The sequence below is a fragment of the Oncorhynchus kisutch genome, linkage group LG28 (genome assembly GCF_002021735.2).
Source record: "Oncorhynchus kisutch isolate 150728-3 linkage group LG28, Okis_V2, whole genome shotgun sequence".
Classification (NCBI taxonomy): Eukaryota; Metazoa; Chordata; class Actinopteri; order Salmoniformes; family Salmonidae; genus Oncorhynchus; species Oncorhynchus kisutch.
The window spans coordinates 15,412,203-15,645,551 of record NC_034201.2 but is presented as its reverse complement, the minus strand read 5'-3'; the positions used below and the strand labels follow the sequence as shown (position 1 = coordinate 15,645,551).

Below are 233,349 nucleotides of genomic sequence, written 5' to 3'. Positions count from 1 at the left end.
GGAATGCCCCCCCCCCCCCCCCCCCCCCACGGACACTACGTACATTGACATTTTCAAAATGTTGTTTCTTCAGTCCAGCCAGAGTCCGTCAAAGAACAAGAAGTTACCAAACCAACGAGAAATATGCAAAGATGTGGTTTTCGGTGATGGCTTTATAGGATAGCTAGCAACTTGTAAACAGTTACCCATTCCCAAACGAGTACTATTTTAATAGTAATGTTAAATAATACACATTGGCTGTTAAGCCAATTATGTTATGACTGTTGGCTCCCGTTTTAAGGTTATTGGGATAGTTATGTTTGTTTTTGATGATAATTATTATGTGGAGGTTGCTAGCTACAGTGGCATCTTCAACCAAAGCTAGTTTTACTTGCTATAGAGTTAGAGGAAAAAGTAACTAAACAAAACCTGTTTTATTATCACCTGAAATAATATATTTATCCTGTCTTGAATGAAAAGTTAATATTTTGCAATCTCTGATGAGAGACAGGCTGTCTTCTATCTTGCGTTGGGGCAGGACTCAGTGAAGATGTTGTACTGCAATGTGTACAGCACATAAGTCTGACTGCGTAGGAAATGTACGCCTTTTCTAAGTCTGAATTGGGCCCATAGTGAGTAGTGGCTACATAAGCAATAGAGGATTTCTTTTTCATCATGGATAGTTTGGTAGTGAACACTGAGTTTACTGTAGCTAAACCTTATGCCAGATTACCATATAATTTAGGTCCACATATGTGGATCTTTCTGAGAATTTCTACCTCATCTCCAGTAGGCTACTTGGATATTTAAAGATACCACCACCTCACTTGTATCTGGCTCGGCTTGTTCCTCATGCATACTAGGAGGTTTGGAATTCCATCCTCTTTGAAGTGCAACATGAACTTGTTGACTCTTGGCTGGCTGAGAGGGCGGTGAGTAATGTCTACATCCTCCCTAATCCTAATGAGAGATGGTTGTAATGAGATCTACAGGACAGATATCCTCCCTGTTACCCTGACACCAGGTCACTACTCTCCCTCCATACCTCAGCCACCGCACTCAACCTGGACTCAGGGGTAGATGTAGTATAGTAAATGTAAACCGGGACACTCCAATTAGTGTAATATTTAACGTTTTGTATGTTATGTATTAATTTGTGGATGTTCATCATTCATTTTGTATATGTTACAATTTACAGTTTGTATGATGTTACGAATTGCAATTCGTACAATATGATAATTTGCTAAATGACAATTTATGGCTAACGTTAGCTAGGTGGCTAACGTTAGCTAGACTATGGGGTAAGGTTAAAAGAGTTAGGTTAGGGGAAGGGTTAGTTAACATGCTATGTAGTCGCAAAGGAGCAAAATAAAAGTAAGTAGTTGAAAAGTTGCTAATTAGATACAATTGTCATTGATGACCTTTTGGTTGCTAGACGTTCGTGTTATAATCCCATCCACCCTGACCAACCACCCTACTTTCATTTTTGCCCTTAAGTAACCTTCTGTTTTATGTAACCATACCAAACGTAACAAATCATACTAATTTGAGTGTCCAGGATTTACATGTACTACATTACGTCTAGTCTATGAGACCAGGCTGTCACACTACACCGTTCAACAGTAGACATGGATGATTAATCTCCTTACTGATCGCACAACGTCTAGTCTGGCAGCACCTTACCCAATCACTGCTCACCTTTTGAGAGGGTTCTTGTGTATTGTTACAAATCAAATAATCATAATGCTCAATTTTCTGTAATTTCAGAGCTGTAATTTCTGTAATTTCTATTAAGCTTTTGACACCATAACACTCAAGATGCAGTCAATATGATTTACAGCAATCAATATGATTTACAGCAATCAATATGATTTACAGCAATCAAGATTTGCAATTGATGTCATCCTTCATCATGCAGTTCAATTCTGGACTGGCCTCTTTTAGGGAAATCAAATAAGCAGCACATGGGGTGTTGTAGGTTGAGGAGAACATCTCTAACTGTTCTTCTATATAATGTGTGAGATTTTCACCGTCCACTCTGCACCCCCAGTAAGATTCTCTGGAACTCTGATAGAAGAGTATTGGACTGAGCCTGTGTATGAAGTGCTAATCCAAACTAAAACCATGTCATGGGATTTATAGGGGCAATCTGCAGTTCGAACAATAACAAAGTAGGCACTCCACCACTGATTTGATAAACAGCTGAGGCATGGGGCTGGAGAAATGTAACCACTCCCAAAGTCACGGACAGAGCTATGGATAGAAGGACTGACCATCCATGATATCAAAAGTATAGTTTTATTCATGATTTGAGGCTGTACAGTGTTTGTTTACATTTACATTGTTTGCAAACGTAAAACAAGTTTATTTTAGGTTCTGATTGAGTACGACAGTGGAGCTAAGCTCATAAGTTATATTCTTCAAGAATCAATGGGTCTATATCATTAATTTAGAAGTCGAAATATTGATGTTTTAACTGCAGATTGTCCCTTTAAGTGCCCCTGTACTATGTCTCTAGACGTCAGATTGTTTTTATGAGGGGAGCGGGACATAGAGGAGTGACGAATGCCTGGCCTGGCCCATAATGCTGGCATGTGGTCAAGTTCCTCTTTCATAGACATGGATGACTCCCTATGGGCCAGTGAGGATATAAAAACCACAGAACCAAGTCTTCATACAGCCAGTGTTCAGGCAAACACATCACGGGACTAACTTTCACTGAACAGGAGAAGATATAAGGTAAATTGACTTCGTGTGAATGTTATAGTGGCTTTGAGATGTTTAAATAGTCATTGTTATGTTATCTTGGAAGAAAGTTTTATATCTCAGGGATTCATTCAGATTGTACATTCTAATTGTATTGCAGAGGAAAATTGTATGTAACCAATATTCAAAATAATGCTCTCTATTATACTTTAAGTCTCTTATTAGCCTCATTATTAGTGCAGAGTATTTTAAAATAACTCTACAGAGAATATTTGAGTGTTTTTCTCAATTTCAAGAGCTGAACTCTGTTAAGAACTCATTTCACAGGTTTAAAAGTTTAACATATTGATAGAACGTTTTGTCGCACTAAAGTTGATACAATAGAACTGTGATATTACTTATATAACATCCATAAATGGTTTTCAATATGTAAAAACGGATGATACATAACACACCGAAGGTATTCGATTTTCTATACCCAATGTGACAAATGATTTATATTTGGTCATAAATTGAGTGCCTCAAGAACTGCAACGCTGCTGGGTTTTTCCACTCTCAACAGTTTCACGTTTGTGTCAAGAACGGTCCATCACACAAAGGACATCCAGCCAACTTGACACAACTGTGGGAATCATTGGAGTCAATAACTCAATAATAGGAAGGTGTTCCTAATGTTTTGTACACTCAGTGTATTACATATGTAATAAATATTGAGATATAAATGTAAATATATTACATACATGTAAAATACTTTCAACTAGAATAAAGGTATCCAAATCACCTTATCATTAATGTTGCTCTACTTTCATCACACTTTCAAATAGAATAAAGGTATCCAAATCACCTTATCATTAATGTTGCTCTACTTTTATCACACTTTCAAATAGAATAAAGGTATCCAAATCACCTTATCATTAATGTTGCTCTACTTTTATCACACTTTCAAATAGAATAAAGGTATCCAAATCACCTTATCATTAATGTTGCTCTACTTTCATCACACTTTCAAATAGAATAAAGGTATCCAAATCACCTTATCATTAATGTTGCTCTACTTTCATCACACTTTCAAATAGAATAAAGGTATCCAAATCACCTTATCATTAATGTTGCTCTACTTTTATCACACTTTCAAATAGAATAAAGGTATCCAAATCACCTTATCATTAATGTTGCTCTACTTTCATCACACTTTCAAATAGAATAAAGGTATCCAAATCACCTTATCATTAATGTTGCTCTACTTTCATCACACTTTCAAATAGAATAAAGGTATCCAAATCACCTTATCATTAATGTTGCTCTACTTTTATCACACTTTCAAATAGAATAAAGGTATCCAAATCACCTTATCATTAATGTTGCTCTACTTTTATCACACTTTCAAATAGAATAAAGGTATCCAAATCACCTTATCATTAATGTTGCTCTACTTTCATCACACTTTCAAATAGAATAAAGGTATCCAAATCACCTTATCATTAATGTTGCTCTACTTTCATCACACTTTAAAATAGAATAAAGGTATCCAAATCACCTTATCATTAATGTTGCTCTACTTTTATCACACTTTCAAATACAAATTATATATATTTTTGATAATAGGTAAGATCTTAAAAGATCTCCCGAGGAACACAGCAGCAAGCCAGTCACCATGCTATGCAACATGCATTACTTTTCTATACTGCATGTGCTGCTTGTTGCTTAAACCAGGGGTTCCTAAACTTTTTCACTTGGGGACCCCCTTCCAGCATTGGGGAACATCCCGCGTACCCTCTGCGTGTGTGCGCCACGTCTATTTCTATGGGCACAAGCACTGTTTATGACACAAACTGTTCACCCCCCTCTTGTTGGTGGACAGAATTTGGCAGGATTAAAGCTTATTTCCTGCAATTCTACACATTTTGTAATGGGGTGCAAAGAAAATTGAGTAGTTTTAATGCAAATTCTCTTGCAATTCTATACATTTTGCCATGTCCAATGTGTATTCATGTGTTAGAGTGACCAAAAAATTACAACAAAATCTATGGGCTAAAAAACCTAAATAAAGAAACGTTAGCTGACATGGGCTAGTTGATCTGGACATTTGACAAGTTATAAATAGCTCTATAAGGTATGCAATGACTGACATGACAAGAGGAACTGATGATTCACTACCTCATTTCGAAATTGGACCTTGTGCATTCTACTAATACAACTTTCAAGAGTGATTTTAAAGTCGGACTGGGTTCCTCACAGTTTGGGAACCATTGGCATAGACTACTGCATGTAGGGGAGTTTCTCATGCAAAGGGACACTGGAGAGGGGATTATGTCCAACCCCAGAACCCCCAGAGCCCTCTAAAACAACCAACCACATGTTCCTTCTGTCTCCTCCTATATAACACTATCCAGATGGACTCCAGCCTGCACAGAGGAGGACTATCCAATACATATTCGCAAAACAACACCATCCAAATAGCAAGTCCCAAATGGGCTGTACAAATGTATTTCTTTTTCCGTTAGGTTCAGGACAAATGAAAAGGGTTTGGGGATTCTTACATCTGCTGTTAGAGGGGCTAGAAAAATACAGGATAACACCCTATAATACGATTATTTTACATACGGCTATTATCACAAAAATATTTGGCTGTCATCAGAATGTAATATATTCAGTCTTGGCTGAGAACACCTAATTCTTCAGTTGGCCCACCCTGTATGTGTCTACTAACATTGAGCAATTTCTTACCATGCTTGCCAAAACTGTCTCCTTGTGTTTTAGTTACTGACTTATTGCAACTAGTGCATGTATTTTAGGTTACAGATATTTGATTTTGTTAGGAGACTTTGTTTCTCTAATTTAGAATGTTGCTGATTTTCTGTTATCTTACAGGCCTTAGTGGGAGTTGGCTGTAAAAGCAATCACGGACACAGAGTACCCATTGCATCGACACACTCTAACCTCTCAATGGCCACCAACTCGTCAGAAGATCTAATGATCAATTCTTCCTCATGTGATTCCATCTCCCCCTCTCTGCATCAGAACAAGCTGATCCCCACCATCTACAGTGTCATCTTTGTCCTTGGTTTCGTGGGCAATATCTTGGTGGTGTTCGTGTTATGTCAAAAGTCCAACCGTAAAACAGTGGCCAACACTTACATTGTAAACTTGGCCCTCTCAGATCTGTTGTTCCTGATCAGCCTGCCTTTCTGGGCAATCTACTACTCCTTTGACTACAACTGGATGTTTGGTGGGCTGATGTGTAAGCTATGTGGCTGCCTCCTCTCCCTGAACGTCTACGCCAGCATCTACTTCATCACCTGTATGAGTGTGGACCGATACAGAGCCATTGTCTATCCCCTCCAGTCTCAGTGCAGCAGGAACCTGTGTCGGGCACAAGTGGTCAGCGGTGTGATCTGGACCATCGCCGGCCTCATGACCATCCCCACCATGGCCTTCCGAGACACCTACCACCTGAAGGAGCTGGGGGTCACGGCCTGCGTCCTCATCTACCCACCTACCCAGCCCTACTGGTTCCCAGGCCTGGCCCTGACCAAGAACATCCTGGCCTTCTTGGTGCCCTTCACAGTCATCGCCAGCTGCTACTGCCGCATCGGGAAGCACCTCCTGGGGGGACAGCCCAGCCTGGACAAGAGTTCCAGCAACCTGGACCGCGTAATGAAGATGGTGGTGGCTGTGGTGCTGGCCTTCTTCGTCTGCTGGTTCCCCTTCCACGTGCTGACCTTCCTGGATGCCCTGAGCACCCTGGGGGTGATGCACAGCTGTTGGGTGCGCCAGGCCATCATTACCCTGATGCCCTTCACCCTCTGCCTGGGCTTCTCCAACAGCGCCATCAACCCTTTCCTCTACTGCTTTGTGGGGAACCACTTCCGGGAGCAGCTGTGGCGGCTGTACGAGGAGAAGGCTCCCAGGCTGTCCCAAAAGAGAGACTCCATCAGCACCAGGCTCAGCTCCTTCTCCAGGAAGCTCAGTGACCTCAAGGACACAGGGCCACTGGAGACTCTGGACCAACACAGTAGGGGCCCCTAGTCTAGGGAGGTTACATGGCAGGACTATGAGAGGCCTGTCTGTCAGATGTGTAACAGTTGACACCGGGGATCCTGAATAACCCCCAGGCCTAGTCTCCAGGGGACGTTAACCCCCCTATCTACTCCTAATTAGGGACAACCTGCAGGCTGGACAGAGGGAATATAAACATAGATTTAAATGTCAGTTTAACATCCCATGCCACCAAGCTCATGTTAGGGGGAAGGGATATTATATCACCAAATCTACAGTATATGTGCTGGGTAAACCTGTCATGTTTTCTGAGATACACAGGCCAGTGTGATAATAAGTGTGTGAAATATACAACTACAGTGTATGTGCCTTTGTACTAGTTACAATAATGTGGTATGTGTATGTTGTTTTTATTGTATATAAGTAACAAAAATATGTCAATGAACACAGAGCCTTATAAACGGCAAGAAAAGGTCCATGCAAACATCTACTGTGAACTGTATAATTTGTGTCTCTTGAACCATAATTAACATTGTATTGTGTCAAATGTACATATGAATTATATGTTTTCCAGTCACTCTTCATTTGATATAACAGAACAATGAAAGCCAGACAGTAATGGCAGTCTTCTTGGTGTGAAAACAAAACATATATTCAGTTAAGGCCATGATCAAGTTGAACATGGGAAAGCCAGGAGTTGAGTTTGCATCACATTGTAGCAATTTGAAGATGCATTTGATTGTATGACAAACAATCACAACCTGCTGTTTTCTTTTCTCCTGACATTTCTGTTTGCAACAGTAATGGAGACAAGGACATAGACTGAGTAACAAGCATTGATATAGGCAGTTTTACTGCCGCTCTGTGGCTGGGTTTGATAACTGCAGGTGCAAAGGAATTCTCTCTGATTGATAATTGTGTCGTTTTTACTTCAAATTGTAGTTTTAGTTATTAAAACCCTTCCAGACCCATCATATTATCAACTAATATGGTCTGAACATTACAATGAACAGAATAGGGAAAAACAAATCAAGGTGACGTACATGTAAATACAGGTACTGTACTTCAATACTGTTTCCTGATGTGTTTTCCTAATGACCAGAGAGTACAGATGTAGGATCTTAATTGGATCACCGTGTTGCATGAGAATGTATAGTGTATTGGACATATTTGAGGTTTAAGAAGGCTTCTGAAGTTTGTAATTTCCACTTTGAAATTTCAGATTGATTTTACCTTTCGAAAAATGTGTCAACCCCTGCAATCTTCTTTTCCTGAATTAGAATTCACATTTCCTGTTGCTGCAGGATTATTTTCCTGCTGTAGCAAACTGGCTCAAATTAAGATCCTACATCTGTAAGCCTATGTGTGATCTTTTCTTTCCTCTTAGGATATGATATGATTTCCTGTTGATGCTACCGTACTGTAAATACTACCATACCGATTGTGTGTCAGTGCTATTCATTCATAGTGATGGCAAGCTTCAGTGTGATAGAGCATGTGTCCGTTTACCATGGAGCTATCAGCAAGGCCACTACTGAGAGGATCCTGGGTGCAGTGGGGAGAGATGGGAGCCATCTACTCCGAGACAGTGAGAGTGAGGCCAATACCTACCGCCTATGTGTTCTGTGAGTACTTGAACAGTATTGTTGATCCATCGTAGGTTTAGTTATTACCATTTTGATTGACTTTAGCTATAAATTCACATTTGCATCAATGCTGTTGTGACGAAAACTCATCATTTCTCAGCAAGGCGGTGGATAACAACTTTACAGAATGAAAACAACAGATGGATGATATGACATGCCTTTTTGCATGACAAATACGCACCTGTGTTTCTATCTTTCTGATTCATGCTCATACAGACGGGTTGTTCCATTTAATTTGAGTCCAATTTACACAGACTACCGAATACCATAAATATTGGACTGTAATGTACTGTACAGTACGATTACACTTAATCACTTTTCATTGAATTGCTGTTATCATATTTTTCAGCTATTTTCACTGAAAGATGCAAAGATGTCTATACCTACAGTATTCCAAATCAAGGAGGGGCCCTGGAAAGTTAAGATAAATAATAAACATGATATCAATATCCATTGGTTAGCAGGAGATTACCACATGGGAACACATGAATTACAACAATATACTGTACATTCATACACATGTTCTTACATTCCAATTATAGAAAGCACATCCCTTAGGAGGTATGGCCTCAAAACGCTACAGAACATACAATATTATAACACCTTAATGTGGTATTAGTGACAAAACCTCAGTTATTTTGGAAATAGCTAATTATCCTGACTTGACCTGAATGAACAGATAAGGCGTTTCTGTGTTTCAGACGGAGGGTAGAGTACAGACACGATTATTCAGGACGATAAGGAATCTGATAGCTGCCTTTGGAAATCCATCTGACGATGCCCCTCCTCTACCCTGTGGAAAACCAACACACTAACACTGACCAGCAGTACCTATGAGATGATGGCTCCTCTTCAAAGATACACACTTTGACAACAATATATATATATATATATATATATATATATAAAACAGTGAAACGATTCAATTTAAACTATTTCTGTTTGATTATTTTCATGGACCAGCTAACAATTTAAACCACTGAATACACTCATATTATTTCATAATACAATGAAAGAAACAACATCAAAACATATGGATAAAGAATTTGCACATTTATTTATTAAAAGTCAAACCTTCAAAGTACCTTGTTTTTAATATGAACTTTCCACACCCAATATATTAACTTCTCATTATTTACACCCACTTCCTGGAGCACTTGCAGAAAATACATGCCTCTTGGTCAAAGCCCAGAGTAGAAAATGCAATCAAGCGATATCAGTGTTTTCATACCATACAAATGTATCTTGGCAATCACACTGTCTTCGTTCTCGGAGTTACCCAACTGAGACAGTATCATCAATATGAACACCAATGGGCAGAGCATTATTAATTATATGGAGTACTATCAATTCATTTACACAAAATATGTTATATAGTATACCATATAGCCTATATTTTGTACAATTCATTTTTGCAATACACCCCAATGACAATTAAAGTAAAAAACAACATAAGGTTGCACAGAATTATATTCTTGACGAACTGGACTGTATTAAAGTGAGAATCATCAGAATATAGGGTGTTTTGTCTTTGTACTCCATGCTTTTGGTTCAGCCTTTTCCACAGTGTTAATGTTTCATTTCTGTATGAGAAGCATGGAAAACAAATGTCAGTACACAAACCATACACATCCCCATTATAACAAATCCTTAACAATACAACCAAATTGTGGATCTGGGATAACTGGACAACCGTTGACTTTTTAAATCCCTCTTCTCCAGCTCCAAACATGTCATACTCTGAGCCCCAAATTAATACACAATAAATAGTTCAATATCATCCCAGACTTGAAAGTTTGTCTTTGGAAATAAGAAATAATGAGGATTCTTAGATGTTTCAAAAGGACTGAGTAAATGATTGCCGAACTAAGGCTTGTTTAATTGGGGCTGCATTCAAAATATTTCAGCTGTTGTGAAGATGGTGTAATGTTATGCACATCTAATTTCCTCAAATGTTTGGTGGAATACTAGACGCCGAGGCACACGGCATAAAGTACTTTTTACAGAAGAATGACATGCTGAAACACAATGTGACTTTGTTGTAGTAAATGAAGCACAGACCAAATACATGTTGAGTAAATATTTAAAAAATGGATGTTTCCAGACTTTTTTTATCTGTTTTAAACAGCTACTCAATGTGTGCATTTCGCTTTGAAAAATTCTCCTCCACATTCACTACATTTGACCCGTAACTAGTACAGTCAGTAGTAAGCCACCCACTGTGAATGTGTTCTATTTTCATTCTGCTTTTCACCCTGTTCTGATATGTAAAGTCTATACGACCCACTTGATAACTGTAAGTGGGCCTTCTCCTACATGTATGGACATTTTTTACAAACTTATTATCGTTTCAGTACAATTCTTACACGACTAATTTGTGACGTTTGGATTTCACATTGGCGGCAGAGACTTATCTACTGCACTGTCTGCCAATTGACTTACTAGCTCAGATATAACTGATCGGGACTGGGAAGGAGTGCCTTGTAATGGCATCAGAATAATTAAGGTACAATGAATGTAATATCTGTGAATTACAATATGAGGTTTTCTGTAACATTTACACTATGATTTAGCACTTTGCACAGGGCACTATAGTCTGCCCTGCAAGCGCCACTCCATAAGGAATCTAGTCCAGTACATAAATAATAACACTTTTCATGGTATGGAAGGAGATGTTTTGATTAAATTGTCATCCTTCAATGTTTTTTTAAGAGCAGAAAGGCACAAGCTCCACCCAGATAATACATTATATTTTACAATAAGCAATTTGTAAAAAAGTAAACTGTACTGTACAGGTTTTCAGCATGAATACTTTTTCCTGTTGCTCTGTGTAACTCCAGTGATCAATTCTATTGATAGGATTAACGATTAATAATCAGTAACAACACATTATTAAGTTAAGCACTTGTATCTCGCTAAAGCACTTGCTATATACAATGTCATGTGTCTAAACCCACACAATCTACTCCATTGTACCACCAGAACTTTAAATACACAGAAAGCAGCAAAATTCCAGATGCCAGTGAGTCTCATAGTCACAAGAAGACAGTAGCTGTCACTGCCATTTCTCAAGAGATCGCAGACAGATATGCACTGTATAAACTGAAATGACAGCAATTCACTACACTGTTATAGATACAGTATGTATAAAGATTAATTATATGGTAATGAACTTGATACGGAGTCTGTCATCTCAGATTCAGCATATCTAACAGCTTACAAAGTAGGTCAAATTACATAAGCTAGCCAAGTAACTCCAAAATGATAGACAGTCAAGAGTTTCAAATGATCAATTCATTCTCAGAAGAAACAAAACAATCAGAACACAGGTGAAACAAAATACCATCATTTGTCACTTAAAGGCAGTTGTCTTTTTTTTGTATATTTATCGTCATCATTCTAGAAAAAACGGTACAACAAATCATTGTATGTCTAAAAACAGACTGTCTTTGGTGAAGGGGAACCCACGGCAGTAGTGAAGCACGATGCCGCTGTTACCTCCTCCCTATTTCACTTTGCCTCATGAAGTGAATGTTGTTGGCACTGTCAGAGAGCTCCAGGTACTGCTCCACGGGGAGCACGAAGTAGCCGTCATAGCCGGGAACCTGTCCAGTGGTGAGCAGCTGCTGCCTCTCTCCTTCTGTCCAGAGCCTGGAGCCCTCCTCTCCTTCCTCCAGCCTCCTCTGCTCGATGACCCAGGCCTGCTCCACCGCCCTCTGCCGGGCCACCTCCAGCACATGCTCCCTCTCCTCTTCCTCTGTGGCCCCGTAGCGGATGTTGAAGCACAGAGTCCCGTGCTGCATCTGGATGTCAGCGAAGCGCCTAGTCCTCCCATCCACCGCCGTCGTCATCTGGGACACGGTCACGTTGACGCCGTTCTCCAGGACGCGACCCGCTCCGTTGTGGCCAACCACTCCCAGGTCCCCCTCCAGCAGGCCAGGCTTGACAAAGTAGTGAGTGTCCAGACCGTTCACCGTGAAGTGCAGGCCGGATAGGTAGAGCGCGTGGTTTAGGACTGCTGCCACACGCCGGCTGTCCTCGCTTGCAACCCCAATGATTTCGGTGGTGACAACATTATCTCTGATGGCGAACTTGACACCCTTTCCAAAGATGGAGGAGATGGCAGAGAAGCGGGGCCTCCGGCCATGCCATGCCCCCAGCTGACCAGTCATCTTACTCATAGGCAGTCGGTCCAGAGAGATGAAGTTCTTTAGGTGTTTCTGCAGCTCGCACTGGATACCCAACAGAACCTGGCAGACAAACACACATGGGATGGTTATCTAATGATAATAAGGATTTTTAGGTCATCTAATATCTAACTAAGGACCATACATGGCTGGAGATTAGGCTCTGTTACACTAGGCCTAGTCTAGGTTTAGCTCACCTTGCTAGGGTCCCAGTCTTGTGTCTTGGTTTGAGTCTTCATCATTTCGTAGGTTTGCTCCATGCTCTCCACCTCCGGCTTGGGGTAACCAGGGACAACGTTGTGGAGCTGGAACCCAAACAGTTGCAACCAACTGCTGATGTCTGAAGACAGAAAGTATCGAGGAGTCAATGACAGGGCATTGGATTTGAGCTTTTGTCATGCAACCCAATTGAAACCATCCTGTCTAATTATCTGTCTACACTGCGTGAACAATTATTAGAAAAGTGAGTATTCTGTTCTTACCATTATTTCTATTCACATTTTCCAACTCCAAACCACATAAACTTGAATGCTTATGGGATGTAATCATTTTCAGGTGATATGTATTTGTGTAATGAGGGACGGTGTGGTGAAAGTGAATAACACCTTATATCAAGGTGTGCATAACTATTAGGAGATTTAACTGAAACTGAAAAGTCAAATGGTAAAATGCCTTTCAGAGGGATGCAACACTCTTCAAATAGCTCAACTATTGAGGCGTGACCACCGGACAATCAAACGTTTTGTTGCGAATAGTCAACTGGGGGCGTAAAGAACGCACGGAGAAGAAAAGACTCAAATGAACTGCAAAAGACTTAAACGTCAAGCTACCAGGAACCCATTATCCTCGAGTGCCACCATATTCCAGAACTGAGAATAATTAAATGTCAAGCTACCAGGAACCCATTATCCTCCAGTGGCACCATATTCCAGAACTGAGAAGAATTAAATGTCAAGCTACCAGGAACCCATTATACTCGAGTGCCACCATATTCCAGAACTGAGAAGAATTAAACGTCAAGCTACCAGGAACCCATTATCCTCCAGTGGCACCATATTCCAGAACTGAGAAGAATTAAACGTCAAGCTACCAGGAACCCATTATCCTCCAGTGGCACCATATTCCAGAACTACAACCTACCTGGAGTGTCCAGAAGTACAAGGTGTCAAGTGTTCAGAGACATGGCCATGGTCAAGAAGGCTGAAACACGACCAACACTGAATAAGATTCACAAGTATGGGCAAAGAAATACCTGAAGACAGATTTTCTCAAAGGTTTTATGGACAGATGAAATGAGTGACTCTTGATGGACCAGATGGATGGGCCCATGGCTGGATCAGTAATGGACACAGGGCACCACTTTGAGTCAGGTGCCAGCAAGGTGGAGGAGGGGTACTGGTATGGGCTGCTATCATTAAGAATGAGGTAGTTGGACCTTTTCAGGTTGAAGATGGGACTGAAACTCAACTCCCAAACCTACTGCCAGTTTCTGGAACATTCTTTCTTCAATCAGTGGTACAGGAAGAAGTTCTCAGCATTCAGGACTGACTTAAATCCTATTGAGAACTTATGGGCCCTTCTCAAACGTGAGATTTACAGTAAGGGAGGCTGTGGTTACTGCTTCAGCGAAAGTTGATCGTGAACAGATCAGGAAACTGACAGACTCCATAGATGGAATGCTCATGGCAGTTTTTGAAAAGAAGGGAGGCTACATTGGTCACTGAATATTTTTGAAAGGCCAAAAGTTGTATTTAATTGTCATTTTGTGTTACTTATTTGTTACACTTTCTCAAAAAAATTGAGAATTAACAAGTGAGTTGGGAGAATTTATTTTTGTAATTTAGTTGCCTAATAATTGTGCACACTTATATATTCCCCAGAGAAAGACAAAACTTTTCCTTTGTTAAACATTCAGGTTTGAGGTTCAATAACATTTTGGATTGACTGAGAGCATTGTGTTTGTTCAACAATAAAATTAATCCTGAGGAATATAATTTGCCTAAATTGTGCACGCAGTGTATATCTCCTAAGGAATATATAGTGGATCTCATCAACATTAGTCTTACCTGTAGTGAACTTGGTGACATCCTGTAACTCTGCAACAGGGTAGTTGTTTTTGAAGGAGTAGAGGTTGAAAGGCTTGGGGTTGATACTGAGCTCCGTCCACAGGTTATGGTTGGGAGTGGTCCACCTCCCAGCCACCACATCATAGTCCCTCCTCCCCAGGTGGACCAGCTTGGTCAGTGCATCATAGAGACCGCCCTGGAACCCGATGATCAGCAGAAAGGAAGGGTTTGAGTCTTGGTAGATGTCTCCGTAAGGGGTGTAGAGCATCTCCTTGACTATGTGTCCTTGGCTGCTGAAAATGGCCAGTGGCGTGCCAGAGTTATCACAGGCTACGTAGTACTCCTCCCCGCTGCTCAGCTCCATGGCGATGAGGTGTCCCTGCAGGTCGTAATAGAGCGAGGTGATCTCAGAGCTGGAGTGGTTGTACATGTGGGTCACCCTGGTGGGTTTGGTCAGGTCGGCATAGAAGTACTGCAGCTGCTGGCCGTCACTGGTCCTGCTGGCCACCCGCCTGCCCAGGCCGTCGTAGCGGTAGTGAACACTCCTCTCTGACACTTTGTCAAACGCTTTGGCAAGCAGCCCGTTGGAGTTGTAATCAAACATGACATTGCCCCGCAGGCGAAGAAAGCCATCTTCATCCATTTTGTACTGAATTTCTCCGAGCCGTGTTATGCGGTCTCGTAAGTCGTAGCGCAGCGGCGTTAGTCTGGCACTGTTGCCATGACTCAGTAAATTAATGTTGCCGTTGAGGTCGTAACTATAGCGCCACTGTGGCCTATCATTCACCGACACAGCCTGGAGCTGACTATCAGCATCATACTCGTATGAGTAGCGTGTTATATTGTTATCCACACCAATCCTGATGTCACAGATAGTGATGCGGCCCATGTTGTCATACTGCACTGTCATCCAGTATGCAATAGACTTCAGGATCTCGTACTGGACCTCGATCACTTGTCCGTTGGCATTAAATATCTTAGTGTGCTTCATGATGTGTGTAGTGATCACTTGATTGAGGTCATAGTTTATGACACTGAATTTCCCAAACTGTTCAATTCTTCCTGACACATCAACATAACGGTAAAGGTCAATGGGAAGAGGGGTTTCATTAATCATGGCCTGCATGCTGGTGACCCGGAAGTTATTATAGCTGTAGTCAAATCTGGCATTCACCAGGCCCTCCACACTAAACCTGTAGATCTGTCTCCCAACCAGAGGACCTGTGGGGAGAATAATCACCATTAAATTATCTGTTAAAAAACAATGAAACGTCATATCTGAGTAATTATAAAATGTATGTTCATGACTCTAGCAGCTCTTTAAAGTTTGAAGCCATCCATATCATCAATAGCAGAGCAGAGATGCCTGAAGACTACCAATACTAATTCAGGTTATCAAACTGCTTTGTTCACACCCATATGGGTTGCACATAGTATTGCTTAGACTGAACTAACTAAAGCAGAATGAAAGACATTTTAATTACTTCTGTCCTTAGGAGATGAATATTACATGGTGATAGTATTATGTGACTGCAAATTAAGTTGGAGGCTGTTGACCTGTCATGCTTGAAATTGCAGATTGAATGACAAAGCAATTGAATGGCAGTTAATTAATGTGGGCTTATTCATTCTCCCAGTCAGCTCTGTAAAGGCCTCTAACAACATGCTCAATACCTTCACTTGGATCTCAAAGCTGCTCAGGAACTCACAGAGCAACAAAAAAAGGCCTAAAGTCTGATACTTAGTGTAGGTGTGCACAAGGTTAATTAATTGTTATCTACACTATTGAAGTGATAAAGTGTGTAATATATATATATATATATATATATATATATATATATAACATCAAAGTAGGTGAAATATAAGTAATTAGTTTTAATGAAGGTATACAGTACATACAACTACATTATCAAAAGTATGTGGACACTGGCTCGTCAAACATCTCACTCCAAAATCATGGGCAATAATATGGAGTTGGTCCCCCCTTTGCTGCTATAACAGCCTCCACTCTTCTGGGAAGGCTTTCAACTAGATGTTGGAAAATTGCTGCAGGGACTTGCTTCCATTCAGACACAAGAGCATTAATGAGGTCGGGCACTGACATTGGGTGATTAGGCCTGGCTCTCAGTCAGTGTTCCAATTCATCCCAAAGGTGTTCAATGGGGTTGAGGTCAGGGCTCTGTGCAGGCCAGTCAAGTTCTTCCACACCGATCTCGACGAACCATTTCTGTATGGACCTCGCTTTGTGCACGGGGGCATTGTCATGCTGAAACAAGAAGGGCCTTCCCCAAACTGTTGCCACGTAGTTGGAAGCACAGAATCGTCTATAATGTCACTGTATGCTGTAGCGTTAAGATTTTCCTTCACTGGAACTAAGGTGCCTAGCTCGAACCATGAAAAACAGCCCCAGACCATTATTCCTCCACCAAACTTTACAGTTGCCACTATGCATTGTTGCAGGTAGCGTTCTCCTGGCATCTGCCAAACCTAGATTTGTACATAGTATTGCCAGATGGTGAAGGGTGATTCAAAGCGTTTCTACTGCTCCAGAGTCCAATGGCAGCGAGCTTTACACTGACGTTGCTTGCTGACTGACGTTGCTTCCAGAGGCAGTTTGGAACTCGGTAGTGAGTGTTGCAACCGACAGACAATTTTTACTCGCTAAGTGCTTCAGCACGCGGCGTTCACGTTCTGTGAGCTTGTGTGGCCTACCACTTCGCGGCTGAGTCATTGTTGCTCCTAGACATTTCCACTTCACAATTACATCGCTTACAGCTGACTGGGGGCAGCTCTAACAGGGCACAAATTTGATGAACTGACTTGTTGGAAAGGTGTGATCCTACGAAGGTGCCACGTTGAAAGTCACTGAGCTCTTCAGTACAGACAATTCTACTGCCAATGTCCGCCTATGGAGATTGCACGGCTGTCTGCTCGATTTTATACACCTGTCAGCAACAGGTGTGGCTGAAATAGCCGAATCCACAAATTTGAAGGGGTGTCCACCTACTTTTGGCAATCAATGTACACCATATCAAAACCAGCATGTAAAAGTCCATAATTGAGCCAGCCAAATCAACCAGCCAGGCTATATATTCTCAAAAATTCTCATTCATGCTCTCGTCTACCATCATCCCTCTCTCTCTGCTGTCCCTGATTGCTTATTTCAGCTTCAAATCAGACTTATTGTGGCCAGCCAGTGGAGGACCTGGGATGCTATTAAGAACACGTTCATTTCAATTCGTTAGAAGGAAATGGAGGTGGATTTGTGCAGGGGGCCTAGCATGGAGACTGGGAGAGACTGGCAGAGTCTGGTGACCCCCAACAGCGAGACATGTACGTCTAAAAAAAGGACAGAATAGAAGTCTGTAAAGCTGAGGAAATTGCTCATCAGTGCACAGCAGCACTCCCAATCTCCATCTCTTCAGAATGGGTTCTGATTTGGTGCCCTATATAATCAGTGTGCCATTCCACATTGGCTTTATAGGGATTTCAAATCCCTACTGAGTTCTGGAGACATTCATGGATTTTGCTCCCAAAAATAGATTTAAACTCAGCAGACTGAATAGGATATATCATTCTCATGGGTTAATTATTGGGGCCATATGCCAGAGGATATATTTCAAGAGGTGCTAATAGTGTATTTCATGGTGGTATACTCAATCTCTCAAAGCAGACTTATATGTCAAACTTTAAGTCTATTCTGACATAAAGCATTATCAGAATTGCTTATAGTGATTAGAGCTCACAATGAAGGATCATCTTCAGCTATGCCTAAAGGCCTCCTCATCTAATATAGCTTATATGGCTTATTGTCTTAAACTCCTGCAGAGGCACAACCATTTGTGGTTTTATTTCTTACATTAACCTGTCATAATACATTCCTTTATTAAAATCAATAAGCTCCGTTATGGCGTCCCAATCATTTAGAATCCATCTTATCTTCTTTTTGTTATGTGAGGATCATACTTTATTACTGAGGTTTAACCGGCTTGTCCTCGTTTGTATAGTCATTACATGCTATTCCCCATCCAGTTAGCTAGAAGGTTGGTCTGTATTGCGGTACCTGTCTGTCTGTAGCGGATGGTGCACATGAAGCCCTGGTTCATGAGGTGGATGGTCTTCACCCCACCGGAGGTCTCCTCGTAGGTGTAGGTGACCAGGGTGGTGTCGTACAGGATCTCTGCCAGGCGGGACTGGCGGGTGTAGCGGTAGAGGATACGGCGGCCAGTGCCCAGGTACAGAGTCTGGAGCAGACGGCCATCATGGCTGTAGTCGTGGATCACAGAGGCTCCGCTGCTGTCTGGTGGGCTGTAGGTGTTCCTGTAGTAGCCCACTGACAGCATAGACTGCAGGCTGTGACGCACCATACTGGGCATGGTCACAGACATCAGGTAGTCCGTGTGGTCATACTCAAAGGTGTACCGCCGCTGGCTGTGCAACAGCAGCATGACCGACTGCAGAACACACAAACAGAAGTGGATTAATGCTCTGAGCTACAGACTGCCACTTCATTCATATCCATACAGAGAACAAACTAAAACAATATTTGTTCCGGATAAATCACATCTAGCAAATAACTGAATACCTTCTCCAGAAAAGTGTAGCTCCATATCTTCCCATTGGTCCATGTCCTGGAGACCACCCTCCCATTCTCATATTCCAGTTTCTCTGACCAGTTGCCCCTCTGGATGCTGGTCACCAGGCCCGCTGGAGAGTAGGTCACATTCACCTCATTGTACTTGCTGCTGGGAGACCAGACGATGGGACGCCCCATCTGGTCATAGAGGATCCGCAGGGTGAACTTGCGGTGGTCGTCATAGATCTTGCCTACTCGTGTGGCTTGGTTAAAGTCTATGGACAGCACGTTTCTGTTGTGAGCCTGGGGATGGTGAGAGACAAGAATGATAGGTGAGTGAGTGGTACAGTCGTTCCTCCAAGTAACAAAACTAGATCTGTTGACTGGAAAACGGTTCTATCCCCGGAGATAAGAGCGATACAATCTATGTTATGTTTAAAAAACAGATCTGTGATGCTAATTCGACACAGAGCTTTTAAAGACTTTAGTGTGATGGTAAATGAGTGTTTTCACCATCACTAGAAATAGCGATTAAGACAGGCAGTAATGGAGCTGAATGTTCCCTCTCTGCCTCAGCTCAACTAGAAATGGGCCCTAAATGCTTTTATTTCATTTCATCCTAATTGGTAGGAGGAAGAAGTTAAACATTCTGCACAGTCTTTCCCTCATTATCCTCCTTTCTCTGACATTCATCATAGTATCTCCCTCTGTGCATGTTCTATGAAGTCTGGGATACAATTGATTTCCCAATTTCACTGTCTGAATCTAAAAATATTCCACAGAAAAGTTCTAGGGATCCATAATATTTATGTCTATACAGTTGAAGTCAGAAGTTTACATACACCTGAGCCAAATACATTTAAACTCAGTTTTCACAATTCCTGACATTTAATCTTAGTTAAAATTCCCTGTTTTAGGTCAGTTAGGATCACCACTTTATTTTAAGAATGTGAAATGTCAGAATAATAGTAGAAAGAATGATTTATTTCAGCTTTTATTTCTTTCATCACATTCCCAGTGGGTCAGAAGTTTACGTACACTCAATTAGTATTTGGTAGCATTGCTTTAAATTGTTTAAATTAACTAGGGTCATATGTTTTGGGTAGCCTTCCACAAGCTTCCCAAAATAAGTTGGGTGAATTTTGGCCCATTCTTCCTGACATGGTTTAGAAAGGAGGATAACGAGGGAAAGACTGTGCAGAATGTTTGACTTCCTCCTACCAATCAGGTTTGTAGGCCTCTTTGCTCGCACACGCATTTTCAGTTCTGCCCACAAATTTTCTATAGGATTGAGGTCAGGGCTTTGTGATGGCCACTCCAATACCTTGATTTTGTTGTCCTTAAGCCATTTTGCCACAAATGTTGAAGTATGCTTGGGGTCATTGTCCATTTGGAAGACCCATTTGCGACCAAGCTTCCTGACTGATGTCTTGAGATGTAGCTTTAATATATAAACATAATTTTCTCCATCATGATGCCATCTATTTTGTGAAGTGCACCAGTCCCTCCTGCAGCAAAGCACCTCTACAACATGATGCTGCCACCCCCGTGCTTCACGGTTGGAATGGTGTTCTTCGGCTTGCAAGGCTCCCCCTTTTTCCTCCAAACATAACGATGGTCATTATAGCCAAACAGTTCTATTTTTGTTTCATTAGACCAGAGGACATTTCTCCAAAAAGTACAATCTTTGTCCCCATGTGCAGTTGCAAACCGTAGTCTGGCATTTTTATGTCGGTTTTGGAGCAGTGGCTTCTTCTTTCCTGAGCGGCCTTTCATGTTATGTCGATATAGGACTCGTTTTTACTGTGGATAAGGATACTTTTTTGTTGTGAATTTTCCCCCCTTTTTCCCCCAATTTCGTGGTATCCAATTGTTAGTAGTTACTATCTTTCGCACCAAAATACATTCATATCTAGTCTCCTCTAGAACTAGTCTCCTTCCTGAGCAGTGTGACGACTGCATTCCCATGGTGTTTATACTATACAAACACTATTGTATATTTATACAAACACTATTGTTTGTACAGATGAACGTGCAAATATTTACAAAAATGTGTTTTCACTTCGTCATTGTGTGTAGATGGGTGAGAAAAAAAAGGGGTATGAATGCTTTTTGAAGGCACTGTATATCTTCCATTTACCATGACCTGTAGTGTTATGGAAGAGTCATCAAAGTCCCGTAGGGAGACGATCGGTCTGCTGCACTGTACGTAACACCTTCAGCACACTGTTGTATTGTACCACATGGAGACATTCCTCCCACACAACACATATGGTGAGGGGTATTGTGCTCACACAGTCTGTTCTGTCTCTTCCTTACCCTGAGCCTGCGTTCGTAGGCTGTGTAGTTCCCTTTCGCCTGGTCTCTTCTCTGCCTCCACTCGATGACACTGTGAGCATTCTCGCCCGGAAGGGTGATGTTACACTTGCCCACCGTGGGGTTGACCACGCCCGCCGAGATGTGGGGTTCTGTGTTCAGGGTCACCTCCATGCCGCTGGCGAACGTCACCCACAGAGAGCCGTCCGAACTCACACGGTACGTGTTTTGAGCATGCTCTGTGTGGGGACATGTGACAGAGTAACAGAGAGTGAGTGGGAGAGAGAGAGAGAGGTCAACTCATGTACTCAGTACTACAACAGGGACAGCCAACTCATACTGCCACTGTAGCCTACATACCCTAAATGGCAGCAGTCAGGGGGAAGAGTATTATAATTAAACTGACTGTTGAATATGCATATTTCAGTAATACCACTGTGTTATCTCTTCAATAAAAGACATGAATAATATTATTCACCACTTTTATTGAAGAGATAACAGAATGGTATATTATTGCACGTGCCATGTGACATTTCATTGGTATCTCCTTGAGTCACTATATTTCTACAAACCACTTGTGTGTCTATGTGAGAACAGAGGTGTGACCGTGCGAAAGGAGATTGTGAGACATGGAATAAACTCCGCTCTCAGCAGCTCTCTCACTTCTCCCTCACTTCTCTCTCACTTCTCTCTCACTTCTCTCTCACTTCTCTCTTCTTTGCTGTTTGTAGGAAAGTCCGTGTTTACTTCCTCACCAACTCTTCACACCTTTGTCAGACCTGTCATCTCATTTTTATTTGAATGCTCTATTAAATAGCTGTTGGGCCGTCATTAAAACGGTTAACCTTGTAAAGGCATGCATGTGAACAATGCGTTAAGGAGACCGAAATAACTTAAGATATAGAAAGGAATGCATTTGCTTCATCATTGCTGGTGACATGCCTGACTTCACATGGCCTCTCCCCAGTGACAGTGCGGCATGATAATGAAAAAAAAAAAAAAAACGAGAGATGAGAAACTGACACGAAACCTTACTACTACCTTGGCGTAATGTATAGATAGTGCTGGCAGCAGAGAAGTTTGTGGCTGTGATGAATTTCTCCCGATTTGAAGTGTCTGCTTCCACCCGCACTGATTTCTCCATATTGCCGTAGAAACTGCTGACCTCTCCCGTTGGCAAGGTGACATTGATGAGATGACCATCAGAATTATACCTGGTCAAGGACACACCCAGTCATATGACATCCTAACAAGGGCTGAAATCTGGGTCTTAAAATATTGTGACAACCTTGTATAGTAAAACGGAAACATTTACTGTGGATTCCAGAATATTCAAATTTTGGAAGGAGCTGAGCGCCTTCCTGTAGTTCCATAGTTTCACCACTGGGTGACAGTATAACAATGCTGCTGGAACAAAGGAGCCAATGAGGTTTGACCTCCAACAGCAGTCACTGCAGGACACTGAGGACAGTATTAGAATGGAGTTTGAGTGGATTTCGGCTTTTTCACAGGGACACAATAAAGGGGAGGTTGTATTGCCGATCAAACTAAATTAAAGGGAGGAAAATAAAGAGGCAGTGAAAAGGATTCTTTGCCCCTGACATCCGAACAGATTTTAAACCCAATGCGCCCCTGAACAAATCCCTCAAAATGCCTACGCAAACATTTTATATAATCACACTATTCCCACTTCTCTTTCAGGCTTTGATTCACCAACAAAAAGAAGACAATTTCCGCAGGCCAGCCTGTGGAATTGCCCCAATTAGAGAGAAACATAATTTAGGAAATAATCTTCTATTAGAAAATCCGTTTATATTTCCTTTTTTTTATATTTATATACCTTTCAAATTTCACATATTCCAAACTCTCTGAAAAACTGCAATACTGCAGCAAAATGTTACTGTATAATGGGAGTGTAGGTGGTGAAGCTCTTAAAGCTTCACATAGAGGCAGACAGGAACAAGACTTTGGCTGTGATATGCAGGATGCTAATAGAGTATATTCTTAAGCATAATTGTCATTGACGTCAATAGACAGACGGGAAGGAGTGCTGCGGAATACTCACTGATAGACCGTTGTCCAGGCAATCTCATTGCTCATGGTTGCCAGGAGACCTGAGTTGCCATGGTAGCTGATCTGCGCTAGGTCATGCGCCAGGGCGGAGACCTTCTTGAGGACGCCCCCATTGCTGATAGTGAGCCAATAGACCTGACCCCCGGGCACCAGCAGCCAGAGGGGCACGCCATTGGCATCACGGCGCACGTGGACCGCGGTGTCGTCGCTGGAGACCACGGCGCTCACGTCGCCCTCTCCTGAGTAGGTAAAGTTATAGACGTAGTCTCCGGTGACCAGGCTGCGGGTGTGGAGGTGGGTGCCGTTCACGCTGAACAGATAGAGCTCCTGGTCCACCACAGAGGTGATCTCATACATGCTGTTCTGGTTGAGTTGGGGCCTGTTGGGGGACAGGGCCCTGATACGGATGTTCCCCAGGTCTGAGATGTACAGAGTCCCGTTAGGGGAAACAGCCAGGGAAGAGGGAGCCTTTAGCTTGGCATCACGGGCATATCCACCATCGCCTGTGGAAAAAGGACAATGCAGAGATTGAGCACTCAACCAGCTAAGGTAGAATACATTGAAAAACTATTAATGTATTTATACTTATAATAATGTGGTGTTTGACAAGTTGCGATGTCAAATAAAATGTATATGAATAATGCATCATAGACAAGTTGCAGTTCATCCCAGCCCTCTACTGAGATATTTCACATGTTAAAGTATCTTTGTTTTGTCAAGCTAGACTGATGCCACCATAACCATCATGCGGACGGGTTACAATAGTTCCAAATCATTGCATGTCCATCCAGAGAGCCTCTCCACAGGTCTCTGATAGACTGCTGAAGTTAGTCTGAGGCATAATGGTGTTCACAACAGGGGACCCACCAGAGAAGCAGTCACAGTTGGGGTCGATCTTGCAGTCACACTCAGTGGGCGCCCCGGCCACCACAGAGATCTCCCCGTTGGTGGTGACCTGCTGGATGCGGTTGATCTTCCTCTCGTCCGTCTCAGCGATGTAGAGAGTGCCCTGGTGGGAAACTGCGATGGCTTTGGCTGCCTCCAGGGTGGAGTGGACGGCTGCCTTGCTGACCAGGTAGTGGTCGATCCCAGGGACCTGGCAGTGGATGGGCCGGCCCGCCACGATCCTCACCTGGCTGCTCTCTGACACCTGGATCACTATGTTGTTGTCCAAGATGTACAGGGAGTTGTCCATGGGGTTGACAGCCAGGTAGGTGGGCCATTCTAGACGAACCTAGAGCAGGGAAACAGTTTAACAAGTGTACATAGATGGGTGCCGCAAAGTTTCTCCTGAAACATTTCCTTTACAGTTTTTCTACTGTCTTTGATGATCTAAATTGAATCATATTGTAATGAATATTATGCAATGTTATGTAAAAGAAGTAGTCAGAATTGCACAAGACAGTGCCTTCAGAAAGTATTCACACCCCTTGACTTTTTCCAGATTTTGTTGTGCTACAAAGTGGGATTAAAATTGATTTGTCCGTTTTTTTTAACGATCTACACAAAATAATCTGTAATGTCAAAGTGGAAGAAAAAATAAATATTCTAACATTTGTCAAATATTTATAAAAAATACTGATTAGATAAGTATTCAACCCCCTGATTCAATACATTCTAGAATCACCTTTGGCAGAGATTACAGCTGTGAGTTTTTCTGAGTAAGTCTCTAAGAGCTTTCCACACCTAAATTGTGCAACATTTGCCCATTATTCTTTTCAAAATTCTTCTACTGTCAAATTGGTTGTTGATTATTGCTATACAACCATTTTCAGGTCTTGCCAAAGCTTTTTAAGCAGATTTAAGTCAAAACTGTAACTCGGCCATTCAGAAACATTCACTGTCTTCTTGGTAACTCCAGTGTAGAATTAGCCTTGTGTTTAAGGTTATTGTCCTGCTGAAAGGTGAATTCATCTCCCAGTGTCTGGTGTAAAGTTGACTGAATCTGTGGTTGAAATTCCCTGCTCGACTGAGGGACCTTACAGATAATTGTATGTGTGGGACACAGAGATGAGTTAGTCGTTCAACAATCATGTTAAACACTAGAATTGCACACAGTGAGCATGTGACTTGTTAAGCACATTTTTACTCCTGAACTTATTTAGGTTTGCCATAACTAAGGGGTTGAATACTTATTGACTCAAGACATTTCAGCTTTTCATTTTTTATTCATTTGTAAACAATGCGAAAAGCATAATTCCACTTTGACATTATGCGGTATTGTGTGTAGGCCAGTGACACATCTTTTTCCAATTGAATCCATTTTAAATATGGAAAAAGTCTAGGGGTGTGAATCATTTCTGAAGGCACTGTACGCTGTGTAGACTTCATGGGCAAAGTCTGTCAGTGTCATACATTCAGCAATATTAGGTAGGCCATTTCAAATAGAGGACATATTGTGAAAGCCGTATAATAGCATGTGACTATTGTAAAATTGTACAAGTGGTAATGTAGCTAAGGTCATTTTTGTACGTGTGCTCACACTGTGTTCCCCTGAGACTCAGCTAAGGACACACATTTGAAATAAAAAGCTCCAAAGTACAGTTCACTAAGCGTGAGTGGGATACTTAAGGGTGCTGGACAGTCCTAATAAAGAAATGTGCCCATATAATCACCCCTGTGTTTAATCGGATCATGAAAAACCATTCTTCCACCACAAATAATGGGTGCAAAGTGTTCCTGCACAATAGGGGTGAATGATTCAGATTGGTGGAGGATAAAATTAGTTGCCATCTCACCTTCAAGCACTCTGAGATGATCTGATGAAAGGGACTGTATAAATGCAAGTAAATTGTGCATGAATGAAAGGGATCTGTTCAGGAATAATTTGACACTTCTCTACACTGGTAACAAAATATACTGACAGTATAGTGTCCACGCATTCAAATTGGAGGTGAGTTTTCCCAGTGCAGCCATTGTTTCAAAGCACATCTGTGTTGTGAGAGAAGCCTGGCAGCTCCCCCCCCCCAAAAACAACGCTAATTGACATCATGCGTTTTTCTCTCCTGCGATTGAAAAAACAAAATCAGTGCAACCTGCTCCACCTAAAAGCTGTCATATGCTTGCATTTTGTTTGCATGAAAATCTGGAATAGTGTGATAGGCTCTGTCACATATAATACACTATCACTGAACTTTTCCATGATTTCAATTCACTCTGTACCCACACAATGCTAATCTGTTTGCAGTGACTCAATACAACTCTCTCCCAACCCTTATAAATAAAGTGCTTTATTATTCACTTGCAGGGGTCTCATTTGCTAGGGGAGGGGAACCAGAGAGTTATGCCTTATTGCACTGTAAAAGCCCGGAGTGGTGGATTGAATGGAGTATTGGACTCCCTTTGTTTCTTAGATCTCTTCAGCCTTCTATTGTTTTCAGAATGGCTTGGGGGAGAAACACATTGCTCTTGAGATGAGACAGTGTTTATCTTCCAGTGTGATTCAACAACTAAATAACTCTCATTTGCCTCCTGCACAGAAATCAGCTTTGTTCCAATCTGGGGTCACAGTTTAAAGTATTTGTTGGGCTGTGCATGCTGAGAGGCCTTAGGCCTTGCACACACCAACAAATATGCATGGAGAATTCTGGAGAAAAGGGAATACCATTGCCAAACCTATATATAAACCACCACCACACATCATATTAAAAATGGCCAACTCACTGCAATACTGGCCATTACTGTGATTCGAGGCTGTGGTCTGATAGTTTGGATATCTGATTGTATCACAGTAGAACATCAAGCTTTGCATGTGAGATACCTGAGGAGGAGGGAGAGCGCCAACTTGCAAGTTAGCATCTTGAGGATGAAGTTGTTTGAAATCACTCCACTGCATAATACATCCGTGGAAAAGGGCTCATTTAGAAAACCAACAAAAGGAATTGTCAGAAAATGAAAGCCAGGAACGCAAAGCCTGAAACACGGACAGTAAAAAGAATAGCTGTATGCAAGATATCATCTGAATTTCAAGCATTTAATTTAATGCTTCGTCATGCTGCTTCTCAAATGTCAAATGTCTATGGGAATAATAGGGAGTGTCAATGATCGGATTATTGTGATGCAAAATAGGCTTTCGTTCTCACAAGCATACAGTATCCTCCTATATACAGGTTTAATTGAGACGGTACAGTATGCAATGTCCCTGTTGCCTCTCTCTACAGCATCACAATCTCAGACTCAGATCATGTGAATGCTCTGGAGGAAACCCACACCCATTATGATCTAATATAGTTTTGTCGCTTTTCATGAGTGCTTTGATGGGTTCATCGGCACGTGATCCAGCCCAGTGATGCGCATGGATAATCATTCTACAGGAGTAGCATTCTACAGGAGTAGCATTCTACAGGAGTAGCATTCTACAGGAGTAGCAGTCTACAGGAGTAGCAGTCTACAGGAGTAGCAGTCTACAGGAGTAGCATTCTACAGGAGTAAATCTGGGCATACGAGGAGAATTGTGCGCTCCTTATGTGATAAGCCCTTATGGGGGGCACAGCAGTTAATTTCCCTGTTCCCTATTCAGAGCTGTGCAACCCACTCAGATGTGGGTCAATGTGCTGTGTTGCTGTGAAGAAGAGAGAGAGAGATAAAAGGGTAGAGAGAGAGAGAGATAAAAGGGTAGAGAGAGAGAGAGAGTGGTACACACTTAGAAAAAAAGGTGCTATCTAGAACCTAAAAGGGTTCTTTGGCTGTCCCCATTGGAGAACCCTTTGAAGACCTTGTTTTTGTTCTAAGTAGAACCCTTTTGGTTCCAGGTAGAACCATTTCAGATTCATGTAGAACCCTTTCTACAGAGGGTTCTACATGAAACCCAAAAGGGATTTACCTGGAAACAAAAAGGGTTCTCCTATGGGGACAGCTGAAGAACCCTTTTTTCTAAGAGTGTCGAGGAAGAGGGGTAGAGAGAGAAAGAGAGAGAGAGTCTGTAGAGAGAGTGTGACTATAGGGCATATATCTGCAGCCCTCTCTGAAGGTTAGCCAGCCTCAGCATTTTTACAACTTTTGGTGAGAACTTAATAAGGTGGTTTCCTATGGCAAGGTCCGGGGGGCTGAGAATAATTGCTCTCTGAGTCAGGGTGCATCCCGTGCTGGTCTGGGCCTCAGCTGCCCGTGAGAGCAGAGACAGAAGCCAGAATATAATTCACCATTGAGAGGGAGCATTCAGGGGCTGAGGCCAGTTAATCATGACGGGAACGTCTCAAAGGAAATGTCCTCTATCAGGCCTCTCCATTTTTATAGGTCAGATAGATATATAAGATCTGTCTATTTTTTTCTTTCTTTTTTTATAAACCTCTTGGACATTAAAGTCTAATTGCTGATCACTAATATCAGTTTTAATGCTTCGATGACTGATTGACGACTTAAACTCTGTTACTTATAGATGACTGCATATAGGTTCAAATGGAATTGTTGCATGATTAGATCCTTGGAACTAAAGGAGGATATACATACAGTATTAGATAAGGGGTATAGAATAGCTTTTGAAATACCATTCTGTCTGTTTAGTCTACCAGTACTGCTCTAAGTAAACGTCGGACTTGGAAATCCTGACATTCCTAGCTGTGTGTGTGTGTCTGTGTGTGTGTGTGTGTGTGTGTGTGTGCGTGCGTGTATTAGCCGTCTAGCCATCTCACCTGTGAAATATCCATGCGGGCGTCACAGCTTAACGGTTGAGTGGACATCAAGCCGTTGGAACCAATGACAGTTGATATCATTCCTTTCCCATTGATCTTGCGAATCATGGTTCCATCAACAAAGTAGACAAATCCTTGCTTGTCCACTGCAATCCCTGTCGGAGGGGAAGGAGAGACAATTCATTACTGCACAGCTCAGGCAGCAGTAACAGCAGTAAAACGTTGTTTGAATGTTCAGTTGGATGTCTAAACAGGGTTGTCACAGAGTAGATGTGATTATAATTACAATATTAGAAGTTTGATATTACATTGACGGTCAAGAGACCAGTCAGGTGACTCAGGCTGTTTATGACAATCATTAAGGTATATTATTACTGAACTCCCTTTAAAGGAAGATGATGAAATACTGTATGTCATCTTAACACTCTCATTCATTCCTTATTGGACAATACACATATACACATTACACCAGGGCTTCCCAAACCTTTTGCCCTGGCACTATACAGCTGTTTCAAATAATCAAAGCTTGATGATGAGTTGGTTATTTGAATCAGTTATGTAATGCTAAGGTAAAAACCAAAAGGTGCACCCAGGGGGGGCCCCGGGACTGAGTTTGGGAAACCCTTCATTAGACAACAGTGAGTCTGAAGCATGTTTGTTCAAAGAGTGATCCTTCATGGTAGACTGAGGAGCATGTGACTACTTTTATCCCCGTCATCAGCCCCCTTCTCCCCACAGAGATGTGTGCTGCATGATAATATAGCCAATTCATTTAATCAAGTGTCTGGGTATTATCTGATGAGATTTGCACTGCAAGTTGGGAGCCTCTAGAGTTCACAAAGCAATGCAGATTCCAGATCGCATGCTGCTGGCTTCTCTACCGTTCTCCGATCCCAATGAATGAAGCAGCTTTAATCGTCTTAGAGGAGCTTACATCCTTAAAACCAATTCTAACATTTCAGTTTGAAAGAGGTTCAAGGCAACGATTTGGCTAGTTGCAATATGCATGGAGCAGCATCTTCTTATTGTGTTCATTGAAAAAGATGACAAAATAGTCAACACAGCAACAGTGGGTGATAACCCTTCTCTGCGAATGAAAAGATGTGGTCTGAGTAAAATGTGAATAGATAGAAGTATATGCTTTTGAGGTTTCAACGGGTGTTATGAAGCTAACATTTTTAACACACTGACCAGTGCCAAAAAAAGAAAATGTATGTAATAAATAATACACTTCAATATGGTTTCATTCTTTGCCATAACTACTGCCTGATTACACTACCGGTCAAAGGTTTTAGAACACCTACTCATTCAAGGGCTTTTCTTAATTTTTTAAAACTATTTTCTGCATTGTAGAATAATAGGGACGACATCAAAACTACGAAATAACACATGGACTCATGTAGTAACCAAAAAAGTGTTCAACAAAATAAAATATATTTTATATTTGAGATTCTTCAAATAGCCACCCTCTGCCTTGATGACAGCTTTGCACACTCTACATATACACTATACCTACTGTGTAGGTTTTCAACTAAGACCGTCAACGTAGGCTTGGGAGCTGAAAAGAACAGCCGTGTGACATGCAACTGTGGAATTACACAACAACACAATGTTTGTGCATTTCATGTTTAATCGGGAATGGACAATTCTGAGGTGCAGTGCAGTAAATGGATTGCCATGGAGAGGCCTACAGTGCCGTAAATGGATTGCCATGGAGAGGCCTACAGTGCAGTAAATGGATTGCCATGGAGAGGCCTACAGTGCAGTAAATGAATTGCCATGGAGAGGCCTACAGTGCAGTAAATGGATTGCCATGGAGAGGCCTACAGTGCAGTAAATGGATTGCCATGGAGAGGCCTACAGTGCAGTAAATGGATTGCCATGGAGAGGCCTACAGTGCAGTAAATGGATTGCCATGGAGAGGCCTACAGTGCAGTAAATGAATTGCCATGGAGAGGCCTACAGTGCAGTAAATGGATTGCCATGGAGAGGCCTACAGTGCAGTAAATATATTGCCATAGAGAGGCCTACAGTGCAGTAAATGGATTGCCATAGAGAGGCCTACAGTGCAGTAAATGGATTGCCATGGAGAGGCCTACAGTGCAGTAAATATATTGCCATAGAGAGGCCTACAGTGCAGTAAATGGATTGCCATGGAGAGGCCTACAGTGCAGTAAATGGATTGCCATGGAGAGGCCTACAGTGCAGTAAATGGATTGCCATGGAGAGGCCTACAGTGCAGTAAATGGATTGCCATGGAGAGGCCTACAGTGCAGTAAATGGATTGCCATGGAGAGGCCTACAGTGCAGTAAATTGATTGCCATGGAGAGGCCTACAGTGCCGTAAATGGATTGCCATAGAGAGGCCTACAGTGCAGTAAATGGATTGCCATGGAGAGGCCTACAGTGCAGTAAATGGATTGCCATGGAGAGGCCTACAGTGCAGTAAATGGATTGCCATGGAGAGGCCTACAGTGCAGTAAATGGATTGCCATGGAGAGGCCTACAGTGCCGTAAATGGATTGCCATAGAGAGGCCTACAGTGCAGTAAATGGATTGCCATGGAGAGGCCTACAGTGCAGTAAATGGATTGCCATGGAGAGGCCTACAGTGCCGTAAATGGATTGCCATGGAGAGGCCTACAGTGCCGTAAATAGATTGCCATGGAGAGGCCTACAGTGCAGTAAATGGATTGCCATGGAGAGGCCTACAGTGCAGTAAATGGATTGCCATGGAGAGGCCTACAGTGCAGTAAATGGATTGCCATGGAGAGGCCTACAGTGCAGTAAATGGATTGCCATGGAGAGGCCTACAGTGCAGTAAATGGATTGCCATGGAGAGGCCTACAGTGCAGTAAATGTATTGCCATGGAGAGGCCTACAGTGCAGTAAATGGATTGCCATGGAGAGGCCTACAGTGCAATAAATGGATTGCCATGGAGAGGCCTACAGTGCAGTAAATGGATTGCCATGGAGAGGCCTACAGTGCCGTAAATGGATTGCCATGGAGAGGCCTACAGTGCAGTAAATGGATTGCCATGGAGAGGCCTACAGTGCAGTAAATGGATTGCCATGGAGAGGCCTACAGTGCCGTAAATGGATTGCCATAGAGAGGCCTACAGTGCAGTAAATGGATTGCCATGGAGAGGCCTACAGTGCAGTAAATGGATTGCCATGGAGAGGCCTACAGTGCCGTAAATGGATTGCCATGGAGAGGCCTACAGTGCCGTAAATAGATTGCCATGGAGAGGCCTACAGTGCAGTAAATGGATTGCCATGGAGAGGCCTACAGTGCAGTAAATGGATTGCCATGGAGAGGCCTACAGTGCAGTAAATGGATTGCCATGGAGAGGCCTACAGTGCAGTAAATGGATTGCCATGGAGAGGCCTACAGTGCAGTAAATGGATTGCCATGGAGAGGCCTACAGTGCAGTAAATGGATTGCCATGGAGAGGCCTACAGTGCAATAAATGGATTGCCATGGAGAGGCCTACAGTGCAGTAAATGGATTGCCATGGAGAGGCCTACAGTGCCGTAAATGGATTGCCATGGAGAGGCCTACAGTGCAGTAAATGGATTGCCATAGAGAGGCCTACAGTGCAGTAAATGGATTGCCATGGAGAGGCCTACAGTGCCGTAAATGGATTGCCATGGAGAGGCCTACAGTGCCGTAAATGGATTGCCATAGAGAGGCCTACAGTGCAGTAAATGGATTGCCATAGAGAGGCCTACAGTGCAGTAAATGGATTGCCATGGAGAGGCTTACAGTGCAGTAAATGGATTGCCATGGAGAGGCCTACAGTGCCGTAAATGGAATTGCCATGGAGAGGCCTACAGTGCAGTAAATGGATTGCCATGGAGAGGCCTACAGTGCCGTACATGGATTGCCATGGAGAGGCCTACAGTGCCGTAAATGGATTGCCATGGAGAGGCCTACAGTGCAGTAAATGGATTGCCATAGAGAGGCCTACAGTGCAGTAAATGGATTGCCATGGAGAGGCCTACAGTGCCGTAAATGGATTGCCATGGAGAGGCCTACAGTGCCGTAAATGGATTGCCATAGAGAGGCCTACAGTGCAGTAAATGGATTGCCATAGAGAGGCCTACAGTGCAGTAAATGGATTGCCATGGAGAGGCCTACAGTGCCGTAAATGGATTGCCATGGAGAGGCCTACAGTGCCGTAAATGGATTGCCATGGAGAGGCCTACAGTGCAGTAAATGGACTGCCATGGAGAGGCCTACAGTGCCGTAAATAGATTGCCATGGAGAGGCCTACAGTGCAGTAAATGGATTGCCATGGAGAGGCCTACAGTGCAGTAAATGGATTGCCATGGAGAGGCCTACAGTGCAGTAAATGGATTGCCATGGAGAGGCCTACAGTGCAGTAAATGGATTGCCATGGAGAGGCCTACAGTGCAGTAAATGGATTGCCATGGAGAGGCCTTGGAAATCCTATAGAATGGACTTCTTTACTTTGTCCGTGTGAACAATCAGACAACACAAATTCTGCCATTGATCCTTGCGCCCCTGGGTACAACTTTCACTAGGGACATGTCCCCCCCACAATCTGAAAGTGATAAAAAAACGAGGCAACGGTGTGCTTTAGGACCATGTGAACGCTTCCGAGCCGTCGGGTAAGTTTGTTTGAGTGTTTATCTGACTGGATCAAATCAAATTTAAAATAATGCCCCCCCCCCCCACACACACACACTTCTAAACCAAAGTTGCGCCTCTGATTGTACCACTCAAGGTCAGGTTCAAATATCCTGTCGAGTCAGACACTTAGTAAGCCTAGTGGGCTGAATGGCATCAAGTTGGCTGCTTCTGTGGGACTAGCCTTGGACCTATTGGCTTTGTGTCCATGTCCACACAGTGTTTACATCAGGGCTGGCCAGCCAACTCGTCTAGGGGAGCTGTATGTCTGTATGCTGCCAGTTATCTCTCATTCAGCCACTGGTCAGGGCCAGAGAAACCAGGAGAGTAGACTCACTCCTCTGACCAATCAATGATGAAACCAATCAATTAATAGTAATTCATTTCAACATTGTGTACATGAGATGATACTGAGATCCTACAGATACCGTGTGTGGTTAAGCTTTCCTGGAAAATCTTAATAATCTATTCGAGCAGTCTGAACAAACTCTGCACATGACAACATTATATCCTCAAATATGCAATGATTGGTAGGCTAATTTCGTTTAAGACACAGAGATACTGAGGAATATATTTTTAACTGATTGCCAGACATGTGCCCATGAATAATAGAAATCCAAATGCATAATTCCATTTTTTCTAAAATATTTTTCAACCAAAATACTCACAAGTTCGCACAACATCGGTGTCAATACTGCTTGTTTACAGACATACCTCATCATTCCAGCTTAATTGCATGACATATCACCCTCATCATTTAGTTAATTATGCATGATGTGGGATGATAAGTGTTCCCCTCACACCCTTCAGAGTGTCCCAAATAACAGAGATAGTACTGAAATAGAGACCAGAGCAGAATCCCCCCCATGGTAAGCAAAACACTCCTAAATTAATAAGATGAAAAACATGTTTCAACTTATTCGTTTGGTCTAATTAAAATTCCAAAATACAAAACAGCTCAATGTAAATATCTGTAACCTTGGGGGTGAAGCTGTTAATGCGCTGGGCAACATGTTTACTTCTTGGATCTGAGGATTAGTTCCAGTCTTACAGGCAGGAACGCTGGGTTGAAGCAGATCTAATCACGTCTTTTAATTTGAGGGATACTGTTGATGGAATTATTGACCAATACTACCTTAGACTGCGGTCTTCTCCATTTCCCACATATTGAGAGAAACGCGAGGATTACACTAGTCTGAGGATTTCTACTGTGTCCAACATGTCAAGCTCTCCTATACTGTAGTAGTTGTTAGGTTTATAATAGAGTCATAATGAAATACATTCAAAATATCATTTGAAATGCAAATATACATTTTCTATGGTACTTACAGTATATGATACCTATGTATATGAGAGGTCTAAAAGTAGCACTAAATAGATGAATTGTCCAGAGATGATTGATTAAGCCCTCTGTAAATTAATCATGTCTAGGTTACCTCATTGAATCCCCCAACCCCCAAACACTGGCCTGGTGAGGTACAGTCACTGCTGAATGAGAGAGACCAAATAATTGATGGCACAGACAAAATAATACTACTTCAGATGCCAGTAGTACAAAGCTATTACCCTGGGTATCATGTAAAATTTCACAGCACAAGCTTAGGTGGATGCCCTGGGGAAAAGGTGGGAAATGAGATGATAAATTGACCAGTCACCAGGTCTGACCCAGCATTAATACCTTGCCCAATGTATTTAATAAAATAAAGAAGGTAAAACATTCATTTTGAGGAGAAGCTCTTGACCCTTATCCATCCCTGGTCCCTGCCACAGGGGCGAGGAGATGCATATCCAGGGCAGCCTAGTCTGGGCAGTACTAGGTGGGGGAAGCCGCCTGCTTGGGATGATTGGGTGCCTGGTGTCGCTCCTTGGCTTCCACAGCCAGTTGCTCCACATCAGAGAGACTGATCTGTGGGTTCTGCCTGATCGTACATGTGTTTACAGATGACTGCTCCTGCCACTTTCACGCACGCCTCCTCATTAAAGAGGCACTGGCGGCCTCTATGCCGTCTCACACTGATAACGGCAAGTGTACACGGCCTATGAAATGATTGCCCATCAGCTCCTGTTCTCTCTGGAGAGGACTTTTGTGTGTGGCAAGATTGATTCCTGCACCACACGTGCGGTCGATAATTGGCCATGTATGTTTGAGCTGAGAACTGCCACAAACTGTGGCTGAAAATGGTTTAGATTTTCTTTGAAACACTGCCACATTGAAACGAAACCACGGGACCTGTGTATCTGGTATAGCAAGCGCCCACCTTCATCATTGAACAATTTTGAAATCCAGTGTGGGTACAAAAAGGGTGTGGATCTTTTTTGGGGGGGCTGCATAAGGCCGGGGGATAAATTGAGGGGTGTTCTGAGATTGGGAGGGGAGATACAGTACATTGATATATCACCTGAAACACTACTACTACCGCCACTGCTATTGTACCAAGGAAAACAAAGAGGGTGCATTATTTATACTAATTTGTTTACAGTACATTGTGTCCCACTTGAAGCAACGTGTTGGCAGATACTCGATGGAACCTAGTGGTTGACCTACTTCTGGGAGACCTTTTTATGGTTAATCAAAAAGCTAACGCTTCAACATTCATTTCAAGGCCAAGCACTCTCTCCTACTAAGTCGTGAAAATACTTAATCAATGTGTTGCTTTTATTTTTGGTTTATAATCGATTCTTCGCCATATTTCCAGTCAATATGAATCGACTGAAAGTTTGTTCAACCACATTACAGCTACTGCTTGATACACTGTTAAAATCAGATAGATTTCTAGCTGACATTATAGATCCTCTACACTGCATCTAGCTGATATTACAGTAAGTACACAAGCCAGTAGACCTGGGATTTCAACAATTATCTTTAACATGGTGATATCCTCCTGTAACAGTCGGTTAAAAGCAATTATAAATGGATGCTGATGGTCTGAAACAGAAAGTCAGCCACGTGTACATGTAAGGGATCATCAACGAGGTGCTCTGCGTTCTATAGAAAAATAATGAACGACGTGGAAGGTGTGTTCAACTATGCGCTAGCAGAGCGGATCTAACCTTCCATGGAGTTGCATTATTTTCCAGAGAACGCATAGAGCCCCGAGTTGATTATCCCTTTTATACCAACGCTGTAATTTAACCCATTTGCCACTAGAAATGTGTTCATTTGCCTGTAGAACAGCTGTTCAACATCCACTGAATTAGCAAGTTTACCAGGTAGCTACAGTAGTGGCCTTGTTAGCCAAACAAGCAGACTTGCTAGCTTGCTATTATGAAAATTGAATTCAACAATGCCAATGTTTTTCAATTTGACTTTTGCTTTTTAAAAGCAGGTCAAACATAATACATGTAAGAATACATTTCATAGCCATTCAATTATACTGTGCATTATAGAGAAATAATGCACACTCCAGAATGCCCTTCAAGCCAATAAGGAACCTCGGGGGTTTGTGGTGTATGGCCAATATACCAGACCCCCTGGGCCTTATTGCTTAGTGATATAATATAGAAATGTCTGGATATAATGCTATTTGGTACTTTGTTGTGTGCTACAGTATTTTATGATAAGAATTTAGAGTGAAAAAACAACAACCCCTCAGATTTCCGTGGGGTGAGGATTATTGACTGCTCTTAGGTCAGGTGTGTATTGATTGAAAATGTATTTGTGTGCCACATTTTGTTTGGGCAAGACTTTCTAAAAGCACATTTTTGTTCTGAGTAGACTATTAGAAAGCATGTGGACCTGGTGTCAGGTTATCACACATTTGAATCAGTCTGCCAATGCTCTTATCTTTCCTTAAAAGCATATTTTCATCCTTAAGAGCCCTAGTCTGTGAAATTTCAAGCTGTGAAATTGTTGGAATAATCCACTTATTCTGCCTTCTCCTTACTAAGATGCATCAAGCGACAGCTTTCGTACCTAGACTTGGTATCATTGGATAGGCATTATCTAATGGATAGACTTGAACTGTTTAAGAAGTAGCCTTAAAGTGCTACGTATCTATGTTCAAGTTCCAACCACAACAGTCAGCCGCTACCTCATCCTTATTCAGTCTGTTGGCTTCCTGTTTGTGAATCTCAGTTGACTTGCACTTTAATATGTACCACTAACCAACACCCTCAGAACTTTTAACCCATGTTTAAATGACTCCTAACTGTTGCTGTTCATGCCCTCTAGAGTTTTGTCTAAAAACAGCAGGTCAGATGCTCTCTTGGTTTCAAGAGCTTTTTGCACTTCCTTCCTTTCACACCTGGGCTCAGACTTGTTCGATTAGAAACATCAACTGATAAAAGTTGTTTCAGGGTCACAACATTTTGAAAACCCTGAAGGAAGATTTGGTAATGGAACAGGCACATATTTAATGGAACAGGCACATATTTAATGGAACAGGCACATATTTAATGGAACAGGCACATATTTAATGGAACAGGCACATATTTAAACAACATTTCAATCTCATAAAAAAAATGATGTACACAAGACCACAAGGCACATGCATATTACTAATCAGACCTGGGTTAAAAACTATTTTGGGTATTTCAATTACTTTCAAATACATTTGGAAGTATGCATTTTTATGTGTTTTATTTGAAATGACAAGTAGTTGAATATTGGAATATACACTGCCATGCATTTAACAGGTATTTGAAAATAGTAAGTATTTAAGTATTTCTGAATAATTTAAAATACTTCAAACAGAAGTAGTTGATTCGGGCCTCCTTATTTGAAAATACTCAAATGCATAGAAAATATGTACGTATTTGAACCCAGATCTGTTACTAATACATGCATAAAGAAATAACATAAACCCATATACTAATTAGAAAACAAAAGTCTCTGTGTGTGTCAAACTGAAGCATGAAGGGAGAGAGAATTCAAAGGCATCTGCCTACATTATTCACATACTCTTCTGTCAATCAGAAAGGCTGACAAGCTGATGAAAGAAGACTCACAATCTGTGTGACAGTGACAGAGCATCAGCTAAAGACCCGCCAACACACCTAATTGATTCACTGCTGGATTTAGCAAAAAGTGCGCCGATGTCATCTTTCATCATCAAGCTTCTCCCTCAGGCTGCCTTAAGGAGCTAAAAAAAACTCTCCCTTCACAAGTGCTGGGCTAAAGGTCAGGGTTACCTTAAAGCATTGTTCCAAATAATAAGAATATAGCCCTACTGTGTGAAGTGCTCTGGTAAAGTGTGTTTAATAGATCAACATGAGAACAGATCTGTCATACAGTCACAACAACCCTGTCAACCATCACCAACAAAAGCATACAAATGACTAATCACAAAATCCACATATGAATACAGTGTATTTCCATACAACTCATACCTATACTGAACAAATTCAGGCCAAGTGGACCATTAGCTGGTACAGTACACAGTCGCTTGCAGGTGGAACAATGTAGTATTTGCAGTTACCGTAACAACATGGGAATCAATCCACCAGGGGAAATGGATTGATCTCAATTTCACTGTTGTTATGAGCGAAAGACTATCTAATCCATCCCTGTCTGGAGTGTCACCATGTCTGAGCCATCTATCAGCCTCACGTTACTATATTAAAACAAACCCTTACTGTATGGCATCATGCAATAATGTGGCGTAGTCTGTAAAACACCTCTTTCAAAGAACCACCTGGTGCTAGCCTATTACAACCCTTGTTTTTGCACATTGTAATTGACTTCACAGTTTCCCTGATTTGATCATGCCCGTACAAATTGTTCTCACTGATGTAATCACACCTTTACATCTTGTCCTCAAAGCTGGATCAATAAAACAAGACCCCTATGAATATGACATATTAGGGATTGTTAAACCCCCAAAAAACCAACACAATTTGCTAAGTGCAATCCTGTCTCTTAATAATATAGAAGCCTAGTTAAGAGCACAGTTCGCAGAAAAACACATGATCCAAAGCCTTTCTCTTGGCATCCTATTTATGCAACACAACAGAATGCAGCAGGAACCACAAAATGAGGATAAATCCAAAGCTGGCTGAGGTGACAGTGATGAACTGATGTTGTGGTTTCCTGGTTCAGGGAGCTATTATAATTAATAGTTGTAATGCGTTATGTGCTGCTGGGGACACTTAAAAAAAAACGTGGGACTGAGGAGAGTGTCAATACAACATCAATATCAATGAAGGCCCAAACAGTAGTGCGCGTATGGACTGCAGTTGCTTCACAAAGACTGCATCTGCATCTGTGACAGCCAGTAATACTCATTATTCCTGAAGGTTAACGCTACGTCGTGGAGTACGACAGCCTCTCCTCCTCTTGCCCTCCTTTGCAGATCTGTCAGCCACACTTAAATCCTGTTAGCAATACACTATCCTGCTCCCTCCCGGCCTGGGCTCCCTGATTTAGGAACAGTTTCATCACTAGTCATGGTTTTACAGTAGCATCTTGATTGTGATTTGGCTGCCATCTTTACTCCTGACTGGGCTGGGTGGATCAACTGGCTGCATTGGACCATGTCACATGTTGCTGCAGCAGCCCTATAAAGGCCTGTCCTGTGAAGGGGAGAGTCAGTTATTGGGACTGTGTGTGAAGGACTGATGCAGCGACTGTGTGTTATCACCTGATAAAGGCATTACTCTGGCGCCTACGGGGCCATGGGATCCCTGGTATTGTGTGTTGGAGGAGCAGCGAAATTCATTTCCATTGCTGCCATACTGTGCTGTGTGGTCTAACTAAGCTGCTCCCAACCCATTCGATAAGGCTGAAGGGGAGGCTGAGGGAGACCGGGAGGAGGAGAGAGGAGGGGGGGGGGGGCACATAGCTGGAATTAATAGCGTCTCAGCGCTGGATCCGGAACATCATGCCCGGGATGCAGCCAGTCTAAATGATGTGCCCACATTGCTCTGACCCTCATTTGGCTCCTACACATATTAGCCGTAGAGGGGAGACAGGAATTTTCAACCCTGGCAAGAAGGAGCAAAACTCTGTTTGAACTTCAAAGCCGCTGCTGTTTGAGAACAGAAAATGAATGGGATCATCATTGGTGGACAAAGCCTCACCTTCAACCAATTTCAAGGATTTTCTATTGACAAGACAGAAGCACATTTAACCTCTGCTAATAATACATGTCAATATTCAGACCCATAATACTTCTCAGGTTCAGGAAAGGGACTGGTCTCTGCATACACACTTAGACAAAAAGGTGCTATCTAGAAAATAAAAGGGTTCTTCAGATGTCTGCATAGGAGAACCCTTTTAAGAACCATTTTTGGTTCCAGGTAGAACCCTTTTAGTAGAGCCCTTTTGGGTTACATGTAGATCCCTTTCTACAGAGGGTTCTACATGTAACCAAAAGGGTTTTCCCTGGAACCAAAAACGGTTCTCCTATGGGGACAGCCGAAGAACCCTTTTGAAAGCCTTTTTTCCAAGAGCGTATAAATATCTGTGTCCTTTTAAATGTCTCCCTTCACACTAGATGGATTAATTCTGTAATTTCTGATTAAAAGCAATAAGGTAGCCCTTTACTATTTTCAGGGTTATAGACTAATCGCCATATTAAGGTAGTGATGATGCTGTACCTCTGGGGTTGTTGAGGGAGGCATCGATGGCTTTGCCCCCGTCTCCACAGTGGCCTTGATCGAAGGGGGTGCACTGGTCCCCCGTCCCTGCCACCACCTCCATGTTTTTGGCCAGGTCCTTGGGCTCTGTGAGGGTCCTGAGTCTGTAGACCCTCCTGCTGCTGGTGTCAGACAAGTAGAGGGCCTCCCTTACTGGGTCCATGGCCAAGTAGTACTTATGGGCTGGGCTGGAGCTGCAAAGAAAAGACCCTATCACTTAGGTCTACACTACAAAAAACATAAACAATGTACTGTTTGTATAAACAGGGATGGGCGACCCTTTTGTAGGCTCGTGGACCAATAAAAAAAAAGAATGATACATATATATATTTTTTTTGCGGGGGAACACAGTCGGGGTCTTAAATTACTGCTGAGAGTTAGAATAATAGACTACACAAGGTTTCGAAATGTGGTTGTGCATCAGCAGTCGCTCAATTAGCCCATGTCAGCTACATTAGATCGGTAAGTTAGTCTAGCAGCCAGCTATCTAAACTTGTAGTAAGCATGGTCAAATTACCGACCAGCGTGGGGCCAACTGACCATCAGTGACCATATAAAAATCTGCAAACATTTGCCTCCACTCTATGGCAACATTTTATGAATTGGGTAAGCAGACCCACGAGGCACTGCGGCCCTGATGATGATATCCGTTTTTTTGCGGCCCCCACCCTCATCAAAGTTGCCCATCCCTGGTACTGTATATATGAAATACACATTTAGAGGTCAATCCCCAAAGAGCTGGCTTTTATCACTTAACACCAGTTCAGTTTCCTTCAGTCTTTCATCTTAAATGGTTGCTCAAGAGGAACCACGTCATACTGTAGGTTCCGAGATTAACATCTCACTAACGTGAAACAAACATCTGCCAACCACAGACAAAATCATTCTTTTCACCAGAAGATATGATTAAAATCCATACAGCTCTAACTCTGACAGCTGTATCATCTTTACAGTAATTGCACTGCAACTGAACGGTGACTGAAATCATGACAAAAATATCCGTGGTGTAAAGTACTTAAGTATAAAGTACTTTAAAGTACAAATTAATAAGTTGTTTTTTGGGGGTATTTGTACTTTATTTTACTATTTATATTTTTGACAACTTTTACTTTTACTCCACTACATACCTAAAGAAAAGAATGTACTTTTTACTCACATACATTTTCCCTGACACCCAAAAGTACTCGTGTCATTTAGAATGCTCAGGCAGGACAGAATTATTGTCCAATTCATGCACCTATCAATTTAACACATTTACATTCCCACTGCTTCTGATCTGGCGGACTGACTAAACAAATACTACAAATACTGCGTTTGTAAATGATGTCAGAGTGTTGGATAGTGCCCCTGGCTATCAGTAAAAGAATAAATAAATAAAAACACTGTGCCACCTGGTTTGCTTAATATAAGGAATTTGATGTAAAGCATTTACTTTTACTGAAGTATGACAATTGTGTACTTTTTCCACCACTGTACCGAAGTACATTTAAAATCAGATACTTTTAGACTTCTAGACAAGTAATATTTTACTGGGTGACTTTCACTTTCACTTGAGTCATTTTCTATTAAGGTACCTTTACTTTTACTCAAGTATAACAATTGAGTACTTTTTCCACCACTGAAAATGATGGAGGCAACCTAAGGGCCTGTGTAATGACATCCCTAACAGAGAGTCAGAGCTACTGTATGTGTGAAGACGTGCATCCCAGTGAACGATGCCATCTACTACCATCACCAGGAAACCCTCTCTGTAAACATTAGGCTGTTCGCAGAGGAAAATGACTAATCTCAGGCTTTAGTTGGGTGTGCCATGTCATACATGCAGTGAGGGGAAAAAGCAAAGCTAGTTCAGCGAGATTTTTTCAACAGGCTTTGATTGAGAAATAATCAATTGCGAACATGACGGCTGCATGAAAAGATGAATCATATCTCTGGGAGACATGAGAGCCTGTTTGTTTGGGGGAGAGAGTATGAGAAGCCCCTCCCAACACAACAGTGTTAAACTGGCCTTTCCAGTGGGGCGCTCCCCCATCTAAGCACACATGAAAGGCTGGGGCTTGTCTACGATAAGAGGAACCCTTTAAAGACCTCGTCTGTATTTCTCTCCAAAGATAGCCCATTTCTAATCCTTGCTCCCTTTAAATCAGGGCTGTTAAATTCTAGTCCTGGAGGGCCAAAACACTTCTGGTTTTTGTTTCTACCTGGTAGTTAATAGCACTAATCTAGTGTGCCAGGTCTGAATTAGTCCCTTATTAGACAGAGAGGATGAAAACCTGAAAAGTATTTTGGCCCTCCAGGACCGACATTGAACTGCTTTAAATCCAGGTCAATACACTTCCATATTGACTGACTGTCTCCTCACTTCAAATCCTGTATTCTGTAACCAAATAAGAATATCATCCATGAAAGGTAGGCTGGCGGTGTTGCAACTGAAGCACTGCTCTTTTCATGCTGCAGTGTCATAAAAAAACTGTTTTCAGGAAAATACATTATGTTCTGAGTCTGACTGAGTACGGTATTGAAAACGTACCTGTGCCTGAGATCTCGATTCCTAGCAGCGTTGTATTAAAGAGAGAGAAAGAGTATTAGTTCTTATCCTTGGAGAAATATCTTCTCTTCGATCCATGATTATACTTATGAAAGCATTTCAATGAAACTTCTCAGTTCAATTCGTTCATGTGCTGTGTACACAATAGATGACAAATTTTCCCATCTTTTTCCATTTCACATTAAAAATGTAACAATCATAGCAACAGCAGCAATAGCAAAATAGCTTGGCAAACTAGCACTACAACAACTTTCATTGCAGTATATATTTTGAATGCTTCAACCTCAGTCCTTGAGATAATGTACAAATATATAATCACACAAAAACACTGAAAAGCATCTTTAACTACTGCTCGGGAGTGTCACCTCAATTCTAAAACGCTGATGACGAATCCATTGGGAAGAATCCTTCTGATGAAGTTGAAGTCGCCAACATAGATGCTGCCGTCAGAGCCACAGGTGATAGCGACAGGAGCGTAGAGCTTTCTACCCAGGGCAGGGCCGTTACAGTTGGGGCAGGGGATTGTGCGCAAGTACCCCGTCCCCATCACTGTGTAAATGACTGGCGGTTGCTGGGAGATGAAGATGTTCTCTCCATTCCCTTTGTGTAGAACACCTGGAGTTGAAGGACAACTAGCAATTACAATCATATCCAGAGGAATGACTAGTCTAGTCCTTCCTGGAATCTTCAAAGTTCAACAAGGTCAAGAGGGATGCATTAAACTAGCTCTCTCAAAAGCTTATCTCAAACTGACGCAATTTAGCACTATAGAACAGAACTCTCTGATATAATACAGTAATAATGATATGTATGTATGTCTCTGTCTGTCTGTCTGTCTGTCTGTCTGTCTGTCTGTCTGTCTGTCTGTCTGTCTGTCTGTCTGTCTGTCTGTCTCTGTCTGTCTGTCTGTCTGTCTGTCTGTCTGTCTGTCTGTCTGTCTGTCTGTCTGTCTGTCTGTCTGTCTGTCTGTCTGTCTGTCTGTCTGTCTGTCTGTCTGTCTGTCTGTCTGTCCGTCCGTCCGTGTCTGTCTGTCTGTCTGTCTGTCTGTCTGTCTGTCTGTCTGTCTGTCTGTCTGTCTGTCTGTCTGTATCAAGTCATTTGAAATGGTGGTTAAAACAATAATAGTTTGGCAAGAATGTCTTCACAAAATTCCTACTGGATAACCAGGTATGAAATAGTGTCAGGTTAGGTGGGCTGAGGGTACAGTACTGCTGAATGGAAGTGGGACACAGAGGAACAGGCAGAGCCCTCACCGCTTTGTAGGTTAAGGATGTGGTGCTTGTCCAGGGACCATCCCCCCAGGTTGGAGGCAATCATCTCAAAGCCCTGCAGCTGAGCCATCCTTCTCTCCCACACAATGTAGTCAGCACATGACTCATACTCATAGCCTACAGAGACTGGAACAAAAGGGACCACTGGGCCGTTAATGGGACGCCGCCAATTGTCATGCATTCATTACCCTGTTGTTATTGCAATTACAATGAGACACACCTGGAAAACAACAACCCCTAATGCTTTTGTGATGGTGTGCCTAGCTCCTGCACAGTGTACAATTGCAGTGAACCTAGAGTTGCCGTGGTCCAGGCAGAGGCTGGAACGAGGCATTATGTTGGTTATAGAGCAGCCTGGGTGTGTGCTAACAGTCTGCGATTCTCCCGAGACTTTTTAATGCATCACTGATACCATCATGCTCTGCTGCATCCACCCAGTATGTGCGCACGCTCACCCTATTTCCTTGCTCCGGCTCACCGTCTCTCTTTCCCTCTCTCAAACACACACACACACACACACACACACACACACACACACACACACACACACACACACACACACACACACACACACACACACACACACACACACACACACACACACACACACACACACACACACACACACACACACACACACACACACACACACACACACACACACACACACACACACAAGCAGGACATAGTCAGTTACACACAGAGTAGCTACAGGCTCCTGCTTGTGTCACCATGATAGATCAGCCTGTTACTATCGGCAACGAAGAGAGAGAGGGTGAGTAAGGAGGAGAGAGAGTGGATGAGGTTTGAGGTTGAGCTCAATTCCCACTGGTACATAAAGATAAATGAATAAATTAGAGCCTTTTTCATCTCCTTATCTCTTCCTCGGGTTTATTTAGTGTGGAGGAAAATATGTTTGCACCATAACAAAATGTGTTTTGAATTTCAATTTAGTTTGGATGTCGTTTCTAATTGTGCCATGTGTTCGATGTTATTTATAGATAAACGGGCCATAACATCTCCAGGACTTCCTATTTATATCACAGACTATTAACCACAGTGCCTCATATCCACCATCAAGGAGCTGGATACGCACAGATTAAACTGTGTATTCAGTGAGAAAGGATTCCAACACATGCACACCAGCTAGGCAATCAAGAAACACTCTGCTATCTGACAGTAATACAAGGCATGGAGAGCAATCCAGAGAGACATCCTCATAGTGTGTGAAAGAGATAAGAGTGGCCCCTGCTTTCTGTTGCAGTTAGATTTGTAACACTCTCTCCATTAAGACAAATTGCAACAATGCATCAGAGCTGTAGTTCCCAATAGGCAGCCAGCACACTAAATCAACCACTGATAAAAAACAAAGCTTATATGTGGCCCTTGAAAAATCTGTCAGTCTTTCATACTACTGACCATTAACACACCGACAATGTCTTTAGAGCTCTGTGTGATTGTATTATCTAACGATAAAGTAGAACAAAAGTAGCATGCTGTTCTGCTGTTGCACTGCTGAATGTAATACTGTCTTTATAGATTTGTATTTTCCATTAGCTACAGATTGTCTCTCCTAGTTACCCATGGAGCATGTTGCTTGCTGTCATCCCTTGGGTGAAAATTGTCAAAGGAGTGAAATACAGCAGATTATATTTGTTCTACAGGGAATCTGAATGTACGTGACAGGACATGATTGAAATGCTGCATATAATCTTACCCAGAGCTTGGGCCAGGCCCACCACTTTCTGCCCATAGACATCAGTCTTGTTCCAGGCCAGGACGTAGACCAGGTTTGGGGCGGCAGGGAACCACTTCTGAAAGAGTCGTCCCTCGATGGCGGTGGACACATGCACCTTAGCCAGGCCAGTGGGGATGATGGAGTGAGTTAAGATGATGCGGAACAGAGCCTTGTAGCCAGGGGAGCGGGTGCTCAGGTAGCTGAGCTTTAAGAAACTGCCAGGGATGGTGATCTCCTCTTGGACAGCCTGAGGAGGAGGAGAAAGCATTTTGGCTGCTGTTATTATGTACTATTGGTTACCAGGAGTTGGAAAAACTTCTAAAGCCGGAGGATACAAACTATGTATAAAAACATCTTACAAGTCTTTCAGTAAAGTATCTTTGATCACCTGGTGCTTGTACTCGTTCCAAGATATACTAGCTAGTACTATACAGTGGGGCAAAAAAGTATTTAGTCAGCCACCAATTGTGCAAGTTCTCCCACTTAAAAAGATGAGAGAGGTACACTTCATAGTTGAAGTGTTGATGAAAATTACAGGCCTCTCTCATCTTTTTAAGTGGGAGAACTTGCACAATTGGTGGCTGACTAAATACTTTTTTGCCCCACTGTATGTCACTTTCTTAAAATCCAATCAAAATAACACTATATAGTTTTTTATACTTTTTGAACATTATTCTATATACACGATGCCCCTGGAATACCAAATGACATCTATATTCTATATCATTAACAGCGTACAGGAGGACATTTTAATTACTGCTGACGATCTAACCCCCACTCCCACCCTTCATTGCTCACAGCTTCAATCACTCTGAACTGGGTCCTCATTAAAATCACTATCAGTTTCATTATCGCTCACAACAAACTAGGATGTCTACCATCTGCAAAACACACTTCCAAAGCTGAGGTAGGAATATCAGTGGGATCGGGGGAGAAGATAGCGAGCAGCTCTGGGAATAAAGCGCCCCGGCAACTGATTAGTGTGAGATTCTAAGATGATTTCACAGGTACAATATGAGCCAGGTGAAAATTACACAGGATCCAGAATAAAGAAAAATGCAGGAATTGGAATAAAAACAACCATTTATAATATACACCTGGAAGTCATAAAATGATATTATGATTAGAGATGTAAGCATTATGGAAATGGTTTAGTATGGGTGGTAATTGAAAGCTGAGTGAGCATCCCTGGGACTGTATATATTATGTATATTACTGACTGGTGAGTGGACCAGCTACTGTACCTGCAGCTCAGGGATGGCTGGGCCTCGCTCCTCGCAGGTTCTGGCAAAGCGGATGAGAGGGGAGGGAAGGACGATGGGGTACGGACTGACCAGGTTCTTCAGGTTACACACAGGGGGGCGAGACTCAACCCTCGCCATGGTGACCTTCTCTACAACCACAAACTGGTTCCACGGTAACCAGATGGTGCGTTTCTGCATGAGGAAGGGAGCCCTCTGGAAAATCAGGGAGACTGAGATGCCCCCTGCAGCCACCAGGTCAAAACTACAGGAACAGAATCCACACAAACACACAATCAGTAGCGGCAAAGCATCATATTAAGCCAATTTACTATCGTATCTACAATACAATACTAGACCACTGTCTACCCACCTGCCATCCTGGCGACTGACAGAGAAGCCAAATTCAGGGTACTGCTGGAAGCTGATGTTCACTCCCACCAGTGGGGTCCCGTCTAGTGCCACCACCTGCCCCCGGATCACTGAGGCTCGGCTAGGAGAGAGCAGCGTTTTAGTTCACTGGGTATTTTAATTATACTATAACAAGTTACAATGTTTTCCAGTTCAGTTGACAAAGGCAAATGTGCTATATCCATACAGAGTACTGTGGTAGCCTACAAATAGCTGTGTATAAAAGGACCTGTACTTCAGTGGCAATTATATTTCTACAGTATATAACAAGCTATTCCTGTTCATTCATGCGGTACCAGAGGTAAATAGTATCGGCTATATTATCTATTCTACCTGCTGTCGAATGGGATGTCTCCAGGGAAGACATGGGTGCTGTCCTTTCCAACCAGGAAACGTACGCGGTCATAGAAGAGGCGTGAGAGGAGCGAGGCGTAGGGGGTCTGGTTCTGCTGGATCAGGTCCAGGGGGTCTGGGGAGCCCTGGCACAGAGGCCCACTGTGACAGCTAGGCTGCTGGCAGCAGTCTGGGTCCACACAGTCCGTCAGGCCATCTGCAACAACACAATAACACAACATCATCACAGCTAAGTCTACACTGTACAGTATCTCAGGCTCCCAATGTTACACCGGTGGGAGAGATGAATAACATTCAAATCACAGAGGGCCTTGTGAAATTGAGATGACATCTCTCAAGTGGTTTGAAACTATAAATCAAATTTACAAATGATATAGAATAAATCGATAATGTTTCTCCTAAGTGGGACTACATCCACCCTATCCTTTAATGAAGATCAGTTAGACATGGCTTAGCTGTGATGATTTAAACTTGAACAATGTGGAGAAGCTGATGGTTAACAATATATCTAGTTCATGCCCGACAAGGAGCAAAATGCCTCTGATTTATACAGTCTTAACACTGTACTTACTTGCCGCTCTATAATTGCAGTACAGTGCCTTCTTAATTATGTTCTCTTCAATGTCTAAAATGTGTGGGTCTGAGCAACGTTGGGTCCATTAAGTCCATAGACTCCTCTCAGGCAGACACTTTCAATAGTGCTGAAGTGAATGCTGACATTCGTCAAGATTGCTGGCATTGAATGCCACACAACAGCGAAAGTACTTAAAAGTACTTACTTGGTAATTAAAAGCAGAATAATGTCTCCTGGTCTTTAGTACACGCCATCCGCAACGCTTTCTCATAACACGTTTTAAAAGTTTTAAAACTATGCTTACTTATACCAACAGATGGAAAATATGTGCAATGTGGAATTCATTCAGAATAGAATTGTAAGTATGGTAACAGAAAATAATAAGGTGTAATTATATACAGTAGGTGCCAAAGAAAATGTATTCAGTAAACGACTGACCAACACAACAGAATAACTACTGGGCCAAGAGCCATAACATCCCCATTCAGTGCTGGGCTGCCAAAGTAAAGGAGGCATGGTGCCCAGCTATAAGCTGGTTGGCTCTAACTCCATCGGTCATGACCACAATGCATTCATTTTGCTGGTTACCATACTGTATAGAACATCTCACTAAAATAATGTATCTGACAACAACGACAGCTGTACTGTACCTGCCATTGCCACCATATTTACATAATCAACAAACAATGCAATAAAATAATGAAGAAAACAAGTATTTGGGGGAGAATTGCTATCCATGTTTGTGAACTAATGTTGCACAATTAATATACTCCAAAACTGCAAATGTAAAACAAAGCACTGGATGGTCAATTGTGTGATTATAGTGACTCATTTACAGCTGGTTGGAAAAGTCATGATCTTTTTCAGGTGATCATTTGCCATTAGGTTTTTCCAACCAATGCCTTTGACGAGGCCTCATTTAGAATATAAATGGCATTTCTAATGGAGTTGAGATGAGATGAAAATAGGAACATGTTCTGGGATTCTGACGTATATATATTGGCTTTGGAAACTAACTGACATGGGGTGATTATTTCCTCCCGTCCTTTGTTGGAGTGTCGGGCCAATTTGAGCCTCCTACAATTTCCCTCTACATTAAAGAAGGACCAAAATGACTGTACATCATCCAAGATACTCATCAGTCATAAGAAGTCACACACAATGCGGAGGTCACATCTTTGAAGGGAGAGACATAGCAGCCGTGAGTAAACTAAATGAGGTTGTAGAATAATAGAGGGAAGGTTTACTGCCCAGGCTGTCGGCACATTACTGAACTGAATTGTGAATTTGTTTTCTATTGTATTGGGTTAGAAAAGAAAATACAGTGAATTATTTATGATCTACAAATAAATAAAGATACACGAACACATTATCACACAAACACGGCTAGAGCAACTGGGAAAATGATCAGCGAAGGAAGACTTGTAAAAGTGAAGCAGCTGGCAGAGGTTTACTGGGATAAAGAACCTGATTAAGAACTCTGAAGGTAAGAGATAATGGTGTTTCTTTTAAGTGCTGTCAGCCAGAGCAGAGAAAACATGTGGAGTGGGTGAGGTAAAGAGTTCATGCTCCAAACACATCTCTAGACTAACAGACGGTACACAATATTATGCTCTTACCTTCTCAACCACTTCTGTCTGCACATACAAAGGAACCAAACACGGTCTAATGTAGCTAATTAGCACCCTATGCAAAGAAGTTTATTTTAAAGCTGCAATATGTACATTTTGGTCTACCTGACCGAATTCACATAACAAATGTTGTTATAGATCTGTCATTCTCATTGAAAGAAAGTCTAAGAAGCGGTAGATCTATTTTATGTGCGCTATTTCTATACTTCCTGTTCTTAAGTTGTATTTTTGCTCTATTCCTTTTGGTTTTGTACACCAGCTTCAAACAGCTCAAAATACAATATTTTTGGCTAATGAACATTACATTTCACATTTCACAGCAGTTTAGATGGTAAAATGATTCTCTGTTTTGTCACATAAACTGATATTAGGTGAACTATTTGAATTTGAACTACCAGGGAATGGTGGAGAGATTTCTGCATATTGCACCTTTAAAACATCTGACTCATGTAGAGGAATTGGATGAGACATAGTACTCACACAGATTCAGTACATTTTGTAGCCTGTCACTTTAAATTAATTTACGGTATTCATAATTACTCTTACTTTCTTCATATTACATCTCACATTGCATAATTTTTTTTAGGTAAAGAAGAACACGGAGCGTTCCAAACCACATCCCTTTTTCCAGATGGTAGCTTGACTATACAGTACACAGAATGATGTTTTTATCTCCTTTGCCACACTGTCACACCCTGACCTTGGTGTTCTTTGTTTTCCAAGTTATTTTGGTTAGGTCAGGGTGTGACATGGGTGATGTATGTGTTTTTTGTCTTGTCTAGGGGTTTTGTATGTTTATGGGGCTCTTTCCTTTCTTTGTATGTCTATGGTTGCCTAGATTGGTTACCAATTAGAGGCAGCTGTCTATCGTTGTCTCTGATTGGGAACCATATTTAGGCAGCCATATTCTGTGGGTACTTGGTGGGTGATTATCTATGTCTATGTTAGTTGCTTCTGTCAGCATAGTTTTCTTATTATAGCTTCACATTCGTTTATTGTTTCGGTTCAGTTTACTTCATGTTCTTTCTTCAATAAAGAAGAATAACCACGCTGCGTTTTGGTCCTCACCTTCTACTCCATACGACGATCGTGACACACACACACAAAGGAAATGTACACCTCATATAAAATACACGTTGACATTAAGAAGCTAACTCATGCACTAGATGAGAAGATACATGGTGCACATACAGAAGCAGTATGTTTTCTAACCTGTCAATCATAGTTAATGTATCACACTAAACTACAGTAACTACGACATTACATGTATTACACTTCACATTACGTCATTGTAAACTTTTTAAACTTTGAAACATCAAAAACATGTGATGTAAGTCAGTGCACAAATGGCTTCTACTGTAGGGTATCTTTCCCCTCAAAGACATGGGCATTGAACCTTAGCTCTAAAGCCTCATGTCTGGTTCCCTGTTCACTGGAACACCAGGTCTGGTTCTCTGTTCACTGGAACACCAGGTCTGGTTCTCTGTTCACTGGAACACCAGGTCTGGTTCTCTGTTCACTGGAACACCAGGTATGGTTCTCTGTTCACTGGAAAACCAGGTCTGGTTCTCTGTTCACTGGAACACCAGGTATGGTTCTCTGTTCACTGGAACACCAGGTCTGGTTCTCTGTTCACTGGAACACCAGGTCTGGTTCTCTGTTCACTTGAAAACCAGGTCTGGTTCTCTGTTCACTGGAACACCAGGTCTGGTTCTCTGTTCACTGGAACACCAGGTCTGGTTCTCTGTTCACTGGAACACCAGGTCTGGTTCTCTGTTCACTGGAACACCAGGTCTGGTTCTCTGTTCACTGGAACACCAGGGGCTACACTCAAGCATAAATGTTTTAGAGGAGCCAAGCAGCAGGTAGAATACCACCAGCTAATTACCTAGAGGTCTCCTTGGTCTGAGAGCCACGTCGACTGGTGTAGTGAGCCACGTCGACTGCTGTAGTGAGCCATGTCGACTGCTGTAGTGAGCCATGTCGACTGCTGTAGTGAGCCATGTCGACTGCTGTAGTGAGCCACGTCGACTGCTGTAGTGAGCCACGTCGACTGCTGTAGTGAGCCACGTCGACTGCTGTAGTGAGCCACGTCGACTGCTGTAGTGAGCCATGTCGACTGCTGTAGTGAGCCATGTCGACTGCTGTAGTGAGCCATGTCGACTGCTGTAGTGAGATTTAACAAAAGGAAAATGAAAAGGAAGAGAGCGGGAAATGCTTGTTGGCTCAGATGTCGGGAAGGAGAAGTGGAGTTCTAAATATTTCCTCCTCCTGACCTTCACCTGCGATGGAGGTCAAGTCATTAATCATTATTGAGCCACAGACAGACCACAGTCCACAGGGACCTTACCTCCATCGTTGTCAGCGTTGTCATCACACTCTGTCTCCATGACGACATTGCATCCCATGCCGCTCCAGCTCGCCTGGCACACACAGTGCCACCCGCTCTGTTCCAGGGTGCATCGACCGTGGCCATTGCACAGGCCTGGACAGCCGTCTGGATGGAGAGAGAGAGGAGAAGACAGACAGGCTGTGTATCAGAAAACTGCCAGTCATTCCTCATGATTAAGGAGATGGGGACAGATGCTGCTACGCTTTTCATTTACGTGAAATCCAGATGTCTGGCCATTCGAAAACATTTGTTACATATTTTGTTATATTCCATCTCACATTAAATTGAATATGGTGAATGATCTGCCATTGGTTTTGGGCATCATACTTTCTCCTCAAAATTAATTAACATTTCAATGAATGTGCTTTGGTCGTAGGAATACCATTCAAAAGTCCCTGCTGCTTTGAAACAATTCCATCCTAGAGAATGAGAAGGCATCTTACCTTTAACAACGAGATCCAGGTAATGCGCTATATACCATAGGAAGATAAAAGGAAGGAAGAAAAAAAGTGTGTGAGATTAGATTACTGAGCCTCAGAGATAATATGCTAGCACCAAGGCACATGAAGAGATAATTACAGCCTATTAATGTGCCAGGAGCTAAGCTTTATGATTTGATTCACACATCCACAGAGACACAGAGCCCATCTCCAATTCCGCATCTCTAAAGGCAAGTGAAACGATTTCACAGGATTGTTATCTTGCATTTCTGAAGTGAAAAAAATATATTCTGGTTCTTTTATAAAATGTACTTGGCAGTTCCCAATTCTGTTCGTCCCAGATGACAAACTGTAGTGTTCTATCAAGGTGTAGCCACATTAATTGAGTGCGTTCGAACTTGGTGAGCAAATTATTCAGTTGCAAGAAACTAAAAATGCCTCCACTCTAGGGAAGAGGCCATGGCTGATGGAAAATTAGCCTGGCGGCAACCAACAGTTTCATTGTTACTCTGAGTTTTCATTCTCAAATAACAGCAATGAAGTGGATAAATTGTACAACAGACAGGCAGGGCACTGACATCACTGAACCCCAGCCAGTGTCTCTAAGACACGTGGTAACATGTTACCCTCTTAAACACCCTGCCTCGGTCCCTCAAAATACCTAGCAAGGTTTGGTACCTGTTTTCTTTTAGCAGATGAATTGAAAAACCGGGCAAGAATGACTGTGTTCCATCTGACAACTGTGTGTCTAAATGACACAGCAGATGGATGATTCACTGGGATAGCTAATGGTCTGCTAAACTGCTGCACTATTTACAATGTGTGGTGCTAGAAAATATGCACTCAAATGAATTACATATTCATTGATGTGTATCTGCAAAGATCTGTGGTTCACACACATTAGTGCATTAGTGGTCACAGATTTAAGACATGCTAAAACACCATCAGGTCTTAGTAAAGTAAATCAGCCCCATGGTTTCTAAACAGAGCAATCGGTACTAGAGTCACGTTACACGGTCTGTTTGTTAACCTCCTGTGGTAGGGTAGTGTTGGTCCTCAGAGGGGTGTGGAGGGGGGGGGGGGGGGGGGGGGGGGGCGACTCACCGATGCTGCAGTGTTCTCCCTCCCAGCCAGGGTGGCACTCACACTGTCCGTTCTTACACTGGCCGTGCTCCTTGCAGCGGGGGTGGCAGTCCTGCAGGTCACAGCCTGGCCCGTCCCAGCCCTCCTCACACTGGCACTTCCCACCCACACACACACTGTGGGCACTGCAGGGCACCGGACACACCTCTGCACACGGACACAGAGAGAGACAGGCAGGGGTCTTACTGCTTTGGGCCACAGACAGTACACCTCTACACAGGCCAGATGGACATGTCAAAGGCCAGCTGCATCATTGCTCCCAAAATACACGTGATAATTTCCGATGAATTAATTCAGGATCCTAGACACTAATCTTGTCTTGCAAGTCTTGCAAGTTCATCTAATAGACCTAAAAAAAAAAAGATTTTTGAAAAAGAATATTATAAAACCCATTTTTATTCTTATTCTTATCTCTACCTACCTACTCATGACATAAAACTCAAATGTTGTTTGTTATAATACTTTCTAACTATGTCGAGTGCTGCAGGTGCAGTTATAAAACATTCAATGCTTAAAAGTTTTAGAGGTTTAATGATATTCAATGAATAATTTCTATGGAATATGGAGAGTACATCCTATCAGCAAGTAGCCAATCAGCAGAGAGAAGAAAGAGCTGCGGGCGCAGAAAGGCCACTTATCCCCACACATGGAAAAGGCATTCACATTTAAATATCCATCATATTTAATCATGCCATAACCACTTCATTTGCATTTTATTAATCTCGATTTTTCTACCATTAAGTATATGACATTTCTATTCATTTTGTCTCTGCATCTGCTTGCAATGGAATTCAACATGCTTGCTGTCTAACACAATTTTATAGTAACGGTTGAATGTTGCCATTATCCTCGATGCGCTTGGATTTCTATGTAAAAAAAAAAAATCACACACAACACATAGGCTACTTTAGTGTGTTACAATCAGGTTACAGTAGGTTTACTCCATGGCAATGATATAGGCAGTACAGCCACACACAGTCAACGTTACAAGTCATTCTGCATACACTTGAGTGAACACAAAATCAATTTCCACTTTTGGGTCGAAATACTGAACTTTGCTTTGGAAGGCTCGAAAAAAAGTGTGGGTTGAGTGAATGCACATTTCTTTCATGGTTATGGAAGCCGAGGCACCACACTGCTCCAAGATTCAATTCATTGGAAAGCGAAATAACCTCCACACGTGCCGTTTTCCCTTTTGGCCATCAAAAGTAATGAAGAAAGAGGGACTACTTTTCCTTTTGAGAAATGTCTTAATATGCAGCCCACCTCTCAGGGTTTCACCCAACCTAAATACAGGACTCTAGGAACAGAAACATTAATAATATGAAGATGAGCAGAAATGGATGACAGGCAGGCTTTATTCTAAAGGGTGGAGGCTTCCATAATATTTTGTTGGCACTGTGTTTTCATTCTTCTCCATATATATAACAAGCAGTGACATCAGCAGTAGGGTGTATTAGTGTGTTGTTGTGTGGCAGCTAGCAGCAGGCAGCTAATCTGTAGACCTGTCCCTGGGCTACTGGGGAACCTGATATCCTTCTTGATCTGGCTGATACATGAGTAGGGTTGGCACAAGTACCGATGGTTATCGATGAAGACCGTCATGAAAATAAAATAACAGTCATAACTGTTAAAAATAAGAATAATTTAAAAAAATTGTGTGGAACAAACAGCTGACTGAAGACGGGATGGTCGGACATTCGTGCAGTTGAGTCTGTTTTGGACGTAACATGGACTCTTAAACGCCCACACTATTAGAAATCCACTTTCTCGAGCTGAAAGACCATGGCCAGTAATAAAGAATCGTTTAAGTCAAAGTATGATATATGTGGGGTTGAAGTGACAAAACCAAACTGCCCGCTTTGTGCAAACTAGTGCCAATTACATGTTTTTTCCCATGAAATGATGTGTAAATATTTTTTTACTTATGTTTTGTTTCAGGGCTTGGTTTTATTTTGATGGTTTGTCTATTAATCAGAAACACCTGCAAATTTTGCGAGTCGCAACTGAGCTGAGCAATATAATTCAGCATCTTCAGTTATTAGGTAGCCTACCTAATTTGCTAACTGAAGGACTGCAAGCGCCATTTGAGCCGCGATTTGCTCTACCGAAACAGGTGCGTCTTTCTCATCAATATCACAGATTTTTTTTTCATATTGCTAAAATTGTTCCCTTTTTAGACAACCACATTTTGCAGGTGTTTTCTTTTTGCCCTGTGTTTGATTTGCTTAAAGGAAAACTCTACTCAAAAACTATCTTTTGGCATTTTCCATTTGTCCATTGTTGATAGTCCCAAAATCCTTTCCATGTCAGCAATCAAGTTTTCAAGATATATAACTTTCAAAATACAGCCAATATGATGCATTTTACATCATTTATTTTTTACACAAAGTGGATTTCTGTTTTCTCACTGAAAAGTGTTTCATGTACTCATGGCCTTAACTAAATACTAAACCATCTTTGATTTCTGAATGTGTCGGCACCGGGGACTCGGGATGTGGCTGCATTATTGATGTCGTGTTATTAATCAGGCCTTTTGATTTGAACAGATTGTTTTGGTTTTGTAGGCTAGGCTAGGCTAGGCTAGGCTACCTATTTACTGATTGAATTCATGGATAAGGCCTTAGCATTCTGAGCTCGTTCCCAATGATCAGTGCTTTAGTTGATTATGTTGCTGTCCAGCCCACCGTGGTCAGCACCCCCAACTCCAAACATCTTGCCGCGGTTATGGCACACATAGATACAGAATGACTAAAACGAGCTTGACCTGGCAATTTGACTGGTAAACTCATGGGTACACTCGCAATGGATGCGTGTAATGTAGACTGTTCATTCGAATGATGTTAACTGTTATGGCTCATGCAATGGAATGCATTTTTTGTAATATCAGTTGAGTCGAATCAACAAATCAGAGCACATATTTTACTTCCTGCTTTGCTCCTATAGGTACACTCGCAAAGGCTGCCAGTCCATCCATTATGCCATCATTGACTTGAATGGTGATGTCCGTTCTATTCATTCTATTTCTATGGCAGCACATGCAGTCAGGAGCGAAGGAGGAAATGTGCTACCAAAAAAACATTGACCGTCACAGCCCAATAATGAGATCTTTTGTATCACAGGCTGAACAAAAACCAAAACAACAACTTTTAGACAAAGATGACAAACAACACAGAGGAATATCCAGCATCATCTCCTACAGCCTCAGTCACAACAGCTTCCCTGAGATGTTTCTACAACCACTGTGTCAACACTGTCTGTTATCAGTAAGAACCATACAGTCATTGGTGGCAACTCTTGTTATCAACGTCCTCTGACTAAAATAAATGAACGAATCATTTCAGTAAGAGACAGTCGTTCACCATGAATAAATATGAACAAATTCCCACGTCAAATGAAGTGCAGACTTTTCATGTGGAGGCAGACAGTCAAAATAAATGCATTATACTTTTTCTACTTTTTCAAGTGTAGCAGTGAAGTGAATGTTAATCGAATGCAATGATTTTTTGATTTTTGATTTGTTCTGTACAAACAGACAGAAAGGTGACCTAAATTCAAATACAAAAATCAGAGGAACAGATAATGCCTATGCTAAAAATAACAGATTTAAATTGTACAAAGGAGCATATCTCGGGATGAATCCTAACCATGGCATTATTGTTCCCTGGAGGAGGCATATTAAAAAATGAATAGTTTTAAAACAATTATTAGTATGCAACAATGCATATGCATATATTGATAAAGAAACAAGAAGTGTATTTGGCTGAATTGGGAGCCATGGAGCGCAGTCCAATTTACACACAGCGTGTCAGAGAAATGATTGCTAATTTGTCTGATAGGCTGCTGGGTGTGTGAAGGTCTCCTTCTGCTAGGAGCTGGCAGATCATTACAAGCAGAAAAACACATTGCCAGGGTCTGTGTTACTCAGTCAGAGGTAAGACCAAAAGTTAGAGTCATGTACAGCAGATGCAATCTAGTCATTTAAATCACAGCCAGACAGAAAGGAGTGGGGGCCTGACTACACGTAAACCTTTTATTGGAGGTTAAGGACGTGATTGAACTCCAAAGGCTCCCCTCTAAGTGTCTGGGAGTGGACATTCCGACTCCGAATGTGAGGTAATGGTTTAAGTGAGGTAACAGTCTGAAAGCACCTTAAATCGAGTGTGTGTCTGTATGTAGGAAAAAACCTACCATTTGGAGATAGAGACATGTTTTTCTCTATATATGGCTCTGCATATACGTAGGTTGTATGTACGTCATGGTTCTTGTACTCACCGGTGGAGCAGTCAGAGCCAGTCCAGCTGGAATCACAGGTACAGCTGCCAGAGTCTGGAAGGTATTTCCCATGGCCTGAACACTGCTCCTGGCATGCTGGCAGGGGGCTCTCGCAGTCTGGGCCTCCCCACCCCGTTGAACACAAGCACTCCCCCTTCACACACACACCATGGCCAGAACACTGAGGGTCCAGGCAGTCCACTGGCCATGCAGAACCAGGGAGGTGAGAGGGGGGCGGGGGGGGGGGGGGGGGGGGGGGGGGGGGGGGGGGCGAGACAGTGAGAAAGAGAGTGTGAGCGAGAAAGTGTCAGAGTAAATACTTCGTGCCCCTCCCTGACCATCTGTATATTGTTTGAATCATCTCAGCTTCTGAATTTTCTTTCCTCTAGGTACTGACACAAAACACCTCCATCACATCTTTCTTCTATGGGTAGGTACTGACACAAAACACCTCCATCACATCTTTCCTCTATGGGTAGGTACTGACACAAAACACCTCCATCACATCTTTCCTCTATGGGTAGGTACTGACACAAAACACCTCCATCACATCTTTCCTCTATGGGTAGGTACTGACACAAAACACCTCCATCACATCTTTCCTCTATGGGTAGGTACTGACACAAAACACCTCCATCACATCTTTCCTCTATAGGTAGGTACTGACACAAAACACCTCCATCACATCTTTCCTCTATGGGTAGGTACTGACACAAAACACCTCCATCACATCTTTCCTCTATGGGTAGGTACTGACACAAAACACCTCCATCACATCTTTCCTCTATTGGTAGGTACTGACACAAAACACCTCCATCACATCTTTCCTCTATTGGTAGGTACTGACACAAAACACCTCCATCACATCTTTCCTCTATGGGTAGGTACTGACACAAAACACCTCCATCACATCTTTCCTCTATGGGTAGGTACTGACACAAACCACCTCCATCACATCTTTCCTCTATGGGTAGGTACTGACACAAAACACCTCCATCACACCTTGCTGATTCATCACATTGTCTGTGTACTTCAGTGGTGTTCATTCTAACAGTGTCACTGTAACCTTGCAAGAACAGCGTGTCCTAGCAGTGAATGGTTTATTACTGAGAACGCGTTGCACCATGAGGAAAACATGGCCATCTACAACAAGAACATGGAAACGTCTGCAGCTTTTACACAAGATTCTCATAAAGAATTAACAATAAACAGCTTCAATCCATGTCTGGAGCTAATTGATCACATTTAGTCGTGATACACTTCAGAACAACCCCACCCACCCAACTAATGCACACTACAAAAAAGAAAAAAGAAAAATCTATGCAGTGTTAACCACAGTAATTACCACAAGGCTTGCAGGCTGGATCCTAGTCACAGGCTCATTGGCTCAAGGTTATTCTCTAGCACGGATATCTCAGACAAAGCCAATAATTACCCCACTGGATACAACTACCTAAGGACAATCAATTGATTTGGCTGTTTCATCCTAAGCATTCTTCATGACGTGCATGAAAAGCGGGGAACGGCTGTTTGTGTGTGTGTATGTGTGTGTAGAGGATAATCTATTGGGTCAATCTGATTTTGCACACAAAAACTCTCTCCATAATTAAAATGATGTGAAAGGAGGATGCTGGATTTATTGTTGCTGTGGTTAAATAGTAGGCCTAATCAGACAGTCTATAAAACACTTTGGTGTGTGTCCTTGTGCAAAACCCAATAACAAACAGAACACTGGTTAGGCTAGTGGTTAGAGCCCTGAACTAACAACTAGTGGCTTTTCTGCATGCCTCTGTTATTGCACTTTGTGATAAGGGACGCACCAAACCAAAGCTCTTTGGCTAGGCTAAATGCAACTGTATCCTATCCCTATGCCTGTGTCAACAGCGATAATGATTATTATTAGGACAGGATCCTTGCCTTGTTCACAGTTGTTGCCCTTGTAGGCGGGGCTGCACATACAGATGCCGTTGACACAGGTGCCATGGTTGGAGCAGGTGGGATCGATGCACTGGTCCTCCTGAATGTCACACTCTGGGCCCTTCCAGCCCGGGTGACACTGGCAGTAACCTTTCTCATAATCTCCATTCCCACTGCACAGGACAGGACAGGAGTCTGCAAGGGAAGCACATGAAGACAGTAGCCCTCAAGAAATACTGTGGTGTAAAGAAAATACATCTAATACTGTACTGTATGCATTAGTGCATTGACGTGTTCACATTCAAAACCTTCACTCAAAACAGGTTGCTGTCTAAGATGTGAATTATAAAGCTTTGTGTCATTCCAGCACAGGCAGGTACTAGTTAGTGCTCACCCTGAAACCCCAGTGGTGATCTCCCCACGAGCCATATACAGGTTTCACCCATCACCAATATCTTACTAATAAGCATGCAGCTGAATTCACCTAATCCTCTCCCCCTGATGATAGTGCTGTAAGTACTCTCCCATCGGCTGGGCACAGGCCACGCACCCCCACTCAGACCCTCTTCCTGTGAAATCCACCTAATCTCTCAAGCACTTCAATTTTGCTCAAGTGGCACCTGAGTCAAACTCCAGTAGCTGCTGTGTGGCGCTGCAGCGGCGGTGTCTCCCTCCAACACCCCCCTCTATTTCCCAAGGCCCCTCCATCCACCACTTGGTGCCTTAGCATGAAAATTGATATTTACAAAACGAGGAAGAAGCTTAGAGCTCAGAGGCTGAAGCATGGAGACACATGGTAAACACCAGAGCAGTACGTACTGTGCTGTATAAATAGATTCAATAGAGATCTTTGCTCACATGCCATTAACCCTTTGGGGTGTAGTCTAAACACAACTCATATCACTAACATATTGCATTTGCACATTGTCTTTCATTCCTATGCTACATGTACTGTATAGACACTCATAGTGAACCATTCTCCAATGTCTTTAAAACCTATGTGAGAGAACATGACTCCAGTCTCCTCCTCTCCTCTCCTCTCCTCTCCTCTCCTCTCCTCTCCTCTCCTCTCCTCTCCTCTCCTCTCCTCTCCTCTCCTCTCCTCTCCTCTCCTCTCCTCTCCTCTCCTCTCCTCTCCTCTCCTCTCCTCTCCTCTCCTCTCCTCTCCTCTCCTCTCCTCTCCTCTCCTCTCCTCTCCTCTGATCTCTCATGCCTCCAGTCTGTCTGTCTGTTTATGTACTGTTGCAGTGTGGAAGTTATGCCTTACAGACCCTGGCCTGTCCATTAGTCTCCATAATATGTCACAGTTCCACACCGGGAACAGTAATAGACACATTATGCTCGCTACAGTGGCTCCCTGACCACAGATTTAGGCAGAGACAGATTAAGGCTTTCGACCAGAGCAGGTCGGCCTGGGCCAAGAGAGACCACTTTGACCACAAAGTGGATCTGAAATTACCACTTGCTTTCCTCAATTAATGCAAAGATTGTAAATAATCCTTAGAGACAATCAAAATACTCTCATTCAGAATGGCTTTTAGCGTTGATAATATTGGCAGAATGCATTATGAAGCACCAGGCTTAATAAAAGAGTACCCACACAGAAAAAAACACATGAATTTCATGTAATCACATGTGATCTTATGTCAAGTTAATGTGATAACATGTGACAACATGTGAAAGCAACATGTGATAACATGAAACTGCACATGTGAAAACATGTGAGATACAGATTTTAAGTAGTGTTAATTTGAGGTCGGTTCGGTTTCGGTTAGATTATTAAAACATGATCAGTTTTCATTTTCGGTTTTGTTCATTTATTTGTGCGCCTGAGTGGCACAGCGGTCTATGGCACTCCATCTAGAGGTGTCACTACAGGCCCTGGTTCGATTCCAGGCTGAATGACAAACCAGCCGTGATTGGTAGTCCCATAGGGCGGTGCACAATTGGCTCAGTGTCGTCCGGGTTTGGCTTGGGTAGGCCGTCATTGTAAATAAGAATTTGTTCTTAACTGACTTGCTTAGTTGAATAAATACATGAAATGTACTATGTATTATGTGGGTTGAATGCTGTAACAGAGAATAAAACAATGAATAAAAGTCCCATGATGGTAGTGACTGCCCATTGCTGCTTATCACTTATTAACCATCATTTATCCATAAAATATTTCAGTTATTGTGTTATTTAATTCCAGGTCATCATCTCACCTCTATAGAGCTGCTGCCTATGCTGTCTGACAAAATCACTATTTTAGGAGTTCTTCAAAATAAATAAAGCAAACTTTTATGACTACTAAATACCAACTATCAATCACTTATTTTCAGGTAGAAATACCTTGCGAAGCAACTGCTCTCTAAGAGACTGGACAAGTAGGTGCACAATGGATTACGGTCATTGTAGTTCATTACCATGTTACCACCTGCCCTAAACAATGTAGAATATTGGCCTGTTCAAAACTACAACTCCCTACTTACATCCCACAGTTTAGGCTTGACTTGATTTATATCTAGAGAAACTGTGCAATGTGTGCATTGAGCTCACAGAAAAAAAAAGAACTAAATGGAATTCAAATAATTGAACAGCCTTTGGTGAATTAGTTGTTTAAAAAACAAAAACGAACTGGCATTTCGGGTAATTGCTCAGCACTTATTTTAACATGTGAACGTTTTTCACTTGAAAATGCAATGACATGGGGTTTTACAGTAAGTGGTACACTGTACAGCTGAAATACAAAAGAAGAATCTTTAATCAGTGACATTTGCGGTACGCTGACCTTTCTGCTGCACCACAAAGTGTGTAGCATTCCCCCATATAACACATCACTGCCATCTGCACTGCTATTTTAGTTATCAGTTAATATGACTATTGTCTCATCAATGATTTAATTACTTATTTCAGCAATTTGAGGGTTTTCTGTAATGTTGGTGTGGCATATTATTCTATTTATGGGTGATCAGTTGTGTCATCGGGAAACTTGATGATGGTGTTGGAGTCGTGCCTGGCCAGGCAGTCATGAGTGAACAGGTAGTACAGGAGGGGACTGAACACGCACCCCTGAGGGGCCCCCCGTGTTGAGGATCAGCGTGGCAGATGTGTTGTTACCTACCCTTACCACCTGGGGGTGACCCGTCAGGATGTCCAGGATTCAGTTGCAGAGGGAGGTGTTTAGTCCCAGGGTCCTTAGCTTAGTGATGAGCTTTGAGGGCACTATGGTGTTGAACACTGAGCTGTAGTCAATGAATAGCATTCTCACATAGGTGTTCCTTTTGTCCAGATGGGAAAGGGCAGTGTGGAGTGCAATAGAGATTGCATCATCTGTGGATCTGTTAGGGCGGTATGCAAATTGGAAATGGGTCTAGGGTTTCTGGGATGATGGTGTTGATGTGAGCCATGACCAGCCTTTCAAAGCACTTCATGGCTACAGACATGAGTGCTACGGGTCGGTAGTCATTGAGGCAGGTTACCTTAGTGTTCTTGGGCACAGGGACTATGGTGGTCTGCTTGAAACATGTTGGTATTATATACTCAGTCAGAGACAGGTTGAAAACGTCAGTGAAGACACTTGCCAGTTGGTCAGCGCATGCTCAGAGTACACGTCCTGGTAATCCATCTGGCCTGTGGCCTTGTGTACGTTGACCTGTTTAAAGGTCTTACTCACATCGGCTACAGAGAGCATTTTATATGTTACGAATTTGTAAGTGCTTAAGATCCTGTTCAATCTCTGTAATATACCTTTTGAGCAGTCTGGTCCCAGAAAGCCGGTGAAGCAGTGGCAGTGGCCTGCTACACATTCACCGTTCCCCTTACAGTTGGTGGAGCAGCCGTCCATGGTTTCTACAGACACAGAGAAAGTAGTAAACAACACAACACATGGGCTAGGCAGAAACACAAAGGAGAAGAATGGTGCCAACTCATGGTATAATGAAGACTATTACTTACTTTGTGCATCCGTTGAGACATTTATTAATACACATACATCATTTCAATCCCACAAATGATCTGACGAAGATCCTGGTTGGTATCCAAACGTGTGTTTATTAATAAAGGAACTTTTTGGGGGCCCTGATCCAACTAAAGGCTTTGTGTTTGACTACACTTGACGCCATATTATAATCTAACATGCTGAATGATTGACAATAAGGTAACAGATGAAGAGTTTCATTCCAAAACACTATATATCCATTTTCAAAAATGTTTGTAAATGAGCTTTTATTGTTTAAAGAAATGATTAAAAAGATTGGTGTGTTTTTTCACTATCTAACTTTGACATGGGGTTGTTCAATGACAGAAATGTAATTGTTTAAAATCTATTACTTGATGGTTTCATTTCAGAGAGAAAAATAATCAAGTTTTTTGCTATTACAGTGCATTTGGAAATTATTCAGACATTTTCCACATTATGTTACGTTACAGCCTTATTCTAAAATGATTGAAATTGTTTTTTCCCTCCTCATCAATCTACACACACCCCATAAAGACAAAGCAAAAACAGGTTTTTAGAAATGTATGCCAATTTATCGCAAATAAAAAAACTGAAATTGACATTTTCTTAAGTATTCAGACCCTTTAATCAGGACTTTGTTGGAGCACCATTGGCAGCGATTACAGCCTTGAGACTTCTTGGGTATGACGCTACAAGCTTGGCACACCTGTAGTTATGGATTCTCCCATTCTTCTCTGCAGATCCTCTCAAGCTCTGTCAGGTTGGATGGGAAGCGTTGCTGCACAGCTATTTTCAGGTCTCTCCAGAGATGTTCGTTCGGGTTCAAGTCTGAGCTCTGGCTGGGCCACTCAAAGACATTCAGAGACTTGTCCCAAAGACACTCCTGCATTGTCTTGGCTGTGTGCTTAGGGTCCTGGGCGCCCAGTCTGAGGTCCTGGTTTTTATCAAGGATCTCTCTGTACTTTGCTCCGTTCATATTTCCCTCGATCCCGACTAGTCTCCCAGTCCCTGCCGCTGAAAAATATCCCCACAGCATGATGCTGCCACCACCATGCTTCACTGTAGGGATGGTGCCAGGTTTCCTCCAGACATGACACTTGGCATTCAGGCCAAAGAGTTCAATCTTGATTTCATCAGATCAGAGCATCTTGTTTCTCATGGTCTGAGAGTCCTTTAGGTGGCTTTTGGCAAACTCCAAGCGGGCTGTCATGTGCCTTTTACTGAGAAGTGGCTTCCGTCTGGCCAATCTACCATAAAGGCCTGATTGGTGGAGTGCTGCAGAGATGGTTGTCCTTCTGGAACGTACTCTCATGTCCAAAGAGGAACTCTAGATCTCTGTCAGAGGGACCATCGGGTTTTTGGTCACTTCCCTGACCAAGGCCCTTCTCCCCCGATTGCTCAGTTTGGTCGGGCAGTCAGCTCTAGGAAGAGTCTTGGTGGTTTCAAACTTCTTTCATTTAAGAATGATGGAGGCCACTGTGTTCTTGGGGACCTTCAATGCTGCAGACATTTTTTGGTACCCTTCCCCAGATCTGTGCCTCGACACAGCCCTGTCTCGGAGCTCCACGGACAATTCCTTCAACCTCATGGCTTGGTTTTTGCTCTGACATGCACTGTCAACTTTGGGACCTATATAGACAGGTGGGTGCCTTTCAAAATCATGTCCAATCAATTGAATTTACCACAGGTGGACAATCAAGTTGTAGAAACATCTCATGGCTGATCAATGGAAACAGGATGCACCTGAGCTCAATTTCAAGTCTCATAGTAAAGATCTGAATACTTATGTAAATAAGGTATTTCTGTTTTTATTTTCAATAAATGAGCAAAAATCTCTAAAAATCTGGTTTCCCTTTGTCATTATGGGGTATCGTGTGTAGATTGATGAGAAAAATACATAATTTAATCAATTTTAGAATAAGGCTGTAACGTAACAAAATGTTTAAAAAGTCAAGGGGTCTGAATACTTTCTGAATGCACTATATATCCTATAAATGCTATATATAAATGCTATATATCCGCCTCACTCTCAAAGAAATACAACCCTGTAAGTAGTACTGCTAGGTTTCACACAGTCAAATGTAACAAATAACTATGCTTTTTATAAAGAAATTTACAAATTATAAATCTGTGACAAAATTAACTCAATAAATAATATGAGATACAGTATGTACTGTACGTAAAGTATTTGCATTTTAGTCATTTAGCAGATGCTCTTATGCAGAGTAACTTACAGTAAGTGCATTCATCTTAAGAAGGCTATGGGGGGATTAACCACATATCACAGTCATATATACAGGATACAGAAACATTCCTATTATGCTAAACAATAGATGTCGTGTTTTTTGCAAAACGCAAGATTTTTCAAAGACCTCTAAAATTGATGAATAAAAATGTACACACACATGAAGGTACCCATAAGCAATCATTTCTGATGAAAAAACACAAATGTGAAATATTGGTGGATATAGCGTTTGGGAAAAAACTCTTCAGATATTCTACATAATTATGAAGAAAATGGAAACGGACATTTCCAGAAATACACTGCAGTACCATTCTTGAACTACCTTTTAAACAATGCGTTTTAAAAGACAGCAAAAGCATTTTCAGGAGAGGCTGGTGGAGAGAGCATTAGGAGGAATGCATTGTCTCGTCTCTCAGCAGAGGCTTACAGACGCTTGACAAAAGGTCAATCAATTAAGGCTGACAGACTGCAGCTCCTTGCAATGAGCAACAGAACTCAACCCTTTTGATGTTAAAATGGCAGCTTGTTTCGCAAACCTTTTTCCTGGAAATAATGTCACATGCTCTGTATTTTTCTGTACATCTGCAGTAATTATAAGACTTCATTACTGCTCCCAAACATGATTGCATGGCGATGCAATTTTCATTAGTGTCTGACAATGTGGAGAACCTATTCTACTTTTTACATAACGAGAAGCCAATTACCGATGGCAGTGCTCAGAACAAAAACTTGTTCCATTTTCTTTCCGTCGTTGTAGAAAGCCAGGTACCAGGTTCCAGCGTCCATGTACTCTATGAAGCCCGTCTCCTGGAGGGAGGAGAGGATCAGGTTCCTGGGAGACGCGTTGGAATCCTCCGCTACCATCTGAACCTCCTGTTTGATCAGCTGCTTCCCGTCCAGGAGCTTGACAAAGTCAAACTGCAGGAGGAAGAGAAAACATCAGATTAAATATGTAGCCATGGTTTGAGAGTCAAAAATTGGGACATCATAAGTTCCTGGTTGGGCAAATCAAATCCAATTTTATTTGTCACATACACATGGTTAGCAGATGCTAATGCGAGTGTAGCGAAATGCTTGTGCATAGTTTCCTAGGAACGCGAAGCGAGGCGGCCATCTCTGTCGGCATACTGACGTGCCCTGACTGACAGGGTGTGAGGGTTCCTCCAACATCACAGCACACATGCCTATCTCTGGGAACGGGCCAAAACCAGAAATCATAATGTGCTGTATCGTATCCTGTCATCCATCTTAAAATAACTGGAACTTAACCATATGCAAAAGCTCCCGAGCCACCTTTTGACTTTGCCCTTAATGAGCGTAATAAAGAGACAGGCCCCCATGCTGTATTACCAGATGAGTAGGATATGACAGTAGCCTGGAGCGGGACACAGTGCCTTAGCTGCGCCAGAGTCACTCATGTTTGTGTGTGCTCTTGGAGATAAGCAGGGGCCAGGGCTGGTATTACACTGCAGTCGGCTGGTGAATGCATGCAGCAAAGCCTTTCCGCCTGCTGGGCTCAGAGGGAGGTCTGTCTTCACTCCTCCACCCTTCCTAAATAATAAACCCAGGGCTTGGTGAGGCCAGGTCCGTAACTCCAATGACATGCCCCTAGGCCTCAGAATCACTCTATGACTCAGGTTCTCTTATGAGAGACAAATGCTCCCCTACGGAACAAAAGGAAAACGATGTTTGTAATTCAGTAGAACCGCTGGGGCACCATAGCCATCGGGCCCCTGCATTTCAACTCATCAGTGACGCAAAGCAGCAGAAGAGGAGGTAGAAGAGGCGATCGCAGTCCCTCCATTATTCACTTTCAGCTGGGGATCGGCAAATGATGTCACACTGAAGCGGAAATGGCCAATAGTGACAAAATCTCCTTGAAAGAAAAGTCTGAACTGTGCGTGCCGCCAAGGGGACTGACTCAGATTAATGACTAAAAACATCCTATTAGGATTCATCATGCGGAAGCCTGCTGGGTTTGCTGAGGCCGCTGAAACAGCCTTGTGACAGATGAGTCGCTTGTGTGGCGGTCTCGCTGTGACCCTGAGTGCTCAGCCCCATGACCTGCTGGGTATTCTATCAGCAGATGTAATGAGGGATGGTCCGAGGCAACATATGTGTGACTGCGTGCAGGGGCAAAAAACTGAACTGGGATCAGCCGAATCAGCCGACCTGGCTGACAGAGACATCTAATGATGGTGTGGGATTAGCCAGCCCCACTGAGACAGGACTTTGTGTTTATTATGGATCCCCATTTGCTGCTGCCAAAGGCAAAGGGTGGCTATTTTGAAGAATCTCAAATAAAAAATATATTTTGATTTGTTTCACACTTTTTTGGCCACTACATGATTCCATGTGTTATTTCATAGTTTTGATGTCTTCACTGTTATTCTAGAATGTAGAAAATAGTCCAAATAAAGAAAAATCCTGGAATGAGTAGGTGTGTTCAAACGTTTGACTGGTACTGTGTGTGTGATTACTATAATGAGTATGAGCATCCTCACAGAACAAAAAGGACATCTGGGTTTGAAAGGAAACTTTCAATTATCATTCATTAATTGTCTGTATCCATGCACCTACATATGCAAATTAGTATACAAATGAGCCATAAATAAGGAGTATTTAATTGAATTACGACAGATCACAATTTCTTGAATGATTGGAACTGTTAATCTTAGATAATATCTTTGGTAACACGCAGTGATTGGGGAGTTTAGGCATTTTACTGACATCACATTAGTTCCACTAGATATTTCCTTAATTGCATTCATTCCATAACAATAAACTACATACATTGAAGCTCATTATGAATTTGACAAAAGTACTGGTACTGTATGTAGCCAACAGTACTGTAGCTAATTCACTGATTGGTGAAGTATCTGCCTGGTCCAGATTTTTATCGTGGGTTTCGATGTGGGTGAAGAGTGAGACGGAAGGCTGACAGAGGGATGCAGGAAAGGTAGTTGTGTGTAGGGACTGGGGTACTCTCATTAGCATCGAGGTTGGTGTGTATCTGTGCATGTGTGGGTGTGTATCTGTGCATGTGTGGGTGTGTATCTGTGCATGTGTGGGTGTGTATCTGTGCATGTGTGGGTGTGTATCTGTGCATGTGTGGGTGTGTATCTGTGCATGTGTGGGTGTGTATCTGTGCATGTGTGGGTGTGTATCTGTGCTTGTGTGTAGATGAACCAGGTGTTTATTTAGTTACTTGAGTGTGTATTGGGGTGTTTCAGTCATTGCAGGAGTGGGAATACATAAGAGTCTACAGTATGACTGTTTATCATGGGAGTGGGTGTAGTGCTCTTGTGTGTACGAGGTAGGTAGGGGGTACAGTACCTGTGTGTGTGTAGGGGGGATGTTCCTACGCCCATAGATCCCCAAGAGGGCGTCCCGTGCCAGGGAGACGTTGAACTTGACATACTCTGGGTGGTGGATGGTGATGTGGAAACGCCAGAACAGACCTGGGGGAATGACCTGCATCACCTGGGTACCAATGTCCACCTCCCCTCGGTCTATCGCTTTCCCCCTGTGGAATAGCTCCTTATCTATATGGTGTAAACACACACACACACACACACACACACACACACACACACACACACACACACACACACACACACAATTTGCACCAAATGAAAATAAATGCACAAATGGGTATAAACACAAATGAGAACAACGTTTGTTGCTGCACCTAGATATTGGCTCTCCCTCTGCCTCTATCAGATAATGAGAGAAAATACAGGCAGACTTTAATCCGTTTCATTTCATTGCCTCGACTAATAAATCCTCCTCGGTCCTTTTAGGAAACGTTCTATCCTCATTGTCAGATGAAACCCTGCATCTGTTCAAACTGGTGCTACACAACTGTAAACAGAAAGGAAAAACAACCATATCTAATATGGTGTTATACTATGGTGAGGAAGGAGAAGACCAGCGAGCTACCGGATGCTTGAGCAAACACCTTCCACAACCAGGCGTGATCTAATTACTCTGTGCTGGTAACCCCTGGTGTCTGCTCTCTGGCAGGTATGCCAACATACCAGGGTGTCACATTATTGATTCTCTCTCTCCTGGCAGGTAACATGAGATCAGTTCAGCTCTACTGTACACATTAAGCTCTTAGAAAAAAGGTGCTATCTAGAACTTTAAAGAGTTATTCGGCTGTCCCCATAGGAGAACCCTTTGAAGAACCCTTTTGGTTCCAGGTAGAACTCCATTTTTCTACATGTAACCAAAAAGGGTTCTACCTGGAACCAAAAAGGGTTGTACCTGGAACCAAAAAGGGTTCTCCTATGGGGACAGCTGAAGAACCCTTTGGAACCCTTTGTTCTAAGAGTGTAATTTTATCTGTTTGGTGTCTTCTTATCTTCACATAACTCAATGTACAGAGCTCTGGAAACCACATGTTTTTAAATGTGTTTTTACTTCATCTAAATGTTTTTAAAAACCATCTAAATACACATACATGTCTAGACATCGATCACATGGATTGGTCACACATTAGTCTTGACAACCTTGTGAAAAAGATTGGTTTGGTTATCATAGAAACGGAGACCATTTTTTGTCAAGAAAACACCACCAGACTGGAGCAGGTGGACAAGGTAATGGCAGAGTTACTTTGTGCTACCAGAATGCATTTACTAACTCAATAACTGTGTATAGCTGTGTTACGCGGTTTAGGAGAGGTGGTGTTTGGTCTGTGCCACTGCCACCACAGAACTCATTACAGGGTAATGAAGGCATATCTAGCTGGTGCCTCTCCTGCAGGCCATCTCACCTGTCACTTAAACTGGGTTCAGAGGGTGGGGGGTGGGGGTAGGGAGGTAAATTAGAAAAGCGTTTCAAAATAGTCTGGCATACAAGCAAATGAATTCTCATAGCCTAAGGGTTACCCTGATAAAACAATTATTCCAGTAATCTATTTACAATGAAATGAAACCGTCTTTTCAATGAGTTATAATTTTCCCTCACAATTGGACAGCTGAATAGAACAAAATTTTAACACTTGGATCTGTCTGTTGATTGAGACTATTCTATTCCCTTTCATCCATCACATCTATGCTGATAATAATATATATATATATTTTTTAACCTTTATTTAACTAGGCAAGCCAGTTAAGAACAAATTCTTATTTACAATGACAGCCTACCAAAAAGCAAAAGGCCTCCTGAGGGGACGGGGGCTGGGATACATTTTAAATAAAAAGTTTAATAAAAATACAAATCTGATTGCTATTCTAAAGAAAATGTACATACTTAGACCAAATACAGAGGCTCAATTATAGGGACTGGTCCAACACATCATCCTATGGGAAGGTCCAATAAAAAAAAGTCTGAAGCTCTAAGAAAATTCCCAGATCTACAAGTGAGAAATGCCAATGAAAGATAAGTACGACAAAAAATATACATAATAATTCTGTAATTCTGTATACTAAGGTAAAGGTCTAAAGTGGATCAAATGCCACGTCATTCTAATTTGTTTCGTAGAACAGGGAGGTTCAGAAGTGGAGCTTGCTGGAGGACCTCTGGTCTGAAAGAGTTAAAGATGACGCTGTGGGCGGTAGCCTGCTAGGGGATTAATCCACACTCTCTTACTTTAATTAACTGCACATGAAGCTCCTCATGATTACTTCATAGTCAATGCATGCTAATGTAACCCAGCACAGCTGCGCTACATTGTACTAGCCACAGAGTGTACACAGCCTTATATACTGTCTCAACCTAGCAGTACTACCTGTAGTTTCCTATTCCTCCCCTTTGAGGAGAAAGGATGGATGTGTCAGAGGCCTATGATATGGGAATATTGAAACTCAGACACCAAGCTTTTACTGAGATCCATTATGTGCTTATGCAGGGGCAATCCAATATTTTCATAACTGATTTGATTTTAATCTACTCTTCAACATTGCCCTAGTTGCAGAGAACATTTTCTGGTTCACGCGCTTATAGAAATGAGATTGAATTATGTGGAATGGAACTGAATTATTTCACTCATTGCCGCAATGGAATTGTACGTCTGCGGTATTTGGGACCCCAGGGTTGGTCTGGTGTTATTGGCATAATGCTATATCTCTATCTCGCTGATTCTAGGAGTTTATTTTTTATTTTTCGGAAGTGGGAAATGTATATAATCAGATCTTTATCGTGCTAATGGAGGCAATGCCCTGTGAACACATGAGGCGTTTTAACTCGAAGATGCCTTGTGAACACATGAGGCGTTTTAACTGGAGGATGCCCTGTGAACACATGAGGCGTTTTAACTGTAGGATGACCTGTGAACCCCTGAGGCGTTTTAACTGGAGGATGACCTGTGAACACATGAGGCGTTTTAACTGGAGGATGACCTGTGAACACATGAGGCGTTTTAACTCAAGGATGACCTGTGAACACATGAGGCGTTTTAACTGGAGGATGACCTGTGAACACATGAGGCGTTTTAACTCAAGGATGACCTGTGAACACATGAGGCGTTTTAACTGGAGGATGACCTGTGAACACATGAGGCGTTTTAACTGGAGGATGACCTGTGAACACATGAGGCGTTTTAACTGGAGGATGACCTGTGAACACATGAGGCGTTTTAACTCAAGGATGACCTGTGAACACATGAGGCGTTTTAACTGGAGGATGACCTGTGAACACATGAGGCGTTTTAACTCAAGGATGACCTGTGAACACATGAGGCGTTTTAACTGGAGGATGACCTGTGAACACATGAGGCGTTTTAACTGGAGGATGACCTGTGAACACATGAGGCGTTTTAACTGGAGGATGACCTGTGCGTCACCCACCCACCTTCCTACCGGCTCTTTTATCTGACCCACAATAAGCATCGCACAAGAAGGAAATCATTCTCCTTGCCGAAACATATTGCATCCAACACGCTGGTTATGAAACAACAGGTTTCTTATGTAAACACAGAGGAAGACAAATAGGAGGAGAGAGCCCTTGGATCGCCCCTTGCTCTAGCTTTTGTTGTATGGTCTGACAATGTGAATCAAAACCTGGAGGCTTCATAACATCAATCTTTACCCACCACCGCTTACCTTTGTTGGTGTTGTTGAGGCCGGGCAGACCGAAGGGTGTGAAGGTTATGTCTATGCTCTCTGAGTCTCTGTCCAGTTTGCTGAGTCCATTCTCATAGAGCTGCCCATCTGCTGGCTGCAGGTGCCAGGTCAGCCCAAACAAGTGCACTGCTGTAGGGGAGAGCCATGTTTTAGCATGGGGTGGGAGGATTAGTGCTAGAAAGAGAAACCCAGGGCATTAATCAATCAACACCTAAGAGTAAGACATCTGATTAAACCTGTCTGCAGCAAACAGTAAGTAACTACAGTGTGGATGTGCTACAAGGTTCCTGCACTTTGGCTATATATTACAAGTGTAGTTATTTGACAGAGGACTAGTCATTAGTGCTAGGAGAGAGACACACTAACATACTGTTTGTAAGACATCCTGCTGCTCCTATGCTTATTACAACACCGTAAAGCAACTTTTCTCCTGTCATTCATGACAACTTCGCTGACATTTCATCTACTACATGCCAATGTAAGTAAACAAATAAACAAGTAGACTTTTTTTACTAGATATAAGACTGGTAGGTTACAGTATGAGGTTCATGAAATCTATTTAATGGAATATTGATAAGTAGCTGTCTAATCTCCAAAGAAAGGTAGGATAAAGTATGTGACTTTCTAAGTAATGGATTAAAGAAAACCAATATGGTCAAAATTAAATATTTATTTAATGTGAGACTACGGAATGGAATTAATTGAGAAAGATTCTGAAAATCTAATTCCACTGCCACAATGTTTGGCTCCTCGTTTCCAAGAGGGGGCATGAGTCAAAACAGAGATTCATTACTTTATGTAGTTCCTTTCCCAGTAATCCATACAGCATTTCTAAGAATGGCAGAGCCAGTTACCCACTGGCAGGATAAGCATTCAAATCTATTAGGGAAAATATTTTCTGAGATAATTTGAAAGCTATTTAAATATTTAAAAAAAGATCCAGAACATTGTGTACTTGACAAACACATCACACCTCTCATGGTTTCTCAATCTGCAACAGGCAAATCACTGCATTACGATGCACAACAACACAATGCCCCATAACAACGTAGGAATGGTTAAACAAAGGTGAACAAAGGCAAAACACAGACAGAGATATGCACTAACACTAATTTCAGAGGAAAACAAAAACACCTAACAACCAAAAGGAGGGAGGAGAGCAGGATAAGCAGCAGTTTAACTACTATGTATACCACCTGACTCATGAGCCTTAACCAATCCCAAACCCAGCAGGACTCCTCTGCACTGATTAGACATGGTGGAGATAGACATTGTATTTGAGAAAGGTGCTGCTCTGCATAACAGCCGTCCCCTCACTAGCGCAGCATTTAGATACTCAGATCAATGTAATTCACCCCAGATCACTTCAAAGTGTTTTCTTATTCATCTGCCTTTAAACCGCAGCTAGGGCAGTCATATTGGGGGACGGTCTTAAAGAATGCCTGTTGAAATGTTTTTTTTTGTTTTTGCAGACAGCTGAGTGGGAAAGCCTAATTAGAGTGAAAGTAGTTCACACGAATTTGCATCTGCTTTACATAGTCAGTGGAGGAATAATTGATGCTATCTGCTTTTAAAATGTATAATGCATATTCTGATTATGCAGTTTAGAGGGAAGAATTAGATTAAACCCTTGTCCTCTACTTGGGTAGACCCAAGAAACAGACAGCTGTAAAGTTGTAATGAAATTGAGAGAGAAACATATCGCCTCAGTAACAGATAAGAGTTTTGTTTGGGGTTTACCAATAATGAGGAAGGGAAGATTTGATTAGATGTTCTCTCTAAATAAGAAAGGGAGGGAATGTTTGGCTCAGGAGGCAACTGCAGTGTCCTCCTTATTAAGCCACATTGAACTATTGACTTGTAACTTGTTAATTGATTCAGGCCAAACTGTATAATCACATTATGATCATCTTGTTGCTAATAAAAATAAATAATAATCCCCATACAATTGTTTTTGCTCTACAGGAAAAATAAATGGAAATCAGAATTATGAATCAACAAAGTTACCCTGTATTCTCAACAACATGATCCAAAACGATTAGGTCTGGAGTAAAACATGCACATTTTAGAGCTCAAGTCAGTATTCCCCACGAAGACATGATAGTATGGGATGTGCCCTTTAATGGACCACAGACCTAAATAGCTACTTACACCTTCAGGCCTTTATGCCACACATTTATAATGAGTCTAATTCCAATTTAGAGGCACAAAGTAAATTACGTTTTATCCATAGCTGTTATCATTTGACAGGCAACCAGCAAAACAATTGCTACACGGACTATCTGAGTTGACACTTGTATTTGTTTTGCACCTTTTCTATGCACACTCACAGGACTCTACACACTCACAGGACTCTACACACGCACAGGACTCTACACACTCACAGGACTCTACACACTCACAGGACTCTACACACTCACAGGACTCTACACACTCACAGGACTCTACACACTCACAGGACTCTACACACTCACAGGACTCTACACACTCACAGGACTCTACACACTCACAGGACTCTACACACTCACAGGACTCTACACACTCACAGGACTCTACACACTCACAGGACTCTACACACTCACAGGACTCTACATACTCACAGGACTCTACACACTCACAGGACTCTACACACTCACAGGACTCTACACGCTCACAGGACTCTACACACTCACAGGACTCTACACACTCACAGGACTCTACACACTCACGACCACTGACACTCCAACACACGCACAAGCATGCACACAAGCACACGGCATTTGCTCACACACACACACACACACACACACACACACACACACACACACACACACACACACACACACACACACACACACACACACACACACACACACACACACACACACACACACACACACACGCACACACACACATGCACACACACGGCAATTATATAAGCTGCTGCTCTGTTTATCATATATTCTGATGCCTAGTCACCATACCCCTATACATATCTACCTTTATTGATTCAGTAAAACATTGTAAATATGGTATTGGAACTGAACCCGTTTAGCTTACTTACTTTCTCGTGTTCTTCTTCGCTCACAGGACTCTACACACTCACAGGACTCTACACACTCGTGTGTTTTTATTCTACCTTATGTTATTTTTAGTACTACATTGTTACTGATTACTGCATTGTTGGGTTTAGAGCTTGCATTTTAGTGTACTTGTGCACGTGACCTTAAAACTTGAAATGGAAACAGATAGGGCTCTATCCCTATCTGTGCAGAGCACATGCCAGTCCGTTGGTTGCACCTGCTGATCTGTCCTGTACGGAGATTGCGTGCCTCCGGTATCCAAACATACATGGCTTGAGAGATGCGGTCACCGGTCGAGTGTGTGTTGCTAGCTACTTCGTTTAAATATCAACAGTACTGCCACAGCAGCATACCATTGAATTAATACTTAAGAACCCTTGACATAGCCTACATCATCAATATTCGGGCTTGTTGGCTAAGCGCACCAGAGAGAGGCAGAAAGACAGAGTAAAAGACATTGAGCTAGCAAACTAGAGATTTACATCAAACCTCAACATCAATGATCGGCTGATAGCCCACCCTCTTTTCCCAATGTCAATCATGTCTTTAGGAGGCACTGTAACTAGCTTGCTTACCATTTGTGATGATGAGTGAGCGTGTTGTTGCAGAAATAAATAGGCCTATGCTAATAAAAATGTTTGGGAAAAAAGTTGTACATTTTGAGCACCTGCCCCCTGGAAGGCCCTCCAGGCAACGCTGTAAACTAGTCAGTGAATGTGCCCAGAAATAACTAAATCACAACACATGAACTGAGTGTTTGGAGGGCAAAATTCCACAGTTGACCTACAACACTAGGCCCCCGCCTAGTTAAAGTAGCTACAAATCAGGGCTTTATCCATGTGATAGTGAGATTACTGGGGGCATCAGTTTGCATTACTATGTATTGGTGCCCTGCAGAGTTCTGTGGGAAGACTTTGGGGAGGGGTAATGAAGAGCAAGCACTGGATTGGATTCTCAGCAGGTGGCTGGATGTGTAGGATCCCAACACCACTCTTGTTTCCACAGGTCGGGAATCCAAGGAGGATTTTCCTAAATGCAGTTCAGTTCACAGACTGAAAGCATTGCACCACATGGAACTGTCTGCCTCCCACATCATATTAGCTCGCAAGTTAATAGTAGTACTACTAGTAGTGGTACTACTGAGCAGTAGTAATAGTTCAACTACCATCTTACAAAGTATCAATCAATATTCATACTAATGATACAGAAATACTGTTGTGACGGCACAGTGCCTTCAGAAAGTGTTCACACCCCTTGACTTTCTCCACGTTTTGTTGTGTTACAGTCTGAATTTAAAATGGATTTACATTTACATTTTGTGTCACTGACCTATACACAATACCCCATAACGTCAAAGTGGAATTATGTTCTTAGCAATCTTTACAAATGAATTTAAAATGTAAAAAAATGAAAAGCTGAAATGTCTTGAGTCAATAAGTATTCAACCCTTTTGTTATGGCAAACCTAAATAAGTTCTGGAGTAAAAATGTGCTTAACAAGTCACATAATGAGTTGCATGGGCTCACTATGTGTGTCCAAGATGACATTTAATGTTCCTGAGTGGCCTAGTTACAGTTTTATTTATTTTTATTTTAGCTTTATTTAACTAGGCAAATCAGTTAAGAACAAATTCTTATTTTAAATGACGGCCTAGGAACAGTGGGTTAACTGCCTTGTTCAGGCGCAGAACAACAGTTTTGACTTAAATCAGCTTGAAAAGCTATGGCAAGACTAGAAAATGGCTGTCTAGCAATAATCAACAACCAACTTGACGGATTGTGAATAATCTTTTAAAGAATAATGGGAAAATATTGTACAATCCTGGTGTGCAAAGCTCTTGGAGACTGACCCAGAAAGATTCACAGCTATAATCTGTGGTGTGGGGGCTGTGCTTTGGCAAAGTGGGTGGGGTTATATCCTTCCTGTTTGGCCCTGTCCGGGGGTGTCCTCGGATGGGGCCACAGTGTCTCCTGACCCCTCCTGTCTCAGCCTCCAGTATTTATGCTGCAGTAGTTTATGTGTCGGGGGGCTAGGGTCAGTTTGTTATATCTGGAGTACTTCTCCTGTCCTATTCGGTGTCCTGTGTGAATTTAAGTGTGCTCTCTCTAATTCTCTCTTTCTTTCTCTCTCTCGGAGGACCTGAGCTCTAGGACCATGCCTCAGGACTACCTGACATGATGACTCCTTGCTGTCCCCAGTCCACCTGGCCGTGCTGCTGCTCCAGTTTCAACTGTTCTGCCTTATTATTATTGGACCATGCTGGTCATTTATGAACATTTGAACATCTTGGCCATGTTCTGTTATAATCTCCACCCGGCACAGCCAGAAGAGGACTGGCCACCCCACATAGCCTGGTTCCTCTCTAGGTTTCTTCCTAGGTTTTGGCCTTTCTAGGGAGTTTTTCCTAGCCACCGTGCTTCTACACCTGCATTGCTTGCTGTTTGGGGTTTTAGGCTGGGTTTCTGTACAGCACTTTGAGATATCAGCTGATGTACGAAGGGCTATATTAATACATTTGATTTGATTTGATTTTGATTTGATAATCACTGCCAAATGTGATTCTAACATGTATTGACTTTGGGGGTTGAATACTTATCTAATCAATATTTATTAGTGTTTTATTTTCCATCATTTTTGTATTTAGTATTTAGTGTAGATTGTTAACAAAAAATTAAAATAATAACACTTTGTAACACAACAAAGTGTGGAAAACGTCAAGGGGTGTGAATACTTTCTGAAGGCACCAGAACCGAAAATGTTTCTGCCCCCATAATTTAAACGATGGAATATTGCAATAGAGTTGCATTAAAGATGTGGGACACAGTCACCTACTGTAACACTAGCAGCAAGTCATCTGAAAGTAAAGGCCTGCTTAGTCAGGTGAGACCTTACATTGGCACAGTGGCACCAGAGGACAAAACATGAAAGGTAAGTCATACTTGGCTCTTTGTCAAAATGGCTGCCAGTATGCAAACGGGTGACACTTTGTACTGTTAAAAAGGTGTTCTCTAAGGGACTGAAACAGAGCCAATCAGCTCTTTAAGAATAGAAGAGGCACTAGAGAAAGAGAGACAGAGAGAGTAAGAGAGAGAGAGAGAGAGATGGCGGGCATTGTGGCAAAAACACACTCTAAAGGTTATTCTTACCACACTATCATGGCAGATTGATTATTATGTTGATCATTACCAGAGCATGTTTCAGTATGACACATAGCCTCTGCCTACCTTACGCTCTCTATTGTTGGCCAATAACGGGAATAGGTTCATTAACCATGGTTGAGTAGGGGGAAAAAATACTTCCTAATACCAGTGCTTTTGGTATTAGTCCCACAGCTACTATGCTCAAAGTCCATTCTGAGCTCAGGAGAGGTGTCAGTTCCAGTAGAGATTGGCACTTGATCTAAACTTCCCTGTACTGGGTGAAATAATTCACTGCCTGCCCCCTGCACCCCAGCCTACGCTCTCTTCAAAAAGGGCATTGTTTGGTTTATAGAGCCACGACCAGAATACTAATGAGAGACTGAAGAGAAAATGGATCGATCAATACGATCACAATGAGGCATGAAAGGTCTGCTACCTTCAAGGCAAGTCGCCTGGAATCATAAATTCCTTGGCTGCCCGGTTCCCTTTCACAGAGACTCTGACTCGGACACTTTGACATTACTCAGTCTTATTGATCCTAACACTTTTCCGTCTGTTAAACCAATACCACAGCTGACAGGTATCCTTTACAGTGCCCTAATGAACTGAAAAAATCAAAACATTTAATTTTCTCCAAGGAATATTGTTCTCCTCACTGAGTCACAGCCTTTCAATACACATTGGAGAGAGATATCTAAACTTCATTAAGGCTTTTCTTTTACTCAATACCAAAAAAACTCCTCAAAAGGTAGAGGAGTTTTATTGCTTATAAGTTATTGCACTAATAAACATAATTGGAAAAGTAATTAATTGGCAGTCATTTTGCAGGTGAAGTGTTGCAGTTGAAAGAACCGCTGTGGGACTACTCAATCACAGAGATGGAGGAGGAGAAAGAAAGGGGTGAAGGAGGTGGTGGAGGTGGCAGGGGAGACATTGTTCCTTCCTGTGTTGACAGCGTTCTGACTTTGAAAACAGGCAACTGTAACTTCCTGTTCAGCTTATATCACCTCTGGGTATGTGGGTGACATTTTGGAGCATTTTAATTAGCACCAGGTTGTCCCCTTAGTGAATGAAGAGTGTTTCTGAGGAGAATGGAGTAGTTGGTACTTACTCCCAGTCGGAGTCAGACAGTGTGGCTTACCGTGCTATATCAGCAGTATGCCTGCATGTTCTTCTATTTCTGCCTCTCCATAACATTTTCATCATTCATTCATCGCCCTGGGGCTTGTGCGCCTCCTCTAAGTATGACACAATGACATGTCACCGTTGTCTTTGAGGCATTTCTCTTCTTGTGTTGTGTGGAGTCAAAATAGCTGTATGGTGGGGGGTCTACAAAGTGTCAAACGCAGATTGTCCTTACATCTTAACCTTTCACTGGCCCCACCACCTCCTGGAGTTTCAAGGATGCTCTACACAAACAGTGCAATGCATTCTCATCGGAAAAGTTTGTTTAGTTATTTGAAAGAGAACTTCCGCAAGTGGAGAATAAAATGGAATGTGCCCTTCCCATGCACCAGTGTGTTTCCTTTGTTGTTGTGCTACAATTGGAACACATCACAACGATTTGCAAATCAGTTACACAGTATGATACATTCTACTTCTGATCTGGCTAAATGTGCATACATGTGCTTTTGATGGAGTCTTACGAAGACAAATACTATCCATTTAAAACATGTTTGAAGAGATGGATCCATGCACAGCAAATCGCTGCAATGCAAATGTTACAACTAGCTGCTCCAGCCCAGGCCCTGTGGTCCTGCTGCAACTACAGCAAACAAATGCCATGGCAATGTCTATTCTGGGGTCCAGACTAGCATGAACCAGAACAGATAAGAGTAAATACAGTAGATACATAAATAGCAGGGTTGATCACACCAATGGTGACATCAAGCAAAGCCATAAAGGGCTGTGTCAAGGCACAGAGAGAGCCTTGACACAAATCTGTGATTTGTGATGACTGCTTCCTTCCATGTTCATTGAGATTTGTGATGTGTCACCCCCGAGGAGGGGGGACTTGTGGATAATAGATTTTCCACCTGTGTTATTTGTTTGACAGTTTTATTTACAATACCAACATTATTTGTGATGACAGTACATCTGTTCATTTACGATTTGGCCTGAGTGCCTAATAACTAGATGGAATTAACATTTAGCTGCTAATTTCAAAGCTGTTTGCAACTGTATTTCAAACTCAGGAATGTAATCAGCATTTTATTAATGTAGCCTACTACCGTAGCCATATAGATTTTTTGGTCAATTCAAAATTGGTAATGTAGCATTTATAGTAGACAAATGAATAATAAAGCAGAGAGCTGTTAAAAGATGCAGTCAACGTTTGTTAGACAGCGGAGGATTTACAATCCCTATCCCTCGCCTGCACACAACGGGCTGATGGCTACCTTTGAAATGGCCTTATTAAAGGGGTGTTCATGCACGGTCATGCAGTTTAGTAAATTGCAGGTCTGAGGATCAAAATTGGAGGTCTGAAGTCTTCCATCTTGCTCTGTGTTGCATTTCCTAAGATCTTTATCGATCTAGTGTTGGAAGCTTAAGGGCATCATCTCAATTAGGAAAAACACACAGACGTCTCTGGGTCAGAGCCATCCATAGCGATGGCACATGAAGGTTACAATGCTCTCATATTAATATCAGTCAGTCCTAGAGACAACGCTATGCCAGACTGAAAGACAATGCCTTAGACATCATACTCATGGCTACGGACCTTAAACGATCAATCTGTTGTTGCTCTCTGATCACTAGGTTTATTGATAATCTTAGTGAAAATAGTAGGCAATATGACCTCATTGATTTCTGAATCTAAAATGGATACTGATGAAAACAAGGTTGCAACAAAGTAACACTTTCTCTTAATTAAGTACTTTCAATATGTATCTATAATTGACATTATAGAGGCCATATAGATGTACTACCAGTGTAATATCATATGTACAGTATCATATGTACAGCAACTACATCGTACTTAATGTACACTAGTCCATGTAGTTATGGAGTATGCCTACTTGCATTACCACTTTGGCACGGACCTGTTTTTGTATTTTCTTCTTCTAGGAAACAGTGGGAAGTATAAATAACTGTCTCTACTGGAGCACCTACCTGCTACGTGACATCCTTTCATACTGTAGAATAAAGGCTGAACAATAGCTACCTAATGTAACGTGTTATGCAACAGTCTACCTGTCCTTTTCTGTATGTCTCTTGTCCAAATACTGTTGTTTACAGTTATAAAGGACAAGAACACAACCAATATGACAGTTACAATACCAAAATGACATGGTGATACAAATCCAACGACCAGTACATGTTCAATGGGTTTAAAAACCGTGGAAATAATTACCCTCAGATAGAACTTAAGGCAGGTTTGCTTCCTGTATCTTACAGACTCACAAACAACTTTTGGATGGATTTTCAACTAAACTATCCATTCATCCTAGTGCATGAAATAAAATAAGAATGACACTGGGAAATAGTTGGAGAATGAGACAATAAAGAAAGTAAATACAAGTGGAAATATAGAGCGATTTCAGTGCCAACAGTATCTGTACATGCATTCAATATTTTTGAATTTGTATTAAGATATTGAATTTAAATTCTATATTTTGGCATTTGTAATGGTCAAATTGAATCACATGTTCTAAAATTCTATTTCAATTTAATTGAATATTAAAATTCTATATTTATTTATTCATTGTCAATATGGTAGATATTGCATTCATTGTCTTTGTTTTCAAATTACAATTTCAAGTTTAACAAAGTTTCATATATTCAACTTCTCAGATGTATTCAGATTCAGTTTTCAAATGTGGTTCTCTAAATTCAGATTCAAAACCAGAGACAAAATCCAGGTACTTTGCCAGCAAGGAATGGTAGAGGAGAACCGATAGATTCAAACGCTCTCCATGTTAATCAGGTTTCTGCCGGTTTCTGAAACCAATGTGGCATGTAGAATTCATTTTCTTCCTATGAATTTTTGCGTTTGAGCCGTTTGGGCTCTAAGCTATTATGACCCCATTCCTGAAAGCTAAGACTCTCTGGAACATTAGACACATTAGAAGGGAGTGTGACAAAAAACACAATTTGGCCCCCATAAGAATATAGTTAAATAGCCCTGCCATAGCCCTTCCAAGGATAGCTTTTCCACTCCCTATTTAATCTTTCTCTTATGACTGACTGGGTTTGAACCGGATCTATTGCATGTTACAAGACTGTATTAGAGCCCACTTAGCTGAAGCCCATAGGGATGAGTTCAGGAAGCTAACAAAAGTCTTCAAGTCTCTAGCAAGGTTACTCATCAAAAGAGCGTGGACCTTAGTTATATTTCACCCCCTTTTGACCTCATACATGCGACCTTGCCTGAGATCTGAAGACGTGTTATTTTGACTGATCGATCGGGTTCTAACCCAGGCCTCCAGTGCACTAGGTCTCTGACAAGTTACTCATCATGTACTGTAAGCGTGTTCCCCTAACCACCTGTGTTACACTTCAACCAACTTTGACCTCCTCCTCGAGACCCAATCAAGTAACAGAACTTAGGCTTTAGCTCAGAAGCTAACAACGTCTTAACCCAGTCAGTCACCCTTATAATGAGAACCCTTGCAGGAGGCTTGAAACGAATACATGTCTAACACAAACCAAAACATGTCAAACTAACACGTCTTCAGGTCTCCTGTGCGTCCTGTGAGCATCATATAGGGGAACAGAAAGCATGACCATGTTCCAGAGGGTCTTAGCTTTTGGGAATGGGGTCATAATAGCTCAAACGGTTCAAATGCAACAGCCAAATTCATGAGAAGAAAATAAATTCAACATGCCACATTGGCTTCAGAAACCACTAGAAACCTGATTAACACATAGGGCATTTGATTCTATCTGTTCTCTTGGCACCCGAGTGGCGCAGCGGTCTAAGGCACTGCATCTAAGTGCAAGAGGCGTCACTACAGTCCCTGGTTTGAATCCAGGCTGCATCACATCTGGCCGTGTTTGGAAGTCCCGTAAGGGCATCGCACAATTGGCCCAGCGTTGTCCAGGTTTGGACGGGGTAGGCCGTCATTGTAAATAAGAAGTTGTTCTTAACTGACTTGCCTAGTTAAATAAAATAAAATAATCTTCTACCATTCCTTGCTGGAAAAGTACCAGGATGTCTCTGGTTTTTCATCTGAATTTAGAGAACTGAATTTTAAAACTGAATCTGAATGCATTTGAGAAGTTAAATATATGAAACTTTGGTCAACTTTAAATTATAGTTTGTAAACTTGATACACAGACAATTAATGCAATATGCACCATATTTAAACTGAATAAATAAATATTGAATTAGAATATTCACTTAAATTTACATTTAATTTAAAAACTGAATGCAATATTAATTTAATTAAGTTTCAAATGATGAAATACAAGTTCAATTTACTAATTCAAATATTACATTTGTGCATTACACACTCCAAAATATTGAATTCAAAATCTAAAATACATATTCAAAAATGGTACAGTTTCTGTTGGCACTGAACTCACTCCATATGGAAATGTTATGCTTTTGTACTGAATTGTTCAATAAATATAGATAACATAGATAGGGAGAAATACCCGACTTACCAATGACGTATGTGAGCAAAAGAGCGAGGGTTACGGTGATAGCGGTGGCGCTTAAGGCAGTGCATTTCCAGTTGCAGCACTTGTAGGGCTTGTTGAAGGTGAACATGGGTCTGGAGAAGGTGCTCCTGGGTAGGGGCCGTGGGGGTGGGGAGTACACTGTGTTAGATGTCAGAGGGTAGTTCTGACTGGCAGCGCTGAACAGGGCAGAGGAGCCTGAGCCATGTTTGAACAGGAAATGCCTGCAACACACCAACAGAAGAGGTTGACATTAATGAGAATATACACAACATAGCACATTACCATACATTACTATTTCATTGTTAAACACTTATGTGTGACCATTTACACCTTTGTGCACCAATACAAAATGGTGTAGATATGACATGAATAAATGCATAGATTAATACCCTTTCCATCTGCGTAGTACTTAAATAGAATACAAACCAGAAAATACTTCTGTTAGTTACTTGTGTACTTCTAAGTTATTGGTAAACTGCTAGAAATGCACATCATTAAAATCAAATCTCAAAATGCAATCCCATTTCCCTCCCTGGCCAAATGATATACATCCTAAATCTAATTAATGAATGCTCCCAACAGGCAAACTGCCTTAACGTGTACACTCCTGAGAGAGAGAGAGAGAGGGGGGGGGGGGGGGGGGGGGGGGGAAGATAGAGCAAGAGAGAGAGAGGGAGAGAGAGAGAGAGTCTAAGACATTTATTATTAAATTCTTACAGCTGACAGTGATGCTGAATGCTGTGCTTACATTGATTTATGCTAATGCTGAAGGGTGGCCAATTCCTCCTCACTGTGAACTTGACCTTGGAACCACTGCCTTTATCTAACAAGCTGTAGGCGGCAGTGTTTAGGGAGGGAATAGACCGACCAGCGGAACAGACGAACACAAGGGGGAAAAAATAACCCTCATTGCTCAGGTCCTTAATTAGAAAAGGTTTTAATACCATTAGCCGCTATCTTTAATGTGCCCAATTAAAGATGGGAGAGTACAAAGGTCAGTCTTATAGAAGATTATATCACAGGGCTTAATTGCTGGGCCAATTTTCGTAGACAGCGTAATTAAGTTTAAGTATGGTTCACAAAGGGATAAAGTTATCTGAGACATGTTTGTTTTTGTTGTCCAAGCCACTGTAAACGCAGCATCCCGTGGTGTTGGGTAATCCTCCTCACGGTCTGCGGGAAACACTCATGAAAACGGACTGAATTGTATGGTTCAGTCATGGACAGCGGACATCCAGTTTGGATCAGGACAGCACTGAGCTCAAGACTGTCTGGGATACTGTTCTGTTGTAGTGCTGTAGCTGACACTTGAAAAATGCATTATTAAGAGCAAAAAAACAGTCCATAGAGGAGCAATCAATTCCTGTCTTTGTGTAATTGAAAGAAATTAGGAAGAATATGCTTGTGGTCTTGAATATGGTCATTATGCTGATGTGACAGAAATCTGGAATTGCATTGATGTTGTGTCAGTGCCATATCATCATTGTCTTTGTGTTCTCAACAGTGCATCGACTCGGCTGATGTCATTTAGACAAACGAAATGAACTGCTTTCATCCCATAGTTTTTGATGCTTTGAGGAAGGTGTTCAGGAGGAGGAACTAAGAAATTGGATCATTAAAATACTTGTTTCCCCCTCAAGACGTCTGTAATGATGATCTGAGGATCACTATTGATCACTGATCTTTACAATCGATTACTTTTCTTCTGTTGTCTATATTTTCTATTGACGAGGTAGAATCTTATGTTAAACCGCCATTTTGTGAAGGTGCAGTATGTTGCTATGTGCGTTGGCCAGATGTCACAGGGAGCGTTTCTTCATCATATCAATCTGAAGGTGTTTGTGGAGGTGGGTGATACAGAGCACCTAATTTCTAGTCATTTTAGCAGTCTGAAAAACACTTGATGCTACAGTATACAGTGTTAATTGGAAGGCAGCTATGCATAATTGGTAACGTCTGCCGGTGAGAATTGACAACACAGAAATCTGAAATCAACAAGAATATGATAAATATTCAGTATTTGGGTTTATTTGGGTGAAGGCAAGAGCAAAGTGTTACAACTATGTCAACAGCACATCACCCAGCCTGTAGAGCGAATGTGAAGTAATACCAGTTGTTACAATTTTCTAAATGTAAAAGGCAAAATATCAAATGTGGTGGTGTTATTGATATCTGGCCATCACATCAAACTTTCAATCTCATTACAATTGACAATGATGAGATAAACAAGGCCAAGAGGAGGTATTGGATAGCAATCTGCTGATCTACATGAATGCTGGCATTGTATTAGGTTGAATATCGACCACAGGTTAATCAACAAGTTTCATTTAGGTGAGAACAGAAAGTCAGCACATAGCCACATCAGGCATGGTGACTTTCTCATCTTCTATGCAGAGTGGGTGACCTCTACATAAGTTTGGGGCCTAAATGAGCACAGTCAATGCGATCTACCATAAGGGAGGGAGGATCTACTTACTCCATCAAATTTAAGATGTTCAAGTACCCCTACCCCTCCTGCAAACCTAATTGTGTTCATTTGTAATTATTGTCACTGTTGTACATTACATACACCTATAAGATGTTATGGATGTTTTGAGCACAAAGCGTGGGGGAGAAAACATGCCTAAGGTAGGCCCTTGTTTTCTAGTCTCTTACTAACACCCTCTCATGCCAACTGAGTAATGGCTTCCTTGAGGAGGTATTATCAACCATGGAGCTCCTGCATCCATTCATTTGATTGCTTCAGTCCAGTGAATCTATCCACAATGGCTGGGAAACTCAATTAAAGGAGAAGCTTTCCTTTTTTCCCCAACCAAATATATTGTTTTATGTAAATAACATGTTACACCTTTTTGGTGATTTCATTTCTTTTTGGAAAACATACCCCAAACATCAAATCCTTTAACTTGTGAATTCAGGTAGCTCTATGATGTAGTGTTCTCCCTACTGATGCTGTTACCCCATGCTTCATTATTTTTCTCAAGACGACATGTCAACTTATTTTAGTCAACAGAAAGAAGTTGTTTACCTCTGATAGGATTGCTTATTTTCAATTTACAAGACATTTATGAACCACCAAGCACTGTTGGGTTTACCAAACAAATGGGAAATAGAAAAATAGGCCAGCGACTCATTTCACATTTCACAGACAACCCTTTAAATAAAAAACAATCTCAAAAAGCAGACAGCATAATTGTCAATCTTGACAAAGGCTCTCTACTTCATATGATTCATTTACTTTTTCATAGTTTTCCTGTCATAGTGGTCTCTCTTTGCATGTTAAAACCCTTTCCTCCATACAAAGCCAAATAAAGCTTGTCATTAATAACAAGCGGGAAATTCTTTGATTGGTTTTGTGTTCCACATCAAATGAAGAGGGGAAGATTTACCTGGTTGCTTGTGGTGTACAGTAATTGAATTTGCCATTTTCTAAGCATGAAAATGAAAGATGCATATAGAGAGCTCAACTCATTTTAAGTTAATAATAGAGTTTTTCAACCTCTGAACTACCCACAATGACTTTCTCCATTACAGTAAATCTAATGGATTGAAATGTTGTATTTCTGTATTTTCACCTTTGATCTGACAGCTGTTGGTAGCCATCGTTTCTTCCTATCAATTAGGAGTGTAGCCAGAGAGGAAGAGGCGAAGCGAGAGGTTTTACTCAGCTCAAGAAAATAAGGCCACAAAGTGAGGAATTTTTGTATGGAGGTCAATGAGAGGGTCGCATTTGGTCATCAAAAATGTAATTGCTAACTGCTACGCGAGGCTTATTTGATCAAATAGAAGTTCCATAATGGTTAGGTTGTTACGAATCCACTGATATAAGTGTGTATGTAGAATTTCATCAATGACTTTATATCAGCGTTCTGCCTGTGGTCATAGAGATAGATAGAGGACTCATCATGGATATAGCTTGTTTTACCCCTGGACATTACCATTGAGGGCTTCCACCATTTTAAAGTACTCAATTGGGTGGGGATTCCTATGAGTTGGAAGCAATTAGCCAATGAAGAAGAAGAAAATGTACTACTTTTAAATGGAGATAGCCCCAACGGCACTGCCAATGCCGTCACAGATGCTATAATGGCACAGACACAAAAATCAGTCCTCGATCTATCTCTCTGGCTTGTTCACATGCGTATCTGCCCTCTCATTGGCTAGAATGTTCCCACCTGATCTTGCCACCTCATCTTGTCTCTCCCCTCTAGTTTTAATGAAGGACAAAGATAATTCTTACCCTAAAAGGGATAAAGGTCACATTTTGGAAGCTTGGAATTCACACAAATGATCTAGCCCGGCAGAGACAGGTACAGTTAAAAATTCTGGGGAAGTGATCACAAGAAGACAAGCCCGTTCATAAAGGGTGACCGCTTGAAGTGGTTTTCTCTTTGGATGTCCGTTTAAAAATTAAAAACCCTATTTGGGATGAATGGATACACTTCCAAAAAAGTTGTTGTTTCATAAATTGTCACGTGTGGCTATGCAAACACCTAGTCAGTTGTAGACAACCTTTCTTTTACAACTACAGCAGTTTTATATTTACATCTGATACATTTCTTTAAAGGCTTTTGCTGTGAAAAGGATTGGAAAGGCCTTGATCTTGAATATGTTCAGTTAACAATGCATCTATTTATGTTCTTTGGATTTGTACACCCCTTCACTTCTCAAAAGCATTAGCCCTGAATCTCATCAAAGCAATGTGATTTAGTTATGCACCACCAACCCCTCATTATAAATGTACACCATGATTCATCTCTATCAAGTGTGAATCATTAAAGAAGTCTGAGAGGTCTGTGACTGAAGTCACAGGGGTCTTCTCTGTAACACTTAACTCAGGCCAACAACATATCCATTCAATCGACTTTTCTCAAAGCTAGCGCTATTTTGTGGATCCAAGTTACGGGTACTGCAGTGTCACGGTGATTAAGAACACAGAGGGAAAGAGACCAAGAGACCTGTATGACTCAATACTGGGGAAAGTATGGCCACAGAGCTGTTATGGTGTCTGCCACACTGCACTGACCTCATTACTAGGCAGGTGAGAGTGGTGGTGCCGAGGCCTACCTGGTCTCCAGGGGGATGTTGCTGTTGAGGGCCCAGCTGTTGTGGAGCTGGCCTCTGTCTCTGTCGGCCGGCTGAGTGGGATCTCCGTCCATCGCCTGGCTCCGAGCCGGCAGGGTGTTCCTCTGCAGTGCCTCAGAAATGTGAGCGTGAGGGGCTGGGCGGGCACATGTGCACGCGTGGGGAGGGGGTGGAGGTGGAGGGAGGGGTCTGAAGGTGAACTGAGCTGGTGGACTGCTGGGGAGCTCTGTGGGGAGAAAAGGAGAGAGAAAGCTTGAGAAAAAGCGAGAGAGAAAGTGAGAGAGAAAGCGAGAGAGAGTTGAGTCTTTTCTGAGTGGCTTGATAAGTGTCTGAGAGTTTTGTGACATTCCGAAAGCACTTAACATTCACTTTTCATCAATTTGGAGAGAGCCTGGGGGATTTTTTCAGTTTAATTAGCACATGTAACAAGGTTATCATTCCAAAGTACAATTTTGAAAAAAATCTAATTTTGCAATAAGATCAACCAATAAACATAAAATCAAATCAAGAATACAAGAATAAATCTATATACAAGGAGTACCCAAATCCAATCAAAGCTTTCTTAATGAAATTAAAAGAGAGCCACGATTGCATTAAATCAATATACATTTCTAAAGCCAATGAAATGCTTGCCCCACTATTGCTTGTGTGATGGAACGGTTTTAGTAAAAATGTCCAAAGTAACAGAATTTCCAAATCTTGGAGGATGCAGGTGTCTCATCAGGACTTGTTCTAGATTAGAAGATGCATGGCTATCCTTCTCATGATGTCTGGAGTGGTTTCAAAGTCAAACTAGAATCAATGGATCCATACTATACTATCAAAAATGGATGGAATCATTTGATAAAACAACGAGGTAAAATATATTAAAATGGATTAAATGACTAAATGTAAAAAATGATATTTAATGCCATAAAAAAATCATTTGTATGTTTTAAAGTGAGTTACAAAACCATCCAGACCTATTCCTGTATAACTACACTTCATGGTAACACAAGAACTTCACACCTTGCTTCATATGGCATTATAGAGCCTGTTTACGATGCCCTAGCACTGCACAGCTGATTCAAATAACCAACTCATCATCAACTTTTGTTTATTTGAAGCCGCTGTGTAGTGAACAGGGGAAACCAAAAGTTGCATCTGGGTGGGCTCTAGGACTGAGTTAGGGAAACCCTGCTCTACTCTATAGTTATGTGAGTAGTTATTAGTGTCTATGTAGAGGGTACCTTTGCAGAGTGTATTCATAAGTGTTACCAACTTTGTTATCATGATTGAGTTTCCCCCCAATTAGAGAGACAAGTCTGCATTAACTCTTCTCAGTTGTGTACGAAGAGACTAATGACAGAGTCCTGCGTTTGGCCTAAGAGGTTGAATTGAATTGTATTGATTTTGTTTGTCTGTGTGATACGTTTTACTCCTGCTTATTATACATCAGCGTTTAGATGCCAAGGATCACTTCTAAAGCATTATAGAATAATGCAGATTGGAGTCTGGACCTGCAGTAATCTGATAAGAGCACTCCTCTCCATTGATCTAATGGCCATTCATTCAGTTTAATTGTTCAATTCTTCCATCATTTCCCTTTTCAGAGTATTGATATTTACCAGGTAACATCTAACATAATTCTGCAGGTTGAACTCCATCAGATAAGGGGAAATGATTATTGTAGATGTATGAAGGGTACGTTGTTTGGGAGGGTAGTTTTCCCACTAAAGAATCCAAGGCTCAAATGGCTAATTATTAAAAAGATCAAATAACATTTTATCAATCTTAATCCTAAAACATAATACACTGCTCAAAAAAATAAAGGGAACACTAAAATAACACATCCTAGATCTGAATGAATTAAATATTTTTATTAAATACTTTTTTCTTTACATAGTTGAATGTGCTGACAACAAAATCACACAACAATTATCAATGGAAATCAAATTTATCAACCCATGGAGGTCTGGATTTGAAGTCACACTCAAAATTAAAGTGGAAAACCACACTACAGGCTGATCCAACTTTGATGTAATGTCCTTAAAACAAGTCAAAATTAGGCTCAGTAGTGTGTGTGGGCTCCACGTGCCTGAATGACCTCCCTACAACGCCTGGGCATGCTCCTGATGAGGTGGCGGATGGTCTCCTGAGGGATCTCCTCCCAGACCTGGACTAAAGCATCTGCCAACTCCTGGACAGTCTGTGGTGCAACTGTGGTGGATAGAGCGAGACATGATGTCCCAGATGTGCTCAATTGGATTCAGGTCTGGGGAACGGGCGGGCCAGTCCATAGCATCAATGCCTTCCTCTTGCAGGAACTGCTGACACACTCCAGCCACATGAGGTCTAGCATTGTCTTGCATTAGGAGGAACCCAGGACCAACCGCACCAGCATATGGTCTCACAAGGGGTCTGAGGATCTCATCTCGGTACCTAATGGCAGTCAGGCTACCTCTGGCGAGCACATGGAGGGCTGTGCGGCCCCCCAAAGAAATGCCACCCCACACCATGACTGACCCACCGCCACACCGGTCATGCTGGAGGATGTTGCAGGCAGCAGAATGTTCTCCACGGTGTCTCCAGATTGTCACATCTGTCACATGTGCTCAGTGTGAACCTGCTTTCATCTGTGAAGAGCACAGGGCGCCAGTGGCAAATTTTCCAATCTTGGTGTTCTCTGGCAAATGCCAAACGTCCTGCACGGTGTTGGGCTGTAAGCACAACCCCCACCTGTGGACGTCGGGCCATCATACCACCCTCATGGAGTCTGTTTCTGACCGTTTGAGCAGACACATGCACATTTGTGGCCTGCTGGAGGTCATTTTGCAGGGCTCTGGCAGTGCTCCTCCTGCTCCTCCTTGCACAAAGGCGGAGGTAGCGGTCCTGCTGCTGGGTTGTTGCCCTCCTACGGCCTCTTCCATGTCTCCTGATGTACTGGCCTGTCTCCTGGTAGCGCCTCCATGCTCTGGACACTACGCTGACAGACACAGCAAACCTTCTTGCCACAGCTCGCATTGATGTTCCATCCTGGATGAGCTGCACTACCTGAGCCACTTGTGTGGGTTGTAGACTCCGTCTCATGCTACCACTAGAGTGAAAGCGCCGCCAGCATTCAAAAGTGACCAAAACATCAGCCAGGAAGCATAGGAACTGAGAAGTGGTCTGGTCACCACCTGCAGAACCACTCCTTTATTAGGGGTGTCTTGCTAATTGCCTATAATTTCCACCTGTTGTCTATTCCATTTGCACAACAGCATGTGAAATGTATTGTCAATCAGTGTTGCTTCCTAAGTGGACAGTTTGATTTCACAGAAGTGTGATTGACTTGGAGTTACATTGTGTTGTTTAAGTGTTCCCTTTATTTTTTTGAGCAGTGCATGTTGTGATCTATGATCTGAAGAATGCTTTGTAGACCACACACATGACCAGGAAAAATATGACTGAATGCTATGAGAAGATTAAGAACCACATCTATGCTTCTAACCCTGTAAGGGGCTAACATGGAGAACATCATAGTTTCCAGAATGTATGCCAAAATCTAAACAGACTCAAACAAATAGAAAATAGTTTGAAATACAATATTTGTCTCCAACGTTACCCTAAAAACCCCATGCACATGTTTCCAAAGCATTATGTTCAATGTCTCTTGTTTGGCGCTACCACTTACTTGTTCTTTTCACGCTTGTTACAGAAATCCAAGCCTTTGAGGTGTAAACATGAGCCTTCAAGTACTCAGAGGAACAGTACGTACACTTCTTGAAAGGTTCTTCAGAAAAAGCCTTCATTTTGAGATTGCTCTCTAATCATCCAGTATGTTCCAAAGCCAGGCCATAACATGGCCTCAATTTACCACAAGTGGCTTAAACTCCATTTCCAGGGATTTCCTTCAGAGCACATGCTTCAAGACAAAACCCCTGGCGGGATTGAAACTGTCTTAAAAGTACACCTGACCTCCTGCAGACATGCTTTATCCTTGAAAAATGTAAATATACTGGGTACACACTTACACGTGCATTATTAAGACTAGGTCATTCACTGATCCTCTCTTAGATAAGCTAGCTGCTATAAGTGCTGGCTGACTGCAGCCACTCAGAGTCTGACAACAATGCAACACAAAAAGAGGCACATTAGAAATACACTTCCGCTCCTTTGACTCCGACAGCCTGCTTGGAAGTTGACATAGTTTGACTTTTTACAGACGCCCCTTCCTTATAAGTTGTTTATGATAACCCCATGACAGGCTGTCGATTCAGAGAAGAGGTGGCACAACGTAATACATTACAACATTATGGTACCATAAAGAAGCCGCTGCAGTGTCTTGAAAAGAGGCCACATTCAATCACAACCGCACTGCAGGATTTACACAGCAGCATAAACATCTTTCATGTCAGTCAAATAATATAGTTGATGGTTTAGATTGAATAACAACTATGTGCAGTTAAGAGTGCCAGATTGAAGGTGAACGAACTGGCTGCATGAACAAGATCGCTGCATTAAAACACTACATCAGGTTAGATTAAATCAGGCCAGCAGGACGTTGGGCAACAGATCTGAGTGGAGATGCATCTTGTCTGCGGTGTCAGGGACACTGAGGTGTGAGGCTGACCCACTTAGGCCCTGGTCCAGGCAAGGGAGCAGTTTATTGATGACCTTGGCTCCAGAGCATGTGTCTACAAGTGTTATTGCCAGCCTGATTCCTCTCACAGCAATGAGATGCACAAACACACAAAAAGCCAATGGGAACTCTTTTCCCTTTCATTTTGTCAATACAAAACATGATCACGTCGACTTGCAATGTCAATGGATCACTGTTTATTTTTAACAACACAAATGCTTCTGATTTCAAAAAATGGAAAATGCGTGCAAAGAGCCCTGACTGTGTTATATCCATTCTATTTCTAAAAGGGAGCCTGAGTTGAGAGGGGAAGCACATTAGCTTCACCTGGAGAGGGGAGAGAGCATGGCTCAGTGTCTCACTAGACATGGGAGAGTACAGAACAAAGGGGCTGGCCCTGCAGTCCCCCTCACCCCGCTGCTTTCAAGTGCTGGACATGGTGCATTATGCATGTCTTCAGTACTATTGACATTTCTACTTTGAAACTCACATTCCTTTTGCATATGGATAGAGATGGGAATGGAGCTGCAGTATATAATATAAGCATAAGTAATGCTGGCATTTTCAGCAGACAAATCATTCCTCTCTGTCTGAGCGTGTGTTGGTGTGAGGGTCGGTGTGTGAGGTTTGGCAGTGCACCTGACATTTCATAGAAATGCCTCTAAACACATGACCGATCAGAAAGTTTTTAGATTCAGAGAAAGGCCTTAAATGAAAATAGATTATGTGGAGTGCAAAAACTGGACTAGCCAGCTGGAGCTAGAGAGAGAGTGTACATTTCCGTGGTGTAGTTTATGTCATCTCCCTACATAAAGCAAGCACCGACTTTGGGCAATTTGAAGATTCAATTTAGTGTGTCCTGGTTTTGCATGGCTACAGATGAGTACTGTAGTATCATCCACAATCTAGGAGGATAATACTGTATATTTCATTCATCACCTTTCGTTTGATGTCGATGCTTATGTCACACCAGACAAAAAGGCACCGTTCTAAAAAGATCATAGCAGTATCAAGACAAAGTTGATAGAAAAGCCAAACGTAATTCAATTGAATATAAAAAACCTTTGTTTTATTGCGAAACAACATAAATGTGGACTTTTGCCCGTCTCCTCACCCTACACATTGTAAGTCTCTGTTATGGCTTTACGATAGCTACAGTCATTATTGACAACAGTTATCTTTTCCGGGGGTTTTTAGCTGCCGAAACACTTGTAAAAATAGAGCGTTAAGTAAAAATGTGAATTGAAGTGATTCAACAATGGTGCACAACAAACCTGCTGGCACCAGCCACATAAACGTAACACTGGAGCTTAAGGGATGTTCAGCTAGCACATATACGGTATCAGACTGGGACTTTGCAAAACACATGAGAAAGCTCTTAATGCCAAAGGCTTTAACACAATTTCTTTCACAGCAGGACCTTCTATTATTGAAATTGCTCTCAGCATATAGAAAGGTATATCAGCCAGCCACAATGAAAATGCCTGGTGTTGAGTAACACCGCCGAGGCTAAACACACACAGCACTCAGGCACTCTAGAAGAGCGGCTCCCATTCCCCTACCCCTCAGAGGCTACTGCAATAATCTCTGGAAATAAAATCCCATGTACAAAGTACTACCGCAATTACTTCCAAAGGTGGAGGATTTGGAGTAAACTATTCATCTCACACATCAACTATTTTTGCTTCCGGCAACAGTTGTACCACACAGTACCCCTTGCACAATGACAACGTTCCTCATTAACGCTTGTGAGGAACATTTTCTTCTGCACAGTCCTTCCCCATGGCTTGGCTCCCTTCAGAAAACAATGCACCTGAAGGGATACACTGTGACGTATTCAATCTCTTCATTAATACATGTTTATTTACAGCAGCTGTCCTTCACAGCTCATAAACCTAAACTTCCACTCCGAGATATGATGAACCACCGTATAGACACTGTGGATGAGGACTTGTATGCATTGTATGGGAACCATATGGTAAAGCGGAGTCTTACCACTCAGATTGTTGACTGTGGATTGGAGGTCAAGTGAATGAATGTAACTCATGCCTTGCCTGGGTGAGACACAAGACATGGGAAAGGAAAAGACCTTCTGTATTTTACAGACCGGGCAGGTTTGTACAGTATGTTTAAACTGAGCAGCAGATTGACAAGAGCACAGTTGGCCTGTTTTATACATAAAATAACTGAAATGTTGGTCCACATACTTGTGTAATCTCTCAGTTGACAGCACGTATTTGCCAACAGGGTCCTTATACGACACTCTCAAGCACCTCTGCCAAGAAAATAGGACTATCCACTTCAGGCATAAATATATTTATTCTCTGGCATAGTTATTCATGGTGGATAATACACAAGAGGAAGAGAGGCAAATACTATTTTATTCCCCCAATTTGACCTTGTCTCTTCTAGCTTGGGCTTGAAAATGCATTTGTTGTAGCCTGGTGCGTGAATGGAATCTTTAAGCGCTTTAATATGGTCCCATTGTAGAAAGCGCTACATAATTTTACACGCTACACAAGGGTAATGGCATTCCATGAGATTAAACAGATGACCCATCTTCTTGAATCAACCTCGGGCACTTCAATCTAACGAGACAACATGGCAACTTAACATTCTGGGGCTGAACTCCAAAAAGGATGTTTTGTGATATTTGAATCATTCTGAACCATGACTTCAGTCAACAATATGGGGCTATCACATGGAATCACTGAAAGCACTGTGTCCAATGCAATTCATATCGGAAGAAATGCAGTTGTAGAAAAGTCATATTTTCATTATGATTAAATAAGTATTTATTTGAATTTAAAACCTGACTGTTTGTTTTAAGCGTACACCACTGAGGACCAGTAGTAATTTGCTGAAGGCCTGTGAGCACCATGACATGGTTTATTGCTTTATGGTGCAACATGTCAAAAGATAACCCGTTATTGGAGGGAAATGGACAATAATTACTTAAATCATCATGTTTCACATATAGTAGCTTTTTCAAATGAGTATGCCACGATATCTGGCTAGTTCACTGACCAGACGCACACTGTGATTCTATTTGGAGCTATGACAGGGATATTCACAGATTATCTGTGATTGTGAATGATAGGACCCAGCACATACCCATAAATCTTACAGCAAACTAACATCAGATCTTTTACAACCAGGAGGCCGTCATTCAGCTTCATCGTGGCTCACATAATCTCTTTACATCAGGGACTTATTCCTAATGCAATAAAGGCAATACAGAACAGAGCCAACGTTGAAATAGTCCCCGGTTATTGTCTATGGATCCGATTGTAGACACGGTTGTAATAATTCAGGTGAGAAAAATGTGTTTCGTACCAGATGGTGCAATGGTGATAAAGTGTCAACGCTGGCGGCTCGGGTATTGATCCTCTTTTATAAAACGATATACAAAGGTCAGAGGAAGTCTATCCATTTACCCTTAGCACGGATAGATTGGCAGACACAGAGGCCATTGTGTGGAAGCCCATTTGACATGAATTGGTGTACCATGTTGTTGTGTGGCCAGTAAATTCTCCTTTCTTAGATTCATAGCCTCGTTTTATGGGCAACCCTTTCTGTATACTTATCTGATCTGACATGCATTACTTACTGAGCCAGCTTATCTGGGCGGTACACACGCACGAACCCTGCACTTTTCACACGTTAAAGAAAAGCACGACTAGGAGGGATCCTAAAATCAGTCAACTGCAATGACACAAACCCTAACAAACCCTATCAAACCCTAACAAACCCTATCAAATCCTAACAAACGCTAACAAACCCTATCAAATCCTAACAAACCCTATCAACCCCTATCAAACCCTAACCAACCCTATCAAACCCTAACAAACCATATCAAACGCTACCAAACCCTATCAAATCCTAACAAACCCTATCAAATCCTATCAAACCCTATCAAACTCTATCAAACCCTATCAAATCCTAACAAACCCTAACAAACCCTATCAAATCCTAACAAACCCTATCAAACCCTATCAAATCCTAACAAACCCTATCAAACTCTATCAACCTCGATCAAACCCTATAAAACCTTATCAAACCCTATCAAACCCTATCAAACCCGAACAAACCCTATCAAACCCTATCAAACTCTATCAAAGACCAATCTGAGTAATCAACAGGAATCATTCAAATGTCATAAGATTGATTCATACATCTCTTCTGAGGAGCATTTGGGTGAAACAGCCAGGTTAACCTTGACTACTAGATCCAATGTCATTACCGAACATGAGCATTTGCAAAATGGATGGAGAAGAAATGGAAGGAAATACTTCATTGAACTATCAACAAATGTCAGTCTCTCTCTCTCTCTATCGCTAAGATAGTTAAAAATGCAAAGTGCTTGCCAGGAGAATGTCACTGTGGTTCTTACACCTAATGAGATATTCAAGATACAAACACATTACCAGTCTTACATTTGGTTACTTTTGAGGTTAGCGAGCTAGCCATGCAGCTAATTAAAGGACTCACTTGGGAAGGAATGACTTGAGATAGATACTGTTTTGAGACAGAAGTGCACGCTCCACAAGCTTGCATCCCAGATTAGCATTTGAGATTTTGATTAGACACTCATGGCTCCCATCTCTCAAATGCCAGTCAGGAAGAGTCTGAAGGTTATGTGTCCACACGGGTGGCTGCGGCTTTATTTGTAGAAGGAGTACAATAGAGAGAAAGTGCACTGTACAAACTACACCACAGCCTGGTAATTAATTCAATTTTCTCCATACCTTAGCCTCATCGTTAATTCAAGAAGGAACACTGCACTAGAGAGCTTCAAAACCCCCCGGCAATACAACAGCTTCTGACAGTTTCTGGCTGTTACCAACATGTACACAGCTGTTGTTTCCACAGGGTCTGTCATCTCAACACCTATTTATTTCCTCAGTTTATTGGACTTCATATAATCAGCTCATACATTTTCTTCTCTGTGTATTCAGAAGGTTTCTGAATAGCCCCCTGTGAGAACGGGGACACACTCTACTATCCCTTTGCTCTGTGGGAATAGGAAAACGTTGTGAGAAAGCAACCAAAATACGTGGTCCATTGTCCATCAGTAGCTTTGGTCTGCCCATGAGGTAGCGTGTACAGTAGGACAAAAATAGAACTTCTTCTTCGTCACATCCTTGATGTCTCTTCAAAAAACAAGGAGAGATAACAAGAAGGGAAAAAAAGAGCCTGTGATTCAGGCAATTAAAAGCGGTATTGATCGGTGTTGCCTGCCCTGTAGTGGTCTGCCTAACTGTGTGTGTACCAAGTGTCCCTGACAGGGCAGACTCAATTGGTCTCCTCTCTGTCCGATGGGATTGGCAGGCCTCACGGCACGCCTGACAGAAGTTGACACCATATATTACTTTATCAAACCATTATTCACCCTCCATTAAAAGAGAGAACTTAACTGACTTCCCACGAGGCCCCTACAGAAGTGACAGCCATCCATGGCGAGAGATGACAACCTTGCTGTTGAAGGGCAGAGCTGTCAGCAGCTGAAACTATGCCACATCTCTCTTAGGGCTTATGGCCCTCCATGCTTCTTAAAGGAGAGTGGACAGCAGAACAGATAGGATATATACAGTAGTAGGGATCATGCATGCTTTTCGTAGGGGAATAGACAGCAGGACAGATGTGTAGCAGAGGATAATGAGTCGGACTCCCAATGGACACATGCTTCCTGGCATGACACCATGCGACAGGGAGGCCATCCCCAGTGTAAGCACAGTTTAAGGGTGCATGGGGATCGTAGAACAGCTGTTAGACTGGCTACACATGATCTAGGTCCCAATATATGAACCTGGGGTATTGTATAAGCCTTATGGTGGGGTCCAAATTCAGTTTCATCAAAATGAGGTGACATAACAATGGGGATGTTACAAGATTGAGAATCTGCATGTGCCAGCATGCATTCATTATCACAATACTAACAAAGGGTCAGCACAGTTCAGCCGGTACATTTACATACTCAGTCTAACCACGTCACCTGTGATTTGCTGGTTTAAAATAGTGTGTGTTGCCAGGAGATGGTTGTTGCACAATCTTTTCAATAAACAGTTTCCCAATAATGTACATTAACTGAATCTCTACAGATGTCAACAATCAAATGAAAGAGACTGATGATAATTATGTAAAGAGCCTTATGAAAGACAATTGTGAAAAACACAATTCAAAAACAAGGCTTACTTCCTGTCATTTTCATGGTGAGCAATTATCTGAAAGTGCATTTCAAAACAATTTGCGGCTGAACTGCATTCCGCCTGTTGTCATCTAGAATAGAAAGCTTTCCTCTTATAGGTTCCCTACTGGGAACATGTCTCAGTTTTTTTTAAAGTCTTAGATTAAAGTGCTTGGTGACAAACAAACTGCAAGAAGTGCAACACAAATGTAACAGGTTGTTTGATTGATTGAGACAATGCACTGTGTTGTCTGTTTTAACACATTCTGGATCAGAGAGCCACCGAGCGATCGGTCGGGGCTGTCACCCAGGGACCTTACTGACACAGAGTGCTAAGTGTTTTCTTCTGGTGATGCTCTGTTGAGAATGGAGACACAACCATGGAACAATCTGGGATATCTTTGATATTACTGAGGACAGTTTCCCTTAGAATTCCAGCAAGGGTAGCTGCAGTGATGGCCACTAGAGAGAAATATGGAAGACAATAAGGGGCCTCTTCAGACTAGAAATATCTGCTCACCTCACCTGTGAAGTGCTATTCCAAATACACACTTATTCAGATGATTAAAGAGCTCCATTTAGAGATGGCAGAATTTGTCCGTTTTTCAGTTCAAGAGTCCAGGAAAAGTTCAAGTAGTTCCATGAAAAAGTGTGTGCCTTTGTTTCTATCAGTTGGATTTGGTTTGGGTAAGGTAGCCAGAGATATCTGTAATGCCAGAGAGATCATAACATTTAAATACTCATGCTGCTCATTTTATTGTGGCCTTTGCAATACATATCAACGTTTCCTTGACTTGATCGATTCAGGTAAAGAAGTGCATTTTCCTATGTTTTGATTGGCCGGTATTTTAGGGGTAATAGGGGGTGTTTCCATGAAACACCAATACAGTTTACATTAATCTAACATTGAAACAAAACTCTCTGAAAACAATTGTTGGCCATCAGTAGGAAAATATTAAAAGAGAGGAAATATTTTTTTCCTTCCAGATTCAATGCTCAATTTACAATTGGCCCTGCCATATCTGAATATGAAGTATCAAACAATAAACTTAATACAATAAACAAACATCTCAATTTGAGAAACAATTCCCTGAAACATTCAGTGGCTTTTTTTGAAAATGCTTGAACATATCAAACCTATCTCTGGTTTCCATACTTCCTTTTAACCTGCAGCTTTCTAGTGTTGCTGAGCTACATTTCCTGTCTACCCAAATCCGTCTTATCTGAAATGATGTCCCCATGGGGCCGCGGTTTAGCAACTGTGTTGGTATCCCACTGAAGAAGGCATCAAGTTGTGCAGAACTTCTTTTCCCTTCAATATCAAATGTGTCACATAAGACAGGAAAGTTATCGGGACAAGCACTGAGTGATTCCACAGCATGTGCTAAATACATATTTTTGACATGACACAAGGGAGTTGTTCTGCTGATACCTTCAGAGACCAGCAACACCTTTTCATGCCATGTAGAAGATGGATTCTGGAAGCAGATTCTTCCAGATTGTACTGTGCGAGCACATTTTGAGCAGTAAACAATGCAAACCTTTTGTGATTCTCAATGTGGCAATTTATTAGAGATAATGAATGCAGAATGTGGATGGTAGTAGAACACTGGTAGCCAGAGGACAACGAGTTGGAAGTGATGCAGCAAGTCAGCTAACTATTGTTGTGCAGTAGCTTACACCAGTCATAAGAGCATGTGGGTGTGAGCCTTATCCATGTACTGGACAGGAGAACTGATCAATTGAACAATAACAGGTCATCTGTGGTATTATGTTCATGACAGTTTATTCTAAATAGGGTTTGTTGTATGCTCTGCTGAATTAAATCTACGCAGGTGTTCCAGACACTGCTTTGGTTCATTGTGCTTCAGAATAACCCAGCAGTATTTTTTTCCTGACTATTTCAAAAAGGTGTTTTTTGCTGAGTTTGATGGAGTGATCCAGTCCTAACGGAGTCTTATTCAGCACATTTAGTTATTACTTGCTTTTCTAAAGTCTACCAACCTTGCCAGTAGGCATGCCAGCTAAGATAGTTGGACAAGACAGATACTCTAACTTGGTTGCTAGTTATGAGGTTGGGAGACTGGGAACCTATCTGGGCTAGCTAAAGTCAACTTCATCAAACAGATAAGTGGCTAGTAGTATTACAGAGAAACAACAACAAAACATTTTATACTGAACAAAAATGTAAACGCAACATGTAAAGTGTTGGTCCCATATTTCATGAGCTGAAATAAAAGATCCCAGAAATGTTCCCATATGCAAAAAAAAAGAAAAAAAGCTTATTTCTCTTAAAATGTGTTCACATCTCTGTTAGTGAGCATTTCTACTTTTCCAAGATAATCCATCCACCTGACAGGTGTGGCATATGAAGAAGTTGATTAAACAGCATGATCATTACACAGGTGCACCTTGTGCTGGGGACTATAAAAGGCCACTCTAAAATGTGCAGTTATGTCACACAACACAATAATACCACAGATGTCTCAAGTTTTGAGGGAGTATGCAATTGGCATGTTGACTGCAGGAATGTCCACCAGAGCTGTTGCCAGAGAATTTAATGTTCAATTCTCTACAATAAACTGCCTCCAACGCCGTTTTAGAGAGTTTGGCAGTACGTCAGCCCAGGACCTCCACAACTCGACTTCTTCACCTGAGGGATCGTCTGAGACCAGCCACCCGGACAGCTGATGAAACGGAGGAGTATTTCTGTCTGTAATAAAGCCCTTTTGTGGGGAAAAACTCATTCTGATTGGCTGGGCCTGGCTCCCAGTGGGCTGCGCCCCTACCCAGTCATGTGAAATCCATAGATAAGGGTCTAATGAATTTCAATTGACTGATTTCCTTATGAACTGTAACTCAGCAAAATCTTGAAACTGTTGCATTTATAATTTTAAGTACAAATAAAATAAAATAAATAAAACTGAGGGGGCACGTGCCCCTGTGCCCCCTGTGGGCATGACGCCCTTGGGGGTGTCTGTGTCTTAAAGAAACGCATCAAACGTATCCCAATTTGGATAACCTTTCCAGTATTAAAGTCTCAGAAATCAGTGGGAGATGGAGTAGAAACAAGAGACGAAAACATTTCTCCATATCTCATGCCATTTTCAAAGCTATATTTACTTCCACACAAAATAATATTTGTCTATGCAGTAATAGCTGGAGACACTGTTGTCTTCACAGTATTCAATAAATCACTTAGAGGAAGACCTACCTACATTTTCACTATATGAGAAAAATGTATAAGATATAATGTGGATGTCTTGTTGTACATATAGAAGAAGAGATTTAATATAAGCGCAATTCCACTCGATAAAATAACATCTGGATGGAAGTGACAGAATACCAAACAGCATCATTTGTAGTCAGAGCGTGAAACACAGCAGACCATGAGGACACAACACCAAGACTCAATGGGCTGCATTCCACCTTCAGACACACTACATGGTATGCATATGTGAATTCTGATGTGACCTCCACTCTCTAACATCCAATACATCAAATTAGAAGAGCGGTTGTTGACCTTTGGAACGACTTAAGAAACAGAGTGAAAATGAAGTTCCTGGTTAGAACACAGAGAATGGTGGACCCAACCCTTGAGTGGAGACAGGAGAGAACCCTTTGGATGCAGAAGACAGAGAGGAACAGGTTCATAGATTAAGTCTAAAAGAAGAGATCTATCATGCCCCCCCAGGAGGTCATCCGGAGGCCCCTACCTATCAGGCCTAATTGCTGGGAGCGATTCCTCTTTGCGGGGAGGAAGGCTGGGCTGTACCCCTGGTCAGGAAGCCGTGTGCTGGGGCAGGATTAATGGACTGGGAGTCATGGCTTCGTCACGGCGCAGGGTAATAAGCAAATCTCACATCCGTCAGTCGAGGGAGCCCCCCAGTCCCCGAGCCCCGCTGTGCTAAGCTTTTACAAAGCTCCTAGGAGTCCTTGGGCTGGGGCGAAAACGCATTAGTGTGTACTCGCCTCACAGTCACACTCTTCACAGCAGTCGATTGGATTTTCATGAGATGACCGCGCTCGCGCTCAAGTCCCCCAAATGTTTACTTTGATTTTAAAGTCTTACACCATTTGATGGTAACATCCATTCTACATGGGGAAATGGGTTATGGTAATCTAGGATGAAGACTATTGCTCTCATCATAGTGTGAAACCACAGTGGTTTCTGCGACTGCACTTTGTCTCAGTGACTGCAGTTTAAAAACCAACAACTATGACAGCATCCCTCTCAGCAAACACCATGTGTGCCATGTAAAAACGTTTGAGATGCCGTCAGTATACCAATTAAACTACTGTAGCACTGTCACCTTAAATCTAAAAGTACATTAAGGTATAACAGCACAAAAAGTGTTTTTCTTCAAAATAATCATCTGTTTACTATGACTTCACACTGGAAATACATTGATACAAAATATCTAATCAAGGATATTAGAAAGTAATACTTTTTTTAGGTTGTCGTGCTTATGTAAATACTAATCTCATGAAATACCAAATGGGGTACAATGGGTTGAGTCAACATTGTTTCGTTGTTATTTCTCCACACCTTTTCATGTTTACAATTTCTCTCTCAATTCAATCCAAAAATAGACAAGGTTTCATGGATGCTAGATTTGAATCTAATTCATGTTTGTTGACAGCTCAATCAAAAAATCTAACAAAACTGGATGTTGATCATTCTTTATGTCTTTGCCTGGTGGGAAGGGGGAGGAGAATACAGGTAGGGAGAGGATAATATAAAGAGAGCCATGTCAAGGAATACAATCAACCACTCAATCTGTATCAGTACTGCTAGATGTTTGCAATGACAGCCAACAGAATTACACTACGGAAGCTAAATTGATCAGGACAGTAGAATCATGGAGCTTGTAGTCCGACCTGGCCCATACATCAAGATGGAATTTATAATTTATACTTCTTCTACCACTAGACACTTCTGTTGCGAAAGGCCACGAAAGGTATTTGTGATTCAACTCCTGTATTAAAAAAAGTCAATATAAAACAACACACTTGGATCTCACAGTCAACTCAGATCCTGGTATATGTTGTGATTGGTGTGCACTGGCTGGATTATGGGAGGACGCGCAACATGGTGTGTAAATCCGCAGCAGGTTTGGGGCTCAGCTCAGAGCGCTGATTATTATAACACCTGCTGCCCTGACTCCCATTCTCATTAAGGGCTCCATAACAAGATTACCCACATCATGCAATCTCTCTTCACAGTTTACCAGGCAGCTCTGGCTCTGATCGGAGGGGATGCCCTAATCGGAGCTGTTGTTGTTTTTGAACAAGTTTAATCTCTGTACTGTAGAAGTAGGCCATTTAAAATGCTCTATACAAAATAATTCGCAATTCAGAGGTGCTTGACATGGAAATGAAAAGAAAAACACATGAAAATGACTCTAGGTCTATAAAATAGTATGTATACAGATTTTGGTTTACAAAACAACTGTAGACAGGTGCTTCTACACCTGCATTGCTTGCTGTTTGGGGTTTTAGGCTGGGTTTCTGTACAGCACTTTGAGATATCAGCTGATGTACGAAGGGCTATATAAATAAATTTGATTTGATTTGATTTGATTTAGAAATGGTTTAAATAAATAGAGATAGGAAATGCATTTTGTTCAAGGGTTTAGTTATGACTGCACACACTCCCACCCAAAAAGGGCACTATTCGACTTTTTAGACACACCTGTGCCCAATCATATCGCTTCAAGAGAAGTACATTTAGCCATAAGCATACATCATGGCAAGAGCAGTACATTTAGCCATAAGCATACATCCTGGCAAGAGAGACAGTCTTTATTTAGATGGGTCGCCATTCGTATTCCTGACACAATAGTGGGTGAGGAAGGCTAATTCCCAGGGTGGTTAGTGTGCACTCTGCGATAAGCTTTACTCGCAGCAAAGGTAAAAGCACCCATTATGTGGATTTTCAATTCAACTCCTCAGAACTGCCTGCTGCCTGTGACACGGCTGTGTGTTTGCTCAGAGCAGCGACACATATCCCTTTCTGGGGGCCTGCATGAAGGGTGGAAAGGTCTCTGCTAGTGTCAATATTTCAGATGTTGCTCCTGTGCCATTCCAATGTGTTATTTCATGTAGCAGACACATACGGTATAGGAATGGACTATATTGTCTGAGTGAGGACACTCTTGGAATCTTCTACTACTTGGAATGCTCTTTCAGGTCAGCGAGGGTTTTTGAGTAACCACAGCAGTGATTACTGCTATCTCAGACATTGCAAATGTGTTTTTCGAAAATGTGTTTGGACAAGGTATTAGGAAAATATAAAAAATGTGCATTCCTCTTCTGCAAACCTGAGAGTTCTACCAGCCTAATGATAACACCAATGATGCATTCCTTTTTCTGGGTCTCAAGAGAAGCTCTGAAAACCTACCGCCATCAACAGGAGAAAGCCATGATAGCTCGAGGGCTCGTTCTGTCAGAAAATCGTTAACATAATCAATTAATCATGAGTTCAATCAATTAAGACAATTAGTAGGCCTGCGGTGAGGGTTTATGTCAATTAACATGAATATGGAGCCACACGTTTCTCCTCAACCTTTTTCAGATATGCGCATATCAAACATTTCATGAAGTATCAAAGAGGATATCAGCTTATCAGTGTGATTAGCGTATGTAAACGTTCAGCAGGTGAAATCTCATCATGTCAAATGATTATGAGTACTGAAATTGGAATCTAATAGGGGAGGACCGGAGATGACCATGTTGCGTCTGCATGTTACGACGATCACCATTAACCTGAACTGTTATGAAACACAACCAAAACAATCAGCAAATGCATCTAACAAGTTTGCAAAGTCATTGCGTCCTAGGAATACGGTACAAAATACTAAACTTTTGACTACTTTGATACACATTAGTGAATTACAGTCGCCATCCTGCTACTTTTGGTCCCCTAAAATGGGTGGACTATGTACAAAAAGTGCTGTAATTTCTAAACGGTTCACCTGACATGGATGAAAATCTATGATGAAATAACCTCAAATTAAAGCATTTAAACCTCATAGTCATTGTATCATTTGAAATCCAAAGTGCTAGAGTACAGACCTCAAACATTTGTCACAGTCCCAATACTTTTGGAGCTCCACTGTATGTTCATGTAGATTTAGTTACTGTAATGTTTAATTCAATTTTAATGGCACAGTTATGACACAGCAGTTGCAATCCTGCTACTGTATAAAGCCATACAAATCCATGAACAGCGACTAAACACTTGCTTCCTCTGTTTAATTTGAGGCGTTTTTTATAGAAGGTCTGGGTCTACGATTATAGGATAGTGCGGAGGCCCTTTAATGGTTTTACGTTTCCATAAAACAAACATCAACATGGACCTGGACACTGCATTCACGTACGCAGGATGAATACCAAAGGGATCCAGTGTTATATGTATCAGCTTTCTGTGGTCTTAGCATTCCATCCGCCTAGCTCTACATCCCAGGGGACCAGTACAGATGTTCCTGTCTGAATCAGATGCTGTTTAATACCACCACCATGCCATTCATGAAGTCATTACACCAAAACACTGAATATGTGCACCCACGGACACATAACAAGAGCGAGCACAAACAAATAACCGAGCATATATTTCATAAGAGGACTAGAGGTGATTCAACCGATTCATTTTTCAATTAAATTCCGCAATCAGCCGACTACAAATGACTGATAATTAACATTGTATGAACTGTTTAAGTCCGTTTCTACCAAACCTGTTATTATCATTTTCTATCACATGACACATGTAATTTGCATTTAGAGAGCCATAGAAGCTCAAACCCCCCATGCTTTGCACAGCTATAGAGGAGAGACAATGCAGGCATAAGACTGGTATGTGTGTATGTGTGTGTGTATATATATATATATATATACATATACAGTGGGGCAAAAAAGTATTTAGTCAGCCACCAATTGTGCAAGTTCTCCCACCTAAAAAAAATTAGAGAGGTCATTTCATCATAGATACACTTCAACTATGACAGAGAAAATGAGAAGAAAAAAATCCAGAAAATTACATTGTAGGATGTTTAATGAATTTATTTGCAAATTATGGTGGAAAATAAGTATTTGGTCAATAACAAAAGTTATATAACAAAAGTTATACCGTTTGTTGGCAATGACAGAGGTTAAACGTTTTCTGTAAGTCTTCCCAAGGTTTTCACACACTGTTGCTGGTATTTTGGCCCATTCCTCCATGCAGATCTCCTCTAGAGCAGTGATGTTTTGGGGCTGTTGCTGGGCAACACGGACTTTCATCTCCCTTCAAAGATTTTCTATGGGGTTGAGATCTGGAGACTGGCTAGGCCACTCCAGGACCTTGAAATGCTTCTTACGAAGCCACTCCTTCGTTGCCCCGGCAGTGTGTTTGGAATCCTTGTCATGCTGAAAGACCCAGCCATGTTTCATCTTCAATGCCCTTGCTGATGGAAGGAGGTTTTCACTCAAAATCCCACGATACATGGCGCCATTCGTTCTTTCCTTTACACGGATCAGTCGTCCTGGTCCCTTTGCAGAAAAACAGCCCCAAAGCATGATGTTTCCACCCCCATGCTTCACAGTAGGTATGGTGTTCTTTGGATGCAACTCAGCATTCTTTGTCCTCCAAACACGACGAGTTGAGTTTTTACCAAAAAGTTATATTTTGGTTTCATCTGACCATATGACATTCTCCCAATCTTCTTCTGGATCATCCAAATGCTCTCTAGCAAACTTCAGACAGGCCTGGACATGTACTGGCTTAAGCAGGGGGACACGTCTGGCAATGCAGGATATGAGTCCCTGGTGGCGTAGTGTGTTACTGATGGTAGGCTTTGTTACTTTGGTCCCAGCTCTCTGCAGGTCATTCACTAGGTCCCCCCGTGTGGTTCTGGGATTTTTGCTCACCGTTCTTCATTTTGACCCCACGGGGTGAGATCTTGCGTGGAGCACCAGATCGAGGGAGATTATCAGTGGTCTTGTATGTCTTCCATTTCCTAATAATTGCTCCCACAGTTGATTTCTTCAAACCAAGCTGCTTACCAATTGCAGATTCAGTCTTCCCAGCCTGGTGCAGGTCTACAATTTTGTTTCTGGTGTCCTTTGACAGCTCTTTGGTCTTGGCAATAGTGGAGTTTGGAGTGTGACTGTTTGAGGTTGTGGACAGCTGTATTTTATACTGATAACAAGTTCAAACAGGTGCCATTAATACAGGTAATGAGTGGAGGACAGAGGAGCCTCTTAAAGAAGAAGTTACCGGTCTGTGAGAGCCAGAAATCTTGCTTGTTGGTAGGTGACCAAATACTTATTTTCCACCATAATTGGAAAATTTATAATTTGCAAATAAATTCAATAAAAATCCTACAATGTGATTTTCTGGATATTTTTTTTCTCATTTTGTCTGTCATAGTTGAAGTGTACCTATGATGAAAATTACAGGCCTCTCTCATCTTTTTAAGTGGGAGAACTTGCACAATTGTGGCTGACTAAATACTTTTTTGCCCCACTGTACATATATATATTATATATTATGTGTATAACGTGTATGTGTGCGGTGTGTGAAAACAGCAAGACCCAGGCCCAGTTTCCCAGCATTACACATTCTGTCAGAGGTCAATCCATTATCATTCCTGACTTTTTCAAACAGATAAAAGCCCACCGCTGCCATTCTGTTACTGAAATCATGATGGAATTTGGGGACATTGCAAATAAATGTTTGACTTTGGCGGATTAAGACAGAAAGTTCCATAAGAAAATGTTATCAAAGGGCTGTTGACCAAACAAATGAAACAGGTGTTGTTCTGTGTTTTCCAGGGCAGACCATAGCAATGAGCATCTGCAGGGGAGGGGAACATTTTCAGAATTTGGGCCACACACACACACACACACACACACACACACACACACACACACACACACACACACACACACACACACACACACACACACACACACACACACACACACACACACACACACACACACACACACACAATGTATCTATCACTGTTGTCAAGGTTCTCATTGAAGTACAAAGAAATCTCCTAGAAGGACCTAGTTCTAAGTGGCAGCAAACAAAAGCTGATCATTTTGAGTGTCTATCCGTTATGCTTTCCCCCCCGACTGCAATGGAACCAGTAGAGGAGAGTGGCATGGATCTAATACGCAATTTACATAAACCATTTAAAACATGGAATATGTTGAATCCATTTTCTGTGTTTCTGGAGGAGATTTTTGCTGCTCCTGAGACTGTTTGAGTGTTGAAAGTTAACCTCACTAATTACACAAACAAGCAGCAAAATGAAAGTCTCCTGTGGAGCCGGGAGAGACAGATGTGTCAGTCTTTTAGAAAAGATGTCCGTTCCCTGGAGTGATGCCTCCATTTACAATGTGTCTAAAGCCTTATGCTTTCTTCCTAAAGCGAGCCACATTATTGCCTGCTCTTGCAGACGCTTACTGGGAGAGTTGTGCTGTGGCTCTGTGCGGCAGCAGCATCATCATCTAGCCTTATGAGTAGGAGGGAGGAAGGCATAAAGCCTGTCAACCAAGCTGAAGATAAACTACTGCCACAGATGCAGCTATGCACGGAACAAAAAGTCATTGTGATGATTGATTATAACTCTGACTATAAATAATGATTATAAATCTATCTATTCTAAGAGAACCCAGGAGAAGACGACCTCAGTCCAACAAATGAGCAGAGAGAAGCTGGAAGAGACATAAAAGTGTAGCAAATCCTCTTCAATAAGATTGCAACTGAAGAGGGTAGGAATTTTTGTGAAAGGTTCATTTTCACCCCAAAACTTAGTTTAAAAACTCCACACTTAATTTATTTGTCTCACTGCATTTCCTGAGTACTGTATGATGAGAATCAAAACAATGATCATTGTGATTTGGTGGGGCTGACACCCCTGGAAAGATCTATGAATATAAAGTTGGTGCAGCTCATAAAAGTAGATCTTGGTGGTGTCGGATTGAGATGAAAAATATTATACATTTCATAATTACATTTTGAAAAGCACTGTGCAAGCTAGGGAGTCAGAAAATACCAACCATATCTATTTAATGAGGGTCAATAGAGCTGCCATTTTCATGTTGTATGGATGACCCAGAAAAAGAGAATAGGCTATTGCTTATTATGGTCATTAAGCTGACTTTCCAATTTGAGTTCCAACTCCTGAATGAAAAACCCTGCTTAGACGTGTAACTGCTCTAAGAGCCATATGAGGTCTGTTAACTTGGTCTGATCATCACTAATTTATGTTCCTTTTGAGTCCTTTTCATATTTCATAGTGTGAGAGGGAGTGAAGCAGGAATATAGATAGAGGTGGCTTTAAGCCAAAAAGAACAGCTCTTGAGAAAACAACAGAGGGATGAGAAGGGAGGAAGCAATGGTGAGAGGGGGGTCCAGGAGGGGAGGGTCAGTATGAGATTTACTGGGGAAGGGTGAGCATGTTTGGAGCGGTGGATGACTGATGAAAGAGGAGTAATAAGAATAAGTCCATGACTGCCAGGAATTTGGGGAGTGTGGGGGTTGGCCAGAGTCATCATCTAGGAGTAATGATGGCAAAGAAGTGGCAAGAGGGAATTTCTGAGTGAAAAGACACAGGCAGGGCAGGCATTGTTAACAAGCATACCCAGTGACAGATTGCAGATGGAGGAGCTTTCTGTGGAGGAGAATGATATGGACAAGATTGGGAGCTCTAAGATGCAGCTTGATATGTCGGTCTGGATCTCTTCCATTGTGTCTGTCTGCAAGCTGTTTCCTGCTTAAGCCGGGTGTACACCACACCATTTTGGCCCCGATTTAGCTGTCCCAGACAAGTTTTTGATTTAGAAGACAAAATCCCTATTTTGTTGCTTATTCAACCGGCCGTCACTGATGCTCATTTAACATGAGCGGGTTCAAGAGGCAATCTGAAGGCTCCCAATCCCGTATTTCAGCCGTCCCAGATGTCCCGATAATTTCAAACGTGTTCAGCAATAGCCAATGAGAGATCACCAGAGAAGAAGCCAGTGACATGTTGACGTTGTTTCATGTCACCCAGAATATGTAGACTCAATGACTATTACTACTAGTTTGTACTTGCCTTTAACCAAAGCCAGTGACAAATCATTAAATCTCTGAAGTTCACAAGCAATGTTATTCAATTCAAAATGTATTGGCTAGATATTTCAACTCTGTATGGCAGTGGTCACCAACCTTATCTGAGTCAAGATCACTTTTGCAGTCAAAAAGCAAGCCAAAAACCTAACGCTCAGATAAAAAAAATATATATCTTTAAACATTTAACATGAACCTAATAAAAACAGTTGTGTAGGAATAAGGTTTGTGCATTAGGCCTAATACATTATCACAGCATATTGGCTGTGGGCCTGGCCTGCCTACAGTGTTCTTCTCAGACCATATTAGATTTCAAAACATGAGTTTTGATAAGAAAATAGATCAGTTGGTGTATGACTTACGATGCATAAATGGAAATAATTTGCAAATAATTTGTTTTTTTATTTTATTGGACTGATGGTACCTGCATCTGTCTCAGCAGAGGAAGGGAGAGAGCAGCAGAGGGTCCGCCTCTTCAAATCAAATCAAAGCTTATTTGTCACGTGCGCCGAATACAACAACATTACAGTGAAATGCTTACTTACAGGCTCCAACCAATGGTGCGAAAAAGGTGTTAGTACAATAGGTAAGTAAAGAAATAAAACAACTGTAAAAGACAGGCTATATACAGTAGTGAGGCTATGACAGTAGAGAGGCTACATACAGACACCTGTAAATCAGGCTGATTGAGGTAGTATGTACATGTAGATATGGTAAAAGTGACTATGCATATATGATGAACAGAGAGTAGCAGTAGCGTAAAAGAGGGGTTGGCAGGTGGTGGGGGGGCACACAATGCAAATAGTACGGGTAGCCATTTGATTACCTGTTCAGGAGTCTTATGGCTTGGGGATAAAAACTGTAGAGAAGCCTTTTTGTCCTAGACTTGGCACTCTGGTACTGCTTGCCATGCGGTAGTAGAGAGAACGGTCAATGACTGGGGTGGCTGGGGTCTTTGACAATTTTTAGGGCCTTCCTCTGACACCACCTGGTGTAGAGGTCCTGGATGGCAGGCAGCTTTGCCCCAGTGATGTACTGGGACGTACGCTCTACCCTCTGTAGCGACCTGCGGTTAGAGGCCGAGCAATTGCCGTATCAGGCAGTGATGCAACCATTCAGGATGCTCTCGATGTTGCAGCTGTAGAACCTGTTGAGGATCTCAGGACCCATGCCAAATCTTTTTAGTCTCCTGAGGAGGAATAGGCTTTGTCCTGCCCTCTTCACGACTGTATTGGTGTGTTTGGACCATTCTCGTTTGTTGTTGATGTGGACACCGAGGAACTTGAAGCTCTCAACCTGCTCCACTACAGCCCCGTCGATGAGAATGGGGACGTGCTCGGTCCTCCTTTTCCTGTAGTCCACAATCATCTCCTTAGTCTTGGCTACGTTGAGGGATAGGTTGTTATTCTGGCACCACACGGCCAGGTCTCTGACCTCCTCCCTATAGGCTGTCTCCTCTTTGTCTGTGATCAGGCCTACCACTGTTGTGTCGTCTGCAAACTTAATGATGGTGTTGGAGTCGTGCCTGGCTATGCAGTCGTGGGTGAAAAGGGAGTACAGGAGGGGACTGAGCATGCACCCCTGTGGAGCTCCAGTGTTGAGGCAGATGTGGCAGATGTGTTGCTACCTACCCTCACCACCTGGGGGCGGCCCGTCAGGAAGTCCAGGATCCAGTTGCAGAGGGAGGTGTTTAGTCCCAGGATCCTTAGCTTAGTGATGAGCTTTGAGGGTACTATCGTGTTGAACGCTGAGCTGTAGTCAATGAAGAGCATTCTCACATAAGTGTTCCGTTGTCCAAGTGGGAAAGGGAAGTGCAATAGAGATTGCATCATCTGTGAATCTGTTTGGGCGGTATGCAAATTGGAGTGGGTCTAGGGTTTCTGGGATAATGGTGTTGATGTGAGCCATTACCAACCTTTCAAAGCACTTTATGGCTACGGACGTGAGTGCTACGGGTATGTAGTCATTTAGGCAGGTTGCCTTTGTGTTCTTGGGCACAGGGACTATGCTGTCTGCTTGAAACATGTTGGTATTACAGACTCAATCAGGGACATGTTGAAAATGTCAGTGAAGACACCTGCCAGTTGGTCAGCACATGCCCGGAGAACACACGTCCTGGTAATCAGTCTTGCCCCGCAGCCTTGTGTATGTTGACCTGTTTAAAGGTCTTACTCACGTCGGCTACGGAGAACGTGATCACACAGTCGTCCGGAACAGCTGATGCTTTCATGCATGCCTCAGTGTTGCTTGCCTCGAAGCGAGCATAGAAGTGGTTTAGCGCGTCTGGTAGGCTCGTGTCACTGGGCAGCTCGCAGCTGTGCTTCCCTTTGTAGTCTGTAATAGTTTGCAAGCCCTGCCACATAAGATGAGCGTCAGTGTCCACATTTCTCCAGTGAGACTGACCAGAGAGAGGGGACAAAGTCTTCCACCTGATAGCGAAACTCAAGTCGCACCGAATCCACATCTGCCTCATGGACAAATTCATCTTGTTCCTATGACCAGAGAAAGTGAAATAATCCTCGATATTAAAATAGACATGAGGAGCTGCTAATGATGTAGCCTAGTGGTTAGAGTGTTGGACTAGGCATGTAGCCTAGTGGTTAGTGCGGACTAGTAACCAAAAGGTTGCAAGATCAAATCCCCGAGCTGACAAGGTCAAGATATTTTGTTCTGCCCCTGAACAAGGCAGTTGACCCACTGTTCCTAGGCCGTCATTGAAAATAAGAATTTGTTCTTAACTGACTTGCCTAGTTTAACAAAGGTAAAATAAATTATAACAATTCAGGGCTATTGATACACTTGGTTACTCATTCAGTGCAGTGGAAGTAGGAAGAAGCACATTTTTTGTTTTACAAAGTGGTGAATAAAAACAGTGTTGACTGTGCTGAATAAAAACTTCAACATGAACTCACTTATAAAAACAGCAGCTCTTTGCTGTATTCTTTGACAGTCTCTCTTTGGTTATGGTTTTAAAAGTTAGGAATCTCACCTAGGCTAGTATCAAACTTCGCTGTGGGGTTGTGGAAGCTGTAGGCACAGTGAGTTGAGCTATCCAATTGGCCAGCCACAGCTCTCGTTGTCCCCCGAGTAGGCCAGGTTTGTCCTTTCAGACAAATGAAATGGTTCAAAATAGCAACACTTTGCCTACCTGGGAAGACTTTATCATTGGTTTTCCCACAGAAATGTTTGGTGATCGACTAGGAATGCCTTGAAGACCGCCCGGTTGGTGACCCCTGCTGTATGGCAAGCGTGAATGTCTGACTGAAAACTTTTATGAGGCTACTTGGAGCCACATCTCGTTCTAGCTGTTTACCAATCTCATCACATCATTGTTTTCGCAAGACAGCGTGGTATTGAGAATCCTCACGACCAAGTAAATCATCTTTGGTGTGACCCCCCCCCCCCCCCCAGCCATGTTAGGATTGTCATAGTGTTGGAGAGAAGGACATTTGGAGTGGTAGAAAGGGCACAGTTGTGATGGGTGACTCTTCAAAAGAGGAAGACGATTTCAGAGTGAAATGCTAAAAAAAAGAGCAGTTTCAGAAGGAAGAGGGCCATATAAGTGAGCAGGAACAGCCGACTGTCATTTCTCAGCTTGGCATTGAGTGGGAAGACTGCCTTTTAGTTCAAACTTGCAATACAAGACCATATTCCAGTATATTCTTAAAATCAAGGGAAACCATAGCAGCTCCTACATATGGCTTTAGCATGTTCTTCCGACAACCATCCATTGCATAAATGGGAGAAAAAAAAGTATTTCCTCAAGGCTCACAACGCTCAATCCCAAGTCATTTGCTCAAATGAATAACATTGACCAACCCAGGGTGGTGTAATGAAAACCCGGGAATATGTACACTATATCAATGTCTGCGATTCCAGCTAATTGGTTGGCCTTAGCCAATCAGATGTACTAATGAGTGTCTAATTGATACTCAGTTGGAGATAAATCCAGCGTGCACAATGTGTCTCTATGAAGATCAACGTAGAACACTGTAGTAAAGGACTTCATCCTCTCTCCCCAGCCTGGTGGCCTGTACTGGCAGGCGGATGACCTCCTCATGTCTGTTCAGCAGGACACTGATAGTGCCGCAGTCAGCACACATGTCAATTTTCAGCAAACAAACAAACTAGCTACTGTTAGAGCTGGGCCTTTGCGGTTGGAAAACTGCACTAGCTAGCACATTTCACCCATTTTTTTCATTTGAACCATTTCCTCCAATTTTAAGGCAGATGTTGTAATGATGGCACTTATCTTAAATAGACCCTCATTTCCTGTTCTCTGGCTTATTTGGATTAGGGTTTAGATATTGAAAATGAAATATTAATACCGGAATGTATTAAGAATTCATTAAAAAGGAGTAGGCAAATGATGTTTTACAATAATAAAATAGCAAAAGGGCACTATAAAATTGACACATTTTCATCCATTCATCATCTATTTTTATCTATCCATCTGTCTTTTCTCCCCAATGAAGGATATTCAGGATAAATTGGATCTACAGATCAATTGCACTCAACAGTGTATCAGTCATAGTCAGGACAGACCGGCTGCTCTAGGTCACAGAGGAAACGTCAGGCAGCAGACGTAGAAACCTCAGCTTTGACATGCAGGCTGTTCCAGCAGTCAGACAGCAGAGGCAGATGAGGGATCTCTCTTTGTTGTTACCTTTAGCATTCATCAGACTCACCATCACTGGAGCTGCCTGCTCTGATGTCTCTAATCTGGGGCGAACAAAGTCGGGTCTGATTCAACAAGAATGACATGGTAATTCTGCAGAATAATAAACCATTTGTTTCATTTCTGCACGGGGGGTTGAAGGCAGAAGGGTTTCGGATTCCAAAGAGAAAACAATAAGAGGGAATCAGTCAAAGAACCCGTTCCGCTGAATAAAATATAAAAATTGCAATAATACAATTCAAACCACAACCGGAAATATCCTAAATCCAGATGATAAGGTCCACAATGCATAAGAATGATGTCACTTTGATGCAGGCAGGCAGACAGACAGTGTTGACTTGAGCATAGCCCAATCAGATATACTGTTTACTCTAAATACAGACATACGCCCCAAAACATCAAAGCCCACATCTGTCAGAGAGCTAGACAACGTTGTCTCTTTAAATAATGACCCCTATCATCAGACTACATATTCAGCCAGCCCTGTCGTGACAGTGGGTATCTTCACTGATCATTAAAACCATCATTATTATGGCCAAAAAAAACATTAAGGAAAAGTAAAAGAACACAAGCTAATATCTAATGATCAACAACAAGCTAGCAACCTAAGAGGAATATGTGTAATGCTCTTAATTCCTCTCATATTTAATAGTTTGGATTAATCCTTCCCTTTGATGTTTTCCTGGTGAAATGATTCAAGCTCGTCTGCTTTATTTAGACTGATATGGCTCGTACGTTTCAATAAAGGAGTCTCAGTCCATCGTTAGTAGGGTATTTGATATGTCCGTCCTCCGAGGGTTTGTGTGTCTCACAGCCCCCAATCATCTTGTCTCAGAGTAGGCAGAGGGAGAGGAGGATGGCTCTGATGTCGACACTTTAAATTAAACTGATGAAATTAATTCAAAGATGTGAATCCATCACACAATATCAGTCCTGGCATATGGGGTGCCTTAAAATATTAATAATTAATAGAATCATGTTATTGAACCACTGCAGAGCTCAGGTTATAATTTTCTCATTTTCACTCCTGCCAATTTCCCGGCATGAAATGGAAGGGGGAGAAAACAAATTGAACAAATAATACCTTTTTGCTATGAATTTTAGATTAAGGCTTGTCACCTATTATACTTATATTAAATTACATGATGGAAAGTTTGGGAGATAACTTTTTTATCACCACAGCTTGAATACACATTTTATAGAGCATAATTCATATAAATGAGATATCTTTGACAAGGCAGTGGGATGAAACCCAGACGTGTGTGGATTCTTTATTATGCTTTAGAAGAAAGACGTATGGCCATATTTGTATGCTTCCGGAAATCCGATCCAAGTGTAAATAATAATATTATATAAGGCAGTTAAAGTCACATTTGAAACATGAAAGAGTCCCTGTATTTACTTTCTTTTGCACAGGGCAAACATAGTAACCAGCACATGACTACTTATGGTTGTTTCTGGAGCCCTTCAGACACACAGACAAATGTGGTCCTGATCGCTGCCTTATATTTCTATTGAATTGCCTAGGGACATGTTGTAGTACCAGATCAGCTAAAGACCCTCTGAGGTGATGAATGAAATGGTCGATAATTCACCAGAGGCTGGACTTCAAGAGCTAAAAGCCAAAAGACATCCAGGGGACCGCAGTACACGGCCTAATCTCACATCAAATCCCCCAAGACCACTCCTGGAACAGATCCACACCTGTTTGTTATGTGGCATTCGACTAGGAGAGGAAACAAACTTTATTGGTCGTGTGCAGTATAGTACTTACTCTGTACACATTGGCATGAACAACGTGTACATGAATTAAAGAAATAGATTTTGCATCAATGTGTATCAAAACAGGGGAGCAAGAGATTGTGTAACCCTGCGTTATTTGTGTACATCATAGTGGAGTTGATAATACCACTAAAGCACTATAGTAAAATTGTGCGCTGCCCCATTATGGAGCGGTCTCCCTCCATTTGTACGTACGTTAGTCACACATGACATCTCAGACACCACAGACCCGATTTTGACGAAATTTGGGTGAATGATGCGTCTTGCCATGTAGATCCAAAATGTAAAAAATGACACAAATTGGCCTGAGGGGCACTAAAGTAATCAACTTCAAACTTCAAACAAGCATTACTCCTGTCCCACTCGAGCTACAGCCATTACATTTTGTACATACAGTAACAGTCAAAAGTTTGGACACACCTACTCCCTCAAGAGATTTTCTTTCATTTGACTATTTTCAACACTGTAGAATAATAGCGAAGAAAACAAAACTATGAAAAATAAACATATGGAATCATGTACTAATCAAACAAGTGTTAAACAAATCTATATATATTTGAGAGTCTTCAAAGTAGCCACCCTTTGCCTTGATGACAAGTTTGCCCACTCTTGGCATTCTCTCAACCAGCTTCATAAGGTAGTCACCTGGAATGCATTTCAATTAACAGGTGTGCTTTGTTAAAAGCTCATTTGTGGAATTTCTTTCCTTTTTAATGCGTTTCAGCCAATCAGTTGTGTTGTGACAAGGTTGGGTCCTATACAGAAGATAGACCTATTTGGTAAAAGACCAAGTCCATATTATGACAAAAAAAACACCTCAAATAAGTAAAGAGAAACGACACTCCATCATTACTTTAAGACATGAAGGTCAGTTAATGCAGAACATTTCAAGAAGAAAGTTTCAAATGCAGTCGCATAAACCATCAAGCGCTATGAGGAGGACCGCCACAGGAAAGGAAGACCCAGAGTTACCTCTGCTGCAGAGGATACATGTAAGTTCATCAGAGTTAACTGCACCTCAGATTACAGCCCAAATAAATGCTTCACGGAGTTCAATTAACAGACACATCTCAACATCAACTGTTCAGAGGAAACTGCGTGAATCAGGCCTTCATGCTCGAATTGCTGCAAAGAAAACACTACTAAAGGACACCAATAATAAGAAGAGACTTGCTTGGGCCAAGAAACACGAAAAATGGACATTAGACCAGTGGAAATCTGTCTTTTGGTCTGACGAGTCCAAATTTGAGACTTCTGGTCCCAACCGCTGTGTCTTTGTGAGACGTAGAGTAGGTGAATAGATGATGGTGTGATGGTGCTTTGCTGGTGACACTGTCAGTGATTTATTTAGAATTCTGCAGCGATACGCCATCCCATCTGGTTTGCGCTTAGTGGGACTATCATTTGTTTTTCAACAGGACAATGACCCAGAACACACCTCCAGGCTGTTTAAGGGAGATTTGATGAAGGAGAGTGATGGAGTGCTGCATCAGATGACCTGGCCTCCACAATCACCCGACCTCAACCCAAATAAGATGGTTTGGGATGAGTTGGACCGCAGAGTGATGGAAAAGCAGCCAACAAGTGCTCAGCGTATGTGGGCTTCTTCAAGATGGTTGGAAAAGCATTCTTCGTGAATCTGGTCGAGAGAATGCCAAGAGTGTGCAAAGCTGTCATCAAGGCAAAGGGTGGCTACTTTGAAGAGTCTCAAATATAAAATATATTTTGATTTGTTTAACACTTTTTTGGTTACTACATGATTCCATATGTGTTGTTTCATTGTTTTGATGTCTTCACTATTATTCTACAATGCAGAAAATAGTCTAAATAAAGACAAACCCTTGAATGAGTAGGTGTGTCCACATTTTTGACTGGTACTATACATGCAGCCGCTCATGAGCAACGTGTTTCCCATAAGGACCTATAAGCTCTGCACATCAAATTTTCAGCAAAATAAACTTTTTTTCTGCCAACAAAGTTTGAACAAGAATAGCTTATTTTCAATGAATTAAATATGCATTCTCAAACTTTTGTATAATATCAGCCAGTAGTTTTGAATGTGGTGCTCATGAACCAAAGTTGGTACCTGTTTTATGTGTACTACTTCATCCAATTTTGTACTATGTGATCCATTTCAGGTGATATGTTTTGAAACTTGTATTTTGCAATTTGTATGTTATCATACAAATTTTGAAATTAATGTGATATGTAACGAATCCAATTTGTGCAATATGTTACGAATTTGGATCCCAGAGTGCATCTTTGATTTCAAATCACACTTCTTTTCATTGTTGACTCAGAAACATTGGTTAATGGTTAAAAAGACTGACCGATGTAATGGCTAGCGTGAAGCAAATTAACATAAATGGGCAGGCATTAGATATTCTCAAGTTAAGCTACATGACCAAAAGTATATGGACACCTGCTCGTCAAACATCTCATTCCAAAATCATGGGCATTAATATGGAGTTGGTGCCCCTGCTTGCTGCTATAACATCCTCCACTCTTCTTTGAAGGCTTTTCACTAGATGTTGGAACATTGCTGTGGGGACTTCCATTCAGCCACAAGAGCATTGGTGAAGTTGGGCACTGATGATGGGCGATTAGGCCTGGCTCGCATTCAATGTTCCAATTCATCCCAAAGGTGTTTGATGGGATTGAGGTCAGGGCTCTGTGCATGATGAACCATAAAGACAGCCCCAGACCCGTATCCCTTCTCCACCAAACTTTACAGTTGGCACTATGCATTGGGGCAGGTAGTGGGTTCCTAGCATCCACCAAACCCAGATTTGTCCGTCGTACTGCCAGATGGTGAAGCGTAATTTATCACTCCAGAGAACGCGTTTCCATTGAGTCCAATGGCGGATTTTACCGACGCTTGGCATTTCACATGTTTATCTTAGGCTTGTGTGAGGCTTCTAGGCCATGGAAACTCATTTCATGAAGCTGCCGACAAACAGATTGTGTTGCTTTCCAGAGGCAGTTTGGAACTCGGTAGTGAATGTTGCAACCGAGGACAAGCATTTTTTACTCGGCTGTCCTGTTCTGTGAGCTTGTGTGGCCAGCCACTTCGCGGCTGAGCCATTGTTGCTCCTAGTTCAGAAATGTGACAAACTGACTTGTTGGTAAGGTGACATCCTATGACGGTGCCACGTTGAAAGTCACTGAGCTCTTCAGTAAGGCCATTCTACTGCCAATGTTTGTCTTTGGAGATTCCATGGCTCTGTGCTCAATTTTATACACCAATCAGCAACGGGTGTGGATGAAATAGCCAAATCCACTCATTTGAAGGGGTTTCCACATACTTTGTATATATAGTGTAGTTTTTTTTGTGTTTGGAGCTACTGTTTTAGTCAAATGGAACTGTTAATAGGTGAATTGTGGACACCTGCACATCGTTCGCCATTTCTGTTGCTACAAGGAAGTCCTCACGTGATTAGCGAAGAATCAGACATTGTGCACAAAGTGGTACCACTTAGAGGGGGTTTAATTTCCTATGGCCATAGGTTTCGTTCTGAGTGGTTGTATTCAAATGCAGTGGTATTCAATTGTTTACATGAGATACCTTGGGATTACTGAATTATTGAAAAGAATAACGATTTAGCAGTAATACATTTGTCTCTGAAAATAATGTTACATATTAATTTTTGGATAAGCACCCAGGTATATTTGATTATATACACACACACATATATGGTTACAATTGCTCCAGTTCTGATAAAGTATTTCACTAAATAAAACATAAAGTCAATAAAATGATTCCAACTTTAAATGGCAAAACAGCTCTGAGCTACATTTGCAGTATCGGTGTAAGATAAATACAATATACTGCATTACTTGGATTGGAATAGAGCCAAGTTTCCTCAACATAAGACATTTATGATATCGACCAACTCTACAACAGTTTGTCTTGTAAAGAATATTGCTCCACCTACCGTCAACATCTATAGGCCTCATCCAGCAAATGAAGTATACAGTTGAAGTCAGAAGATTCCATAAACTTAGGTTGTGTATGTAATTAAACGAGTCATTAAAACTCGTTTTTCAACCACTCCACAAATTTCTTGTTAACAAACTATAGTTTTGGCAAGTCGGTTCGGACATTTACTTATGTCATTTTTACAACAATTGTTTACAGACAGATTATTTCACTTATAATTCAATGTATCACAATTCCAGTGGGTCAGAAGTTTACATACACTAAGTAGACTGTGCATTTAAACAGCTTGGAAAATTCCAGATAATGGTATCATGGCGTTAGAAGCTTCTGCTAGGCTAATTGACATAATTTCAGTCAATTAGAGGTGTACCTGTGGATTTATTTCAAGGCCTACCATTAAACTCAGTGCCTCTTTGCTTGACATCATGGGAAAATCAACAGAAATCAGCCAAGACCTCGGAAGAAATATTGTAGACCTCCACAAGTCTGGTTCATCCTTGGGAGCAATTTCCAAATGCCTGAAGGTACCACATTTATCTGTACAAACAATAGTACGCTAGTACACTGCTCCAAAAAAATTAGGGGAACACTAAAATAACACATCCTAGATCTGAATGAATGAAATATTCTTATTAAATACTTTTTTCTTTACATAGTTGAATGTGCTGACAACAAAATCACACAACAATTATCAATGGAAATCAAATTTATCAACCCATGGAGGTCTGGATTTGGAGTCACACTCAAAATTAAAGTGGAAAACCACACTACAGGCTGATCCAACTTTGATGTAATGTCCTTAAAACAATTCCAAATGAGGCTCAGTAGTGTGTGTGGCCTCCACGTGCCTGTATGACCTCCCTACAACGCCTGGGCATGCTCCTGATGAGGTGGCGGATGGTCTCCTGAGGGATCTCCTCCCAGACCTGGACAAAAGCATCCGCCAACTCCTGGACAGTCTGTGGTGCAACGTGGCGTTGGTGGATGGAGCGAGACATGATGTCCCAGATGTGCTCCATTGGATTCAGGTCTGGGGAACGGGCGGGCCAGTCCATAGCATCAATGCCTTCCTCTTGCAGGAACTGCTGACACACTCCAGCCACATGAGGTCTAGCATTGTCTTGCATTAGGAGGAATCCAGGGCCAATCACACCAGCATATGGTCTCACAAGGGGTCTGAGGATCTCATCCCAGTACCTAATGGCAGTCAGGCTACCTCTGGCGAGCACATGGAGGGCTGTGCGGCCCCCCAAAGAAATGCCACCCCACACCATGACTGACCCACCGCCAAACCGGTCATGCTGGAGGATGTTGCAGGCAGCAGAACGTTCTCCACGGCGTCTCCAGACTGTCACGTCTGTCACATGTGCTCAGTGTGAACCTGCTTTCATCTGTGAAGAGCACAGGGCGCCAGTGGCGAATTTTCCAATCTTGGTGTTCTCTGGCAAATGCCAAACGTCCTGCACGGTGTTGGGCTGTAAGCACAACCCCCACCTGTGGATGTCGGGCCCTCATACCACCCTCATGGAGTCTGTTTCTGACCGTTTGAGCAGACACATGCACATTTGTGGCCTGCTGGAGGTCATTTTGCAGGGCTCTGGCAGTGCTCCTCCTTGCACAAAGGCGGAGGTAGCGGTCCTGCTGCTGGGTTGTTGCCCTCCTACGGCCTCCTCCACGTCTCCTGATATACTGGCCTGTCTCCTGGTAGCGCCTCCATGCTCTGGACACTACGCTGACAGACACAGCAAACCTTCTTACCACATCTCGCATTGATGTGCCATCCTGGATGAGCTGCACTACCTGAGCCAGTTGTGTGGGTTGTAGACTCCGTCTCATGCTACCACTAGAGTGAAAGCACCGCCAGCATTCAAAAGTGACCAAAACATCATCCAGGAAGCATAGGAACTGAGAAGTGGTCTATGGTCCCCACCTGCAGAACCACTCCTTTATTGGGGGTGTCTTGCTAAATGCCTATAATTTCCACCTGTTGTCTATTCCATTTGCACAACAGCATGTGAAATGTATTGTCAATCAGTGTAGCTTCCTAAGTGGACAGTTTGATTTCACAGAAGTGTGATTGACTTGGAGTTACATTGTGTTGTTTAAGTGTTCCCTTTATTTTTTTGAGCAGTGTATAAACACCATGGGTCCGCGAAGCCGTCATACCGCTCAGGAAGGAGACGCGTTCTGTCTCCTAGAGATGAACATACTTTCGTGCGAAAAGTGAAAATCAATCCCAGAACAACAGCAAAGGACCTCGTGAAGATGCTGGTGGAAACAGGTACAAAAGTATCTATATCCACAGTAAAACAAGTCCTATATTGACAAAACCTGAAAGGCTGCTCAGCAAGTAAGAAGCCACTGCTCCAAAACCGCCATAAAAAAGCCAGACTACGGTTTGCAACTGCACATGGGGACAAAGATTGTACTTTTGGAGAAATGTCCTCTGGTCTGATGAAACAAAAATAGAACTGTTTGGCCATAATGACCATCGTTATGTTTGGAGGAAAAAGGGGGAGGCTTGCAAGTCGTGGAACATAATCCCAACCGTGAAGCAAGGGGGTGGCATCATGTTGTGGGGGTGCTTTGCTGCAGGAGGGACTGGTGCACTTCACAAAATAGATGGCATCATGAGGGAGGAAAATTATGTGGATATATTGAAGCAACATCTCAAGACATCTGTCAGGAAGTTAAAGCTTGGTCGCAAATGGGTCTTCCAAACGCACAATGACCCCAAGCATACTTCCAAAGTTGTGGCAAAATGGCTTAAGGACAACTAAATCAGGGTATTGGAGTGGCCATCACAAAGCCCTGACCTCAATCCTATAGAGAATTTGTGGGCAGAACTGAAAAAGCGTGGGCGAGCAAGGAGGCCTACAAACCTGACTCAGTTACACCAGCTCTGTCAGGTAGGAATGGGCCAAAATTCCCCCAACTTATTGTGGGAAGCTTGTGGAAGGCTACCCGAAACGTTTGACAATGCTACCAAATACTAATTGAGTGTATGTAAACTTCTGACCCACTGGGAATGTGATGAAAGAAATAAAAGCTGAAAAAAATCACTCTACTATTCTGACATTTCACATTCTTAAAATAAAGTGGTGATCCTAACTGACCTAAGACAGGGAATTTTTACTAGGATTAAATGTCAGGAATTGTGAAAAACTGAATTGAAATGTATTTGGCTAAGGTGTATGTAAACTTCCGACTTCAACTGTACATGTGCATCATCCTTTAACGGGTGATGGTTTTACAATATTTATACTGTCTGTTACCCTCCAGCTATTTAACCAATCACATCGAAACATTCAGTGAACATGAATAAACATAAGTAGTTATAATGCATGAACTGTATTGATAAAAGAGGAATACATGAATAGATAAGTACAAAAATATACATATAAGGCCAGAGTATAAAACTTGAACTTTTGAAACATGGGGTAAAATTGTTGTTGGAAAATCATTCCTTTTCAATCCATGAATGACTGAGTGAGTTTTGCTACTGGGAGCTGAATCCAGGAGATGCATTAACGTGTAATCTGTCACAAAGTCTCACTTTCCAAACAAGGAGATATTGATCGGATGGGAACCTTTTCTTTCACTAATTCTGTTTGCACAGAGTTTTGGCTTCAGCTCTGAATTTTCCAGAAACTTAAAAAATACTAAACACTATGGTAGTTCATGGGACAGGGAGAGCATATAGATTGGTGTGACTGCTATGACTGACATCTGTGGAAATCTGGGTTCATGCAAGGTAATAGATACACAGTGAATATGACTCAAGATGGACTTTTTGTACAGCTATTTTAGTTGCTTCACATTCTCAATATTTCATAGGGTCTGCCTGTCATGTAGTTAGCCATCCATCAGAGAGTCATACTGTTCATAACATGAAAGTGTCAATATACTACTACTTCTCCATTACTAAGGTATGTTCTAATTTCTAACACTGCTGGCCATGTTCTCCAGGGTATAACCTCAACATAAGGAGAGGACAACCTCACACAGGCATGTGACAGCCACAATGTGGCCTCATCCATCAATGGCTGACGTTAGATATTGTTTTGGTTTTTTTTCTGAAGGGGAACAGAAGCCTAGAACGAAGGGGAGGTTTTATGGCAATCAACCAAAGGTGCTGTATGATACATGACCGGAATATGCAAATACATTGTGTAGCCTGACCATAGCAGATTTTCAAATCTCACTTCCAAACCCTGAAGGAACTGGGCAAAGCACTACTAGCAAATAAACACTAGGGGCACATTTCATGTAACAATAATCTAATTGACAGACCTTTATGTGAGGCCATATAAACATGCGGTTATAGAATGACACTTTTACGACCTGTACTGTATAGTGGAGATGTTCCATAATTATTTAGGACTTTCTACACAATGAAAATGCCTCCCTATATTAATTCACTCCATCCCAAATCAAAGAAAAACAAGAAGCCTTGTCATTCAGTTGCAATAACAATCATCCTTAGCCTTCATGCTTGTCTATGGTACAAACTGTAGCATCAATTTCTACACTCATCCACAGTGGTTTTACATCCATGGTAATCCTTTAGAGAACAATAGTCGTTTTTACATAAACTGTGAAATACCAGGAGAGAACAGAGTACTGTGACAGCAAGTAGCCAAAATATAACAAGAGCAATTGGTTTCTTCCAAGGGAGTATTGTGGTCAGTTCAGTTCAGAGTAAACTGATAAATACTGCATTAAGAAATAGTGATTATGTTTTCTACATGGGGAGGAATAGCATAAGATACTTTAATAGTGAGGAGCCAAGATATTTACTGAGGGAGGGAGGGAGGTAAACTGCTTCTGAACTTCCCTCTGCGCTGATGCTCATTAAAATTGCAGATCACATCCCTCATCAGCGCCATGCCAGTTCAAAACACCAGCCTGCTCTTCCTTTCCATTGGACTGTCAGTCTTAACAGATCAGCAGGAGACAGGGACGGTAAGAGAGAGACAAGGCCCACCATTTTCCCGCTACAAACACAGCCATCTCACAGCAATTGTATTCCCCAGAGTGATAATCCTTCTGGCAGAGAATAAATAAATGCTGAGGGACATTCTTCCACAGATAAAGGTAATAAGGCAACAACAATGACAACATTGTCTCCAAACGACCTCTGAGATTAATGTGGTCATGCCTCCCAACAGATATATAATATTCACAAATGCACATTTCCAGCAGGATAAATAGTTAATATAAAGGTTGAGGAGTAAATATGAATGGCAGTAACATTGCATCACAGGGGACAGTAACCTCCCGTCCAAAGCTCGCACCCTCAAACAAAAAATCTCCACCAGCTTTTTAATAATGTTCTCTGGTGATGCTCTATTTCATCAAATGTTCCCACAAAATGACATACTGCACGAATCTCATACAAGAGCAATTTTAGACAAACCTTCAACATAACAAGATGATAGAAATCATATCATTAAATTGATGTGTGCTCTCATCCAAATAGGTAGATTTCGTTTTCACAGATATTGAAGCCCTGAAATGGGTAACTAACGCTGCTGTCTCATTTGGTATTCTGAATAGACCTCAACAAGAAAAACGAGGCTGCTACAGACTCACCCCTTTTTCTCTCATTAGACTTGACCCTGGAAAAGGTGCCTCACACAAACAACAAACTTAATTTCACACTAACTGTATGCCTCTCACTGAAGAGTGTGCATACTGAATTAAGAGCGTGACATCCCTGATACAAATATCCCTTCTCTTGACGATCAATAGACTGAGCCTGCTCTTTGCTTGCTTTTATTACCCACTGAATGAATCCCTGGGTCTCCTAGATAAATACATACCCCCAAAATCATTCTATTCCTCTTGTTGCCAAGGGGCATGCAATGATCAGGAGTAATAATGTTTTCTCAGAATAACAACCTTTTCTGTGATGATGTGAATAAAGCACAGACTGCAGTACACACTGTCATACTGTGGTAGTGTAGATCCCAATGCCTTAAGGACCTTGCAAAAGGTTACACCTAACACCTGCAATAGTGGTCACTATGGAGTTCTTGGGTTGGCATCATGGACCGATTTGGTGGACAACATACCATTTGGCTGAAAGTGTTTAGCTTTACTTCAGCTGGAACCATTTTCATTATTTTCATGGCAAAGTGATGGAAATTAGTCTGATTTATAGGTACCTATTGAGCAAAGCTCAATACTATGTACAGTACAGCATAGAACTTGTCATAAACAAAAAACAAGCTACTTGTCTAAGACATTTTGATTAAATGGTAAGAACACACAGACAGTGGCGTATGCAGGTAGGTGATGTATAACCCCTTGTTGTTGCATTCCCCAGACTGGGTGGTCTTACCGTTCTCTCCATCTGACTTCCTCTCCTGCTCAGTGTCGGTGAGCGACAGGACAGAGTTGGCTCTGCTGGACAGACAGGAGCTGTGCTCTGATTTGATCTCCTGCATCCACAGTCTGAGGGCGTGGTCGGGCGAGGGCCCACCCTCCGTCTCTGTTTCCACATCAGAGCCCATGCCCAGCGGGTAGCCGTGCTGGGGGGCAGAGCGCAGTTCCGCCTGGTAACTAGGCCGTGCTAGCTGGTCCAGGTCTAGGACAGATGAAGGAAATAAAAAAATCAAGTCACATACTGTAATAGCTATATTTACTTATTTATTTTCATATCACTGTGAGTGTTTTATGGTGTTACATAAGATCATGTATCAAAACAAACTATTATACACTACAGTATTATACACTACACTAAACTCATAACATTTTAAATAGGCAGGCACAGCAAGAGCCAAGAGAAAACTACTTTGTAAGCTACAGTACCTTGTATAACTGGTGGAATGATACAAATAGTAGAATAGATAATACTTTGGAATGTAATACTTTTTGTCTTTATTTCAACCATTCAGCTATTCATTAAAATTCACAAAAGACCTCTAAATGGCTCAACTTTAAACATCAATCTTTGAACAACCATCTAAAGAACATTCCCACTAAATAAGAAACAAAGACTGTTTCAATTCTAATAAAACCATCAGATAATTCATAGTGACATATGGTTTCAGGGAGGACATGCTGTGAAGTAAAGTGAGTTTTTCTCGTGCTAAGATCTCCCAAATAAGGCAGCGGAAAAATATATTTTTGGTGCTCACTTACATATCCCATGGGGAAGTGCTCACAACACAAAAATCGTTTCTAAGAGTCAGATTTTTTTTCAAAGAATACACTCTATAGGTATTACAGTATCCCCCATGTTGTCATACTCTATCAATTCAAAGGCAGCTGGTAGCATTGAAAGCAAATCTGCAAAGGCTGTTCTGGAGTGCAACATGTCATATTGTTGTCAGTGCACATCAGTGCATCATTTTCGAAACAATGTTAGGTCCTTATTTTCCTGAGAAATGTAACGATTACATAAAGATCTTGGGGAACAGAGATATTTTAGAATAGAGATCTTTTACTACTGCACGTTGCTACCTACAGTACCAGTCAAAAGTTTGGACAAGGGTTTTTCTTTATTTTTTACTATTCTCTACATTGCAGAATAATAGTGAATATATCAAAACTATGAAATAACACAAATGGAATCATGTAGTAACCATAAAAATACATTTTAAATTTGAGATTCTTCAAAGTAGCCACCCTTTGCCTTGATGACAGCTTTGTACACTCTAAGAATTCTCTCACCAAGCGTCACCTGGAATGCTTTTCTAACAGTCTTGAAGGAGTTCCCACATATGCTGAGCCCTTGTTGGCTGCTTTTCCTTCACTCTGAGGTCAAACTCATCCCAAACCATCTCAATTGGGTTGAGGTTGGGTGATTGTGGAGGCCAGGTCATCTGATGCAGCACTCCATCACTCTCGTTCTTGGTGAAAAAGCCCTTACACAGCCTGAAGGTGTGTTGGGTCATTGTCCTGTTGAAAAACAAATAATAGTCCCACTAAGCGCAAGCCAGATGGGATGGCGTATTGCTACAGAATGCTGTGGTAGCAATGGTGGTTAAGTGTGCCTTGAATTCTAAATAAATCACTGACAGTGTCACCAGCAAAGCACCCCCACACCATCACACCTCCTCCTCCATGCTTCATGGTTGGATGTACACATGCGAAGGTTATCCATTCAGTCTCACAAAGACACGGGGGTTAGAACCACAAATCTCAAATTTGGACTCACCAGACCAAAGGACAGATTTCCACTGGTCTAATGTCCATTGCTCATGTTTCTTGCCCCAAGCAAGTCTCTTCTTCTCATTGGTGTCCTTTAGTACTTTCTTTGCAGCAATTCAACCATGAAGGCCTGATTCACACAGTCTCCTCTGAACAGTTGATGTTGAGATGTGTCTGTTACTTGAACTCCGTGAAGCATTTATTTGGGCTGCAATTTCTGAGGCTGGTAACTCTAATGAACTTATCCTCTGCAGCAGAGGTAACTCTGGGTCTTCCTTTCCTGTGGCGGTCCTCATGAGAGCCAGTTTTATCATAGTGCTTGATGTTTTTTGCGACTGCACTTGAAGAATGATGGACTGTCATTTATCTTTGCTTGTTTGAGCTGTTCTTGCTATAATATGGCATTTTACCAAATAGTGCTATCTTCTGTATACCACCCTACAAGTGATTAGCTCAAACGCATTAAGAAAGAAATTCCACAAATTAACTTTTAACAAGGCACAACTGTTAATTGAAACGCATTGCAGGTGACTACCTCATGAAGTTGGTTGAGAGAATGCCAAGAGTGTGCAAAGCTGTCATGAAGGCAAAGGGTGGCTACTTTGAAGAATCTGTTTAACACTTGTTTTGTTACTACATTATTCCATATATGTTATTTCATAGTTTTGATGTTTTCACTATTATTCTACAATGTAGAAAATAGTAAAAATAAAGAAAAACCCTTGAATGAGTATACTGGGTTGTACTGTACATTGACCTACACTGTGTCTTCATATCCCTTACTTCAGGATAATTTGGTATAGCCTGGGTGACAGTCTGTTTTCCTTCTTTCTTGCCAACTCCTTATGGAATTGTCATGCCAAACACATCAATAACAATTATGTTTGGCTTGACAATGACAATGGAGTAGGCAAAAGCTCAAACAGATCTGGGACCAGGCTAAATCCGGAACATTCTGTCTTCCATTTTTTGTAGCAATATTTACATTAGTTCAGTGAACTTTGCTGGCATATCCTCTCCTGAACTTTGCTGGCACTATTTCTTCTTTCCTAAACGTATTGATCTCTTGCTTAAACGTTAACTTTTTTTCCGAAAATGCAACGTTAACAAGTGCACAACGACGAGAGACCGGAGCCTTGTGAGTCACTCTCAGTGTTTTTCAGCACGCACCAGGAAATCTAGCATCACACAACTACATATTTGCCTGCTATATACTGTACCTTAGAATAACTATTAAGTTAACTGACTAAAACGTGCTAAATACTCTGCACTTGTGAATTTGGTTTGCTAACTTATACACTTTTTAAACCAATACCTTTTCCCGTCAACTTCAGCATCCAGCCAACTTCTTGACAATTATTTTTTATACATGAAAGGTATTGCTGGTGACAAAGTCGATACATTTATTTCCGCCAACCGACCCTAATAATGATTGCGGTAAAGTTCTGCCTTAGTATGAAATGTAGCCATAATGCTGAGGCGGCAATAGCACGCATTACGCTCTTAATTAAGCTCTTGATGGTTGCTAAAAGCAGTGCCCATTACCACTATCCTCCTGGCAGTTCTGAACTTTGCGAGGCATGTCACTTCACCTATCTCTTTGCATAGCCCACCACATGCACTGTTTTCTTAACTGCGACTGGATGGATCCATAGAGAATTACTGTGGGAATAAACATCACTGAATAACGAAATGTTTTACTAAAGTAGGCTAACGAAACGGCAGGGATCAAATTGTTATAATACAATTGAAGCAATAGCCTCCCTGCGTTTGGTCAACTTTCAACTATTTCAGCACCGTTTCGTGGGGACTCGTCTTGATAAATCAATCAAAGACAGATTTTTTTTCTTACTAAATCTCAGTTTGGGTATTGGTTAGGCTACAATTAGGCTGTGGAAATGTTAGCTAAATTGAGGTGAGTGCTGCTCATGATAATCTTGTCTAGTTGGCTCATTTATTAGGACAATCAGAACATTTTGCCAGCATGTTAGTGTATGTAGAGTGCATTTGCATTTTGTTAAATTACAGACTTATTCTAAAATAGATTAAACATCTTTTTTCCCTCATCAATCTACACATAATACCCCATAATGACAAAACAAAACCATATTTCTTGACATTTTTGTACATTCTGGAAGGTTCTCCCATCTCCACAAAGGAACTCTGGAGCTTTGTCAGAGTGACCATCGGGTTCTTGATCACATCCCTGACCAAGGCCCTTCTCCCCTGATTGCTCAGTTTGGTAGGGAGGCCAGCTCTTGGAAAAGTCTTGGTAGTTCCAAACTTCTTCCATTTAAGAATGATAGAGGCCACTGTGTCCTTGGGGGCTTTGCCTCGACACATCTTTGTCTCGACACAGTCCTGTCTCAGGGTCGTATGGACAATTCCTTTGACCTCATGACTTGTTTTTTTCTCTGACATGCACTGTCAACTGTGGGACCTTATATAGACAGGTGTCTGCCTTTCCAAATCATGTCCAATCAATTGAATTTACCACAGGTGGACTCAAGTTGTTAGAGACAGGATGCACCTGAGCTCAATTTCGTGTCTCATAGCAAAGGGTCTGAATACTTATGTAAATAAGGTATTTCATTTTGTTTTATACATCTGCTAAAATTTCTAAAAACCTATTTTCCCTTTGTCATTATGGGGTATTGTGTGTAGATTGATGAGTAATTTAAAATATATATATATAATCCATTTTAGAATAAGGCTGCAACGTAACAAAATGTGGAAAAAGTCAAGGGGTCTGAATACTTTCCGAATACACTGTAGTTTAGGCCAAACAAGTGGATTATTTTGCTGTTCACTCGCAGTTGCTTAGTAGCCTAGGCCGACCAAAAGCTTGCGACTTGTCTTAATCAATCAATTTTGTTTTACTGAATCTCCATCTGTCTATTTGTGACTTCTCTGGCTGGGCAACTAAGTGGAGATTGTATAGCTCATCTATTTGTTTGCTCGTCTATCACTGATTAGAAACATTTTGCATGCAATAATGTAGCCTAAATCAAGTGTAGGCCTATTATTTTGCAGTTCCACACGTTGCAATGACGCAAGTTATATTGTTATATGTCATTACATTCTTAGCCTACTATAAAATATGTGTGTTGACTGTGATCAGGGTAGTCTAAGTGTTTTGTCTGTTTAATTAACAAAATATCTATTGATTTCATGTGCATGGTGCACCCATGTAGCCTTTAGGCTGTCCAGACCAGTAGCATTATTAAACTCAAAATATGCCATATTATTTTGAAAATAACTTTTGTCTTGCAATGTTTCTTAGGACCTGCCTAAAATATATATTTTTTAACTATTTCTTTGTGGTGGTTTATATTCAATGGGTTTATTCAAATAGACGTCCAACCACATCGGCCCACATCTAACTCTACTCCTAAACTTGCCTATAAGTGCACGGGAGATATAAAATGCTTATCCTGGCAAGAAGGTAGTAAAAATGGGACTGTATGAATTGGGTTTTGTAAACGGTATTAGTCGCTAGTTATCAAAGTGGTTAGCTTCTTGCAAAATCAAGCTTCTCTTGGTAACAGCTGAGAATTCCACCCTGGATTAAGACCATTCTGTCTAATGTTTTATGTGTGCCGAAAACTGTGAGCAACATTTTTTTTGTTATTTGTATAACTTTGTGAGCTGTCTGTCCCGCAAATAGTTTGTCAGAGACCGTATACAATTTTTGCATGCACTTGTTAGCATTTAGCTAGCATCCGCTATGGGAATTTACAGGCATTGCTAACCTTCAGATTACAGTGGAGTATTCTGCATTTGAAAATAGCACCCATTATGTTCAATGCTGGTAATACTGTGTACCCCGGGATGGCACAAGGATGTTACAAAGGTATGAAAATCTGAATACCGCCCAAGCCGACATGATGCATCCTTGACTAAGCTACTAACGTTAGACAAAATTCTAAAGTAACGTTTTCTCATATATGACAAAACTCCACGTTTTTGCTTATCTATTTCACACACATCCATGTGCTTTAATGGGGAAAAAAAGATATAGGATGTTTATAGAACATCATCAAACCTAATTCAGATAGGCTCATGGTATTGTTAGACAGCAGTAATGTACTGTAATTTGCTATCATTGCCAGGTGGCAATGCGGTGTGCTTGGAAACCTTTTGTAGGGGATCAAATCCCCTATGTGACATTTTTTTATTTATAGAAAAAACTTTCTCCTGCTGGTCCTCGATTCAAATAACACATATGTGACAAAGTAGATCATTTGAATAATGCATGAACAATGTTGTGCAGTTAAATGCACATATACATGCAATATATGTAATACATGATTATTAGCAGTGTGTTTGTCTACAAGGCTGAAGAAAGACGCAGCTCCTCATTTAATGTATTCTTAACAAAGTAACACAATAAATGTAATTCTACATTACAAAGAAGAAGAAAAAACATCTCATCTGTGATTCGAACACTTACTGCAAACTACAACAATTGTCAGGTGCTAGGCTCCCTACACTGAGAGCTATTTGACCAGTTACTCAAACATGTGATTTTAGTCACTTTGATTAGCAGAACGTGTTTCTTTGACATCTGTTAAAAACAATTTCATGAAAAAAGTGTTTGATCACATCCAAATACGTGAGTGTAACGTTCATCATCTTCCTCTGATGAGGAGTAAGAGAGATCGGACCAATTTGCAGCGTGGTAAGTGCCCATTTTAATAAGTCAAACTGAACACTACAAAATACAAAATAACAAAGTGAAACAAACGAAACAGTCCCATGTGGTACAAACACTAACAGGGACAACAACTCAAAAGAGAAACCAGGCTGCCTAAATATGGTTCTCAATCAGGGACAACGATAAACAGCTGCCTCTGATTGAGAACCATACCAGGCCAAACACAGAAATCCCAAAACATAGAAAAAGGAACATAGACAACCCACCCAACTCACACCCTGACCATACTAAAACAAAGACATAATAAAATAACTAAAGTCAGAACGTGACAGTGAACCTTTTTATTTGGCTGTTGTGGAATTTGTTACAGGAAATAATCATGCTGGTCATGTTAGCATAGGGCTATGTGTGCCATGTAATCTCAGGGGAAAAGCTAACATTGCATTTTCTGGAAAAGTTTAAGTCTAAGCAAGAGTTCAGAAGTATAGATCCACTCAGTATAGAAGTATAGATCCACTCCGTATAGAAGAAAATCTAACATCTCTTTTTCTCTCCATTGGATGTTCAGAAATTGGAGAGGCATTGTGGAAGTGTGTGGATGCGTATTCTCACAGAATGAGGCGTTGGGAGCACCATCTGTTTTCACCACCTCCCGATCAGGGATGGCTGAACAGTGATTCCTCCAGTTACCTTTCAAGACGGAAAACAATACGATATCCTTCAAATAATTCAGAACTAAGAATACTAATCTTAACTCGCAAGCGTGGAAACTAAAAACACTTTCAGATTTCTAGGTCATTGTTGGAGGGACACAATTAGGCGAGTTTTGTTTTCACTTGAAAGAGCAGCAAAAATATTTAATGAAGCACTTACCTGGGAAAATTAGATACACTTCTCCCACGTCCGTTTTGCACCTACATACCAGCTGTGAAAAGTGTCTATGTGCATCCTTTTCAACAATACATTCACTTACACCAAAGAGGATGACGCATCCTATTTTATTCCTAATCTGTTCTGCACAGTTTGGTCAAATCATAACTTCCAAAAGTAGCGGATCAATCTTTATCAACATTTACACTGCTGAGAGTGAATTGACTTCACCTTAGAGATATTTATGATAAAGACTGGGTCACATAACTTTAAAATAATGAAATATAACAGAGTACCGTCACTTTACCCTTACACACAGACATTAACTGTACATCATCTAATTACATTTTCTTATCAAAACTAGATAAAAGTGTGACATACACTCAGTGGACAGTTTTTTAGGTACACCAGCCCATTAACGAAAATAGTTTGTTCCTACAGACAGTGAGTCACTGTCACGGCTCTCGTCGTAATGAGGATCGGACCAAAGCGCAGCGTTGTACGTGTTCATGATTTTAGGGAAAACAGAAACAGTTCTGTAAGGTGCATAAACTATACAGAAAACAACTACCCACAAAACGCAGGTGGGAAAAGGGCTGCCTAAGTATGATTCCCAATCAGAGACAACGATAGACAACAGTCCCTGATTGAGAACCATACCCGGGCAAAACATAGAAATAAAGAAACTAGAATGACCACCCTAGTCACACCCTGGCCTAACCAAAATAGAGAATAAAAGCCTCTCTATGCCCAGGGCATGACAGTCACTTGGTCATGACTTGCTATATAAAGCAGGCAGACAGGCATCCAGTTACCGTTCGATTGAACGTTAAAATGGGGAAAACGAGTGACCTAAGCGACTTTGAGCATGGTATGATCAGAAATGGCCGGCGTCCTGCGCTTTTCATGCACGACAGTGTGTAGGGTATACAAAGACTGGTGCAAAAAACAAAAAAACATCCAGTCAGCTTCAGTCCTATGGGCAAAAACAGCTTGTTGATGAGAGGTCGAAGGAGAATGGCAAGAATCGTTCAAGCTAAAAGGCGTGCCACAAACAGGCAAATAACGGCACGGTACAACAGTGCTGTGAAGAACGGCATCTCAGAATGCACAACTCGCCGGTCCTTGTCACGGATGGGCTATTGCAGCAGATGACCAACAGGGTTCCTCTCCTATCAGCTAAAAACAAGAAGAATCGGCTCCAGTGGGCACACTGGACAATTGAGCAGTCGAAAAACATGGTCCGACGAATCCCGGATCCTGTTGTGTCATGCTGAGTCAGGATTTGGCGTAAGCAGCAGAGTCCATGGCCCCAACCTGCCTGGTCTCAACGGTACAGGCTGATGGTGGTGGTATAATGGTGTGCGGAACTATCCAGGCACACTTTAGGTGTCTTGACACCAACTGAGAAACATTTCCGTTTACTGAGGAAAAGGGGGTCTGACTTGGTACTAGGTGGGTGTACCTAATAAACTGAGAACTGAGAGTAAATGATTGCAGATTACCGAGGCCTGTTATACTGTATAGTGATTTTTTTCATTAAGTATTTCATTCATTTATTGATCATAAAAAAAAACATTTTAGTTAAATTGTTTTAGCAACAGTTTCAATGGGTTTGTCTGGGCTGCACAATAATCTGGCGTAGATCAAAATCCTGTGTGACTAGACTAATATCAGTCTGTGGCCATGGTCTGTACTCAACACTGCGGTGCGGCTTGCATATGGAGAGGGGTCGTCTTTCTTTAAACTGCTCTTGAGAATCCCTCACCAAGGTGACTTGCCTGACCTCACTCTCAAGTAATAATCTCTACACTAATTACGCCAGTCAGGAACCCATGTCCTTGACCAATTTCTTGTCAGTGAATACCTCTCTCCAACCTCCTGCCCCTTAAAATCACAGCCGCGAAATGGAGGCAACAATGAAAAATGGACACAAATGAGCATTGAAAATTAGGGATGGGAATTGCCAGGGACCTCATGTTACAATATTATCACGATACTTAGGTGCCGATACAATATTTATTGCGATTCTTACCATTCTATATGTATTGGGATTAGATGTTCAAAACATATTGCTCACTATATGTCTGCTTCAGAAAGACAAGAAAGAGCCATAATAAAACCAGGTTTTGATCAGTCATGGAAATAAAAGTGATGAAAACATGTTGACTCACTATTTAAAGATATTCTCTGGTACTTTTGTATACTTTTTCACCAGTAGTTTGGAAGGTAGCGTCCACAAGCCAGAAGTGGTCCCTGAAAATTGCGTACTATGTCACAAATGTGCAGATGTGAACCATGTCATTGCTCTCTCTCTCGCTCTACTGTGTGTGTGTGTGTGTGTGTGTGTGTGTGTGTGTGTGTGTGTGTGTGTGTGTGTGTGTGTGTGTGTGTGTGTGTGTGTGTGTGTGTGTGTGTGTGTGTGTGTGTGTGTGTCTTGCCAGCTGTCACTCAAATGGCGAGGGGCTGAATCTCATTGGCTGAAACTCTGCTAGGCAGCTAGCCCATGTATGGGTAAATTCAAGGGAAATGGCACCGCACAGCTTCTAGAAAACATTTGCTTTCAAACTAGGGATTTCGTGGCTAATTGAAGTAAGACATAGGGCGGCGCACAATTGTCCGGGTTATTCGGAGGGTTTGGCCGTTGGCTCATTGGGCTCTAGCGACTCCTTGTGGTGGGCTGGGCGCCTGCAGACTGACTTCGGTCATCAGTTGAGCTGTGTTTCCTCTGACAGGTTGGTGCGGATGGCTTCTGGGTTAAGCGGGTGGGTGTGCGGTTTGGCGGGTCATATTTCGGAGGATGCATGACTCAACCTTCACCTCTCCGAGCCCGTTGGGGAGTTGCAGACATGAGACAAGATCGTAATTGGGAAGGAAAAGGGGTTAAAATACAAAAATAATAATAATATGTTTCTAAACACTTCTACATCAATGTGGATGCTACCCTCAAATTCAACTGACAATCTTCACTTTAACCTCATACTCATTGTATAATTTCAAATCCAAAGTGCTGGAGCACAGAACCCCCCCCCCAAAAAAAATGTTACTGTCCCAATACATTGAGCTCACTGTATACAGTATGAATTTTTTTATAATTTTTTTTACAAATCGATACTTGGCGTCAAAGTATCAATATAATGTCATCCTAAATATTGCGATATGTAACTGTATTGATTTTTTCCCCAATCACTCCTGATAATGTTGTCCTCTCCACGATAGGGGATGAAATCATGTGCATACTGTTTTGCAATCAATCTGTTCAGGTTGAAAAAGATGCTGCTCCAAGCAAATGTAATTTGTTCATTTTATGCAGTTTCCAAGGTAACCAGAACCAAATGTTTTGTTGGGTGTATCATTTGAATACCGTAATACATGGGTGCTGAAAGCCGATTTAAGCTCACATTTGCAGTTAAGACAAGAATATGTATCGTCCATCATTCGCATAAGTTTTAAGGTAAATCTAAGGAAAATAAGATACTACGGTATATAAATGATCATGTGATTAGAAATAGAGCACTGCTAATCATATCAATGTGAGGGAGATGCTGTTCAGGTGTTATTCATATGCACATTTTGCCTTCAAATACAGTATACTATATGTGAAATAAATGTTAAGTGTTATATCTTAAATCATCATTTGACTTAGAAATGCCGACTCTAATCATCAGATGATCAATTACTGATAGGCATTATAACAAATGATCCTCATATAAATTGTTATTATAGAAATTATAGTCATAATACTGAAGACATTTTCAGCATGACTTTGTTCTTCAATTCTTACCTTCAAATGACTCAAATTAACGTACAATGATCAAGGAATATGTCATGTCAACTATATTTCAGAACTGCAATTATTCCAGGACTGCATAAAGAGACAGAATATGGTTAGAAGAATTTCCATGTAAAACAATGAAAACAGCAACACTGATCAAAGTTTAACTACTGCGTTACAGATGTACTATCACTATTAAGATAATGTCACTATTAAGATAATACAAATTCCCTGTCATAGGTTAGTTAGGATCCCCACTTTATTTTAAGAATGTGAAATATCAGAATAATAGTAGAGAATGATTTATTTCAGCTTTTATTTCTTTCATCACATTCCCAGTGGGTCAGAAGTTTACATACAGTCAATTACTATTTCGTAGCAATGCCTTCAAATTGTTTAACCTGGGTCAAACATTTCAGGTAGTCTTCCACAAGCTTCCCACAATAAGTTGGGTGAATTTTGGCCCATTCCTCCTGACAGAGCTGGTGTAACTGAGTCTGGTTTGTTGGTCTCCTTGCTCGCACACAGTGTTTCAGTTCTGCCCACAAATTCTCTATGGGATTGAGGTCAGGGCTTTGTGATGGCCACTCCAATACCTTGACTCCGTTGTCCTTAAGCCATTTTGCCCAAGTATGCTTGGGGTCATTGTCCATTTGGTCATTGTTCATTTGGAAGACCCATTTGCGACCAAGCTTTAACTTCCTGACTGGTGTCTTGAGATGTTGCTTCAATATAGCCACACAATTTTCCTCCATCATGATGCCATCTATTTTGTGAAGTGCACCAGTTCCTCTTGCAGTAAAGCACCCCCACAACATGATGCTGCCACCCCTGTGCTTCACGGTTGGAATGGTGTTCTTCAGCTTGCAAGCATACCCCTTTTTCCTCCAAACATAACGATGGTCATTATGGCCAAACAGTTCTATTTTTGTTTCATCAGACCAGAGGACATTTCTCCAAAAAGTACAATCTTTGTCCCTATGTGCAGTTGCAAACCGTAGTCTGGCTTTTTTATGGCTGTTTTGGAGCAGGGGCTTCTTCCTTGCTGAGCAGCCTTCCAGGCTAAGTCGATTTAGGACTCGTTTTACTGTGGATATAGATACTTTTGTACCTGTTTCCTCCAGCATCTTCACAAGGTCCTTTGCTGTTGTTCTGGGATTGATTTTCACTTTCCGCACCAAAGTAGGTTAATCTCTAGGAGACAGAATGCGTCTCCTTCCTGAGCTGTGTGATGGCTGCGTGGTCCCATGGTGTTTATACTTGCATACTATTGTTTGTACAGATGAACGTGGCACCTTCAGGCGTTTGGAAATTGATCCCATGGATGAACCAGACTTGTGGAGCTCTACAATTTTTGGCTGATTTGGCTGATTTCTTTTGATTTTCCCATGATGTCAAGCAAAGAGGCACTGAGTTTGAAATAAATCCACAGGTACACCTCCAATTGACTCAAATGATGTCAATTAGCCTAGCAGAAGCTTCTAAAGCCATGACATCATTTTCTGGAATTTTCCAAGCTGTTTAAAGGCACAGTCAACTTTGTGCATGTAAACTTCTGACCCACTGGAATTGTGATACAGTGAATTATAAGTGAAATAATCTGTCTGTAAACAATTGTTGGAAAAATGACTTGTGTCATGCACAAAGTAGATGTCCTAACCAACTTGCCAAAACTATAGTTTGTTAACAAGAAATTTGTGGTTGAAAAACAAGTTTTAATGACTCCAACCTAAGTGTATGTAAACTTCCGACTTCAACTGTATATTGTGAAAGGTAAATAGTCAACCAGTGGTTTAGATGGGACCTGAAATAACCTCTATAGTGGTATTTTATGTCTTCCTGAAGCAGACCAGATAGTGTGACATTTTTGTATGAGGAACCTTCAAGAGACAGTGATGGCATACTGCACTATGTCTTCAGTGAATAAGGTAGATAACAATATAGACTGTGCAATGAAAAACTGAGTAGAAACATCACCACTAAAACCATTCATAATTCGATAAGTGAGTTTTGTGTTTTCCCTGTAACACTCATTTCCTATTCTCATTTCCTAACAATCATTGTTTAGAGTGGTTAGAATAGAGGTGTGATTGTGTTATATTGTACAGAGAAAAAGTCAATTCAAACATAATTATACACTCCCCCCCCCCATCCCTATCCCATCCCACCCCCCAAACCCCAACACAGCCCTAAGGTGTTAAAAAGCTCCTATGTGTGACTAGCTAGACTAGGAAACAATTTATGGAATAACTGCATTACCTCTGTAATTCACATTTTTCACAATAACATTCAACCGAGTCTACCTTCCACATTAGCATGCAATCCTTCCATAGTCACTGCAGGTAGCAGCAGAGTAGAGTTTTCATACATTTACCAGGGGATATGTGGATACGGGGACATGAGATTATAAAATTCATTTGGCTAGCTGCAATGTCATGATAAGTCTTACCATGCATACAATCACACTGCATTTGCCTGTCTCCCCTGCAACCTCTCTGCCATTTTGACATCATAACTGACCATAACCTGTGCAAGGAAAACTGATTAACCTGGAACCTGTGCGTTTATCAATAACTACAAAATGGAACGGGCCTTTACCGTATAAATGCCCCCAGCACAGTTACCAATCAAAACGAATTACTATTTCAATTTAATTACTATTTAACAATCTCATTGTGACTGGCTAAACTAGTTTGTGGTGTGTGGTTATAGCGTACCTCCAGTGTGTTCCTCCACGGTTTTCCGCTTGGCTCTGTGGCTGTTGTAGTTTAGTCTCATCTCCTGGCCGTAGTCGGGCAGGGTCTCTCGGGATGTGTAGGATTTGCAAAGGTTCCTGCCGTCCTCGCTTTCGTCTGAGGAGCTGGTGTAGGCGAGCTCCATCTCATTCCGGGCCTTGGACAACGACTGGTAAGGCTTACAATCCATCTGCTCCATGCCTGGCAACACTGAACCAAGCTCATTCAGTCATTGGATCCAAAATGCAAGACCAATCTGGAGGAAGTGGAGAATAAAGACTTAGAACAATGAATTTACCTCACACATTGCTAATGTTGTGTCCCAGTATTGTGCGAAAAATATATAAATCAAGTAAAAAGTAATTATTTGGATATTAGTGTCTTTAATCAGCGTGTCCTTGTTCTAAGGGGTTGCTGCTGGGTGGTGGTGTTAGAAGATTGAGTTGCTTTATAGACACAGGGGAGGAGGAGCCCTTATAGGAACAGATTGAGAGATAACTTTAATTTACAGCAGAATCTGATGTACTGCTATGAAACACAATGACAGAAATCATGTGGCGAACAATGTATTTTATCCCCAGAGCTACAGAGGCAGTTATTTTTTTATTTACCATTAGCATTACTCAGTAGTAATATAACAGTAGCACAATGATGAATACTGTTATTTTGCATCTGTGTCCTAGTATAAGGCTGCAGTACATCACAGCCCAGTAGTGTTTTGCTGTGTAGCGTAAAGCACACTATAACCTTGATATGAACCCGTCTGTTCTGCCCTGAGCTGTGCTTGGGCTGACCTTTCTATCATTGCCGCCTGACAGCCACTAAACCTTGGCCATGGCCTTGACCCAAACACTCGACCCTGTAGCAGAGAGGATTGCCTTCACACCCCACTGTCCTTCTATACTTTGGGAACGAAGGGGGGGGAACTCCCCATAATACAAACTTCAGCAAGAAATCAGAAGAGGCTCCTGACAATGTTTGCCCTCTGACATTTGTAATCTTTAACAGCATTCAAGACAAATATGACAATCAAATGCTCATTAGGCTGTGCCATCTTTGTCCGGCTTGTGGTAATAGGTTATTAATAGCAAGCTCAGTACATATCTTGCTTGACTAATTGGCAGTTGAAGGCATTTTTATGGGCCATTTGTATTCTGTGCCGCAGCCAGCCCCCTGGCTGGACGAGGCTGTTCTGTGCATGTAAAGGTAATTACTCAGGGTAGGTGTGGCTGGAAAATGATGAGTGGGGAGTCAACACCACTAGTTGAAACAAGGCTGTTTTTGGTGAGGTTACTGTATAAACTCTGAGGCAGGGAGCCTAGGTAAGGCACCTATTTTAGCATACACAGTCCACACTGTCTACAAGAGGTGCTCTCAGTACTCTCATTACAAAAACATATGAGTAGCTAGCTCATGAATATACAGTACTAGTTCCTTTTTGTCGATTTTTGTACCCTTTTAACATACTTTAAATGTGTGTAATGATGTGAAATTGTTAGATACTACTTGTTAGATATTACTGCACTTTTGGAGCTAGAAACACAAGCATTTCGCTACACGTGCAATAACATCTGCTAAATGTGTATGTGACCAATAAAATGTTATTTTATTTTATTTGACATGTAGGTAGGTATATGGGATTAGTGCCTGAGAGCTATTGTCACGTGAACATTTCCCTAACTATGCTATCACTAGTTCCTTTCCAACAGTATGTATAAACAGCAGAATCTGGTTACATACACAACCTTTAATTGTTGTTGAAATGTTTTCATTTCTTTGTTCCAATCGCCAACATGTTTTTCAGAAATGCTAATAATAGGTTAGGGCATGTCCTTTTAGCATCATTGTGGCTAGATGGTGTAAAGCTATTGTAAAAAAGTTTCATGTTTTATTTGCGTCGTGAGAAAGTTCTCCTAACCTGCTACTAAAAGTCACTTCTGTCCGTTGTTGTAATAGACCATTTAGTCACTTTCTCCTCATTCAGGCATAGATCATTGTCTTGGTAACATGCTGTTACTTTAGCTATGCCATACTCAGATGCTTGAGTTTATGGGTGTTTAGCCTGTTTGAAGCACTTTTGCCTTTGTCCTTCAGTTGAGGTAATAGTTAAGTATTTTTTGTCATGAACTATTTTCATTATTTTTCACCATTTCTATATTTTCAAAATACATATCTAGATCCAGTCTTCTACCAGTTCTACCACCAGTCTTCTACTACTAAATTAATAGGCCTACTGTACCACCAATATTTTAACCTGATCCTCTGACTCCGACTCCACACAAACTAATTAGGCTGCCGGGTTCTCTATCATGAGGTTATTGTGTACACACTGTCTTACAAGAGGTACTCTCATGTACCACTTCCTCTGTTGCAAAACCTAATTGAATTACCACTTCCTCTGATGCAAAAACGAATGAATAGTGGCTACCACATGCAATAATTTATTTGTGTACCTTCTTAACGTTGATATGTATTTGTTTAAACGTATAAAAAATACTTAGGGGATAGAGTAATACACTGTAGCTACAGAATATGCAGCTAGAAAATCCCAAGAACATCTTCATAGTGAGATTGACAGTGTTCTCAGTATGATCAATAACACAAACATCTTACATCTCAGAGTTAAATGTATTAAAATGACTCTAATAGCCAATAGCCAGTGAAAAGTTCATAAGGCACAACAAATCCAATCAATAAGGTTGATATTCATAACTTATTTTCTCTACTCAAAAACTAATATTACTCTGTAAATGTCATTAACGTAATAAAATAGGAAGAAATAGAATATATACATTTCCCCATCTCTAAAAGGGCACATGCATAATGTAGCACTGGGAAAATGTAACATTTTATCTTTCCTCTGAGCAAGTTGCAATTTAACTACGCATTCCTAAAATAACCTTGTGTTAATATTATACAACCCTTCCATTTTATGAATGTTAATCATGTTCCATTTGGGATACGATCAGTCTTATTTCTGTTACAGTAAATATCATTTTCCTCCTAAAGCTCCTAAATGATATTGGGTTATAGTTGCACCATAAATGCAAACTACAGTATACCATTTGTCTGCTTGGTTAAAATGGCTTAGTTCTACCACTCTGGTGCTTATCAAAATATGTTTTGAATGCAGAGGTTTAATGGGAGCACATTGGGGCTAAGACAGTGTCTTCTGATGAGCACCAAGTAGCTTTTAATGAGATGATTACGGTGTTTGTAAATAAACTGCCTAGTGGACACACAAATCATTCAGAGTAACACCAGCCAGCACAACACACGGTAATTTGCTCGTAATCCATGGGCTTTAACAGGATGAATGTTGCTGTACATCTTCTCGTGGTCCATGACCGTAGCAACGGCAATCTGTCAAAAAAGTATATAATAAAAAATATAAAAAACATTTTTTGGGGGGGGCTTGCCTGTTGTGCTTGTTATTTTGGGGGGGGCTTGCCTGTTGTGCTTGTTATTTTGGGGGGGGCTTGCCTGTTGTGCTTGTTATTTTGGGGGGGGCTTGCCTGTTGTGCTTGTTATTTTGGGGGGGGCTTGCCTGTTGTGCTTGTTATTTTGGGGGGGGGCTTGCCTGTTGTGCTTGTTATTTTGGGGGGGGGCTTGCCTGTTGTGCTTGTTATTTTGGGGGGGGCTTGCCTGTTGTGCTTGTTATTTTGGGGGGGGGCTTGCCTGTTGTGCTTGTTATTTTGGGGGGGGCTTGCCTGTTGTGCTTGTTATTTTGGGGGGGGCTTGCCTGTTGTGCTTGTTATTTTGGGGGGGGGCTTGCCTGTTGTGCTTGTTATTTTGGGGGGGGGCTTGCCTGTTGTGCTTGTTATTTTGGGGGGGGCTTGCCTGTTGTGCTTGTTATTTTGGGGGGGGCTTGCCTGTTGTGCTTGTTATTTTGGCATTAATACGTGTCACACATCAGTTTGTAAACAATGTAACAAACAAAAAAGTTATTGACTTAATAAAGCTGCATACAAACATGGTCTCTTTCTTGCTTTCTTGAGTAAGGCAGCTCCAAAATGCAGGTGTTTCAGCCTAGCTCAGTGCTTTCTGTGGTAGTGGGGCTAGCCAGCAAAAAATACAAAGCATTGACCCAGACTGGCTATGTTTTCTGTCCTGATTGAATCAGTTTTCTGTCACTCATGGGAGAGTACGTCATCCCCAATTCTAAGGTTAGAGCTCGAAAATGTTAGCCCCTTGGGTTCTGCTATAGAGTTATATTAGAAGTGCCCATCCAAGAAGCCTCAAGATCATTGGCCACAGATAGAATGACATCAAATCACGTTATATCTACAGTAGCTTTGAATGGACTTTCAAAGTCTTAGCTAGCAGACATCATCAGTTGTCATCAAGTCGACATTCTACTGGCAAATCCTTTTAAAAATAATGAAATAATGAAGAGAAATTATAGATATAACATATCGGTGCTCATCGGCCCTTGTACATAAAGATTACACAATAATTTAACAATGAGTCGTTTGGAAGGAATCAGTGGCTAACTGCAGGCGTTGTAAAGAAACTACTAACATTAGCCTGCTACTCAATGGAGTGGCTGTGTTTTTTTCACACAAAGGACCGCTGCGCCTCCTTCACAAGGTGAGTCCAAAAATGTCTTGTATGCTGCTGCATAAATGATGTAATGTGCAAGGGAGAAATGTACACTGTAGCTAAGAAAGTAATACTAAGTGTATGTTGTGTAGTAAGCTGTTAGTAGCCCATGTGCCTCACCCTAATAATTTGGTCTATTTTCACCTCTTAATTTCACCTACTGTTCTAACTTGGTGGTGCACAAATAGCATATAATCTGTTTTAGAGAAATGTAATCATCTAATATTGTAAGAGCTTTCATTTTCTGCTTCTATGGTCCGTTTATGTATCGTACGGGAGGGAGTACACTGTTCAGAATTATGTCGCTGTACATTTCAAAAGTGCTGAAAATATAGTTAGTTATATTGACTATGTCCGTCGTCGCTTGCTCATTTATGTCTTAATCGAAATGACGGATCGCCTCTTATCCACTTGTCGTCCCCTTATGCCATCATTTTTACAATTATCAGTTTAAGCAAGTCTGCCATATCAGCTATGTTTTTTTTAAAAGGCAGTAAATGAGGCTGAATGGAACTGTTTCGCTGCCAGACAAGGCTCCGCTGAAAGCCAGGTGTAGCAGTGCTAAGGTGTTGGGACTGCTGTTGGGACAGCGTTATGTAGGCCCTAACTGTTTTTGGGCAACGTTTGTCACCGTTATAGTGCAATTAATGTATTGTTTAGTGTTATATCATGTAGTGGCTTTGCTGACATGCATCCTACATTTTCTTTTTTGCCCCACCAAGATTTAAATGTTAAAATTGCCACTGGACCTTAGAATGAAAATCCAGCAGCATTCCGGAACACTCTTAACCTTCCAAAGCTGCATGACAAAAAGAGTCTGTACAACCATAGAAAAATACTTTTAGGAGAAAGAAAGAGGAAAATATTAGATTTCTGATCTTTTCGGTATGAAATACAATACCCTGCCTTGGTGTAGTACACTACAGTATTAAGTCCATAAATCAAAGGCTGTTTGGTGCCAGTTCGCCAAGCTCCATGATGCTGGCTGAGCCTTCCTGGGACTCGGCAGGGTAAAGTGCTTGGTGTTAATTGGGTAGCTACATGTGGGGAAAGAATATTCAGATGAACGTCCCCCGTCGAGTCTGGGAGAGTCTGGCCCAACGGCCCAGCATGGGCACACGAGCCACAAACTTCATTACAGCGCTACAGGCATGCCGCAGGCACTCCCTGCCTCCATCTCTGTCATGGAGCTCCACTTCTCTGGAGCTATTCCTCTTCCTCCTACTGAGAGATCTGTCATTGTCATTTCTCTATAGTATACATCTAGTGTTTTCTACCCGACTGTATTTTCACCCCAGCTCATTCAATCCCTCACATAAGCACTGTTCCTAGGTCAGGGTGAGAATGTACCCAAAGGGATCAGCTTAAGTGCCTCGAGCACAAAAACAGATAACTTAGACTGTGTGATGTAACTGATTCTTGTGTGAACTGAAGATGTCTTCATAGTGCCTTCCGAAAGTGTATTATTAAAAATTGATTAAATCATTTTTTCTCACCTACCTACACACAAGACCCCATAATGGCAAAGTGATAACATGTTTTTAGACATTTTTGCAAATGTTTTTAAAATGAAATACATAAATATCTTATTTACATAAGTATTCACACCCCCAAAGTCAATACTTTGAAGAAGCATTTTTGGCAGAAATTACAACTGTGAGCCTTTCTGGGTAAGTATCTAAGAGCTTTCCACACCTGGATTGTGCAACATTTGCCCATTTATCTTTTCATAATTCTTCCAAGCTTTGTTAAATTGGTTGTTGATCATTACTAGACAACCATTTTCAGGTCTTGATTTTCAAGTAGATTTAAGTCTGAACTGTAACTCCGCCACATTTATTTTCTTCTTGGTAAACAACTCCAGTGTAGATTTGGCCTTGTGCTTTAGGTTATTTTCCTGCTGAAAGCTGAATTCATCTCCCAGTGTCTGGTGGAAGGCAGACTGAACCAGGCTTCCCTCTAGGATTTTGCCTGTGCTTAGCTCCATTCCATTTATTTTTTATTGAGAAAAACACCCAGTCCTTAACGATTGATGCAGCCACCACTTCTGCTTGAAAATATGTAGAGTGGTACTCAGTAATGTGTTGTATTGGATTTGCCTCAAACATTTTAGCCAATTTTTTGGGCAGTATTACTTTAGTGCCTTGTTGCAATAGGATGCATGTTTTTGAATATTTGTATTCTGTACAGGCTTCCTTCTTTTCACTCTGTCATGTAGGTTAGTATTGTGGAGTAACTACAATGTTGTTGATACATCCTCAGTTTTCTCCTATCACAGCTATTAAACTCTGGAACTGTTTTCAAGTCCCCACTGGCCTCATGGTGAACTCCCTGAGCGGGTTCCTTCCTCTCCAGCAACGGAGTTAGGAAGGATCTTTGTAGTGACTGGGTGTTGTCACACCCTGATCTGTTTCACCTGTCTTTGTGCTTGTCTCCACCATCCTCTAGGTGTTGCCCATCTTCCCCATTATCCCCAGTGTATTAATACCTGTGTTCTCTGTTTGTCTGTTGACAGTTTGTTTTGTTTGTCAAGCCTACCAGTGCTTTTCCCCTTGCTCCTATCTGTTTCTAGTTCCTGTTTTCTAGTTTTCCCAGTTTTGACCATTCAGCCTGCCCTGACCCTGAGCCTGCCTGCCGTTCTGTACCTTGTCACACCACACTGGATTATTGATCTCTGCCTCCCTTGACCCTGACATGCTGACCAGACCAGACGACCAGCGTGCGCGAGCGTCGCAAAATAAATGTAGAAATACATATTATTCAATTATTTCACCCACACTGCTCGCGCGTGCCAATGAGCGTCTGCGTTGCCAGGGGCTAAAATAGAACTCCTTTCTATTTCTGACGCAGATCGGGCTGAAAGTCCTGCCTCTCCCATCTCCTCATTGGTTTATAGAAGCAGATACCCACGTGGCATTTCCTCATTGGTTATACCCACGTGGGTGATTGAAAGACGAAATGTTTTGCCGGTTGTCGTGGTAAAAGTGTAGATGCCAATCACCATATCAAAGATGGAAAAAGCCTGGAAGGAGGAAAGATGACTAGAAACGATTGGTTGGCCGTTTTATGTGTGTATTAATTGTCGGAGTAGAAGACCTTGTGCATTTCAGGTAAAATAACAACTCAATGTTTATATCCCAGGACAAATTTGCTAGCAACAGCAAGCTAGCTAAATAGGACAAATTAGCTAGCAAGTTCAAGCTAACAAGCTAAATTGCCATACATGTTTAATGCTTTTCGACCTGTCCCCAAATTAATGTCATTGGTTCAGAGTTTGTTTTGATATTTTAACATGCGTGTCATGATCGCGTTTGGTGTAGGGGAACAAAATAAATGTATGCACGATAGGGCACGATGGCGCACGCGCGCAGCCGGTTTGGGTTCCGTGTGAGACTGCCTGCTGTTCTGTACCTTTTGGACTCTGATCTGGATTACCGACCTCTGCCTGCCCTTGACCTGTCGTTTTGCCTGACCCCTGTTCTAGTAATAAACTTGTGTTACTTCGACACTGACTGCATCTGGATCTTCCCTAAAACGTGATATGTATATTGATATACCATCCAAAGTATAATTAATAACTTCACCATGCTCAAAGGGATATTCAATGTATGTTATAACTATATATTTTTTTACCCATCTACCTAGGTGCCCTTTGCGAGGCATTGGAAAACCCCCCATTGGAAAACCTCCCTGGTCTTTGTTCTTGAATCTGTGTTTGAAATTATTTTGTATTAATTTGATGTTATGGGGTATTGTGTGTAAGCCAGTGACAAAAATCTCAATTTAATATTTTTTTTATTCAGGTTATAACACAACAAAATGGGGGGGAAAAAATTCTGAGGGCACAATAGCTAACGGTTCACCAAACCCACGGTTCGGTACATATTGCGGTTTTGTGGTCACAGTTCGGATCGGTTTTGGTACAGTGGGAAAATGAAATGTCATTCACAATGTTCAGCATTCACAATGTTTCTTGCATTGTCTGTTGTGATCGGATTGTTATGTTGGGCCTCTCAAGTTTCCACTCCAATGCTGCATTTGTAACCATGTGCGAGGTGGGAATTTACCAGTTGTAAAGTCATAAATACCAGTTGGATGCATTCATGTGACTTGAACTCGTTGAGAAAAGCAGATTGGATAATGACCAACAAGCTGTGTCAACCATAAACTACAAGTAAAAGCTATCATGCTTGCAAAGAAATTACAGATTTCAAAAACTACATTAATAGATATATTTTATAAATAATGTTTTGCTGTTGCATTTAACTGCCAAAAATGCTGTTGTTACAGAGGCCATTTCCTTAGTAGGTGACGTCAGAGGTCATCATGTGGGAGAAGTGGGTTTTCAGGATGATAGACGAGTTTCCCACTAGTAATTATCAGTTTGAGGGCTGTTCAAGTGGATTTTTCCCAGTTGTATGTGATAAATTCCCACTTGGTTATGAACGCACCATGACACTGCCTCCTTCACTGCCAGATGTGTGTTTGTAGCACGGTAAATCTCCCACTCTGGGGTAATGTGATGGGCTGTCACTGTTAAGTAAGGGCAACACAGGGTGCATTGGCAAATTCATTTCAAAACTTTGGCTTTGGTTTGCTTATATAGAGAGATTACAGATTTCTAAAATGGGTGCAAGAGGGAAGTTTGTAACGTGGCTTGAGCACTTCCACGAGGTGCTAAAACCACTACTGAAACCCCCATTTCTCAACCACCGTGAATGGGTGCATCTCCGCAGGTATAAACCAAAGACTGTAAGAAATGTAAACATAGCCTACCTATCACTTTTGTAATTTCTTTCTGAATCAGATCCCAAGGGCTGCTTGACTGCAGAGGGGAGACGATGTTGTGTTGTTTCCGTCTTGCTCCGGTATACAGGAGTGATATCAGTGTAAAATTGTCAACATATTTGAGGTGTTGACAGCTGCATAGGCTATTCTCGTTGAGCGTAGCATCATACTGTTAATGCCGTTGTCATTTACTGGGAAGCCAACATTTTCCCAAACTGGAAGTTTAAACGATGATGGAGGATCTTCCAATTCTGGTTTATTGACCCCACCACTCACCAGTGGTGTAAAGTACCTTTAGTAAAAAATACTTTAAAGTACTACTTAAGTTTTTTGGGGTATCTGTACTAGAGGTCGACCGATTATGATTTTTCAACGCCGGCGTAAAAGTAAACAGTAAAGTAAACAGTAAACAGTAAACCACACAACACTTTTAGTAGGAAGTAAACCCCACAACAGTGGCAGCTCAGCTGCAGTGGATAGCAGCAGTCTTACGGGGTCCTGACCATTTCTGCTATTTTGTTTTTTCCCCCTGATCTAAATTTTTTGTACATAATGTCTTCGCCATCATTTCCTATGACAGAAAACAGCTTCTGGCCATCAGAACAGCTATGGATTAGCATTTCTACAACAACGAGTCGGCAGCTCTGGACATCCTGCTTACTCCGGACAAGGCCCTAATCCTAGGTACTGGTAGAATGATTGCACAATTATTTGCATCAATCCACTGGCCATTTGTTTTGCAAACTCTGCAAACACATGAGCGCTACAGAAACATCACTGACCAATCAAAGGTCTCTTGCTGGAGGGCACTTACACATTTCTTCTATTTTTCCAAGAGTGGTCTCCTGATGTGGTTTAAACATTGTTGTGGACTACCTGCAGTAACTCTATGCACACACACTACCCACACACTCACACATATTTACACTGACACGCAACACACACACACACACACACACACACACACACACACACACACACACACACACACACACACACACACACACACACACACACACACACACACACACACACACTATATTCGCCCACATGACACACGCACACATGCATACTGACACAACACACTCACACTCACACCACATACGCTGCTGCTACTATCTATTATCTATCCTGTTGCCTATCCCTTTACCCCTACCTATATGTACATAGCTACCTCAATTACCTCGTAACCCTGCACATTGACACAGTACTGGTACTCCCTGTATATAACCATGTTATTACCTCGTACCCCTGCACATTGACTTGGTACTGGTACTCCCTGTACAGTCGTGGCCCAAAGTTTTGAGAATGACACAAATATAAATTTTCACAAAGTCTGCTGCCTCAGTGTCTTTAGATATTTGTGTCAGATGCCTCTATGGAATACTGAAGTATAATTACAAGCATTTCATAAGTGTCAAAGGCTTTTATTGACAATTACATGAAGTTGATGCAAAGAGTCAATATTAGCAGTGTTGACCATTCTTTATCAAGACCTCTGCAATCTGCCCCGGCATGCTGTCAATTAACTTCTGGGCCACATCCTGACTGATGGCAGCCCATTCTTGCATAATCAATGCTTGGAGTTTGTCAGAATTTGTGGGTTTTTGCTTGTCCACCTGCCTCTTGAGGATTGACCACAAGTTCTCAATGGGATTAAGGTCTGGGGAGTTTCCTGGCCATGGACCCAAAGTATCGATGTTTTGTTCCCCGAGCCACTTAGTTATCACTTTTGCCTTATGGCAAGGTGCTCCATCATGCTGGAAAAGGCATTGTTCGTCACCAAACTGTTCCTGGATGTTTGGGAGAAGTCGCTCTCTGAGGATGTGTTGGTACCATTCTTTATTCATGTCTGTGTTCTTGAGTGAGCCCACTCCCTTGGCTGAGAAGCAACCCCACACATGAATGGTCTCAGGATGCTTTACTGTTGGCATGACACAGGACTGATGGTAGCACTCACCATGTCTTCAAGCATTTTTCCGGATGCCCCAAACAATCGGAAAAAGGATTAATCAGAGGAAATCACTTTACCCCAGTCCTCAGCAGTCCAATCCCTGTACCTTTTGCAGAATATCAGTCTGTCCCCGATGTTTTTCCTGGAGAGAAGTGGCTTCTTTGCTGCCCTTGACACAAGGCCATCCTCCAAAAGTCTTCGCCTCACTGTGCGTGCAGATGCACTCACACCTGCCTGCTGGCATTCCTGAGAAAGCTCTGTACTGGTGGTCCACCGATCCCGCAGCTGAATCAACTTTAGGAGACGGTCCTGGCACTTGCTGGACTTTCTTGGGCTCCCTGAAGTCTTCTTCACAACAATTGAACCGCTCTCCTTGAAGTTCTTGATGATCCGATAAATGTTTGATTTAGGTGCAATCTTACTGGCAGCAATATCCTTGCCTGTGAAGCCCTTTTTGTGCAATGCAATGATGACGGCACGTGTTTACTTGCAGGTAACCATGGATGACAGAAGAAGAATAATTATTCCAAGCACCACCCTCCTTTTGAAGCTTCCAGTCTGTTATTCAAACTCAATCAGCATGACAGAGTGATCTCCAGCCTTGTCCTCGTCAACACTCACACCTGTGTTAACGAGAGAATCACTGAGATGATGTCAGCTGGCCCATTTGTGGCAGGGCTGAAATGCAGTGGAAAAGTTTTTGGGGGATTCAGTTCATTTGCATGGCAAATAGGGACTTAATAGGGAATTAATTGCAATTAATCTGATCACTCTTCATAACATTCTGGAGTATATGCAAATTGCCATCATTCAAACTGAGGCAGCAGACTTTGTGAAAATTAATATTTGTGTCATTCTCAAAACTTTTGACTGTATATAGCCATGTTATTACCTCGTACCCCTGCACACTGACTTGGTACTGGTACTCCCTGTATATAGCTATGTTATTTTTACTCATTATTGTTATTCACTGTCTATTTATTCCTCATGTCACTATTATTACATAAACTCAGAAAAAAAATTAACGCCCTCTCACTGTCAAATGTGTTTATTTTCAGCAAACTTAACATGTGTAAATATTTGTATGAACATAACAAGATTCAACAACTGAGACATAAACTGAACAAGTTCCACAGACATGTGACAAACATAAATGGAATAATGTGTCCCTGAATAAAGGGGGGGGGGTCAAAATCAAAAATAACAGACAGTATATGGTGTGGCCACCAGCTGCATTAAGAACTGCAGGGAATCTGCTCCTCATGGACTGCACCAGATTCGCCAGTTCTTGCTGTAAGATGTTACCCCACTCTTCCCCCAGGGCACCTGCAAGTTCCCAGATATTTCTGTGGGAATGGCCCTAGCCCTCACCCTCTGATCCAACAGGTCTCAGACGTGCTCAATGGGATTGAGATCTGGGCTCTTCGCTGGCCATGGCAGAACACTGACAATCCTGTCTTGCTGGAAATCACGCACAGAACGAGCAGTATGGCTGGTGGCATTGTCATGCTGGAGCATCATGTCAGGATGAGCCTGCAGGAAGGATGTCTTCCCTGTTACGGAATGGCCGATTAATTAGGGCCGATTTCAAGTTTTCATAACAATCTGAAATCGGTATTTTTGGGCGCAGATTTGCCCCCCAAAAATGTTTACACCTTTATTTAATCTTTATTTAACTAGGCAAGTCAGTTAAGAACACATTCTTATTTTCAATGACGGCCTAGGAACGGTGGGTTAACTGCCTCGTTTATGGGCAGAAAGACAGGTTTTCACCTTGTCAGCTCGGGGGATCCAATCTTGCATCCTTACAGTTAACTAGTCCAACGCAATAACGACCTGCCTCTCTCTCATTGCACTCCACAAGGAGACTGACTGCCTGTTACGCAAATGCAGTAAGCCAAGGTAAGTTGCTAGCTAGCATTAAACTTATCTTATAAAAAACAATCAATCATAATCACTAGTTAACTACACATGATTGATCATATTACTAGATATTATCTAGCGTGTCCTGTGTTGCATATAATCTGACTGAGCATACAAGCATACAAGTATCTAAGTATCTGACTGAGCGGTGGTAGGCAGAAGCAGGCACAAAAACATTAATTCAAACAGCACTTTCGTGCGTTTTGCCAGCAGCTCTTCATTGTGCGTCAAGCATTGCGTTGTTTATGACTTCAAACCTATCAACTCCCGAGATGAGATGAGGGTGGTGTGACCGAAGTGAAATGGCTGGCTAGTTAGCGCGCACTAACAGCTTTTCAAACTTCACTCGCTCTGAGCCTTGGGGTGGTGGTTTCCCTTGCCCTGCATGGGTAACGCTTCGATGTGTTGGCTGTTATCGATGTGTTGCTGGTTCGAGCCCAGGGAGGAGCGAGGAGAGGGACGGAAGCTATACTGTTACACTGGCAATTCTAAAGTGCCTATAAGAACATCCAATAGTCAAAGGTTAATGAAATACAAATGGTATAGAGGGAAATAGTCCTATAATAACTACAACCTAAAACTTCTTACCTGGGAATATTGAAGACTCATGTTAAAAGGAACCACCAGCTTTTATATGTTCTCATGTTCTGAGCAAGGAACTGAAATATTAGCTTTCTTACATATTACATATTGCACTTTTACGTTCTTCTCCAACACTTTGTTTTTGCATTATTTAAACCAAATTGGACATGTTTCATTATCTACTTGAGGCTTAATTGATTTTATTGATGTATTATATTAAGTTAAAATAAGTGTTAATATTGTTGTAATTGTCATTATTACAAATACGTTTTAGTTTTTATATGCCGATTAATCGGTATCGGCTTTTTTGGTACTCCAATAATCGGTATCGGCATTGAAAAATCATAATCGGTCAACCTCTAGCTGTGACACACCGCCCCAGACCATGACGGACCCTCCACCTCCAAATCGATCCCGCTCTAGAATACAGGCCTCGGTGTAACGCTCATTCCTTTGACGATAAACGTGAATCTGACCATCACCTCTTTTTGCCTGTCCTGTCTGGTCCAGCAACGGTAGGTTTGTGCCCATAGGCGACATTGTTGCCAGTGATGTCTGGTGAAGACCTGCCTTACAACAGGCCTACAAGCTCTCAGTCCAGCCTCTCTCAGCCTATTGCGGACAGTCTGAGCACTGATGGAGGGATTGTGTGTTCCTGGTGTAACTGGGGTAATTGTTGTTGCCATCTTGTACTTGTCCCGCAGGTGTGATGTTCAGATGTACCGATCCTGTGCAGGTGTTGTTACACGTGGTCTGCCACTGCGAGGACGATCAGCTGTCCGTCCTGTCTCCCTGTGGTGCCTTCCAAAGAAGGCACCACAGGGAGACAGGACATTGCAATTTATTGCCCTGGCCACATCTGCAGTCCTCATGCCTCCTAGCAGCATGCCTAAGGCACGTTCACGCAGAAGAGCAGGGACCCTGGGCATCTTTCTTTTGGTGTTTTTCAGAGCCAGTAGAAAGGCCTCTTTAGTGTCCTAAGTTTTCATAACTGTGACCTTAATTGCCTAACAGCCTACAGCTGTTAGTGTCTTAACGTCCGTTCCACAGGTGCATGTTCATTAATTGTTTATGGTTCATTGAACAAGCATGGGAAACAGTGTTAAACCCTTTACAATGAAGGTCTGTGAAGTTACAAGGACTTTTATTAATTATCTTTGAAATACAGGATGCTGAAAAAGGGATGTTTCTTTTTTATATGTACAAAAATGTACGTATCAAAACGGGTGCATCATAAGGTTTTTGATATTAACATTTTCCTTCCAAGTTTGTGTAGCACAATAAAATACATTAAAAAACAGTTATTTATTTATCTGTATAGGATGGTCAAATATCCTCCCTTTGCCTGCTGCTATCTGTCATACAGCAAGGTAATGATCCAAGATCATTGATTTTCTATCCCCAGTTCAGTGATGAGAGGAAAATCAGCAGAGTAATATCATTATTCAAAATGTACCTCCAGCAGGTGACAGACAGGCCCAGAATTAACTACAGACCTTATGGCTAGCTACCTCCATTCCACTTTACATGGCCCACTTAGACACACTCTTCTGGGGAAGCACAGGCTGCCATGGTCCACCCCATCCATCCACCGCCCCAAGCCAGTGACACTTAGTGACAGCGGACTGTAAAAAGTAACTTAAAAAGCAATGCTTTCCATTTAAAAGTTTACTCATAGATGACTGACAAATCTACCAAAAAAAAGGTATTCCACAGTGTTTCTGTGTTACTGGCAGTAATCCCACTAAAATGTAAACCGTTTAAATTATTCATAGATATTTATTTATGAAATGTCATATCCTGTACCTTTCGTGGAGTCATATGACAAGTGAAAACACTTACTGTAATAGTGGGCCTTGGTAAGACTAGCTGATCACACACAGAAAACAAAAGCAGAGCTCTGACTGAAATGGCAATGAGGTTCAGACTAAACTCTCTTCCCCTGTGCCTCTAAATAGAAATGACTGATTTAACGACTAAAATACGTTCACCGAGCTTGGCATTGACCACAGAGAATGATCCTGACTAATGTGATCATCTACAGTATACCAGGGGTCTTCAACCTTTCTTGCCCAAGGACACCCTCCCAGGCAAACCAGTGATCCAAAGACCCCATCATAAGTCATCAAAAATAATGCTTCACGTGTCTTGTCTTATCATCAGGTGAATGATATTGGCACGGTGAAGTAATCAACATTTTAAAATGAATAGATTTGGTAGAAAGTTTTTCATTATTTTGACCTTCCTGTGTTATAATTGGAAGAGGAAGTGTAAACTCGAACATAGCCTATTAGCTAGAAACTCCAAACACATTTTTGATAAGTGCAGCGGTTTAGCTGGTTAAAGGCCCAGTGCAGTCAAAAATGTGATTTTCATGTGTTTTATATATGTTTCCACACTATGAGTTTGGAATAAACTTGTGAAAATTGTGAAATTGTGAAAATGGTGATAATGCCCTTTTAGTGTAAGAGTTGTTTGAAAAGACCACCTGAAATTTCAGCCTCTTTTAGTGGGATGGAGTTTTGGCCTTCCATGGTGATATCACCATGCGGTAAATTAGCTAATAGACCAATAAGAAAGAAAGTTACAGACCTCTCTGCCAATAACAGCTAATTTTCCAGTTTCCCCTCCCCACTCAGACCACTCCCAGACAGTTCAAGCAAAAAATTTTGAGAAATTGCTCTTTGCTAAGAAGCTATTTGTTCTTATTTTTTACCATTTTAATTGAAAACAATCACAGTAAGGTACTTAATTGTTACCCAGAAATGATTTGATATTGAGATATAAAAAAACAGATGCATTGTACCTTTAAACGAAGTGAATGTGTAAAAACTGTCATGGCGGAAAATGTTTCTGTTGTTGATTGCTCTTCTCAAACAAAAGCATGGGATTTGTTCTCTGCAATAGCTATTTTAAATTGGAAAAACGTAGTTTGATTACCAAGATTCTAATCTTTCGAAGGGTGTAAGACACTTGCATTTTCAAGAATGTTTAATGTTACGAAGTTGTATTATTAGTTGTCACTCTGAAATTTCCTCTGATGTTGATCCCTGTACGGGGATCGCAGCCATAACTAGGTTTACATACGTATGCTATAAGAACTTTGATATCACAAACAGAATTTGTGTTATAAGCACTTTTAGGAGGACAGCGTAGCATGCAGGTAATAATATTATTTTTCTCCCTGTAAGGCATTGTTGTATATCTGAGTACTAAACCTAGAAGTCTGAGATGAGGGGTTGTGTTTGGCCATCACCCCAACAACAGAGTGATAGTCTGGTCTGAGTTGTTATTATACATGTTGTTTACCAGTACAGTATGAGTGGGAGAGGAAGCCAATCTTCAGTTGTTTGCAGAGGTTTCAATATGCGTTTTAGCCTATTCTTACAGTTGAGAACATTTAAGAACCATTATTGTCTATGGCCTGTCTTTCTGAACTGTACCAAGGCTTACTAAAGGGAGAATAAGGATATTCATTGTTGTAGTAGTGGCTTTGTCATCTAAACAATATGCAGCATATGAAAATGCATTTGTTTTCCCTTGGGGAGGTCAAGAGGTAGAGATCAGGGTTATTCAATTGGGGGTATTGCAGGGGGTCCGTGGAAATATATATCACATTTTCTATTGTATATTATGAATATTGCTGGAATCAACAGTATAAAAGAAGAAACGATCTTATTTCTAATGATGTGAACTTTATTTCTCAACTCCTAATATTGAACAAATTACACTCACTGGAGTATCTGAAATAGGCTTAAAAAACACCCGCAAATAGGCTCCCAGTATAGCAAGCACCCGCTCCCAGTATGGCAAGTGTCGCTGGTTCTTGACATGGACATATATTTTTGCGAACACATGGCTAAGGACAGAGGGAGCATGACTTTAAAAATGGCAGACATTTGACTCAAAATGACTCACTGTGCTCTTCTAGTGTTAATTCATAGATGAAACTGGAAAGCCAGCCATCTGAGGAGCAGATATTCTGAGCATGCTTTGGGCAGTTCCAAACATCCATTAAAAGGATCACACTACAGGAAAAACATGATGGCAGAGAAAATCCCCTGGCAATAACACAAACACACACTCACACACATACAGGCTCACGCACACACGCACGCGCGCACACACACACACACACACACACACACACACACACACACACACACACACACACACACACACACACACACACACACACACACACACACACACACACACACACACACACACACACACACACAGAGAGAGAGAGAGAGAGAGAGAGAGAGAGAGAGAGAGGGAGAGAGAGAGTGAAGCAGTAAATACCAGTAAACATAAAAGCCAAGCTCGGGGTCAACTAAGAATACCTCTTTGCTCTTGGCAATTTTCCATTGTGCTGTAGAGCAAGTGCCTCAAAATCTATCTTTTTAACTTGCAACAAGCAGTAGAATTTGTATGTGATATCATGCAAAGGATATGACAGCCGGGCCAGAGAGCAAAACACAGCCTCAGGGAATGAGGAGAGGAAATGTAACTACTTGTATATTGCTTTCCATGCTCGCTGGTACTCCAATTTTTAACAAATCTGGCATAATGTTTCACATTTTGGGACTTTTCTATTAATTAGGGCCTTAAACAATCCGCTATTCAGAGAACGTGGATGGAATCACAGAATACAGACATTGAATTCAACAATATTCAAAAAATGTTTTAACTTAGTAGAAAATCAACTAAATGTACTGAACTTTTTAGAAACTTAATTAATTTGCCCAAGATTATCATACGACATGTACAAAATGCATCCGTGATTCATATTTTCCTTCAAATTTTTTAAATGGCATTGGCACAGGAATGCCCCTGTATGTGCGTGTTTATTTACCACTTTGTGTAGCTGTTACCAAAGACAACCGTCTTCTGGTAGATGGAAAGGCTTTCCCAAAAACCTTCTCAATTAAATTTTCACTAAAAAGTAGTCTATTCCTACCTGGCAGAATGATATCATGATTATTTGCATTAATCCAGTGGCAATTTGTTTAGCAAACTCTGCAATCTCATGTGCGCTATAAAAACACTGCTAACCAAACAAGTCTCTGGCTAGTGCACACTTGAATTAGTATCTACACCCAAAAATGAAAATATCTTAGATCTTTCCCAGACCTTAATGTGGTCTCCTGATGTGGTTTAAGCATTGCTGTGAAATACAATTTTGTTGTTTTTCTATTATTTGAAAAAACAAATCGGAATCACACAAATAATAAAAACTGATTTTATAGGGCCCTAAATAATACACCACCTTGTCTAGGTCTAAAACAAATACTCACATATTTATTCATCAACTGTTCTCTGCTTCAAAACAGTTGCAAGGATTTCCTTAGGCATTGTGTATTTCCTAAGGCCCAGTCTAATGCCAACTACTCTAAGCATGCTTCACCAAGATGCTGCCTGGGAGCTATCTATTTCTCCAATTAGTTCACTATTTTGCATTTCAGATTCAAAGTGATGAAATAAACAGCTGTGGTATCAGTTTTCTAATAAATACTCTAATTGGAACTATAAGGGCAAACCGTAACATCACACACTGCATTGGGAACATTACACACTCTACACTCTTAGAAAAAAGGGTTCCAAAAGGGTCCTGTGGCTGTCCCCATAGGATAACCCTTTTTGGTTCCATGTAGAACCCTCTGTGGAAAGGGGGTTCTACCTGGGGTTCTTCAAAGGCTTCTCCTATGGGGACAGCCAATATACCTTTTTGGTTCTAGATAGCACTTTTCTTTCTAAGAGTGTACAGAGGCTGTGTTATTTACAAACTAATGTTGTGATTCCTCTCTTTCCTGACTGTTCTTCACAATACTCTCCCTTTGGTTTTCCAGGCCAAGTTGTGTAGATCTGCTCATTCTTGTCCATCTGCACCAAGCCCATTTGGTGGCTTGATGTTTCTCTTTGACATGAGAACTGAAAACCTGCCCTTCACTAAAAATGAAAATGCTAATGTTTTTAATAGACAGCCTCAGGTTGGATGGGTTCACTATGATGCAGTCTGTGGTGATTTATCTGCACTGAAATAAATACATTTTACAGCATGTGTCTTCTGTTTTTATCATTTGATGTTTGTTCTTGCTTGTTAAAGTAGTGAGGTTAAATCATTCTTTTTCGAAGCCTTTAATTATCAATGCAGAAATTACACGTTGTTTTCCTCAACTGCACATTCTTATTTTTTGTAGCTACATTTAAAATGGATTCAATTGAGATCCTTCGTCACTGGCCTACACACAATACCCCATAATGTCAAAGTAGAATTATGTTATTTTTTGTCTGTGTGTGCAATAATAGTGTTTAACATGATATTTGAATGACTAACTCATCTCTGTACCCCACACATCAAATCAAACTGTATTTGCCACATGCGCCGAATACAACAAATGTAGACTTTACCATGAAATTCTTACTTACAAGCTTAACCAACAGTGCAGTTCAAGAAGATAATATTTACCATCTAGGCTAAAATAAAAAGTATTAATAAAAAGTAACACAATAAGAATAACAATAATGAGGAGCAGCAACATTATGTACACAATAAGTTTAAAAAAAATAAAAAATCACAAAATTGCACAATTGGTTGGGAGAATGTAAAACGTCAGACATGTTCTTCGGACGCATCTTCTACAGTGCACATACAGTACACATACAGTACACATACAACATCTGTAAGGTCCCTCAGTCGAGCAGTGAATTTAAAACACAGAGTCAACCACAAAGACAAAGGAGGTTTTCCAATGCCTGGCAAAGAAGGGCACCTATTGGTACATTGGCAAAAAAAAAAATAGACATTGAATATCCCTTTGACCATGGTGAAGTTATTCATTACACCCAGTCACTACAAAGATACAGGCAACCTTCTTAACACAGTTGCCGGAATGGAAGGAAACCGCTCAGGGATTTCACCATGAGGCCAATAGTGACTTTAAAACAATTAGGTAACTGAAGATGGATCAACAACACTGTAGTTACTCCACAATACTAACCTAACTGACAGAGTGAATAGAAGTGTCACGCCCTCACCTTAGAGATCCTTTTTATGTCTCTATTTTGGTTTGTTCAGGGCGTGAGTTGGGGTGGGCATTCTATGTTTTGTGTTTCTATGATTGTTTATTTCTATGTTTTGGCCGGGTATGGTTCTCAATCAGGGACAGCTGTCTATCGTTGTCTCTGATTGGGAACCATACTTAGGTACCCTTTTTCCCACCTGTGTTTGTGGGAAGTTGACTTTCTTTATGGCACTTAGCCTTAAGCTTCACGGTTTTGTTTTGTAGTGTGTCTTTTCTTAATTAAAGAACATGTACGCTCAACACGCTGCACCTTGGTCCTCTCCTTTCAACAGCTGTGATAAGAAGGAAGCCTGTACAGAATAAAACATATTCCAAAACATGCATCCTGTTTACAACAAGGCACTTTAGTAATACTGCAAAAAATGTGGCAAAGCGATTACATTTTTGTCCTGAATATAAAGTGTGGTTTGGGGCAAATCCAATACAACACATTACTGAGTACCACTCTCCATATATTCAAGCATTGTGGTGGCTGCATCATGTTATGGGTATGCTTGTAATCGTTAAGGACAGGGGAGTTATTCAGGATAAAAAAGAAACGGAATGGAGCCAAGCACAGGCATAATCACAGAGGAAAACCTGGTTAAGTCTGCTTTCCACCAGATACTGAGATTAATTCACCTTTCAGCAGGACAATAATCTAAAACAGGAAGACATGTTGGATTATTCATTATGAAGCAAATCTGTTCTGTTCACATATCTCCAAAAGCAGGACTGTCAAATACCTTCACATTTACTGTCAGTGTTTTTGACTTACAATACACACCCTTCCATAGATCAGGGTTTCCCAAACTCGGTCACATGCCGAGCTTGGGTGCACATTTTGTTTTTTTCCCTAGCACTACACAGCTGATTCAAATAATCAACTCATCATCAAGCTTATTTGAATCAACTGATTATTTGAATCAGCTGTGTAATGCTAGGGCAAAAAACAAAACGTGCACCCAGGGGGGCCCCGGGACCGAGTTTGGGAAACCCTGCTTTAGGTAATAGCACCAGCAATATCACTGCCTCCCCAAGAATATTAGTAGCAAACCTATAGCTCCATGACTGCAGAGTTCTGCCTTCTAAAAAAAACAATTACTACTCACTGACTGTGTTCCAAAGAGGGAATCCTTACCTTGTTAGCCGGGATGATCAAAGTTTTTCCCAATGATTTTGGACACACTGTAAAGAACCTACAGGCTACCAAATTATTACCATAATTCCATGTCTTTAATCTTCTCTTAACTGTGCACATCAAAGTAGTTTTCCGCATCAGCCTCTAGTGAAGTGCCACCATGACCAGGGGCAATATGACAGATTCTCTCAAACGGTCTCTGTTGTTTAGCTATTTATTTGTATGTTTTTTTACAGAACCAAAATAACATGGTCTGTCAATTGGGCATATACAATAATCAATTATGATTAAAGAGTATTACCAGCCTCATTGGTGACCGCACCAAGCGCAATTATATAAACTCTGCAAGGAACATCTAAAAAACACACCATACTGTGCACTGGAGGTATGCACCTGATGAAAAACACATTCAAATTCACATTGGTGCTTTTGAAATTACTGAACATAAACCTAGGATATGCTACAAGTCCAACAAACAGTGTTGGTTTGTAGTGGGCACCTCTGTGTGTGTCTATGGCATTGCATCAACTACTGTTGTGTTGTGATCACCCCACCATCTTCAAAAACATTGCTTATGAATTCTACATGGATACATACAGTGGATTCCGAAAATATTCAGACCCCTTCACTTTTTCCATATTTTTCTACATTACAGACTTATTCTAAAATGGATTTAATAAAACATTTTCATCATCAATCTACACACTATACTATAGCCCATGAATACGAAGGAAAACGCTTTTTTGAAATGTTAGCTAATTTATTAAATATCTTATTTACATAAGTATTTAGACCCTTTGCTATGAGACTTGAAATTGAGCTCAGGTGCATCCTGTTTCCATTGATCATCCTTGAGATGTTTCTACAACTTGATTGGAGTCCACCTGTGGTAAATTCAAATGACACGATTTGGAGAGGCACACACCTGTCTATATACGGCCCATAGTTGACAGTGCATGTCAGAGCAAAAACCAAGCCATGAGGTCGAAGAAATTGTCTGTAGAGCTCCGAGACTGGATTGTGTAGAGGCACAGATTGGGGGAAGGGTACCCAAACATTTCTGCAGCATTGAAGGTCCCCAAGAACACAGTGGCCTCCATCATTCTTAAATGGAAGTTTGGAACCACCAAGACTCTGGTCGCCCGGCAAACTGAGCAATCGGGGGAGAAGGGCCTTGGTCAGGGAGCTGACCAAGAACCTGAAAGTCACTCTGAAAAAGCTGCAGAGTTCCTCTGTGGAGATGAGAGAGCCTTCCAGAAGGACAACCATCTCTGCAGCATTCCAACAATCAGGCCTTTATGGTAGAGTGGCCAGACGGAAGCCACTCAGTAAAAGGCACATTACAGCCTGTTTAGAGTTTACCAAAAGGCACTTAAAGGACTCTCGAACCATGAGAATGAAGATTCTCTGGTCTGATGAAACCTAAATGTAACTCTTTAGCCTGAATGCCAAGCATCACGTCTGGAGGAAACCTGGCACCATCCCTACGGTGAAGCATGGTGGTGGCAGCATCATGCTGTGGGGATGTTTTTAGCGGCAGGGACTGGGAGACTAGTCAGGATCGAGGGAAAGATGACCGGAGCAACGTACAGCAAAGTACAGAGAGATCCTTGATGAAAACCTGCTCAGTACCTGAGGTGAAGGTTCGCCTTCCAAAAGGACAATGACCCTAAGCACACAGCCAAGACAAAGCGGGAGTGGCTTCTGAACAAGACTCTGAATGTCCTTGAGTGGCAAATCCAGAGCCTTGAACCCGATCGAACATCTCTGGAGAGAACCTAAAAATAGCTGTGCAACCGACGCTCCCCATCCAACCTGACAGAGCTTGAGAGGATCTGCAGAGAAGAATGGGAGAAACTCCAAATACAGGTGTACCCAAGAAGACTTGGGTACCCTTGGGTACAAAACGTGGAAAAAGTGAAGGGGTCTGAATACTTTACGAATGCACTGTACAATAACTAGTGGATACAATTTAATAACATTAATTAACAACAAGTTATACAAAACATTTTTCCTGGTAGAGGTAGTGTCCAGCCCATAATTTCCAAAAATGTTGTCAGTGCTTAAACATACGGTATAACTACTTTATTGTATTCATACAATATATATACAAAAGTATGTGGACACCCCTTGAAATGAAAGGATTCGGCGATTTCGTCAAATTTCGGCCCTGGAAGCAACTTCAGCACAAGAACTGTTCATCGGGAGCTTCATGAAATGGGTTCCCATGGCAGAGAAGCCACACACAAGCCTAAGATCACCATGCTCAATGCCAGGCATCGGCTTGAGTAGTGTAAAGCTCCATTAGATTCTGAAGCAGTGGAAACGCGTTCTCTGGAGTTATGAATCACGCTTCACCATCTGGCAGTCCGACGGACTAATCTGGGTTTGGTGGATGCCAGGAGAACGCAACCCGCCCCAATGCATAGTGCAATGCATAGATGACGTTTGTTTTTCATGGTTCGGGCTAGGCCCCTTAGTTCCAGTGAAGGGAAATCTTAAATACATCATACATCATACATCATACAATGACATTCTAGATGATTCTGTGCTTCCAACTTTGTGGCAACAGTTTGGGAAGGCCCTTTCCTGTTTCAGCATGACAATGCCCCAGTGCACAACGCGAGGTTCATACAGAAATGGCTTGTCGAGATCGGAGTGGAAGAACTTGACTGGCCTGCATAGAGCCCTGACCTCAACCCTATCGAACACCTTTGGGATAAATTGGAATACCGACTGCGAGCCAGGCATAATCGTCCAACATCAGTGCCTGACCTCACCGATGCTCTTGTGGCTGAATGGAAGCAAGTCACCCTCAGCAATGTTCCAACATCTAGTGGAACGCCTTCTCAAAAGAGTGTAGGCTGTTATAGCAGCAAGGGAGTGGAACCAACTCTATATTAATGCCCATGATTTTGGAATGAGATGTTCGACGAGCAGGTGTCCACATATTTTTTGGTAATGTAGTGTATGTAAATTTAACGACGATGGTCTCCATGAAGCACAGCAAAACTACACCACACCTCATTAAAATATGATTTAGAGAAAATGTATACATGATAGAATAACTTTAGCAGGTTGTGCGCCCCAACTCCTCCTGTCTATGTCATTATGCGGATACATGACTGACACCAGGTTGGAAATAAACAACTGGTTCTGATAGTGTGGTGAGAGCTAATCCTATTGATTTTAATGCACTGTAAAAAAAAAAAAAAGAAGTTCAACTTTGGGCTAAAAATGTATATTGTAAACTGTATAACTGATCAATGAACCATCATACCATGTTTGCTTAAAATAATGCATACAAAATAATGTTGCTTAAAAAAATTATGCTTAAATAATGCTTAAGATATTAAATAATGCTTAAGATATTGGCAATAAAAGTGCCATTTCTTTGTGATCTTTACTGCCAAATATAAATCCTCTGAAATCACATCAACAGATACTGGAAGAGTGTGCGCAGTAGACCTTGAAAAGAGGGAGACCACACTGCATCGCAGCGCTAGCTGTGCCACCAGAGACTCTGGGTTCGCGCCCAGGCTCTGTCGCAGCCGGCCGCGGCTGGGAGGTCCGTCTCCCTCTCCGCCCAGATACTAGAGCAGTGGAATCAGCTACGGTAACCTCATATTGTAGGTCTAGCTACTAGCTTTCAGCTAGCTTACGTTAGCTAACTGGCTAGCTACACTGGCTATCTTAGCTAATGAACTAGCTACGATAGGAAACCTCCGGTGTCAACTAATACAGTTACTTTTTCTGGCGAGTGGGTGTAACTTATTGTCATCGATAAACGACTAAAGGCACACCCCATTTCTTTTTTCAAATTGAAAAATTGACGGTTTTTTGTGCCCAAAGTCGACCTTTAAAATATCAAGGCAAACAGCTACAGTAGGATTTCTAGTTTGCTCAACATTTGGGCATAGCTGCTGAAACAACATACATTCTCAAGTTGAATTGTATGTTCACTAAACTATGAATTTTAGGTTGAGCGTAGAGTTCTTCACGGATCCACCTGTACCCGAATACCCAAGGGTCTGGATCAAGAATTCAAAATAACATCACGGGTCTGGGTCAGATCTGAGATGATTGTCACAGGTCTTGGGTATGTGTAATTTTAACTGACTTGTTCGGAAGGACCCCTACAGATCCGAATATGACTCCTGCACTAGGGAGAGCAATTCTATAATTTATGCTGCTGCTCTTGCTTTTCACGTGAGTGGAGAGTGGTGCGTGTAGCTTGTTGTTGTTGTTGGCCAAACATAAGTCATCAAAGTGGCAATAGGATACAGTCATAGAGCCATTGTGTGTAGAAAAAGTTAGGAGATATCTGATCAATGGAAGATGGAATTAAAATGATGGAATTAAAATTTGAAGGAGAAGGATAGGCAACAACAACCAAAAGCCAACAGGTAGGTTGCTGCTTAATATTCTGAATGGAGTTGTTGTTATTTGTAACTGTAGGATGGGAAAGCGCATGCACTGCAGCTTAACATTAGCTAGCTGAACTAGCTTATCCCAGTTTGATGCAGTCAAGACAGGTTCTGCGTAATCATATTTGATGATAATAACCTAGCTATGGCAGCTATTAGTCTACTATTGCGCAAGTCGGTTTGGTTGGTTGTGGTCTCTCTTCTCTCCCTCCCGACCTCCCTGCTCCCTGTATCACTTGCTCACAGAATAGCCCCTCCCCCGCCGACTAGAGTGGCACCTCTCACTCCCTCCCTCCTCTCGCCCTTTATCAACTCCGGTTAATAAAGTAGCTTACATTTTTGTTGCCTTGATGAGAGCACTGCACACTCTTGGCATTCTCTCAACCAGCTTCATGCCAAATGCTTTTCCAACAGACTTGAAGGAGTTCCCACATATGCTGAGCACTTGTTGGCTGCTTTTCTTTAACTCAATTCACCCCAAACCATCTCAGTTGGGTTAAGGTCAAGTGATTGTGGAGGCCAGGTCATCTGATGCAGTACTCAATCACTCTCCTTCTTGGTCAAATAGCCCTTACACCGCCTGGGGGTGTGTTTTGGGTCATTGTCCTGTTGAAAAACAAATGATAGTCCCACTAAGCGCAAACCAGATGGGATGGCGTATCACTGAAGAATGCTGTGGTTGCCATACTGGTTACCATACTGGTTACCATCACACCTCCTCCTCCATGCTTCACGGTGGGAACAACACATGCGGAGATCATCCGTTCACCTACTCTGCGTCTCACAAAGGCACGGCGGTTGCAGAAAGAAAATCTCAAATTTGGACCAAAGGACAGATTTCCATTGCTCGTGCTTCTTGGCCCAAGCAAGTCTCTTCTTATTATTGATGTCCTTTGGTATTGATTTCTTTGCAGCAATTCGACCATGAAGGCCTGATTCACGTAGTCTCCTCTGAACAGTTGATGTTGAGATGTGACTGTTACTTGAACTCTGTGAAGCCTTTATTTGGGCTGCAATCTGAGGTGAAGTTAACTAATGAACTTATCCTCTGCAGGTAACTCTGAGGTAACTCTGGGTCTTCCTTTCCTTCCTCCTCATGAGAGCCAGATTAATCAAATCAAATCAAATTGTATTAGTCACATGTGCCGAATACAACAGGTGTAGGTAGACCTTACAGTGAAATGTTTACTTACGAGCCCCTAACCAACAATGCAGTTTTTAAAAATACTGATAAGAATAAGAAATAAAAGTAACAAGTAATTAAAGAGCAACTGTAAAATAACAATAGCGAGACTATATACGGGGGGTACCGGTACAGAGTCAATGTGCGGGGGCACGGGTTAGTTGAGGTAATATGTACATGTAGCTAGAGTTATTAAAGTGACTGCATAGATGATAACAACAGAGAGCAGTAGCGGTGTAAAAGAGAGAGAGGGGGGCATTGCAAATAGTCAGGGTAGCCATTTGATTAGGTTTTCAGGAGTCTTATGGCTTGAGGTAGAAGCTGTTAAGAAGCCTCTTGGACCGAGACTTGGCTCTCTGGTACCGCTTGCCGTGCGGTAGAAGAGAGAACAGTCTATGACTAGGGTGGCTGGAGTCTTTGACAATTTCTAGGGTCTTCCTCTGACACCGCCTGAAATAGAGGTCCTGGATGGCAGGAAGCTTGGCCCCAGTGATCTACTGGGCTGTTCCCACTACCCTCTGTAGTGCCTTGCGGTCGAAGGCTGAGCAGTTGCCATACCAGGCAGTGATGCAACCAGTCAGGATGCTCTCGATGGTGCAGCTGTAGAACCTTTTGAGGATCTGAGGACCCATGACAAATCTTTTCAGTCTCCTGAGGTTTTGTCATGCTCTCTTCACGACTGTCGTGGTGTGCATGGACCATAGCGCCTGATGGATTTTGCGAATGTACTTGAAAAACTTTCAAAGTTCTTGAAATGTTCCGTATTATTGACTGAACTTCATGTCGAAAAGTAATGATTGACCGGACCAATGCTGCACCTTGGTCCGGTCATTCCACAAACGAGAGCCGTAACACTGATCTGGCAGACTAACTAAGCACATGCTTCGTTTGTAAATGATGTCTGAGTGCTGGAGCATGCCCCTAGATATCCGTAAAAAAAAAAAAACAAGAAAATGGTGCCGTCTGGTTTTCTTAATATAAGGACATTTTAAATTATTTATACTTTTACTTTTGATACTTAAGTATATTTTATCAATAACATTTACTTTTGATACTTAATTATATTTAAAACCAAATACTTAGACTTTTACTCAAGTAAAATATTACTTGGTGACTTTCACTTTTACTTGAGTCATTTTTTATTAAGTTATGACAATTGGGTACTTTTTCCACCACTGGTCACAACACAAGTGATTGGCTCAAACTCATTAAGAAGGAAAGAAATTCCACAAATTAACTTTTAACAAGGCACGCCTGTTCATTGAAATGCATTCCAGGTGACTACCTCATGAAGCTGGTTGAGAGAACGCCAAGAGTGTGCAAAGCTGTCATCAAGGCAAAGGGTGGCTATTTTGAAGAATCTCAAATATAAAATATATTTTAATTTGTTTGACACTTTTTTGGTTACTACATGATTCCATATGTGTTGTTTCATAGTTTTGATGTCTTCACCATTATTCTACAATGTAGAAAAAAGTAAAAATAAAGAAAAACCCTTGAATGAGTAGGTGTGTCCAAACTTTTGACTGGTACTGTTGATAAGAACACACATGCACACACGTAAACACGCACAGCCAGACACAAACAACTATGCATACACACCCACACACACACACACACACACACACACACAAATAAATTGTTGACCCAATTCTGGCAAGTCCTACCCAAGGTTGCCATGCTTCATTTCTCTCCAGAGGCAAAATCACCACCACTAATTTAAATGTCTAATAGCATTTTTTTCCAACATAAAAGAGTTATTATCATAAATCATTAATATACTGTAAGCTTATTCAGAAATTGGCACATTTGTGGGACATAAAATGTGCAATAGAAGATATATTCCCATAAATAATTGATAAGCTTAAAGAATAAGCCTTGAATATATTTGCAATTTTATGCATTATATTATCCTGTGCTTATAGAAATTACTATTGTATTTAAGGGGTTTCCTTGTTTAAAGTGAACAGACTCATGTTTTTCAAAGTCCAATACTCTATCTTTTTTCCGTATGGAAAAAACAGCACTCATGAATAAAAAGTAGAACATTTAAATAGTGAAAATAAGATATATATTTTAAGTGGCAATCCTCTGGGGCTATAAAACAACAGTGAGTCATAAGCAGTGTCTGGATACAGTGACAAGCAACAGCAGCAGCCCCACTCGGTCCATTACTGCATCTCAACCATGTGACAACACTAATCAAACACTGCCTCACCACGACCCATCGCTAACTAAAGGCCAATTCATACTTACATGTCCGAAGAGCCGTAAGGGCCCCCCAGCTCATTCTGATAGATTTATGGATGCCTTCAGCACATCTCATAAATGTCTCACCAATGCAGCTCTGCAGGTGGATGTGGCTTCATTCAAGTAGCAGATACAAAAAGAAGTAAGAGACAGACATTGTTTTTGCCTGGGTCATATGTAAGGTAAGAAACCCATCTACCAGCGGACAGTCGAATATTCTAGAATGGCTATTCCCAAACTGGCGCAATGCCGCCGGGGGTACGCCAAATAAAAATGGGATTCACATTTTCAAACAGTCCATTTAGATTGTCCAACAAGGCTATACATTTGGGTGAGGTTTTTTTCTCGCCTGAGTAGCCTCCTATCAATGCCAAAAATAAAATGAAACCATCTAGTGTTCAGTGAAATAACAACAAAATGTCAAATACAGGTAGCCTAGTCAAATAATTAACATCCAATCACATTAACCATTACTCTCTCGCGGAAATTCCACTAACGGTCCGTATGTAGCCAAACAAAATTCGTGCTCATTCCGTTTGCTCAAAAATGTATAAATGGTAAAAAAAAAATGTAAGCTGTCCATAGAGACACATACCAGCTCTACTGGTTCTACCAGCAGTACTACACCTGCACCTGTCAACGACACAAGTTTTTCTGCTTCCACGAGCACATCCAATGCTATCATCAGTAATTCTACATTTGTTGCTAGCCCAGCTAGCATAGACACTGACAGTTGTGATTCTTTGTATACCAGCCAGTGAATTCTATGCTTTACAGCTGGATGAGTCAACAGACGTGGCGGGCCTGGCACAGCTCCTGGTATATGTCCGTTACGTTTATTGGGGGTCAATTAAGGAAGACATCTTCTTCTGGAAACCAGGACAACAGGTGAGGATATTTTTTAAGTAGTGGACAGCTTGTGACATCAAATGGACTTTGGTGGTCAAGATGTGTTGGTATCTTTACTGATGGTGCAAAAGCCATGACAGGGAGACATAGTGGGTTGGTAATGCACGTGCAAGCAGATGCTCCAGATGCCACTTGGGTACACTCCATATCCACCAAGAGGCTCTTGCTGCCAAGGGAATGCCTGTCAGCTTGAAAGACATTTTGGACACTACAGTGAAAATGGTTAACTTTGTTAAAGCAAGGCCCCTGAACTCTCGTGTATTTTCGCACTATGCAATGATATGGGCAGCGACCATGTAACGCTTTTACAGAATACAGAAGTGTGCTGGTTATCAAGGGGCAAAGTATTGACATGTATTTGTTTTTTATTGAGAGACGAGCTTAAAGTTCTTCTGCATAATGACGAGTTTCACATGATTGGCCTACGTGGGTGATGTTTTTTCTCGCCTGAATGATCTGAATCTAGGATTACAGGGACTATATTCAATGTGAGGGACAAAATTGAGGCAATGACTAAGAAGTTGGAGCTCTTCTCTGTCTGCATTAACAAGGACAACACACAGCTCTTTCCATCATTGTGTAACGAATCTCGTCCTCCTCTTCTGAGGAGGAGTAGCGAGAAGGATCGGAGGACCAATGCGCAGCGTGGTAAGTGCCCATAATGTTTCATCAAAACACAACAGAACACTGGAACAAAACAATAAACGTGAATAAATGAAACAGTCCCGTGTGGCAACAAACACTGACACGGAAGACAAACACCCACCACTCAAAAGTGAAACCAGGCTACTTAAGTATGATTCCCAATCAGGGACAACGATTGACAGCTGCCTCTGATTGAGAACCATACTAGGCCAAACACAGAAACCCCAAATGATAGAAAAACGAACATAGACAACCCACCCAACTCACGCCCTGACCATACTAAAACAAATACCTAAATAAAAGAACTAAGGTCAGAACGTGACACATTGTATGATTTTCTGTGTGCAAATAAACTCAAGCTTATGGACAATGTCAAATGTGATAAAGCGAAGGACCTAAGCTGGGTGAGCAATTATGCAGGTACTTTCCCAAAATGGACGACTTCATGCCCTGCCTCCAGTCCACTTACCAATATCTGAACAAGTTATTCACAATTTTTGATGAACAAATAAAGTTTTATATGTAAGATGGCTAAATAAAGAGCAAAATTATTGAGTATTATTATATTATTATTTGTGCCCTGGTCCTATAAGAGCTCTTTGTCACTTCCCATGTTGTGACAAAAACTTACTCATTCTTATGTTTAATAAATGTATCGTATAGTGTGTGTGTGGCAGGCTTATAATGATGGCAAAAAACAACATTTGAGAGTGCGCTGACCCTGGTGCTAGAGGGGGTACGCAGCTAGAGGTTGAATGTTTGAAGGTGTACGGGACGGGACTACTGTTCATCCATTTTTTTGTATGGAAACCCAGGATGCGTGAACTATAGTATAAAGATGATCCAATACTAGGTTATACCCAATACACCAGCTCTGCTCTGTCCATTCCACCAGGGAAGACAGGAGTCCAATTAAGTGAGAGTGCTAGGATTGTTTTGACCCTGAGTGACACCTGTCCCTTCACACGGAGTTGTCACAGCTTGCAGAGCAGAGCAGAGTGGGGGACTCGATGTACTATAATAACGGATTACTGCTTAATAACACGTAGAGTAGACCTCTCGTTCACTCTCGATGTCTCTTCCTTGCTAGACTCTTCACATCACACTGTGGTACATTCACAGCATACAACTATATGGTTCTTCTCCTCTCCTCTTTGACTGCTGTTGCATACAGTAGGTGAATTGGTGAAATGGAATTCTATAGTACGGCCTTCAGAGCGATGAACTGGACCCACACATCAGTAAATAACTTTTTACATGCTCTGTTGCTGATTGGTCAACTGTCAATTCTTGTTTTTACTATAAAAAATGTGTAGTTACTGTTACTCTCTCATCAAATGTAGCACTGTTCTCCAAGTAATCATTCACAGCCAACATCTAATGGACGTCTACAACAAGAGACACACGTACACCCACAGCACTGTTTTGGATGCCGGGACCCACTGCACTTGACTGTAGCCTCGTCCTTTGCTCTTCTACAACTCTGGGGTCTCATACTCTATCATCATCTTTCACCTTGTCACAGGGCAGGCAGGCCTGTGGACTGTGAAGATATCACTCTCTCTCCCCACCCAAACGCCAGTGCTAATGAAGCAGGCCCAGGAATGGAGGAGGTAAGGGGAGGCACTGAAATCTTCTCTTTCCTACACTGTTATGCGCAAATGAAAGGTGACTCTTCCTAATGCAATAACCATTTTCAGAATCTAGCACAAGCAGCATCTCCTGAGAAAGTAATCCATTGACACAGGTTCAACTTTTGCAGCTTTGCAGAATATTTGAGGTTACGACCTGACAGGCAGCATGTTTCACTGTGACTTTCCCGTTGTGCTTTGACACCTACGGATCGTAAACATTCACAGGGTGCTCTGGGTTGTCACAGCGCCTAATGGACTGTTAGCTACATGAGGCTATCAAATTAAGTGCTGAAGGCATTGATTTATCTCCTTTAAAGGTACATGTTTGTTTCTGGGGCTCAAAAGAGGCCCAATGCATCAGCCTGCTGTTCATAGAAGACAGGTTTATAATTTTAGGGAATCCAAATACTCTACAAAAGATGTATTGGTAGGAATTAAAATATATAACATACAGTGTATTAGACAATAACTACAAAAAACACAAATGAAAGTGGTATGTATGCATAATTCAATGATAATTCAATATTACTGAGGATAACCATGGGCGATACAATAGTCTTGTCCACCAGCTGTCTACCGTACCTATTTACGGAACAATGTCTGTTACAATTATCTGTTATCAATGAGATGACACCCTAATATTTCCTGTAATCTGAGTAGTAGCAATTGATTTATTCTGCTCCTTGTAGGCAGCCTCTAACTCAGGGGAGCTCCTCCCTTATACAAACATCTAATGGTGTGATTCGTTAAGCAACCTGACAGTAATCTTTTTATCAGCAAGCCCCATGGCAACCCACCCAGAATGTGGGCAGTTCTAGCTCAAAATGAAATTCAGTGTGCTAGGCTAGGAACCTGGTATGTATCACCCTATGCAGAAATGCTTGGTGGTTTATGGGAACTAGTACAAGCCTTTAATTGGCTGGTTTAATTTGCAGTTTGACGAATGGTACAACTTGGTTTTAAGGGTGCTCCCCACCATTTCTGGTCCTGAAGTTCAGAGCAAATTACACAAGCAATCTCTGTTCTTATGCTCTAAACTGCCTGTAGACATTGAAACATAATGGACTTGAACTGAAAGCACTGGAACTATGATTTGAAAACACCTGAAAAGTTCTTGCTGGAGTCTGTGGGTGGTACTGCTGTTTATATCAGAGGACATGATCACTCTTGACAACACTGTTTCAATGTTTAAATACAAATCATTGAGAGAGTAAAACCTGTATGGAAATACTGTATGTCAAATAATCAAATGGTATGCCATAGATGAAAAAAAGAAAGAACACATGGTTGCATGGTACCAGTGAAATGAGTCGTGTGCATGTGCATTTTCACATAAAAGCTTTTTGAGTAATTGGCCAACACAAGCAACATGGATCTCAAGATGGATTACAACAGGAGCACTAATGTTTTTCTTGATGCTCGCTCACATTACAAGCCTAGTTTGGGGCACCAGGTTTATCAGTAAAGTAGAGGGATCTCTTATGAGAATGGCATCTTATTGTAAGGATGAATAGATCACTCCTATAAAAGGCATACATCCACTTTATTCCCAAGCCATGTATCAAATGGAGGAATGGACAGAGGCATTACTCTGACACATGCGCGTTTGCCAGGCACCAGCTAACAATTTATTGCATGACCCACAGCTTCCACTTTCAGGGTCCTCATTGCATTGTGCTGCAGGTGGAAATCGGCCATTTAGAGTGTAAGAAGGTGTCACTCGGAATCTTCCAATGTCAAATGTCTGTATGACACTCACGCTTTGGTCATCTCTCAACAGTCTACCATTTGACATTGAACTTTGGCTCCATCCTTCCCTCATGGACAAGCCCTTAGATGCAACACATTCACTATCCTTACCGGCACGTCTGTCAAGCCACTCTCTCCACTGTGCGTTCCTCCATGCATCGTAGCTGGCTGCTCCCAGTCTTCCATCCACTCTGCTAGGCCGGCCCTTCCAAAGCCCGTCCCTCAAACCAATCATCCGTGCTATAGACATGGAATATATGTGCCATGTACTGAACACACTAAATCATATACCAGTCAAAACTAATTTGAAAAAACATAAGACTGTAATTTCGTCTTCGTCATCATCATTCGTTTATTTCACTTTAGTGCGTTACTGTAGTTTACTTGAATAATCTCCACAGCAGAGCTTCCTTGTCCTTGCATGTTTTTCTGAATCACCTAATCATCGGAAACCATCTTGTCTGGTCCTTTGTTCTGATCCCTCTATGATAAGAACCAGAGATCTTAATAGATATCACTGAGTTCTTTTGTGAGTCAATATTTGTAGATGTTGTTACTGTAGCTCTGCTGTTGTAAGACTCCAGTGGACCAAATGCACTCCCTTTGTTCATTGGTCTCTAGTGGTGAGGTAAACTTTGAAAATCTTCAGTTGTTCAAAACAAACACTATTTTGTTTTGTCTGATACCAGCTCCACTTTATTCAAACCTAGAGTCATTAGTCTCAGTTTATACATAATGTAGATCGAATGGGAAAGGTAAGCAAAATTATTTAAAGGAAAAGTTTAATTCCTCCTCATTAGCATTTAAAGAGAACAACAGGAGCTGATCAAGTTTCTCCCTAGAGTCCAATTAATATATTTGAGCAAACACTTTTTGGATAGGTTATACAAATGCAAACAAATACGACATTGGGTTTTCCATACACAGAACTCAAAGATATCTCTGGTATCAAGAGCTCTTCAAAATCTCTTTTAACCTCTAGCCTACACATGTTGCTGTATTCAACACAGGTGCTTTTTCAAAGTACAGTAAATCATTGGTTCAATGGTTCCTTGAATGAAGAAAGGAGCTCCTGCCTAAGCCAAGTACTGTATATCATTTTCATATAGTAATTTAACTGACACTCTTATCCAGAGCGACTTACCGGAGCAATTAGGGTTAAGTGTCTTGCTCAAGGGCATATGTTTTTCACCTAGTTGACTCAGGGATTCGAACCAGCGACCTTTCAGTTACTGGCCCAACTAGGCTACCTGCCACCCATAAGAGATGTAAGTGTGTCACTCTACTGTACGGCATGAAACAAGTTATGGTGCAGTACTAATATTCACTTTATGACAATATCATCTCCAGTCAAGAGAGACTTGACGGATGTGCAGATCCTGGGCTGGTGTGTACCACATGGTCTGCAGTTGTGAGGCCGGTAGGACATACTGCCAAATTCTCTTAAATGACTTTGGAAGCGGTTTATGGTAGAGAAATTAACATTCAATTCTCGGGCATCAGCTCATAGCATGCCTGCAGTCAACACATCTGTGACAAAACTGCACATTTTAGAGTGGCCTTTTATTGTCCACAGCACAAGGTGCACCTGTGTAATGATCATGCTGTTTAATCAGCTTTTTGATATGCCACACCTGTCAGTTTGATGGATTATCTTGGAAAAGAAGAAATGCTCCCTAACAGAGACGTAAACAAATTTGTGCACAAATTGGAGAGAAATAAGCTTTTTGTTTGCATGAAAAATGTCTGGTATCTTTTATTTCAGCTAATGAAACACAGGACCAATACTTTACATGTTGCATTTATATTTCTGTTCAGTGTAATTTGTTGTTAAACTGGATCATTTATATCAATACCATTTAGAGACTCAAAAAACAGTAATTTTTTAGTCTCAACTACTATATCAGTACCTTCCTGATAAAAAGTAAATGTAGAGCTGCATGAAGCCAGACTAACATGACCCAAATTATATAGGTTAATATGGGGACATAACACCATGTACAATACAGATTTAAACAAATATATTTTCATCCATCAGACCATAAAATTAGGAAAGATGAGAGGCATAATACAGTAGTTGTATAGGATGGTTACTGTATGGAAAGGTACTGTAGGTAAAGAAAGCCACCGCTGAAGTGGGAGGCTATGGAGAGGATGGTGGGGGGTCGGTGAAATTATTACCTTTGCTGTAAAGACTACAATCCTTTTGACTACAGGGTATGCCAATGGCATAATTTGAGAAGAAAAATGTACAGCGATCAACAGACGAGCATGGGTGGAAGAGGTGGAGACAAATAATTGAATAGAAAATAGGCAGTTGACGTTGTGCAGAAATATAAAATCCTGCTTATACAACCACATGATATGGGGAGAAAACAAAATATTATAAGCTATGGGAAATATTACTCAAAAACTTCAATTCAAATTCTGTTTTTTTTAATTACCTGTTGAATACAAAGTGAACATAAATAACTCAGAATAAGGTTAGGCAGACATGAAAACAATTGGTTGTTTCAATGCCAATGGGAGAGAGGCAGAGTTCATTTTTAATGCAACTAGTAAGTAGTGATATAACTACAAATACCAGCGCTACCAGCAGTACCACCTTCACCACAACCACCACCAATACTGACACTAAACCATATATTACCAGGGCAAGTGAACAACAGGCCATATGTATTTACTTAATTTAATGGTTCTGAAACTATGTGATAATGTATTAGGAATTCATAACCAGACCTTTAAATAAAGTGTCACCTTGTACTTTTCTGCTAAACAAAAGCAGGGCAAACTCGACAATGGCACATACAGTAGTCTTGTGTCTCATACATTGAGAAGATATGCCTAGGGGTGGTCATTGAGGAGGTCAACATCAAATTACTTTCATTTAGGAATTGCAAATATGCATACTAATACTCTTGTTTTCACCACCTTCAGATATCAAATGTCCCACCAATATGTTTCCATATTTCCTTGGACATGAAAAGAAAGAATAACCCAACGGCATCTCCCATTAGTTAAATATGTTTTACATTTTATTAATTTAGCAGACGGTCTTATCCAGAGAAACTTACAGTAGTAAGTCCATACATTTTTCATACTTTTTCGTACTGGTTCTGCATGGGAATCTAACCCACAACCCTGGCATTGCAAGCTCCATGCTCTACCAACTGAGATACATGGGACCCCATGGGAATATACAGTACCAGTCTAAAGTTTGGACACACCTACTCATTCAAGGGTTTTTATTTATTTTGACTATGTTCTACATTGCAGAATAATAGTGAAGACATCAAAAATATGAAATAACACATGGAATCATGTAGTAACCAAAAAAGTGTTAAACAAATCAAAATGTATTTTATATTTGAGATTCTTCAAAGTAGCCACCCTTTCTTTGCCTTGATGAGAGCTTTTGCACACTCTGACATTCTCTCAACCAGCTTCACCTGGAATGTTTTTCAAACAGTCTTGAAGGAGTGTGCTATTGACAAGCTGACTGCAGGAATGTCCTCCAGAGCTGTTGCTAGAGAATTGAATGTTAATTTCTCTACTATAAGCCGACTCCCATGTCGTTTTAGAGAATTTGTCCTAACAACCGCAGACCACGTGTATGGCGTCATGTGGGCGAGCGGTTTGTTGATGTCAACGTTGTGAACAGAGTGCCCCATGGTGGCGATAGGGTTATGTTATAGGTAGGCATACGCTACGGACAACGAACACAAATGCATTTTATCCATGCCAATTTGAATGCACAGAGATATCCTGACAAGATCCTGAGGCCCATTGTCGTGCCATTCATCCGCCGCTATCACCTCAAGTTTAAGCATTATAATGCACGGCCCCATGTCACAACAATCTGTACACAATTCCTGGAAGCTGAAAATGTCCCAGTTCTTCCATGGCCTGCATACTCACCAGACATTGAGCATGTATGGGATGCTCTGGATCAATGTGTACAACAGCATGTTCTAATTCCTGACAATATCCAGCAACTTTGCACAGCAATTGAAGAGGAGTGGGACAACATTCGACAGGCCACAAACAACAGCCTGATTAACTCTATGCCACAATCAACAGCCTGATCAACTCTATGTGAAGGAGATGTGTCACGCTGCATGAAGCAGATGGTGGTCACACCAGACACTGACTTCTGATCTACACCCATACCTTTTATTTTAAGGTATCTTTGACCAACAGATGCATATCTGTATTCCCAGTCATGTGAAATCCATAGATTAGGGCTAAATGAATTTATTTCAATTGACTGAGTTCCTTATATGAACTGTAACTCAGTAAAATCTTTAAAATTGCTTTATGTTGCATTTATATTTTTGTTCAGTATAATAACTGAAGGCTTTTTGGACACCGATTTGGCCGATTTAAAAAAAATAATTACACCTTTATTTAACTAGGCAAGTCAGTTAAGAACACATTCTTATTTTCAATGACGGCCTAGGACCAGTGGGTTAACTGCCTTGTTCAGGGGCAGACCGACAGATTTTTACCTTGTCAGCTCGGGGATTCAATCTTGCAACCTTACGATTAACTAGTCCAATGCTCTAACCACCTGCCTTACATTGCACCCCACGAGGAGCCTGCCTGTTACGCGAATGCAGTAAGAAGCTAAAGTAAGTTGCTAGCTAGCGTTAAAATTATCTTATAAAAAACAATCAATCAATCAATCATAATCACCAGTTTACTACACATGGTTGATGATATTACTAGTTTATCTAGCGTGTCCTGCATTGCATATAATCGATGTGGTGCGCATTCGCAAAAAAGGACTGTCGTTGCTCCAATGTGTACCTAACCATAAACATCAATGCCTTTCTTAAAATCAATACACAAGTATATATTTTTAAACCTGCATATTAGGTTAATATTGCCTGCTAACATGAATTTATTTTAACTAGGGAAATTGTGTCACTTCTCTTGCAACAGAGTCAAGGTATTTGCAGCAGTTTGGGCCGCCTGGCTTGTTGCGAACTGTGTGAAGACTATTTATTCCTAACAAAAGCGCATTTGCGAAAAAAGCACAATCGTTGCACGACTGTACCTAGCCATAAACATCAATGCCTTTCTTAAAATCAATACACAGAAGTATATATTTTTAAACCTGCAAATTTAGCTCAAAGAAATCCAGGTTAGCAGGCAATATTAACCAGGTGAAATTGTGTCACTTCTCTTGCGTTCATTGCACGCAGAGTCAGGGTATATGCAACAGTTTGGGCCGCCTGGCTCGTTGCGAACTAATTTGCCAGAATTTTACGTAATTATGACATAACATTGAAGGTTGTACAATGTAACAGCAATATTTAGAGTTAAGGATGCCATCCGTTAGATAAAATACGGAACGGTTCCGTATTTCACTGAAAGAATAAACGTTTTGTTTTCGAAATTATAGTTTCAGGATTCGACCATATTGATGACCAAAGGCTCGTATTTCTGTGTGTTATTATGTTATAATTGAGTCTATGATTTGATATTTAATAGAGCTGTCTGACTGAGCGATGGTAGGCAGCAGCAGGCTCGTACGCATTCATTCAAACAGCACTTTTGTGCATTTTGCCAGCAGCTCTTCGCAATGCTTCAAGCATTGAGCTGTTTATTACTTCAAGCCTATCAACTCCAGAGATTAGGCTGGTGTAACCGATGTGAAATGGCTAGCTAGTTAGCGGGGTGCGCGATAATAGCGTTTCAATCGGTGACGTCACTCGCTCTGAGACTTGGAGTAATTGTTCCCCTTGCTCTGCAATGGCCACGGCTTTTGTGGAGCGATGGGTAACGATGCTTCGAGGGTGGCTGTTGTCGATGTGTTCCTGGTTCGAGCCCAGGTAGGGGCGAGGAGAGAGACGGAAGCTATACTCTTACACTGGCAATACTAAAGTGCCTATAAGAACATCCAATAGTCAAAGGTATATGAAATATAAATGGTATAGAGAGAAATAGTCCTATAATTCCTATAATAACTACAACCTAAAACGTCTTACCTGGGAATATTGAAGACTCATGTTAAAAGGAACCACCAGCTTTCATATGTTCTCATGTTCTGAGCAAGGAACTTAAACGCTTTTTTACATGGCACATATTGCACTTTTACTTTCTTCTCCAACACTTTGTTTTTGCATTATTTTAAAATTTTTTAACATGTTTCATTATTTATTTGAGGCTAAGTTTATTTTATTTATGTATTATATTAAGTTAAAATAAGTGTTCATTCAGTATTGTTGTAATTGTCATTATTACAAATAAAATAAAATAAATTGTCCGATTAATCGGTATCTGCTTTTTTTGGTCCACCAATAATCGGTATCGGCGTTGAAAAATCATAATCGGCCGACCTCTAGTTTTGTGGTGTGAAACTAAGCGGGTTGAGCATAAAAGGTCAACCCCGTTACATTAAAATGTTTGTCATTTAGTATACACTCTTATTCAGAGTGACTTAAAGTGAGTGCATTCATCTTCAGATAGCTATGTGGGACAACCACATATCACAGGCATAGAAAGTACATTTCTCTTCAATAAAGTAACTGTCAGCAAAGTCAGAGCTAGTAAAGGGGATTATTTAAGATACTCTTTGAAGAGGTAGGGTTTCAGATGTTTTTGGAAGATTGGCAGGGGCTCTGCTGTCCTAGCCCCAGTGGGAAGCTGGTTTCACCATTAGGGTGCCTGGACAGAGAAGAGTTTGGACTGGACTGAGCAGGAGCTGCCCTCCCGTAGTGGTGGGAGGGCCAAAAGACCAGAGGTGGCAGAACGGAGTGCTTGGGTTAGGGTGTAGGGTTTGAGCATAGCCTGAAGGTTGGGAGGGGCAGATCCTCTTGCTTTTCCGTAGGCAAGTACCATGGTCTTGTAGTGGATGCGAGCTTTGACTGGAAGCCAGTGGAGTGTGCGGAGGAGCGGGGTGACATGGGAGAACTTGGGACGGTTAAACACCAGGTAGACTGCAGCATTCTGTACATGCTGCAGGGGTTTGATGGCACATAGATAGACAGGCTAGAAATGTTTTAACAATTAAAAAAATGGCAAGCCTGCAATCAATTGCCACTCCCTGTTTCACACAACAAGCTTCCATTCCCCCTGTCAAAAGGGGATTTATGACTGATTTGAGATTAAGTCATCAACCCTGTTACTTTATTTGACACTTAATAGGCACTTACTATACTGTTTTTTTTATTTAACCTCTTGAGATGGGAAAACATGTTTTTGATGAAGTTGAACATGTGCACTTTATGACAGAATGTTTTTTTGCACCAAGTTACACTACTTAAAAGGAACCTAATTGGCGGAATGAAGCAGGTGCCGGTACGATATGTATTTCAATTGTCCCAATTCTCATGATTCTATATGTATTGCGATTTGTTGCTGCGATTTTATTGTGATTTGATGTTCCAAACATATTGCTCACTTTATGTCTGCTGCAGAGAGACAGGAGATAGCACGAGAAAATGTGTTTTGATCAGTCTTGGAAATAAAAGTGCTGAAAACATATTGGCTCACTATTTCAAAAGAATATGGATAACAAGCTATAGGATGAAAAATACTGTATTTTTGGCACTGGTACAGCCGACTAACGTTAGCTAACGCTACCTAGCAACAACAACAAAAAGTCTAAATATTGATATAATATCATCCAAAATAATATTGTGATATGTAACAGTATCTATTTTTTTCCCAATATTTTTTTTCTACAGCTAAACCCAGTGATAAAATTGAAATCAGTAAGAAATAAGGCAAGGGGATTGGCTGCTTGATGATGTACAATGTAAACCACTCTGAATTCAGTGTACAGTACATGACTTCTCAAAACACACTGAGACTTGCTTGTATAGATTTTAAACTCAATAACTAAAAAAAAATCGAGAAAATGAACTGTTGTCACACTGTTTATCAATCCGATAGGCCTACTGGTATTTAGATTTTAGAGCTGTGTTTTATTTGGATGATATTCGGATTGATCTATTCAAGAGGTTCATAGCATTTGATAAGAATATCAAGAATTATCATCCATTACACTACATGAGGTAGGCTTACATAACGGTACATGAATATGGCTTTCGCATAGCACATCTGCAGTCTGCAGTAGTTTCATCTCTCCTACTCAATGCAGATTAATATAATTAACATTTTCCAAAAATGCAGTAATGGAAGCTCAGCATTGCCTCTGACTATAATAGCCCAGAGCCTGTGTGTTTCAGGTGGCTCCTGAGAGCAAATTAATGCCAATAAATGCCATCATACTCAGTGGCGTTATCATATAAAAAACAAAATCATAATTGCAGGTAACATATATGTAATAATATGTAATAGTTGTTTTTAATTAAACACATGTTATTGAAGCTATTACTGGACACCCCTGAATAAGAAATATGTCAGTTGCCAGTTTCAGACGGGTCTGTCTTGCACATTGCACAAGGTTGTCAACAGATAGCAGCAATTTTACAACCTGTCATAGATACAATTGAGATATTATTATAAAAATGATTTTATTTTATGTTTGTTTCATCTTTGGAAGTTGTAAAATATATTTTGTTTCTGGTCATGTCATCAAGCCAAGTGCATTAGTATAACATTTTACATGGGCTATTTGTCTACATCTTTACTCGAGAAAGCTGATCGACTGATCATGCTATATTCGCAGAACTGCCGACATTACTGAATGTATAATACTACTACTAATACTAGGCTACATACTACTAACAATACGATACACAAGTTAAGCTACGGTATAGCCTAACCTTAATGTACACAATGTAAGCCTAATAAATGTATTGTAATGCACTGGTTCATTGCTGACCAACATGGCAACTCCAATTATCTTGCTGTTTGTAAAGTTTACGGGACAGGTGTAGTCTGTAGCCTTAGCAAAATGGTCATGTTTAGGTAGGCTACCACAGAATGTCCTTTCCTCAGAGTTGGTATCACCAGCTAGGAACATAAAGATAATGTCCATTAGCACCACGGGCCCGCCGAATGGGAATATCCCATAGCCTAGCCGGCACCTTGTGTATTGATACGGGGCTATCACTGCACTCACTATAGACTACAATCCCTTTCTCGAATGTTTTTGCACCTGAGGATACCACGATTCAGGAGCGATACAGTAGGATATAGCGCGCCACGTAACAATTCTGCGATAAACACAGGCTGAAAGCAGTAGCTAGTAGACAAATTGCTCACCTTTTCGTGATGTGACCATACCGGAGGCTTATTCCCATGCCATAGTTTCACTTCATGAGAAATAAGAAGAAGACTGTTCACATTATTATATGCTGTATCCTCGTGTATCCTTGGCAAATAACGCAATGATGACGGTTGAGCTACGCTGGCTTCAGTTGAATAGGCTATGATGCTCCGGTGAATGTGTCGAAGAGAATGGCAAGACAGCGTTTGATATGTAGAGCGGAACGCGTGTGATTTGCTTTTTTCTAATGGTTATGATTCAACTGTTCATCTTTAAAAAAAAATCTTCCCTGGTGGACACAATCACCAACTCAGCATCACTGGAATATACCATACACGACAGAGAAGAAGGGGGTGTGGCACCGGTGAGCAATAATTTCACCATCCAACACAGCCAGCCTGACGAGGTAAGGTCAGTGGCGTACCGCAATTCCGCGGGGCGTCCGCAAGGTCTGAGCAAGAGCCCTCTTTTCTGGGGTTTAACAATGCTACGCATCCTACAATTCTACACATTTTGCCATGAAGCTGAGAGAAAATGTTGCTGTTTTAATGCTAATTTCAGTACTTGTTCCATTTACAACTTGTTTTAGTCCTCTGGTCTACTGATTTCAGTAAGTATACTGTATGACTGTGGATTGACTGTATTGTTTGAATGGAATGTTGGCTTATTGGCAGTTCATTTAGTTGAGGGACAAGGTGCTTAAAATTGGAACAAAATGAGTGTTTCAGCTTGAAGAGATATTGTTGAACATTGCAAAGGTAGTTATCCCTCCCTTATAATGGTAGGCTTGTGTAGTGTTATGCAAAAACAAGCTTTTAAACGATGTGTAATTGTCCAATTAATGATGATGATAATCATGACCTTTACTATTATTATGGTTGTTGTTATTTGTAGGCTATTAAAGGCCATGTTGCAAGTTAAATTTGCCAAAATAAATATAATTTATTTTGGGGGGGGGGGTATCTAAAGAAAAAAAATGGTGAAGCACCTGCGTTGGTAAGCAACACCCCCTCGAGTGCCGGACGCAGCCTGTAATTTTGCCTGTGACATTTGTTCAAGTGAAGATGCCGGTTCTACAAACAAGTAGCTATTACTCCTCGGCCTGAAGTCCTTGAATAAAATACAAATTATCTGCTTGAAGGTAATTGTCTCTTTTATAAGTGTAGATGATTTGTGTTGGTAAAAGCAGGGGTGAAAGTAAGGTGGTACGACCAGGTACTGCATCCCGGCAAAATAAATAGCGGGGGTACGCCGTACTTGTAAAACGTAAACCTATCACTACTAAAACAACATGCGCAAAAAAAATATATATATATATTTTTTTAATTACACCATTATTTAACATTACTGCATGTCAGCCGCATGAAAAATGTGTGAATTGACTAGAAACCAGGTGGTATATGTTCCAAATTGCATTGTGGTTTGAGCAGAACCCTTACATTTTGTCAAGCCGGAGAGAGCCGCGAGCGGTGGTGTATTGTACTTAATAAGTAAAAAATACTTTAAAGTACTACTACAGTAGTTTTTTGTGGATATCTGTACTTTACTTTACTATTCATATTTTTACAACTTTTAGTTTTACTCCACTACATTCCTAAAGAAAATCATGTACATTTTACTCCTTACATTTTCCCTGACACCCAAAAGTACTCATTACATTTTGAATGCTTAGCAGGACAGAAATTCACGCAATTATCAAGAGAATTTGAAATTATTTATACTTTTTCTTTTGATACTTACGTATATTTTTGTAATTACATTTACGTCTGATACTTAAGTATATTTAAAACCAAATACTTTTAGACTTTTACTCAAGTAATATTTTACTGGGTTACTTTTAATTGAGGTATTTTCTTTTAAGGTATCTATACTTCTACTCAAGTATGACAATTGGGTACTTTTTTCCACCGCTGGGCGCGTTGACAACAGTGGATGCATCAATTCAGGCTACATTTGTAGGCCTAATGACAATTACTGAATGTCATTACAATACACGTAGGTGTTTAGTAACAGATGTCTCTTTCCACTCATCAAATTGCGGGTTCACAGTGCACTGTTGGGGTTTGGATGCTGAAATTATTTTGTGAGTGGACGAATATGCGCTGGTAGCCTACATGACCAACTTTGTTAAGGGATTGTTTGATAATCAGATGAAAACATCATTACTGGTTGTGTTTATGCCACATTAAAAGGCATAGGCGGTGTGTCCATTAGTCTAGGGAAGCTAAGCTTTCCCTAAAGTAAATTGAATTAAATTGCCAAAATTATATAGCTTAATTAGCTTACTCATGTCTATACACAAATAAATAAAATCCTTCAAAATAGGTTACTACACCAGAAAGCATGATTTAACCACAGAGGATAATTAGCTTCTTTTTTTTTAAAGCTGTGGATTGTTTTAAATTGCATAGCCTACAGTCGGGAATAGCAGAAAACTGTTTGGAAAGCAAATGGCTATTGCTGTAAAGAGATGAAAATGAAAAGACTCCAATCTGTCGTTAGTTATCAAAATTCTTAACTTAACTGCGTGAACAGTAGCCTAACTTATTGGCACCAGTGAAGAACATTGGCCATAACCCCGGTGAGTGTGCATATTCATTGTCTTGATCATTGGGTCAGTGACACTTTTGTTTGTTCTTGGACAATCATTTTCTCCTCCAGGTCAGATGGACGTTGTATTGTATTTGTGTCTCCCCTATTTGTAGGCCGGTTATATGGATCAGCAAAGTAGGCTACCCTGTAATTTTTGTAGTATTAAAAAAAATGCATGAGTGCACTTGGGTTTCCCATACCAGTAAGAAATTAAATCTACATTCAATCCTGGGTAAAAGGCATGAGCTTGGGTTTCCCATACCAGTAAGAAATTAAATCTACATTCAATCCTGGGTAAAAGGCATGAGCTTGGCATTGCTAGCTGGCTTATGATTTATTCATGCTACTTAACAGCAACTGGCAGGCTGTATCAGGCAAATTTACATGAGAGGGGAAAATGAATAGCTATATTTGCTAAGCTATCCATCTGATTGTTACAGTTGATAAAAATGCCATTAGCTAGCTAGCTAGACTGAAACTGCTGGAGGAAAGTTAACGTTACCGAACTCCCACCACCAGTCTGAGTTCACCACCTTAGCTAGCTAAGTGGCCTATAGCTAGATTTGTAGAAATTAAGAACTATATATTTGCTAGCTATAATACTGACTATTGTGAACACTTTTTCGTTCCCCTTCTTTTTATTGATGCACTGGTGAAGAAAAATACCCTCTTGATTTCACAGCAAATGGCTGTGTTGTTTTGGTATAATTAGGCCCAATAGGCTTGTGTAAGTTTAAATTAGTGTTTCATTAGTTACTGACTGACTAGGCTAATTCTTATTAATGTTTTTGGTGATATTTAATTTCGGGCAAAGAGGGAGTTAGCTCACTAGAAAAACAGCATCCAGACAGACCAGGACCCATATTCACAAAGCATCTCAGAGAAGGAGTACTGATTTAGGATCAGTTTTGACTTTTATATCACAATGAATGATTACATTGACAAGGGGGTGCTAGTCCTCGATCAGTATTTCTACTCTGAAGACACTTTGTGAATACGGGCCGGGGAAGAAAGCTATTGCCCAATACCTTGCACAGCAGTATTCCACCACAGGAAACTAGAGGTATTACAGTCACTGCTTATGATCCTAATATTTGTATGTGTATTTCCATATACAGTGTATTCGGAAAGTATTCAGACACCTTGACTTGGTTACGTTAAAGCCGTACTCTAAAATGGATTGTATTGTTTTTGTACTTCATAAATCTACACACAATACCCCCTAATGACTAAGCAAAAACACATTTGAAGACATTTTAGCAAATGTATTAAAAATAAAAACTGACCCTTAACTCAGTACTTTGTTGAAGCACCTTTGGCAGTGATTACAGCCTTGATTCTTCTTGGGTATGACACAACTAACTTGGCATACTTATATTTGGGGAGTTTCTCCCATTCTTCTCTGCAGATTCTCTCAAGCTCTGTCAGGTTGGATGGGGAGCGTTGTTACACAGCTATTTTCAGGTCTTTCCAGAGATGTTCGATCGGGTTCAGGTCCGGCCTCTGGCTGGGCCACTCAAGGACATTCAGAGACCTGTACCGAAGCCACTCCTGTGTTGTCTTGGCTGTGTGCTTAGGGTGGTTGTCCTGTTGGAAAGTGAAACTTCGCACTCAGTCCTGAGCACTCTGGAGCAGGTTTTCATCAAGAATCTCTCTGTACTTTGCTCTGTTCATCTTTCCCTCGATCCTGACTAGTCTCCCAGTTCCTGCCACTGAAAAACATCCCCACTGCATGATGCTGCCACCACCATGCTTCACTGTAGGCATGATTCCAGGTTACCTCCAGACATAACGCTTGGCATTCAGGCTAAAGAGTTCAATCTTGGTTTCATCAGATCAGAGAATCTTGTTTCTCATGGTCTGAGAATTCTTTAGGTGCCTTTTGACAAACTCCAAGTGGGCTGTTATGTGCCCTTTTACTGAGGAGTGGCTTCCCTGGCCGCTCTGCAAGCCTGATTGGTGGAGTGCTGCAGAGATGCTTGTCCTTCTGGAAGGTTCTCCCAGAGTGACCATCAAGTTCTTGGTCACCTCCCTGACCAAGGCCCTTCTCCACTGATTGCTCAGTTTGGCCGGGTGGCCAGCTCTAGGAAGAGTCTTGGTGTTTCCAAACTTCTTACATTTAAGAATGATGGAGGCCACTGTGTTCTTGGGGACCTTCAATGCTGCAGAAATGTTTGAGTACCCATCCCCAGATCTGGGCCTCGACACAATCCTGTCTCGGAGCTCTACGGACAATTCTTTCGACCTCATGGCTTGGTTTTTGCTCTGATATGCACTGTCGTCTGTGGGACCTTATGTAGACAGGTGTGTGCCTTTCCAAATCATGTCCAATCAATTGAATTTAACACAGGTGGACTCCCATCAAGTTGTAGAAACATCTCAAGGATGATCAATGGAAACAGGATGCTCCTGAGCTCAATTTCCAGTCTCATAGCAAAGGGTCTGAATACTTATATAAATAAGGTATTTCTGTTTTTTATTTTTATACATTTGCAAAAATGTCTAGAAACCTGTTTTCGCTTTGTCGTTACGTAATATTGTGTGTAGATTTATTTATTTATTTATTTATTCATATGTTTTAGGATAAGGCTGTAACGTAACAAAATGTGGAAAATGTAAAGGGGTCTGAATACTTTCCGAATGCACAGTATCAATGACACTAACAAAAGGGTTGAAATGTTCCGCAACATGTGCAGTGAACATGGCTTTGGTGATGAAAGAGACATAATGCATTAATTGTCATCTCCCTATCAGGCCACTGCATGCTGTGACATGGACTGGATGGTGACACATCTTCTTCAAACTTTCTGATTGAATACTGGGGTCTTCAGTGGTTCCAGAAGCAAGGCACTTACCTTGGAGTACAGCCACATTCTCTTTCTGTCTCACAGCCATTCTGTCAACATGTATTGTATGTAACCACTCAAATTCATGCAAACCTCTACAGATGTGAGCACTGACATATTCACTCTGTCCGATTCTTTAATCTTGTCAGGGATACACACCGAGTATAACAAACATTAGCAACTCCTTCCAAATATTGAGTTGAATCCCCCCCATTTTGCCCTAAGAACAGACTCAATTCATCGGGGTATGGACTCCACAAAGTGTCGAAAGCATTCCATGGGAATGCTGGCCCATGTTGACTCCAAAGGATCCCACAGTTCTGTCAAGTTGGCTGGATGTCATTTGGGGGGTGGACCATTCTTGATACACATGAGAAACTGATACACACTGGAAACAACCCAGCAGCGTGTCCGTTCTTAACACAAACCGGTGAGCCTGGCACCTACTACCATACCCCGTTCAAAGACACTTAAATCTTTTGTCTTCCCTATTCACCCTCTGAATGGCACAATCCATGTCTCAATTGTCTCAAGGTATAAAAATCCTTCTTTAATCGGTCTCCTCCCCTTCATCTACACTGATTGAAGTGGATTTAACAAGTGACATCAATAAGGAGTTATAGCTTTCACCTGGATTCACCTGGTCAGTCTGTGGAAAGAGCAGGTGTTCTTAACGTTTTATATACTCAGTGTATGTTTTAGTTGAGATACCTGTATGAAATACACTAATGAAAATGTATTCACTCTGGACATGAGACTTTATTTGAGACCTTTTCTAATATTGAAAGTCACTGAGGTCTTCAGTAAGGCTATTATACTGCCAATGTTTGTCTATGGTGATTGCATGAATAGCCGAATCCACTAATTTGAAGGAGTGTCCACATACTTTTGTATTTAGAGTGTCTCTCCCAATTTACAATGTCCGATTGAAAAACAAAGTGACATATCAGATTCATACATGTACTTCTCATTTTATATATAATATTTATGTATTTAATCAAATCAAATCAAATTTTATTTGTCACATACACATGGTTAGCAGATGTTAATGTGAGTGTAGCGAAATGCTTGTGCTTCTAGTTCCGACAATGCAGTAATAACCAACAAGTAATCTAGCTAACAATTCCAAAACTACTACCTTATAGACACAAGTGTAAGGGGATAAAGAATATGTACATAAAGATATATGAGTGAGTGATGGTACAGAGCGGCATAGGCAAGATACAGTAGATGGTATTGAGTGCAGTATATACATATGAGATGAGTATGTAAACAAAGTGGCATAGTTAAAGTGGCTAGTGATACATGTATTACATAAAGATGCAGTAGATGATATAGAGTACAGTATATACATATACATATGAGATGAATAATGTAGGGTATGTAAACATTATATTAGTGTCACGGTTCATGAATCCACTGCCTCCCTCTTTCTCTTTCTCTTTCTCTCTCTCTCTCTCTCTCTCTCTCTCTCGTGTTTGTGTGGGCGTGGTTCCCAATCTCGGCCTGATTGTCTGTGCCAGCTGGAATCACTTATCTTCCCTTTATATGTTCTGTAACCAGTGTTTCTTGTTGTCAGATCGTTGTTACTTCTCTGAGTTTGTGTCGTGTGTCCGTGCTCATCTCTCACCGCCCTTGTGTGGATTATCTGCTGTGCTCCCTCCTACCCATCCGGACACACTCCCCTGGATTTCTCAGCACGCTATCATCAGAAGACGCGCCCTAGTCCCTGGGTCGGATTCCGTCTGAGTACAGTCTGTCTGTCCTGTTGCTGCTGTAACTGTATTCATTAAACCATCGTTGCTTGCATCTTGCATCCGCCTCTGTATTGTCACAATTAGGTAGCATTGTTTAAAGTGGCTAGTGATATATTTTACATCATTTCCCATCAATTCCCATTATTAAAGTGGCTGGAGTTGAGTCAGTGTGTTGGCAGCAGCCACTCAATGTTAGTGGTGGCTGTTTAAAAGTCTGATGGCCTTGAGATAGAAGCTGTTTTTCAATCTCTCGGTCCCAGATTTGATGCACCTGTACTGACCTCGCCTTCTGGATGATAGCGGGGTGAACAGGCAGTGGCTCGGGTGGTTGTTGTCCTTGATGATCTTTATGGCCTTCCTGTGACATCGGGTGGTGTAGGTGTCCTGGAGGGCAGGTAGTTTGCCCCCGGTGATGCGTTGTGCAGACCTCACTACCCTCTGGAGAGCCTTACGGTTGTGGGCGGAGCAGTTGCCGTACCAGGCGGTGATACAGCCCGACAGGATGCTCTCGATTGTGCATCTGTAGAAGTTTGTGAGTGCTTCTGATGACAAGCCAAATTTCTTCAGCCTCCTGAGGTTGAAGAGGCGCTGCTACGCCTTCTTCACGATGCTGTCTGTGTGGGTGGACCAATTCAGTTTGTCTGTGATGTGTACGCCGAGGAACTTAAAACTTACTACCCTCTCCACTACTGTTCCATCAATGTGGATAGGGGGGTGTTCCCTCTACTGTTTCCTGAAGTCCACAATCATTTTCTTAGTTTTGTTGACGTTGAGTGTGAGGTTATTTTCCTGACACCACACTCCGAGGGCCCTCACCTCCTCCCTGTAGGCCGTCTCGTCGTTGTTGGTAATCAAGCCTACCACTGTTGTGTCGTCCGCAAACTTGATGATTGAGTTGGAGGCGTGCGTGGCCACGCAGTCGTGGGTGAACAGGGAGTACAGGAGAGGGCTCAGAACGCACCCTTGTGGGGCCCCAGTGTTGAGGATCAGCGGGGTGGAAATGTTGTTGCCTACCCTCACCACCTGGGGGCGGCCCGTCAGGAAGTCCAGTACCCAGTTGCACAGGGCGGGGTCGAGACCCAGGGTCTCGAGCTTGATGACGAGCTTGGAGGGCACTATGGTGTTAAATGCCGAGCTGTAGTCGATGAACAGCATTCTCACATAGGTATTCCTCTTGTCCAGATGGGTTAGGGCAGTGTGCAGTGTGGTTGAGATTGCATCGTCTGTGGACCTATTTGGGCGGTAAGCAAATTGGTGTGGGTCTAGTGTGTCAGGTAGGGTGGAGGTGATATGGTCCTTGACTAGTCTCTCAAAGCACTTCATGATGACGGAAGTGAGTGCTACGGGGCGGTAGTCGTTTAGCTCAGTTACCTTAGCTTTCTTGGGAACAGGAACAATGGTGGCCCTCTTGAAGCATGTGGGATAGGGACAGACTGGGATAGGGATTGATTGAATATGTCCGTAAACACACCAGCCAGCTGGTCTGCGCATGCTCTGAGGGCGCGGCTGGGGATGCCGTCTGGGCCTGCAGCCTTGCGAGGGTTGACACGTTTAAATGTTTTCCTCACGTCGGCTGCAGTGAAGGAGAGTGAAGTGCAGTGAAGGAGAGAGGATTTAATATTTTATTATTATTATTATTTATTTAATAATGCATTTTTTAAATATATTTTTGAAGGTGAAACATGGGCTTTAATAATGTAGCATTACTATTGTTACTGTTGGTCCCGTGTATCTCAGTTAGTAGAACATGGTGCTTGCAACGCCAGGGTTGTGGGTTTGATTCCCATGGAGAACCAGTATGAAGTTGTATGCCCTCACTGGATAAGAGTGTCTACTTAAATGTTATTATTGTGTTGTATGGCAACATACTACAATTAAAATAATGTGTCCCTCTGTTTGTGTATTGCCCAACTATTAGCTCAAGCTGTAGAAGACCTCACTTCCTCCAGATTCTGTCTTGTTTTGGATGCAGGTCTGCTGCATGGGGGGGGGGTGGGAGTGCTCCAACCTCTCCTCAGAGGTGTGAAGTATCTGTTTACATGACACACCTCTGATCTCTCATGGGATCTTTGACCCGCCAATCATCACCCCTGACCCTGGCCTGGGCATATCAGAACATTAGGCTGGGAAGGATATATAAGGGGTCAGCCGACCCAAGCCGGGGTCAGGTCAGTCTCACTTTTCCAGAGAAAGGATTACATCACAAAGAGCTCGACTTTTTCCATGGACTCATTCCTACAAGAACTGGATTACAAAATCGGAAGCTCCCTGGTGTGTTGTGAAGAAAAAATAATTAATTCACCATAAAGCTGTGTGTGTCTGAAGCATAATAAAATGTTCAAATTGAGTGTGTGTCCTGTTCGTCATTGTACCTTTAACCGGGTACCCAGCGCAACCATCCCTTATCTGAACCGGCACTTCACTTTTCAGAGTCCATCACCAGTTGGTGGTGCTTTATTTTTCACAAGCCATTTTCTTCAACAGATATGTTATGGTAGACAACATGCAACAGGGACAATAATGGATGTAGACAGATCCAAATAGGGAGGTGAGTTGAGTGCAATCCCTGCCTGTGAACTGGCTGCTTTCTTCCATTAGTATTCAAGGTTGCTAGCTTATCATGGCTAATTTGAATTGCAATCTGTTTGCGCGAGGCTGCTGCCAGAGGGAACCAAGGACTGAGTCTTATAAACTCTGGGAGGCCACAGCTCTGCCTCTGCTGTGCACCAAGGCAACAAGATTAATCAATACAGAAGATTTAAATACCTACCGCCTCACCCAATCATTGGGCTTTATCAAGGACTAATTTCAATGGTGTAAGAAAGAGTTCCTGTGTTATGACATTCAAACAATAAATATAGGCTAAAGCAAACGTACAGACAAAGCACATGCTCATCAGCAGAGGCGTACACCCATTACAACTGAGGGCATGTGGCCCCTTTAAGTTGAATGCTGTTCAAGCAAATTATACTGTATGTAATGTATAGTTGCTGTACATTCACTGAAGATCTCCTTAACACCATAGTTTGCCATTAGACCCTGGAAATGAGTGGGCTCTATTCATGAGTCAAACCACTATGAGGGCCCACTACAGTACAGTAGAGGGGATTGACCAATCAAGCCACAGTATAGTGATAGATGATAGATTACTTTCACTATGTTTTGGCAGAGGGGTGAGATGATGTCATGTAGCAGGCTGAACTTGCAGTCAGTGTCTATTCTGATTAATCTAGTGCAGACTAATGAGCTGCACAGTGGTGTACAGATGACACAGTAGGTTTCAGAATCATTCAAGGATTTCCTCTTTGTGAGTATCGTGACTTTTGTAAGGAAATGGTGCAACCTATTAAAACATCTGTGAAATATAAATGAAAACTAAACCTTTCTTAACATAAAACGCTGTTCAAAGCTTTCACATTGTGAGGGTCCCATGTAATGATAATCTTTTGTTTTCATTTTCATTTTTATTTTTTTTATCTTGTTTTATTATCATCTTGCAGGCAAACAGGCAAAATCTAGGTGATCAGAGTGAGAAAAATAAATTATAGCTTTCATACGACCGTCCCCGGGGAACATGAGAAATAATCTCTCGGTGAGTGCATTTTTAACACTGTTTTGATGGGAAATCTAATTTTGTGCAGCTCCTTTTCAATACTAGACACTCACAGTTAGTACTTCAACACAAAAATAGACTAATGGAAACAGGAAAATAAGCAGGATTACGTTGGTCTGGCCAGGATGGTTGACCGAAGGCTCATTCAAGTACTGTAGCTATCAACCCATCAATCAAAAATAAATGTGAAATGTTGTTTAAACTTTCACCATACCATGTATAAAAGTCGTTTTTTTAACAATTAACATCAATTTACAAAGTCATCAATTTACAAAGTTTTATTCTCAACTGAACCACATCTTCAAACAAAAATCAACAACAGGGTTTCAAGGGTTTGGTCAATTCAAAACCAAATCCATGTTTGTTGACAATCCAATCAAAATTGGATGTTGATCTGACGTCATTGCTCAGTAGGGAGTAGGCTTAGTCTGTGGTTATAAATGCCAAGGCCTTTCTTTGGAACACACAGACAAAGAAGTACTTTTAGATGACATTTTATTTGTCCTTGTGTCAGAGGACATATCACAATTGCATCCGACACATAGTGGCTGGGTAGCTTAAAGAGAAACCAGCAGCCAGCCACTGAGACTGAAATCTTTACATACTTATTTAAGCCAAGGGAGACATGTAATATTTTGCTGCATCTCTCTTTCTCAGACAGCTTTCAACACTTTTGTTGCAGTTCCAGCCAAGAGAGTGAGCTTACGCAGGCTTTGATCTGGGAGTCTGTGGAAGGACTACTAATCCCGATGCATAGCAGCTTGTTCATTTATCTCACAGAGGAATGGATCAGCCTATCTATCATTCTACAAACACAGTACTGGGTCACTCTGACAGCACTAGATGGCATTTTAACTACAGCCCATGTCTCCATGCCAAAATTAAAGACTGATGTCAAATCAAATAGTACATTGATAATGTTCATCTCATAACACTAGCATTACATGTGGAATACACAAAGATCTCTTTAGTTAAAGAGATACAGCTATCTAAGGGCGGTGTACTACATTACAGAAAGTAATTACATTTCAATGGATCAGACTGGACACTGTGAGATCAATCAGAGGGTGCTCAGACAGCCTTTAGCTCACTCATCTAGACAATAGAAACACGGGCCAAATGATAGGCCTATATCTCATAGTTCAAATTACAACTGCCCACGTCTTGCGCTGGTCAGCATGGGACATTCATGCTAGTACTGAGGGGATCACACAATGCTTCGCTCAAGGGCAAAGTAGGCTACTGTAAACATGCATGTTTTCAAAACAAACCTCCTCACATAGTCAAAGTTTTTCTTTTAGGCTATTTACTGAAAAATAAGTACTGAATGCTTTGCTAGCAATAGACAACAAGAAATCCACAGGGGCCGACCAATTGGATCCCGGTCTGCTTAAGTGTGCAGTGCCCATCATTGTTGGGTCAAAAAAAACATTTTTATTTAACATTATCTGGAAATATTCCAAAAGTATGGGAATCAGCTTTTGTGCTGCCACTCAATAAGGGTGTGGTTAGTAGTGATCTTAACAATTATCGCCCAATTTAAAGGCTTTCTTATCTAGATAAGATTCCTGAATCTTAGGTAAATGTACAACCTTGCTCTTTTTTATCTGATAAATGAACAGGGTTTAGGCCTGGGCATAGCACTATTAAAGCATCCAATTTAGTTGTTAATGCTCTTGTCAACGCTTTAGCCACTAAAGTGTAATGTGCTGCTTTGTTTGTGGACCTGTCAAAAGCCTTTTATGCTATTGTATCAAACGTGCTATCATGCTATTTTTTTAAAATAAATTGTCCTCAATGTGCCTGAGCTCTGATCCCTGTTCATGATTATCTAAGTGACAGAATTTCCGATTTCAAGTTTTCATAACAATCGGTAATCTGTATTTTTGGACACCGATTTGCCGATTATTTTAAAAAAAAAGTTTAAAAAAGTACACCTTTATTTAACTAGGCAAGTCAGTTAAGAACACATTCTTATTTTCAATGACAGCCTAGGAATGGTGGGTTAACTGCCTTGTTCAGGGGCAGAACGACAGATTTTTACCTTGTCAGCTCGGGGATTCGTTTTTGCAACCTTCCGGTTACTAGTCCAACGCTCTAACCACCTGCCTTACATTGCACTCCACAGGAGCCTACTACTACCTCTTACGCGAGGGCAGCAAGAAGCCAAGGTAAGTTGCTAGCTAGCATTAAACTTATCTTATAAAAAACAATCAATCTTAACATAATCACTAGTTAACTACACATGGTTGATGATATTACTAGTTTATCTAGCGTGTCCTGCGTTGCATATAATCGATGCAGTGCCTGTTCATTTATCATTGAATCACAGCCTACTTCGACAAACGGGTGATGATTTAACAAGCGCATTTGCGAAAAAAGCACTGTTGTTGCACCAATGTACCTAACCATAACTTCAATGCCTTTCTTTAAAATCAATACACAAGTATATATTTTTCACCTGCATATTTAGTTAATATTGCCTGCTAACATGAATTTCTTATAACTAGGGAAATTGTGTCATTTCTCTTGCATACCGTGCAAGCAGTCAGGGTATATGCAGCAGTTTGGGCCCCATGGCTCATTGCGAACTGTGTGAAGTCCATTTATTCCTAACAAAGGCCGTAGTATTGAAGGTTGTACAATGTAACAGCAATATTTAGAGTTAGGGATGCCATCCGTTAGATAAAATACTGAACGGTTCCGTATTTCACTGAAAGAATAAATGCTTTGTTTTCGAAATGATAGTTTCCGGATTATACCATTTTAATGACCAAAGGCTCGTATTTCTGTGTGTTAATATGTTATAATTAGGTCTATGATTTGATAGAGCAGTCTGACTGAGCGATGGTAGGCACCAGCAGCTCTTCGTAATGCTTCAAGCATTGAACTGTTGTAACGGATTTCCTCCAAGTGGTGTAGCAAGGCTGGACCAATGCGCAGCGTGGTAAGTGTCCATGTTTTAATAGAAAAGACTGAACATGACACAAATACAAAATAACAAAGTGAAATGGAAACGAAACAGTCCCGTGTGGCACAAACACTGACACAGGAAACAATCACCCACAAAATACCCAAAGAATATGGCTGCCTAAATATGGTTCCCAATCAGAGACAACGATAAACACCTGCCTCTAATTGAGAACCAATCTAGGCAACCATAGACCTACATAAACACCTAGATGAAAACAACCCCATAAATCTACAAAAAAGAACGAAACAATACAAACACCCTAGATGAGACAAAAGCAAACATATCACCCATGTCACACCCTGACCTAACCAAAATAATAAAGAAAACAAAGAATATTAAGGTCAGGGCATGACAGCTGTTTATGACTTCAAGCCTATCAATCAACTCTCGAGATTAGGCTAGTGTAACCGATGTGAAATGGCTAGCTAGTTAGCGGGGTGCGCGCTAATAGCGTTTCAAACTTCACACGCTCTGAGACTTGGAGTAGTTGTTCCCCTTGCTCTGCATGGGTAACGCTGCTTCGAGGGTGGCTGTTCTCAATGGGTTCCTGGTCCTGTGCCAGAGCCTCGAACGTGCTGGGCTAAAGTGGTGATTCAGCCAGGAGGGGTTGTGCTAGCTCTAAGCTCCAGACCTCCAGTGTGCTTTCACAGCCCAGTGCGTCCTGTGCTGGTGCCCCGCACTTGCTGGATTGAAGTGGGTATCCAGCCAGGACAGGTTGTGTTTGCTCCATGAACCAGGCCTCCAGTGTGTCTCTCCAGCCCGGTGAGTCATGTGCCTGCTCCACGCACCAGGCCTGCAGTGTGTCTCCCCAGCCTGGTGAGTCCGGAGCCTCCAGCGACGGTCCCCAGTCCGGAGCCTGCAGCGACGGTCCCCAGTCCAGAGCCTGCAGCGACGGGCCCCAGTCCGGGGCCTCTACGATGTTTCTTAGTCCGGAGCCTCCGGCAATGATTGGCGGTCTGGTTCCTCCGGTGATGATTTGCGACCCGGTTCCTCTTGTGAAGGTCCATGCACCACGCACCTTTCGGGGGGTGCGAAAGGTGCGTGGCCATAGAGAGACTTTTATTCTCTATTTTGGTTAGGCCAGGGTGTGACTAGGGTGGGCATTCTAGGTTCTTTATTTCTTTGTTTTCTATTTCTTTGTTTTTGGCCGAGTGTGGTTCCCAATCAGAGGCAGCTGTCTATCGTTGTCTCTGATTGGGAATCATACTTAGGAAGCCTTTTTCCCACCTGTGTTTTGGTGGGTAGTAGTTTCTGTTTAGTGTCTGCACCTGACAGAATTTTTCACTTTGTTATTTTGTTTGAGTGTTTTTTGAGAAATAAAATATCATGAACACTTACAACGCTGCGCTTTGGTCCGATCCTCATTCTGACGAGAGCCGTGACACATATTGCACTTTTACTTTCTTCTCCAACACTTTGTTTTTGCATTATTTAAACCAAATTGAACATGTTTCATTATTTATTTGAGGCTAAATGTATTTTATTGATGTATTATATTAAATTAAAATAAGTGTTCTCATTCAGTATTGTTGTAATTGTCATTATTACAAATATGTAAATAAAATTGGCCGATGAATCGGTATCGGCTTTCTTTTGGTCCTCCAATAATCGGTATCGGTGTTGAAAAATCTTAATCGGTCGACCTCTAGTACTGTATTATCTTCACTATTTACAGTTGAAGTTGGAAGTTTACACCTTAGCCAAATACATTTCCACTCAGGTTTTTCACAATTCCTGACATTTAATCCTTCTAAAAATTCCCTGTCTTAGGTCAGTTAGGATCACCACTTTATTTTAAGAATGTGAAATGTCAGAACAATAGGAAAGATAATTATTTATTTATTTCATCACATTCCCAGTGGGTCAGAAGTTCACATACACTCAATTACTATTTGGTAGCATTGCCTTTAAATTGTTTAACTTGGGTCAAGCATTTCGGGTAGCCTTCCACAAGCTTGGGTCAAGTTGGGTCAATTTTGGCCCACTCCTCCTGACAGAGCTGGTGTAACTGAGTCAGGTTTGTATGCCTCCCTGCTCGCACACGCTTTTTCAGTTCTGCCCACACATTTTCTATAGGATTGAGGTCAGGGCTTTGTGATGGCCACTCCAATACCTTGACTTTGTTGTCCTTAAGCAATTTTGCCACAACTTTGGAAGTATGCTTGGGGTCATTGTCCATTTGGAAGACCCATTTGCGACCAAGCTTTAACTTCCTGACTGATGTCTTGAGATGCTGCTTCAATATATCCACATAATTTTCCTCCATCATGATGCCATCTATTTTGCGAAGTGCACCAGTCCCTCCTGCAGCAAAGCACCCCTACAACATGACGCTGCCATCTTTTGATTTTCCCATGATGTCAAGCAAATAGGCACTGAGTTTGAAGGTAGGCCTTGAAATACATCAACAGGTACACCTCCAATTGACTCAAATTATGTCAATTAGCCTATCAGAAGCTTCTAAAGCCATGACATCATTTTCTGTAATTTTCCAAGCTGTTTAAAGGCACAGTCAACTTAGTGTATGTAAACTTCTGACCCACTGGAATTATGATACAGTGAATTATAAGTGAACTAATCTGTCTGTAAACAATTGTTGGAAAAATTACTTGTGTCATACACAAAGTAGATGTTCTAGCCGATTTGCCAAAATTATAGTTTGTGAACAAGAAATTTGTGGAGTGGTTGAAAAACAGTTTTAATGACTCCAACCTAAGTGTATATAAACTTCCAACTTCAACTGTATATAAACACCATTGGTTAGTCTGTTAAAAAATGTGTATCATCTACATGCAGATGATACTATTATGTATGCTATTGCCCTGACTGTTGTCTCCAAACTACAGTCAGATTTTATAGCTTGCAGGAATCCCTTGGCGATTAAAATTTGTGCTAAATAGGGCCAAAACAAAATACATTCTCTTGTAAGAATGTTTGAGATTAATTGTATGTTCACTCATTAAATGGTTCTCCAATCGACCGTGTTCCCACATAGAAATACTTAGGCATTTGGATTTATATGGATTTTACTTTAAAAAAACATGTAGATGAGCTGGTTAAGAAGCTAACACTTTAAGTTGGCTTTTTATACAGATATAGATTGTGCCTTTCTCTAAGCAGTAGGAAGTAAATTATTCAGTCAACCTTTTTATCTGTTCTTGATTATCAAAGTGCAGCTGCTACTACTCTTAAATCTTTGGATGCCATCTACCATAGTGCCCTTTGTTTAGTTACAGGTGTCCGTTTTGACACTCATCACTGCATCCTGTATCTAAAGGCTGGACTTCGCTAAAGACCCGTAGATCTCTACATTACTCCCCTTTTGTTTACAAGGCCCTGCGTCAAAAGCTTCCATCTACTGTAACTTTGCTGTTGAAGTATAGACACCTGAGTTGCCTAACCCATTTACAGGTTTGGTTAATTCGAGGATCCACTGAGTAAAGTAAATCTGCTTTTAGTTTTAATGCACCGTATTGCTGCAACAAAATTCAACATGCATTTCATCTTGATGTTCTGGTGCTGTTCAGGCAGTTTAAGGTATTGATTATGGACTGTTTTTGTGAAGGAATGCAACAGTTTTTCCGGGTGATTTGTTTTACTTGTGCTTCCCATAACTGTGTTGTAGTATTTTTTTATTGTTATTACTTTGAGTATTTTACCCCCTTTTTTCGATCTTGTTTCATCACTGCAACCCCCCAACTGGCTTGGGAAAGGCGAAGGTGGAGTCATGCGTCCTCCAAATCATGACCCGCCCAGCACCCGCCAGCTTGACCCGGAAGCCATCCGCACCAATGTGTCGGAGGAAACACCGTTCAACTGGTGACCGGGTCAGCCAGCAGGCACCCAGCCCACCACAAGGAGTTGCTAGAGCGCGTTGAGCCAAATAAAGCCCCCCTGCCTAACTCGGACGACACTGGGCCAATTATGTGCAGTCCTATGGGACTGAGTCCTATGGGACTAAGTTGACTGTGCCTTTAAAAAGCTTGGAAAATTCCAGAAAAAGATGTCATGGATTTAGAAGCTTCTGATAGGCTAATTTACATAATTTGAGTCAATTGGAGGTGTACCTGTGGATTTATTTCAAGGCCTACCTTCAAACTCAGTGCCTCTTTGCTTGACATCATGGGAAAATCCAAAGAAATCAGCCAAATCAGCCAAAAATTGTAGAGCTCCACAAGCCTGGTTCATCCATGGGAGCAATTTCCAAACCCCCGAAGGTTCCATGTTCATCTGTACAAACAATAGTATGCAAGTATAAACACCATGGGACCACGCAGCCGTCATACCACTCAGGAAGGAGACGCATTCTGTCTCCTAGAGATGAACGTACTTTGTTGTGAAAAGTGCAAATCAATCCCAGAACAACAGCAAAGGACCTTACTTATCCACAGTAAAACGAGTCCTATATCGACCTAACCTGAAAGGCCGCTCAGCAAGGAATAAGCCCCTGCTCCAAGACCGCCATAAAAAAGCCAGACTACGATTTGCAACTGCACAAGGGGACAAAGATCGTACTTTTTGGAGAAATGTCCTCTGGTCTGATGAAACAAAAATAGAACTGTTTGGCCATAATGACCATCGTTATGTTTGAAGGAAAAATGGGGACGCTTGCAAGCTGAAGAACACCATCCCAACCGTGAAGCATGGGGTGGCAGCATCATGTTGTGGGGGTGCTTTGCTGCAGGAGGGACTGGTGCACTTCACAAAATGGATGGCGACATGAGGGAGGAAAATTATGTGGATATATTGAAGCAACATCTCAAGACATCACTCAAGAAGTTAAAGCTTGGTCGCAAATGGGTCTTCCAAATGGACAAAGACCCCAAGCATACTTCCAAAGTTGGCTTAAGGACAACAAAGTCAAGGTATTAGAGTGGCTATCACAAATCCATGACCTCAATCCCACAGAACATTTGTGGGCAGAACCGAAAAAGTGTGTGCAAGTAAGTAGGCCTACAAACCAGACTCAGTTACACCAGCTCTGTCAGGAGGAATGGGCCAAAATTCATCCAACTTATTGTGGGAAGCTTGTGGAAGGCTACACGAAACGTTTGACCCAAGTTAAACAATTTGAAGGCAATGCTACCAAATAGTAATTGAGTGTATGTAAACTTCTGACCCACTGGGAATGTGATGAAAGAAACAAAAGCTGAAATAAATCATTCTCTCTACTATTATTCTGACATTTCACATTCGTTTCATGGGCTGAGTAGTGTGTGTAAATGCAGTAGAATCCTACTCCGATGCATTCTGCCTACATCAAAATCTCTTGCATACAGCAGTTTGTTTTGTTTCGGTATGTTGCATTGAAAGTAGCTAATATTGCGCTGATTCGTTCACAATTACCACAGTAAAGGGAAATGTTGATAGTGAAAACTCTAGAACAGTGGTCACTAACCTTTTCTGAGTCAAGATCACTTTGAATCAAAAAGCAAGCCGAGATTTACCGCTTAAAAAATGTTAGCCTATACAACATTAACCAATTAAAAACAGTACTGTAGCAATGAGGTTTGTGCTTTAAGCTATAGGCCCAATAACATTATCACAGTATATTGGCTTTGCTTGATTTGCCCTGCCAATGCATTGTTTTTCAGCCATTTCAAAAATATATATTTACAAATTTGAGGTAGGCTATATGATCACACCGGTAATAGATCTGTTTTTTTTGTGACCATACATTTAAATAATTCACTTTTATTTTTATTTTACTGGGCTGATGGTGCCTGCATCTGATGGTCAGTGTAAGCGGAGGGAGAGAGCAGCAGACTGAGGGTCCGTCTCTCAACATCACTCCGCTCTCCCTTTCCTCCACTGACACTGACCAAAGGGGAGACCGTCTTCCAGCTGATGGCGAAACCTGAGTCTCATCGCATTATTTCTGCCTCATGCACAAATGAATGTTGTTACTCCTATGAACAGAGAAAGTGAAATATTCCTCAATATCAAAAAATACCCAAGCCGTTAATAATAACAACAACGCAAGCCTAGGCTTGTCTAGGCTAGAGCTTCTGGTTTAATTTCCAAAATAAAAGTCTAGAGCTTGTTTTAGAACGGCATTCGATAATGACGTTATACCAGTAGATGGCATGTATAGGCTTGGGCCTTCAGCAAATGACTTGTGTGAGAATGATAATATAAAGACACAGAAGAGCCAAGTATAACCGCCTGAGCTGCAAAATAGAAAGTAAATATAATTTAGGCTAGGCCTATTCCACTATCGAAATATGCCATGCTGTTGTGTTATTTAATGACCATATAATTGCATAATTTATTTTTATAGCCGTGTGGGGCTACTGTGGTGATCATGTAACCTAATGAATCACACTTTTTCCAGTATTTGGGAGCACGGACTGTAGGTCTTATATTAGTCATTTTGACTGTTGTTTTAGTGAATTCCACTCTCTATGTAGACTTGTTATTGCCATTTTCATTGCACAACCCCATCACATAGAGGCTTTACCCATACCAATAAATGTGACAAAACAAAATATTGATTAAGTCTTGGCTATAACTATCTATAGCCTATTCTTATTGCCAGATCTGTTTTCCCTATCAGCCACTGCATGTGCTTCTTCAACTTGATTTAGAGGCTATATTTAGAGGCCTGTGAGCTAGGGTATCTTTTTAAGGGGAGTCCTATAATCAAAACAGTTATAAAACACAAACAGAGTTATACACATTTTCCTCAAGACACCAGTACCCAAAACGTTAGCCTAAATTGTAATGCCTACAATTCGAAGGTCTATTTTTTTATTTGGAAAACCCAAATTAAACATTGAATTATTAAAGAGATAGGCTAAAGAACATTGGAGAAAGTAGATAATTTTGAATACACACATGGATTTCAATAAACAAATGGATAAGACTGTTCTATTCTCAATTTAGTTCCTATTACAACAGACAAATGACAGAATAGATGTTCAAATATGTTGGAATGATGAGTAGCACGCATCATGCATGCTCTGCAATTTATTTGGCTAGTAGGCAAATAGGGATACATTAGGGTATGACTATGGCTGCATGCTACCAGAAGGGTATCTTCTGAGGCTGAGGGGTGCTTTTCCAAAGGCGCATGGTGCTGTGGTGCTGCATGGAGATCACAAGCTCTTCAACTGGGCAGTAGTGTTGTTATGGAGGGAATAGCCTATACAGAGACTACCTAAGACTACTGCAACAGAGTTATTGTAAAGTGTGGGAATAAGCTTATGCCAGATTTAGCCTATGTTTAACCTCTCCCTTGTTCATTTCATTTCAGTCCATATGTTCATATAAATCATGTCAAATTATTGTACATTCATATTAACCCCTCCTACAGAATATGCTTTGGCAAGATTTTCAGTGATTAAATATATTCGAAAATACTAGTGGTGATATATAATTCATATATTCACCAAACATCTATTATAATTATTTGATTCATTATTCCTAGTAGATACTACTGGTTATTATTGCAGACATAGTCCAGAGAATGGGATGGTGCAATATTGAATTTGTCATATTTTGATAAGGTGCTTGCATGGGGATGTCCACGTCACCCAGAGGACTCTCTTTCATTCAGTTTCTTCTTCACATCAGCAAAGAAGGACACTGTGTTTCAGAAACGCACTTTATATAGAGGGGCTATCACTCTTTCACACTGTGGTAAATAAAGACAGTTTGTTAATTACAATTATTTCTTTCTGTTTTTTAGAGCAAGAGATATCAAAAGCCCACCATGCCTATTTTTCGAAAATCGTCATTCCACCTGTCAAGTGTAATTGCGCCATTGTATTTACCTAAGTTCTCTCTCAACTCCAGGACCACCAGCCAGCATACACATTTTTTGCCTGATTCAGGACTCTAGTGCCAGAGAAGAGAGCCTCTCGGACTGAAACATTCACACCTCCATTAATTCACCTCCAAATTTTTTATTTGTGCCACAGTTTAGACTACCAATAGATCAGCGTTCTTACTCCCCCTTGTGATAGTGTAGTGCAATGACAGAATTACACAATTCATCACAATATGCCACCATCTACCACAAACGGTCACGGCATATGCTTGAAACTTTTAATTGAGGAACCCTTTCCTCCAACCCTGACCACTCAGCCCCTACCTAGATGGTCGCAATCTTCACTCTCTCTCTCCCACTACTCTCTCCACTTCTATCGTAACGTCTCTCCCTTCTGCTGAATCCTTCTCCCTTTTGTCTCCTGATTCTGCCTCTTTGACCCTACTCTCCTCCCTTTCTGCATCCTATGACTTGCGCTTTGCACGTTCCTCTCGGCTGGCTCGGCCCGCCGCTCCTGCTCCGTGGCTGAGTGACTCATTGGGAGCTTGCAGAAAAGGGCTTCGGACAACTGAGCGAAAATGGAGGAGAACTAAACTTCCGGAGGACTTATCATCCTTTCACTGCCTCCTCTCTACCTTCTCTTCCTCTGTATCCACTGCTAAAGCCACTTTCTACCACTCTAAATTTCAAGCCTTTAACCCTACCATCTCCTCTGTCTTTAATCCCCCAACCCCTCCCCCTTCCTCCTCCATCTCTGCGGATGACTTTGTCAACCACTTTCAAAAAAAGGTTAACGACATTTGCTACTCATTCACTCAGACTATTGGGTCCACTGGTCTCACTCACACAGAAGTACCCTATGCCTTGACCTTTTCTCCACTCTCTCTCTCCAGATGACATCCTGCGACTAGTGAGGTCTGGCCATCCGACATCCTGTCTGCTCGATCCCCTCCTCAAGAAACCAACACTCGACTTATCTGACGTCAAAAATTATAGACTTGTATCCCTTCTTTCTTTCCAAAACACTTTTTCTCTGATCAACTTTGTTATTATCTCTCTCAGAAAGATCTTCTTGACCCTAACCAGTCAATCTTCAAGACAGGTCACTTATCTGAGACGGCTCTTCGGGAGGGCAGTTAGCCTAGTGGTTAGAGTGTTGAGCCAGTAACCGAAATGTTGCTGGATCGAATCCCTGAGCTGACAAGGTAAAAATCTGTCGTTCTGCCCCTCAGCTATGCAGTTAACCCACTGTTCTCCGGGCCCCGAAGACGTGGATGTCAATTAAGGCAGCCCCCCACATCTCTTTTATTCAGAGGGGTTGGGTTAAATGCGGAAGACACATTTCAGTTGAAGGCGTTCAGTTGTACAACAGACTAGGTATCCCTCTTTCCTTTTCCTTTTCTTCTCTGTGACACAAAGGCTCTCAAGCTGACTCTCTCTCCTCTGCTCTCATCCTCCTAGATCTATCCACTGTCTTTGACACCGTGAACCATCAGATCCTCCTGTCCACCCTCTCAGGGCTGGGCATCTCTTGGATTGCATCCTACCTGGCAGGCTGCTCCTACCAGGTGACGTGGAGAGGATCTGTGTCTGCACCATGTGCTTTCACTACTGGTGTCCCTCAGGGCTTGGTTCTAGGCCCTCTACTCTTCTCGCTATATACCAAGTCACTCGGCTCCGTCACATCCTCACATGGTCTCTACTTTCATTGCTATGTGGATGATACTCATCTACTTTTCTCCTACACCCTTCTGACACCTAGGTGGCGACACGCATATTTGCATGCCTGGCAGATATCTCAACTTGGATGTCAACCCACCACTTCAAGCTCAACCTGGATGGAACTGCTCTTTCTCCCGGGGAAGGCCTGCCTGCTCAAAGACCATTCCATCACGGTTGCCAACTCCACAGTGTCGCTCTCCCAGAGTGCAAAGAATCTTGCCGTGACCCTGGACAACACCCTGTTGTTCTCTGCAAACATCAAAGCAGTGACCTGCTCCTGCAGGTTCATGCTCTACAACATCCATAGAGTACGACCCTATCTCACACAGGAAGCGGCACAGGTCCTAATTCAGGCACTTGTCTTCTCCCGTCTGGACTACTGCAACTCGCTGTTGGCTGGGCTCCCCGCTTGGGATATCAAACCCCTGCAATTTATCCAGAACACAGCAGCCCGCCTGGTTTTCAACCTTCCCAAGTTCTCTCATGTAAACCTGCTCCTCCGCACACTCCACTGGCTTCCAGTTGAAGCTCGCATCCACTACAAGGCCATGGTGCTTACCTACGGAACAGCAAGAGGAACTGCCCATCTCTACCTTCAAGCTATGCTCAAACACTACACCCCAACCCGAGCACTCCGTTCTTCCACCTCAGGTCTCTAGGCCCTCCCACCCCTACAGTAGGGCAGCTCACGCTCAGTCCAGTCCAAGCTCTTCTCTGTCCTGGCACCCCAATGGTGGAACCAGCTTCCCCCTGAAGCTAGGACAGCAGAGTCCCTGCCCATCTTCCGAAAACACCTTAAACCCTACCTCTTCAAACAGTATCTTAAATAATCCTCCTCCTCACTTCGACCCCCCCCCCCCACACCAAAAATTATATTTAGATAAAAAAGAATAATAAAAAAATGTATTAACAGGACTTGCACTTGCTAAGTGGTTTCTGTGGTGGAACCAACCCCCCCCCCCCCCAGGGGTTGGTTCCCCCCTGCGCTAAGTATGTTCTCTAGTTGCGCTGTGATTGGCTCAGTGTTCTGTCACTCGAAAATTCAAGCCCCTTGGGTGGTGCCATAGAGTTACATTAGAAGTGCCCATCCAAGAAGGCTCAAAGTCATTGGCCACAGATAAAACAATGTCAAATCTCGTTATATCTACCTTAGCGATGATTGGATTGATCATGTCAACATCATCCTTTCAAAATCTTAGCTAGGAAGCTCGACAAGCAGTCATCATCCTGCATCAAGTCAGCAATATTTTTCAATCCTTGTCATATTAAGACAAATTATAGATAAAACGTATCGGTGCTCATTGGCCATTTGACATAAACATTACAAAACAAGTTGGAAATTGCAAATTCAACAATGAGTGCTAAGGCGCCACTGCAGCCCCGGGTTCGATCCCAGGCTGTGTCCCAGCCGGCTGTGACTGGGAGACCCATGAGATGATGCACAATTGGCCCAGCTTCGTCTGGGTTAGGGGAGGGATTGGCCGGCTGAGATGTTCTTGTCTCATCGTGCTCTGATGACTCCTTGTGGCGGGCCAGTCGATGTTTCCTCCGACACATTGGTGCGGCTGGCTTCCAGGTTTAAGTGAGCAGTGTATCAAAAAGCAGTGCAGTTTGCCGAGTCCGTAGGGGAATTGCAGCGATGAGACAAGATCGTAACAACCAATTGGATATCACAAAGAATAGTGTAACACCATGGGTACAAAGAAGTTTGAATACATTAGCTATGCTGTCAATCCAGCATGACTTCTGCCGCATTCAAAACAACGGAGAAATTTGAGTTCAACTAGCTCCGACTGGGAATATACAGAAAATCCAACTCTGAATTCCAAGTCGGAATTTCAGGCCTCTTTCTAGAGCCCACAGGAAGGTATGCTGCGCCACCTTCCTGTTCAGGTGAGCACAGCACAACAAGGTGAGTCCAATGTCTTGTATGCTGCTGCATAAATTATGGAAAATGCCACAGAGATATGTATACAGTAGCTAAGACAGTAATACTAAGTGTATGTTGTGTAGCAAGCTGTTATTAGCCCATGTGTCTCACCCTAATAATTTAGTCCCTTTTACCTCATAACTTAGCCCACTGTTCTGACTTGGTGGTGCACATTTAGCCTATAGCCTGTTTTAGCAAAATGCCATCATCGAATATTCTAAAATCTTTCATTGTCCTCTTATATGCCCCCCATTTATCCTATGGTTCTGACTTGGTGTACTGGGAGAATACTGTAGGAACGGCCCATGTTCTGAATTCTGTCGCTGTACTTTTCAAAAGTGCTGAACAAATTGTTATATTGACTACATCCATCCTAACTCGCTCATCAATGTCTTAATCGAAATTGCGGATTGCCTCTTATCTGCTCATCGTCCCCTTATGCCATAGTTTGTACACCTCAATTGTCAATAGAAAACACATTTGTTTAAGCAAGTCAGCCATATCAGTTATATTTGTATTAAAGGCAGTAAATGAGACTGAATGAACTGTTTTGCTGTTGGGACTCCTGATGTTGGGACAGCTTTATGTAGGCCCTAACAGTTTGTCAGCGCTGTTTGTCACCGTTATAGTGCAATTAATGTATTATTTAGTGCTGTGTAGTGGCTCTGCTGGCATGCATCTAAAAATGCTATGGGGAGTTTGCCCCACCAAGATTTGAATGTTAAAATCGCCACTGGTCAGAGGTATTACAATGTAAACTTACTTTTAATCCGTCTGTCTGCATATTTGAAGACATGGCATATGGGGGTGTAGTGAGATACCCAATGGGCTGGACGATTCTCTTCTCATCACTCATCTTGAAAAAACGTATACTAAAAACTTGGAAATCAATCAATCCGCCATCATTAACACAATGGAAAAATCTAATTATTTATTTTTTCCATTTTGAAATAGCATGGGTGACCAAGAATAACAAATTGGTACAATTTAAGGCCATGTGGTAAAAAATAATGTAGGCAAAAGAGATGGGGAGTGTGAGCCTGTCGGTCTAGGCAGATGAGATGTAGTCGTTGTTTATGTGCGTCTCTAAACTGTTGTTTGTATGTATATGTTTACTTCTGGTGTGGGGGAAAAAAATGAAGAAAATTGAAAAATATTTTAAGCAGGCTAAATGTTTAGAAATATTCGTATTCTGTACAGGCTTCTGTCATTTAAGTTAGTATCGTGGAGTAACTGCAATGTTGTTAATCCACCCTCAGTTTTCTCCTATCACTGCCATTAAACTCTGGAACTGTTGTAAAGTCACCATTGGCCTGATGGTGAAATCCATGAGCAGTTTGCTTTCTCTCCGGTAACTGAGTTAGGAAGGATGCCTGTATCTCTGTAGTGACTGGGTGTATTGATACACCATCCAAAGTGTAATTAACCATGCTCAAAGGGATATTCAATGTCTGCTTGTTTTTATTTTCACCCATAACGAGACATTGGAAAACTACCCTGGACTTTGTGATTTAATCTGTGATTGAAATTCACTACTCGACTGAGGGACCTTACAGATAATTGTATCTGTGGGGTACAGAGATGAGGTAGTGTCAGAAGGTGAGTGTAGCTGGTGCATGAAGTCAGGCACAGGAGAACAAAATGAGTGAGCAACGTACTCAAAAATTAAAGGCACAAGGTAAACAAATACACTTGACCAAAAAACTAACTGTAAATATTACGCACGGGTGAACACAGCACCCGTCGAAACACCAGCCATCATGAACCGAACTGAACATAGAAATAATCACACACAACAAACATGGGGGAAACAGAGGGTTAAATACATGAACATGTAATTGGATAATGAAAACCAGGTGTGTAGAAAATAAAGACAAAACCAATAGAAAATGAAAGATGGATCAGCGATGGCTAGAAGACCAGTGACGTCGACCGCCAAACGCCGCCCGTACAAGGAGAGGGACCGACTTCGGCGGAAGTCGTGACAGGTAGTGTTACGTTCGTCGTAACACTACAAGGTGCAGCGTGGTAGGCGTACATTTTCTTTATTGAAATGTTCCACCAAAAAACAATAAACAACTCAACGAACGAAAAGCTTAGGAGTGCAACCCATGCAACAAACAAAGACAAGATCCCACAACAGAAGGTGGGAAAAAGGGCTGCCTAAGTATGATCCCCAATCAGAGACAACGATAGACAGCCTCTGATTGGGAACCATACTCGGCCAACAAAGAAATATAAACATAGATTTCCCACCCTAGTCAAATAGAGAATTTAAAGGATCTTTAAAGGATCTTTAAGGTCAGGGCGTGACAGTACCCCCCCGTGATGTAGCCCCCGCTCCATACGCTGATCCCTCTGCTACTGTGGAACCGGACCGTGGACCATCACCGGAGACTCTGGACCGTGAATCGTAGCCGGAGGAACCGGACCGTGGATCATTGCCGGAGGCTCTGAACTGTGAACCACCGCTGGAGGCTCCGGACTGCAGATCGTCGCTGGAGGCTCTGGACTGCGGATCGTCGCTCTGGACTGCGGACCGTCGCTGGAGGCTCTGAACTGGGGACCGTCGCTGGGGGCTCCAGGCTGGGGACCCTCGCTGGAGGCTCCGGAATGGGGACCGTCGCGTGAGGCTCCGGACTGATGATTATCACTGGAGACTTCATGCCATGGATCATCACTACAGGCTCCGGGCCATGGATCATCACTGGAGGATTCATGCCATGGATCTTCCCTACAGGCTCCGTGCCATGGATCATCACTGGAGGCTTCGTGCCATGGATCATCACTGGAGGCTTCGTGCCATGGATCATCACTAGAGGCTTCGTACGTGGAGCCGGAACAGGTCTCACCGGACTGAGGAGACGTACTGGAAGCCTGGTACGTGGAGCTGCCACAGGGCTTACCAGGCTGGGGAGACATACTGGAGGCCTGGTACGTGGAACCAGAACAGGTCTCACCGGACTGGGGAGATGCACTGGAAGCCTGGTGTGTGGAGCAGGCACCAGATTACACTGGGCCGTGGAGGCGCACTGGAGGTCTCGAGCGTAGAGCTGGCACAACCCGTCCTGGCTGGATGCCAACTTCCGCCCGGCAAATGGGCGCTGGCACAGATCACACCGGTCTGTGAATGCTCACTGGAGACACCGTGTGCATCATCGCATAACACTGTGCCTGACCAGTCACACGCTCCCCACGGTAAGCATGGGGAGTTGGCTCAGGTCGGAACCCTGACTCCGCCAATCTCCCCGTGTGCCCCCCCCACAAAAAAATTGGGGGCTGCCTCTCGTGCTTGCTTCGTTGAGCTAACTCCTCGTATCGTCGCCATTCCGTTTCGCTGCCTCTATCTCCTCCTTCAGACGGCGATACTCCCCGGCCCTTGTCCAGGCTCTTGCTCCCTCCAGGATTTCCTCCCAGGTCCAGTCCTCCTGACCACGCTGCTTGGGCCGTTGGTGGTGGGATCTTCTGTTACATTCGTCGTTCGAATGAGACCAAGGTGCAGTGTGGTAGACGTACATTTTCTTTATTAAAATGTTCCACCAAAAAAACAATAAACAACTCAACGAACGAAAAGCTTAGGAGTGCAACCCATGCAACAAACAAAGACAAGATCCCACAACAGAAGGTGGGAAAAGGGCTGCCTAAGTATGAGCCCCATTTAGAGACAACGATAGATAGCTGCCTCTGATTGGAACCATACTCGGCCCACAAAGAAATATAACCATAGATTTCCCACCCTAGTCACACCCTGACCTACCAAATAGAGAATGTAAAGGCTCTCTAAGGTCAGGGCGTGACAGGTAGTCAGTCAAAAATTATGTTAAACACTATTATTGCACACATAGTGAGTCCATGTAACTTATTATCTGACTTGTTAAGCACATTTTTACTCCTGAAGTTATTTAGGCTTGCCATAACAAAGGGGTTGAATACTTATTGACTCAAGACATTTGACCTTTTCATTTTTAATTAATTTGTAAAAATGTGAGACAAAATCTAAATGTAACCCATTTTAAATTCAGACTGTGACACATCAAAATGTGGAAAAAGTCAAGGGGTGTGAATACTTTCTGAAGGCACTGTACATATCTAACCATATCTGTTTAATTTTTAAAGTCCCTTAGTTGGATGCGGTATCTAGCAGGCGCAATGACATTCTCTAGAGTACATGGTATTTTCAGGTAAAGCGATTGGTGTTGAAATGGAGTTAATTCCGGCACAGTGTAGATAATTCTCAGCTCCTTTGTTAAGGCACAAATTATATCCATTGTTATGGTATATCCATTGCTATGGTAAAAGGAGGGGGGGACATTTTCTAAATCATTGAAGCCTATGATTAAAATGAAAGTTTATGACAAGGAGAGTGAGTTACTTAACGAGCATCGAGGTCCTACTAGCAAACGGGTGCAGAACAATATTCTCACATAGAAGCAGTCAAAAATCTTTGACCATCAATTTAATGCACAATTTACTAATAAAATGCACAATTTATACAATGGGACTATGACAGAGGGCCACAGAGAGGTTTTTCATCATTAAAATCAACATATTCCCGCCAGCTATGAGTCCCAAAGGACGGTAGGTTAATTGTTGGAGATGGTGTTTGTTTTGAAATTCTTATTGTTCCTGCATATAAAATTTCTATATTCAAATTACAACTGTTCTGAAAGTTGGCACGGTCATATTCCAACATGTCCTTTGATACTGATCTGTATTTGTCTTTAATCTAACTGTGACAGTGAGTTCCCCGTACATTCAACCAGCATCTACTCCAGTATCAGTGTCCTTGGAAAGTGACCTCTGTCTTCTTAATATGATTATCTCATCTTTCTGTTATCTTTAACACAGGGAGCCTTATCATTTATGTAGTAATGCTTTATAGACATAGATTAGATCAAAAGGACATAGGGACAGTTACAAATGTTTCATTTTTATTTGACATTGTGGGGCCATATACTCTTTTTACGACAACATCCACCAAACTACCCAAACCCCATGTAAAGACAGCAGTTATACTGCTTTATTTTTTTACATCTATAGTGCAGGGGTGGTTTATTTGTCTCATCCCTTGGTGTGCCTGAGTACTTTTGTAGTTTTTACTCTGCCTTTGCATTTCCAGTGGCACAATAAGTATTGATCTACAAAGGGAACGACTGGGACACGTTGGACATTTGTTGGTTTTGATAAAAACTAAAATTAGGACTAGCCGTTGCTTGTGTAACTGATAGATACGGTTTTGTAAGAATATATTTGTGCTTCAAAGAGAGGGTTCATCCTCTGATCAAAGCTTATAACAGCTTGGTAGAAAATAAAATAGTTTTTTTCCCTGTCCCCTTCTCCTGGAAGTATAATCCACTTCCTTATTTGTAGTATCTGACTTTCTCAGCTATCAAGAACACCTTTTGGCCAGCCTTTCTACTTGTAAGATGACTGTATTCAGGGAAAGATCAAACTTCAGATGAAAGGGTTTATATTCCACGTCCCCTGTCCCTTTTTTGCCCATGCAGAAACTGCAGATAAAGTCTTAAATGTCATCTACGCTGTGTAGGCATCCCAACTCTGACCCTTTCATGGCTCATCATTGTTTACTTTCACTGCTCTCTCGTCTTGTTCTCCTTTTGCAGCTCTGGCTCCTTTCATGAAAACACATTTCATTGAATTTCGAAAGAATGGAGGAATATGTCCATTGTTGTTGGAGGTCTGTAAACAGTGAGCAGATGTATGGTAGAAAATACAGAAGGTACCCGATTTTAAATCAGGACTCAATGCCAACCACTCCATCTGTCATTGGCTGAGAAGCCTCATCTCTGATGCCATCCATCTACAGGAACATGCAATGTAAGGTAACTGAATGTGGTACATGAATTACAGACCTCTGTTCAAATACTATTTAGGGTATTTTAATTACTTTTAAAGACATTTGGAAGTAAGTATTTTTTATATTTTTTTATTGAAAAATACAAGTATTTGAATGTTGGAATGTATTTGGAAATATACTTGGAAAGTATTGGTATATACATTATTTGAAAATACTCAAATACATGCCCATGCATTTGAACCCAGGTCTATATTTTGAAATGTACTTTCAAATATTTCCAATAGAAATAAATAAATAACAATCTGATATCTGATTATTAACCCTTTCATTATAGTACCAAATCCTTGAGTTATGGCACGGGACCGATACAACAGATATGATGATATTTGTGTTAAAATACTTAGACTGATGTTTTATGCTTCCTTAATAATTGCTTTGGTGAACAGCAAACATAAACATATCATAACTGACAACAGTGCTCTTCTTTCACCTACATGACTTTGCATCCACGCAGATCTCACCCTTTGTTGCCCTTTAAGCAGCTATTTCTGAGACAGCTAAAACCTCTTATAGACACATTGGTTTAAAAAAAATACTGTTGTGCTCCCTTACTTTACATTATTAATCCTGTCATAGCATGTCTGAATCATGTGATTCGGTTCTATATCATCCACCCGTGCTGTAGCATTTAAGTATTGGCAAAGAGGATTTCATAGTGCCCTACAGAAGCACTCATTTGAATGGATAAGTGAATAATGAATATGCTCCAATGCAATTAGGCAGTCATGTCTGGACATCTTGTTATTATGTGTTATAATGAGAGGCAATAAAGCTAAAAGCATGCTTAATAGCTTCCGACAAATTAGTATCATTGTGAAAGCCTGCCATCTTGGGAAGGAAAATACAGACCCACCATGCCAATGGAACTGGCAGCCATTGTGAATACCGGAGGAGTCACAGAGAAACTACAAATCGAGTGACGACATTATTAAGTTACATTTTCATTATGGCAACTCCTGATAAAAAGGAACTTCAGCCTACTTAATGTTCACATGTATTTCAGCTGCAATGACCACAGAATCATGAGGTAGAAATACACCCCCGATAGCAAGCGAGGGGAATATGTCCTTGCATTGAATCCTGTATTATTCCATTGACAGGATTGTGACGAGGAGCCACTAGCCAGCCCCCAAATGAGAAAATGCATTAATATCACATCAAATTAAATATGTGATTTATTGGGTCTAAATTATCTGTGGGTATTCAGTATGGTGTGCAAGGGTAAAACTGTGGTTAAGAGGGACAAACAATTATTATTGGTCTGAGGGAGGAATGGTCTTTGCCTTTTTGCTTACTGGAACAAGGCTTAATATGTTTAGGCCTGTGGCTTTTAAAGCCTTGCTGTGAGAAACTGGGAAATGCTTTTTTCTTCCTCTCACACATTGATGTTCACCATTGTGAGGCTCATCTCCTGTAGCTGCCACAAGGGGGGTTGCTGAATATCATAAATCCTCTGTGCTTTTCAATGTCACCCGGTAATTAACAGTCTACGCCCGTTGTAAATCAAGCCAACAATACTGGCTGGAAGCGGCAGGGCAGTATACAGTGTGTGGCTGCAGTATGTAACTGTGTTACAAGAGGTATAGGTGCCATCCCTAGTGATCTGGTGAAATACTCTAAGCTAAATGAAGTTTTTATAATGAACTGCGTCAAAGGGAATCTATCTCATCCTTATGACGTGCTCTGATCCATGTGGGAACTAAAGAGCGTAAGGCCACATGATAGCGTCAAGCTCTCACCTGTCTGCATGCACATACAGTAATTGCAATGATCCCTTTATGCATACCTATACATATGGAATACAAGCACCAAAGCGTTTTACAGCATCTAATGTATTTATATTTCTTGGTTGAAAATAAAGGTCACATGTTAGCTGCTATAAGATCAAGGTCAAATGTAGGATTTAAGTGAGAAAATGCTGTTAATAATGGCCTCTTATGGACATTGGTCTTATTTGACTGCAAAGTCTAAACATCAGTACACTGTATATAGAAAATAAATGTGATTCAACATACAATTGTAAGGCAACCAGCTGCAATAGGATTGTGAGTTTACTCAACATTTGGACATACACAGTAGCTGAACCAACATACATTCTCAAATGTAATTATATGTTCATTCAACTTTTGGCTGAGTGAATACTACAATTCAACTAGTACAATTCAAGTTGAGAATTCTTTCTAAAATATTTGCATATTTACCACTGTGCCTTGCCTTTTGAGTGAATTGTAGTTACCACCCATAACTGTATTTGTTAGCGACAGAGACATGGTTGTTGTATTTAATGGCTGTCATTCCTGTAGCCTTAAATGTGACTTGCAAAGTGATGTGTAATTCCTATTGGAATCTAGCCAGATTGAGGATATCCAACAATTGGAACTTTTAATCACCCACAACATGGATTGAGAATGACTGCTGTGGTAGGGAAGATTGATTATTTAGAGTACCTTAAGCATATAAACTGGGAACATCCATGAGTAATTTTACTCAACAAGCTTGTGCAAATTCAGATCACTTCGAGCAGAACTTCTTGAGTAAACAAACTATAACACATTAGCTAATATTTGCAACATTCACACTGAGCTAAAGGTAGAGCTGCCACTTTCAAGGAGCGGGACTCTAACCCAGAAGCTTATAAGAAATCTCGCTATGCCCTCCGACGAACCATCAAACAGGCAAAGCGTCAATACAGGTCTACGATCGAATCATACTACACCAGCTCCGATGCTTGTCGGATGTGGCAGGGCCTTAAAACTATCACAGACTACAATGGGAAGCACAGCCGTGAGCTGCCCAGTGACACGAGCTTACCAGACGAGCTAAATAACTCCTATCCTCGCTTCGGGGCAAATAACACTGAAGCATGCATGAGAGCAACAGCTGTTCCTGATGACTGAGATCACGCTCTCTGCAGCCAATGTGAGTAAGACCTTTAAACAGGTCAACATTCACAAGGCTGCAGGGCCAGACGAATTACCAGGATGTGTACTCCGAGCATGCGCTGACCAACTGGCAAGTGTCTTCACTGATATTTTCATCCTCTCCCTGTCTGAGTCTGTAATACCAATATGTTTCAAGCAGACCACCATAGCCCCTGTGCCCAAGAACACAAAGGTAACCTGTCTAAATGGCTACCGACCCATAGCACTCACGTCTGTAGCCATGAAATGCTTTGAAAGGCTGGTCATGGCTCACATCAACACCATTATCCCAGAAACCCTAGACCCACTCCAATTTGCATTGCACAGTGTTCAACACCATAGTGCCCTCAAAGCTCATCACTAATTTAAGGACCCTGTGACTAAACACCTCCCTCTGAAACTGGATCCTGGACATCCTGACGGTCCGCCCCCATGTGGTAAGGGTAGGTAGCAACACATCCTCCAGGCTGATCCTCAACACGGGGCCCCCTCAGGGGTGCGTGCTCAGTCCCCTCCTATACTCCCTGTTCACTCATAACTGCACGGCCATGCACGACTCCAACACCATCATTACGTTTTCAGATGACACAACAGTGGTAGGCCTGATCATCGACAACGATGAGACAGCCTATACAGAGGAGGCCCTTAAATAACTCTACCTACATGTACATATTACCTCAATTACCTCGACACCGGTGCCCCCGCACATTGACTCTGTACCGGTAGCCCCTCAATATAGCCCCGCTATTGTTATTTACTGCTGCTCTTTAATCATTTTTTATTCTTATCTCTTACTTTGCTTTTTTAATGTATTTTCTTAAAACTGCATTGTTGGTTAAGGGCTTGTAAGTAAGCATTTCACTGTAAGGTTGTATTTGGTGCATTTTTGTGTGATTTGATTTTGATTTGATTAAGCAATTGGTTAACTTGGCCTTTTTTTTTTACATTATATATGCTGGTATACCACTATGACTGTCTGTCAACTAGATGAAGAAATGACAGATAAGGACTACTTGGCAAGTTGCCATGAACATGAAGGGACAAACGTTTTACATGCCTCCTCACACTAAATACATATGATAGTACTGTATTCATAGTATTACTAGTGGTATTAGTGGTACAGTTCCTCAGCGTGATAGACTATAGAGCATTGGCAAAGTATTCAGATTTGTAACGTTACAGCCTTATTCTAAAATTCATAGAATATTTTTTTCCCCCTTATCAATCTACACACAATAACCCATAATGACAAAGCAAAAACAGGTTTTTAGAAATGTTGGCTAATTTATAAAAAATTCATAACTGAAATATTACATTTAAATAAGTATTCAGACCCTCTACTCAGTATCTTGTTGAAGCACCTTTGGCAGCGATTACAGCCTTGAGTCTTCTTGGGTATGAGGTTACAAGGTTGGCACATCTGTATCTGGGGAGTTTCTCCCATTCTTCTCTGCAGATCCTCTCTGTCAGGTTGGATTGGGAGCATCGCTGCACAGTAATTTTCATGTTTCTCCAGAGATGTTCGATCGGGTTCAGGTCCGGGCTCTGGCTGGGCCACTTAAGGACATACAGAGACTTGTCCTGAAGCCACTCCTGTGTTGTCTTGGCTGTGTGCTTAGTGTCGTTGTCCTGTTGGAAGGTGATCCTTTGCCCCAGTCTGAGGTCCTGGGCGCTCTGGAGCAGGTTTTCATCAAGGATCTTTCTGTACTTTGGTCTGTTTATCTTTCCCTTGATCCTGACTGGTCTTGCAGTCTCTGCCACTGAAAAACATCCCCACAGCATGATGCTGCCACAACCATGTTTCACCGTAGGGATGGTGCCAGGTTTCCTCCAGACGTGACGCTTGACATTCAGGCCAAAGAGTTCAATCTTTGTTTCATCAGATCAGATCTTGTTTCTCATGGTCTAAGAGTCTTTAGGTGGCTTTGTCATACTCCAGATGGAAGCCACTCCCTTTTACTGAGAAGTGGCTTCTGTCTGGCCACTCTACCATATAGGCCTGATTGATGGAGTTTCTTCATAGATGGGAGAACCTTCCAGAAGGACAACCATCTCCACAGACGAACTCTGGAGCTCTGTCAGGTTGACCATCGGGTTCTTGGTCACCTCCCTGACCAAGGCCCCCCCCCCCCCCCCCCCCCCCCACACACACACACAATTTCTCAGTTTGGTCAGGCAGCCAGCTCTAGGAAGAGTCTTGGTGGTTCCAAACTTCTTCCATTTAAGAATGATGGAGGCCATTGTGTTTTTGGAGACCTTCAATTCTGCAAAATGTTTGAGTACCCTTCCCCAGATCTGTGCCTCGACACAATCTTGTCTGGGAGCTCTACGGACAATTCCTTCAACCTCATGGCTTGGTTTTTTCTCTGACATGCACTGTCAACTGTGGGACCTTATATAAACAGGTTTGTGCCTTTCCAAATCATGTCCAATCAATTGAATTGACCATAGGTAGACTCTTATCAAGTTGTAGAATCATCTCAAGGATGATGAATGGAAACAGGATGCACCTGTGCTCAATTTCATGTCTCATAGCAAAGGGTCTGAATACTTATGTAAATAAGGTATTTCTAAAACATTTTTTCGCTTGATCATTATGAAGTATTGTGTGTAGATTAATGATAATTTTGTATTCATTTAATCCATGTTAGAATAAGGCTGTAACGTAACAAAATACTGAATACTTTCCAAATGCACTGTAGACTTGCGCTGCCTCAGTGATTTAAAAAAAAATGGCACTTGTCATTTCCTACTATCAATGACTTACCTGATAAATACTTTGTTGAGGGAAAATGTACTTGATACGATTTTGACATGTTGTTGTCTCACCTATCTATCTTAAAATGAATGCACTAACTGTAAATTGATCTGGATAAGAGTGTTTGCTAAAATTATAAAATGTCACAGAAAAAAATGTAAATGCATTCACACTACTCCTGGCGCTAGTCTTACCCTGCTTTGGAGTGAGGTCATTGTCTCAATTGTATGTGCTGCGGTCTGTGTCATATTAACTTGACTCTCTCTCTCTCCCACTGTGACACCATGCGTTTTCCTCAGGCTAGGGTCGTATCCTGCTTAAATACATGCTTCTCTCTCCCCAGGGGTATGGAAAGGCAGCTGGATGGGATGGAAAACTGGAGCCTTTTCCCACACCACATTGTCCTCCCTTGCCTCTTCCTCTTGCACCTTGCATTAATGGCATTCAGAGTGGAGACAGAGTGCTTTCCTGGTGATGGGTAGGAAACATTACTGATTTTAACACGATCGCACACAACAATATTTGATGAGAACAATGAATCTGTGCCACAGTAGTAAACACTGTCAGGGAGAGAGGCATTGTGTACATACTGGGGTGACACATTGTGTTTACAATTTCAATTTACTCTTGCCGCATCTCTCTCTCTCTCAAAAATGTCATGTTTGGGGGCATGGTCTGTTTCCATGGTGCTCTAGGGCACCCATACTTAAGGCTGTGTCTTTAATGTGTATCATAGCTATTGTACTGTTTTCATAAGGCCATAGAACTGTGGCTATATCATACTTTTTTAAAACAATTTTTACATCATTATACAGCACACACCCAGTTATAGTGTAAACTAAAAAGCTGTGCATGCTGCAAATCTGCAATCCACACTGCATACAGTATCTCAACCACAAATAAATATGCTAATAGGCTTTGTTTTGTGGTCATATCTTGATGTCTTCCACATATCTGATGTCTTCTCTTTCTCTTCACAATGTTACACTGTGCCAGATCATCAAACAGGTACTTCATTTCAGTGCTATTGCCTGGTATATAATTGTCTGCTGAGGTACTATTCCCATCGCTAGGAACATAAAACAAAATCCACTCAGGGCTGTTAGTTACTCCTGACCAATTTTATTTGTACAAAGTTTCTCAACTGAAAACAAAACTGGAAAAACACTAATGGCTATTAATTGTATTAAACAGAGAGGCCATTATGAGGATGGCTGGGCATTAGGGGGAACAAACCTTTCTAGAGTGAACAAGCCGTGAAAGGGGTAAATCTATCTCCTCTTACTGCACCCCCCTGGAATGCACACATGAGCATGATATTCACTATAAAACTCAAGGGCCAGGAGGGCGCTGTGCCCACCCAGACTCTTAAAGTATAAAGATCATGAAAATAAATATAGATATAATATAAAGCGTAGGTCATGGTAAGTCAGCTCAGAGTCATGGTCCATTATAGATATTTTAAGTGTAATAGCAGTTGATTGAATTGTAGTGGGTTGCAGTGCTCTGTGAGGTTAAGGTGGGCAGTGCTGATTCGGGTAGGCATTATGGAGTCATGTGAAGGCAGTGTGTTGTTGGAGGTCCATTGATCCTGCTTTACTCTACTGTATGTGGCATGTTAAGAAAAATGCTTATTTCTGGCAAGGGAGCCACAGTATAAGAATGAGTCTGTACTGCTCAGTGTTTGCACAAATGGTCCGCTAACACGATTTTCTGAGGAAAGGGAGGTTTTTAAAGATTTTAAGGTGATCAATAACATCTTCTCCAGCACATTAGCATGCAGAGGGAAAACAATACTGTGGCTGAGTCAAAGGATTGAAAGGAAGCTACCTTCACAAAGATGCTCAGTGGGCAGCAGCACTGCTGTTGATGTTGTATAAGGTGGAAGCCCTGACACTATACAGTAGGTCAAATCCACCATGAGCATATATCTAGAGCACATCCTGTCCTCTACGTTGACTACATTCTGCTCTACAGTATAATGGGGAAAGTGCTCTGCCAGCAACTAATACAAATGCTGGCCTCTTGCTGCTAATATTAACCATGCAGGACAAAATAAGTACCGGTATAATATCATTTAAACATGATTATTTTGTTGTTGAGTCACAGCTCATTCTGAAAATTAGAATAAACACAACAGCATGAATGTGAGATACAATGTCCCTTGGCTTTGGGCACAACCCTGCTTTTATATCTGTTTCTGGTCTGTTTCTAGGCATCTTTTATTTATACCCAGGTTTTTTGTGTTTGTTTGAGAGGGAGAAGAGGGGGTTCCGTGTGGTTACCGAGCAGGGCGACTCCAGTACTGTCCCTGCTCCCTGCACTACCATGTGGCTCAGCCTCATAGCAGAGCGGAGCAGGGCGCAGCCTGAGAGGAGAGACATGGTGGAAATGAAGCGGAAAAACGATCCTGGGCCATCCTCCAACACCACAATTCCTCTAAAACTATGCCTCTAGGGAATCGAGGACATCTCCACCCAAACATGTAATCGCCTACGTGCAGAAAATCTCTCCAGGACTGCAGACTACCCGGTGCTGTTGGAATACTAAGGCACGAAGAGAATTAAACTATTTACATGCATTATTTATTCCCAGTTTAGCAGGCAGACCAAACCTAATCACTGAGCAGTAAAAACTTATGGTAAAATAGGGAGTCCTGCCATAACTCTACAATAACCTTTTTAGATATGTTCATTACCTCGTAGAAGTAAAATACTGCATGATATAGATACCAGTAGGCCGGGATTCAATGAGATGACATACTGAGACAATAGATGTATTTATAATAGATAATAATAATCCAATTAAACATCTCCTTATACTGTATACAGTATTTCAGAGTGAGGATGGGGTACAGTATGTTACCTACAGCCTGTGTAGAAAAACAAAAAGCAAAACACAATAAACTATATGGCTCACCATGACAGCAACAAATTATCCTCAACACTGTACATGATAACAATACAATTAAACAATAAGCTTTGTTGAAAACAAAGATGATTTGCAATTTCAAGCTCATTTACTCAGGCACCATACTAGAGATTTAGGAAGAGAAAGCCAGGGAATATAGTGAGGTTATTGTACTTGAAGCACTGAGATTGAATTAGAGTAGAAAAGCCTCCGTCTCATCTGCTCAGACTGACACAGTAGAGCATGTCCACAGAATACATCACAGCTGTGTCGTTCCACCAATTAGGTGCCTTTTGAGGAGTGTAACTTGTTGACATTTTTATTTCACAAAAATGTTACATTCTGTCATAAAGAGCACATGTTCAACTTAATAAAAAACTTGTTTTCCCATCTTAAGAGAAAAAAAAACTCTAGTAATTGCCTATTAAGATGACTATAGTAAGAGACTATTAAGTAAGTGCCTATTAAGTGCCGATTAAAGTAACAGGGTTGACAATTTCATCCTAAATCAACCATAATCATCTTGTTACAGGGGGAATGGAAGTTTGTTGTGTGTAACAGTGAAGGGCAATTGAACGCAAGCTTCATAAAAAAACAACATTTCTAACCTATGTATTGGTAAAAGGGTTGAGGTGTTATACTCGACCCGCTCAGTTTTCCACCACAGAATGCCCTGAAAATGGCCCAAAAGAGTAGACCAGCTCACCTGATTTTACACTATGATATGACTATTAGATGTTCAATGTAAAAATGAAAAAAGAAAGGAATAGTTTCACCTTATTAAAAGGAGAGTTCAGGTTGACCTTAAAATGAGAGACAGGTTGTGGTTGTTGTTTATTTAACTTAAAAAGAATCACTAATCACATAATCTTCAGAAATGACTTTATCAAAGTAACAAACTAACTCTGGCTTTAGAATGGTGGTGATACTTGGGAAAATGTTGGGGTTAAGTGGGTTAAAATCTTCCTATAAGTTACAGATGATTCACAGAGGGACATGTCAAAATGCGGAATTTGCGACTTTAGCAAGTCTTAATTCATATAAAAAAGGCTTTTAAAATTCAATGTTCGTGCACAATCTTGACTTAAAATATCAAAGGCACTTATTTCGAGGAACGACCCACCTAGCTACAGTACACTCTCACAATTACAGCTAAACACCACGTTTGTCAGACAAGTGAAATTATACACTACCTGATTCACTGATTAGCACAGAATGTTGACTCTGTTGATTGTGGATGTACCTTTTTAATTGCTTCATCAGTTTTATGTAGCCTACTAAGCTGAACTTCAGCCAGACGACACCGGCAGAATACAAATCTACACACCTGCTGTCCAAAAATATCCAAACATAGCAGACTATTATGATGAAGCCTGCAATTCACTGCTGTATTACTTTATTGTGCTCCACTAATACGCAAGTGTTTGTCATTTTGGTTTGTTTACACTAATAATGAACATAATGGTGTGGCACAATGGTGCAAACTCGTTGTGCTGGTCAGTCATGACTCAGTGAGTGACCATATAAATCTATCTGTAAGAGCTCTCATGTCCTTCACTGGAGTCTGTTAAGTGGATTTGATAAAACATGAAAGAGTGATTACTCATTGCATTGTTTTCCTATGGTTATCAAAAGGGAAACTATTGAAACCACTTCGGTTTTCATGCTAATTAGGAAAAGGGCGTGAAATCAAATCAATTGGTGTTTCAAATAGCAAGGGTTTCAAATGGAACCTTGTGAAAAAGTATACTTTTAAACCCATCTGTCTAACACCTAGCCACACAAATTAAACGGTATCTTCATGAAATGACTGGGGTAACTTTACCATTGCCTGTGAATAAAATATTTTATTGGCATCATTACGTAAGACACTGTTTTAATAAACCGCTCTTTTCAACTTCTTATATGCGATTTGGCTTTGGTCCACAATGTAACTTAAAAGTTACTCCTGTCTGAGTTGAGGTTTCTAAGTTCTGTCCTTGGGAAGACATACTTTAGAGGTTCAATCTTCTCAGAAGATTGTAGGCATGTTCGTTTAGCCTATAGAAATAGTTGTCTGGACCTGATCCTGCAGCCATAGTAAAGATTGTATTTGACGTCATCCTAACTCAGATACACAGTTAGGGAGAAAATAAGGCTAGAGCATTATTGAGAAATGGAAAATACATGATGTTAATATAAAAAAGTTATACAAGATTGTATGTTCGTACAGATTTTTCAGTATGTGAACTGCTCACTTCTGTTTCAGAACCGTGGACAGCAACCAGACAAAAACCCAAGGACAGAAAATCCAGCGGTACTGGCTGGCTATAGAAATAACTTGAGGCAACCAAACTCAGGGGGAGAGACCTATAGACGTGCAATATAGATGAGTGGCTGCCAAGCTAGAAATGAAAGAAACACCCCACAAAAGTGCCATCAAATGAATGTTATTATATGAAATGTATGTGTTTTACACATAAATCAGGTGCATATGAACATATTGAAAGAATGGACTTTTGTTTGGCTGGCTTGATTCTACTGTAGCTTTAGAATTCCTCATCAATGTATGTTCAAAACTATTTTTTCCCTGATACTACGATGCCATACATTTGATTTCATAACACAACATGCTCATCCTTTATGTTGATTGAGCAGCATGTCTAATGCAGTCATTATTCTCTTGATTTGTGTGTTAAGTTGATTTTACACAGTAGCATTCCTGGAATAGGATGGAATGTGAAATGTGAAAACAAATCTGAACAAACAGCGAGGTGACCTTCATGGAGAATGATTTTAATCTCTGCTTTCTAATTAGCAAGTTTTTTGTTTTGGAAATAATGTCTTGGCATTCTTCAGTGTTTCTCAAATAAGATAGCTTGCCAATTTATGCCTCTGTGTACCATGGCATTCCGTCTCTATGCATTTCAGTTGAATTACCAGTGACATTATTACTTTCCCTAGATTTACATTTTACAATAGCCTAATTCCAAAATTGTATGTTGAGAAATACCTACAGTTTATTTACCCAAACTGGTGAATTGCATGCTAACGTTCATTAATTGAGTGACATGGTTCACTTCAGATACAAAATGTCAAACATTTTAAAGGCTACCCTTTTCCAACCACAGCAAAAACCCACTTCCGGGTTTGAATGAATTAAACAAATAGTATAATTCTCAGAGAAATTAAAATAGGCTTGTTGAACACTGAGCACAGATCATTTGCTTTCCAAATAGCCCAATATTTCCAAGCCAAGAAAGTTTGCCTATAGAGGTCACAACTGCCGCAGGAGCTGAATGCAAATGAGACGCTAACGTTGTGTTCATTTTAGCATACAGCTATCTGCTGGATGAAGGACAGATCTCGATACATAGCCAATAATGGTTTCCACTGACACATTATGTGGTAATGAGGTTTTCACTGAGAGCAATATAGCAGTTGACTTGTGAGGTGCATGTTGACACCAGGGAGAGGGGAAAGGTCTAATAACTCTAGCTTGTTTGTTGTATGAGGCAGGTAGCCTAGTGGTTAGAGAGGTGAGCCAGCAACTGGAATTGCGTGTTCAAATTCCGGGTCTGAGGGGAAAATTGTGTTGGGAAGTGAGCTGCCAACCGGAGGGTTGCTGGTATCAAATCCTAGATGTCACTTAACTCCCCAAAACAACAACTCCCCAGGCCCCTAGTGTGGCACACCCCACGCCTCTCCAAAACCTGTATGTGTACAGTGCTTTCGGAAAGTAATCAGACCCCTTGAATTTTTTTATACGTTACAACCTTATTCTAAAATGGATTAAATTATTTTTTCCCCTCATCAATCTACACACAATTAAAAAGGGAAATATCACATTTATACAAGTATTCAGACACTTTACTCAGTGCTTTGTTGAAGCACCTTTGGCAGCGATTACAGCCTCGAGTCTTCTTGGGTATGACGCTACAAGCTTGGCACACCTGTATTTGGGGAGTTTCTCCCATTCTTCTCTGCAAATCCTCCCAAGCTCTGTCAGGTTGGATGGGGATCGTTGCTGCATAACTATTTTCAGGTCTCTCCAGAGATGTTCGATCGGGTTCAAGTCCGGGTTCTGGCTGGGCCACTTAAGGACATACAGAGACTTGTCCCAAATCCACTCCTGCGTTGTCTTGGCTGTGTGCTTAGAGTCGTTGTCCTATTGGAAGGTGAACCTTCACCCCAGTCTGAGGCCCCGAGTGCTCTGGAGCAGGTTTTCATCAAGGACCTCTCTGTACTTTGGTCCGTTCATCTTTGCCTCAATTCCTGACTAGTCTCCCAGTCCCTGCCACTGAAAAACATTGTGCCTCGACACAATCCTGTCTCGAAGCTCTATTAACAATTCCTTCAACCTCATGGCTTGGTTCTTGCTCTGACATGCACTGGCAACTGTGGGACCTTATATAGACAGGTGTGTGCCTTTCCAAATCATGTCCAATCAATTGAATTTACCACAGGTGAACTCCAATCAAGTTGTAGAAACATCTCAAGGATGAGCAATGAAAACAGGATGCACCTGAGCTCAATTTCGAGTCTCATAGCAAAGGGTCTGAACACTTATGTAAATAAGGTATTTCTGTTTGCTATTTTTAATAAATTTGCACAAAAAAAAATTGTTTTTCACTTTGTCATTATGGGGTATTGTGTGTA

At 41.5% G+C, this 233,349-nt stretch overlaps 2 protein-coding genes across 6 annotated transcripts; one reads left to right on the top strand and one right to left on the bottom strand.

Annotated features, from left to right (window-relative positions):
• Window positions 1-2,540: 2,540 nt before the first annotated feature.
• Window positions 2,541-8,125, top strand: agtr2 (angiotensin II receptor, type 2). Its single transcript, XM_020463921.2, has 2 exons — window positions 2,541-2,718; window positions 5,557-8,125. The coding sequence occupies exon 2, from the start codon at window positions 5,632-5,634 to the stop codon at window positions 6,712-6,714; it is 1,083 nt and encodes a 360-aa protein (XP_020319510.1). The 5' UTR covers window positions 2,541-2,718; window positions 5,557-5,631; the 3' UTR covers window positions 6,715-8,125.
• Window positions 8,126-11,692: 3,567 nt separating this feature from the next.
• Window positions 11,693-189,369, bottom strand: LOC109872677 (teneurin-1). 5 transcript variants are annotated; one of them, XM_031808394.1, is made up of 32 exons: window positions 189,036-189,369; window positions 144,984-145,257; window positions 131,151-131,396; window positions 91,494-91,737; window positions 86,409-86,647; window positions 74,576-74,722; window positions 70,866-71,074; window positions 68,234-68,447; window positions 65,074-65,175; window positions 61,342-61,536; window positions 59,425-59,625; window positions 55,111-55,296; window positions 54,010-54,036; window positions 53,525-53,671; window positions 48,949-49,165; window positions 48,578-48,697; window positions 48,208-48,469; window positions 46,943-47,210; window positions 45,208-45,351; window positions 44,320-44,569; window positions 43,937-43,957; window positions 41,368-41,600; window positions 29,179-29,333; window positions 24,416-24,782; window positions 23,541-24,051; window positions 22,514-22,689; window positions 21,479-21,714; window positions 19,169-19,462; window positions 18,647-19,037; window positions 14,584-15,804; window positions 12,715-12,857; window positions 11,693-12,580 (listed from the first exon to the last, which is right to left on the bottom strand). In XM_031808394.1, the coding sequence occupies exons 2-32, from the start codon at window positions 145,198-145,200 to the stop codon at window positions 11,825-11,827; spliced, it is 8,139 nt and encodes a 2,712-aa protein (XP_031664254.1). In that variant the 5' UTR covers window positions 145,201-145,257; window positions 189,036-189,369; the 3' UTR covers window positions 11,693-11,824. The 5 variants fall into 5 exon arrangements, with proteins under 5 accessions (XP_031664254.1, XP_031664252.1, XP_031664255.1 ...); XM_031808392.1 differs by having other exon boundaries at window positions 74,576-74,725; window positions 189,036-189,368; XM_031808393.1 differs by having other exon boundaries at window positions 11,825-12,580; window positions 22,517-22,689; window positions 74,576-74,725; window positions 189,036-189,368.
• Between the last annotated feature and the right edge of the window lie 43,980 nt (window positions 189,370-233,349).

Excerpts from the sequence above, each read along its gene's own strand:
- agtr2 (XM_020463921.2), top strand. The coding sequence starts at position 5,632 with ATGGCCACCAACTCGTCAGAAGATCTAATGATCAATTCTTCCTCATGT.
- LOC109872677 (XM_031808392.1), bottom strand. The coding sequence starts at position 145,200 with ATGGAGCAGATGGATTGTAAGCCTTACCAGTCGTTGTCCAAGGCCCGG. Across the intron at positions 44,570-45,207 it reads CATCCTTAACCTACAAAGCG|GTGTTCTACACAAAGGGAAT; the intron begins GTGAGGGCTCTG and ends CTTCAACTCCAG. Across the intron at positions 24,052-24,415 it reads CAACTGTGACTGCTTCTCTG|GCGATGGTGGATATGCCCGT; the intron begins GTGGGTCCCCTG and ends CTTTTTCCACAG.